At 36.4% G+C, this 288358-nt stretch overlaps 1 pseudogene; it reads right to left on the reverse strand.

Moving 5' to 3' along the window:
- Positions 1 to 208346: 208346 nt before the first annotated feature.
- On the reverse strand, positions 208347 to 208910 carry LOC123824868 (annotated as a pseudogene).
- Between the last annotated feature and the right edge of the window lie 79448 nt (positions 208911 to 288358).

The following is a 288358-nucleotide window of genomic DNA, read 5'->3' on the forward strand; positions in this document are numbered from 1 at the left end:
TGTGCCGCTTTCACAAGCAAGCAAAGTCCCAGAACAGGTTGACTCAGCAGTACCTGACTAGGCTGCTTTAATGCACTGGTGGATACCATTGCCTCCTAGGAATTAAATGGAGAGGTGTCTGGAGCTTGTGTAAAGTTCTCTGTGCCATTTGAAAAAGGTACTGGGAGAAAACATAAGTTGATTTTTAATTTTAATGTTTTACTCACTGGTATAAGTACATTTATGGTTTGCTTTGCAAAATGTCAATAGATATCCCAAGTGGATAATATTTTAAAATGATTAAATTTCCTGTATTTACTCTAATATTCTCTCAAAAATGTGATCATCAGTGCATACATGTTCATCCATTAAGACAAACCATTGATAAGCTGTTAAAAACATCAAACAAAAATTCTGACAACGCTTTTGCTATTTTCCACTTTGGCCCAAGTTTTCATTGATTAGAATTGAAGTAAGATAGATCTAAAGGCTTCATTCTAGTTCCAACACATTTAGGAAGGGCTCCAAATGAAGTTCTCATCTGCAAGATGGCTGAAGGACACCCTGAGAGGGAATTATCTGTTACCAGATGATATTAGTGTTCACTTTCTATCTGTACAACATGTTCAGTTGTACATTAGTTCAAATGTAGTGTTCACTATACATTTGTACATTATATACTCAGCAATTTACCAAACACTTTCACATAAATTATTTTATTTAAATTATCTCACAACAACCTTATAAGATATGTTGGCTATGAAAATTATTATCTTTATTTTATAGTGAAGGATGCCGAGGTTCAGAAATACAGTAAATAGCTCACTTTATGGGGTACTTTCTTTGTGCCAGGCAGTATTTTAAGAAATTTATATGCTTTAATTTATTTGATCTAGGTAGGAAGTAGATGTTATTATTGTGATCTTCATTTTATAAATTGAACTGGAGAGGTGCAGAGAAGTAAAGTAACCTGTCCCAAGCTAAACAGTGAGTACATAGTAGAGTCAGATGGTAATCCACCCACTCTGGGTTCAGACCCCAGTGCTTACCCATCATCACACTTCTCTGACTAGTCAAAATTCAGTATCTCGCCCCAGGAAATTTAGCCACTGGTGATGGATCTTAAATTAGATCGTGGGCCTTCTGACTCCCAGCAAAGTGCTTTTTCATTTTGCATTTGGTTGTAACTTCTCTCATTATCCTTTGCTTTAGTCTATACTACGTTTTACAATATTATGTACTTTTCATTATCCTTCCAATAGAATGTGAACTTCCTTAGTGCAGGGAAAAGAGGATGATTCCTTTTATATATAGATTGTGCCCTACCATGTCTGGAATTCTTCTAACATAAGAGGCAGCTGGTTAAAATGTATTGAATTAGATCAAAGTGGAACTCCTTGAAATTTTAGGCCTACAAATTTACAACTGACATTTTGGTGACACAAAAGTTGTTGACAATGGGAAGGGGACAGTGATTAAACTGAGGGGAAAAGGGAAAGGACTGATATAAGAAAGAGCAAGATAATAACATTTATATAACCCTTACTATGTGCCAGACACTTCTCATGTATCAGTCCATTTGATCCTTGAAAAATTCTATTATTATCTCCTTTTTATGAATGGGGAGACTTGGGCACAGTTGTTTTCTGACCAATGCATAAATACACCTGTTTGTGGGCATGTGTGTTTGTAAAAGAGGGAGAAAGAAAGTGATATAGATTGTTTGGCCTCACCATCTCCTACACAAGGTTTCCTTGGTACACTTACTTGATATTCATCAGAGACTTCCTGTCCTAGATGCCCTACCCTGTTGATGTTTCCTCCTCTAGTCCAGTGTCCACATGGCACCACTTCATCCTTCTAAAATGCGTATCTGACTCTGTTCTGTGGTTTACAACATTGCTTACAGGTTCCATGGCTTCACCATAGCTCTGTTTTACATTTTCATCATTATTTCAGTTTCCTTACCCAGACCTTTTATTATGATTGTATTTAAACCCTCTTTCTTCCCTGGATGCACCATGCACTTTAATTTTCTTGTGACTTTATCCAAGATATCCCCTCTGCCTGGAATGCTGTTCCCCTCCACCCTTCCTGCAGGATAAAGTTCAAACATATTTTTCTTAAAAAAAAAGATTTTATTTATGTTTTTTAGAGAGTAGTGGAAGGAGAAAAAGAGGGAGAGAAACATCAGCATGTGGTTGCTTCTGGTGCACCCCTAACCAGGGACCTGGCCCACAACCCAGGTACGTGCCAGGTACAACCAGGCACGTGCCCCTGACTGGGAATCAAATTGGTGACTCTTTGGTTCTCAGGCAAGCACTCAATCCACTGAGCCACACCAGCCAGGGCTCAAATGTATTTCTCCATGAAGACTTTTATTATCCTACAGGTGGAATTAAGATATCACTCCATTAATAAATACTTTAACAATAACAGTAACAGCTACGTCTGAATATTTAAATGCTATGACTCTATATTATTGATGAAGAAGATAAAATTCTGAGGTTTTATGTTACTTGCCCAATATCAGTTGGGTAGAAATTTTCAAACAGATTTGTCTGACCTTAAAACCCATAAACTTAATCATTTTACTTTGCTTCCTCCTTGATATCACATATTGGGTTGCATGTTTATGTATCTTTTTCTCTTCAATAGTATGAACTACAGAAAAGTGGTTATTTGCTTTGCATTCTTTGTGACTCACACGATGTCTGTACTGTGTAAGACGCTCCGTGAACACAGCTGAGAGACTGAATGGATATCACATGTTCCCTATTCCCTGGGCTACATTTCCCTCACCTAGCCCGTGGACCCTCACGCCGCAGATCAGAATCATGCTACATCACTCTATTCTCCCTCATTGCTGACTTCTAAAGTGGTTATTCATAAAATTGACCATCTTGACAACTGTTGCCTGTGAGAGTCTTTATTAACATCTTTGTAGGTATGGCCATAAAGTAATAGCACAGGTGTGATCTACTGTACAACATTTGGGTTGCAGGCACTGTGGTTTTGTACTATATTTCTGAGTTGAATCAGAAGTGGCTTAAATCTTATCTTTTTGATAGGCATAAACCTTAATATCACGCCCTCCGAGCACCCCTTCCCCTCTTTTGGATTATCCAAAAATTCTGTGGGTTTACAGAGTCCTCAGAGTGGTCCCCTGACCACTCATGGCCCCACGAAAACCTGTGCCCCATGTTGTCTGGGGCCATCGTGGCATTGCTTCCTGTCACCACACTACACTGTGCACAGCTCTAGGCCAGGATGCTCCTTTGAATGAGAGTGATTTCCCTGGGACTCAGATCTTAGTGCCTATCATTTGAGTTCATGTACCATCCGAGGCCCCACCAGTAATATACCATGCTATATGATATCCACTGTCCCAAATTCAACCTACAGAGGTGAGCAGTCTTCCCTTTCTCTGGCCCCAAAGAAAAGACCCATTCTAGTCATTTCTGTGACAGTAGAGCTTGTTTATTAATCGAGTGGTGCAGACCATAAACATAGAAATATACATTCACTTCCACAACCTGGAAACATTTTCCTCCCCTTACAAAAATATCTTCTCCCAGGGACAGATTGACAGACCTTCATGTTAAAGGGGCAATAACAAAGCACCTCAGATTTTCATCAGGTCATCCTGCTAATTAGCTAAGTCTTCAGTGGCATGCTTAATTTAAAAAAAACACACACACACAAATGCCAGAATTCAATTGTACACACATGGAAAGTTACCCTTTATAAAGAGTCCCTTGTTGTACGTTATTACAATACACCAACATCATTCAAACATTTTTTTTGAATTCATCTTCAGGCTTTCAGAGCCTACAGCCCAATCTTTTTTATTACTTCCAAGGAGAGCAAATATTTATATTTGAAAATAGATTTAATTTTGGAAAAAGCCCAATGTTATTTGGATTAGTTTTGTGAATAAAATCAGCATGAAGAGCTGCTTTTGGTCCAAAAAGGGGTGAAACTATAAAGTAATGACATTGCTTTTGTGAGTCTAACCAAGTCCAAAAAGAAAATTCCAAATATAGTGTCAGGGATAAAGTGTCAGGAAAATAAGTATATAGCTTCCAAATGTGGCTACACTAAGACTGACACAAATGTAAATACAAATATGCTGGTGTGTTTATGACCAACTTAGGCTCATTAGTGTCTATGAAGGTCAGCTTGCACATTGCTGAAAATACCTAGCAGTAGACTGGTACTTCTCAAATTCAATGTGAACATGAACCCTCTACGGTTATTAAAATGCAGATTCTGATTTCGGAGCTCTGATGTGGGGCCTGAGATTCAGCATTCTAAGCAGCACCCAGGTGATGATCTAGGAACCTCTTTTTGAGCATCACTGCCCTAGAGCCTCCAAATAGCCCTGTCAAACAAGTCAAATCTTGATTTGCACATGGATATTGCTACCCATGTTAAACCACACATGGGTCGGTTTGTTCCTTAGCAAAGTATTTGTGTGCATATACATATGAACTTTGCCTCAGACCAGAGAATTTTCTGTGCACCTTACCAATGTGGAAACAGTGATGACCCTGTGCCATTTTCCTTAGATTGGATGTTTTCTTTATTCAAAACAAAACAGACATTTTTATGGAAAAAAAACAATGAAGTATTTAACTGTCCAACTTTACTAATTATTACATGGCAGGTATTATCACATGAAAAAAAGCAAGGTACATTTTGACATATTTAAAGCTGTTATTTCTGATTTGACAATTTTTGAAACTGATACAACAAAAGTTCTCTTGCTAGCTAGCTAAAAACAAAACCCTATTTCACAGCTAAAGTGTAAACAGCTAAGATGCAAATGGAGGGCTAAATTTCACAGTTACAAAAACACAGCTGTGAAACATAACTTTAGAGTGCAATAAAGCCAAATAGCTTTGCATGCCAATAATGGATATTACAAATACAGATGAGAATTACTTTGTTAGAATTTTTTAGTGTTTAAATACCTTCACTGATGTTACCTGTTTAACTGAGAATGTTCTATATGTTCTACCACATATACATCTATTAAACATGTACTATGTGTATTTTCCTAAGAACTAGTAATACAGAGTTGACAATAACATTAAGACATTTTTCAAGGAGTTATTTTTTACTATGTAATATATCCTGTGTCAAGTAATTTTTTGAGTTAGTTTTTTAGATTATAAAATTAGTACATGCAAATTAGAGAAGATATTAGAAAACAGAAAAATTATAAAAATAAAATATATATTATTTAAAATCACACCAGTATTAAAATTTTTATATTGTATTTTAAGTTTGCACTGACCTTATTCTAAGTATTATTACTTCTGACATCTTGGTGTACTTTATTATTTTTCTAAAATGTTGAAATAATAACTCTTGCTGGCCACTGTCAAGGTATATTTCAGTTGAAATTTTTATGCCTGTATTTGCCTGGGATGATTTTGGAAACCCATAATAACTATGTATGTGATATGTGTGTTAGCATGAGGGGGTTTTGCTGGGCTCAGGTCTTCTTTATTATTTGATAGCCTCTTTAGATTGGAATAAGGAACTGGAGAAATAGCTGGGATTCTATCTAACTCTGTAGGCATTAGTAGGCCAGATACCCTTGATAATATAACTGAGATGGTTTATATTCCCAGAGTTACTCATGTGTGCATTATGTTCTGCTTTCTCAATTTTGTGATAAATTTCTTGGATTGTCATCATTTGAATGCGGGGGTCTCTACTGAAATCTGTTGCACATATATATCATCAATTAAATACATCTATTAAGTACATGAACTACATGTTTGCAGTTTTCTTGAAGTCTTAAAATTTGAAATTCTGTGGCTATTTTCTTTATTCCTATTGTGCATTTAAATAGATCTGTCCTGGTAGATATCTTTCTATACCTTTGATAATAATTTTTGGGTCAAAGTAAATATAATGTGTCTTTTAAAATCTATGATCTAGACTAATAACCTAGAACGGACCTTGACAAATTAGTATCTGCAGGCTAAATCTGACTCATTGCCTATTTTTGTAAATAAGATTTTATTGGAACACAGCCATACCTATTCATTTATGTATTGTCTGTGACTATGCTCAGACTGCAATGGCAGAGTTTAATAGTTGTGACAGAGATTGTAACTACCTATCTGAACTGTTACAGAAAAGAATTGTTGGACCTTGACCTACATTAATGATCTTCTGGATCAATGAACATGTTTTTCTTCAGATACTTGGTATAAAAATATAGTTATGCTAACAGGGGATATAGATATGGAAGTATGTCTTCATGTAATAGACTATAATTCTACTCTTAAATAGAATTTACTTAATTTCCAGAGGTCATCTAAATCTGCATTGGGTATATGTCATATCTGTTGTTATGAGAGAAAGTAGGGTGTCAGAATGACAGTCTTTGAGCCTGGAAAAACTCATTTTGGACAACTCAGGCAGGAGCATTTTCAATTAATGTGGGAACCATCTGTAATAAAAACCAGACCAGGAAAGTCATGAGCTTTTAATATCATAAGGTTAGACATATTATTTAACAAGGGATAGGGGTCAAATTCATGTTAACAGTAGATACACACACTCCTCATGAAGATTAGACAGAGCCTTGACTAAGGAGACCAGACCATGGGGTTTTTGGAAGAAAATGAACCCGTCTGTGATACGGGGTACAAGCCTTCAAGTATTAAGGAAGTGAGTTGCAACTTTACTGGCAAAATATCCTAACTGACCCTGAAATGCCTACACTTCAGAGGAGACTTAAATAGAGACAGACCTCTCTGACTTACCAAGGAAGTGTGAGACGACAGAACAAAACAGAAGAGGAGACCCGGTCCAGGACTAAGTGGACAGTGGTGCATCCCACGCTGACAGGGCCTGAAGAGAAGATGGCTGAATGGGAGCCCACTGATGACTGGGATGAAGATGAGAGAAAGGGAGGGAGAACATCCACAGGGGACACCTTCCAAAGGCCTAAATAGGGAGGCATTGCCCCTTTCAGGTGCTTCAAAAGGTCTAGGTAAGTTTGGGTAACTAGACTTTAATGACCTCAAGGATTTGAACCCTGTGCTGCTTTGGGACACCCACTGAGCCTTTGTTAAATGGATGCTAAACTATTTGTAAGAGTCTAGTAGGTATCGTACTGTTGAAGGGATTCTGGAATAAGATCAGTCTGAATCTGATTGTTTGCCAGGCTGCCCATTTGGAGACATCAGCAAAAGGCTGCCAGCCTTTGTGATCAGGAACCCCATCCTCTGATTTCTCCCTCCTGTAACTGGACAGAAAGGAGATTCCTATTCTCCTAGGAAGACTTGACACTTTTAACTTGATGGGAAATAATTAGCCTCGTTTAGGGGGTTGGAACAGAACTGAAGTTTTTATGAAGTAAATTAAAGATTTAAAAGATTATTGAAAATAATTTAATATTCCAGAGAAACTGAAGAGTCTTATGTTAGCAGCAAATAGAAAAATGGACTTCTCTTTTTACTTATTTCTTTCAGCTTTTTTCTTATTGTCAGGGCATTAATTACTCTGATGCTATCACAAATATTGAAAATATACTGATCCTTTTTATTTAGAAAAATATTTTAAAAATTACTTTCTGAAGTTCAGGTGATTTGAGGAGAAAACTAAAACTGCAGTTTATTCAGGTATCTGGGTTCCATTTTTATTTCTAGTCTCCCTATCTTCTGGGCCAACATGACTAAGTTGACAGTTAAGTGCAGGCACCTCCTACACACTCGTCTGATTAACACACTCTTGGGACCAGCTAGGTGATGTTTATTAGAATGTCTGTGAGAATTGTTCCAGATGAATTCTGGGCAAATATCGATAAACCACATATATATATTTATGTTTAGGTAAATGTTGACCCTTAAATAACTGATCATTTAAAACATCAATTTAATAAAAATTAGTCAAACAACTATAATAGGTTATTAGGAAGAAAATTCTAATTTGAACCATAAGAAATTGGTAATACAAAGACATCATAGACTATGAAAATGTCAATTTTGTTTGTTTCAAGCTAATGTATACATTTTCTTGAATTTATTTTTTCTGCTTTTATTTATCCTATTTACAGTTTTACCAAAAGAAAAGAAGATATTCCTTTCTCCATTTTAGAAGAAGAACCTAGCACAGTATTTCTAAAGATCTTAGGTGCTTTTACTGGTTTTCTCTTACTCAGTTTTCTTCTTTCATTTTTTTAGATCCACAAAATCCCCAGAGCAGGGAGAGATAGAAGCTGAGGTTAAGAGGGGAATAGTAGATTTTCCTGGTCCTAGAAGGGGCTTTTCCAGAATGAAGAGAAGGGTCGTAGGTGGCATGCTGTGTGAGAAAGTGGGTCTGGGGCCACCCTGCCACACGGCGCTCTGTGAGGTGGCAGGACTGCTCAGGCAGTGGAGAGTGAGTGCTCAGGTTCTGGAGTCTTGGTGGCCATGGAGAAAGACCACCAAGCCCAAGATTTGGAAATTGCCTTTGATTAGATGATATGGGTCTGATGAACATAATACATGCAGGAGTGGTGACCTTTCCTTAAATTTCCTAGAATACACTCTTACATGGCCTGGGAAGCACTCCTAAAACAGTTTAATTTGAATTTTCCCCTCAGCTCAGCAGGTATGTGCAGAGCCACATTAATCTGATTATACACACACACACACGCAGACTATGTTTCTTGCACCCAGGTGTCATAGAGAAAATGTAAGCTTTTTACCCGAATTTGGTAATACACAGATACAACTGATTGACTGGACTTTTTATTTTCCAGGTGGTTACTTTGCATCAGAGAGACACAATATGTATTCATCCTTTTATGTGGCTTTTACTAGGTGGGGATATCAAAGTTTCATTTCTGAATCTCATCTTTTTCTATCCATTTCCTTCACCCTCAACCTTTAAAAGTGAAGAATGAAATAGAGGTGAGAAATACAACTTGACATAATGCTGAGCATCCAAAAAGGATAAATAATTGAATGAGTGATGGAAAGGAAGGAGTTTGTTTTGGGGCTTGTTAGCATGTGAAACTCACCTATTCCAACACTGAACAATATGTTGCCTCCAACCTACCATCTCTTTGGATTAGCCTTAGTATACAGGTTTTTTTCTGGCTGATGAGTTGGTTTTCATTTTCTCTTGAAAAAAAAGTCTGGTTTTCCTTAATTTCCTTAATGTTCTTTCTCTCTCTCTCTCTGATAGAAAATTCTTTTCAACATTCTTATAAAATGTTTTCCCATTGAGTTAACAATTAATTCTATTTATCCTTTCTATCAGTCCATTAATGAAGGTTAAACTGAGTACAACTCTGAGTTGGATATATTCTGGCCACACAAGTCTTTTTTGTTTGGGTCCTTGGTTTATGATTCTTTGTTCAGTGCTGAACTTTAGTAATTGAGCACACATTGATTATAATAATTCAAGATCTACCTAGTAAAGATCTGAGATTCACATTTATTATAATGTTCTTTAGGTGAAAATCTGGAATTACTGGTCTATATGGCTACCATGAATAAAATATAGGTTCATAATGCAATTGGCTGCATTTTTCACTGGTTTTCTTAATTGTGGTTTCTACAGGGTGGCTCATGTATGGTGAGAACTGTCTTAAGCCCCAGATAGAATACCTAGGATGGCAGAGAATTTTTTCCTTTCCAGATTCGAGAGGCTGTCTGGGAAACTAGCCAACACACTGACATTTCCTGGGCACTTTTACTTTCTTTTTACAACAATGCGCAGAATGCTTATTATTGGGACAGTTCTAGGAAATTCAAGAAATATAATTATTCAAATTATAATCATGTCGATTCATTTTTTTCCTCTTTGGTTCTTTCTGAATGTGGTGGTATAGACATAGCTTATTATCACCCTTATTTATTTTCAACCTTTTATATTTGGGGGAGGAAGAAAGTAACCATTTATTGGTATGAAATGTGGTTATCCATGTGGGCATGACCTACAGGCATTCTGAAGGTGTCTGGATAGAAATGTCCCCAGTTGTTTCCTTCAAATCCACTTTAAGTTATTCATTAACTTAAAGTTGAACATGTTTTTATTTTCTGCTATTGTCTTCTCTTAACTGAGAGTGAATAATTTTTATCAGATTTCTTTATTTCTGTTTTGAACTGATTCAACTAATAAAATGATGTTGAAAGCAGTCAGTCTAATGAATGAGAAGATGAGAGGAAATATTTATCATGTTATTTTACTGCATAAATATTTTAAACATCTGTATCAGAGACCTCATGCATGTTCTCTCTTCAACAGAAAGAAAAATCATGCTGAAACCAATTTGCAAGTGTGTCATGACTTAATGATGGAATATTGTTTTCTTGTTACTATACGAACTCTATTATCAGAGCTTTAAAAGAGTTTTTTTCTTCAATTGCAAAGATGAGGGTCACGTTTGGTGTGAAACATCTCTGGAGTATCTTTCAATAACTTGAGGTACTTAGCTAAAACATTTTAAAATATTTTCATGTTAAAATAGTCACAGAATCCTGTTGTTATATTATATTTGACATTCTTGACTTGCTTAAATTTTTTTTGTTGTTCGTTCAACTATTTTCTTCCTCCTGGCTTTATTGACATATAATTGACATATAATATTGTATAAGTTTAAGGTTCTCAACCTTTTGATCTGACACACTTATATATTGCAAAACGATTGCCAAGGTAGTGTCAATTCACACCTCAGTCACATCACATAATTACCATTTCTTTTCTGTAGTGAGAGCATTTAAGATCTACTACCATAGCAACTTTCAAATACACAGTACAGTATTGTTAACTGTAGACACTAGGTGCACATTAGGCACCCAGAACTTAGTCATCTTATAACTGGAAGTTTTTACCCCTTGATCAACATCTCCCCATTTCCCTCAACCCGCAGCCCCTGGCAACCACCTTTCTACTCTCTGTATCTATGAGTTTGGCTGTTTTAGATTTCACATACAGGTAGGACCATACAATATTTGTCTTTTGGTGCTTGACTTATTTCACTTAGCACAATGCCCTCATGTTTCATCCATGTTGTGTCAAATAGCAGGGTTTCCTTCTTTCTAATGGTGAAATAACATGTTTGACTATTTTCTAGTTTCTCTGTTTCAGATTTTCTTATCTCACATTTGTACATATTTGAATGCTTACTTTTATCCTTAAAAGTTAAGTGAGTGTATTTCAATCATAAAACATGCCACTATGTTCATTAAGGATTGATTCAAAGTATTTTATAAAGATGGCAATTTTTTTTCTTGTATACACTTTTATCTCAGTCTGGTGGAAAATACACCAAGAGATTTTAGTCTTCTGCAATGGGGATACTTTCATTAAGCATCTCATTAATCTTAATGATAATAACAAGTCTGAAATTTCCTTGGATCAATTAAATTTTCTTTAGCATGTCGAAATGTGTCTAGTGGAGATGCACCTTTGCTGTGAACTGTGGAATGTGTCTCCAGTCAGCAACTTTATAACTGTCTAGACTGTGTGTTCCCTGTACTATTGTAGGCTGCTGAGGAGTAGAAGCAATGCTCTCCTCCTCTTCCTATCTCCAGGGCCAAGCACAATGTTCAGCATATACTTTAGGTGCATATCACCTCACATGTTGAATCAATGATCTAGTGATGATGTAATAAGAATAAATAGGCATGATTAGATAAGTAAATATGGCATGGGTAGAAGCAAACATGTCATGATTTTACCAATGTACTAGACTCCTGTGAAAATACTGTATAAGGAAATAATATAGATTTGAATATACTTGTTTGGACAAGTTGATTATTAAGCACCTTAATCTCTGGTGACTTACTTATGGAAAAACAATCTAAAAGCAAGAGTGATTTGTTGGAAAGAAAAATATTCTTCTGATTCAATAATCCATCCTTTACTATATAGTATTGTACTATTAGTTTTCATATCTGTAACTATGCCTAATCTATTTCTATTTCTATATCTAACTACCACCTCTCCAACTAGATTAGCCATTTGTTGACAATACTTGGACTCTTAGTAAAGTTTTCCTTCCCCATATGTGGTAGAGTCAGTAACATTTTTTGAATGTTAGTACTGGATTCATGATTCACTGAGTTGGTTTCGTATATTTTCCTGCATGTTTCCCCAACTGTAAAATTGGGACAATAATACCTTTCTACACCACTCATACATGGTTTATATTTATGTGTTGAATCCTGTAGGAATACTTTTTAGCAGTTTTACAACTACATGTTTTAACATGTGCTTTTTGAAAGAAAAGTAAGGTACAAAAGGTACAAAAGCTTTTGTTTTTTCATGGCAGTGGAATCTGAGTGTGCTACTTCTTGTCCCTGAGAAATAATGGGTAAGTTCTTTGAACCTGTTTGCTCTCCTACCAGTGGAATTGGTAGTTTTTTCCTTATGGTGTTGTGAGGTAAAATTTGATAATATTTGTAACCCTTAATGGTGTGCCCAACACATGGTAGGTATTCAACAAGCATGAGCATTGTCCCCTCCTCAGTTTTCTGTCTTGTTCTTTTAGCAAATTGATTTCATAGCCTCAGGTATAACTGGTCTGTCTTTAATCAGTGTTTCTCCATAAGCCCCAGACCTGTGTTTCCCGACACCTTCCAGAGATCTATACATTTATATCTTCACTCTCTCCTAAGACCTGAGATGGCCCAAAGCAAATATAATGTTTCAAGCCATTTTTCCCCTTCTAGAATTCCACATGTTACTGAAACCACAGGCTAAGTTTTATTCATGTTCTTTCTCTTGTTCTTTACATTTAATTTGTTAACATTTGAGAGAACTGAGTTAATACATTAGAGTAGCAGGCCTGCTGTCTCCTTTGCCCCCAATGCCCAAAGGATGTCAATTATTTGGTGAGGTTCACATTCTCTGAGTCTGGCCCTGGATCTGCCTGTGGCCTGCAGTTCAGGACCCTTACCTTAGACAGTGCTGGGTAAACACTGCTTGATTTTTCTCTGGCTTTCTGAGGTAGACTCTTGGCCATGTACTCTGATTTGGGAATAATTTCTAAATCCAGACAGATATAATACAATTGATTAAATGACAACTTTCTTTGTAGTGATCATATTCCAAATCTGACACCTGGGTTAACATCTGAGTTAGACTTGGATGTACCCAGGTCTCCTTAGCCCCACGTTTACATACACTTATTTTACTTGCCAAAATTAAAAATAAAAACATCTTTTATGAGTTGAGCATACCTGATTTTATTATGAGGAAACTTATATACGAGGTTGCCAATCAGTCCAAGGGGTTTTTATTTTACCTCACATATTTATCTCGTATGCAACCTTTTGCCATCCTGGCAATCATTACCTCTCACTGCATCATTGACCTCTGGGATCAGGATGTTTTTGGCTGAAACAAACAGAAAAACAAACTAAAAGTACTTTAGATGCCAGTGACTTATTTTTGCTCCCATTTCAAGAAGATCCTAAGTAGGAGGCTCCTGAGTTGCTTTAGTAATAGGTCAGTAATGTCAGGGCTCTGGCTGGCATGTAAACTACCCCCTTGACTTTCTCCCCATGGTTATGGTATGGCTGCAGCAGCTCCACGCATCAGGTCCTCACACAAGAGTGTTTAACAGCAGGCAGGGAGTGGGGAGAAATTTCCTAATGTGTTTTTCTTATCAAGAGAGAAAATCTTTCCCGGGTAACTCTTGAGAGACTTTCCTTTAGATCTTATTAGCCACAACTGGGTCACTTTCCAAGTGCAAGTGTAGCCAGGACTGTAAGTATCTGCTATTTTTAGTCTCTATATTTGTCAGTGAGAAAAAAGAAAACTGGGAAAACTCTCAGGTGGGTATTTAAATCCATCCTGCACTTCTGCCAAATGTGCTTTCTTGGGTCTATTTCTAAAGGAACTCTTACCATCCTGGTCTTGAACTTTCAGAAACTTCTATTGGTAGTGAATGCAGTACAATCCCACTCCTTCTTTTGTTTTTTCCTACCTTACTCTCTCATGGCTTTTTAGTGAATCCAGAACAAACCTAGCTCATGTTCACACTCTTCTTGTGACACTTCCTCCTCTTGCAATTTCTTCTGCACAATTTCCCACTGAATGCCAACTGAGACATCGGTGCTTAGCTCTAAGGCAGCCTGCTCCATGAAGACTTCTCAGTTTCTCTCCATTGGCTGTCATTTCTCTCGATGTCCTCAGCACTTCCTGTACACTGTAGAAGCTGACCGCTCATGAATTTAACACTTGAATTTTGATTACTCACTAGAGCCCACAAAGATCCAATTCAAAGGCCCTTTTAACATTGCTGAGGTGCATTCCAAATCTTGCCTGCTGCAAAGCTGGGTGTGCAGTAGTGGATGTTTTCACTTAGAAGTGAGTCATATGCTGCCTAGCATCTGGACCTTAGCAAAGCTGCACTCTTTCTTCATAATATAGGCAGTTAGTTTCGTGAACTCATTAAAAGCTGTGCTCCACTGTGGAAAATGGCTATTAATCGAGAGATAAAACTTTAGATGATAGGTAGTTAACTTTTGGTGTGAGGAGAGGCACCAGAAAAAGGCAGTTCTCCAGAAAATGTGATTTATGGGCTAGCCAGGAGCCTGGGAAAATACTTGCACATTCTTAAGATTGTGGCATAGACAACTTGTTATGTTGTATTGCAATTATTTATGTGCAAGACACCTTGAAGACAAGGATTTCAGAAGGCAGGCAGGGAGCAAATCATATGACATTGTGTGCTAGCTCTGGAGACAGAAACATTGACATTAAGTTGTAGCCCTTTCAGTTTCCCAAGACTTTGTGACCCTTGGGAAGATACTTGACTATGAGAGACATTTGTTTCTCCATCCATAAAATGATGGTAAAAATACCTACCTTACAGGGCACTTAGAGAGATTAAATAAGTGGTACCTGGAAAAGTGCCATGTCTGCTATAAAACTGTAGATAATTAAATAATTACCATTATTTATATCCCCAAAACATCTTTCATGAGAACACTCAGAACAGATTAGTAAAATGAATGAATGAAAAGCTATCACAATAACCTAGTTATGAGAATAAAAATACTTTTCTTTACATACCAGTGTCTCCAAGGTTCTAAGGCATTTTATTTGTTTGTATTTACTAAAATATAGAAATCAATAAAAATCATTACTGAGAATTAAATACCAGGAGGTTCTATCAACTTTAACATGAAACTAAATTTCTTCTCTGAATACATTGGTATCCTTGAGCGGCTGGGCCTGCACTTTCCCTGTTCACAGCATTCCTGGAGCCCTTCACATGTGCCACGGCCTTGCAGTTCCTCTGGGACTATGCATTATCCGACAGACCCATTATCATCTATAATTTTCTTTAAAAACCTAATAAAATTTACTGTAAGATGCCTGTGCTATGCATTGTCTTCAGATATAATCCTTTCCACATCTTTCTTGAGTGTTGAGCTTTTAAAGGATCTGGCATTATTGGAATGGCACCTCATTTGTGTTTTACCCATCTGAGGTAAGTAAGGAATAAGGTGCTTTCCCATTCTCCTGGATGGGAAAGGAGTAGAGACCATGGGAGTCTGTCGGTGACTAGCTTTACCCTGCTGCTGGGCTGACCAAACCTAATATGCAATAATGCCACTAACTGCTCTGGGTGGGCATTAAAAAGTGTTTAGTTTTTCTATGACCATCTACAGAAAAAGAATTATTTTTTTCCCTCTGGAGAACATGCACTATTCCAGTTAAATAAATTGCAGGTATTTAAATAAATCACAAGCTAATAGACTAGGGAGATCCTGGACACTAGGATATTTCTCTTATAATTCCACAACCACTCAAAGCTGGCCTCATTATTGAACATCATTCCTGAGATTCAAGGGCATCAAAATGGACTTTTTCCGCCCAACAAGTGTTCAGTGCTATTATATCAGTGTCCTGTTTTCTCTGCTCCTTGACAAATATGGTGTGTAACTTCTTCTCCACCCCTCTGTTATATGTCCCTGGTTCCTGCATTTTGAGCTTACAAGTACCCTAGAGCATTGTGTGTATTTGAGGGTGGCCATGGAGAAGTATATAAAGAACCAATGGGTCTTTTGACACAGGCAGACATCGCTGCAGCAGAGCTGTCACTGAGAGAGGTATGCAGGAGGGAGTGCAGTGTTTCCAGGAACCAGAGGATGGAGCAACCGCATGGGTGGTGTGATACACTGAATAATAAATAGCCTTGCACACATATGGACATCCTAGTCCCTAGAACCTGTGAATGTTGCCCTAAATGGAAAAAAGGAAAAGAAAAAAAAGGCATTGTAGCTGTAATTGAGTTAAAGATCTTCTGATGGGGACATAAACCTGGATTAGCCAAGGGGGCCTGAAGTATAATCATAAGAGTCCTTATCACAGGGTGGGTAGAAGGCCTGAGGTGGAAGGTAACGTGATGACAGAAGCAGGGAGAGAAAAAGGAATGTAATGCAGGGCCATGAGGCAAGGAAACCAGCCCTCAGAAACCTGAAAAGGCAAGGAACAGATACTCCTTCAGAGCCTCCAAAGAGACTGGCCCTGCCAACGCCTCAATTTTAGCCCTGTAAGACTTAGTACAACCTCTGACTTCCAGAACTATAAGAAAATCAACTATGTTTGTAGCACTTTGTTACAGCAGCAATAGGAAACTAATGCAAACCATCTGGCTTGAATGTCCTGAGCCTGGGTGGTTGGTGGTAGAGGCTTTTCTCCCCCCACAGTCCAAGGCATTCTGGCAAGCCTGTAAGCAGAAGCTCTCTCTCTCTTTTTTTTATTGTTGTTCAAGTACCGTTGTCCCCGTTTTTCCCCCAACACACCTGCCACCCCACCCATCCCCACCTCCAACCCTTGTGCCTGTACCCTTTGGCTTTCTCCATGTGTCCTTTATATATGTTCTTTGATGGCCCTTCCCCATTTCCCCCCATTATCCCTCTCCCCTTTCCCCTCTGGTTACTGTCAATTTGTGTTTTATTTCAATGTCTCTGGTTAGATTTTGTTTGCTTGTTTATTTTGTTGACTAGGCTCCACTTATAGGTGAGATAATATGGTATTTGTCTTTCACCACCTGGCTTATTTCACTCAGCATAATGCTCACCAGTTCCATCCATGCTGTGTCGAAGGCAGGAGCTCCTTCTTTCTTTCTGCTGTGTAGTACTCCATTGTGTAAATGTACCATAGTTTTTTGATCCACACTCATTTACCGATAGGCACTTAGGTTGCTTCCAGCATTGGCTATTATAAATTGTGCTGCTATGAACATTGGGGTGCATAGGTTCATAGGTTCATGGGGTGCAATTCATAGGTTCCTTTGAATTGGTATTTTAGGATTCTTAGGGCATAATCCCAGCAGTGGAATCGCTGGGTCAAAAGGCAGTTACATTTTTAGTTTTCTGAGGAAGTTCCATACTGTTTTCCACAGTGGCTGCACCAGTCTGCATTCCCACCAACAGTGCACTAGGGTTCCCTTTTCTCCACAACCTTGCCAGCACTTCTTGTTTGTTGATTTGTTTTTAATGCCATTCCGACTGGTGCTAAGTGGTTTCTCTTTGTGGTTTTAATTCTCATCTCTCTGTTGGCTAGTGATGCTGAGCATCCTTTCATATATCTCTGGGCCCTCTGTATGTCCTCCCTGGAGAAATGTCTGTTCAGTTCCCTTGCCCACTTTTCAATTGGGCTGTTTGTCTTCTTGGGTTGGGCTCTCTATTCTGTTCCGTTGATCTACATGTCTGTTCCTATGCCAGAACCAGACTGTTCTGATTACAGTGGCCTTGTGATATAGTTTGATATCAGGTATTGTAATCCCTCCTACTTTGTTGTTCTTTCTCAAAATTGCTGCAGCTATTTGGGGTTGTTTGAGGTTCCATATAAATTTTTGAAATGTTTGTTCTATATCTATGAAATATGTCATTGGTAATTTAATAGGGATTGCATTGAATCTATAAATTGCTTTGGGTAGTATGGACATTTTGATGATGTTAATTCTTTCAATCCATGAACACACTCTATGCTTCCATTTATTTGTGTCTTCCTTAATTTTTTTCTTCAGTGTTGTGTAGTTTTCTGAGGACAGGTCTTTTACCCTCTTGAGTTCCCCCCACTCTCTCCTGGCACTTTCCCTCAAGGCTAACTTGGCTGGGATCAGGTCCCAGGTGTCTAGAGCCCATCTGGTGAAACCTGCCCTTCACTCTTTTTTCCAGTCAATCCTTTCACTCTTAAAATAACTTATTTCTTCATTTTCTTTCTCAGTAGAGTTAAATGGCCCATAATGGCTAGAACTGGAATCAACTGCAGATATTGTCCCCTTCCTCAAACTCATGTAGGGTTTAATTTTCAAATTTTCTTTGGAGGAGAATGGAAATGCTTGCATTCATTCTTCTAATGCAACAGTGGGAGGAAAGGAAACAAAGTGGCTGTATTTCTATGTGAAAACAAGTAGAATATTTGTGTCCTGTTATGTAATTATGTCCTGGAGTCCCTGGGTAGCCTTTCTTCCTTATTTTATGGCAGATCTGAAATTACTGCTTAGGTTGCATGCCCAAACCCTTTCCAGTACATACTTGGAACTGATAATAAAAGAGAAAAGATTCCATACTATGGACAGAGTTCTAACAAATTATTGTCCACTGTAATTTCTTCTCTGGGCAAAACTTAACCATAGTCCAGGTTTTATATTACAAAAGTGCATATAATATGTGATTGTGTGTCAAAAACAAGTGTTAGGTAAGAGCTGAAAAAAATCTTACTTCTTTAAAGTCATAATTTCCAAATAAAACTTCTTCTTAGGTTGGCAGCACATACTCCTAATTTAGGCCTACTCTGAATGAAAGTGGCTGAGTTGTCAAAACTCCATTAATTTAATTTGCTTAAATGAAAGTAGTACCTTATGCCTGACTTAAACAGAATTTAAATGAAAATGAAGAAGAAATATTATTCTATATAATTAAGATGGCAGATCCCACTCATTTATAAAATGAGAAAGTGTGAAGTCAACAAAAGATACCCTTTAATATAGTGTTTGGCTTTGAAAATTCTAAATAAATGAAAAATAATCGAATGGTAACAGTAATAGATATGCACTATTTATTCAGAATCTTCACCTATGAAACTTTCTCTATCAACCTTCTTTTATGTTTTTACTCATTTTAGTGATGCACATCTTACTAAAGTACATAAATGAGTGTCATTTTTATCTTCTAGCCTGTGGTCTGCAGTGTTAACTTCTGAGAGCTTTTAGTGTGACCTAAAGAAAACTGTCAATAACATGCATATATCTAAATGCTGCCAATTTCAAACATTTTTACCAGAAGCCACAGGCTCTGAAATTATTCTTGTCAGCTCTAAGAAATCAGCCAACCTTCCCAGCAGTCTGTTTTGTATCTCTGAACTTCTGTCTCATTGCATATCCAGGGCTAGGACTAATGGTGTGACAATTGCACAGTGCCCCATCCTCTCTTCAATTCTGTTTCTAAGGGTCAGGATGACCTATAGTGTGACAAAATAGGCTACTCATTCAGTTGAGCCAGGTGTCTTTTGAGAATCTAAGAAAAAAATAAGAGTGTCACGAAATCATTAGTGTACCATACATTATAAGCCATAAATGACAGCTCTGAGTGCAACCATGCAGCTTGGAAGTCTGCCACATCCCACTGGAATTATCCCATAGCAGGTTGGAACTGACGCCTCACCAAACATGTATCCCATGAGGTAGATGAGCCAGGGCCCATGGGCCTAGAAATTAGAGATGATCTAAGGGAGTTCATTAAAAATGGGAAAAGGGAGATTAGATAGGTAGGTAGATAGATAGATAGATAGATAGATAGATAGACAGATAGAGCTCCTTCACATAGTATCATCGTCAGGCTATTAAAAAAATTAAAATGTGGATTGCTGAAATTTTCTATTGGTGTTGGAAGGTATAACTGGTACCGTAACAGGCATTGCTAAACCCTGCTCACCATGTTTCTCAGTCTGTTAAAATTAAACAAAGATAGAAACAAACAAACAAATGAACAAAACCAAAAATAAACATCAGATTACACATCCAATATGAAGTTGTTTGACTCTATCAGCTTCTAAAATCCTCCAGTATCCAAATTCTTCCTTCTGATCTCTGCCAAATTGTGAAATACTGGTTGGGTGAGCCCTAATTGCCTTTTTCACTTTGAGGTTCACTCTAAATTTCACTCTAGAACCTATGTCAGGTTAGCCTCTATATCAATATCTTGCTAACTTCTCAACTGTTCTCTGTCCACCATCCAGGCACAAACTGTTTCCCTCTGCTGTCTCCTTCTTGTCCAGCTCAGACTAAGTCTTTCCCCAAGAGTGATTCTTTTTACTTGCATTATCCCTGGACTATGTAGCATAGGCCTAATGATGCTAATAGATAGGGATAGCCGTGGAGTTGGAGAAGGAGAGAGTGGGTCTCAGGGGCTACTGCTGGTCCGAAAGTACCAATGAGCAATAGGGTATCCCAGTCTTGGAGTACTGTTGCCTAAATTTTCATAGTTCTTTCTATCTTGATGACAATTTTGTGACTTTAAAATACTGTGGTATTTAATGAGACTTATTAGGAGAACATATCTCAAAGACTTTCTAAAAAAGCTTCTTGCTTATAGTTACATAGGTTGCATATCAGTCAGGACAGGGTAGGTTGCAGTAAATATCCCCCAAATTTCATTTGCTCACATCAAGAAAGGTTTATTTTTCATCCACACAATGTGTGTATCATAGGTAGGCAAGAGTGTCTGCTTTTCAGGGTCACTCAGGGACCTAGATGACTAAAGCTCCATTATGACACATCTTCTAGACATCCTTAGGCCAAGAAACTGTGTGCCAGCTTGCAAAGTTTCCACCAGAAGTGACATGTGTCATTTGGCCTTGTTTATTTGGCTAAAGTAAATCATGTTATATGTGCTTTGTGAATCACAATATTTGTGAATAGCCTTAATCAGTCCTAGACATGGCCTTTGCCTTTTTGTGGTACCAGTTCCTATGGTTATGCCCTGTGATTTTCCCTCTATTTTATGAGACAGATGCACTACCTAATCCTAATGTGCTAATGAGGCACCTAGGGTAAATGGGTGATTTTCCCCCTATGTTCATAAAACTTTCCTATATCTTCTTTCTTTCTCACAACATGGCTTTCTCATTGATGTTGTTACTTTCCATGAAATCCCGCCTCTCCCCATGCCTTTGCTTTTTCCTTCCTTTATCACTAACATAAAGGACAAAGAAAAGGGTCAACATCCTTTGTTCTCCATTGCCAGTTCTGACTTGAAATTCAGCGGTCTCTCCTCTTTGTACCTGCCTCATGCCATCCTTCCTCTGGTTTCAATGCTATGCTACAATAAGCCCCATGGTGCATTTTGTTTTTCTTCATGAATTTAACTTTGTCACTTATTATAATGCTAGTGACTCCCCAGTTCCTCACCTCTTGGACACCAGTGAATCCAAACCCCATCTGTGAATCTCATCATCTGTCTTCACAATCTCCAATTCTGAGTATCTTATCTTATCTCTTGTCATAATCTCTTTAATGTTGAGTCATTTTAATTTGTTATGCATTCTGACTCCGATCTTCACTTTCATCAGAACCCTGCCTCTGCTCTTCCCCCAGTAGTCTGTTAGCTTCTCTCTGACTTCATTTCTTTCCTGTCTATCCTACTTTCCATGGCTGGCCAACTCAGCAGTGCCTTTACTTATTCCTAAAATTCTGCTCTGACCTTGAACTTCCGATTGCTTCCTTGCTGAGCTGCAGAGTGCTGCTAGAGAAAGCTATGCTGATTGAGTCTGCCACAAATTCATACTCTTTCACGTTAACCAGGGCGTCATTTCTGCTCAGCATTTCTTTTATTCATCCCTTGCTGACTCACTGCTCATCCCACACAGCAGTTTTTCCAAACATTTTCAGCTCTCTTTAAGATTCAAGCCCTGCTCCAGATATGGCCCCAAAATACCTTTCCAGTTTCATTTTCATTTTTCCCCTAAAACTCTTTGCCTCGCGCTTTCCAAACTTCACATCCTTTTACATCTTCCCCTGCTATCTTCAATGAAAACACCACCTAATTTACCCAGGCTTTTCTCCTCTGAGAGAGGTTCCAATTTGTTGTAAACATCTCTGAGATTTCTATTACCTCTTATGCAACATAGCAAATACTACCTGACACGGGCGACTTGTACACATGTGCCATCTCCCTTGTTTTTATTGTATGCTCCTTGAAAGAAGAAAACACGTGTTGCAAGTTCGATTCCCAGCCAGGGTGCATGCCTGGGTTGCAGGCCATAACCCCCAGCAACCACACATTGATGTTTCTCTCTCTCTCTCTTCCCCCCCCTTCCCTCTCTAAAAATAAATACAAAAATAAAAAAAAGAAAAAAGAAAACACAATAGTTTGTATATACATAGTGTTTGTATATTGTCTTACCCTTTGTAGATGCTGAGTTGAAGTTTGATTAATGTACTGGATAAATAAAGGTTAGTCAACTGGCTGGAGAATAGGTTTATCTCTCCACTTTTTTTTTTCAAAGAAGAGTAAAAGAAGTCTTAAATGTAAAGATATTTTCATCTCTTTTATTATTATTTTTAAATATGATGGTTGTAGTTTGGGGTGCTAGTACTGATAGATTAAACATATTTAGAAAGCAATAAAAAAGTTATGTGAAAAAAGGATATTTCACATAATATTCCTTTCTATGTTGGGTAACTAAGCTCTGTATTTCATATCTCTTTACTTTTATTCATATTTTAATATCTGTATCAATAAAGACAATTGCTGAGGCACAGAATTTTGTCTTAGGCTGCTTTACGTCCTGTTCTCCTGAAATATACTTTGTTTAAAAAGTAAAAAGATAATATCTTTCTGGGATTTGCATGTGCTACATTATCCCAGCTCTAGTGTTGAATTATTTGAGAGATAAAACACGATAGGCAGATAGAGAACCCAAGTGTCCCCTTTATTATCAGTAAAGCTCTGATGTTGGATAATATGGAGGAAAATGGGACTCCTATTATCAAAGTGCAGAAATAGATCTCACCCAGCCACAGGCAGGACCAGGTCAGAGCAGACCTCCCCTCATGGAGGCCTGTTCTGTACAACTTGGAAGAGCCTGGTATGTTTTCCTGCCTGATCAGAAATAAGCTGGTGTGAGAGGTGTCAGTGCTTGGGGAAAAAATGCTTTTTCATAGAAACCAACAGAATGGGGTAAGAACATTCTTATCTAACACTCCTGAACGTGATATGATGCATGCACATACAGGATGATCAATGGTCATCAGTGATGAAGAGTCTAGCCATTTTTGTCTCTGTCTTTGATAATACTTCTATTAACCAAATGGTGTATTTATTTTGCAACTTTTATTAGACTCTCTTAAGACTAAAATTAGGTTAAAAATAATCAGCTTCTTAGATAAAGCAAATTGATATATATTATTACTTTAACAGGCTCAACTACATAACAAATGAGAATAACAGTTCCTAATTTAAATAATTGTATAAACAATTATCTGGAGGCTGCAATTATCACCACATAACTGAATGTTTTATTGGTGTGTGGTTAATATTAATAGAAGAAATTTAGGCAGGACAAAACACATCCAGGCATTTTTGGCCCATAGTAAATATCTTCCCTGAAACTTATAATGGTTTATATATACTATTTTCACTCTTGACAAAATTATTTTTCAATTTACTATATTTTACATATTTATATATATTTATGTATATATTACATGTATATATATTTATTTATTTTACTTTTTCACTGATAAACACAAATAAACAACCAATAGATTGAGGGAAGTAGTTGGTCTGATGGCTCAGTTAATTGACAAGTTGTTTCCTGAATTTACTTTTGCTTAGGCTTTACTCTTAACCCTTGTTTAGTTAATTATGTTACTTTTTGGTTTATAGTACCTGGTTTTACCATTCTATTTTTTCCTGTGTTTTTTGAGCTTTTGCTCCCATCTGTCCACAGTCCAATTCTTTCATTTCCTTGTTCCCTCCTCAACAATGCTGTTTGATCTTGTTGAGGTCTTCAAGCACTTGAATTTTCCTTTTGATTCCTTTCACCCCATGGGTTCCTCAGTTTTTTATATTCTGTAGTGCACACATATTCTTTTTTCCCCCCCAGTATTCTTTGAAGGAACCACTCCTGCTTAGCCACAGTTTATGGATTGGATGGTATTGATATCATCCCCTGGATCCAGGGGTGGTCATGCGACCCAGGTTTGGCCAGTCATAATACTCCATTTCTTTAGACCTAGTAACTGAGTAAGGGGTGAACGTGTCAATCCAGATTTTCATGGCATGATTAGGGAAGAGGCACCCATTTTTCTTTTGGGGTGGCTAAGTTAGTGAAATGTAAGCCTGTTCCTGTTGCTTTCCATTTTGGCTACCACTTAGGGAGAGCCTTACAGAGAATAAAGTCCACACAGACAGGAAACAGCAAAGTGGAGAGATGTAGTTAGGCCCGGGATCAAGCAAATAAAACCAGATATACCTTAAAGCACATATACCTAAAGGGACATATATTCTTCCAATTTTCAGTTTCATGAACTAGCAAATTCCTTTTTTTCCCCCCTAAGTCAAATGGAGTTGGGTCATAATACACTTCCCTTCTTACCTAGTCTGGATGTCATCAAATGCTATTGGCCATTTTATCTTTTTTGGTTATCTTCCTCATTTCTCTTACATAGATATTTTGCTACCTTATAGACTGTACATCAGTTTAACCCACTTAGTTTCATGTCTAAGCTGCTGGATGCTCACAGGAAGTGTCAGAAATTACCAAGGTTGGTGCCACTACAACCTCGTGACCTCTATTCCCAGGTGGGCCCTCAGTGCTGTCTTGTTGATCCTTGACTATGTTCCAGAAGCTTTTCTAGGCAGAAGATGCAGAAAAGAATGTCAGGTAAGACTGCCACCACAACAATTCTATTAGGGCAAACAGTCAAAAAACAGGAGACAAATAAATGCATGATGTACTTCAGGCTACCATAACTGTTACAAAGGAAAAGAAAACAGGGTATGGGCTAAAGAGTGATGTCAGGTTGGAGGTTATTTAATATCAGATGTCAAGAAAAGTCTTTATGAGAACCCTTAGAATAGAAGCTTGGATGAAGTGAATCAGCCATGCAAGGTCTGCAGTAAGGAACAAGGAGCCCAACAGCCTGAAGGCAGGGACAAGCATGGAGTGTCCCAATAACAGTAGAATGTTAGTGTGAAAGGAGGAAATGAGACAATCAGAGAGGCAGGTCATGACCAGAGCACACAGAGCCAACCACCTACTGGCATCTCTATCCAGATAGGACCACATTAAAGAGAACAAGTCTAAAATTGAACTCCATATGTTTTCTCTTACCCACCAACTTTTTACTTTTATCTACATGAGCACCTAAGCCAGAATTGTCACAGTCATCCTCAACTCCCCTTTTTTCTTTATGCCTTTCATCTAGCAGGTCACCAATTTCTGTCAATTCTATCTCTTATATATAGTTTAATTTACCCTCTAGCTTTTTGGGCAATGCCTTAATTCAGGTCTTTATCATTTCTTTCTTGGGTAATGCATAAAACTTCTTGTCTGCTTGTGATTCCTCCTTCGTATCATTGTGACCTCTCTAAAATACAGATTTGATTTTATTACTTCATTACATAAAATCCTAAGTATTTCCTATTGCCTACTGTCCAGGCCCCTTAGTCTGGCCCCTGCCTACCTTTCTAGCTCCTTTTTCCTCCACCATCTCTTGTTGTTTCCCAGCTATACCGTATGGTTCCATGTTCTGTGCTCTGCACACTTGTACTCCTCCTCTGGAATGCCCAGTATACCTTTTACCTCCCTGGGTAATGTTTAATTATTTTGCAAGTATCAGTTAAAGGGTTCCCTCATTTTTGTTTCTGTAGAACAATGCTCTGGCAGTTTTCATGGTATTTTGCAACTGTTCATGTGTTTGTCTTTTGTCCTTAAAGGCAAATTATTTTTGGTTTTCTTTTTTTTTCTAGTGCATAGCGTAGTATCAGCATACAGTGGTTACACAATGATTGTGAACAAACAATATTATAATCTTTGTGAAATTCTCACTTCAAAAAACCCTATAACTCACCTGGTTAAAGTATATAATGCTCTAGAAAAAGTAGCTTAGCCCTGGCTGGTGTGGCTCAGTGGATTGAGCACTGGACTGCAAAGCAAAGGGTTGCATGTTCAATTCCCAGTCAGGGCACAATTCCCATCCAGGTCCCCAGTAGAGGGGGCACAAGAAGCAAGCACACATTGATGTTTTCCTCTCTCTCTTTCTCCTTCCCTCCCCCTCTGTCTAAAAATAAAGCAAACAACTAGAACAGGAACAGACCCACGGCAATAGAGATCACCTGGAGGGTTAGCAACAGGGGAGTGGGAGGAGGAGAGGGGGGAAAAGGTGTGGAGAATAAGTAGCATAGATGGTAGGTAGAAAATGGACAGGGGGAGGGCAAGAATAGTATAGGAAATGTAGAAGCTAAAGAACTTATGACACATGGACATGAACTAAAGGGGGAAATGTGGGTGGGAGAGGATGTGCAGGGTGGAGGGGAGTGAAGAAGGGTAATGGGACAACTGTAATAGCATAATCAATAAAATATATTAAAAAGGGGAAAAATAAATAAAATATTTTTTAAAGAAAGGAGTTTAGACTTTAATTTTACCAGTCTATCTGTCACTATTATTATAAAAAGATTCACATGTATTTAAGGATACACACAGGCCCTAACACATTTATATTCATATATATCTTGGAAGTCCATCTATAGCACAGTTGTCTAACTTATTTAGCACATTGTTTCCAAATTTATTTTTTCAATTATCAAATTGTATCCTTTGTGGTTATTACTCCATGGGGTGCCAGAACAAAATTTAAAACTTCAATTAAAATACATAAAACAAAACAGCAGCAGTTAAAATAATATATTTGAAAAAATAACAGCTTAAAATAATGCCCCAATGGGGAAGGGCAATTTAAAAAGACACACACAGAGAAGAAGCTATAAAAGAGGAAAATCTTAATAATTTAAAAGTAATCTTTTTGTGTGTCTTAGAAAATATATGTAAAGTTATACTTTACTCTTTTAAATTGTCATCTCTTATTTTGGGTGCACTATCTCATTCCTAATTGTATAAGCAGTAACTATTCATAACATTGTTAAAAAAATCACTGAGATATTTCGTCACTATCTTCAAAGTTTTTTGATGGCAGGAGCATTTCAATCATAACAGGAGGGTGCTAATAAAAACCTAAAGATTGAGAGTGAAATCCTTTATGTAGAGAACTATATTTACTGTCAAGTAAGAGTTATACTTCTGAAATTCTAGCTGGCTTTGTCTTTAATATTTTTAGATAACCAGAGATTTTTGCCTCTTATTTTATTATAAATTATGCTGTTTTTGGTTAAACAGTAGAAGTTGAGTGAAAAACATTTACTTAGCAGATAAAAAATCTAAACAATGAGTTAAGAAAATACAAAGGCTGCTATACATAGTTCCAGGGATTGGTGACAGAAGGTTTTCATTGAAACATTTTATTCTAAAAAAAATAATATTCAAGTGCATTGAAGCAAAGTAGGTTTTGAGAGCTTCTGGATAGAATTTCAGGTAGTTTTCGAACTCTCCAATAAAACAGACATTTATTGAGAGCCTGTCCATACAAGAGCCCATGGCAGACAGAAAGCAGAATAAATGTTTGTACCTGACTTCAAGGAGTTTATATTCTATTGGGATAAAGAACGTATGTACATGAATAAAACACAAGCAGGTTAAACTTCATGAATAGGACTCATATATCTATCTTGTACTCTGTTGAAATACCACTACAATGAAAGTAAAGGAATTAAAGAGATATGAACTGATAATCATAACCAGAACTGGAGCAGATATGACAGGAGAACAAGGCATTCTTAGAAGATAGAAGTCAATACAAATATTGGCAGAAGTGGAACACCTGGTTCTAAGTACCTAGAAATGGTAATGGCAATGGGAAATGAGTCACATTTTGCTACAGGACCTCAGAGAATCTTGAAATCAGGCACTTGGTAGTATTGAAGACAGGAATAAATTATGGAATTGCAAACTGGGGAATTGGTTAGACATTTCTACAACAGGACGCTAGAACTCCTTGTTCTTCTTTCTCTCTTCAATGTCATTGTGAAGCAGGAGTTTTATGTAATAAAAAAAATTGACTGCAGGTACTAATGTGAATGGTGAAATGGAAGATACTATATAGAAAACAGCAGAAGTAAATGAAAGTCTGCCTTCTGAATGGTAACACTCTGATCTCCTTGAACAGCTTGGCTGTAAGAGCTTACAGGTAGGAGAGTGGAGAGTTCTTTCTGGAGGTTCTGAACTGTCATAGAGTATCTGTCTATATCTCTCTACAGAGACTGATCTAAACCACTCATCTAAAGGGTTGTGCCTCTAGCCAGTAGTGAAACCCACCAACTGACAAATTTCACTCCACACAGTTTCCAAACAACTTTTAAGTGTTTCGCTCTTCAGTGTGAGTGGGCAGTAACTCAGCATATGCATGTATCTGAGGGTAGCCTCAAAAAAAGAAAGGCAGAGGAGAGAGAGAAAACCAAAAACAACCCAGAGGAAAATGTAGGTGAGACAGGAAACAGAAGAAATACACCCTCCTCCCACTTCAAAGTCATTAATGAAATCTTTAGAAAGCTGAGAAAACATACTGTATTCGTGAATCAAGAACAAGATGATGCAAAAAGAACACTTAGAAAGGATCAAGAATTTCCATGGCATCAAGCTTCTTAGTGGCAACAGAGGAAGCTTAGCTTTCTATATCCATTCAAACTATACATTACATCCACAATAGAACAAACACATTCTGTGTACAAAATCTCAGGAAATTTGCTTCCTACACATCCTTTTATAGAAGCTACTTATGAAAAAGTTCTAACAAAATGAAGGCATAACAGATAGAAAAAGATGGGAACTATGCCACAGGGATTCCAGGCAGGAGAGGCAAGGAGGGAATAACTGGGATGACAACAGAGTAGCAGAACTAGCGGACAAAATGTCTAGAAAGGAGAAGGGGGATGGAGAGTTCTAGAAAAGCTAGGGCAAGTGACCACTGTTTTTCACTCTAAGGTGGCACGTCCAACTGACTTAAAAACATTCAGGTTCTTTCTTTTTTTGAATCTGATCAAATATTAAATTAAGATAAATAATGTTTTTTTTAAAGATGTTTTGTGCTATCAAACTACTTTGCAAACACAGTGCCTTGGCAGTGATATAAAATACAGGATATATTACAGGGATCAGACCACATAATTTTGGAAACTGGAGAAGGTTGTCACCTCTGCTTCTGGGGCCTGAAGGTCAGCAGGACTGGCAATTGGGAAGAGAAGCTGAACATAAAGGGGTGAGAGCTAAGGCAAAGTTTGCTCTGAAAGCTGCAGTTATCACCATCTTTACCATTGACAGTGAGCGCCCTGCCAAAGGATCATAGGCGATTCAGCAGATTTAGTGTCAATGTATGTGAGTGGCAATAAAGCCTGGCACCCCACACTGACTGACTTTCGGAACATAATGGCTCCTGTTTCACTTTCAGCTTCCAAATCCCATGAAACTTTCTCAGGTGGGCAACTCACCCAGAATCACACGGAATATAGACTTTGGGAAATGTAGGTCCAAGGTTAGGGTTGAATTGTGTCGGCACCCTGGATGCCAGGCTGATGACTTTGGGCTTTTCTGTGCTGGCTATAGTTGAAAGTTGACGAGACTAATAGATTCAGAGTTGAAAGCTGTAAAACCCTTGCTAAGTTGCTTTTGAGGATGTTGATATGTTCTTAGAGTTGATTTTATTTACCGTTCCATACATAACTATTGTATATTTGTAAATCCGTTCTGTTTCTTCTCATTGCTTAGGAAGGCTCACTGCACTGGTGTTTTCCTGTTCATAAAGAATAATCTTTATCACTAGTGTATTTTGATAATTCCAGGGACAGAGAGTGTTAGACACAGTAGATACGATTCAGTGTCAATGCCAGTAAGATAGTAATAATATCATCTGTTTTTAAAGTGCTTTAGGGCCTTTGGAAGAAAGGTATTATGGAAGAAGATATAAAGTTAAGAAGGAAATCCAAGATGAATGATGCTTATATGGTGATGGCTTAATAATGTGTTTCAGAGGGACAGGTGAGCTGCAGTGTTTGAGAAAAATGAATGTTGTTACTTAATGGCACAACTGTCCTCATTTAATCATTTAAAAGAGTAGTTCTCCTTTTCAGCAGTGGTAGAAACAAAGGTGTGGTGACTCCCCACACAGAAAAATTGTTCACAACATGGTTTTTATGGAGCTAGATAAGTTCTTCTCTATCAAAATTCTCCCGTCTTTCAAGGTCAACATTTTCACCATTCTTTCCTCAAAAACTTTGCTGATGGCTTCAACCAGAAGGCATATTTTCTTTGTTTAATTTTTATGATACTTTATATTAGATTTTGAGAAATGATTCTCATAATTTACTGCTATCTTTCAACTGAGATATAGAGCAGGGCAGAGTCAAAGAGATCTGGGTTAGAATCCTCATTTTCCACTAATTCTGTGATCTTGGGCAACTTCCTGATTTTCCACTAATTGTGTGATCTTGGGCAGATATTTAACATCTTTTAGGCTTCAATTTCAATTTCCTTAAGTTTTGCAAAAATACATTGAAATACCTACCATATATATGTAAAATGAATGCTAATCTCCCTCAGTCTGCCTTTTCTTTCTCAATATGTATTATAGCATCCCTAATTGGTTTTAATAACTTTAAAGATGTGTTATCTTAATCATTTGTTGAAGTAAGCAAAAAGATCTTAATCATTGTTGACTCCTGCTCAACCTTTAGCCCAATGTCTGACTGCAGGCATTTGATATAATGGCTTGATGAACAGATTGAAAAGCATGAAGCAACCCAATCTAGTTTGGGCTCCTAATGAATAATGCTATGCAGAATGGGGCAGATTCCTCATCTTGATTCTTGATATGTGCCTTCCAAGGGTACTTGTTTCATCAGAGAATTAAGGCTGCATATCTCAACAGAGCGTCTATGGTGACATCCCCTGCTGAAGGTTAAACCAAATCAAAAGTACTTTTGGAGAGAACAGAAAAGAGCTTTTGAGGTTTCCCCACCCCTAGTTTTCTCCAGGGCCCAGGGGATGCTTTCAAAAGTAGAACATGATGGAACATTGGCTCCCAGAAGTTCACCTTCCTGTCTTGAGCAGAATATTAAAGCAAAGGCAGCCTTTCTGAGACAGCTTCCTCCCATGCTGGGCCCTCCTGAAAGACCATTATTAACCCCACCAATTCATGTCCAAGTGGCATCAATCATTTGGGTCACACAATGCCTGACTGTAAATTATGACATTATCTCTGAGTAGGAAGGTGATAATAATAATAATCATTAAAAAAATCCCTCGGCATGGCCCCAGCTGGCTGAGGACCTTAGCCGGATCTGTCATATTTGTTCTGAACATGAAAGGCTTGGCTGTTCCCTTGCAGGCCCATACATCACTGGGCCTGTCATGGGTTTCTGTAGGACCAGTTGACACAGCTCAGAACAGCAGCTGCTGGATGGCTTTGCTGAGCCTGACTCAAGGAACAGTTGCTGGGGTACAGGGACCACAAGCATTTCTGCAGAGACCGACATCCTGTTGTGCTGTCCTGCCACTGCCCTCAGTAAGTCACCACGAGGAGTAAACTGCTGTCACTGAGATGAAAGGCCCCCTTCCTCTGATCTCTCCACTACAAAATTACTTCAGTGCCACACTGTATTTTATGTCAATACCTATTTTATTTTTCAAAATTGAAAAAGATATAAGTACATTGTCCCCTGAATTCCTGATGCTCTGGGTAACCTAGCAACAGAGTATGCCACATAGCACACAACAGAATATTATCATGCACTCCACTCAACTAACAAGCAAGCTGCACAGATTTCCCTTGCAGATGATTTAGGCTAAATTAACAGTTAATAGTTGCTATTAATATTAAAAATAATAATAACCTCCCTTTTTCATTTCTTAGAGCTAGATTTGTAGGGAATAATGCTTGGTTCTAATTGTACATGGGGGAGAGGGTTTTTCACTGAGCCTACATCTTCCAAGCAATTTGCATGGGATTTAGGTAGCCAGCAGCATGCTGCAAAGTGATAATCACATGAAACAGGAGAATACATTCAGGACATTTGGAAACCATGCAAAATTTTCAAGTTCAAAATTGACTCATGCTTTCCACCTCTGGGAAGATGCTGTCAATGAGGGGCTTATGTGCACTGATCAGGCTGTGTAGCCATGCTGACACTGCCCCCAATTCCCAGAGAAGGCTGCCAGGAAGCCCTCTGGCAAACCAGCTCTAAGACAAAAATAAAGCCGGAACAAGAGTCAGGGTCAGGGAGAAGTTCAAGGAGCTCTGACCTAAAAGAACCGGGCAAGGTCATGGCACAGAGCAAGAGTCTGCTAAGGAATGACAGAGGTTACAGGGAAAAGAAAGAGTAGGTCATGGTGCAGAGCAAGAGTCTGCTAAAGTGTGACAGAGGTTACAGGGAAGAGAAGAGAGAGTAAAACAGAAGTTGGCTGGAACAAAGGAGAAAAAGAGGACATCTCCGAGAACAAGGAGGTAGAATGTGAAACATGTAGGATCATAAAACAGGAGGTGGTGGACTTTTTTTTGATAAGAGACTGGAAGTTCATGAGCTGGTGGATAGGTATCTATTATGACTTTTATATCTACTTGCCATTCACTTTAGATTTCCTTTCAAGTTGACTCACCTATTCTGTTTTGTGAAAATCAACTGCTTAGTTACACCACACACATTTTTCATTAATGAGGCCTTGTGAATAATTCACTGTTCACTCTCTCCTTTTCCTCCCTTTAAAAGCAATCAGTTTAATTTGGTAGCTTCTTTCTGGAGTCACTAGAATTTTTAAGACACCTTTGCAACTTTCTTAGAACTCAGACCTCAAAAAGAATGCAGGGAAAGTCCCGCTGTTTCTCTCCTTAACTAGTCTGAAGAACTAAGCATCTTTCATTTTGAGTATGTCCTGCTGCTTTTTAATAATCTATGGGTGAATTAGGCAAAGTATTGCCTTCAGGTTATAGCTGTTGAAAATAATGTTTCCTTCCATTCATGAAGAAAATATTTTAATACTTTCTGAGACCCCAAACAATCTGTTATATAAAAAAGTGTACAGCATCTCATCTAAATTGAATTAACTTTGTTTGCAGATATCAACATAAAGCTGATTCTTGAAATACTGTTGTTTTTTCTTAATTAGAACAAAAATTTACAAGCACACTTTCCTTGTCAATAGGCCAAGGCAATTTTACTTACTTAGAAAGCTTTTTGATACTGCAGTCAGGAACAGCCCTCCCTGTGTCTGTTTTCTAAGTGCCCACAGTTTGTGCCGATTAAGTAGCAAGCCATTCGGCTGCACTCCTTGCCACCGGGGAACTGACAGGACACTAAATATCTTTGCAGTGCAGCAAAGCATGGAGATGCTCTGAGGACAGCAGAGCTGAAAACATAAATACAATGCATAAGCTTTAGACTGGATAGTAGAAGGGCAGTGGGAATCTGGGAATCAACAACAATCTGAAATTGTGCAGTATTTGGATTTGCTCAGTTTTAAGAAAAGTATTTTAGAAGGCAGAGAACTAGTGGGATAATTTTTCCATGGAACCATGGAAGAATCAGCCGCTTTAAAAAAAAGCCGCATTAATGTATTTGTGCCCAAACACTTGTAAAAGCCAGACCACCCATGGGGATGTGCTCTTGTCAAAGCCACAGTGGAGTGACCTGTGCATCCCAGGGTTTCTGTTGCTGAGGTGATGGGAGGGGAGGCTGGGAGAGATGGCTGCCTTCTGAATTTGCAAGAGCCCTTCAAGGCAGTGGCACAGAAAGCTCACTCCCCTCAGTGCATTAGAATCAACCCCTTAATTGTTTCAGGTGTGGGATTTTAGGGAGGGTGTGACCTAAGGGTTGCTTCAAAAGAAGTTGCTTCCTTTCCGCTATTCTAAAATGCCTTCTGTTAAAAGACCATTGATACAATGAAAAAACATCAAGAGCAAAACTGAGAAATCCTAGGACAGATTACGAAGACAATTGACTGAAATGATTTTGGTTTTAGTGCATTGTAGCGAGAGGCAGGGACTGGGAAAGTTACTCTCAGGGAGAAGATCAGGGCCCCTGTTTTCATCTGAAAACAGCTGTGGAGAGCTGGACATCGGTTTAAAAAAGAAAGAGTGGCTGTAAAATCAAATTTGAACTTTGTGAGCTTTATATTGTAAAATACTAATACTATAAAAAACACCAAACACTCCCCCCAAAAAAACCCCTTTGAAGTTATATCTAGACAGACAAATAAAACAACAAAACCCCCAAAAACCCCACGAGACTCGCAGGCTTACCGCAGGGTGCTGTGAGTGAACAGGACCCCTTGCACATGACTGAGCACCCCTGCCATCACTCAGGGGTGAGGATGGCCCTAGCCAGCCTGCAGTTTTGTACTGAGAATATCTCACAAGTGTAAAGGTGTGATGGACATTGTTTGTCCTCAGTGAGTTTTAATGCTTTTGACAGATAGGTCCTGCTTCCTTCTTCCACAGATCTTTCCCAGGCAGGGACAGAGTACCCTCAGGCCTCTCATTATAATATTATAGTCACTTCGAGCCTTCCCAGTTGAGTATCTGTATCTTAAAAGCAGACACTTGGAGTGGGTATCATTTAACCCAAAGAAAGCAATGTTAGGGATGGCATTCCAGGCATCCCAGTGAAGGAGGCTGTTCTCTGATGGAGGACAAGTCCTGTATCCCTCAAACTGTATCACACCAGCACACTGCCTGGAAGTATAACCACATTCCTTCTTTCAGCTGAGTGCCACAGGTCTTGCAACACATTCAGTGTTTCCAAACTTTTTATCAGCATATTCAACTTCATACAATATCTAAGCAATATTCTTGCTTAGAAATATGATTATGGCTTAATTCTGAAAACAGCCAACAAACAACCAAAAACCAAAACAAGTCTCCTGTGATTTTGAATTAAATATTATTATTACTATGTTAAAAACAATGGTACTAATTTTTTCTTTTTCCCGTCTCTCTACTCTTCTCTCGTTTTTCTCTTTCCCTCATTGGAATAGGTCAGATGTTTGCTGGCAGAACAGGAATGCCGCTAATCACACTGTTGCTGTCCCACAGAAGCAGCACCTAGCTTCAGGGAGTGAGACAGGACGGCTGCAGGACCCCGTGGCTGGCAACATGGCCAATGGTCCCCCAATGAGGGGTTTGCGGAGTAGGCTTTTATGATAACCGTGCTTGTAGCTTCATAACAAATAAATCTTGTGTTTTAGTGCTCCCCACAGCAGCTTTCTTTTGCAACTTTGTGAGTTACCTATGTCTTAGTGCGTCACATGTGAAGATGCCTAGCTAGTTAAGACTGCATTATCTTCATGAAAAAGATTTTTCTATTAGATGAAAATCCAGAGTACCGACCATGTGAGTTGGGAGAGTCCACCACTGAGGGTGGTATCTGAGGAGCTCAGGATGCCTGGAAAGGAGAGGTGGCTGTTTTCCCTTGTCTCTGAATAATTCAATGCATTTCCTTGGAGCCCTTATTTCTTTTCATACATGTAGCAGACATCGAAACAAACAAACAAAAAAAAATGGCAGGAGAAGGTTTAAAACTTCTTTCTTATTAAAATAAAGATTTAAAAATAATCACAATTTTTCAAACCAGAAAGAGAAAAATGTTGAATAAGGAAGTTCAAAATTGTTTGTGCTATGGCCTGACCAACACCCTGTGCATTGATGTATTTAAAACGTACATAGAAAAAAAATCAGGAAAATTATAAAGAGGCATTTTTGTTTCAAAAAATAGGGTGCCCATCCCTGAATTAGAACATAAACTTTGGCCATAATTTTTCCTGTGTTTTGGATTATCATGATCAAAATGCCAACCATGGAGAGTAAATGGCTAGTACAAAGAATCGATTAGTTCACACTTTTTTAATGAGTCTAGTTTCTTTCATTCAAAGAGCACCAAGCAACACACAAACACTGGTGCAGCTAGAGATCTGACTTGTGAGAGGAGAGGATGGCTGTGGCCTCATTCTCCTGTGCTCAGCAGCTGGGAGGTAGAGTCTGGAGTGTGTGTGAGTGTGTGTGCATTTGCATTTATGTGGCTTCTATCTAGAGATGCTTGTTAGTTAATATGGTTAAGTCTGTGGATGTTTTTTCTAATAATTCACAATACATTAATGCATGTTCACTTAATTTATAATCCTTGGAAATCTGTTTATCCCCTCAGGAATTGCAGATAAAAGTTAGCTTTCTTTCAAGGTTCATTTACTTAAAACAATGGCAACAACAACAAAAAAGAAACTAAACAATAGCTCTAATAAATAAGACCACTCCACCCCCAAACATATACCCACACAAACACAAACAAAGCTCTTACTAGTTAATTCCATTAGTTCTAACCACAAATTGCAGATAACTGAGTTAGGTTTCAGAGGAATATTTTGCTCTGGTCATCTCCCCACAAAGTCATTTGCTTGGCAGTAGGACAAAGCTAGACTCATGTTAACAGGGTTAATTGCAGCCACACGTAGGTGTTCTTTTTGGATGACAGGGCACTGCCTTAAAATTGATCTGCACACTGTTGAGGGACTAATTCTTGGCTTCCTCTCAGCCCTGTCCTCACCCAGTGACAGACTGCCGTTACCTACAGGCCCTCAGACACACTCCTCTGGGTTTGCACAAAGTGTGGGAACAGGCACAGAGCTGGGTCAGAGGGCATGGAGCCAATGTCGGTACATGCATGTCTCTGCTTTTGTCCTGGCCTCGGCTTCATCCTCCTTTATGTAGATTCCACCTCTGCAAGATCCAGATTGTGCCATATGGGATTCCTGTGTATTACTAGTGAGGACACATGCCTGTGGGAACTATTCTAATGAAGGACCCACCCAGGCACTGCTGCCTGAACAGTTGCTTTTCTCAGGAGAATTTTTGTAAGAGGGGCTTAGGGGTGATGTCTGGGGGCAAACACATTCTCAATGTCTGGGAAGAGAGTTGTGTGTCTGGTTCTTTACAGAGTGTGGGTATGGAAATGGGAAGTTTTAGGGTAGAATTTTCTGAAGAAAAAATTTTATTTTGTTTTCTTCGTATTTCTTTTCCCCATATTTTTTATCAATTCTGTCCTTTATTCTTTTATTACCATTATTTTTATGCATGTTCTTAATGTATTTGCCTTTGTTACTTCTTATGTTTGCTTTCCTTTCAGTTAACTATGATTATTTTTAAAATATCATGCTTCGATTTTCTCTCCAATAGATTCTGTTATCTTTTACTTCAACTCACATTTGCTTTGCTGCATTTCTTTATCAACCCTCATATATTTTGAAATTATATCTCTTCCTCTCTTCCTCCTATGTGCTATAATTGTACATTTCTGTTCCACAGCATTGATGCTCTTTTCTTTCTTTTTTAAAACTCTGTTGTTTTAAGCTGGTGCATGCTTTTATTTAATTATTTTTTGATAGAAGCATTCATTTTATAGTAACTAAATAAAAATAACAACAGACATTCTTTTTGTCTGTTTTCTTTTCTCTACTCAATTTCCTCTATCTTTTAACCTATTTTAAGGCATTTTATCTTTTTATTTATTTTTCTAATCTCATATGTAATTCTTGCTTTCTATTTCATGAATGCATCAATTTCTGAATCCAAAGTTCTCCCTACTCCTTTCTCTTTTTATTAATATATTTTTCTTCTCTTTCTAGTTTAAAGCATTTTTAAGTAAAGCACTATACAGAGGATACTAACTATTAAAATACAATCCTTTGTATAATGTTACTACTTTTCAGAGGTTGAGATTGAGTCTTGCATAGTTGAAGGACAGTATCACTTGTAGTCGGATGATGTGTATAGAGACCTAACTCAGTCTCTAGATATAGGTTTACTTATGTCATTCATTATTTACTGAATTTATTAAACATGTCTCAGTGTCTAGTATGTACCACCGTGGTCCTAGGACAGTTTTGCTTATGATTAGCCTGACCTCAGAATTCTCCTTGAACTAACCTTCTTCTAGATTGGTTGATTCATTTTGGTGGGGCATTCAGGCTTTCTTCAAAAAGGACAATTATGCTCCATGACCATTTTCCTGATGACAACTTTTAAAGTTGTCCATAGGGGGAAAAATAATATCAAGAGCTGAGACATATAAGGTTTCCTCTGGTTTATGTTTTACAACTTCAATTAAATAGCTCATCTGTTTCAAATAACTTTGATCTTTCATAAAGACATATTCCTGGGGTTAGTCTCAGTTGTATTTATAGCTGGATGTGAGCTGATAAGTAGGGCTTTTCTTATCTGTGAATGGTATGTTTTATCAGGTCCTGAGGAGCCTATTAGCTTCCCCAAATACCTGGGCTATATATACTTGGTACTCTACAGTTAGAAATTCATTCCTTTAACTTAAGAATAGTTTTGTGTTAAAATAGAAATACACCTGGTAGGGTAATATATTCAGTCATTAATGCCTCATATGATCTTTTAACCTAAAGAATGCATTTTGGTATTAGAGGAATCCAGCCTCAGGGGGAAAATTAGGAGCTATAGGGAAGTTTGGTACTACTAAAGATATAAGAAAGTTGTGTTTTGCTTATTAGCAGCCTTACTACAAAAGCAACTATTTGCCATAGAAGGAAACCTCTCATCATTCTTCATTGTCACAGTGTTTCTAGGTCTTGGCTTATACATGCTGAACCAGATCAACTTTTAATAGGGCCACTTTCACTTTCAATATAGGGTCACCCTACTTCTAGGTAACATTGTAGGGTGGAGGAGATAAAGGATAAAAGTTATGAACAATGTTATATTGATTGCTTTTTAAAAAATTATTTTATTTAGACTTTCAGCCAAGATGGAAGCACAGGCAGACATGCTTTGCCTTCTCACACAACCATAGAAGGAATTACAACCAGATCTTACAACAAATAACACCCAGAATCATCAGAAAATTGAGCTGTATGGAAATCTGACAACTAAGGATTTAAAGAAGCCACATTCATTCAGATGAGTAGGGGATGCAGAGTTGGGGAGATAGGTGGAGACATGGTATGGCATGGAGAGGCAGGGGTGGCAGTATAGACAATCCCATATTCAGACGTGGTGGATATGAACTGGGAGGGATACCCTGGGAGTGAGTGATTCCAGTCAATGACCAGACCACACAGCTGAGGGTTTCAGCACTGGGAAGGTAAATCCCCATTACCTCTGGTTGCAAAATCCAGGGATTGGGGGGAGGTTGGGGTGGCAGAAGAAACTGCTGGATTTTTGCCACTTAAAGGGCCCACATGGACTTAGAACATTCACAAACCCACCCACTGTGAGTTTCACCAACAGGGCAGTGGATGGAAGGGCATGAGCCATATATAGGAAGTGGATGAAGTAACTGGAAATGGGGTGAGTGCTGGGCAAACCTCCAGAAGCCAGGTAGCAGCATTGTCCCTTCTCTGAGCTCTCCTCACACAGAGATGCATAAAGCAGTGAAGCAGGTCACCCCACGCTGGCAAATACCTAAGACTCTGCCCCATATAACTTAACATATGCACTAAGTCAGGGAGTCAAAGCATCTCTACCTAATACACAGAAGTGAACATAGGGAGGCTGCCAAATTGAGGATGCAAAGAAATGTGGCTCAAATGAAAGAACAGAACAAAACCCCAGAAAAAGAATTAAATGAAATGGAGGTAGACAACCTATCAGATGCAGAGTTCAGAACATTGGTGATCAGGGTGCTCAGGGAACTCACTGAGAACCTCAAAAGCATAAAGAAAAAAATTAAGGTTACACTAAATGAAATTAAAAAAATCTACATGGAACCAGCAGTGAAAGGAAGGAAGCCAGGATTCAAATAAACTATATGGAACAAAAGGAAGAAAGAAATATTGAACCAGAGCAGAAAGAAGAAACAAGAATTAAAAAAAAATGTGGATAAGCTTAGAAACTACTGGGACAACTTTATACATACCAACATCTGAATCACAGGGGTGCCAGAAGGAGAAGAGGAAGAGCAGGAAATTGAAAAGTTATCTGAACAAGTAATGAAAGGAAACTTCCCTACTTCAACAAAAGGAATAGACTTATAAGTCCAGGAATCTCAGAGAGTCCCAAACAAATTGGAACCAAAGAGGACCACACCAAGACACATCATAATTAAAATGCCAAAGGCTAAAATAAAGAGACAATCTTAAAAGTAGCCAAAGAAAGCAGGGAGTTACTTACACAGGAGTTCCCATAAGACAATCAGCTGATTTCTCAAAAGAAACTTTTCAAGCAAGAAGAAATTGACACGAAGTATTCAAAGTGATGACAAGAAAGTACTTACAGTCCTGGCTGGTGTAGCTCAGTGGATTGAGCGCGGGCTGTGAACCAAAGCATCGCAGGTTTGATTCCCAGTCAGGGCACATGCCTGGATTGCAGGCCATGGCCCCCAGCAACCACACATTGATGTTTCCCTCTCTCTCTCCCTCCCTTCCCTCTCTAAAAATAAATAAATAAAATCTTAAAAATAAAGAAAAGAAAAGAAAAGAAAGGACTTACAACCTAGATTACTCTATCCAGCAAAGCTCTCATTTAGAATGGAAGGGCAGATAAAGTGCTTCCCAAACAAGGTAAAGCTGAAGAAGTTCATCATAACCAAGCCATTATTACATGAGATGTTAAAGGGACTTATTTAAAAAAAGAAGATCAAAACCATGAACATTAAAAAGGCAACACATTCACAATTATCACAAACTGAATCTAAAAAAAAGAAAAATAACACACAAACAAATAACCAAACAAATCAGCAAACAAATAGAACAGAAACAGAATCATAGGTATGGAGATCATTTGGAGGGTTATCAGCTGAGAGGAGGAAGGGGGTGAATGGGAGAAATGGTGCAGAAATTTAGAAGCTTAATTGGTAGGAACAAAATAGACAGGGGGACGTGAAGAATAGTATAGGAAATGGAGAAGCCAAAGAACCCATATACATGACCCATGGAGAAAAATTAAGGGGGGTTTGCTGGATGGAAGGGAGGGTACTGGGCAGAAGAGCACAAAGGGGGAAAATTGGGACAACTATAATAACATAATCAATAAAATATACTTAAAAAAACCCATACCATTCTTGGAGGGGCAGAAGGGTGGGTTGAGGTGGAAGAGTGTATAGAAGGGATAAATGGCAATGTAAAAATGTGATAAAAAACAGCATTCTTAATGCCACCCCAACAAAGTCAATAAGAGTTTTTTAAATAAAAAATTATTTTATTTATTTCACATTTCACTTTTATTTATTGTTTTATTGATTGACTGTGTTTATTGTTGTAGTCTGTATTTAATTCAATTGGTCTTTTTGATTCTTTACTCATTATCTCTGCTTCTTTATATAATTGATTATACTTTGTGTACATTTTCCTATTCCAAGAATAGACATATTCCTCTAGTTCTCTGATCTGATGCCCTGCGATGGACTGGTTTATGGCCTTCTGGGGGGGTGTGTGTGTGTGTGTGTGTGTGTGTGTGTGTGTGTGTGACTTGGGCCTGGCTTGGGAGAAATCTTTATTCTGGGAGTTCTCATGTTGTAAACTTAGAGCAGGAGATTAAGGGTTAAACTCTTGTGTCTGCCATTTATAGGCTGCATGATGTTAGATAAGTTATTTCACTTCCTTGAACCTTGGTTTCCTCTTCTATAAAGTGAGGATGGTAGTGTACTATTTACCTCTTAGGGACCTGTGAGAACAAAATGAGATCATAAAGGACCTGGCAGAGGGAAGCAGAATAAAAATGTATGACCCTTTTTTCTTGTATAATTTTATTTGAGGTAGGTTATTTTTTTAAAGAGGTTGATCTCTAAAGAGTGATGTAACTATACTTCAGTTTATTAGTACAAATATCTACGTTCTTGAGGGGATCACTTTCCTGTGGCCAATTTACTTCTTATTTATTATTATCTTTTTCCAGAATAAGTCCATGTTCCAGACCTCACTTGAGGATATTCAGGAGACATGGAAGCATTTTTTTCAAGTTCCATTAGAAAGCAATGCTATTGAAAATCAATTTCTTGCCAAAAGCACACATTTCCCCAGATTTTCACGGAAATGGCCATTGATAAATATAGAACATGCATTATTTCCTTTATGTTTATTTTTTAAGAGAAACAAACTTAAGCTCTGGCTGGTGTGGCTCAGTGGATTGAACACCAGCCTGTGAACCAAAAGTTTGCAGGTTTGATTCCCTGTCAGGGCACAGGTCGGGGTTGGGGCCAGATCCCAAGTTGGAGGTGTGTAAAAGGCAGCCAATTAATGTTTCTCTCTCACATCAATGTTTCTCCCACTCCTTTACCCTCTCCCTGAAAATAAATAAATTAAATATATTTTTAAAAAGTTTAATAGAAACAGGCTTGAATTCCAAACAACCTTCCTGAATCTCTGTGAGTGTTCTATGAAGCTCTCATACATAGCCTCTTTGGGTTTGCAATACTCAGTGGTAGATTTTCTTTCTTTTCTTTTAAAAGATTTTATTTATTTATTTTGAGAGAGAGGGGAAGGGAGGAAGAGAGGGAGAGAAACATCAATGTGTGGTTGCCTCTTGTGTGCCCCCTTCTGGGGACCTGACCCTTAACCCAGGCATGTGCCCTGACTGGGGAATCACATGGGTGACCCTTTGGTTCACAGGCTGGCATTCAATCCACTAGCTACACCAGCCAGGGCTCAGTGGTAGATTTTCAAACTAACTACAAATAATCCCTCTATCTTCTCTTATTACCTTGGTTGCACATCATTTCATGTTTAGTCAAGGATTTTGGAGAGAAAGAAAACCATACCTTACCTGACTTCATTTTAAATTTTTTAAAAAATCATTTAATATAGAGACTGATTTTAAATTTTCATTTTGACTCAAATCTGTGTCAATATGACCATATGATATAGGTTCAACTTAGATTTTAAAAAGTATTAGGAAAATGAAAAAATACTTCCCACTCTAGTCAAATTTTGCTTTCTTTTGTTATTTATTCAAATACAGTTGAAAGCATTACTATAGTAAGATGGTTATTTTAAAAGTCATGTCTATGGTACCTCCAGAGTTGCATTATTAGTTTAAAAGAATACTATGATTCAACACAGACTGAGTGATATTTGAAGAGGATTTGGGCAGGCCTCCATCCTGTTCCTTGACAGAAGAAAAAGAACTTAAACTATAGATATGGGATTGCTTTCTCCTCCTTTCACCTTCATTGCTAAGGCTAGTCTGCATGGAATAGGACATTTCTTTGGCTGGTCTGGGGCTGGTTATCAGGCTAGATCCTATAGTTTCTATTTAGTTGACAGCCAAAGTAAAGTCATTTGTTTTATCCCAGGAGCTTGCACGAAGAGATACAGAGGGTTAAGAGACTCCTTATACATATCAGCTTGTACCAATATCCTAAACTTGCTCCATAAGGATGATATTTGTGTTCATCCTTTCAAAAGAGGATGCTAAGCCCTGATTTTCCATTGTCAGAGATGATAAGCTACTACAGAAACTCAACTCGGAGAGCCACTAATCCCCATAAAAGGACAGCAATTGAAGACAAGAGGTTAGGGTCACTGACTAGAAGCTATGCTAGTTTTTACTGATACAGGATATGTTAGCTGAAGACAGTTATTTTATTTTCAGAACTACTCTACCAATGAATAAAGCTTGAACTTGCCACTGTAAAAAATAACTTTGTTTGAAACACAACTAAGCCAATTAAAGAGATAGCTTTATCTTTTGAATTCCCAAAAGAACGAAGCATTCTTTGTATAGAAGAAATAATGCTCTTATATGCCCAAATTTTCCATGATCATTTTCTTTTTCATCTAGGTTTTGTTGGCTGCCACATGTACATGCACATGCCATGTGTTTATCTGTAAGAGATATTTCTCTATTATATAGAATTGATCAGCCTTAGTCACTGATTCTGTGATAGCTTATGCATTAGTGTATGTGCTTCTGAATTTTCCCACTTAGGAAGACTGAAATTATTTGACCAAGGAGAAGCCTTGAAAACACTTTTATTCTCTGAATAGAAATGAAACTCCTCTACTGCTTCTATGTATTGTTCCTTACTTCTAATATGTCATGCACATGAGAATCTTCCTGAATAGTGGTTTTTCTCATTCATATGTTTGGAAGGGCCTAAGGAGCTACTGAGATGTCATTATTCTGGAAACACATTTTATACAAAATGGAATAGTCCCCCAGTGTTAATTCTGTAAATTGCATTAGACGATCAGGTAGACCATGCATCCTGGTAGGTAGGGTACAGAATGCAGATAAGAGATAACTTCAAAACATTTAACTAACAAAGCCTTGGCTAGGTACTGAACACTTAGAGATTTAAAACATTATTAAAGACATTAGACTATGATGGATACCATTGACACATATAGTTATTGTAATGGCAGTATGGATTACTGAATCCTTTCTAGCCTAGTGTAATTCTCCTTACTGCAAAATTGCTTTTGATAGCAATTCTTGATGTACCCAGTTCAGAGCAGTAAGGCAAGTAAGTTATCTGTGGGATGAAGTCACATTAATATTTCCAGATCTGGGATAAAAATGAAGTATGATTCAAGTTGCATTTCAAGTACATTAGTTTTCTGTTTTTACATAACTAATGACCACAAACTTAGCAGCTTAAGATAACACCCATTCTTTAGTTCACATAGGTCCAAAGGCTGGCAAGGTAAGAGTCGGTTTTCTGCTCAGTGTCTCACAAGCCAAAAATCAAGGTGTGTGTGGGCTGTGTTCTTATAAGCCCACATGACTGTGGCAGAATTCAGTTCTTTGTGGGACAGAATCTTTATAGGACTAAAGAATTTGTTTCCTTGCTGGCTGTCAACTGGGAGCTGCTTTTAGCTTCTGGAGCTCCCCACCCCTCCACATTCCCTGCCATGTGGTTCCCTCCTTCTTCAAATCTGCAGTGGAGAATCTCTCTCATGTCAAATTCCTTTCACATTTCCTTTTTTAGATAAAGCCCTGCTCCTTTTTATTTTTGATTTTTTAAAATTAATTAGCTTGTTTTAATCCTTAACTGAGAACATGTTTATTGATTTTCCACACCCTGATCAGGGACCAAACCTTCAACTCAGGTAGATGCTCTGATCAGGAATTGGGAATCAAACTGGCAATCTCTTGGTGTATGGGATGATGCTGCAACCACTTGGGCCATGCTGAGCCACATTAGGCCGGGATGCACTGCCCCTTTTTAAGGGCTCATTTGATTAGGTCAGGCCTGCTCTAGATAATCTTTTCTTAGAGTCAACTGATGAGGGATTTTATTTTTTTTGATGAGGGATTTAATTACAATCATGAAAGCCATTCAGAGCAGTACCTATGGTAGTTGTTGAATTGATTAATTGGGAGAAGGAGTGTGGATGTCTGGGAGTAGAAATTTTGGGGGGCCACCTGAGAGTGCTGCATATTTCACCAAGAATATTGTTTTTCCAAATCTGAGTTAGTGGGGTTACTTATTAATTTAGTTACGGGAAGAGTTCAGAAATAAAAGAGTTTGGCCTCTGGGCTATGATGATCAATGTCAAACCACTTAATGAATTACTTTATTTAACCTTACACAGTTAATCCAAAAGAATCATGTGAATTTGGTTCAGTTTTTTTTCTGATATAGCTATAAAAATTAATATAACTAAAGATTTATATACATACAAAATAAACAAATATATTAAAAATACTTTTATATATATCCTTGTAGGGGACAGACCTAACATATGGAATATGTAAGTTGAAGCCCATAATGGAATGATCTGCTTAAATCAAGAGCTATTTGTTGTTTATTTAGAATTTGCTGTTATAGGCACTGTCTTCAGTTACTAAGGTTGAAATGGGGTGCTCAAGTTAATGATATCTCAAGTTAATTTCTAAATCTGATTAAATTTCAATTAAAACATCCAAGGTATTTTTAGGATTCTAATTTACATGCAAGGACAAGCAAGCGATAATAGTTAATTTTTAGAAAAAAGTATTAATAAGAAGGAAGAGTACTTCAAATGATACTTAATGCTTTGGCAAGACTGCAGTGATTAACCCAGTGGGTCAGTGCAGGAATGTAGGCAGATAAATGGAGCATAATTAAAACCTAGGAAAATCAGAACCACCCTGATATATTTACATACATATATATGTCTTTACTATGATTTTAATATATAATAAAGTTGGCACTTGAAATTACTCTTATTGTATTATGAGAACTGTGAACTGTTTGAGAAAAAAGTGGAGCTAGATTCCTTTTTTATCATACATAAAAATCAATTGCAGTTGATAAAAAATGTAAAGGTTAACAATGAGAATTTAAAACTATATGAGAACATAAGCAGAAGCCTACACAAATCTTGATAGATTTAATTTCATAGGAAACAAACTATTCTGATCAGAAAACATTTTAAATAAAATAAAAGGATGTTATAAAATGTGAAAAAAATTCCATGTATATGGTAGGATAGGGTTAATACATCTACTGCATAATGAGCTTTCACAAATCAGTAAGTAAAGCAATTCAAAAAGAAAAAAGCAAAAGGAATAAGAAATTCACAATAAAGAAATATAAATGTCCTTCCTAAAAAAAAGAACACATGCTAAACATAAGTAATAATTAAAGAAATTATAATTAAACCAATAACATGTTATTTTACCTATACAACTGGCAAATATTTTTTTTTGAAAAGTTTATATTTTGTCCCTGGCTGATGTGGCTCAGTGGATTGAGTGCAGGCTGTGAATCAGTGTCGCAGGTTCGGTTCCCAGTCAGGGCACATGCCTGGGTTGCAGGCCCCGGCCCCTAGCAACCGCACATTGATGTTTCTCTCTCTCTCTCTTTCTCCCTCCCTTCCCTCTCTAAAAATAAGTAAATAAAATCTTTAAAAAACAAAGTTTATATTTTAAGAGTAGGAGAGAATGTGGGTAAATAGAAGCTAATTAAACAATTTGTAGGAAAATTCTCAAGGTAATCCTCTTTAACCTAGAATTTAGTTTTATTAATATGTGTTTTAAAATAGCTAAGAATAAATACAAAAATTAAGCTATAATATTTATTGTAGTATTCCCCATAAAATTAGATATAGTGTAAATTTCCAACTATAAATCATGGTAACTTCAAATTAGAAACATTATATAGTATTTTAAATTATTTTATAAAAGAATACTGCATTCCCTGATGAGTGTTAATAATATATAATTTCAAAAGTATCCTTTCCCCAACATATACAAAACATTATATACATGTGTATAAAATTATTAATTTGAGGGTATATAAATAGCAAATTTTTATATATAAAAATTATTCAAATATCAAATTTTTATATATAAAAATTTAATACATATATATCCCCCAAATTAATTTAATTGTCTCTGGATTATGGAATTAGAGGTAATCTGAATTTTATTTTAGCTTATTTTTATTTTGTAAATTTCTTATGACACAAATGTATTATTTTTAATGAGCCGTCTTATTTTAGATATTTTAATTACACAAATGAATCTGGCAATGAAACATACCATAAAAAGCACAGATTTTAGAATTTGGTAGACCTCATTTGAATCCTATGAAATGATTGTGCCTGGATCAGGTGCTTGCCTTGCTCCTGTCAGCCATGGCCAGAGGAAGCAGGGTCGCATGTTCAAAAGGTGGGTGCCTAAGGACCAACCATTAGCAGAAGTTTTGAGTGTTGAACTAGTCTCAGGGGTATGGCTGACTGAACAAAGAACTGTAATACAACAGGGAGTGGTAGGATTTTAGATTGAATAAAGTGCTATGGAATCATGGAGAGAAGAAAAGAGGACTCCTGAGAAAATGTCACTGAAAAGGTAACTTTCAAATGATCTTTCAAGACCTGATAATTCTCCAGCTAGAGAAGAGAAAGCAGAGCAAGTAAACTGTCTTAAAAGCAGAAGAGTCAACATGAAAAAAGAATGCTAAGCTAAATAAGTTAGTCAGAAAGAGCTAAGGAACATATGATTTCACTCACATATGGATTGTAAAACTGAAACTCGTAGACACAGACAATAGCATAGTGGTTACCAGAGGGAAGGGGTTGGGGGTGTGGTAAAATGTAAAGGGGCCAAATATATGGTGACAGATCATGTATCATAGAAATGCACATTTGAAACCTAGATGATCTTATTAACCAATGTTGCCCCAATAAAATAAATAAATAAATGAATAAATAAACAAAGGACACATGAAAAAGTTGTGTGTATTTGGAAAACAGTGGGAAGAATGGTTATTAGAGTGAGGAGTACACACAGAGAATAGCTAGAAAGGTAGGTAAGAGCTAGTTGATTCTGACTCTAAATATGTAGGGCAACTACTTTTGCCATGTGTTTATTATTTCTGAAGTTATATTTGCATTTCAATAACTCCCAGCAGTCACAGGGATTCTCAGCCCCAGCAGCACTTCAGAATCACTTAGGAGCAATTAAAAAGCAGGGATGCCAGAGGCCCCAACCTGGATCCAAAATCCACATTTGGAGAGACTGGGTTGAGTATGTAATAAAAGATTTCCAGGTGATTAAAATGGCAGCAAAAAATATCAAGAGCCCCTGTTATAAACTATGCTATTTGACCTGTCTCTCTTGTTTTCTCTACAGTCTCTAACTCCCTCTTTTGGATTCAGGCTACTTAAAAATACAGGTCATGCTCTCTGTGTATCACTAGAAGATTAGTAATCTTGGCCTACAATTTTTTAAGACTATTGAGTCCACCTCATGGCTTTTAGAGTTTGATAACTCATATCTAACTTTAATAGTTTCATCACATACAGTTTGTTTATGATTTGCAACGCTCACATCTCTAAGATAAACTCACTAGGAAATTTCTACCACCCTTAATCTTTTGTCTCATAGCCAGGCAGGCTACTGGAGCCTGTGCAAATGCCCCTCATGGCAGGCACCTATTTCTTGCTTGTTCTCATAGTCAGTCCTGCAGTGCTTTTCTGCCTCTCTCAGCTACGACCAATCATCAACGGACTCTTCCCTTTGGGATTTTTATCCCTCATCCAATACTTCTCTCAAAGGTGGATTTAGCCTTTCTCTAATCTTCTTACAGGGCAAAATGTTAACAAAGACTATGATTTACTCTTAAAACATTTTTTTTATAATTGTTAATACTCATGTTTTTCCCTCCCTCCCTTCCTTCCTTCCTTCCTTCCTTCCTTCCTTCCTTCCTTCCTTCCTTCCTTTTGTCCTTCCTTTCTTTTTTTTTATTTTGAGACCTAGGATTCCAGGCTTCCTTTATAACCACAATATTTCTGAATAAGAGTGTGAAAGAATTCAAACTCTTAAACAATGCTACTTTTTAAAGAGGGCATTGGTAGGATGCAGATTCTTTCAGTTCTAGAAAGGGTTAGCCAGGCTGCATAGGTTTTCTCACCTTTAATAACTTACAAGTGAAGCAGGGGATTCATTAACATAAAAGGCACCAACCATGGCCCCATAGTCCTGGAATTAGTGAACACATAATAAATCCCTGCTCTCCCCAGCAAACTCCAAATGACACAAGTTAAAGAAACATGGTCTTACAATCCATCAGTTTCTACCTTACCTTGATAGCCATCATGAATGCCTTCCAGTGCCAAAAAGGGGCAGAGTTGTAATTCAAAAAGAGTAAAATTTTCAAACCTTAACCACTAAAAACCACTTTGGATTTATGAACCAGAATCAAAATTTTATTTCTTCTCCCAAGCGTGAAGCTCTCAAAAAAAAAGGGCCATATGGGAGTTTACCTCTCTTGCCTTCCTAAGAATGCAACAGACTGTAATGTTCTTTTATGGGCCTCAAATGCATCAACCCAAAGTTTTTCACCTTTGAGACTCATAATATATAAATATTCAAGAACCCCTCAAATTGCCTAAACATGAGTTTGTCACAGTGACTGTCGGTCGAGTAGGTAATGAGGACCATTCTGCTCCTCCACTTAATTACTCTCTGCAGACTAGGTGTGCTCAGTTTCTTCAGATTTTGTTTCGGCTCTCTGAAGTCTTCACTATTTTCTCAGCTTTTGAGACTGCTGGAGTCCTCATTTCTTTTGTTATTTAATATCATCTGAAAAACAGAGTGATAATCTCTGAGAAACTAAATGCTGTCTTTGGGATGGTAAAAAAAACCCTGTACTTAAAGGGCTATTTAAAATTTTCTTATCAGATGAAGTCAAGTTCTTGATTTTCTGTGCAAACATGATTAGATCTTTGATTTATAACTTAATTTAGGAATACATTATGTCATATAATCTTAAAAACTGTGGTGAAACAAATACAGGTTTTCCAGAGTGAAAGCAAAGTGGAACTAAAAGTATTCAGTAGTTTGGCCCACTGGTAGAAATAAAAAAGGTTTTCTTCCATGGTTAAAAGAATAGTAGTTCACTGTGGATTGACGCTGGGAACATACCTATTATACAGGGATAGGTAATAATTAAGAAGATCACAAGCTCTTTTTAAAAAGTTCTATCCACCAAAGACTTTTGGTGATATTGAAGAGGTGATAAGAATGAAAAGAAACAATTAAACATTAACATCATATTTTCAATTATGAAAATTGTCTATGTAAAAGGAAAATATATATTAAAATATTAATGTGGAATGGTTGTGGTGCCAGTGTATTCAGAGCCTTGCTAGGTCAGCCCTCCCATTTCTCACAGAGGCTGGAACATGAGGGACTTGCTCAGAGTTCCACAGGAAGTCACAGAGCATGTGCCTCCCTCATCTCAGCAGCAAAGAGCAAAATGGAATTGGGGGCATATGTCCCACATCCTCTTTTGTAAATGCTGACTCCTTTTCTGTTTTTCTCTATGCAGGAAACTATACAATACTATATATATCAACTTATGTAAAAGTAACCATTGTTAAACCTTTCCTTTATAAGTAGATGAGAAAGTGAGCATTGTATTAGAGCTCATTATCATTAGCTGTAGTTTTTCAGGTGATTCTCACTAATGCTGAATGTGTCTTTTGAAATATTATACTCTAATAAAGTTGATAATTGATATTATTGATGAGGGCCACATGTAACTAACTGGTGCATGTCTAGATCTGTGTTTTCAAATCATATCCATCAAGTTGTGTTTTGAGAAAAAAGAGTTCCCTGATGAAGTAAGTTTGGAAAACCTGGCTCAAATGGCTTAGCAAGGTTCTTTCCTGTACGGCTTCTTAGAGCCTGTAATAATCAAATAAGTCCTGTGGATTCCTCTGTTGGGGTAAACTTATAATGTTTTCCAAATATATTTGTCATGGAACTCATTTTTACTTTTTTTCACTAAGTGAGCATTAACATTCTACCAGTTTGAAAATGTAGTTCTGCCCTGGCTTGTGTGGCTTAGCTGGTTGGAGTTGCGGTTGGATTCCTGCTCAGGTGGCCTACCTAGGTGTATGATCCCCAGTCTGGGCCCATACGTGAAGCAAGCAATTGATGCTTTTCTCTCGCATCGATGTTTCTCTCTCCCTAAAAGCAAAACAAACAAACAAACAAACAACAACAAAAACGGCCTTGGTTGAGGATTTAAAAAAATGTAGCTCTAAAACTTATCTTTTGGTTTCTTTGTAAATCAGTTTTTTTAAATGTAACTCAATTCTAAAATATTTTTCTTGACATTTATGACCTCAACTTAAAATTTCCTGGAGTTCTATTATGAGCAAATAGTCCAAACGGTCTCTGTGACTTGCTAGTTTTCTTATAACTGACCAAACCTGGCCTCGTCCGCATGCCACCTTGTTTCATGACCCAACAATTAGTGTTGATGGAAAAGGATTTTATTTACAGGATTTCAACCTCAATGGGGGTGCTGAGAGCACTCTTACTCAGAGCCCTGTTCTCCCGCAAGACCTAGCACTTCCTTGCTCCCCAAATTGGGGAGCAATTTCCCAATTTCTGGAGTGGTTAATTATGAGCCAAAACCATGTCCAGTTGTTCCCCATTTCCTTATCTGTTCTTAAGCTGGCTCCACAAGCAGATCTCCCTCCTTTCTGTAATGTGCCCTTGTGGGTTTCAGTGTTGCCATCTTTTCACAGCAGCTCTCTCCTTCAGGATCTGGGGTACATTGTCCTCAGTCTCCGTGTAGTGGTTCAGGGAAACGTGTGCTGCGTTGCACTGGATCATGGTGGAATCCAGGGAGGCATATGTCCCGAGAGAGTGAGTTCTCTGTACATCCTTCGGAGAAGTCTGCAGCTCAACAGTCCAGGTTCAGCTCTAAGCTCCTGCCACGACTCCTTACTAGGTTCAGCGGGTCCCCACACAGCTCCACCAGCTCTCTCCTTACACTCTTTCCTCCTCCTCGTGTAGTTGCTACCTCACTACAGACTGCACAGCATCTTCCTTCTTACTACCCCAAGCCACATGGGGGAAAAACCCCTTCTCTTTCAGACCACCCTTATTGTAAATGCTCAGCTTGGAACCTCTGTGACCTCATATCTGGCTCCTCCTATGATGTACTACTTTTGCCAGTTCCCCTGTGTATTTTACCTTCTTTCAGCTGTCATTTTTAGTTAGGGCAAGAATTCCCCATGACACAGGGGCATCAGGGGTGGGCATCCACTCTCCTGGCTATGTCATGAGTCATGATACACCTTTTATCCAGGGTGGCAGAATAGCTATTAGCTTGTCATGGGTTATGCAAAGTATCTTAAATGCTGTATTATCTACTTCCTCTTCTCCCAATTGAGGTTTTGGGGAAATATGCTCTGTTATTTTCAGGGACTCCCACTCTACACTGTTACAGGCTCTCTGGTCTCCCTTCTCCATTTGTCCAGAAGTCTCCTTTGACGTTCTGTTCTTCCAGCCCAGAGACCCACTTTCATTCCACTTGCCATTGTTTGAGTGTGGTCCCCTTCGTTGGGCTGCAGGTTCCTTGAGGTTAGGGGCTATGCAGTAATCTTTACATCCCCATTTTCTAACATAGGGCCTATTGTTTATTAATTCAGCAAACATTTTTTTTTGACATTGCAAACAAGACACACAAGAATTCAGCCTTTCTAGAGCTTCTATAGTCTTTGGAGGAGAGAAGGAAATAATTGTCATAAGATATGAGAAATGTTATAGTAGAAGAAATGCAAACTATTCTCAGGGAAGCACTCTAGGGAAGGTTTCCTGAGGGAGTGATACCTATTTAGAGACCTGCAAATGAACAGGAACTAGTGGCAAGGGGCATGTAGTAGACTTTCATGGAATATATACTGGAAGAATTAATGTACTCCTGGAGGAAACAGAAGCTCAATCACCTTATTTTTATGGGGCCATTCTTTTTCCTTTCATTGAAGCAGTTTCTTTAATTGTTAAAATGATTGAATCCATTTTTGAAGTTTCATTAAGGTTTTGGAGACATGCTTAAGAGGTTTACTTTCAGAAATATTTTATTGCCCTCACATTCTTATTGCTACCATTATTGGGATTCATTGCAAATTTATCAGTACAACTATTTAGTACATATTTTCTGTGCAAGATAACTTTTGTAAAATTTACAATTAAAATTTTATTCGTGGAAATGGTATAAAGCAGTGAAATATTTACATCTGCCATGTCTCTGTATCAAACTGTATTTTATACATAGATAAGCTCCTTTATAGTGCCTTTAATCATTGTTATAATGTTTGGTAAGTTTTCAAAGTCTCTTTGCTTATATTGTTTAATATGATTAATTCACAGTTTCAAATAAGACATTAATTCCTCAAACAACCATGAAAAGTATACAATACCAGCATTATTCCTTTCTAAGTAGCCCCAACTCCACAGATAAAGAAGAAACTGAGTCAGAAGCATGACAAATAATTAGTCTGGCCAGGAAGTGGTATTATATAGGGCACTTAGCTATTTTTGGATTAACAAACATTTATTCATTTTGTTTCTTATGTAAATTTGGCACATTTCTTTATCTCCAGGATAAGTGTTTCATTGTAGAGAATGTTGTGAATTGCTCCTGATCATTTTACATGAGAAATTATTTGTGCTTAGAGAAATAATAATTTATGCTCTACTTTACAGACCACATAATGCTTAGCAAAGAAAAGCTGTCTGATACTAGTTTCAGTTTTGAGTCCCTGGCACTTTGTTATTCATTTGCAAAGACAGTTCAAAATGTTTAATCTAGGTGGCTATTACTATTCTAATACCATATGCAGGTGCAGACTGCTTGTACACACAGTGCTCTTCTTGTATGTTTTTTTAGCTTAGGTCTGAAAGTATCCTTCAATGTCTTAGAAGTAACTACATGAGCAACAGATCAAGAACTGGATTTTTTCTTAAATTAAAATAGAAATCTGTTGTTTATCAATAATTGTTTATAAATGTAGCAGGAAAAGAAAGAAGATCATAATGCGGTTGACTCTTTGGGGATTAAAAATGACCAGATCAAGTGGTTGGAAGGCAGTGCCTTGAATTTAACTGTCCTAACTCTTTCTTCCTACAGACTCAGATGCCTGAATACTGGAACATCTATTTTATTAGAGATTATTCATTCATCCCCTGAAACTAATGAGGAAAGCAGCTAAGAGCAAAGGAAAGTAAAGAAATTTTTGAGAAACAAACACAGATGCCAAAATATTTTTGCGCTATTTTACCTATTACATTTAAGGAGAATGCCTGATTACCTCACATAATTCTAAAGCCAGTTAGCAGTTTTCTAGCCAATTAGAACTTTAAGCTAGAATATTAAAAATGACTACTGGACATGGGGATAGTGATAGCAGTAAGTCACTTGTAGGTAGTCAGTAAGTAAGGACAACTGGAAGCCCAAAGAGACAACATAAAAAAATCAGATATAAGAAATAAAACATAGCTATATGAATCTCCTTTCAGAGCAAATAAATTCAAAATTAAGAGCCAATAAGAGTCTTACTGCACAATAATTAATGCTTATGATGATGGCTCCAAGTCATCAATAAAATGATTATATCAACATAATCAATTTTTGAAGGCAAGGAAACATGAAGTACATTTCAGAAGGTGTTATAAAAGAGTGGAAGTCAACAAAAACACTTTTGATATTATGCTCTAGTTATGTGGAAAAGCTTATCCCCCATCACTGCTAAAAATGAGCAGGCATTGTACTTTGTAAAGTAGCTGGTGTCTTCATACTGAGGTTGAAACTTCCTACAGACATTTAAGTTTTTTAAAATAGTATTGAAGGGACACAAAATCTGACACTTTGTTTTCTGAATAATACTAAGAAAGGAAAGAGATCAATTATAACTATGTCCTTTTTAATCATTTGCTCTTCCATTTGTTTTATTTTTTCATGAAAATTTTGGTGTCTCTTGTCTCTGTGCCCTCTTCAGACAACCATTTAATGTCTGTCAAATGTCATGTTACATATTATAATACATGGTTATATATGAAGTCTGTCCAGAAAAAGTCCAGCCATTATTAATATAATGAGAACAGTTTACACAACATCAGTTTGCACAATATCTATGTAGCCTGGCAGCCAAGGAGAGTGGACTGGGATGTGCATTTATGGACAATGATGACTTCACTGTACTAGTCAGTGGGAATGGTAGATGCCATTGAGTGAGCATGGGTACTGTGTGGCCATCTCATTCAAAATGACTGAGTGAGTAGAGCAATGAATCTACATCAAATTTTGCATTTAGCTGTAACATTCCTCGTGGAAACTATTTGGGTGATTTAGAAGCCTGCAGTTATGGGAAACTGGTGATTGACAGTTTCATCATGACAATGTGCTTACTCATGCATCACGTCTCATGCAGAATTTTTTGGTGAAACATCAAATCACTGAGGTACTCAGCCTCCCTACAGTCCAGATTTGGTGCCCTGTAACTTCTGGCTTTTCCCAAAATTAAAATCCCTTTTGAAAGGGAAGAGGTTTAAAAACATTGATGATATTCAGAAAATATGACTGGACAGCTGATGGTGACTTGGAGAACTTTGTGAGGTCCCAAAGTGCCTACTTTGAAGGGAGCTGAGGCATCATTGTCCTATGTGCAATGTTTCTTGTATCTTATATCCTCCTCAGTAAATGTCTCTATTTTTCATATTATATGCCTGGATATCTTCTGCACAGACCTTGTATACCACTGTGAAATATATGTAGGTGACACCTAATCATAACTATGCAAATGAAGATGATCAGGTTATATGGTACATTTTAAAAAGTCTACATGAAATGTACATTATTCACCATGATTATACCATGCTCATCTCTGTGGTGCTAATTTTTAAAGTCATCTTTTTTTTTATCAAATTAACCACTCCATGGAAAAAGATAATGCAAATCAAAATTGTGATTTATGGATTTAAATATGCATTCTTTGAAATCTCAAGCTTCTTCCATGCACTGGTGGCCAATGTATAACTTCTAGACCATCTGAAACAAATTATTTGTGAGCATAAAGTAATGCTTCCCAAGCATGTTATTTTTAAAAATTTGCGAGAAGAAATTTACAAAACAAGTACCAATCTCACATGGGGGAGTAACATCAGAGCAAGGCTATATATAAAAGTAGGAAATATTATTAGAAATGAAGAAGAAAATGAAGGAAAAAACCAAGAAGCAAGGAATAGAAAAACAGTTGCACCTGAAAAAAACATAAAAATAGAGGAATTTTTAAGAAGCTTTCTATTTTAATGATCTAGTAACAGAGGAGAAAATGAACTTACAGTGTGACTTGATTTGTTGGGGTACCATGATGACTACATCTGACCTCCCAATTGCTACCTGTGGATATGAAACTGGGTTAGGAGGAATCCTAAGTGACTAAATTCATTACAATGAATGACCTTCAGTGTAGGCAAATCGAGGTGAAGCCCCTCTGTGTCTTTTAGGATGCTTGGGTCATGGTTTTAGCAACTTTTACATTTTTTACACTTAAAAAAATCTCAAAGTAAAGATTTTGCCCAGCCACAGTAGTTAAGCCTTTAAACAGAGCTGAGGTATCTCTATCATTTTTTTTATGTTTCTTAGAAATCAGCTAAATTAAAGTTACTTCATAATGTTACACTATCAGAACTTAAAATGGAGGAGACAAAAATGTTTAATATTCCAAGCATGACCTAAATCCACAATACAAAGAGATCTGAGAGAAAAGACTTCTGCTGAACTTTTATAGAGAGCTATAATTGAGAAGAAAAAACCCCCCACCAAAAATAACCAATAAATAAAGTAAAATAAGAAACAAAACCTCCAACTAAACCAACCATACAAAATCTCAGTTGTTACCTAACTTATACTTCATTTCCTTTTTTTTCGTTCTATGGAAATGACTAGCTAATTTGGATTTTTGAATAAAAAACTGTGTGACCCTATTTTTTTTCATTGCATCCTCTTAATCGGATATGCACAAATACTGGTGGTGACAATTGTCTGAGAAAAAAATATAGACTAATTAAAATGCTAATCTTTAGTAAATACCTAAGTACTTGCGTGAAAATTAAGTACTTGGGCTGCTAATTTATAAATACGTGCTCACACATCAGGAACACTGCAACTAGTGTGGACTTCAGTTTCGGGCTTAACAGCCTCGTCTACATGTCAAATCCACTTCAGGGCTAAGAGTATCTACCATTGAAATCACCCAGTGTGCCTTCTCTCAAGAGCGTCTAAGGAGAAAAGAAAAGTGATGTGCACTTTGAGAAGATTATTTAAAGCCTGCAGAATCATTAGGGGAGAATTTAATTGTGGTGGAATCTATAATCCTTTCAGTTCATCCCATAAATAATAACAGTCTGAACTCTATTGAGTCACATGACCTCTTTTGCACAAACCTATAGAGGAAAGTCCTTAAAGTTGAATAGATGGAATTGAATAGACCTGGGAAGTGGGAACTGGAATTTGATGGACAGCCTTTCACCTCTAGGTTATTGGTTTGTATCTGACCCAGGTGATGAAAAGTCGTTGTTCTACAATGGCTGTTTAGTAGTTTTCTGTGTAATGAGCTGTTGGCTCCAGTCCATTCCCCATGGACAGGTGTTTGCTTGCATTCCCAAATCACCATTCCACTTGTCAGTCACATTTGAGGTCAAGGGCTAAATAGAAACTGGGGCCAAAATACTTTCTCACTTTGATGAGTACAGGCCTTCCTTTGTTGACTTGGTTGAAAAAAATGAAAACTCTCATAGCCACTGTTCATGTTCTGTTTTCTATATAAGAAGATTTTATTGTTTAGAGCTTCTATCATAATGAAAAATTATTAGGTCCTCAAATGTGCATGCTTTTAATGTTCCACATCATGAAAAGAGATGCCTAAACACACTCCTAGACCCAGGACATTAATATTTAAATTTATTTGTCTAACCGCAACAGGGATATAGAATGCATTTGCATCTGACTTTTCTTCACTGACAGGAGAATTGTGCCATAGGCTCCACATTTTGATAAAACTGGCAGGTATAAGATAGCCAGCAGCAGAATACTATATAATATTTTGATGGGAAGAAAAGCTCTCTTTGAGGTAGAAGAAGAAATGTAGGAAAGTATTTAATGCTTCTTGGGTTTTATAAAAAGGAAATAAACTGCTTTAGTTTAAACCTTGTTTAAATATTTTTGTGTAATTTCCATTATTCTACAAATATGAATTTATATTTTTTAGTATTTCTGGAACAGTTTGTGGCCAATGGAGAAGTGACTGGACAGGGTCAGAAGTCACAAGACTCATATTTTAACCCTAAACTCTTGGGAGGGTTTTCTATCACCAGTATGTGATGCAATTTCCTGCATAAATTAACTGTATATTTTAGACAAAAGTATGCTGGGAGTAAGAGTTATACAGCTCTTGTTCACCTGCTTCTATAGATCTGGTCTTTGTTCATTTAATAAATATTGTGTCAACTTAGGTTATTTTATTCCTACCCTGATGGAGTTTATTGCTGAATATATTTGTAACTTTTGAAAAGTGGCTGAATCAAATGACAAACTAACTCAACATTAATCATTATGGATGTTCTAGCTCTTTTTTAGGCCTGAATCTCTGTAATTTCAAATTGCTAGCTACATATCACACTGTATCTTTTTTTTTAATTTTAATTTTATTTTTTTTAATTTTATTTTAATCATTGTTCAAATACAGTTTTCTCCTTTTTACTCCCAGACACTGTATCTTTATAGATCTAATAGCAAAAATGCTATAGCCATAGTTGTTAGAAATTGAAAAAATAAGAAAATACTAGGTAAAATTCTCAGGTCTAATAAAAAGACAAGAGTATTGCCATTTCTTAAGAGATTATTTTTATATCTTTGGCCTGTTTCTTATTTTATAATGTATGTTTTATTGATTATGCTATTGCAGTTGTCCCTTTTTTCCTCCTTTGTACCCCTCCACTCAGTAACCCCCTTCCCTCCAGTAATCCCCCACTTAGTTCATGTCCATGGGTCATGCATATAAGTTCTTTGGCTTCTCCCTTTTCTATACTATTCTTAACCTCCCCCAGTCTATTTTGTTCCTACCAATTATGCTTGTAAATCCCTGCACCATTTCCCCTATTCTCCTCATTCCCCCTCCAAGCTGATATCCCTCCAAATAATCAGTATATCTATGATTCTGTTTCTGTTCTGGGTGTTTGCTTAGTTTATTTTGTTTTTGTTTTTTAGATTCAGTTGTTGATAGTTGTGAGTTTGTTGTCATTTTAATGTTCATAGTTTTGACCTTCTTCTTTTTCTTAAGTAAATCCTTTTAACATTTCATGTAATTATGGCTTAGTGATTATGAATACCTTTAGCTTTGCCTTGTTTGGGAAGTAATTTATCTGCCCTTGCATTCTAAATGAGAGCCTTCCTGCATAGAGTAATCTTGGTTGTATGTCCTTGGTTTTCATCACTTTGAATACTTGTTGCCAGTCCCTTCTTGCCTGCAAAGTTTCTTTTGAGAAATCAGCTGATAGTCTTATGGGAACTCCTTTGTAGGCAACTCTCTGGCTTTTCTCTTGCTGCTTTTATGATTGTCCCTTTATCTTTAACCTTTTGCATTTTAATTATGATGTGTTTTGGTGTGGTCCTCTTCAGGTCCAATTTGTTTGTGACTCTGTGCTTCCTGGACTTGAATGTCTATTTGCTTTGCCAAATTATGGAAGTTTTATTTCATTATTTGTTCAAATAATATTTCAACTTCTTGCTCTTCTTCTCCTTCTAGCACTGTTATGATTTGGATGTTGGTATGCTTAAAGTTGTCCCAGATGTTTCTAAGCCTGTCCTCATTTTTTTGAAATCTTGTTTCTTCTTTCTATTCTGGTTGAATGTTTATTTTTCCTTATGTTCCATACAATTGATTTGAATACCAGCTTCTTTCCCTTCACTATTAATTCCCTGTATATTTTTCTTTATTTCACTTTGTGTAACCTTTATTTCTTCCTTTATTTTCTTGCCATACTCAGTGAGATCTCTGAGCATCCTGATCATCAGTTTTTGAACTCTGCATCTGATAGGTTGGCTGTCTTCATTTCATTTAGTTCTTTTTCTGGGGTTTTGTTCTGTTCTTTCATTTGAGCCATATTTTTTTGCCTCCTCAATTTGGCAGCCTCCTTTTGCTTGTTTCTGTGTATTGGGTGGAGCTGCTTTTACTTCCTATCTTATTAACATGGCCTATGTAGCAAAGACATCTGTAAATTATGTGGGGTGAAGACTCAGGTACTTGCCAGAATGGGACAACCTCTTTCACCACTTTGTGGCTCTGTGTGTGTGGAGGGGAGGATATGGTAAGGGGACAAAACCTCTGCCTGGCTTCTGGAGGCCTGCCTGTCACTTGTCCCCTTTCTAGTCACTTTATTCACTTCCCTTATGCAATTGGTGCCCTTCCAGTTGCTGCCCTGGGATTTGTGGATGTTCTAAGTTCATGCAGGCCCTGTAAGCAATGAAAATCCAGCAGTTTCTTCTGCCACCCCAACCCACACAGCCAGAGGTGATGGAGGTTTATCTTCTTAGTGCTGGAACCCTTGACTTTGTGGTCTGGCCTGTGGCTGGGATGGCTCACCCCCAGCATATCTGTCCCAAATTTTAATTACCTCTTATGAATATGGGACTGTCTGTTTCACCACTGCCTCTGCCATTGCTTCTCCATGCCACACTGCCTCTCTGCCCTGTGTCTGTGACTCCACCTCTCCTTCCCATCTGGGTGAATGTGGCTTCTTTAAATCCTTGCTTGTCACACTTCCATAAAGCTCGATTTTCTGATGGTTCTAGGTGTTATCTGTTTTTGACATTTGGTTATAATTCTTTCTATGGTTGCATGATGGAGGTTATACCTCCATCTTGACTGCAGTCTTCTCTTGTTTTATATTTATTTTTTTTAGGTCTGTTGAGAAAATTTTTCTAAGTCTTTACATTAATTGTAAATTTAATTGTATTTCTGCATTTCTATTTCAATTATAGTTGAAATGCAATATTTTATTAGTTCTAGGTATACAACATAGTGATTAGACATTTATATACCTTGCTAAGTGATCACCATGAAAAGTCTAGTAGACATCTGACACCATACATGGGTATTACAATATTATTGACTATATTTCCTATGCTATGCCTTACATCCTTGGGACTATTTTTATAACTGGCAGTTTGTGTTTCTTAACCTCATTCACTTTTTTTTTTATCCATTCCTCCAACCTTATTCCTTCTGATGATCATCAACTTGTTCTCTGTGTAAGAGTTCATTTTTTTTTGTTTGCTCATTTATTTTGTTTTTCAGATTCCACATATAAGTAAAGTCATATGGGATTTGTCTTCCTCTGACTTATTTCACTTAGTATAATATCCTCTAGGTCTACTGATACTGTTGCAAATGTTAAGCTTTGATATTTTTTTTCATGGCTGAGCAATATTCAATTGTTTATGTGTACTATGCCTTCTTTATCCAGTCATCCATTGATGAACACTTAGGTGGCTTATACATATTGGCCATTGTAAATAATGTGGCAATAAACATAGGGAAGCATATGTCTTTTTAAATTAGTTATTTGGATTTCTTTGGATAAATACCCAGATGTGAAATTTCTGGGTTACATGGTAGTTCTATTTTTAATTTTTTGAGGAACCTCAATACTGTTTTCCAAGGTGTCTGCATCAAGTTACAATCCTGCCAATAGAGCACAAGTGTTCTTTTTTTCTCCACATCCTCACCAATACTTGTTGTTTGTGGATTTATCAATGGTAGCTATTCTGACAGATGTGAGGTTATATCTCATTGTGGGTTTAATTTGTGTCTTACCGATGGTTAGGGATGTTGATCACATTTTTATATGTCTGTTTAACATCAGTATGTCCTTTTTGGAGAAATGACTATTCAGGTCCTCTGCCCATTTTAAAACTAGATTGTTAGTTTTTCTGGTATTACATAAGTTTCTTAAATATTTCAGACATTGCCCCTTGTTGGATGTCTCTTTGGCAAATATCTTCTTTCATTGCATAGGTTGTCTTTTCATTTTGTTGATGGTTTTTGCTTTGCTGTACAAAAACTTTTAGTTTGATGTAGTCTCACTTGTTTATTTTTTCTTTTGTTTTCCTTGTCTGAGGAAACATATCCAAACAATATAGCTAAGATCAATCTCAAAGTGTTTACTGCCTATGATTTCTTCTAGGAATTTTATGGTTTCAGGTCTTACATCTAAGTCCTTAACCCATTTTGAGTTTATTCTTGTATCAGGTGTCATCTTTTCATTTTTATGTATGTATCTTTCCAGTTTTCCCAACACTGTTTATTGAAAAGACTGTCTTTACCCCATTGTATATTCTTGCCTTTTTTGTAATAGATTATTTCATTATATAAGAGTAAGCTTATTTCTGGGATCTTTATTCTGTTCCATTGATCGATATGTCTGCTATTATCCCAGTACCATGCTTTTTTGATTACCATAACTTTGTGGTACAATTTGATATCAGGTAGTGTGATAAGTCCAACTTTGTTCTTTTTCAATATTGCCTTGCCTATTCAAGGTCCTTTCTAAGTCTCTATGATAAAAATATGGCAGAATTCCCATGTTTTTCTATGTTTTTATGATATTATAAGTGATTGGCAAATTAGAAGGATAAAAATTTGACTTGAACCCTGGAAATACCTAAATAACTACTTTTTTTCCTTAGAAAATATGCTGTATTAACTTTGGTAACTACTTAACTTTTTGAAACATCAGCAATATCATAAATGTGTATTGAATGCCAATTAGGTGGGAACCAGTGAGGGTCAAGATTCTTAGAAAAAATTATGATAAATTTTATTGCAAATTAGAAATATTGCAGCTCTGACTGGTGTGGCTCAGTGGATTGAGCCCTAGCCTGCAGACCAAAGAGTCACCTGTTTGATTCCCAGTCAGGGCACATGCCTAGGTTGCAGACCAGGATAGGTCTCCAGTAGGGGGTGCACAAGAGGCAGTCATAATATTTCTCTCCCTCTCATTCTCCCTCCCTCCCTCTCTGTCTAAAATAAATAAACAAAACCTTAAAAAAGAAATAGTGCAGGTAACCAGAATTATTTGTATTATAATCTCCTTCTTTAGTGAGATACTAAGAATAGAATGAGTTCCCCTTTGTATGGGTGGGAGGTTTCTTGAAGCAGCAGTAGATTGTTTTCTAATGAGTCCTACTGGACTTGAGGGTCTATGAAAACCCTGAGACACCTAGAATCTTATTACACTATGGCATAATGTTTATTCTTTTATTCTTTATTCTTTATTGTTTTTGCTCTTATCAGTCAATGCCTGCCTGAATTGGAAGGGTTAATTCTTAGTGCTTTTACTGGTACTTGTTAAATGATTCTTACTGTGATCAACACAGCATCAGGCCCACAATACAGAATATCAGTAAGAGTGACAGAATGTGGTAAGAGGATGCCACCCACATTTCTAGTGCCAATATCTTACACCAGGTCCTCTACCTGAATAGATTAGTCTTCAGAAAAACAAGCAAATTGAGTCCATATTCCTTCAGTTTTACTTAAAAATCATGTTGGATTCCAGGCATATTTAGTAAATGTGTGTGAAGTGAAAGTTTTGGGCATGTGGTAGATAGAGGCAGGTTGTGGCAGCCCCCACCCCCAGAATAAGTGGTGCTTATTAATAATGTGTGTGCTGCAATGAAGGAAGACCTGTTTTGGAGCCTACATAATCATTAAAGATGTGGCATGCATGTGTGTGCATGTGTGTGTGTTTGTGGTGCATTGAACACAACTGTATTCAGTTAATCACATTGATAGGAAACAAGTCTTATGGTGGCATTAGTAGGAGGTTTGCAGCAAGTTATTCAGTCTGGTTAATTATTGCAAATTAGAACTTTATTCAGGAAAGGATATCAATTTAAGAGTAGACAGAACACATTTACTATAGTTAATTCAGAGTCTTTTTGAATGGGGTGCATTTTCTTAGAAGCAGCCATAGAGATAAATGCATCACATGACCCTCAGAACCAAACTGCTGAATGAAGATATTGGAGGACTGGAGCTATTCATTTCATTTACAGAATTCAAATTGCTGAGAAGTCATGGGAAGGCAGGAAAGAGACTTGTTGTTTTTAAAAATGCTCCCTGGCATTTGTCTGCCTGCGTCATCCAATGCAGTATCTCATTCTGCTGCCACCCGGAGTCCCATTCACTGGTTTGTTTAACCTCAAAGTGGGAAAGTAACTAACACAAATACATTCATTGTCCATGCTCTAATAGAATTAAGATTCCCAATACACTGCCTGCATTTGAATGAGGTTTGTTACACACTAGCTTTTATGGTCACACCCTTTTCCCTTGGTGGTTCTTAAGAATGGCAGAAGCAGGAGACCAGAAATTTTGTAAGCTCATAAATATGAAGCACACTGTGTTTAAATAATGCCAGGGTGGTGATACAAATGGACCAATGCCAGGCAGCTCAAAGTTAAAGCTAACAATTCACCCTTAGACCAGTATGAATAAGAAGGAAGGAGAAAGGGGCACTGTGTTTATTATAGTTGTGCTGCCAGCGGACTGGGATAGCTCTGTCTAATGGGCCAGTGTGGCACAGAGCTTTGAGTTGTACACTGTTTACCCAGAGGATAGGAAATAGATCTATTCTGCTTCAGAAAGGCCAACTGGATATTGGGGAATTACATAATATTGTTTATTTCACACCACACAGCATCAACTCGAGTGATTGTAAGCATTTGGAATAAACCTGTATGTAGTATCCTGCCAGTTACTGGCAAAGCCAGTGCAGAGAGCATTGGAGATGAAAGCCATCACTTTGACTGTGTGGGCAGAACCAGTGCAGGTGTTCATCAGCTATTCTTCCTTCTCCTCTGCTTAGTTGCTGTTGCCTTCTATCTCCTCTGCCTGCAATGATAGCAAGAGCCTATGTGTAGTCTTGTAAATACTTTTAGTGAAGGGTATCAGAGCACCGGATCTCTGTCACTGAGAAATGGAGTCACTGCTGGGAAGCAAAATGATGATTTTTTAATTTTAAAAAAGTTTTTTTTTATTTGCTATCCTGGAGTTTTCTAGTTGGTTATTTGGTGACTCTCAGGAAATGATTTTTGCTCTGTCCTTGCCAAAGTGAAAGTGGCAGTGCACTTTTGATAGTTAGTATAAACTATACTTGTGGTTGTGGATTGACTTCTTTTAAGGATAAGGTGAGAGGACAATAAACTTATTTTAATTAGAAATTCTTTTTCTAAAAGTATTTATTTATTTTTAGAGAGAGGGGAAGGGGAGGAGAAAGAGAGGGAGAGAAACATCGATGTGAGAAACATCAATCGGTTGCCTCTTGTATGGGCCCTGACTAGAATTGAACCTGCAACCCATGCATGTGCCCTGACCAGTAATTGAACTGGCAACTTTTCACTTTGCAGGATGATGCCCAGTCAACTCAGCCATACCCTTTAGGGCTAATTAGAAATTCTTAAACAAGTAATTTTCTAAAAGACCCTGAATAGCCTCAGCAATCTTGAGAAAGAAGAACAAAGTTGGAGGGATCACACTACTTGATATTGAGCCAAACTATGAGGCCATAGTAATCAGAAGAACCTGGTACTGGCATAAGAACAGGTATATAGATCAATGAAACAGAAGAGAGTCCAGAGAGATAGCCACACATTTATGGTCAATTAATACTTGACAAAGGAGGCAAGAGCATAAAATGCAGTAAAGACAATCTGTTCAATAAATGATGCTAGGAAAATTAGACAGGTACATGCAAAAAAGGAAACTAGACCACCAATTTACATCTTACCCAAGAATAAACTCAAAATGAATAAAATACTTAAATATGTCAAGAAACCATAACAATTCTAGAATAAAATAAAGGCAGTAAAATTTCAGACATCTTACATAGTGATATTTTTCTAATATATTTCCTATGGCAAGGGAAACAATGGAAAAATAAATGAATGAGACTATATCAAATTAAAAAAGCACAGCAAAAGAAACCATCAATAAAATTAAAAGGGAACCCACTGTATGGGAGAACATATTTGCCAATGATACATCTGATAAGGGGTTAATTTCCAAAATATATAAAGGACTTATACAACTCAACATCAGAAAGACAGACAATCCAATTAAGAAATGGGCAAAAGACCTGAACAGACACTTCTCTAAAGAGGACATACAGATGGCCCATAGACATAAAAAGATGCTCAGAGTCTCTAATTATACACTATTACAAAAGTCCAGGAAATGAGGACTTCCATAACAGTATAAATAATAAAAATAGAGTTAAAAAAATAATTTGCCTTGGCTGACATGGCGCAGCTAGTTGCATGTAGTCCTGCGCAGGAGAAGGTTGCAGGTTCTTTTCCCGGTTGGGGAACATGCCTGTGTTGTGGGTTAGGTGCCCAGTTGGGGGCGTGTGAGAGGCAACCAATTGATATTTCTCTCACATAATCGATATTTCTCTTTCTGTTTCTCCCTTCCCCTCTCTCTAAAAATAAATAAAATCTAAACAAATTAATTAAAACTCCCTCCAAAAGATGAAAAGAGAAAGTCTCATAAATACAGAATATTTAGTAATCTGAAAATCATAAGTAACCTGAAAATATCAGAAATATGTGATTGCCACATTTTAAGGTGTTTATTTTTGAAGTGCCCCTCTGATGAACTAATTTTATTGAAAGATTTATTTGCAGAAAAAAATAATAAATTATCATTTCCTGCTTGATATATGACTATATTGAATTAACCTTGTTCTTCATATATACATTTTACTTTCATAATCTTTAACATTATATTTCACATAAACTAAATTCCTTGTAACTCCAAATTGCACGTACTCTGCTTTACCTTCTTTTTGTTTCTTTCATAATGGATTGTAGTGCTAGCCCAGGTTTCTCAATGTCTGAGATCACACACAATGCCCCTTTCTCAATCATGTTCATTCTTTCAGAGTTCTAGAGTCTCTCCCAGGCCAACTGAACCTGAAGGGTGCCCGAATCCTTGCGTATCCTCTACCCCAGACTCATGACTCCAAAGGCAGTGCTCTTAGGGGTACCATATTGAAGGTATATATTTTTTCCTACCAGGTTTTAAAATATGATGATGATAATACTGCTTTTATTAGTACTAGTAGTACCACTACTAGCTAATAATAGTTTACTCAGTTCTCACTATATGCTGGCCTCATGCTAAATGCTTTATGTGAATTATTTAATCTCTACAAACAACTCTATGGAATAGGTAGTATAACTAATCTCATTGCACCAGTTACAAATGCTAATAGCTGCAAGTACTGAAAGCTCAACTTACCATAACTTTAAATAGATGTTTATTAATGTAAATAAATAGAAGCTTGGTGGTCAGCAGTTATGGATGATTATTCTGTGGCTCAATGATGTCAGGACCAGTGTCTCTGGGATTCTCCTGACTTTTCCCTCAAGCTGGAAGACGGTTGCCACAATTTAAGACATCTCCGCATTCAAAGCAAAACCATGGAAGAATGGGTAGAGTCAGGTACCATGGTCCTTATTATAGGAAAGCAAATGCTGCTTCACTAGTAACTCCTACCAGACTATTCATTATATCTCAGTAGCCCCAATGATATCATATTCTGCACAGCAATCTGAGGAGCATGCTTTTGGCTCTTTCACCTGTGGGTAAAGGACAAAAGTGTTAGGGATGGCATTAGGTTAGTCAGACTAACTGCTATATGCACTAGATCAGGAAAGCAAGGCACAAAGGGGCTAAGTGGCTTTTTCAGAAGCTGGTAAATGGGAGAACCAGGGTATGAACCCAGACTGTTCCAGAGCCCACATTATTGTTTTTCTCCAATTAAAAAAAAGTTAAATTACAGTTGACATGCAATGTTATATCAGTTTTAGATGTACAACATATGATTAGACATTTATATAACTTATGAAGTGATCACCCATATAAATCTAGTACCCATCTGACACCATATGTAATTATTACAATATTGTTGACTATATTCTCTATACTGTACTTTACATCCCTGTAACTGTTTTTGTATCTGGCAGTCTGTACATTTGAACCTCTTCCCTTTTCCCACCCTCCCGACAAGCCCCCCTTCCACCTGGCAAACATCAGTTTGTTTCAGAGCCCACATTCTTAATCATGAAGCCACATCATTTTTATTTTCTTTCAGTTAATTTTTTCCCTTATGGGGTCTTGGTGACCAGAGAGATACTTAAATGAAATAGTTCTCATCAAATTTTAATATAAGACCATAAGACTGTTCCAATATTAGTTTAATTTATACAGCCCTTATTTGCCACCATATTGCTAAAGATAGAAATCTCTGAAGCATATTATCTAACTGTATTTAAACAGGCTATCATTTTGTCACTTTCATGTGTTGTTGAAGCATCTCATCACTTATGGACAAATACTGTTAAGAGATTTAGTTTCTTTTATTTTTTTTTTTCCTGCAGACTGAGCATGTCCAAGTGTGCATTGCAACCTGTAATTAAGATACAGCCTGTCTGTTTGCCAAGCAATTTTTTTTCTTGGCACTACAAACCCAGTAATAGTTTTCTATTGCAACTAATTGTCAGAGATATTATATTTTCTCCAAATAAAAATAGAATCAGAGCTTCCTATCACTTTTTAGGTTCCTTGGTTATAAATTTCTTTGTTAGCTCTGTTATCTGACCAGCAGTTAGTTATAATCATAGACATTTTGGGGATATCTGCACATCTTGCCAGAATATAAGGAAGGCAAAAGACACGCAGGGGTTCATTAACTAAAAATCAAAGTGACAGGGAATGGCTTTTCTCAGTTCTCACTGCCACTTTCTCCTTGCAGTTGCTCGTGAATAGCATAGGCATAATACCTAGCAATACTACATATATTATACACCACTTTTATTTGGTTCATAATAACGGTGATGCATTTCAATTCCAAAATGGATGAGACTTACATAAAGTCTAAAAAAATCCAACAACTTTACACCATGAAGGTCCTAGAATATGTAAACATAAAATATATAATCTATCTTTGATTTGTGCCATAATGCTCCTTTGCTTTGAAATCATGGCAGTATTACCAAACTGACAGTTTTAATGGAAAAAGTGGCTTTCAAAAGCTGCTGTTGAAAATACACTGCATAATTCTCTAAGTCGTGAATATTTTACTACCAACATATGCAAGGAGGCAGTGAAAACACTCTGGCATTTTATTCCCTGCAAGCTGGGATGGAGGAAATTCACTGATGTTAAATCTGCATGTTTATAATATGATGCAAACTCATAAATACCTATGAATGCACTCTGTTGTTATTGGCAGGAAACAACACTTTGTAGAGTCATTTGGAAGATGAAAAACAGGTATGCTTTCATTTGTAATTTGCTCATTAGGCAAACATCTAGTGATGATCTACTATATTTCAGGCACTGTGCTAGGTTCAATAAAAAGATGAGCAGGGAACGCCACCCCCCACAACTGCTTTAAATGTCTCCTGGGGGTGTTTCATGCTGAAGTCTCTGGGCTAATATTGCCTAGTGACTTGGGCGATATTTGCCCAATATTAGTCTAAGCTAGAACTCCTGGGCACTGGGTCATCAAATGCATGGTTATTTGAGTCTCTTGCATCCTTCGGAGGGTATGTTTGGGCCAGGGCACAGTTGACATAACCCTATCTGACTGTGTGCCAAGAGATGGCCCCTGCCCTGCTCAAGTTATCACTTTTTATGAGAAGAATGTGAGAATGGCCCACAGAGTGGTGATTGGGGGACTGGGGAGTAAGTGTTTTTGGCTTGGGTGCCAAGGAATCTGAGCATCAGTGCCAGCTGTGTTTAGGGGACTTATGGGGAATGCCACATTCCTACAGCTGGAGATTTGGGACCCCTGGTTCTTTGGGAAGTGAAATTGGGGTATGGTCTTTCTTTCTGAAGAGAGGGATTGGTCTTACTTCCTGCCAGCTTGCTGACAGGATACTAGGATGAACCATGATTGGATTCTGGATAAAAGGGAGAGGAAAAGAACTGTAAATGACATATTGAAGATGATTTGGTATATTTAAATATGGGCTCTATATTAGATAACACTATTAATTTCATTTTAAATGGCTGTAATAAATTTTTAAAAAGTATTAAATTAGGAATAAGATATCATAATACATACAACTTATTTTCAAGATAGTTTATGATATGCTGGCTGGTGTAGCTCAGTGGATTAAGCGTGGTTCTGCAAACCAAAGGTTGCCAGTTTGATTCCTTGTCAGAGACATGCCTGGGTTTCAGGCCAGGTCCTCAGTAGGGGGTGCTCAAGAGGCAACCACACATTGATGTTTCTCTCCCTCTCTTTCTCCTTCCCTTCTCTCTAAAAATAAATAAATAACATCTTTTAAGAAAAGGTGGTTCATGATAGAGGTAACTGATTTTTACATTTCAAAATGTGTGTGTGTACATGTACACACCTGTGTGGAGAGAGATAGACCAAGCAAAAGTGGCAAACTAATAACAATTAGTGAAATGAGGTGAAAGAAATATTTATTCTACTTTTTAAAAACAAAATTTTAGCTTCAAACATTTTCAAAATTAACAAAAATATGGGCATAAAAGGAACATACAAATAGCAGCAGGTTGTGACCTTCACCCCAGTCCCCTTGCCTGGCTAACCACTGCTCAGTCAGGAATCCTTTCCTGGCCTCTGAAATCCAGGGAGGCACAGCTGCAGGCACCCCCATGAGTCCTTTTCTCCCAGGGTGGTAATTGCTTACCTACGTGTCCACGCATCCCTCTAGAATATCAGCTCTCTGAGAGCAGGAAATGTAAGAAACTCTAAAGGTCTCATTTACTGGTGTATCCATAATTTCTGTCACATCACCATCATTCAGTAAATATTTGTTAATTAAGATTCCTGACATTCATAAATGATGGCAGTGTGTTTGTTCTAATTAGGAAAGTTTGCACAGAAACCGAGTGGCTATACTTGGCTCACTATTGCAAAGGACTGAGTTATGAAATTTAAGTGTATTTATGAAGTTCAAAAACTCCTATGTATCATTATGTTACATTTATATCATAATTGCTTAGTTAAAGGAAAATTTAGGTTTTTTTGGACAAAGTACATTATAAAGATAATTATACATTTTCTAATTATTCTCCTAAGCTAGGTTCTGATATTCAATATTTAGAAATACAATAGATGTAGAAATAGATATATCTGGAGAAAAATATTTTACAATTGAGTTTGGAAGAAAATATGCCCCCAGCTACTCCCCAATCACTATCACTACTTCTTAGGGAATACCTTTTGCTTTGTTATATGATCAATATCAATACAGCTAGATGTTGATTAGTCATTAAGATTACAAAAATTTTTGTTTTTTTCATTGCATTCTCACTTCCTGCTATTTTAGTGCTATTTAGTGGATCAGGTGGGAGAAGGAAAAATGTATGACCTTAACTGTTATACCACATTCGTGTTCATAACACATTCATATGTTGAAGCCCTAACCCTTAGTATCTTAGAATGTGACTGTTGGAGATAAGGCCTTTAAAGAGGTAATGAAGATAAAATGAGGTAATAAGAGTGGGACCCTTATAAAGTATGACTGGTGTCCTTACGGGTAGAGGAAGAAATACCAGGGATGCATGTGCACAGAGGAAAGCTCACGTAAGGACACCGTGGGAAGGTGAGTGTCTGCAAGCCAAGAAGAGAGGTCTCAAGAAAAAGCAGACTGACTAACACTTGGACATTCAGCTTCCAGAACTGTGGGAAAATAAATTTTTGTTGAAGCCACCAAGTCTGTTTAGCTATGTCAGTCTTAGAAAAATAAGGCAAGGAGAAAAGTAAAATGAGTTAGCAGGAATGTTGACACGTAAACTTGTAAAATCTAGGCTGTGGAATAAATATAAATCCAATGGTTTATTTAGTGGTTTGTAGTCCTGTTTCATCTGTAATTGAATGTCTTTTACTAGAATGTCTGTTTACTAGAATGTGGGAAGTGACTTAGCCCAAACCTATAAAGAGGCTTAGATTACAGTTTGGCATTGCTGAGCTGGCAACTAACCATCTGACTTTTGCTACGAATAGCTCTGACTTCACAAGAAACTCTGCCATTTTGGAGCTATTTATCAGTTGGAAAACACTTTCTTACATTTATTTGGCATCCATGTAACAGAGACCATGTGGTATTAGTCAAATGCAAGCTAACTGGACTAAATATATATTTCTTTCTCAGACTTCGTTGCTGCTAAATATAAATGTATTAGTTCTTGAAGTGTTCCAGGACATGTTCTTAAACAGAAAGGGTGTAACAATTTTCCCACCCCTTTTTTAATTTTTTCCTGCTAACTGTAGGACATGATGGAGACATGATGGCTCAGACTTGAGAAACTATCTTAGATCATGAAGTAGGCACATGTTGAGGATATCAAGACCCTGGGTATCTGATTGTGGAATCTTCCAAACAGCCTGAACTGTTTATTTTCAGATTTTGTTTATTTGAGAGAAACAAAATTCTCTCTTCTCTAAGGTAGGTTATATTTTGGGTTTTATGTTATTTACAGCCAAACCTCTTCTAACTGTTTACTAACTGCTTCTATTTTCACTCACATATCCTTGGTTTACCTTTCTGAATTACACTGTACGGGGTGAGTCAAATTCCATTTCTGCATGGCAGACATAATGCTTGGAGACTCTTATGCCATCCTCCCTGGATGGCATTATTTATTTATTATTTATCTGTAGACTAAGCATAACTGATTCCTCAACTGTTCCTCATAAGACAAGATTTCAAGCTCTCTGACCATTTTGATTACTCTACTGAAATCCTCATTTATTCAGACATTATTTCCATAAATCAAGTTAGTTGCATTATATATATTTCATGGTACTAGGAATGACACAAGTCAGAAAATAATACCAGTTCTAAATGTAATAAAAGGAAATATTTGGTAGGGAGTGACCTGAAACTACCTTAGAAATAATTTCCATAACAGAACAGATTTTTAAAATTTATTCTTATTCTTTAAATCACAGATATTGTGCTAATGGATGAACCAGATTATTAAGGGTTTTTTTACCCAATAGTGTTTATCAATATCTGACAATTGGGATCACCAAAGAGGAGACTCTTCCACTATTGTTGAGCAGAAGTAAGTATGTTAATAGGTAATTTGTTTACGACAGTTCTGCAGCTGGCCTTCTAGTTGACATGGTGGAAGGAAAGCTAGATGGCCAACTTGAACAATTTGCTACAATCTGGAGTGTGGAGAACATTTTTCAAGAGCTGTCTTTTACCTTTGCATGCATGCTTGAGCAAAACTGCCTTTGCAATGTATACATCCTGGGTCTGGGTCAGCAGCCAAGAGCATTTATTGAAAACTTAAGTTGTATACATAATGTATTTCATTGGGTTTAAAGGAAGGAGAATATAGAATTCTTGCTCTTGAGAAATTTGTGCGTGATGAGAGACATTTTGACAATTGTCTGGGAAGACTTTAAAGAAACCCAAAGACCTGAATAATCGCAGTGGTAACATATAAGCCATATTAGGACAGGGAACAGGTCTATCTGCCTACTACTTTATCCAAGCACCAAGCACAATGCCTGTCACACTTGATGTGCTCGTGGTTTATTTTGTTTTATTCTATTTTATTTTTATTTCTTGTGCTTGAATAGAATAGAGATTTTAAGATACATCTTCCTGACTCAATGCCAAGTGCAATAAACATTGGTAAAACTACTATCTGTTTTAATCAATGTCTGTATAATATATTGCATAAATGGAGATTTAGCATTGACCTAACTAATCTGGCAAGCTATTCTAAATTTCTAATGATGTAGTTGATAGTCTGACAGATAAAAGTAAACATATATTAAAACTCTACTTGTTTGAATTTAGTGTCTATAGAGCCATGGATATACTCTAAACTACTTTAGTAGTGTCTACTACAAGAAGAAATTAATTATGGATATATCGTTTTAATTTTGAGATAATCTTAGACTTTGAAGAGTTGCAAAACTCGTATAAAGAGTTTTCATATTCCTTTCACCCAGTCTCTCTTAATGTCAATATCTTACTAGAGCACAATAGGCAAAATAAAGAAGTTAACATTTGTGCAATATTAATCACTAAACAAGAGGTGTTGTTTGGATTTTACTAGTGTTTTCATTATTGTCCTTTTTCTGTCAGGATTTAATGCAGGATTCCATATCAAATTTAGTTGTCCTATCACCTTAGTCCTCCAATCTGTGACACTTCTTCAGTTTTTCTTTGACTCTCATGACCTTGAGACTTTCTAGTCAGGTATGCTAGAGACTGTGCTTCAACTAAAGTTTGTCTGACTTTTTTCACGAATATATTGGAATTATGCAAGTATTCTGTTTTTTTTTTTTTAACTTTTACCCACTAATTTCAGCATTCATCCTTGGATCTTGTCTACAGCAGTTATTATTGTGGTTATTTTCTATTTCCCTTATTCCTGCTATGTTTATTAATTGGAAATAAGTAACTATAGAAGCATTGTCCTTATGCTCTCTTTGCTTATAAAGAAATATTTTTAGGTAAATAAATATCTTAAATCAAGTGTCTTATTTTATTATTTAGATTATAATACAGCATTATTGTTATCTATATTGATGTTCAACTTATAGATTTGTCCATTGGGATACTTTCAGGTTGGCTGTTGTATCTTTTCTTTATGCCTCCATTATTTATTTACTTATTTACCTGTTTGTTTATTTATTTATTTATTTGAACTTTTTGGCACCACAAGATGCTTCAGGCTTATCTTGTATTTTATCTGTCCCAGCCTTAGAATCAACCACTTTCCCAAGGAGCTTTGCTTCATTTTATTAGAGAATAATATTTAGAAACCAAGATCTGGATACTAAGGGTGCTAATTCCTTCTGGGGTGTCACTGTTTCTAGACCTCTCAGCAGAGCTAGGAAATCTATCTATCTACCTATCTTATTTATCTATCCACATATACAGGGTTGAACAAAAGTTGGTTTACAGTTGTGAATATCAGCATTTGTTCTTGAATTTTATTTATTAATTATTATATTCTTCTCTTTTTATTGTTGTTCAATTATAGTTGTTTCAATCTTTCCCCTATTGTTCTTCCCTACCCCATCCCCTGCCCTGCACCCACAGTCAATCCTAACCCTGTTTTCCATATTCATGGGTCCTCTATACAAGTTTTTTTATTAGATCCTTCTCCTTCTTTCTAATAATCATATTATTTTCCACACAAACCTACTTTTGCCCCACCCTGTGTATATGTATATAGACACATATATACATATATATGTAGTTACCTATGCATATGCACATCTATATTTAGTTTTCATCTCTTTATCTCATTCTCTCTATTTAAAAAAATTCATACATAATGATATTCATTATACTGATGAGCATTTACTGAAAGAAAACAGAGCTCACTCTAGCCTTCCTCTTTATTTATAACTGCTTTCTCCGACAGTGAGAAACCTAACTCTTAATGCTACAAGACATTTTTACTTACTTGTTCTATTCTATCATTCATATAAAGTAGCTTCAGGATTAATAATCCATATCCCTATTGGGGGGAAACTTATCAACTAGAGTATAGAAGTACAGTGTTTTTATATAGTTCTTTTTGACCTTATCTTACCAAATCTAGTCAAAGGAATTTTTTTCCAAAGTTACTTAGGTCAACCTCATTGTTCTTCATCCCTTTAGTATGGTTATGTGATTTACTTGTTATATTATTAGATTAATTTGTCATATTTTGCATTCACTTTTGGGTTCACTCATGTTTTAGTTGGTTTTTAAAAAAATTTTATATACAGTAAAATTCATTTTGTGGAGTGTAGTTCTAAAAACTTTGACAAATGAATAGAGTTATATGTTTGCCACCACAGTTGTTTACATAATAGTTTTATCATCCCCTAAATTCTCTTGTGCTTCTTCTTTCTAGTCAACTGCTGAATGTCTATTTTTACTACAGGAAAATTGACTTTTCAAAAACATCTCTTTTTGTCCCCATTTTTGCATTATATGTGCTTACAGTGCTAAGTTAATGCTTGTTGGATAGTCTGTGCACTAACAGCTAGTATGGAACTGGCACTGAAAAAAATTCTAATTCTAAGTGAGTGAATAAATGAATGATTCAGTGGAGATACATATATATATACATACATATATATGTATATGACAAAGGTGACAAAAATGACATTTTTGCTTGGATAATGAATCAATTATTGTTGTTAACAAACCACATAAAACATTGGCTTAAAACAATGAGCATTTATTTGGCTAGGAGTCTGTGGGTGGGCTGGATTGTTCTTCTGGTCTGGTCCTAGCTTATCTGATCTTGGTTGGCTCAATCATGTACTGGGTGGTTAATTACTTAGTCAGCCTGGAGTCTTGCTGGTGTAGGCTGTCCTCATTCACCTGTCTGGCTAAGCTAGACTGGACTTCATATGTAGTAACAGAGTTCCAAGGGAGTGAATGAGTGGAAATATGCAAGATCTCTTGAGTCATAGGCTTAGAACCCAACAGCATCACCACTGCAGAGTACTAATGGCCGAAGCAAGTCACAAGGCAAGGCCAGATTCAAGAGGTGGGGCATAATTTCTATTTCTAAATGGGAGTAGTTTCAATGTCACATTACCAAAGGAATTGATACAGGAAGGAGTGAAGAACTGTAGTCACTTCTGCCATCAATCTGTCACAAAATCTATGAAAATATATTTGAAGTCCTTTTAAATCTCTCACTGTAAATATTAACACCATCCTGCCCCCTACTGGTCACGATCTTGAATGGTAATTTTTCTTAACCTGCTTCTCTCTATCCCAGAATATCTTTTAAAAAATAATTTCATTCAGAAACACTGATGTGAGATTCAGAGACCACATCATCAAGGGTTTGTCAAAATTAGAAAAAAAATTTCTATTTGTTAGCCACTTTTGCGCCTTTGCTTACTTCATTATTTCTACCCCCTTTGGTTGTACACAGTTCTTCAAATCTAAACTCATTAACTCATTGAAGAGAGCTAGTGAGACAATCACTGTACATTCACATGATAAACGAAAACTTTCCAAAACTTGGGATCCTAGAACTGAAATATATGCTGAGAATTTAAAGGCTTGATCTTATATTCTCTTGTGTTGAATGTTTACTTCTGTATTAATAGGCTTATTTACCTGTATAGATTAAATTGTGTCACATGATATTATTTCTGGTATTTTAACTGTTTTCCTCATAGTCACCCTATTTCAAAAAGTGTTTTCATAATATTTCCTGAGTTGCCTTTTATTCACAGTCCTCACACCACTCCCAGTGACAACTTCCATCAGAGTGCAGTCAGTTTTGCTTTAATAGGTAATCTAAGAATTGAACAGTGATGGTGGGTGTACCAGGGCTGGCATGTTCCATCAGTCTAGGACACTTGAAAAAGAATAGTTAAATTGATGCTCCAAAGTTTGATTTTTACTTGAATACTTTTTGTTGGTTTGAGGAAACTGCTGGGTACAGGTGTCTCTAAGTCCCCAGACAGCCTCTGGGAAATTCAGCACTTCTTGAATAAAAATGTGTTGCAGAAAAGAAAATGATACCCAGAGTCCAAACAGGTGCATCAGGCAATGCATTTAGTGAATTTGCTAAATTTTGATTGAGCAAAACAAGGCTTCAGTAGGAAAAAATCCAGCAAGGATGATAATGATGTGATTTGCAACAATTGCAATATGTGTATTTCTGTCTTTAGGGAACCATGAATTATTCTAATAAATCCTAGATCTATTGTGGAGAAAGAAATCCTCTTTAACTATATTTGATAGTGTTAGTTTAGAGGCAAATGATATTAAAATGACTGAACATTTGGGAATAAAAACAAAAATATACTATGCTTAAAATCTTTTAGTCATTTGCTAAAAAGCTAATTCTTTCTTATGACCAAATCACCCAGGAATTGTACCTTTAGGATATCAAGGGGAAAAGCAATTGAGGCAGCATGGTAGTCTGTATTAGAGCAGGAATTTTCAAACTGGACTCCAGGGATGCCTATGGTGTCAGGTCTTAGGGCTGTCAGCGACCTACCTTATTCTCCCCATTCCTATCCACAATTACCATCCTCAATGTATCAGCTTTGATTGAAAAAGTTCTAAGAAAAATAAAACATTATCCTAGAACATCAAAGGGGATAGACTGAAGCCACAGTAGGCCCTTGATTTACTGTGTCCAATCATTTTATTATTTTGAAGGTGCATAAGACCAGAAACATGAGACATTGTAGGGCAAATGTAAACCAGACTAAGGCAGAACTGTACATATGTTTATAATACCTTTTACTCACATGTTTGAATTGTCCCATTACTCAAAATAAGGGTGACTGTAAATCAGTACTTATACTTGTACATTTTATTCCCATATGGTTCATTTGGTTCTTTAAAAAACCATACTGGATTTTTTTAAATTCTATTTTTGTTCCCTACCATATTTTTTGATTCCACATTTTATTTCTTTAATATTAAGTATATTTATTTTATATTCTGTATAAATTTATAATAATTAAATGAAGTTCATAGGAGTCTAATTGTACTCTTTGATGTTTCTTTTCTGTGGTGACTCATTTCCTCACGTGTAGTTTTGGATTGTGAGTTTTGGATTATATTTAGCTGGTCTTTCTTTATCTTTGGGAATCTAGTCAGGTCTGGATTACGGTTGCACTTGCTTCATTAATGTTTCAGTGAGCCAAATCACCTTTACATTAATTTTCAGTCAGGAACTTCCTGACCAGAGTAGTATACATTTGAATCTCAAATCTGTATGAGCTATAGATTCTCAGCATTTTTTCCTTCCAATCAGAGCCTAGGCTGAAATAGACAATTCACTTCACTTTTTTTGTTTATGGAAAGACTTTTTTTTCTGGTCCACCTTTTCACTAAAAGTATAGTCCTGCTGATGTCTAAACTTTATGTTGGGGTTCTCAGTTCTAATGTCTCATCTTTGCAGGCCCAAGGTTATGTATCCTATCTCTGGTATGATTCTTTTTTTTAAGTATATTTTATTGATTATGCTATTACAGTTGTCCCGAATTTCCTCGCCCTTCATCCCCCTCCTCTCCACACCACTCCCCTCACCCTCCAGCAGTCCCCAGCCCTCCATAGTTCACATCCATGGGTTGTACATAAAAATTATTTGGCTTCTCCATTTCCTATACTATTCTTAACCTCCCCCTGTCTATTTTATGCCTACCTATTCTGCTTCTTATTCTCTGTACATTTCCCCCCATTCTCCCCTTCCCCCTCCCCACTGATAGCCTTATGGGAACTCCTTTGTAGGTAACTGTCTCCTTTCTTCCTTCTGCTTTTAAGATTCTCTACTTATCTTTAATCTTGGGTAACTTAATTATGTTGTGTCTTGCTGTGCTCCTCCTTGGGTCCAACTTCTTTGGGACTCTCTGGGCTTCCTGGACTTCCTGGGAGTCTATTTTTTTTTGCTAGATTGGGAAAGTTTTCCTTCATTACTTTTTAAAATAAGTTTTCCATTGCTTGTTCTTCCTCTTCTCCTTTTGGCATTCCCATAATTTGGATGTTGGAACATTTGAAGCTGTCCCAGAGGTTCCTAAGCTTCTCCTCATTTTTCTGAATTCTCATGTTTTCATTCTGTTCTGGTTAAATGTTTATTTCTTCCTTTTGTTCCAAATCATTGACTTGAGTCCCAGTTTCCTTCCCTTCATTATTGGTTCCCTGTATATTTTGCTTTATTTCACTTTGTGTAACCCTCATTTCTTCCTTCATTTTGGGACCAAGCTCAATCAATTCTGTGGGCATCCTGATTACCAGTGTTTTAAACTCTGCATTTGACAGGTTGGCTATCATTTTGTTGCTTAGTTGTTTTTCTGGAGTTTTGATCTGTTCTTTCATTTGGACCATATTTCTTTGTCTCAGCTCACCGTCTGGTTGAATGTTTCTTTAACTCCTTGGTTGTTTGACTTCTATGCAAATGTTTTTCTGGTAGTTCTGGTTGTTCTTTGTTTTTAAATTGGTTGTTATCCATCTTTTGGTTGAGCGAGGAAGTGAAGCATTTCTGCTTATGCCTCCATCTTGGCTGGAACTTCCCTGTTTCTTGTGTAGTTCTTATAATTCAAGAACAGTAAATATTCTCAGAAATGCATTCACTTCTGGTTCTAAATATTGCTCTTATTCCCTGGAAATTTCTTACCCTGTGTATGTGTGCATGCTCACATGCACATTCAGTTAAGCAGGTGGAAGAATATTTGTTATCATGTATGTGTTTTGTGTTGGGAAGTTATTCAGCTTGACTTGTTCTGGATATTTCCTTCACATAGAAGTCCATCAAAATCCAATAGCACTGTTTGGAGGATATTTTGAGACAGCAGTCATAGTGTGTATAAGACTTCATATTTTAGAATCACGAGGAATTTTGGGTTGTGGTGAAGAACAAATGAAAGTGGGTGCTGGCTCTTGGCTACTCTCAATACTCTTCTACTCTTTTCCTTCCATGCCTGGTCTTCAGCCTTTTCCCAATGGACAATGTCAGAAAGAGGAACTGGTGTAGCCAGGGATATGTTACCTTACACTGAAAATAGCTAGATGTCTGAGGAGTAAAAATCATGAAAAAGAAAGACAACTGTAGTCACTTCAGTGAGCTTTCTACAAAATTAATTCTCCCCTCTGCCAAGTTAGCCAGCATTTTCAAGCTTCTCTTTCAGTTAGGTGTGGCATGTGATTGAATTTTCATCAATGGTATATAAGGAGAAATGATATATGCTATTTCCATTCTTGAGTCTTAAGATACGGAGCTTACCTCCTGCAGGCATTCTTTTCCCTTCCACTAGTTGGGACCTTGACTTGGTAGCAACCCATCTTCAACATGCAGACAGTTATGGTGACCTGGGGAAGGCAGAGCAGGACAAAGGTTGAAATCTGTTGTTTTGAATGATCACGTGAAGCTGAGATGCCCCATTGACCACTGCTTTTCCTAGATCTATTACATGAGAAAAATAAGTCTCTATATGCCTTAAGCCACTGTATTTTGGGGTCTCTCAGTAACAGCCATTAGTCTTGTGCTAAACTAATATAAAAACAAATTCAATAATATTTGTATCTTATATGATTTAAAGCAGATTAATGCAGCAGAATTATTATAAATTTATAAGAAGCATGATAAAATATACTTGAAGGGATTAGTAAAGAAAGTCACCACATGAAATAATAATAAGAAACAGTAACAAGGTGGGAATGTTAGGTATTAAAGTGACTTGCTTTTTCAACTTTTTACTTTCTCTGAAAGTTACAAGTAGCCGCTAAGGTCGCAGGTACTCTCATCCTTCCTCTTTCCTCCTTTCCCAAGTGCTGACATCTCTCACCTACTGTCATTTCCTTTCCTGTTTGTCCTTGTGAGTCTATTTCTTTTATATTCTTTTACCGTTATTTTAGAAGGAAATATAAAAAAGGCAACTATGTTCATATTCCATGCATAATGTGAAAGCTTAGGTATCCTAAAAGACCTTGTTTTTGGGTCATGGATGCTTCCTACATGTTTTCATTTCCATAGTGTAAATTGCTTTTATAAAATGTAAAATTTATAAATATTTGTTGGAAATTAGGGGAAGACTAAGTAAATTGTGGTGTCCATGCATTGGAATATTATGAGCCCATTAGAGATCTCTGACCAAGATGGAGGTATAGGTAGATATGCTTTGCTTCCTCACACAACCAAAAGAAGGGCAACAACCAATTTAAAAACAAAAAACAACCAGAACTGCCAGAAAATCGAACTGTATGGCAGTCTGACAACCAAGGAGTTGAAGAAGAAACATTCATCCAAACTGTAAGAGGAGCAGAAATGGGCAGCTAGAGCAAAGAGGACCTGTGGCAAGGAGGCTACTGGTGGATAGGGTGGTCTCACATTCATGTGTGGATAAACAAAAAGAACAACTGGGGAACAGGACAGACTGAGCAACATGGGGTTCCAGGGCAGGGAAATCAAGCTTTAAAACCTCTGGCTGTAAAATTCTGTGGGGGTTGCAGCAGCAGGAAAAATTCCCAGTCTCATAAGAAAGTCCATGGAGGGACCCATGGGGTCCTAGAACATACAGAAATCAGTACTGGAAGGGTCCAATTCATTTCTGGGTAGTGGGAGAAGTGACTGAAAGCAGGGTCAGAGTCAAGCAAATGGCATTGCTCCCTCTTTGACCCCTCCCCCACATGCAGTGCCACAATGCAACAACTTAGGTTGCCTTGCCCTGGCGAACACCTAAGGCTGTATCTCTTACAGTGTAACAGGTGTGCCAAGACAAAGAAATATGGTCTAAATTAAAGAATATATCAAAACTCTAGAAAAACAACTAAGCAACAAAATGATAGCCAACCTGTCAAATGCAGAGTTTAAAACACTGGTAATCAGGATGCCCACAGAATTGATTGAGCTTGGTCCCAAAATGAAGGAAGAAATGAGGGTTACACAAAGTGAAATAAAGCAAAATATACAGGGAACCAATAATGAAGGGAAGGAAACTGGGACTCAAGTCAATGATTTGGAACAAAAGGAAGAAATAAACATTCAACCAGAACAGAATGAAGACATGAGAATTCAGAAAAATGAGGAGAAGCTTAGGAACCTCTGGGACAACTTCAAATGTTCCAACATCCAAATTATGGGAATGCCAAAAGGAGAAGAGGAAGAAAAAGCAATGGAAAACTTATTTTAAAAAGTAATGAAGGAAAACTTCCCCAATCTGGCGAAGGAAATAGTCATGCAAATCCAAGAAGCCCAGAGAGACCCAAGGAGGAGCACACTAAGGCACATCATAGTTGAATTACCCAAGATTAAAAATAAGTAGAGAATCTTAAAAGCAGCAAGAGGAAAGGAGACAGTTACCTACAAAGGAGTTCCCATAAGTCTATCAGCTGATATCTCAAAAGAAATATAGGCCAGACAGGGCTGGAAAGAGGTATTCGAAGTCTTGAAAGGCAAGGAGATTGCTCTATCCAGCAAAGCTATCATTTAGAATGGAAGGGTAGATAAAGTGTTTCCCAGGTAAGGTCAAGTTAAAGGAGTTCAATGTCACCAAGCCCTTATTATATGAAATGTTAAAGGGACTTATGTAAGAAAAAGTAGATAAAAAAACACATATAGTAAAATGACAGCAAACTCACAATTATTAACCACACCTGAAACAAAACCACACCTAAACAAAAACAAAAAGAAACTAAGCAAACAACTAGAATAGGAACAGAAGCACAGAAATGGAGATCACAGGGAAGGGGGAGGAGGGAGAATGGGGGCAAAGGCACAGGGAATAAGAAGTGTAAATGGTAGATACAAAATAGACAGGGGGAGGTTAAGAATAGTATAAGAAATGTAGAAGCCAAAGAACTTATATGTATGACACATGGATATGAACTAAGGGGGGAAATGCTGGAGGGAAGGAGTTCAGGGCAGAGGGGGATAATGAGGAGGAAAAATGGGACAACTGTAATAACATAATCAATAAAATATACTTAAAAATAATGTTTATGAAAGCTTGTTTTTTAATCCTCACCTGAGGATATGTTTTACTGACTTTAAAAAGAGAAGAGAGGAAGGGCAGGAGGGAGGGAGAGGGAGAAACAACGAAGTGAGAAACATTGACTAGCTGCCTCTCATAAGGACTCCAACTAGGGATTGAAACTGCAACCTAGGAATGTGCTCTGACTGAGAATTGAACCTGCAGACTTTTGGTGTGCATGATGATGCTCCAACCAAATAAGCCACCTGGCCAGGACTATGAAGAGGTTTAATGACAAGAAAATGCTCATGTTTTAATATTAATATTAAAAATTCATACAAAATTGCATTTACATTTTATAACATATTTATGTAATATATAACACGAAACATGCACAGCATAAACATGAAAAGTTTGTAAGATAAATCATACATTTTCTCTGGCTCTGTCCAGTATCTATAGCTCTGTGATACATAGCAGAGGTTGGTAAACTATAGCCTGCAAGGCAAATATGGCGTGCTCCCATTTTTGTAAATAAAGTTTCATTGGAACCCAGCCACACTTATTTGTTTATGTGTTTTCCATGGCTGCTTTCATGCTATGCTGGCAGAGCTGAGTAGTTGAGACAGAGGCCGTATGGTCTACAAGATCTAAAATATTTCTCTCTGGTTCTTTACTGAAAAAGTTTGCTGACCTCTGGTATAGGGGAAGAATTGATCTGTCACATCTTACACATAACATACACATGTACCTGTTCCAAAGTATCTTGCTGCAGGTCTCCTGAGATAAACTGCTGTTTTTCTCACATTGCTACATTGGATTATTCTTGATTTCTACTAATTAGAAAGAATTCAAATTTAAATCAATTGAGCAAACATTTACAGAGGTCCCACTGTGAATTTAGACATTAGGATAGTCATGATGATTTGTGGGATAATAATAGAATAAAACAAAAAAATGAGTATATTATAGTCATAAAATTTCCATGATCTAGTTCTGAGAGAATTGATGCTCTGACTTCATCAGGTAGCCCCCCCCCCAAAGAACTGACTCCTGGGTGACTTGTATTCTTTAAATAGCGGATAGATTGGATTTAAATGCTGGGCAAACTTTTGTTTGACAGAACATCTCCCTGTACATGTAGGCAGCCACGTGTGCATTGTTATTGGGTGAACACTTTCTAAATACTCTGTCTCCCTTTCTTCAAATCACTCTCCTAATGGCCTTAGAGAGGATTTCCTTTTAGGCTGAAAGTTCTCACCAGGAGAAACCCAATGGGATATTACTGCTAGAGTTTGTTTCAGGAGTGCAGATGCTTATGTGCCTTATTGAAAATTGTAATCCTTGTATCTAATAATGTGGCTTCTAAGCATAATAGGTGCTTAATTAATACTTGGCCAATAAATAAATACACAAAGGAATGAATGAGAGGATCTGGCTAGTCTTTTTCTTTTAGCATGCTATTACAATTTAAATTTAATTAAGGGATTGGCATGGAAAGCCCAGTTTAAAGAAAAAAAGGAGTCTAAGAAGAAAACAAAGTGCCTTTTTCAGAATTTTTTCCCAAAGAGAACTGGTATATAAAAACTACTATGGTCAGCTTAATGTAATAATAATAATGATTATTAATTCAACTAATAATGGTATTTGCATGGTGCTTAATGTTTCCTAACATGCCAACTTTATCTGCCTTTGTGATTTAAATAAAGCATAAATAAAGTTGAATTTAATTTATTCGATACCAGAAATCTTAAAAATATCTACCACATGAAATTCACCCTAATGTGCCATGTTCAGACATGCAAATTTGAAAGAGATCTGAGGCCTTCTAATATCTTGGTTATTTCCAGTAGGATAAAGTCTAAGCCATCAGTTTCCAGAATAAGCAAATGACTGCTGCAATCCCAACTTGTCTTTTAGCAGGATTGCAAACATAATCACCACATTCGGAGATAGAGGAGATAGCCTGCTTTATCCTGATTTCAAAGGATATTGGCTTGCTTTGTATTCCCAATTTACAGTCTGATCTAGAACTACTACTGTTGAGACTTGGCTGAGGTTCCTTAGCTAACCTCACCCTGTGCTGTAACTAGTTGTCACATTGTAGCTTGCATCATGCAGCTGGCTGACTTGATCTATTTCTGGGAGAGCCCAAAGCTCATCACATTTGGTGAAGAGAGAAGCGAAGAGAAGAGGGAGAAGTGGAGAGGGGAAGGATAAAGAAGGGATGGAAGATGAAAGGAGGGGAGGAGAGGAGGAGAAGAGTGTATTATAAACAATTTTTTTTTACTAGATAATAAAAATGTAGAACTGGAAAAGTCTTAGAAATTAGCTCATTCAAGTCATCTTTAGTAGTAGTGCCCTGATGCAGAATCACCAGGTTAGGTATGATTTAAGTTTATAAACACGTGAAAACCCACTGTATGCCAGATGCTTTCATGTTCCATTATTCCATTTATAAATTCAGGAAAGGACATTCCTTAGGTCATAGTGAGACTGTTTCATTCTCTGGGAAGCTTTAGTTGTTAAAAATTTATGCTGTATATTGTGCATTAATATATGCCTTCCTACAAATTTTAATCATTGATCCTATTTTCCTATAAATGGAATTCTTCTGCTAAGTGGCAGACAATGATATAGTTGAAGACAGCTACCACATCCCCTTTCGGTCTCAAATAGTCCCAAACTCTGGGGCTTCACACAACAGTTTGAAAACCAGTAAGAAATGGAATGGCACGTTTTCATTTTTTGATATAGTAAAAGAATATCTTTTGAGCAAAAGGCTGAAAGATTTTAAATGAAAACACATATCTGATATTCTGAAAACAATAATGCTATTATCCAATGTTCAGCCATTTGAAGCATCAATAAGCAGGTTTAGTAGCATGTAAACCAGAGATTATATCATCTTATCAAATTTTACTTTATAACCCTCTTTTATGATTATTCATTCCTCTGAAATCTAAGATCAGCCTTGAATTGCCACTGACCCAAATGCTGTTTTATTTTCTTTTAAGTTTTAAAAATATGTTGAAAACCAGTTAGACAAAGTTTTCCCATCAATATGGATATAGAGAATGATGAAATCAGATTTTATCAAGGAAGGAAGGAAGGAAGGAAGGAAGGAAGGAAGGAAGGAAGGAGGGAAGGAAAGAAGGAAGGAATTTTAAACAGGGCAGGTGATTCTGCTTGTTCTTCCACAGTCAGTGGTAGGTGCGAGTTGGCTGTCCCCACTGTGGGCCGCAGTGATCCTGGAACTCAGAGTGGAAGCCTTTCATTGCCCTGATCGTAACTCTACTATTTAAATGCACATGTTTTTCCAATGACATGATTCCTAAACACAAGCTAACTCCATTGCTGGGTTTTTAACTGAGGAAATAATCACCGTGTTGGACTTACTCTAACATGTCACTTAGCTACTTTGTGGTAGATTTGTTTGAATTTTTTAGGGGGGGGAATGATGATTGTGACTGTATTTCCTTCTTGTTTTGACTTTAAAACTTATCTTCAATTGGATAAGATTTAGCCTAAAGGCTAATAATGTTTTTCTTCCTTTAAATAAATATTTAGGGAAGCATTCCCCAAAATACTTTATTGGAGGATAAAAACTTTTTAATACAGATCCTGGGAAAGGATGCAAGAAACACTGAGTCAGTTACTAGGTAACTTTTACCCAGACTGGGAAGTAGAAACACAAGCATTAGAAGCCGATTCAAATCAAGTGAAGAGGTTTTGAATTTAAGTTTAACATATTTATAAGAATAACAGAAATTTTGCCTTTTTTTTCAACAAGCATGCAGAAATATGTGGATCTGTGGAAATATATTCCTTGGGAAGTTACTCTCCTCTGGACAGGTGCTGGGTAACACAGACTTCAAGAAGCAGTACGCCAACATGGTTGGTCCCGGGAAGTTGGAAGATAGTAAAAAGTGAGCCCCCATAGTTCATTTACCTCATTTCCTTTGGGATTTGTGTGTCTCCAGAAACTCTGAGTGCTTCTCTGAATGGAAAACGGAGAGATGCAGTAGTCATTTTACTTGTCATTTATAATTTTTTTTTGCATATAGGAACTTGAGGCATGACTGACAAGGGACTATTGGATAGAGAGGTATTGCTGTTGAGTGATGAGAACTGAATTAAATGAATGTTACTGTTCAACTTCAGGTGTGCTAACCTAGTCATTTTAAATAAAAATACTTTTAGTTCCTATTCATCTTTTATCTACTCAACAGGCACAAGAATTTAAAGCAAAATGAAATTTCATTGTTTTAAATTGTCACATTAATATATTGATAATAGAGAATCCTGGCACTTTCTTTTTTGTTTTCATTTTTATATAAAGAACACTTGAACAGTGTTTACTAAGTACCCTACACTGTTCTAAGCACTTGACATATATTAATTCATTAATTCTCATAACCACTTCATGAGGCAGGTGCTATTATTATGCCCATTTTACAGATAGGGCAACAGGTACAAACTGATTAAGTCACTTGCCCAAAGTCATATGTCTGGTAAGCAGCAAAGCCAGGCTTAGCCTCTTCTGTTTAACTCTAGAATGCCAAATATATATTATTCTAAAATATGAACCCTGATGAAAAATGATTACCATCAGTAGTTTCCTAGAGAACAAAAACAAAATCAACACACAAAAATCCTACCACTACAAAGGACTAAATATATGGTTTATCTCACAGAAAAGTAATCACTAGGTTCAATAAATTAGCCTCAGTGGTGAGCACAATAGCTGATGCATAGCTACTAGATGGGGGGTGGGAGATACATTGGGTAAGAGATACTCCGAGTCATGGTAATCTAAGGACTTTATTTCTGATGCTCAAATGAAGACAGCAGATTAGGAATTGGTCCAAAGAGATGAGTTGAAACTGAAATCTCCATAAAATGTGGTTTCTCATTTTATGATTCTCAAAAGGCCACAATTTCAGTGAAAGTAGAAATAGGAAATAAAAATTTGCTATTTTCTTTTGTCCTGGATTTTAGGTGGGATTAAAGAGCTGTTCTTAAAATGTACAACAATGGCCTGTGCTCCATGCAAATGTGAGGGTTAAACCCCCAAGCCAAGAAATTGACAAGTCTAAGGTAATTGTCCATAATGCAGCAACGAGAGTTACTGGTTAAAAATTATCTTTACTATATTGATTCTTCCAGTCCACGAACACAGTGTGCCTCTACATTTAGATAATTTTCTTTCATCCATGCTTTGTAGTTTTCAGCATTGTTATGTATCCCTTGCCAAATTCATATGTCAAAATCTAACCCCCAATACCTTAAAATATGATCTTATTTGGAGATGGGATCTTTAGAGAGTCAATCAAGTTAAGATGAGGTCATTAAGATAGACCCTAATCCAACATGATCTGTGTTGTTAAGAAAAAAAGAAATTTGGAGGCAGGCACACAGAGAGAATGCCTTGGGAAACTGAAAGAGGAGATCAGGATGTTGCAGAAGCCAAGGAAAACCAATGATTGCCTGCAAACCACAGAACCTAGAAAAGAGGAATGAACATATTTTTCTTCACAGTCCTCAGAAGGAACCAACCAAAACCTGTGTAATTTTGTTAACCAGTGTCACCCAATAAATGCAGTAAAAAGAAAAAAGTAAACTCCCTCCCCAACACATACACACACAGAAAGAAAGGAACCAACATCGCCCATACATCGATCTTGAACTTCTGGGCTCTATCCCTGTGAGACAATATATTTCTATTGTTCAAGCCACTTTGTAGTACTTTGTTGTGGTAACTCTAGAAAACCAACACAAGTATCAAATATACATATTACACTTACATTCATGTATTTAATTTTCTGAACTTCCAAGTTTTAAACTTCTAATTATTTCTCTGATAAATGCTGAGTAATGCATTTGAATCACATTAAGACAAGAACTTCTCAAATGTATCAGTATTTGTGATCTTATAAAAATTTCTATTATTTAAAAAGAACCTACAAATATTGAGTCAGTTTTCTAGGCCCTTATGACTTAATTTCGTCTCACTTTTATTATCTCTTTAATTTAATTTCCCTAATTAAGTATGCTTATTTGCTCTTTGGTAGCTTCATTGACTATTTGTGAAAAAATATCTCAAATCAAACTGACATTTCATGGTTATTTCTGAGTCGTTTTAAGGCAAACACTCACTGAAGAATCCACCAGCCCTCAAAAATATAATTTACATGTCATGTAAAATGGAATCAGTTACATTTTCAGTAAACTTATTTACTTTTTTAAAAGAAGACATTTTAAGGCCATGTCCATGAAATCTAAGTTTTTCTTTAATTCTCCCTCTTTCCTCCCCAATACTCTCACAACCACCGCAAGATAAGACTAAATTCAGCCTCAGAGTACATTTAAAAATCAAATTAATTTTCTAAAGTATTAATTTTCTAAGTATTAATTTTCTAAATAGTCCTCTGATTTATACACATCTCTTCAATTTCAATAGGATGTCTTCCTTGGCTGTTGTCTGGCTCTCCTGTGTGGGTTAGATGCCTCCATGGCGTTCCCTGTTCATAGCACCCTGTATTCCCGTGAACCATGGAATGTTTGAATGCACTTTGTGGTTCTCCTCTGCCGCACTGTAAGTTCTGTGTTGGCATAGGCAGAGTCTGCCTGCTCCCTGTGGTCCTCCTCAGCCCTGGCACAGTATCTAGTCACTATACACTTAGCCTTAGTATGTAACAGCAGGTGCTTCAAATATATCTATGCATTTAATGAATAAATACAGAAAAAAACCTTAACTGAGTTGAACAGTTTTCTTGTGAAATTCAAATTTTTAATATCTAATATAGACAATTATCTTTTTTGAGTATTTATTATCCATTTTACTGGAAAGCTAAGAAATCCAGTGTATTCAACTTTATAGATATAACCTAAAGTAATCATACCTTACCAGCCAAATCTGCTTTCAACATTTCATTCTAATCTCATAATATTGGCCTCAGTATTAACATCCAGTGTTTACATAAAATATAAGCAGCCTGAACATTTTTAGTGAATTTAAACTCGAACGTGCCAGGAGTTGCAAGGCCAGGGATTCTCCTTCCTTTGCTGCAGGAGTCCTGACTTAACTAGTGAATGAGCCGAGGCGTGAGAAGGAGCTCTGTGTTTACCTGAATGGAAACTCCACTAGGTTGTGTCTGGTGAGAATCTGCCAAGTAGACATGCATGAGCCTAGATAAATGGTAGCAGTGATGATTCTAATGTCTACATGAAAAGTATTCCTGTAAGTAGTTTGGTACAAAAGACAGTTTAGTGTCATGGATAAAATGCTACCCTAATGGCCCAGCAAGTGGGTTTCTATTCTCAGTCTCACTTGTGCAAATTATTCTAAGGTCGCTTTGCTTTCATTTTTCCTCTTTATAACACGTCTAATGGTACCCACCTTGCAGTGATCAGTGGGAATTAACTTCAGAGAGTCGCAGGAACTCTTTAGAAAAGAGTAATATACTTACCCAGAAAATAGTTTTTGTACTGAAAGTGAATGAAATAGAATCCAGGTCAATTTCATTTAATGCTTATCTCTTAGGATCTGAGCTGCTGGAAGATTAGGATTTTGACTTGGTAAAGTATTAATTACACTGTGTTTGTGTACACTCTGTTGTGGCTCCTCAAGTGAGTTTTTCTGTTTTATCTGGATATTTGGAGTTGCTTAAACATAGTGAGTGCTAAGAAAATGCTGACCTAAAATATTTCATGAGTGAGCCATTCATCATCATATGTTCCTGTAAGTTAAGTAAGATATTGTCACCCTCACCTGTCTGTTCTTATTTGATAAATGCTAATTGATATTATCTGACTTTCAAATGAACTGTAAGAAGGTGGGATTGTTACATCCCTTCTTATTAATTTTGGTTGAATAGTTCTGACTTTCACCTAATCCTGATGAATAGCCAGTACTTTATTGTCTTGTGTTTGTCTCACACCACAACACTGTTGGGAATAATATAAAGGAAAGCTGCCTTCCCTAAACAGGAAGAGCAAAGAAAAACCCAAAGGAGTTGCATAAAAAAGGTAAAAGAAGAATTAACATAGTGATAATATAGAGGTTCACAGATTCTTGGATATCATAGTAGCCCTCTAGAAATTAATGAAAAATTTGAAGTCAGTACTTAATTTTAATTACTGTTAATTTAAATGAATATGCACAAATATTAAGGGGAAGCAATCTTTCTTTGTATATTTATGGATTGCCTTAATGATTAATAGACGTACGTTTTAGGGACACAAATCTCACCTCCCAAATTTTTCTAGCATGTTAATCATTTAATTCAAAACCAGTTATTAGATTTACCAATTAACATATGTGCTTTGTAGAGTACTGTATTTTGCTGTAAATAATGCCCACCTATTTTTTGTGTGCATTATACACGAGATCATTATACCCATGGCATGTAATCATTATACCCATGTATAATGCACATCCTTATTTTTCCCTCAAAAATTTGGGCAAAAAGTAAACATTATACATGGCAAAATACAGTAAATAATTTTCATTCCCATTGTGGCTGTATGGCATTAGTTTTGGGGGCTTTTTCCTGTTTTAGGTGCAAATTAATTAAAAATATTATGAGTTGACAGTATAGAGCCAATTCACTGTAATTATTTATGATGAAGAAATTAACTTCATTAGGCTATATTCTCAGTTGCTCATGACCTGTATTCAGAGGCACTGATCATGGAAGAACATGGAATCTGCTTTTGCCTAACATCTTTTGGTTGCACTGTGGTCTTAGCCTTATTAATGGCTCTGTTCCCTAAATTGTTCTGAAAAAAAAAAAAAAAAAAAGGAATTGCCATGTGGCCAAGGAGACGATCACAGGCTGCCTAGAGCTCTGTATAGAATAACATAGGAATTCAAATAACTGGAAATCTTGACATGAAATTTAGTTTGGAAGGCACTCTAAAAAATCACCCTCAAAAATCACCCTCATTATGTCAATCACTTTTTCGCCACTAAGTCCACAACTTTGTCTTATAGGAGCTGCAGAGGTACATCTTAAATTTCTACCAAAAGATAAGTTCAGTGACTTAAAAAAAGTTTATATTAACAACATTGTTAACATCAGATTGCCCACTAGATGAAGGTAAAAGAGTGAAAGCTGTGAGGAATGAAAGCAACAGAGAACAAGTTATCATACTATCATTTTCTATAGCATCCTATACTGGGATATATACCTGGTCATAGCTGTGTCTCAGTTTCTAGCCTCTGAGCCAAGTTAGTACCACTTTGTATGATTTGCAATGACCCCAGAAGAGCTGGTTATACCTCATGTTAAATTGTAAAAGGCATTCTATCTAGCCTATACTATTCCTCTCCAAATAAAAAGGTTGTTTTTTTCCAGTTCATTCTTACCCCTTCCTTTTTAACATTAACTCAGAGCATCTTTGTTCATCAGAGGATCTGCTTCTGCTTTATTCACTTCCATCTTTGGCTTTTAGCTTGGGATGTAACAATCAAGCTCTGTTCTTGCAAAGGAGATCAGGCCCTTATATTACGGGTTATTTCACCCATTGGTTTTTTCAGTTGTGCAGAGGGTACTGCAGGACAAGTGCCGCTGGAGTTCAGGTTCTGAGACTTATTTTATGCCTTTTATGCATAAGTTCTATTTCTAGCCCTGTTTCTGGATTTTTCAATGGACAAGTAAGGAGAAATAAAGAGCAGGGAGGACAGATTATTAACACAAGTTTTTATCAGCACCCCTTTCTATATTCTAGCTGCACAAGGGCAATTTTGGATGACACTCAAAGCTACAGATCTCTGGTTTTCCCTATGGGCCAGTTTCGCTGATAATGTGCTGATTAGCTATTGTACATAATGGTGCCTTATTTGACTTCTGTCCAACTCTATTTGAGTCAAGAATATAGGTTGATAGTAGAGAACTCCAGCCAAAAAGCATTGGGAAGCACCAGGGAAATTGGTTTGGCAATCTCCAGTTGCTTTGTCTCTGGGCTAATCAGCTCAGCTTTAGGAGTACACAGTAGCGATAGGAAGAAAATTGTTTAAAAAGGCAATTGTAATCTTCTCTGGTGTCCAATGGGGCCTCTGATATATTCTAAAGGGACTTAAATAATTTCTAATTCAACTAACACCTGAAGAAAACTCCTAAGAATATGAAATAATGTGGTTTCTTCAGGATATGACTGAGAGTCTTTCTAAGCATGTTGGTCTGGTTCAGAGTATGTGGAGACCTTTAACAGTGCCCTCCAACAATTGTATAGGGCTTTTAGTTAAGGAAAAAGAAACATGCAAACTCCTTTCCAACCTACCTATAGAAGTATGTATTAAAGCTCTTCCTCTTATTTTTTTCATTTTGCACCTAAATATACTGTGATACTAACTAAAGGAGGTATTTGGGCACCACCTGCAAATTGTTACTTCAAGAGAAACTGAGAGAATGAAGGGAAACAAAAAATGCCAGGAAAAAAATGTTGACTTTTTATTCCAAATCCATTGTTTAATAAAATAATTAAAGCCATTTTCCAGGTCATTCTTTTTCTGTCTGTTGTAGGGAGATGCCACTTCATATTCATGATTCTCTATGAAAATAGTGTGATTTTTATCACTTGCTTATGATGAAATACAGTGAAGTATATTCCATAAAAGAACAATGTTTTTTTAATGTGTCTGTAAGTAGAGAGCATGTTATTCAAAGGGTGGTTTTATAGGGTTCAGCCTAACTGCCAGAGTAAGCTAAAACCAAATAATTTATCCCAGAATATTCTTTTATATGGTCACATTAATGAAACATTTTTCTAACATTCATTTTAAAGAAAAATTAGGGGGAAAGTTTAGGGGGAATCATCTGGACAGATTACAGCCTTGTACTGCAGCTTGCAGAATTTAAATATAATAGTTTCAACACAGTTTTCTTTAATGCCAATATAAACCTGAGATAAATTACATCTAATCAGTAAAGTGAGTTTAATATATGGCCTACAGGTTGTTGGAACCAATTAATATTTGTGCATATATTATTTAAATTCATAAGTAAAGGGCATTACACAAGTTGCATTATAGTAGATTGGGTTTAAGTTAAAAATTGGTTCTAACTTGCATAGTGCCAGTAGGAAGAGGAAATAAAAGAAAGAAAAAGACATTTTTAGTTAGGCTAATATTTTCTATTTTCAAATGTTACTTGGATGTTATAGAGAAGACTAAAATACTTAGAGAACAGTTGGTAAAATTAGTACTGAAAGATTGATAGTTTTTTTCCCACTCCTTCCTCCAAAAGCTAACCTCCAAACAAAATCTTGGGCTGAAGTTTTAAACTGTCTGCTGCAAACAATTGCCACTTTCCAAGTATAGACTGCCAAGTGCACAAAGAGCAAAGTTTAGTCAAAGTTCATTTTCAGGTCATCCACCCCAGAACCATCAATCTGGACAACCTCTGGGTAACCTCTTCAAGCCTATGGACTGGAGCAGGATCCTTGCAGCCTCATTAGAGCATGCACAAATTAATTTGTTTTAAATAGGAAATTAAACAGTCATGTACAGTGTAGAGATGAGGTCAGAAAGTGGATCTTGAGGTGCATTCACAAATTCTGTTTGGGAGTCCTCCCATGCCTGCAAGGAGGTGGGGCAGACTGAGAAGAGAAATAATTGTGTAGGACAAACATGACAAAACCTCTATGGCAAGAAAAGCATACATAAATAGGAGAGAAATCTGACCTGGGAACAAGTAGCCAGTATTTTTAATGTTGCTCAGAACTGCCTGTCTTTCAGAAGACTTAGGGTGAGAACTCAGGCAAAGATGACTTCACAAATTCAGTGTGTATTAACCCAGAAAACTCACCGCTGTCCTTGAACTTACTTCTGATTGTATCCTAGACTTGTATTCATGAACTAGAGATCCTGTCAAGACAAAATAGAACAAAAGGTCTGATGTGGAGTTCTATTGAGTCAATGCTGTTTGTGAATTCACAGTGAATTGAACCATTGTCTTCCAAGATACCAATCTGACATAATTAAATAAGTTGAATGGGTATCATTAGCAATGCACACAGGAAATTTTAAAAAATAGATAAAATGCTATTTACTTCTCAGTAATAGAAGAATGTAAAATTCTCAACTACTGTTTATCCAAAAACTGTGATATCTATCTATCTATCTATCTATCATTTTATTATAATACACTTCATTAGTTGTAAGTTAATTTTTACCTAATAAAATAAGAATTAAAAAACCATGGCATTTTATGCCATCAGTGAGGATGTGATCAGATTTATAAAGCCTTTTGGTCTCTATATTTTTTGATGAATTTAGTACAAGTTAAGTCTAAAATGACAAATTACAGATGTCAAGTAAAATAGTATGTCATGAACTAATAAAACTTAAACAAGAAAATAATAAATATTGGTAGTTGAATGAGTTGTTGCTCAAAGTTACGAAAGTTGGAAAACAAAAGTTTCTGAAAAATTAAGATGTTTAAGACAAGGAAATCTATTTATAGTTACACAGCATCAAGAGAAAAAATGAAAAAGATCACCAAGTCAATTGAATATTTGCCACAGATCTAAAAATCACACATTTTCGAACATCAAAAATTTTGACCATTAAATTACTTTATATTAATTCTCTAGTTGTTCTCCCACATTATGCTCATTAAAACTCTCATTTTAATTTTTCCCTGAAAATAAGTAATGGTTTTGTAATTTTTTGCAATCAAATTCATTCAAGTACAATTTACATAAAATTCAGTCTTATAGGTGTACATTTCCTTGAGTTTTGATAAATATATATAAGAATATAGCTGCTACTGCAATTAAGATAGTGAACATTTCTATTATCCTATAAGATTTCCTCAGGGCTTTTTGCAGTCAACCCCCTTTCCCCATCCCTCCGCTACCACTTATACGATTACAGTTCTTTTAGTTTTGTTTTTTCAGAATATCATATAAGTGGAAATATTCACGGTTGTTTCTTCTTTCATTTAACATAATAAAACATGCTGTATTAGTAGTTTGTTCATTTTTATTGGTGAATAACATTCCATTATATGGATTACAGCAATTTGTTTATTGGCTGATGGACATTTGGATTGATCCCAGTTTTTGGTGATTATGAATAAAGCCACTATAAACATTCATATACAGGTCTTTGTGTGAACATAGGCTTTCATTTCTGTTGGGTAAATATTTAGGAGGGGGATTCGTTTTATTTTTAAGAAGAATTTCCTCTTTTTTAGACTTTAAAAATTATTTACTTATTTTTAGAGAGAGGGGAAAGGATGTTCTGGCATACCCCAGACCACTTGACTTCTTAAAACATCACTGTTAGATAAGGAGAAAAAGTGGGGAGAAACATCAATGTTTATTTGCCTCTTATGTGGCACCTACTAGGGACCTGGCCTGCAACCTAGGCATGTGCCTTGACTGAGAATCAGACCGGCAACCTTTTGGTTTACAGCCCATGCTCAATCCACTGAGCTACACCAGCCAAGACAGGAATGGGATTCTTGAGCCATATGGTAAATGTACATTTAACTTTATAAGACCTTAAAGCCATCAATTTATTTACCAAAGTGGCTATACCATTTAATGTTCCTACCAGCAATGTTTGAGAATTCTAGTTGTTACATATTTTTGTGAACACTTAGTATTGTCAGGTTTTTTTTAAATTTTAGCAATTCTAATACTATATGCATAGTAGTATATCATCATGGTTTTAATTTACATTTACCTAATGGCTAATGATGTTGAACACTTTTCTTCATATTGCTATTAAATTGCTAAGCAAGTGTCAGTAGTTACTCCCCTTATTTAATGAGCAAACCTTATTTGTGTTATTTGTGTTAAGGTAGTCATGTTCTTTGTTGCATAAAGCTGGAAAATAATCCCCAAAGTTTCAACCTTTTAAATTAAGATTTTGTGTTCATATGCCTATATTCCCTCTTTATGTCAATTGAATCACTGTCACTCCATCATCTAAGCCAGAAAGTTAATCCAGTTTTTATTTTTATTGCTTTCTTTTCTCCTAAGGCAATAATTCACATCCCTTGCATGAACTACTCCAATAGCTCTTTCACTAGTCTCCATGCCACCAATTCTTCCTCCATACTGATATTAGCTTTAGCACTTTAAAATGCAAGTAAGATACTGAAATTCTTCTGCTTAAAACTATTGATGGTTTATCCTCACTTGTAGGAAAAGATCTAAAGATCTTAGCATAGCATTCATAGCCTTTCACACCTTTTCTCCACCTATCTTCTCAGCTAGATCATCTGTTCTGCCCTTCTCTGTGCCTTCCTTCCCTTCTCTTTCCTTTATCTCCCCTCCCCGCCCCTCCCCTCCCTTCCCTTTCCCGTTCTTCCTTCTCTTCCGTTCCCTTCCTTCCATCACATCCTGCTCCTATGGAACAGAACAATTCACCCCTCTCTTGTTATGTTGCTTTTTTCCATTGGGAAAGGCCTTTCTTCTTTTTCCCCTCTGGACATCCTCTATTCATCTTTCAAGAACAATGTCATAGGTCACTTCTATAGAATACTCCCAATTCTCCTAATGAAAGTCACATACCTTCTTCCTTCTGCTTCAATGAAATGTTATTCTTTCCTTTATTCTTGCACATTCTCATATTATGCTTTTGTGTGATTATTTCTCCTACATTATTTTTGAGATATGTGATTAGTATAAATGCTAATTTGAGATATCTGAAATGACTTCAATGTGATATTAAGAAATCTGTGATTTTTTAAAAATTTTTACAGTATTTGTAATATTGCCATTATACATTGGCATTCAACATTGTAATTGAATATTATTTTAATTGAAGTGAATACTGAATTTGAGTTAGAGGTTAGTGAAAACAAAGATTTAATTTTTCCTGTTCAAATTCACACCTCCTTTGTTACAGAGGAAATCCTGTTACAAAGAAGGGAAGAAGGCAACAAAAAGACTGTTTTTTTTTAGGCATGCTATGTTAAGGGTTGGGTAGAGGTGATGTAAAGGAGGCTGAGAAGAAATGATCAGAGGGGAGAAACGGGAATCAGGGGAGTAATTAATTAAGCTAAAGAGTGGGAGCACCCTAATTTAAGGGAAGAGGCCAGGAGATAGCAGTATTAAAAAGAAGCTATAGGATTTGATCAACAGAAACCTTTGCTTGAATGATTTCTGAGTTTTATGGCAGCCACTAGCCTGATATAGGTTTGGGAGGAGTAAGTTATTTTTTTCCTCTGGTTTATCAGGCCATCAAGTTTGGATTCTTACAACTTAGACACCAAATCCTATGACACAAAAGATAACCTTGAAGCCTTCTCTGGACATAAAAATACCAGCCTCATAAAATGATTAGAAGTGATAATGTTCAGTCTATAAATTAATCAGAAGAAATGGGGACATAAATTTTAGCAACTTTGTGTCATTATCAGTTTGTGTAAAGGATTTTGTTAGAAGAAATAAAGACAAGATCACGTGACTAGTGAACTATGTTTCCAGTTAAGGAGGTGGCTAGGCAAATGACTCCTTGTTTAATCACCTGTTCTATTTTTTATGATTTAATATGTGAATCTCTTTTACATGACTGCATTTTAGATTTGATTGATTTTGGTTTTTAATTGTTAAATATGAATATAATTAGACTTCATTTTTATGGGAATATAATTGGAAGTAAATTAGGCTTTGGTAAAATTTAAATTAAAAATATGTTAGGCAATTTCCTTAACACTTCTTTGCCTCAGTTTCTTCATTTGTAAAATTATAGCATTGAACTTGATGTCCTTGAAGATCTTTATGATATCTCATAGTTGAAGACAACAGTTTTATATAGAGAAAATAACTATATAGTTAATCAAATCCTTCATTTTTCAAGTGATTATTTTTGCTTTTTAAAGTTTATGAGAATTTCTTCATTTGTGACTATTTGTATCCATTATTTAGACATTGTGTTCATATAGATGGGGGCTGGTCATCACATCAACCCTAATGTGGAAAATGCCTCTCTTTCCAGTAGCCACAGTTTACCATGAAAGATGGCAGGCTCTAAGCGCTCAGTGTTGTCTGTCTGACTTAGCTATGTTGAATTATTGCAAAACCATATTAATTTTTAGAATTACTTCCAATCTTGAGGAAATTTAATACCATGGGGCCTACCAGGATGCATGGCCTAAGAGGCAGAGATGTTTGCCAGCAGCCTGGTGCAGTGCCATAGTTCTTTCCTGTCCTCACTCCACAGTCAAAACTGTCTGCCTTTCTTGTCATTTAGAAAATTGCTCAGAGTATGGAATATGCTACCTCCAGAACCTGAAGAGGCATACTAAGTGCCATTCTTCTTTTTTAGTGATGGGAATTCCAAGATTTAATTTAATTGTATTTTACATGTGAGGGGATGTTCTGGCATACCCCAGACCACTTGACTTATTAAAACATCACTGTTAGGTGAGTTCTTTGAATCTTTCTAAGTTTTATCCTCCATTAGTTAAAGCACGTGCATCTTATCAAGGCCTCCCACACACTTGCTCATACTTGCACATCTGGTCTGATTAACATGATGTCATAAATATAATGGCTAATGTGATGTTTTGTGAAATGTCCACATGACCCATTTGGACTATATTATGACAGAAGATGCAAGGTTAACATAACCTTAGGACAAGACCAAATGCGTGTGGTTGTCCATTTCACGTGAGTATAAACTACTTCTGATCTTCTTTCCTAATTGGAGTGGAAAATATCACATTTGCCAGATTAATGGCTGTGTGGCTTGTATCTGAGGCTATATTAATCATTTGGAGTAAAGATACCACATCTGGCACAGTAGCTGAAATTGGTTAAGTTTGTGGTAGTCAAATGTCATGTACAGGATCCATCTGGCCTTGCAGGATTCATTAGGGCTATGATTAATTTAAATAAGATGTGATGGTGACTATTACCTCTGCATTCTTTAGAACTGTAAAGGTGGCACTGGTCTCTGCCACTACCACCAAGATAAAATAATATTTTTAGTTGTGAAAGGGAAGTTTCAGAGGTTTTCATTGAACTTTCTCTACTCTAATAGATAGCTTTTACTCATTATTCCAAGGAACAAATGTAGAGATTCTTCAGACTACATGGTATGTGTAGCCCAATTATACATTTGAGACCAAGGTAATGACCAGCATGGACCTAGTGGATACGCTGTAAACCAGACTTGGGCCAGGGCTCTACTTCATTCCTGGCTCCCATGCAGCTCCATGGTAACCAGGGCCCATGGTGCTTTATCAGGCCTCCTGTTGTCAATGTGAGTTTGGACCTTGTGTCCAAAATCCTAAAAAAATATGGGTGCTTCTTTTTACAAGTTTATAATTATCTAAGTATATGGCTATAGGTTGTTTTAAGCAAGGACTACCACATACACTTGCTCTGCTGTTCAAAGGTTCTTTTTCTTAGGGACCAAACATCTCTCTTTGTCATTGGATTTAGGTCTGATAATTGGTTCAGGTCTATAAACTGGGCAGCTGTCCCAAGATGCTTGATTATCCACTTATTTTTAAACATTTTATTTATTCTTAGAGGGGAAGGGAGGAAGAAAGAGAGAAACAATGAGATGAGAGAGCAACCTATCTATTGGTTGCCTCTCACATGCACCCCAACTGGGGATGGGGCTTTGCAACCCGGGAATGTGCCCTGATCAAGAATCGAACCAGCGACTTTTCACTCTGCAGGGTAACTCACAACCAACTGAGCCACGCTGGCCAGGGTGATTATCCATTTCTTTATTTTTATTGTTGAGACTATTACAGATGTCCCATTCCCCTTGACCCCTTTGCCTAAATCCACCCAGCGCTCGCCACTTCTTACCTATGGCCATCACCACACTGTTATCTGTTGGTGATGCATATATATATATATATATATATATATATATGCTTTTTGGCTAATCCCTCACCTTCTTTCATCCAGTACTCCCTCCCACCCCCTCTGAGAGCTGTCAGGTTGTTCCATGTATCCATTTTCTCTTTCTGTTTTGTTCATCATTTTGTTTTGTTCATTAGATTCCACATACAAGTGAGATCATATGCTATTTGTCTTTCTCTCACTTAGCATAATAATCTCCAGCTATATACATGCTGTCACAAAAGGTGATATTTCCTTCTTCTTTATATATATTTAAATTATCCATTCTTATTTTTGTTGTTGAGGTTGTCTAAATTAAGAAATATACTTAACTGCCCATCTCTTTCCCTTAGGGATGCCATGTTCTTTGAACCATCTCCATAGCTCCTTGTGAGTAATTACCTACTCATAATGGTCATAACCCCTAACTTGCTTTTGATGGTTTCAGCATCATCACCATTTAGCCTTTATTATTATCTCTATCACCCCTACAGGACCAATCATCTCTATTGCTTTCAGGGAGAGAAGTTCTACAATAGCATCTCTTACCATTAGTCCTGGCCTATAGAGAGCAGGCGCCACTGAGCTTTTCAGTAATTCTGGTGTCTCCCTAACCAGCATGTTTCCTGTCATTCTCTACTGTCATCCCATAGAATATAATCCACTGGGTAAATTCTCCAGCCTTATGTAGTTTATCCATTCTAGAATGTTCATTCCCCTGAATGTTCTGGTACCTACTTTTTTCACACTTACCATGGCAGTCTTGCCATTTCTACTTTACTTTGTGTGGATCACATACTTTCAGACTTTCAAGAGCTATCTACGACTATGTTTTCATTGTTACTAAGTCTTTGCTAGGGTGTTTAACTTAATACTGTATCATGGGAGAATGCTTCCATATCAACATTCAGTCTGTTATGCAAATTTATGCTTTACATCACCTGATCCAGCACCCTCAGGATGTAGTCTTCTTCTCCTGGCTCCCACTGCTGTATGTGTTCTGGGCTCTGCAAATCCTTCAGCACATTTTTCCTTTCGTCTGTCAACAGGCCCAGAAATTTTTAATGTTGTGACGTGACCCTAACAACTGGTTTGTTAGCCAGAGAAGGAAATAAAGCTGGGTCTTGAGGCCATCTGCTAAGAAGGGTGGGACCCGAACCTTTAAAATGAATGTTGGGCTGCTTGTGTAGGTTCCGAGGCTTCAGTGAAACCTGAGGATTCCAAATTTTTGAGCATTAATCTAAGCATTTCTAATCCATATTTCATGGTCCTACTCCTTCCTTATCAGGGCCCTGACCTTGGAGTAGAAGACTTCCTAGTGTGAAAATTCAACATTTTCTGGAAATATGCTACCTTATAATTACGTACTGTGTCTGATACTTAGCTTTTCTTGCCCTTTGGCTGCAAAAGATTAGAGCTCATTTATATGCTGCTGAGAAGGCCCTCTAGTTTTCACACTTTCCTTCAACTAATGGTTAATTATCCTTAGCCTTTCATTATAAATCTTCATTACTAAATTTTCCCAACTTCTCAAATACGTGAGATATCGGAGGCACCAATATATTTCCTCATACCAGTTTGCCATCAGTGCAAGTTATAACAATATAGCATTCTAAGGGCTATCAATAATCCACTGAAGTCTGGCGACGGGGTCCTTCCTCATTGCCAGTTGGCTATCAGGTGATTGAGCTTCAACCTTCCATTTCAGATTTCCCTTCTTAGGATTACTCTTAGTACTAAGTCTCTTAGATCAAATCCCCCGGGGGGAAAATCAACTCTAAGACAGACATGTGTGTTCATGAAGTTTGCTTGTTAGTGGTTGTATGCACAAGATATATATATAGTAGAAAAGGAAGCAGGACTGGTCAAAAAGAGAAATTGGGTTGTGACGAAGTTATAAGAGAGGCTTCAGGTGATCACATGAGGAGCTCTGGAGCTGGGTTGACCTTTGAGAGCTGTTCTAATTTGAGGCACGGAGGTCAACCTTTTGTATCCTCACATTGACTAATTAGTCATTAAATGGTTACGTTTAAAGAGAGGGTGAAATTTGGGCTGGTGGCTTTCTTTTATCAAAGGCAATTTCTGAAATGAAACTTGGTGATGAACAGTCAATAGCTAACATTTGGGCAGATAGGTGAATAAACATTATCATCCTGGAGGGGGATCTTGGCAGATATCACAGCCTTCACTACAGATGTCATAGGTAGTGGAGCTCTAGCATTAAGGTTTTCTTACTTGTGTCATTTTGTTTTAGTACTATTTTTAAAAAATGGGTGTTCTAATTTACAAAGAAAAGTAATTGGAGGCTTCATAAAAACTCAAAGCACATAAGCTTTCCAATTTTTTAAATTTCTAATCATTTTTCCCTCTAACTCATTTTTAAATTAAAATTTCCTCATTATTCAAGGTAATTAGAGAAGTTGATATGGTTTGGAGTACTTTAATATAAGTACATCAGCAGAAATTTCAGTGTCAGAAAACTCTGGTTGCTTAGAGTCTCCCATACTTCTTATTTAAAAATGCTGATGATAGCTAGTGGGAGGAGGAGGGTGTTGGGAACCGCCCTGACTGGTATCAGAGGCTGAAACCCCTGCCTAGCTAAGGCTAAGGGAACGCCCTTGGAACCATGAGCCAGCAAGGAGACAAAAGCTTATCTCCCTGGCAGGAATGCTGCTTCTGCTGCTTTATTCATGACTGAACCCCCCAAAAGCTTGGTCGGTTAGCCAAAGACGGGTAAGATTCCCCACGGGGGAACGACCTAAGCCAGGCACGATCACTTTTGGGAGGCCCCCCCCAAAAGAAGGACTTGGGGGGCTGCAGCAAAAGGGGGTGATGGACCCTCACTCCTCAGCTTTGACAAAGTCTGAGTTCTCATCGTCTGGGAGAAAATCTCCTTATCTCTTGGTTACCTAGTTCCCTTGCTCCACCTAAGCCTGAAACAATGACAGGGTGGTACAGCTCGGTACTGAGAAGTGCGGATTTCCCGGGGTGATCAGGCCTAAGAAAGAATATGTAAATTACTGTGAAACCTTCTTTGTTTAGAATGCTCTCAGTTGAATGAGAAGGGTCCAAGGAGGAAGTTAGTTTGTTCCTCAATCTTACAGCTCTTTGACCCCCAACTCAATAGACGGGCAGAGTTCTTTGTTTTCTATAGTTCCTTACTTCCCCTAATGAGTACTGTACTTTACCTGAATTATTATGCAAAATGAGCCTAATAAAAGCAGGTATGGACGGTAAATCAGCGCGCTCCTCACTAGAAGGGGTGGCCATTTCGTCCCTACTTCTCCACAGAAACTAGTTTGTCTCTGTGCATGTTTTTTCTCGCGTGTTTATCGTCGAGCCATCCACAGCGTTCCGTGGTCACTGCTGGCCGGTGACCCACGCGCAACAGCTGGCGCCCAACATGGGGCAGCGATTCGGGACCACAGAGGTGGGACTCCGTTCGAGACCACTTGGAACCAGCGGCTACGAGCTGTCGCTGTGGACAACGCATCAACTTTGGGTGGATTTGCGCACTAACAGCCCAGGTAAGGGCCGACGACCCCGAACTCTTTCTCGGGCATGTCGTAGGATGTGTTGAATTTTCAGGGAAGTAGGTCTTTCTTTTCTAGGTTGTTTCTCTCTTCACGACCGCCTATAATTGGGTAAATAGTAATTTAATTCTCAAGTTTGAAAAAACAAACGATTTGCCTTGAAGAAAGTAATCAGGTGATTTGTTTTGGCCAATTAAAAATAAGTAAAAGGAAGCTTTTTCTTTAAAAAAAAAGGAAGGTAAACATAGGTTGTAACTTATATAAAAGGCAGAAATCTTTTCTGCGTATATTACAACAAGTTCTTAAAGAAGCAAAGTATAAGGAAGTATAAGAAAGTATAACAAAGTATAACAAAGTATAAGAAAGAAAAGCATCTGGTTCAGCTTTTGCAATCTCTAAGAAAATATTGTCCTTCATTTCCTGATAGAGGGACGTTAGACATTGATGTTTGGGAAAAAGTGGGTGAAAGGTTGAAATCTTTGCAAAACAGTGATATATCTATTGGTGTACACACCTTTGTAACCTGGAGGCTTGTCAGGGATTCTCTTGAGTTCATTTGGGCAAGGAAAACAGAACTAGACTGTTGAGGAGGAATCTGATTCTGACAGTGAAACGGTGTGCAAATTGAGTGAGCAGATCACGGAGGCCCCACCTTCACCCCCACAGAGAAGGATGGATTTTGCTCTGTATCTGCTCTGAAAAGGAAATTGAGGATTCCAGGGAAGGTTGAAACTTCACACTCTAGGAATGTAAATGGGAAACTGTAAAGATAAATGGAAAAGTAAAAGTTTTAGGAAAGAAGTTATGTGATGTTAGTTAGTAATTGAAGGTATAAGGCATGGAAATGCAATCTTGGTGAATATCAGAAGGAGTATGAAAGAAAGATTAGAAGGTTTGTGAATGTTACAGAAAGTCTGTGGAAGTAAACGTTTTAAGAAAGAATTATGTGGTGTTTGTTAGTAATGGAAGATATAAGGCATGGAGATACAATCTTGGTGGATATCAGAAAGTGTATGAAAAAGAAGAGAGTTTGTGAATGTTGCAGAAGGTCTGTGGAAGTGAAAGTTTTAAGAAGCCTGGTAGATATCAGAAGGAAAAGGATTTTCCTTCACACTTTATATTTTTCTCCCTACCTGATCCCTCCAGAATTTGGCATTCTAAAGGAGTAAGTAATGACATAAGGTTTCTTTGCATAAATCTAACAAGACCGGTTGTTAATAGTGGTTATGATTTAATTGTGCCTTCCAACTCTTTCCAAATCTGTTATCTCCAGAATATGACCAAAAAATGAATGAATCCAAATGGCATTACAGCATTTAACAATGCACTGCTCTCCTTATGAGTCCGACAGTTTGTTAACACCTGGTTGCACTTATTGTTTAATCAATGCTACTTCAGAATTGGTCCAACAGGCTCAAATAGATCAGGAGATCCTGACCCGCCTTTCTGCAGTTGAATCAACACTGGACTGGATTGGTGAACGCCAGGATGCTCTCGTGACTCGTCAGCACCTAACTTGTGACCCTAGTTTCTTCAGACTGTGTGTCACACCGCTACAATGGAATTCCAGCCAGCATACTTGGACTGATATACAACATCGCTTGAGGGGAGCTTTCTCCACTAACTTAAAAGGACAAATTGATAAATTGCAGTTGGAGTTACATCATCAGCTGCAGGACATTCAACGTTTAACCAAACAGGACATTTTTCGAGCCCTTAATGAAAATATTAATTGGCTGAATCCTAAAACATGGTTTGATGGAATTAATTTGAGAATTTGGGTTTTTGGAGCTGCTGGTTGTTTACTGATTGTGATATTAATTTGTGTACTTCGGTGTATTTGCAAATTGTTTTCCCAGGGTCGTATCAGAAACCAGCAGGTAGCCACCTTTATGGAACCCTTAGCAGTCCTAACTGAAAACAAGGGAGAAGGTATGAGAAACCACTCTGGCAGGCGTAAAATTAAAACTCAACACCCACGTAAGAAAGTAGGTGATGAGTCGGTGCGCAGAACTGCACCTGTTAAGAAATCCTCTCGTAAGAAGTCAGGCTTGCATTATGCTCAAACTGTCATGTGATTTGCCTTTCCTGATATCTATGTAATTTCAAAGATTGAAATGTAATCAGACCTATTACTTTTGTTTTTCCCTTAATATGTTTTCTTGCACTGAATTTAGAAATTTAGGTATTCACAACCCATAGAATTTAGTTTCTGCTTTATATTTCTATTATTGCCTTATGATGTATGTAGATGTTGCTTTTCTTCTGATTTGCATTCGAAAACAGCAAAAGTAGGTTTCACAGGCTTAACAACCACAATTGATTTTAAAAACTAAAAAAGGGGAGATGTTGGGAACATACTTTACCTGAATTATTATGCAAAATGAGCCTAATAAAAGCAGGTATGGACGGTAAATCAGCGCGCTCCTCACTAGAAGGGGTGGCCATTTCGTCCCTACTTCTCCACAGAAACTAGTTTGTCTCTGTGCATGTTTTTTCTCGCGTGTTTATCGTCGAGCCATCCACAGCGTTCCGTGGTCACTGCTGGCCGGTGACCCACGCGCAACAGGAGGGGAAGTGAGGAGATGGAGGGGTTGAAGAAAAAGGAAGAAGGACTCATGGACATGGACAACAGTGAGGTGATTGCTGGGGGTGGGGAGTATAAGGGGACTAAATGGTAATGCAAAAAATATAAAAAGAATATATAAAAATTTTAAAAAAGTAAAAATGCTATGGTATGCTACCCAGATTCCTCTTTAGAGAGATTCCTCCCACCACCCAATCAGGACCTAGAACTGCTTTGTTTCAGCTTCAAAGAGTGTTGGTTGCTATAGTTCAGAGATAAATTCCCTCTATAGGAATTGCCCTTGGCCAAAGGAAACCACTTTTCCAGTTCCATTCTGTCCCCAGTTCCATGGCACTTCTCATGTCATGATTAAGTCATGCAGGGTGCCAAAGGTTTGGTCCCATTGCCTCAGTCTGGGACAACTTTGAAGGACCATCACAGTTAGTGTTTACTATAGGAAAAGCCAAGGCCTCTGTTGCTATTGCCTTGTGGCCTGATTTTTCCTGCTGTTCAATTATGATTTCCTTTTTAAAATTATTTATTTATTTATTTATTTTTAGAGAAAGGGAGAGAGAGAAACATCAATGTGTGGTTGCCTCTCACATGCCCCTAGCTGGGGACCTGGCCTACAACCTAGGCATGTACCCTGACTGGGAATCGAACCAGTGACCCTTTGGTCTGCAGGGTGATGCTCAACTGAGCCATACTAGCCAGAGCCTCCCTTTTTCTTTACATGTATCATGTCCAAGATCATTCCCCAATAAATTTTCAGCAGGCAAATATCTATTTCAAATCTTTCTCCAGAGGACTCATCCTCAGAAAATGTTCTTTTTGTAGCTTGATTATGAAAGAAAGATAAATTATTTCTATAAATAATAATAATAAAACAAAGTAGATACATAGTGTATTGTGTTCTAAAATTTAATTTTCATAGACAGGAGTTACAATACCTATTAAGAATACGAACATGAGAATATAATTAAATTAATTATTCTAACTAAATTTTGAGTTCCTGTTACACAATTGTAATTAACAGTTTGCTAATGATAATCAGAAATTTTTAATTACTTTTCTTTTTTTCTTCATGTATAGTTCCAGGTAATAACTCAGGGAATGATCTTCCACTAAAGGGAGTTTTGCCAGAAAGAGTGGTGAAAAGGCATTGCAAAGATTTTAAGGAAACTATATCATCGCCAACTCTAAGAAACATGACAGAAATAAAAGAAAATAATTGTTCTCAGAAACAAAGTAGAAGTTACCTTGGCAAGAAATTTAATGTGTCTGAGCACTACTTGGATTTTTGTAAAACAGAGACAATTCTGACAATTTTAATGCAAACTTTGGGTTAATAGTCCTTTAGCCTAGATTCCACGTACAAGCATTTCGAAGTCACATCACAGACCTTTGCCGTAGGCAACATGGCTGAGTAGATGTTCAGAGAATATTTCTTAGGGAAGGACATTTAAATTCTGGACAAAACACAAAATCCATATACTTTTAAAAAATTATTGATGGCTTTTAGAAAGCGAGAGGAAGGGGAAGAGAGAGAGAGAAGCATCAGTTTGTTGTTCCACATTCATACATTCACTGATTGGCTCCTGTATGTGCCCCAGTGCGGGACAAACCCACAACCCTGGCACATTGGGACAATGCTCCAACCAACTGAGCTACCCAGTTGGGGCCGAAAGCCGTATTTTAAATGCCTGGCTAATTCATGAGCTGAAGGAAAATCTTTGGAGCCCCAAATGAGAAAACATGAATCTGGAGTACCGTATTGGGCATTTGCTGGAAGGAGAAAGGAGAGCATCTGCACTGCCCTGCTGGTCTATTTGGATTTGTTCAGGTTACACACACATGGAACAGGCAACAAAGCTTGAGGCCTGCAAATGTAATGAGATCACCTCAGAACCCTGCACAAAGTCTGCTTTGCTCTCAGAAGCCACCAGAACAACCTCTTCTCCCTAGATTGCTTAGGCAGAGCTCTGACACAAGTGTGATGTGCTTGTCACAGGCAGGGCACATGTGTTAGGATCTGTGAATGGTCACTAAGTAAGCGGAAGGTGCCTCCTCTACTTCCCCCTAGGATCTCTCCTCACCATACGCAAAAATCAATTCCAGGCAGCAAAAGAATTTCAATGAGAAAGACAAGTCTTCAATACTTTTAGTAGTAAATATGTACTCTCTGCATTGGAATGGATTCTTAATAAATCAACGTAACAAAACAGGAAGAAAAAGTGATATTAATTGAACAAAAGATCCCCCCAAACAAGAAATGTCAAGTCACAGACGCAGAGAAAATATTTGCAACACATAAAGTTGATAAAGGATAATGTCCAGGCATAAAAACAAAAAACAAATGAACAAACACCCTTCAAACCAACAATAAAAAAACAAACAGTTCATTGGAGAAGAAGGTTAAAGACATTAAGAGACATTTTACAGAGAAGAAAAAATTAAGTCAAAATTTATGAAAGGATTTTAATCAGGGATATGCCAACTTAAACAATGAGGTATATTTTATACACATTATATTGGTAAAATCAAGTTATTATAATACCTAGATTGGTGAAGATATGATAAACTGTACATTCACTTTAGAGAACACCTTGGCATAATTTGATGAAATTGATATAATTCATACATTTTTATGACCTATCAATTTCACATGTATATATAGTTGATAATATTTTAGAATTTTACATCCTAATGTACTTAAAATGGTCTGATTTATGCTACTTTTCCTAAGATAATTGATAGCTGTATAGCCATCAATTGTAGCTCTTTGCTGTTCCCAAATTTTTCTAGTTTGATGATACAATTTATGGTTATTTTTATCATGTATATAATCCCTATTATTGAGGATTAGGTTTTTGGCAATTTCCTGTTATGTTTTATACCTTTATTTTTCCTTCTAAAATTGGTAGGCAGCAAAAAGTGATGAGTTCAACTTTTAGACTGGGCACACACCACTGATGGGAAACATGTAGTCCTCCTGAGGGTGCTGCTTTGGTCAGGCTGACAGTTAGGAGCTCCCGGCAGAGAGTAGCACCTCCCATAGAGGCCCATCTGACCTAACCATTCCCTTTGCTTCTTTATTTGCCTCTTGGGGATCATGTAAGTCTTTTTCTGTTTCTCTCAATATCCTAAAAATGCTTTTTTTCTTTTAGAGAAATAATTTTTTAAAGATTTCTTTAGAAATATTTTAAAAGACAAATACTTCTAGGAAACACTATCTCCACCTCTAAATCATTTTACTTACTCAATTTCTACTGAACAGTTTGACTCTATCCAGGAAAGTCCTTTTCTTTCCATATTATATGAGTCAAGAGTAATTTAAATTATCCTTTGAAGTGGACCCTCCATTTTCACCTTGAATATAAATGACAACATTTATATTTATAATATGCTTGGTCAAACACATATTCATGAGAAAAGTTAAAGGCAATAATAAATATAAAAACACATTGTAAACTATGGAATATTATAGACCTTAAGATATTGTTATTATTATTATTTAAGTAGTAATAATAGAAAATATTCATGTTTTCAGCTGCGTGTCAATATTTTTAAGAGCTATAGGGAGAAGTTGAATTTTTAAAAATAGGACACTATGGCAAGTTTATGATAAGAATAGAGTTGTACCATGAAAAGCATGGTTAATTTTTTTTCCTTTTTTTGAGTTGTGTCCTAATTTTACAGGTTTGTTGCAAGCTTTTTAAGAGCATAGATCATAATAAGTAATTTTTGAATTAGTATTTATTTAACAACTATTATTGGGGTTGGAGTGCACAGGAATATTAAAGACCCATGGTAATGACTAAGCAAAGGGTTAAGATTCTATCAGAATCTTCACGTTTACTTAAATGGAAGGGATGCCACTCCCCTGAGATATACGACCTATATAGGCAAAGCCTCATACATTGATTTTCTATTTAAATAAAAAAATCCAATCAATCAATAGTTTAAATTAGAAACAATAACAAAGGTAACACTGAGTTCTGTTCTAGGCACATTGCATCTATCAACTCATTTAAAAGGCAATTATTATTAGCTCTATTTTACAGGCTAGACCCTGAGGTTCAAAGAGGCAAAAATTGAAAATTTTCTCTTCCTAGGAGTGGATCCTATTTGAGATAGCACATTAAAATTAAAATATTTCAGAGAGACAATGGAATAGAGCAAAAGCAAAACAAAACAAAAACATAGTTCTGGACTCAGACAGATCAACATGAGGATTCTGTCTTTGCCCCTAATTCCCTGTAAATCCTTGGTTCAATTAACCTCTGAGGATTGCAGTTTTCTCATCTACAAAATGGGATAAAATCACATATGCTTCTCATTTCACTTGTGACACTGCTACACACCTTGACTAGGAAGTGGATATCAAGTTTAATCAACTAAAATATAGATAGATCTGTCATCATAATAAGCACCCTTCTAGCACCAACATACTCAGATTATGTGATACTCTTTTCTTTCTCCCCTTTTCCCTTCTTTTCTTCCTAAATTACTACCATTTTTTGCACCCACTCCATGCCAAATACCTTACATATGTAGACTAAGCTTCTCTTTCTCTCCTTTCTTCTATCTTTTATTTTTTCCAGTTATTTTTTTTCCAACAGTTTAGTGAAAGAGGTATTGCTAACCCTAAATTATAAAGGAGGTGGGTGGCAAAGTCTGGTCTAGGTTGCCACTTCAAGTCATGCAGGAGTGGTTGGACTACATTCTTTAAGTGATAAAAAGCTAGATGGAAGCTAAATTAAGCATGGTGGTGGGGGAGACATGTTTATTTATGTGTTCCATTTATATTATAGTTGGAGGCCAGTAAGCAGAAGGATTTTGGAGAAATTTTGTGAAATTTTTACTGTTGGTTCCCTGTAGATTTTTCTTTATTTCACTTAATGTAGCCTTTATTTCTGCATGGGTTTTTTCCATGCTGTTGAAGTACCCAATGAGTTCCTTGAGCATCTTGATAACCATTGTTTTGAACTCTGCATATGATAGATTGCTTATCTCTATTTTGTTTAGTTCTTTTTCTGGAGTTTTGTTCTGTCCTTTCATTTGGGCCATATTTCTTTGTCTCCTCAATTTGGCAGTCTCCCTGTGTTTGTTTCTGTGTAGTAGGTGGAGCTGCTTTGACTCCCTGTCTTAGTAGTGTGGTCTATTGTGGAAAAGTGCACTGGTAAGTTAGATGGGACAGAGTCCCAGGTAATGTCCAGGGCAGGATCACCTGTTTGAACCAGGTTAATGGAGTCTCCAGTATGGTGTCACTACTCTGTGGCTCTCTGTTGGGGAGGCTCAGAAAGGTGACAGTGCAGCCTTTGGAGTTTTGTCTGAGAGAAGCTGTCCCCTGGCGCTTGCCCTGATGCCAGACACTTGTTTCTCCCTGCATGCCATTGGTACCCTTCCAGCTATTGCCCTGGTGCTGAAGCCCAGATGGAGCGAATCTGTGTAACTCCTTAGTCTGTGGTGGGTTCTTTAATAGGAGACTCCTGAGAATCCTGCAGTTTCTTCTGCCTCCCTAACTCCCAGTAGGTTTTACAGCCAGAAGTTATGGGGACTTATCCTCCTGGTGCAGGAATCCTGGTGTTTTTGTGTGGGGCTGTGATCCCTCACTCCTGAGGTATCTCTCCCAGTTTTTATCTATCACGTGGTTGTGGGACCACCTGTTCCGTGTCTCTGCCCCTCCAACCTGTCTGGATGAATGTGGTTTCTTTAATTCCTTGGTTGTCAGACTTCCATAAAGCTCAATTTTCTGACAATTCTGGATATTTGTTTTATAATCTAGCTGTAAATTTTGCTGTGGTTGTCTGAGGAGGTGAGCCATGTTTACCTATGCTTCCATCTTGACCGAATGAAACCTGTTTATGTTTGATAACAGTTTCTCACAATTATTTGAATTCATTCTGAGTTGAATACCAAAATCTATAGCAATATATCACTGAATGTTATTTTTAATAGTCTGTCATGATGATAGGTTCTTCAGTTTTATAGAGAGCAATAAATTATGAAAGAATTTGTAAAATAACCTTTGTATTTATTCAGTTTCTGAATTTCTGGTAGCATTACAAAAACTTTTCACTAAGACTTATCAAATGACTATTGATTCTCCCTGTTGTTCTGTCATTTAGAGGGACTTTTAAAAAACAACTGATATATTCAGAAAGTGTTGGGAACATTAAAGTGTTGTCAATTTCAACATACCTTCCCCAATATATTATTTTTTAATACATTGCTTTTATTATATCACATAATTAATTGCTTTGTCATCAAAACTTTGGAACTACAGATTTAACTCATTCAAATTATGGAATATATCTGCCAAGTGACCAAATAAGCAAGGCCAGTTTTTATTAAACCAATTAGATGAATTAGACTTACTTCCACACAGACAAATCTGATTTCATTTATCAATTTAAAAAACATGTGTTACTACACACTCCCAGACACCTTACTTCTTACTGCTAATTTTAGGATTGACAAGTCAGAGAGTCTTACTAGGAGTTTGTTGCCTAAATGGAAAAAGTTTCCAGTGGTCTCAATATTTGTTACCTATGTACTCTGCTTTATTCTCTTTGGCACTCCTTTAATGCAGTGCATTTTTTGTGTGTGTAAATAATTGAGTAACAGAAGAGATGAAGTCCTTAAACTCATGGTCACTCCCAATGCTGCACCATGTAAAACTTCTAAACCCATTATATCCCTGCAGAGGGATGTAAAACCTCCGGTTTCTATGCCACACTTGGCTGTTAACAGAAATATGTATAAGACAAAGAAAAACATGAGGCCTAGCAAAGATTTATGAAGCCCTGATTATAGGAGACTTTAAAACCCATATTTCTGAGTTTTTTCCTTTGGGGTCCTGGAGGTTTTTAATATCTCAAGGCATTTCAGTACAGTGAGATTTGAAATGAGTGAGATTTTATTTATGTATCTATCTATATATGTATAGACATATGTATTGATTTATGTGAGAAAAGGACAAGTGATAAATTTAAAAAAATGATGTGGCGAAGGAGAGCTGTTATGATATCTTCTATCTGAAATCATTCTCAGACAATCAATTTTCTAAAAAAAAATATGGAAGTTGAAGATCTGGAAAATGATTCCCTTAAAACTACACTGGGTTGTGTATCCTTTGGGAAATCGTGATGTACTCTCAAGCATCTCATTCTCTTTTTGAAGAATGCGGATGTTGGATTACAAATGAGGAGGTTAACGGGGTGGTCAGCAGAGTCTAGGGTGGAGCAATGAAGGTGGCTGAAGGTGCTCATAAAGTTGGCAGTTATGAACATGGGCCTATTTAGAACGGGACAGAGGCCTGGTCTGGGTCAATAGTGAGTAGGGTTGGAAGCATTGATCATATTGAATAACTTGAAATTTACCTTATGATGGTAGAAACAATAGATTTACTGTGTGTGGGGAAAGAAGCACAGTGTTTTCCTTTTGCCAGAGAAGTAGGCATGTGATGTACATGTTGATTTTGAGTAGATGGGATAAGGAATTTGAGGATCAGGAAGAGGATGGCAGGAATATTTCTGTTACTGGAGATTGTGCTAAGGTTAAAAGGAAGGGAAGAAAAATATATTTTTGTTATATCCCTATTTGTGTCTAGTTGTACACCCAGCATAGTAAGCACTTTGTTAATTTATGTAATTAATCAAGTACTACTTTTAATGTTAAAATGTTTACATTATTATTTTTAATTATTACTTATTAATAAATTCTTATTAATGATTGGCTGTATTATTTCATAGCAACAAAATTAAATTCTCTGTCAAAACCACTGACAACTCAAAAGACAGAAATAAAGTGACTTTATTCATCATGTATTAGATGAACAGTAGATCAAATTATCATAATTTATTTAAAAAATTGGAATTTTTCATCTTGGGAAAAATTGGAATATTTCATCTTTGGAAATTTTAACATATTCAAATAATCTCTATATAGCTAAGTTACTTCAGATTCCACAATCAAGTCACTCATTAGTGGACTTTTGATAGAAGCTCTGATAATAGATTGTATATTTTAAACAGTATTTGAGAAACCTCTTTTATTTTTAGAATTTGTGATAACCTCTAAAAGTATGAGAGAAAATACACAAGAAAATGTAAATGCAGTTGCATACAACTTGGTAGTTTCCCAAAGGAGAAGAAACCACTCTCATAGTTAGCAAAGTTAAGACTAGAAATAATATATTTAAATTTGAACAAGGAGTGTTTGAAAGAGTGGAGAAGAATTTAACAGTAATATCAACTAGGGGAATGAAATCAATTTCTAAAGGAAATAATGGAATCAAAATCACACGAAACTTTAAGGTTACAGCTTGTTGAGTGCCAAGTAGGAAAAGGTAAGAGATGAAGCAGATGCTGTCCTATGAGAGAGAGCAGATTAGATGACCCTCTAAGACTTTCCTCTAGGCCTCTGCTGTAGAAAAAGTAAAAAAACAAAACAAAACAAAACAAAACAAAAACTATGTACTTAGCTTTCTCTGAAGATACAAACAAAGAACACCAGCAAAGGACACCAGTGAGACTAGTGAGCAGAGACACAGAGAGGGTTCAAATCCCTGGTGCTATATGGTTTTCTTTCCTCCCCAGTATGGAAAGAGAGGAGTTGGAAACTGCGTGTGCCTGTGTGGGAGGTGGGAACATCGCTTCTTTGGTGTATAACTGTCATCTGTGGCTGAGCCTGGGAGCTGAGGACTGAAGTCCTATGCATCTTTATTTCTCTCCTTGGTGTGGGGACTAGGAACATGGAGTCATATTTTCTGTTTACCACCAAGAAGTAAAGTTTTAGAAAGATAAAAGATACTCACTCTTTCCTGAAAGAATGGAGTCAATAAGTGGTCCTGGGAGATTTACTGTATTTCAGGACACAAAAGAGCCTACGAGAGATCATAACATAGACAAAATTTTCCCTGATCAGCTCAGAAGTTACTGGAGAGGATGCAATCCTATGAGTAAGGTTTATGTTTCCAAGACAAAAGACAACCTAGAAAGAATAATTGAGGGAAACAGAAAATTCCTTGTAATGATTTCTGTCACACCTTAGGAGCCAACTTGAATGCATAAGTAGTGAGTAGGAATGATTATAAAAGTGAGGCCTTAAATTTTTTTTATAATCTTACAGTTGAGTTTATATATTGCCTGCCAAAGCATTATTGTCTACTGTAAATAAATTGAGCTATCATTTAACATATTCAATTGCCAATTCTTTTATTGTGAGATTAAGACATTTCTGAAGCACAGAGACCTCTGTCCCTACCTCCTGTGTCCTTCAGACAGCTGGATTGTACTGTGGCCAGCTGTGTTGACTTGAATTGTGTCTCCTTCCAAACTAATTTATGGAAGTCCTAACTCCGGTTACCTTATAATGTGAACTTATTTGGAAATAGGGCCTTTACAGAAGTAATCAAGTTAAAATGACATCATTAGGGTGGCCCTAACCCAATATGACTGGTATCCTTGTAAAACAAGAAATTTAAACACAGAAGTGTACATGGAGGGAAGATGATGTGATGAGACACAGGAAGAAGGTGAACATCTACCAGCCAAGATGAGAGGCCTGGCAGACCCTTCTCACAATCTTCAGAAGGAATCAACCCTGCTGACACCTTGATTTTGGACTTCTAGCTTCTAGAACTATGAGCCAATAAATTTCTATTATTCAAGCCACTCAATTTATACTACTTAGTTATAACAGCTCTAGCAAACTAATATAACCATTAACTATGGATTCACTTTTCCTTCCTTCCTTTCTTCCTTCTGTCTTTTCTTCCCTCTCCTTCTTTCTGCTGTTGAGTACCTGTTCTGTGTTAGACACTGAAAATACAATAGTCTTGGCCCTCAAGGAACTTTAGATGCTGATGAAAATAAATACACAAATTGATGGTTTTAAAGTACTGGAGCAGAATAAAGAAGTAGGAGGTATTCAGTTTAATTATTTGGTGTCTACTGTGTACTAGGCAGTATGATTCAGGGTTAAGAAGTATTTTTAAAATCAAGCACTGCCACTTTATTTCATTCAGGTTAAAGAGCTATTCCTGTTAGTTTCATAATTTGTTAAGTGGGGAAAAATAATGTCTCCTAATGATTTTGTTGTAAATTTTAAATGGGATAATGAAAGTAAAATGTGTAGTATAGTATTCATACTTTAGTCAGCTCAGGTTGACATAACAAAATACCATAGACAGGATGGCTTAAATAACAGAAATTTATTCTCACAGTTCTGGAGGCTGGGAAGTTCAAGATCAAAGTGCCAGCAGATTCAGTTGCTAGTGAGAGCTCTCTTTTTGGCTTGTAGACAGCCTCCTCAGCCTCCTCTCTCTTTTAGAGTGTGCTCAGGGAGAAAGAGATCTCTCTGTCTTCCTCTTCTTTTAAGGGCCCTAATCCTAGCTAATCTAAACCTAATTATGTCCCAAAGGCCCAACCTTCAAATATGGTTGCACTAGGGGTTTAGATGTCAATATATGAATATTGGGGGTGACATAAATATTTAGTTCATAACAGCCTGAAACAAAATATGGCAGATAGTATTAATTGCTGCTTGTGGAACATGTGATAACTGGAATGGTAGGTAGGCTGACAAATACGAATGCTGACAGATAAGCTTTTTATCAGTGTAGCATGAGAGGCACAGCTGGAGTTCATGCAAAGATAACAGTAATAGTTCATTTGGAAAGACCTGAATTAGACCTGCCTGTCTGTCTCAAGGTCTTGGGGCTTTCAAATCACTCTTCCATTTAGGAGAAATAGCTTTATTTTGATCCTCCAGAAAGAATGAGAATGCCTTGGATTTGGTTATAATATTCCCCTTTTAAGCTGGGAAGTAGAATTTACGAAGGTGGTGTCTTGATGATATTCTGAGTTGTGACTTGGGAAGCTGAATGTGAGATTAATAAATCTCAGAAATTTGGGAATTGGCAACTTGTTAAAATAACAAGCTCAAACAGAGTGGGAAAAGGCAGATGTTGTTTTAGGAGAAGTTGGGTAGAATGATCTTGGAATATAGTTCAAAAGTCCTCTCTTGCATTTATTTCAAGAACAATGATAAAATCATTTTAGCTTTAGTGTGCAGAAGCTTTTGGACAAGGAGGTACTGGGTATAGACAGTTCAGTATCTGAATGGTACTCTTCTATCCTTGACTTTGTTAACACATGGATATTTTTAAAGCATAGATCTTTATGGTTTCCTGTCACATACATATATGCATCAACGTCCCATATCATTCCTCCTAAAAAGGTTCTGGCCACTCTTCAGACTGTGTGGAACTTGGACTAGGTCTTTAGGATTGACAGCCTTTGCTCCAGTTTTGTTCCCAAATCAGTTTGGGATCACTAACAACCCTCTAGCATAGAAAAGGTAGAAATTCTCCTCATTCCTATAAAATCATAAAACAACAACAATAAAAAAGAGTAAAATAAAAGATTTCCATAACAACAACAACAAAAACCAGCAGGACAAATCACTGAGAACAGAGTTAAAAGAGTTGCATTATAACTGTAAGACTTTGGAGAATAATTTCATCTCTCTGAACCTGGGGGTCCTCTGTTTAGAAAACAAGACATGGACTAACTCATTGCCCACATTCCTTCCACCTTTGAGGTGCTGTACATGAAAGTATCTGCAAAATGGTAGAGTGATTTTATTGTTGTAGAAGAGAAAAAATATTGGTATAGAAATCTTTTTATAGAAGGTAGGTTTTGAGTTGCAGTATGAATATTTGCAATGATGTAGATTGGCAAGTTGAGGATTAGAGATGGAGTAAAAAAGTCATTGTCAGGAAATGGGAAGAAGGAAAAGTCTGAGATGTAGGATTATTCAAGCCATGAACAGTAGGGGGAGAAGGAAGGTGATCAACTCCTTCTTCTTAATCTCTGGCCCCCAATTCAAACATCAAGTTTCTTCCACTCTTTTTCTCTCTGTCTAGTTTCCTAAACCAAAATTGGAGGGAGAGGTTGGGTTATACCTTGAAGCTCTACAAACTTGTACTCCAACAATACACTCCTCAGAGATTGATTCAAAATAAGATAACATGAACTGAGAATGAGAAGATTTAGTTCTCATCCTCAGATGACTCTTTCAGGAGTCTTCTGTGTGTCCCTACCTATTAAAGGACATTAATAAGACCTGCCTGTTTTCCCCTCACCAAAGTTTAATGAATGATATCTGTTCATTTTTACCTCACCAAATTTGGAGAGAAGTTCCAGGTAAACATCAAAGAAAAACAGTGATTAGTATGTTGATGCATTTTCAATATTACAGGTATTTATCTCCATAAAATTAGCTTTAATTATTAAAAACAGGTTATCTTTTTTCATGCATTTGAGGCAAAAGGGATGAAACATGCTTTTGAAGTGAGGATGTCAATCCAGATGTGAAGAACACATATGTTGACACCAAAGTTAAAAAGATCCCACAAAAATGACAAATGATGAAGAAAAAGCACTGCTACAGCAGATCCTGACCTTTTGAGAATATGATCAGCCTGTCAGCACTAATGGTTATCCATGTTCACAGCAAAAAGCTGTGAATGCCTGTATTTGGGATAGAGGTCAGATGATATCTCAATATAAAAATATTAAAATGATAACTTGTCAGACATAAAAAATAATCTTGCAACTGTCTCTTTTTCCTTTTTTTTCTCATTTTGCAACATAGAAGTACATGTTTGCAGCCCTGGCTGGCGTAGCTAAGTGGATTGAGCGCGGGCTGTGAACCAAAGTGTCACATGTTCGATTCCCAGTCAGGGTACATGCCTGGGTTGCAGGTCATGACCCCCAGCAACTGCACATTGATGTTTCTCTCTCTCTCTCTTTCTCCCTCCCTTCCCTCTCTAAAAATAAAAAAAAGAAGTGCAATGATTAAATTGTGACCCTATTAAAAAAAAGAAGTACACATTTGCATAACAGGCATATACACAATGAACCTGGCTATTTATCCTTCTACTATCCCAACCAATCCAAGTCCAAAGAGGAGTCTTTGCATCCCTAAAGGGTATTGTGGTACCCAGAGTAGTTATTGGGGACAAGGGATTTTTTAAAGTGTTCATAAAATGGAGTAAGGGATTCAGAAATGGAATAGAAGAAAGACCCTGAATCAATCTGATCTACTCAATTCTTTTATTGTTCATGTGCAACAACTGCCTTAAAGCTCTGTTCAGAGGAATATGTTGCTACAATGCCCATCCTGGACATTTAATGCTTTTGTCTAAAAATTCTGCCTCCTCAACTGCTTTTCTTGAATTTGTCAAAGGGGAGCACACTTTTCTGGAAAGTTTCAGCAAAATGGTATTTTTCTGACTATCTTAATTTTTATTAATGGATCTCATACACTGGCAGACACAAACTCAGAAGAACACCTTGATTTGTACAAGATGTATGTGCAAAATGGGAGAGTGTCCTCTCAAAGTTCCCTTTACTCTTTGGCAAAGATTGACCGTGATTATAATTTCAAAGATAGATAGTAGAAGAGAGAAGGTTATAAGTAAGATGAATTTCTCCTGAATGTGAAAGAGAAATAAATACTTTGAGGACTTTACTAGTCCACAAGAGTATATAATAATAATAGAAATAAAATTCTAATAAGACATATAGGAAATAAGAGGTATAACTGGGACTAACTTGTTGCTGTGGATGGCCAGTTAATCAGAGGAATTATGAGCATATCAGATGCCATGAACTGGGTCTGGATACAAGGAAACTCCAGCTGAACAGGATTAGCTGCTTTAATTGGGGGAAAATCAACTGGTTCATGAAAGAAAGAAAAACAACAAAACAAACTCAAACCATTCAATGCCATTGAATTGCTACAGCAAGTAAGATATAGAGACTCAATGTCAGTTTAGCCTGCATCGAGGGGTTTTCCTATCAGCTTCTTGTCTATATGTTAAGTGTTATGATAGCCAGAAATTATATCTAAAACTGAGTGTAAGGCTTACTGAGTGTATTCAATTTATAATTTCTTTCTTGTTTTTTTTTCTCTCTCCATCAATTCTACAATTATTGTACCTGTAATGTCACGGACCTGATTGGGAAATCATTTCTATTTCCTCCCAGTTCTACTGTAGGAATCAAGTTAAGAGAGATTTTTTATTTCTCCTCATGTGACATAGCCTCTCAAGTCAGGGGCAGCATTGTATGAGGAAAAAGAGGGTGAGAGAAAGTTCAGTCAGATATCTGAACTCTGGAAAGGCACTGTTTCAGGTCTTAGAAGTATCTCCAGGGATTCTTCATCCTCAGGGTGCATTAAGTCAAGGATTTTCATTTAAATTTTATATCTCAATGGATAAAATCCATATTAATCACCTCTGTGGGTCATGTTCTTCCTGGCATTTCTCTTATTCTCAGTCATTTGACATTTCCTCCTCAGGGTAGCATGACATACATGAGCTATCTCAGAATTTCTTGAATAAATAGTCACTATAATCATTTCAAGGGAGGGAATGCTAAGTTATTGGCACAAAGGGTTTATCTGAATTTTCTTGGGTTTCAAAAATTTTTTCTTCATGGCCCAGCAGATAACTGGGAGTCTGGCATTTATTTCTTTCCTGCTCTATTTAGCCACTGGGGAAATAGACATAATTTACCTCAGTGATTTCATATGCAAAATGGGAATCATTATACTTTCTTCTTGGCTTACTGGAGGGTTAAGAAGATTAGTGCATTTTTTTTTAAATTTAGAAAATACATGTACTTCATTAGTAAAATATGCTTTAAGTGGGAATTATTATTAGGATTATTATCATCAGTAAGGATTTAATATGTTCTTTGTCAAGTAGAATCCTAAAAGTTAGAATTCAAGCTAATAAATTAAAACAGGCTTGAGGGGATATGAACTTGAATGTCTGTCAATGACAATTGGATGCAGTGAGTAATGCGATTTACTTCAGGAAATATGTAGCTGTGGCAGTGGTGAGAAGTAGGTATCAGGATGGAAAACTACAAAGGGAGTATATAGATATTCATTATTTCCTTCAGGAAACAGTGGGAGGAAAAAGAGTGTTTGGAAGACATACTTACCAAGAGAGGAGAGAAGGGAACTGTGAAAGGAACTGTAAAAGGATAAAATAAGAAGAAGACCTGAGAAGTCAGAATCACTGAGAAATTGACAAAATTCACAAAGCACAGACAGACACAAAGGAGCTTTAAGGAGAAATCAGGGGTTTGGGGAAACATAAAAAGAATCATCTAAATTATTCCATAATTAGAATTTAACTGAGAAGGAAATAGAATGGTGGAAGAAGTATAAAGCTGGGAGACACCACTTAAATTGTCCCTGAATTCTATATTCCCACCCAAATCTGCATGTCTAGAGAAGAGGATTAAGGTGTTCGAGGGGCTGGGGATGTTGTCCTATGATGATAGGCTGAAAAGCTGGACTCTCCTATCTGAAAAGAGGGAAGAAGAGCAGGCACATTATAGAAGTCACTAATGTCACAGATGGTTTCTATTGAGAGGGTACAAACTTATCCTCCAAGTTCCACTAACTGAAGGAATGCCCCTTGAAGCCTGGAAGAGGAGGGAAGAACACATTTAGAGAGTCCAACAGCCCAACAGGTGGTAATAACTAATATGTAAATAAATTTGAAAAGAGAAATTGAATTCAGATATAGATTTTTAAATGATTTGTACACTTATTTTTACAGTGATGTGAATAATTTTAAATTGGTATAAACTATTTGCTCAATATTAATATATTTTAATTTTTGATGATAAAACATAACCCAGATCCAGAAAACCATGCCAAACAAATATGTAGCTTAATAGCTTATTTTGAGTGAGATAACCACCCTGATAACCACCACCCCAGTCAAGAAGTAGAATTTTTTCAGCTACCCTTCCTGTATGTAACTAATCCTATTCTTACCTCCTCCTTCCCCAGAAGTAAACACTATCCTGAGGTTTATAGCAATTACTTTAGATATGCATTTTTGATTTTGCTATTATGGTGGGCAGATAGTGCCTTTCATCAACATCTTCCTTGGTGCTTCTAACTGACCCAGACCCATAACCTTGATGGACTAGGAATGCATGTCACTGTCTGTAGATATCCATATATATCTATATCCAAAGTAAGAAAGCAGCAACTTTATATCTCACCACTTTTTGATATGAGGGAACGAAAAGGTCAACACTGCAATTGCTAACACACTTAGTTTCATTTGTGCACAACTCTATGCTTAAGAACCTGAAAATGTAGGGGAGGTACAGGAAGAGCATATTAGTTTACCGTCCTCTCCACTATGTCCTTCTCCAGCCTGTGCACTCGGGTGGTTGCGGGAAGGTGGTAGCTAGAGTGGACTGGACAGCATTCTGCAGTTGAGGCTACCTCAGAGTGGTGATCTGAGACTACAGAAGGCCTGAACTCATGTTATAACTCAATCAACTTATGTTTCATCACAAATAACTCTCAGAGGCAGTTGTCCAAGGTTAGCTTTAAAGACAGGAGGCTCTTGAAATTCTCCATGGGCTTTGTTGACAAAGCAGTGTGTTGCACATAACAACAGTGTGATGTTGATTTATTTAACATGAATTTTTGAGTGTTCTTATTTTCTAGGCAACAAGATACAAGAATAGTCTTGTTGTTCATGGAGCTAACAATCTGAGGCTGTGGTTCTTATCTCCAGCTGCACATTACAATTACTTTGTTAAAAAACAACAACAATGTGAATTCTCCCTTTCCTCTACCCTGACCCCTACCATAAGCACCAGCACATAGAGATTTAGTCTTTATTGGTCTTTATTTACTGATTTTTATAAATCAGAATTTATAAAAAGCTCCCAGGATTTTTTTTAAGTGCACCCAGAATTGAGAACCACTGATTAAGAGAAGACATTGAATATATGTAGTTGCAAGATGATGACTGTTAGGATAAATACACACACATGTTACACTAAGATTTTGGAATATCATGGACAAACATCTATCTAGAGTAGGCACAAATGTTTTCGGATTTATAGGGTTAAAGTAGCAGGTCTGAAGTTTATTTTTATTGAAGTTTTTATCACTAGGGTAACATCTAGTTATAAAATGCACCTGATAATTGCCTTGCTTAAAAGATCAGTGGTAAGACAATTAGTGATAATGTGCAGGTTTTCTCTGAAAATTCTATGAATCAGAATAAGTATGCACTTGCTTCATTCATATTAGAGCAAAAGGAAATTGAATAAAGCACACTCATGCCAGGGTAAGAAAAGATAGTTTCTCTCCATATGCTGCAGTTTAAAAACAAAAATGCCTGGATTGGAGTAGAGAAAACCAAGCCAACAAAATCCTTGAAATGTTGCTGGAGAAATTGATAATCATTGGTCATCAAAATGATCACATGCCAACAACCCAATGACTGGATGGCATCTTAGCATCTTCCAGTTAGTGGCAGATTACATGAGAACTCTCATTTCTGACAGCATTATTATATAGCCATGTCGGAAGTTGCACCCAGCAGAACTATTTTTCACAATAAAAGACTCTTCCACATTGTGATTCCACTACAGTAGTGTCAGATGGTGGTCAGGGAAATATTCTTTCTTAAAATTGCATGGGTCACTTAGACCCTTGTTTAAACTGTAGTTATGGTCAGGGTACCAGGTGAATGAAAACTCAAGTCGAGGTCACAGATTATTAGAGACATACCTAATCACACACATGCATTTTCTCCTTTTTAAAGTCACTTGTCTCCTTTTATGGCACATTTTAGAGGAGTTCTCAGCAGAACTTCTTGTTGATTTGTAATTAATTGGCTTTATACTTAGCATCTAAAAACAATGTTACCAGCATCGGGCAGGAAGTCAGGAAGTTAGAAAGCAGTACTTCAGAGCAGAAAGGGCTGGTTTGTTGTTGTTGTTGTTGTTGTTATTGTTGTTGTTGTAATGCCAATAAATATAAAGAAATATCATCCCTAAATGGATTTTTTAATAGTGACTTCTGAGCCTTCAGTATAATTTTCACAATTATACTCTTATGCAAACCTATTAAGATGGAAAAAATGTATGCTACAATTAACTTCCCTTGACTAGGGAAGTAAGTCTTCAGTGTAAATGGAACTATTTGTGTGCTCTGATTCCATCAATACTGAAAGACATCTTCAACTTATTTCAGTAGACACTACTGAAAAATTAACCCAGTGACAACCACTGACAGGCAAGTGTTTCTGTGGTAACAGGTACCCTTTTGTGTAGGAAAAGAGACCTAAACTGACCCTAGAGGGGCAAGGGTTTGGGCAGAATGCTCAGCATGGAGGTCTTTTTGAAGACACAGACATAAGGTCCCTCAAAGAAGTAACTGCAAAGCACCTCCTTTGTTACTTGGATCTCAAATTACTCCTGCTAACCTTCTGAAACTGAAGGGACACAATTTAAGCCCAACATACAAGTGTCCAATATTTTGGCATTCTTAAAAAATGTGCCCTGCTGGTAAAATAGTGAAGCATTCTCTTTCAGAAAGCACTAAGCACTCTCATGTCTGCTGTTACTAGCTATACACAGCTACACACTTCTGTTTTAACCAGAGATTTACATGCAACCTAAGATTGCAGATGTTCTTAGTTTCTTATCACATTCTCCTGAGAAAAGCTAGGAGGCTTTAAACATCTGGTATTTGCATCCTTTGGCAAAATATAAAGATAAAGGCTTTTCATCTTGTTAACTACATATAGTTTTATCTTAGGGAGGTACTCTTCCTTTGTGGCATCACAGCAAGAAACTGACAGCATCTACTTTTCTTATGAGTAGAATGCTTTGCATTGCTATGAGGTTTATAATTATATGTTTGTGGCTTCATCTCCAACAGCCTCACCCCATGAATACAGATAATGTCTTACAAAAGGGGAGGCTGGGAACGACTCAGACAGACAAGGGAGGAGGAGAGGGAGGCTGATGTGCTCAGTGACCATCTCCTGGAGAGGCTCTGGGAGAGCCAGTGGGGGACTGGGCTCTCCAGGTTTCCAGAGCAGCCTCTGTTCTCAAACAGTGGCCTTCTGTTTCATGGGCTGTGAAGCACCCTTGGAAAGAAGAAGAAATACTCAGCCTATAGGTTGACATTTTATTTATATCACATCTCTTGTTGAATTGTTCTGAAGAACCAGAGGTGGCCGTGGCATTCCTTCTCTTTATTCACTTGGTTACAGTTTAAAATTTGAATAGCTGTTTATGCTGGAAGGCTGAACACCCAATCAGGAGTCTTTGAATTGAAGCTGTATTGTTCATTCATGGAAATGCCTGTTTCATCTGTCAGCTCTCTTTTATAGTGAGACTAATAATTTATGCTTGCTAAAGATGTTTTCTGACCTGTGATTCCATTGCCAGATAGGAAAGGGCTTGGGCAACATTCACATTTCCTTTCGTAATAGGGGGCCACTAAGGTACAATTTAGTGAAATTACTGCTCCAATGCACTAATGGTACCGAGACCCAGACTGGGGGAGGGTAGAGTGGTAGGGTTGAGGGACCCTATCCACTAGACTCTGAAGAAAGGTATCCTAGAAAGAGGCCTCTTTGGGAGTTGCCCCCTTCCCTGGAGGTCTGCATGACCAGGTGGACGGCTAGAAGAGTGAATGCACACCCAGAAATGCTAGAGGGCACTACACACATGGGATTTCATGTAGTATCTACTAGTACAAATAAAAATTAGTCGTTTTCAGCCAGGAAGTTTGCATCATCTCTTCAAATTCACTTTATTTCAAAAAATATTGTGATCTTGTTAGATAGGGTGACCTCTTTAAACTACTCAACAATAGAAATCCTTTGTGCCCTTCAGAAAAAGGATCTATATGTACTTAAATGATGTATTCTTTATCTTATTACTGTTGAAAATACATTATGCTAAGTGGGACTTCTTTAAATGGGCCACTCTGCATAATAATTATAGTTTTTTCAAATATTTAATTTGCAGGTTATTGGCAGACCCATCCTGAAAAGAATTTTTCTAATTGCAAATGGAATTATTCTCTAGGCAAAGTGTGTCTTTTCCTTTTTTTTTTTGATTCTCTTATAAACTTTATTTTTATTTTTTTTAGAAAATTTACCTTATTCTCTGTAACAACTATTTGTGTACCTATTTTATACATTACCAGTTTTATCATTTTCTTGAGGTTGGTGAATTAATTTTATTCATTTTGCATTTATTGCAGCTCCTATGTCAATGTCTTTCTTTAAGAAGGGACTTAAAGAATGTTGGTGAATTGATTTCCAGAATATTTTTAAACAAAATATTCTAAATTGAACAGAATCTCTTCCTACATATTCTCATTAGTTTGAGTAACAGATCTGAATATATAGTATGAAAAGAAAATCCTTATTTTGTTGTTGTTACTAATAGCAGGTTATAGAATTTATTAAACTCATTATATTCTAGTTGCTGAGCTAACAGCTGTGTGACATATATAGTATTCTTGTTCTACCAGTAAAGAATGTGCAGAAAGGACCAGTAATTTTTCAGATATCACACCTAGAAAATGACAAAGTAGGTTGGCTATACCCCAAACCAGGTACAGCAATTCGAACTTGTGCTATGACATGCATTCACTATAGTTACACAGGTAACGGAAGAATTAGCTGTGATGATGGATTTTAGTACTCCACCTAATGCTTTTGCTAAATAATTGATAAGAACTACATGACATGCCTTGCCCCCATCTTCAAATCTTTTTCTAACTGAGGCTTTTCTTGAACTGCTCTCTAAAAGCAGTGGACATAAAGAATTGATTGTAATTATGCATTTTTTAACTCAAGGGTTTGGCTCATGTTACTTCAGACTTAGAGCTGACTAACATTTCCTTCTTGTTTTTTTAAACCAAATTCAAAAGTCCATTTATACTTAAACATGTTTAATGGAAAGTGAGAAACAAGTGATACAATGGGAAAAATTACAGAGAGCCACAGAAATAATGAAAGGGATAAAGAGTGTTTTTTGAAAGCAGAAAACTAAAAGATAACATTTGGCTTCAGTATAGAAAGCTGAAGGCGCTATGCATGAATAACATCTTGCTCAAGGTTAAAAAATTATTGTGTAATATTTGTAGCATAAACATGTATATGTCCTCTTACTTTTAGACTTTATATATAATTCATATGTACTTTTCCACAGCATATTCCATATTCCATGATCATTGCAGACACTTGTGCATATCTGTATTTCTCTCTAAATGATGTAAGTTTTTTGAAGCATCCTTGTCTACCCTTCTATTTCTGATTGTTATTGCATAGTAACAGTTACTTGGTAAATCCTTAATAAATATTTACTCAACTGAATTGAATTGCAAGTTTCATATAAACATGAAGAACTGTTTTATGAGGTGGCTATATACATATTTTGTTACCCCAAGCAGTGATGATAGGCCTAAATTCTCAACAGATTCAAGTAATTTTTAAGCAAGATAAGTAATGGCATACCTATAGTTCATTGTTAGGGAATTAGGCATATTTGCAAAAATTAATTACTTTTGGAGGTGTAAATCTGAACAATATGTCCTTCCGTAGAATGAATGCCTCTGACATGTTGGACTGAATAATCCTTGGTCTTAATATGACATTTTCTTTACTGATATTTTTATAAGTTACGCTAAACATGTGTAGAAACTTCCTTTATCAATTTCTTTCAAACATCTTGCCAAGTCATAGTCACTATGAAATACTGTCATGATGATCATTCTAGCTGACTATTACTTCGATTAGCCTCAGTAATTTGCCTCTTTGCTCAGATGAGGACTTGGAAAAAGCTAATGCGTTAACATACTTTTGACTCAGTGTTAACAATAAGAATGCAAGATTCTGTTTTCCTTTCCTACCAAGTACGACATTGTTCCTCAACTGAACTTCTTTGCTGTGATCTTTAGGCCTTCCAAGAGAGCCTCCCCACCTCAGCCCAGGCCTCTGAATTAGATGAAACAGAAATAGGTCTTAAGGAGCAGCTTGTATATGATTTCATATTATGAATTGTGATAGTACAAAACTCATATCATCTATCCCCATCTTTTCTTTTCCTTTTTGCTCACCTTCTCCTTCTCCTGTAGGGACATGAGCATCACAGGTATTAATAAACAATTTGGCTTTTTGTAACATATGGGGAGCTCCATCTGGTATAAACATGTAAAGGGATGTCCCTGGTGTTAGTTAGTGGGGAATGTGGGGAGCAGAGACAAACTCCTGTCCATGAACAATGTGCCCTATCATGATATTCTCATTCAGTGTAAGCTTGGCAACCACTAAGGCCCCCACACTTAGGCATAACCTAGAAATAGATTGTGGGTACTTATGAACTAGAACTCTACTGTCGATAGCTTCTGGTACAAGTGTGCATTGTACACATAATTCTCTTATACTGATTTTAAAGATGTAACACAGTCTCAGTTGGAGTATTTGCATACAATAAAGTGATAGCCCAGTACCAGGCAGAGAGTGATCATTCATTATGGAATGAGGGCATGGAAGTTGACCAAAGTACAGTTTGATTGCATCTAGGTTAGCTGGGGATGGTAGAAGATAGATGCCAGGGATATGTATTTCCCTTTACATCTGAAAGGTAAGGGTAGAGATTGAGAGCAGAAATGAGTTGGACGTAACTTGTCTTCAAGGACAGGGAGAATTCTCCTTGCTTGCATTTATCACTTTTTCTTTTCCTACCCAACAACTATGTTAGATGACAAGGGGGAAGTTAGGGATAGCATAGCTTGTGTACAGCTTCTATAGTCTGGCATACTCCGAAGAGAGTAGTTTAGTGTGTGGTACTTTTCTAGTTGAAAAGGTATTTTGTAAATCCTAATCATTAATTTTTATTATCATGCTATTGCTATTATTCTTTTTTCTATAGGTGAGGCAGTTTGCCACGCTTTTCTGTGGGACAGATATCACTGCTCCATAAACAGAATCTTTTGGCTATTTGATGAAAAGATTAAAGAATAAAGCTGTATCTGAGACCCATTCTGTAGCCTACATATATTTACATAAATTCTATGAAAAAGTAAATAAAAAGGACTACATGAATAAAATGGCAAAGACATGGGAGATCCAAAGCAAGTATTTATTTGAAGGGAGGAAAAAGGCAGAATTGTGTCATTACAATTAAACCAAGTACACTGGTTCATTTACTATTTTCAGTGAATTTTAATTGAGTTGTGTCTGATTTTTATTAATGTTGTCAATCTTCATTTTCTCTGTCTCCCATGCACCAACTTAAACACACACACAAATGCAGATCTACATGCCAGCTTGTTTTGAGAACGCACTGTGTGTAGATATACACTAGCACCAAGTTATACAGAGTGACACACAACACTATATACACTAAAACATTCAACCTTCTGAGAACAACCATAAGACTAAAAAAAAGCCTTCTTTTGATGCATTTATTTTACAGCCTCAAAAGCTTGGCTAATAATCAGTTTTGATAACTTTACATGTCTGTTTCCCTGATGTAACGACTAGACTGAGGCAACAACAATACTTCATTATGCTATTCAAAGTGCATGGCAGTATCCAGTCAGAGCTAGACTCAAAACCTGGCCCACAGCTGAAAGCAGAGATGATGCATTAATTCACAGCAGCACCCTCTCCCCCACTGCTCCCCTCAGCATTCAGCCACTAATAATGGATATCATTTTTCTTCATAAAACTAGTGGTACTTGAGTCAAGCACAGGACAGTTAAGGTTTGTTTAGTCTTTCAAGCAGGTGATTACAGGATTGAACTTCCCAAGTGAGAAGCCGATGGAATACAAATAGTTAAGAACATGTTTGAAGGAAAAATTGTCCAGCCCCATCTGTCAAACTGTGCGTATGACATCATCAGATATTCTGCACTTGTTTGCAGCTATTCAGGCCAGCCCGCCCCGCAGTCTCCGCTTTGTGTTCCAGTTTCCTTTACAGGGCCAGCGGGCTGGAAAATTACCACATGCTGTCACAGTTAGCTCAGCCAGGTCTTGTTATCATTGTTTCCAAGGAATCCATTCATTCCGTTATTTTACATATTGGGCAGACGTCCTGCCACTGAGGCTTGGGCTGCTGTAACTTGAAGGGCCAAACGTTAATGGGCCTCTATTGTTGGTAGAATGGCAGTGCAATACGTGGGAAAAAATACCCAGACAGCTCCCTGACACTGGTTTAGGACCTCTAGACTTAGGGGGTAGCCTGTGAAGATCTTTTATGTAAACAAGCCTTCAATAAACAATGAATATCTCCTGTGTCAATATTCATAACCCATCCATAAAAAATATATAAATCTTCAACTAGAAAGAAGCCCAAATGTATTATGGATGATGAAGCTTTTCCTTAAAGTAATCTATAGAATGTGGGCAAGTGTCCTAAACACTGCTAATTTATTGGCGGGGGGGAGTGTTGTTGAGGCTTTGAGGCAAAAAAGGCATTTGATTTGGGGCTAGCAGTGTTCTCGTTGCGATAGATAATACAGTGTGCAAGTTTCGCTGTTGGCTTTGACCACTGCTAGACAGAAATAAAGACTGTGGCCTTGGTGACATGTCACATCTTCACTATGTTGACAATGTAAAGAAAGTTAGTGAAAACATTAGAAAAGCTTTTAGGGTAAAGTCTAACATTAGACTTTTATCTTGTTACCTTGATTAGTTAGAGCATAAGTATAAAGTTCCCAGAATTGAAAAAACCCTAACAATATAGAAATAGGAAAATCCACTTCTATGGAAGATACACAGTGGAGCTAGTTACTATCATTTTTTAATGGGAAATTTTCAATCTCCTGTTTTAATGTAAATCTTTTGACCATAGAGTGTGTTGGAAATGGATCACAAAGTGGTATGGACGTTCCAATTCTTATTACTAGCCTCAGAAACGTCTTCCACTTGATTTTCTTTGCCCCAGACAGTAGAAAACTTGATAACAAGAACTAGGTACGCAAACTGGGCCAATATAGTGATTAGTAAAGTTCCATTTAGAAAGTCTTTAATTCAAGACTTATTATTTTAAATATTCTCGTGATTAACTCAGCTTTTTTTTTTTTACCTTTTTTTGTTTTATTGATTTACCACAGAGCTCCATATGGCCCTCAGAATGGCTCTTATCCTAAACCATTTCTGAAGAATTGGACATAGGTTGAGCCCTTGGAGTTGGAGAAAAGGAGAAAGAAATAGGAATAGCCTAGTTCCAACAAACACAATCTGCACCACATTTAAGATAAGATATATTGCATTGAGGGCTTAGAAAGGAGAAGAGAAACAGGATAGATGTAGCAGCCTTATGCAGCCTCTTGATCATGTGACTTGGGTGCAAGGTCTTGGCCACATGGTTTGAAAAGTTACAGAGGCTCCCCCGCCCCCAGCCCACCCTGAGGAGGGGCCATGAGGTTGTGGATTAAGAGCAGGAGCCTAGCCAAGCACAGAAAACTAGGAGAAGCTGGAACATTAAAATGGGAATCTGTCTAGCTAAGCTATAGACTTCTATTTCTTTTCCTGAGAGGTGGTAGCTCTGACTGGCCTGGTGTGACAAGGGGAGGCAGAACTGTGTGTTTGTGGGTATTTCTTTTGTCTTTAAGGGAGTGGGATTTGATGGCAGAATTCTGCCACTATTTTAATTCTGTATAGTTTTTGAAAATAGTTCCTTTCCTTTCATAAGAAAAACATATATTGCAAAGAAAAAATCTGCCCTATCCAAAAACCAGTGTTGTCATTTTTTAATAAAACATATTCTAATTTAAACTAAGATAATTTTTGTGTCCAGCAGCCAATTTTAAGTGGTTTTCTTTTTTAGCTGACATTAAGAGTCAATTGAGATAAATTTATTTTTCCATAAAAGTAATGTATGTCAGGACTAGATTTCCTATGTTAAGCCCTTCAAGCAATCATAATCATTTTGTAAGCCATTGATAATGTCATCTTTGAAAAAAAGTTTCTTCAGTGTATAAAATATTACATTAAGATAAACACTAGAATGTGGCAGTCTTCACTCAAATATAATATTTCAGGGAATCTTACAAAATGATGAAATCAGTATTTTAAAAAGAGTAAGTACCATCATTCTTTATAATTATTTTATTCTTCTGACATTTTTTTCAGCTCTTAACTTGATTCTTATGCCAGATTTCTGCAACATAAAACACAATTTTTGATAAAGAAGTCGACATTGACTTCAAAGTTACATTAAACTCATTACTTCTGATACCACAAAGTAGCATCCTTATGCCTAAATTGAAAGTGAGCTTTAGGTTTAGCTCCAAACTACTTACTAAAACAGACTACTGAAAAATATATTATCACATAAAAGACGTGCAATAAATCAAACATGTTTTTCAGTAAGCACTGAAAACCTGTTCCCTTAACTTAAGCACTGCCCCATATTTATTACCATGTAGTAGATATCAAGCTGTATTGTTTAGCAATTAGATAATTGTTGACCAATTAATGCTAACTTTCACACAAAAGCAAATTTTGAAGAGAAATATTACTAATAGTGGCTTTTTTACATACAAAAAAAGAAACCAAAGACTAAATCACTTAAGCTAACTTCTGCATTTAGCGCTCTCCCCCTAAACAAAACTCAGCTCTGCTAATCAATACTACCAACTGTTTAGAATAGATAAAAAAAATTCATGTAGCATATTGCCTACCTGAGAGAAATATTTCCCATTCATGTATCCAGCCCAAGAGTGATGCCCTCATACCCAATTTCTCCTTCTTTGTTACCACCTGCTTCCTATATAAAGATAATATTTCCAAGAAATCACACTAAAGTAACTTAAACTCTTTTCCCCCCAGATGGGCCCTCATATCACATTAGAAACTTATTATAATATTAACGATTTTCTTTCATCTTATATTAGAATCCTATAATTTTAGCATTTCGGTTGCCTAACAAGATATGACCATGCAATCATTTCAGCAATTTTCATATCATATTAGTGAAAACAAACACTAATATAATAGGATGCTAACATGAAAAACCCTAATAGAACATGACAAAACTTTTCATATTTTATTTATGTATCCTTGTTGTTCTTCTCCATCTCAACATTTTCTACTTCAGTTTATGGGAAACTAACATGGGCTTGCATGTTTTTGAATATCTATTAAGTACTATTGTATGTAACAGTAATGCAAAATTAACTACTATCATTTTGCATAGAAAAAATATACTTCTCTGGGACATCAAGTCTTTGTTTGAAAGATAGTGTTCATGGGTTCGTTTATTTATGTCATTTAAATTTAAAACTGAGCCATTTGCAAAATGAAAAGAAACTTTGTAGATGAGTATGAAGATGCAACAAGTTAAAAAAATAATGCAATTACCTAGATAATTTATTGCCTCTTCCCCTAATCCAAGTATAGGTAATACCTATAGGTAATAGAGATAAAAACAAGTTTTCCCTTTGAACTATGCAGGCAATGACTTTCATTTTATACTGTTATTCTGCTTTTTTACATGGAACACATTCATCCAAAGAGTCTTCCCTTAAACTTGGTTCGTTTCCCCAGGGCTTCTAGCAATGCCCAGTGAAGAAACAAACTGGAAGGAAATAGTCAAATGTCCCATCTGAGCATCTACCAGTAGAAATTAAGAGTGAAGATATAGACCACTGACAAAGGGTTTTTCTTTCTTTCCTTCCTTCTTCCTTTTCTCCCTCCCTTTCTTTTTGTTAATTTCTGATCCTTCCCATTTGTATCAAGAAGAACTACACTGGGATTAAATATAGAAAGAAAAGATTTTGTGTTAACAGTAAATGCTTTAATCTTCTCAAAATTGCTTTCCACATTAATGATGCCAATAGAACTCAATAGGCATAGCTAAAAGAGAATGAACTCTACAGTGTTTGGCAAAAACAGGACTTTCCCCTCACCCACTTTACTTCACTTTATGTATAGAGTGACCTGTGATATCTAACAGGGGGAAAAAGTGCCTAATATTTTTCTTTCCCACCATAAACCATGATATCATGGAGTAGAGACAGAACTTACACATTTCAGTAAACAGGATTCATACAAGGTCAAACTTACCTTTGAAAATTCCTATAGGAAGGCACTGTATTGGAGCGTATATTTATTTATTCTGTCTTGAACAGCACACCTATTTGTCTTCTAGACTTTTATTAATTCAGTTGAAGATAAGATGAAGGCAGTGACTTGTGTTTAATGGTCAAAACACTTAGATTATTCTGTAGTGAGATCTTCACATTATATGTGGCAGGTCGTAACTGAGACTGCTTATTTTCTGTATAATGTTTACCTCTGGACATGCTGTTGGTAAGAACGTCGGGCAGAATTTAAACTTTTTATGTTACTCTCTCTCTTTTCTCCTCTGCCAACTCTTCCTCTTCCTTCTCTCTTTTTCTCTTTTATTCTGGTCAGAATAAATATAGATGATAATGAGAAAGTTAAGAAGATCTAGGACTGTTTCCTCTTTAATTACTTAGCTAATTTCCTGTCTCCTTTATAGTGCTGGCTTCATGAACAACAGGACCAGGTTTATCACTGTTGTGTTCTCAGCATCTACTTCAGTGCAAACAGACACTCAGGAATTATTTGTTTAATAAAGAAGAACCACTCAACCAACCAGTTTTATGCTGGTAGACTCATGAACACTATACTTAAAAACAGAAACTAGAGGTATTTCACACCAGAGATGCAAACAACATGGAATAATCTTGGAGCCGTAGCTAATGGAGGTCCAATGGGTACAGTGAAGGTCAGAGAACCATAGTAACCTCTCCCTATCCCCTATCTTGGCTCTGGGAGGAATCCTGGAGCCATATTTCCATGCACGTCTTGACTGTGACAGCTCTAAAAAGCTCCACATTAAGCACAGATGCCCTGTGCCTCCTGAGATTGTCTTGGTGAATTGGGTGGGGATGAGTGGGTAGTAACATAAGAAACCAGAAAGGCTTGTGGCAGAATTTCTTCATTTTGTTGAAGCACCATGAAAAACAAAACACCCGATCAGAGCAGCCATATAATAGAGAGTTGTAGCTATGTGTGGGGAAGAAGTAATGCTTTCTCAAAACATCAAAAGACAGGGAAATGAGGTAATTAGGAAGGTAAACAGAGTTCCAGTAGGATTTACATTTTAAATCTCTCATTTCATGTTTGTGTGACTTTGGGCAAGGTTACTCACCTTTCTAATTCTTTGATTTCTCATCTGTAAAATAAGGATAATAATGGTACTGACTTTTAAGATTATCGAGAAGATGAAACAAGATACTGCATTTAAAGGGCTTAGAGAGTTCCTGGCTCCCCAAAGTGCTGGTCTTTATTAAGATGCTGGAAGCCTGCTTTAGACTACTCCTAATTTTTCTATCAGTTGGAGGAAAGGTAGATTTGTATATGATGCTGCGTATACAAAGGGAGACCAAAAAAACCCCCTGGAATTTACTTATAAAAATTATGTATTTATTCTTACATCCTGTGTTGCAGACCATCAAAGCTGGGCAGGTCCATTCTAGCTGCCAGGAGATGGAAGAAAATGTGTGGAGTCATGGAGATGCTTGACATTCACAGGGGGCAAGCCACGCACGCTGCAAGCTGCCATGTCTAACTAATGAGAAGCCCCTGCTTATTTAAGTACTAGAGGGGAACAAAACCAGAAAAATGCCAGTACATTATATAACATAGCATAATTCTGTGCATGCGAGCCCACTTCATGTTATGGGAACAGTTGATTGGACCCAGACTCAAGGCTATGAGAACACTGCTTATGAGGCCCCTCCAAGTCTATGGGAACACTGCTCCCCTTAGTTATCCAGAAACCTGGATGAGGAAGCCAGACTGCCTCCACCTACCCTACACATTCTTTATTCACTCACCTTCAAATTACTCTCCATTTGATATAATACACCTATCAAGACGTTTTTTCACACTGCTCATTTTTTCAGCTGCACAGTTTTGGACCTCATCGGTTTTGATGCTTTTTAGTGCTTCTGTCATTTTTTGTTTGTTTGTTTAACCTCTTCCACAATGTCAAAACGTTTCCCTTTGAGGACATTTTTCATCTGGGAAAACAAAAAAAGTTGCTCAGGGTGAGATCAGGTGAATAGGGAGGGTGGGGCCTGGAGGTCAAGCGGCTTTTGATCCAAAACTGCTGAACACTCAGCGTGGTGTGGGTAGATGTGCTTGTAAAGCACCCATTATGAAACGGGCAAGCACATGGAATGAGTCTTCAGAAAAATTCACTGAAGCTGAATGCAGCCTCCCACAACAAGGCCAGGTGGTGCACTGACACAGATGGGTTCCTAGAACACTCAATCAGTGGGGGGAGCCTGTACTACGAGGGGCCCGCCCCGCAGTGGATAATTCTGGTTTTGGGTGTTGCCCCCTCATATGAACACAGCATTTCTTAATTAATTCCAGGAAATACACTTTGATACTTGGGTATTTTAAGACATGAAAAATTTAGAATTATTTCTGGGCTATCTTATAAGGTAATACTTCAGATATTACACACATTTTCTGTTAATTTTCAGTTTTAATTATTTTTCAATTGTCTTTCTAATAAATAAAATTTCAAAAATGTACAATTACTTAGCTAATATTAACCTTTCCAGTGATTAAGTAGGATGTAGATGAAAAAATAAGATTATTCAAAATGAAAACCAGAGGACTGTCTTTATTGACAATTCATATTTGCTAATTTCAAGAAAATTACTGGAATACGTGTTAGCAATGTGTTTTGGATATTCACTCATTAAGCATTGAAACTATAATTCTATCCAAACTTTCTTATTTACATATATCTTTAAAGTGTGTTTTTATTTTAGAAAAATAATTTTCCCTTCTGATTTTCTTGTGTATCTTTTCTTTTTTTTTTTTAAGATTTTATTTATTTATTTTTAGAGAGGGAAGGGAGGGAGAAAGAGAGAGAGAGAGAGAAACATCAATGTGTGGTTGCTGGGGCCCGTGGCCTGCAACCCAGGCACGTGCCCTGACTGGGAATTGAACCTGCCATGCTTTGGTTCGCAGCCCGAGCTCAATTCACTGAGCTACGCCAGCCAGGGCTGTATCTTTTCTTAAAACTATTAATATGATTAATGTTAGTATAAATGATTAGCCTTTCTAGCCAGATCATTTAGGGTTAAAGAAATGAAAAAACAAAAAAAATTTTTCATTTTTTAAAGAAAAACCAAAAAGGTTTATACTCTTTAAATAGATTTACATGCTTTCTTATTATTACCAAGGTCTTGACAAACTAAGTGATCTGTTAAAAGAAACATCATTTGTACCTGGCATAGTAGAAGCCAGGAAGGGGACCAGGATTGCTGCCTCCTTTTTCATGGTTTGTATTACCCACCACCATTCCCTTAGGTAGCAGCAGTCCAGTGGGCAGGTGCCTGGCAGTAATGCAACATCCATGGCAGACCCATAGGTGCTATGCCAAAATATTTTTTTGAAGCCTCCCATTTCTTACAGGATTCTTTTTTTAAAATTATATTTTATTGATTTTGCTATTTCAGTTGTCCTGATTTTCCCCCTTTGACCCCCTTCACCCAGTGCCCCCTACTCCCTTGGGCAACCCCCCTCCATTGTTCATGTCCATGGTTATGAATATAAGTTCTTTGCCTACTCCATTTCCTATTCTATACTTCACAACCCCATAGCTATTCTGTAACCACCTATTTGTACTTCTTAATCCATCACCTCTTCACCCATTCTCCCCCTCATCCCTCCCAGCAGGCACCCTTCCAGTAACTAACTTCTTTTCTCTTGCTTTATCTTTAACCTTTGGCCTTTTAATAAATGGTGTGTCTTGGAGTGGGCCTCTTTGCATTCATCATAATCTGGACTCTCTGCACTTCCTGGACTTGCATGTCTATTTCCTTCACCAAATTAAGGAAGTTTTCTTTCATTATTTTTTCCAGGTAGATATCCAATTTCTTGCTCTTTCTCTTCTTCTGGCAAAGACCTCTTTCTCTTCTTCTTTTGGACCTCTTAAAGGTGTCCCAGAGGCTATTTGTACTACTCTCATGTTTTCGGATTCTTTTTTCTTCTTGTTCTGTGTGGTTGCTTTTTGCTTCCTTATGTTCCAAATCATTGATTTGATTCTCAGCTTCATTCACTCTACTCTTGTTTCCCTGTAAATTGTTCTTTATTTCAATTAGTGTATCCTTCATTTCTGACTGGATCTTTTTATGCTGTCAGATCCTCATTAAGTTCTGTGAGCATCCTTATAAACAATGTTTTGAACTCTGCATCTGATAGATTGATCATCCCCATTTCATTTAGCTCTTTTTCTAGAGTTTTGATCTGTTCTTTCATTTGAGCCATGTTTCTTTGTGTCCTCATTTTGGCAGCCTCACTGTGTTTGTTTCTATGTATTAGGTAGAGGTGCTTTGACTCTATGTATTGGTAGTGTGGCCTAATGTAGTAGGTGTCCTATAGTGTCCAGTGGTACAGCCTCCCTTATCACCCAAGCTGGGTACTTGAGTGCAGCTTTTGTGTGGGTTGAGTACACCCTCCTCTTGTAGCTGAGACTAGATTGCTGTTGGCAGATCGATGCTGTCCAGGCAGCTGCAAGGAATGGCTGTGACCACTGACCACCAACCTCTGCCCTCCATGCAGGATCAGCTGTGCAGGGGCAGGGTGGTGGTGCTCTGATGTGGTCTATAGCTGTCCACTGAGTGTAATGGCCCTGGGGTTTCCTGGGTGTTACAGGCCAAGGTAAGCTCTCACCTTTGTTTTTCCAAGGGCACCCTGTGTGAGCTGCAAAGCAATCTGAGATGGTTGCTGCTTGTGCTGGGCTTGGAGATTCCCAGGTGAAGTCAAGCCGTGACTCTAATCTGGCTGTTCTAGGGCTCACTGAAGCCAGCTATTGCTTGTTTGAGAGGATTTAGGAACCAAGATCAGACGTTCTTATGGGAAAGCAGTTTTGGTGGGCCCATAAATTGGGTGGCATAGAGCTTCTTTAGATCTCCAAAATGGATTACACAGTGTTAACCATGTTGATAGAGTCTCAGATATAGTACTAGCCTACTGGCTCTGTGGGAGGAGGGCTCAGTAAAGGCACAATGGCCTCTGCTCACTCCGATGCCAGACACTTCAATCTCTCCCTGTATACCACTGGTGCCCTTCAAGCTGCCACCCTGCTGCTAGAGTTCAGAGGGATGAAGTCTGAGTGAGTCCCATGTGTGGTTTCCCCAAGAAGAACTGCTTAGGGCTCCAGCAGCCTTTTCCACTGACTCAATCCCTGCTAGTTTTCACAGCCAGAAGATGTGGTGACTTATCTTCTTGGCTCTGGAATCCTGGGCTGGGGGGCCTAGTGTGGGGCTGGGACTCCTCGCTCCCAAGATATCCCTTCCAAATTTTTATCCATATGTGTGTGGGACCAGCCTGTTCTGCATCTGTGCCCCTCTACCAGTCTGGATGGATGTGGTTTCTTTAATTCTGTAGTTGTCAGACTTCTCTTCAACTTGATTTCTGACATTCCTGAGTGATGATTGTTCTATATTTTAGTTGTAATTTTGATGTGGTTGTGCAAAGAGGTGAGTCATGTCTGCCTATATCACCATCTTGACCAGAAGCCCTTACAGGATTCTTTAAGTAGAGGATGACTTGAGTTGGGCCATCTCTTTGGGTTATAGCAGAGTCCTTAAGTTTCTTTCTATCTTGATTTCATAAAAAGTTAGATTCTATAATGCTAAGATGTATTTTAAATTTTATATTCTCATTGTGATATACCTGGCAAAATTATTTGGTGCATTACAAAGCTCCTGATTTTGTTTGGAAAATTCCAAGGATCCTTTTTTGAAATTATTTTCTAATATGCAAAGAAACTGCCCTTGTTTTAGTGTTTGTTTATCTGTTTAGTTATGTTCTATTTTGTTTGAATATTCACAGTTCATTAAGTGTAGGACTATAGTGATCAGTCTATCTCATAACTTTATAAAGTCTTAATATGTCTCGATGTTTTAATTCTGTTACTAAAATTAGTTTTAATCCGAAGAAAACTGGAAATCCATATTAGTGTTGATTTTTCCCCCCTCTGGAGGACAGTTAACTCCTGGAACATGCCTTCAAGCAGAGTTTAACTATTTGAAGAGGTAGGGATCTGGTGCTGGGCTGTTTTAGGATATTGTTGCCAGCTGCCCATTGGGGACTAGTGATTTGGGATTTATTTGGGATTAGACTATCTCTTCTGGCTAGAGCAGGGATTTTTACACTGTGTAAAGAATCACTGAGGAGTCAACATAGGACATGTCCAAACCCATAAGAATTTTTATTAGTTTATTTGACCCAAACTGACCACAATTGCAGGGAAGCAAAATTTCAATGGGTTGAAAACATGCTCTGGAAAATGGCCATTTTGCATCTCATTTTATGCATTATAATCAGAAGAGAAGATGTAAGTGGGTTACATTGTGATAGATTAGGGAGGAGGGAGACAGCTAAGTGGAGAAATCTCTAGGATTGGGTAGAAAGCAAAATGATAGACATATTCCTGTTTTACATAGGTGGGTACAGGATGGTAACAGTCAACAATGAACATGGTAACAGTAACAGTGAGGGGATTTGTGGTGTGCCCCTGGGGTGGTGCCTGTGCTTTGAAGGGTCTGGAAAAAGGAAATTTGACATTCCAAAGGTGTGTCATCATAGATGCAAAAAGGCAATAGATAGGCTTAATTAAGGTAAAGATTGGCTTTTGTCAGGGGAGGTTCTAGCCTAGAGCATGACTACCTCATATAAACTGCTTTTAGTTAATAAGTTTTAATTTCAGACCACCCTTTGTGGTTACTGTAGGTCTCTGAGTTTGTAAGGCTGTCACGCAGGCCTCCTCTAAGCTTGTCAAGTTTAGTATGAGGCCCCTTTTTGTCCACAAAAGCATTCGTTAGAAATGCACATGCCTGTGACCACCACCAGGAATTGCTTATAGAAGATCTGAATTGGGCCTTGGAAATATGGATCTTAAACAAATCCTCTATGTGATTTTAATGAATACAAGCTCTTTAAACATTTGCTTTAGAGAACTCCAATGAACTGCCATAATCTGTCCCCTGCCTTATGACTGAACCACAAATTGAATGGAAGTGAAGGTAAATTTCAGATCAATTTGCCACTCTTTGGATAGAAAACAAAAGGCTTTCCCCTCTGGAGGAATTCTTATATTTTCTTTGTGGGAGAGTGGGGGCGGCATTGAGGAAGAGATAAGCAATATCTAGAAAAGTAGAATGTAAATCCTTCACATTTTAAGTCTGGTTCAACTTCTGCCTGGGCCATTTGCTTGCTGATGGAGCTTGTATGACTGATTTGACCTCTCTAGCTGAATCTAAGGCTCCTATTAAAAATGGTGATAGTGTCATTGTAGGGCAGATTTATAATATGGAGGTACGTGATTTTGTCTGACAGGTATTAGGTACTCATTTTTACTTTTTGCTTTCTATTGAAAATGTAATGTGTATTAATATTCTTCTATTCAAGAGCTACAAAAGACAAGAGGAATGGAAAAAGCCCCCAACCTGATGATTTTCAAATACCTTGGATGTGCTAATGTTCCAACACAAGTACATTGGCATCTGGACTTTTACTTCATTTCCACTCCTGTAGATGCAGATCAGGACTACTACACATACAGTATCAACTGCTGTCATAATTTAGGAACAACTTCCTTTTTCTCTTCTTATAAAAGTCTGCTTTCATATAGGTAAACTTTTCAATGTGGTCTCATGGTATAAATGTGGAATTTTATTACAGAGAAGCTGGTGCCCAAGCTGAGAACTTTTTGCAAGGTAACCTCGTATTTAGGTATTTTCTTGTTTTTTATAATGATATGTGCCTTAAAAATATTATATAACTCAATAAGAATCCATAGAAAAATATTAATTTACATGACTATCATTTATCTTTTGTTGGTAGGTATTTAATTTCATGGCATTTAACCAAATTATGTCTTTCATTTTTGCCTCTAATTTGAATGTCTATAGAGATATTGGAAGTTTGTCTAGTGAGCTTCAAGCTCAGACACCACAAAATACAGTGTTAGAATTTTTTTGATACTGAATTATCTCAAGTGACTTTCTATGTTGTCTAACTTCATTGTAATTGCTTAATTCTGTTACTTGTGGAGAAACTGTTCCTGGTCATATTTATACACAATAACTGGTTTACCACAGAACAGAACTGGCCAGTATATTTTCCAAAGGCTGATATTAATGACTCAGGTAGAGCACACTCATTACAAATGACCACAGTTTATTTTAACCGAAGAAGTGTTTTCTGTTGGCAGTGAAACAGCACCAGAACATTATAGGAGGTTTCACCTTAGTTCAGCAACCACCGTGCTTGAGTTCTGACTAAGAAAGAATTCAGAGCCAAGACTCAAATACGTGCAAAAATTCATTTAGAAAGTCGCAGAGCTATATAAAGTGCGCTGTAGAAAAATGGGCTTAGGAAACAAGGCAGAGAGGTAAAAAGAAGGGTTCTTGGAGCTTAGGAAAGAGAGGCAGGCAAAACTAGCCTGGGTCTTCTGTCCTAAGGGCTTTTCAGGACTGAGATTTTAGGGGAGTACCAGGGGAGATATCAATAAAATATTCATCAGCTTTCCAGGTGTATTCTTTCAGGGTTCTTATGTCCACTGATTGGTTGGTACCAGGAGGAGGTCATTAGTCATTTTAGCTCATCCTGATGTCAGGTGGGGTGATGCCCTTCTCCCCTTCCCTAGCCTTGCTGCTTTTCTTGGCCTGGAGCAGAAACACAACTGGAGCCTGGATGTTATCTCTAGTTTGACCAAAACTCTGTCTCCGTGGTCAACAAACCCCAGGCTTTGTTCCTAAAATTATCTGATGCCAGTCAGACCCTCATTGTCTTGAGGGCTTAATGCTTAAGGGAGTGGTTGTACAAGGACTTATAAAGGAGTCATATGAGGCTATTCTCCTGCCTCCAGTTCCTCCTGTAAGGGGGTCTAAAGCCACATGACTAGAGATTTGCCAGGGGAGAAAAGGTCAGGAGAGGGGGTCTGAAGCTAATGACCATCAGTATGAAAGGTCAATGGGCCTAAACTGCATAACCAGCTGTGATAACGGAGGAAACATTACCCTGGGGGCAATGTTCTTGCTTTCTCAGTTTTTCCCATTGCTGACCACCCTGGGCTTTCCACTCTAGTGACCTTCTGTCCTGGCCCACCATCCTTGCTCTGCTCCCATCTGTCTAACTGCCTGCACAGTTGCTACACATCATACCTGTTGGTTCCACTGTGGTGCTGACTGATTTATATTGATAACATGTTTTTGATAACATGTTTCTGTCTTTATTATCAGTTTAGTAGGAAACAGCATACTCATTTTTCTTATACTGAGAAAAATATTACAGGTACCTGTCAATATGCCAGGGTAGAATGGGGCAAGTAGGGGATACTGAAAATGATAAACATATCATTGTATTTTTCTTGAATTATTCTAGACTGCCAACTTTACCCCAGATTGGGGAACCTATTACTTTTATTTTAAAACAAACATGTATACAGTGGAGCAGGGTCTACAATTCATGAGATTTTATGCTAAAGTATTGATATTAAGGAAATGCTGACCAGATGGAAGACCACTTTGGGCTAAGTTCAGAGGCCATCAGTTTAAATTCACTTTCCCAGGTGAGAAAAGTTTGACCAAGTGTCTTCATGAATGAATTCAGGGGTCCTTGGGAAATACATTATTTTCTGCCCCAAATCTCTTGCCCACTAAATAGTGATAGTTTTTTTGCATAGCAGTCTGGTAACTCTTCAAATGCAACCTCTGGGGGAAGTTATGATTCAAGCTATCAGCATTTTATAACTTTCTCTGCCAGAAGGATATCAGAGCTGTTTTTAATATAAGGAAAGTGGGAGGAAATAGCCATACTTCTGTCACAATTTTTACTGGGAACTAACACTAAGAACAAGCTTATCATCATTATGTCATTATAGAAACATAAATATTTACCTTTTGTTATATTAAATTTTATTAGCATTATTATCTGTTTTAAAATTTTATTAATCATAGTATACTCTAGTAAAAGATTCTTCTAATTTCATTATTCAAGCCCAATTGTGTTAAATGCAGTTTTCCAAATCTTAAGCCCCCAAATACTGACCATCTAGAAAATACAATTTTTTTATTTAAGACTTCGTATATAAGTTTGTACTTTGTAGTTTAATTACAAAGTCCTCTATAATATAGTTTCTCACTTTTTTCTCAGATAGATTCTATCATATTAAATACCAGAAGTTAATTTTTTTGTCTTCAATTTTCTCTTTTTTAGTTTCCCATGTATTTATTAATAAAATTAATATCTTTTATTATTTTTTATTTTTGTTCAAGAACAGTTTTCTGCCTTTCCACCCACCCCTCCCCACCACCCAAGCCCTCCTCACCTCCCTCCTCTGTTCCCACGTACCCTCGTTATTGTCCATGTGTCCCTTATAATTGTTCCTGTAAACCCTTCACTTTTTTCCCCCATTATCCCCTCCCCCCTCCCCTCTGCTTAAAAATAAACCTGTCCTTATCCATCTATATGTACAATGTAGGTAGTTGAAATCATATCCTTTTTTGGCCAACTGTAATTATTTAAATTTGGTTTCTTTCATCTATTTTCATTCCTCTACTGCTTGTTAACTTACAGGTGCCATAAACACTACCTGAAAGTGGAGAGAGAAATTACCAATGGCCTATCTGGGGGAAGGAAAGACATTTACTGCTTTGTGCTTCATACTCTTCAGATATAAACTTGAAATAGCAATGACTTATTTTTAAACAATTCAATTTTAGAACAAGAATGATCATACATGTGAAGTTCACAGAATTGCAAAGTTGCATGATACATGCTTGTATGATCTCTATCTACAAAGATCCTTTCACTTTCTTATTCTAAAGAATAAGAAAATAGTATCTTTATGCATTGGGTTTAAAATTACCCTTCTTTTTTGACAATGCTATAAATTATTACTATGATGTGTTAATTTGGAATTTATAAATTTTAACACAGTTTTACGAATTTAATATGGAAAGTGGAAATCCTGTGACTTTTGAAGGAAGTGTCAGTAGGTGCATGTATTTTTCTGGTTAACTGAGGAAACCGAAGAAATCTCTTGAATGGTTCCCACGCCTGTGCCGTCGTTTCTGACCAAGTGTCTATTGATTCTCATTTGTTTATGCAGGAGTATAATTCTCCATTTAAATCTTTCACAGCATCTTTTATTGTGAGTCTTTGGAGACAGACCTCTTTTAGTAATTTTTTTTTTCTTGCATAACCTGAGATTTCTTGTGCTGAACATTTTAATGATTTTTGCCATTGATTAAAAGCCAGTATTGTTTTCAGGGGAACTGTTGGGTTTTCCTCCCAATTCAATACAACAAACTGTTGTGATTCAAGCTCTGGGTACGTTTATCCTCTTGGAACAAGTTTCCCATATAGATGTGTCATAAGAGCTTTATTTCTGATGCTGGGAAAAATTCCTCTGCAAAGGGTCAAGTTGAGGTGCAGTCTATCTAGACTGGATTTTTTGTTACCTGCACTTTTACTGGAATCCTTGGTAAGACATAAATTTTCCAAATCTTGGATTTCTTGTGTGTAAATTAGAATAAATTAATCCTCTCTTCACAGAATGACTGAGGATGCTTTTAGCAAGTACTTGGAAGTACTTTATAATATTTCCTTACCATTCTTTTGTATTAGGTACAAATATAAAAGATGTTTTTAAGTGTTCAAAAGTAATGAGATAATTTTAAAAGAATAAATGTTTATCTTTTTAGAATATATTCTGAAAATCTTCAGATAAGTTCATCTTAAATATTAATACATGTCATATGAAAAATAAAAGTAGTGTGGGCTTGCTTGCCTTCCAAAATATTAAAACATAGTGCAGACTAAAGAAATTAAGAGTATAATATGTATGTAAGAATCAATAGACGAATTAGTATAGTAAACTAGATAATCTTAAAGGAAATGCTAATACATAAATTAATGTATAAAATACTGTAAATCAAATAGACAAGAGAATTAACTCAATGAGTGTTATAAAAACTGGCTTTTTGGGAGAAAAAATCAATTCATTATATTATTTACCAACATAATTTTCATTTGGATCTAGAAAAAATTCTTAAAATGACAAGGGATTTTTTTCAAAGCATAAAAACAATGAAACCACTATAAAGGTAAATACGTCATAATTTCACTACATATAAATGTAATATTTATACATGTCAAAATATAATAAAATAAATAAACTTGTAAAATAAAATATAAATAAAAGTAAATGAACTGGAAAAATATTTGCAGCAAATATGAACAAATAGAGTTCTAGTAAATGATTAAAAAGTAACAATGCAGTGGAAAAATGAATAAAGGTCATGTATAGCCATGTAATAGAGACAGAAAAACAAAAGTCCTCAACACATATTGGAAAAAATTCAACTTCACTAATAAAGACATACTAACAAAATGAGATTATTTTAATTATTGCTGAAAACTTTACAAGGGGGGACCCCCCAAAACCCAGGAATTATCTTCTGGAGGGCAGGCCCCTTACACTACAGGGCTTCTCCTGCTAGGAGAGTGTTTTAGGAAGCCATCTATATCAGTGTACCAGCTGGTGTGTTGTTGTTACAGGGTGCAGCCAAGAGGGGGGACCCCAAATGGGCATTTGAAATGGGGTCCAGAACTTAAGGTGTCCAGGAGATTTTAAGATGTCTCCATTCCCCCACCCAGGGTGTGGGTTGGGGGAAGGGACAAATGGAGAAGGGCCATTGAGAGCTGTTTTGCATAGCAACAGCCTTGCAGCTACCCTCTGGTGTGGTCATTTAACATATCTATAGCCTTTGGCTGGTCGCTTAGATATGTTAAATAGCTGTGGCCATGCCCTGAGCCAGGGGAATGGAAGTAACTTCCCCACCAACACGTGACTGGGGGCAGATCCCCCAAAGATCCCCCAAGCTACAGCGCCTGCGTGGGAGCTCAGAGAAGATTGGCTCCAGGACATGGGACCACACCTGCCCAGACTCATGATGGCAGCCCAGTAAAGCTGGAAGGATACGAGTTCTGGCATGTGAAGCCGAGTGTGGGAGGAGTCGGAAATGAGGCTGCAGAGGAAGATTGGCCGCGGGGATTTAAAACCCAGACTTGGCGGCCATTAGGGGAGAACCATGCTGCCTTAGGAAGGAGAGCCATGCGCAGCCCTGAGAGGGAGAACCATGCTGCTTTAGGAGAGAGAACCACGCGGCTTGACAGAGTGGAGACTCCCGCAGCCCTGAGAGGAAGAACGACGAGGCCTGGACAGAGTGGGGACCCCCGCAGCTTTAGAAGGGGAGCCACCACCTGGTTTTAGCGGAGATTCCGGCGACTCAGCTGAGGGTGCCGGGAACCCAGGGAGGTCTCCCAGTCGAGATGGAGGACTAACTGGGAAGAACCAGAGGACTGCCTGAGCCATGGACTTCTATTTCCTTTCCTGAGATACGGTACTCTGGACTGGGCAAAGGGGGAAAGAAGGAAGGAAGGACTGTGTCTGTTTGTGGGTGTTTTAAGGGACTTTAGGATTTTTGATGAAGACATTAGGTCACTACTTGAAGTCTGTATAGCATTAAATAAACATTTCCTTTCCTTTTCACGAATCTCTGGCATTGAGAGACGTCTTTCCTCGGGCGGCGGACATAATGGACCCGGGGCTTTCTTTCAATAATAGTATATTGTCTCAGGCCCCCCTTGTTGTGTTCTGTAACATTGTGAGAGGCTGTGTTCAACTTCAGTAAAGTGTTTTGAAGACTCTTTCAATGCATTTGCCCATTTCATGATGGGTGATATACCAGCATAACTGCCCACACTGAACTCAGTGTTCAGCAGTTTTTGACCAAAAACACCACAACCCCATCATCCACCCTCCTTATCTCACCTTAAGCAAATTGTTTTTGTTTCCCTGGATAAAAAAAGTCCTCAAAGGAAAACGTTTTGCTGATGTGGAAGAGGTGAAATGGCAGAAGCACTAAGAGGCATGCGAATCAAAGAGCTCAAAAATTGTTTGGAGCAGTAGAAAAAATGACTCCATAAGTGTATTGCATGAAATGGAGAGTACTTTGAAGGTGACTGAAGTTTAAACATATAAGAATAAATACACAATTTTTTATAAATCAATTCTGAGTTTTTTGGGTTCCTTCCAATTGGCAAAGGATTTCTTCCCAATCCCTTCTAGCCTGCAGTTTCTTTTGAGAAATCAGCTAACAGTCTTATGGGAACTCCCCTTTAGGTAAATAATTTCTCTTCTCTTGCTGTGTTTAAGATTCTTTCTTCATCTTAACCTTTGAAATTTAATTATGATGTGTCTTGGAGTGGTCCTCTTTACATCCATCATAATCAGGACTCTCTGCACTTCTTGGACTTGCATGTTTATTTCCTTCACCAAATTAAGGAATTTTTCTTTTATTATATTTTCAAACAGATTTTCAATTTCTCCCTCTTTCTTTTCTCCTTCTGGTATACCTATGAGGTGAATGTTAGACCTTTTGAAGCAACATGGGTTGCTTATATGTTCCCCATTTTTTTTAGGTTCTTTTTTCTTCTTGTTGTTCTGTGTGGTTGCTTTTTGCTTCCTTATGTTGCAAATCATTGATTTGATTCTCAGCTTCATTCACTCTACTCTTGTTTCCCTGTAAATTGTTCTTTATTTCAATTAGTGTATCCTTCATTTCTGACTGGATCTTTTTATGCTGTCAGATCCTCATTAAGTTCTGTGAGCATCCTTATAAACAGTGTTTTGAACTCTGCATCTGATAGATTGATCATCCCCATTTCATTTAGCTCTTTTTCTAGAGTTTTGATCTGTTCTTTCATTTGAGCCATGTTTCTTTGTGTCCTCATTTTGGCAGCCTCACTGTGTTTGTTTCTATGTATTAGGTAGAGGTGCTTTGACTCTATGTATTGGTAGTGTGGCCTAATGTAGTAGGTGTCCTATAGTGTCCAGTGGTACAGCCTCCCTTATCACCCAAGCTGGGTACTTGAGTGCAGCTTTTGTGTGGGTTGAGTACACCCTCCTCTTGTAGCTGAGACTAGATTGCTGTTGGCAGATCGATGCTGTCCAGGCAGCTGCAAGGAATGGCTGTGACCACTGACCACCAACCTCTGCCCTCCATGCAGGATCAGCTGTGCAGGGGCAGGGTGGTGGTGCTCTGATGTGGTCTATAGCTGTCCACTGAGTGTAATGGCCCTGGGGTTTCCTGGGTGTTACAGGCCAAGGTAAGCCATCACCTTTGTTTTTCCAAGGGCACCCTGTGTGAGCTGCAAAGCAATCTGAGATGGTTGCTGCTTGTGCTGGGCTTAGAGATTCCCAGGTGAAGCCAAGCTGTGAATCTAGGCTGGCTGCTGCTAAAGCTGTGCCTGGGGCTCACTGAAGCCAGCTGTTGCTTGTTTGATAGGATTTAGGAAGTTGTAAGGCATGAATGAAGACTAGCCATTCATATGGAAAACAGCTTGGATGGGTCCATAAGTTTGGTGGGGCAGAGTCTCTGGGGATGTTCAAGGTGGGTCAAATAGTTTTAGCAAGGTTAATGGAGTCAGTTATGGCACGAGCTTGTCAGCTCTGTAGGGGTAGGGTTTATAAAGGGACCAATGGCCTCTACACACTTTGATGCCAGACAATTCACTCTCTCCCTACATGCCACTGGTGCCTTTCAAGATACTATCCTGGTGCTGGAGCTCAGAGGAAGTGATTCTAAGAAGGTGAGTTCCTGTATGGGTTCTTTAAGAGGAATTGCTTGGGGCTTCAGCAGTTTCTTCCACCAACTCAATCCCTGCTGGTTTTTGCAGCTAGAAGTTCTATGGACTTACCTTCCTGTCACTTGAACCCTGAACTGGGGGCCCAGGACTAGTGATTCCTGAGATATCCCTCCTGAATTTTTATCTACCACATGTGGTTGTGGGACCAGCCCATTCCACATTTGCACCCCTCCTACCAGTCTGGATGTGTGATTTCTTTAATTCTGTTGTTGTCAGACTTCCATTCAACTTGATTTCTAATGGTTCTAAGAGATGGTTGTTCTATATTTTAGTTATAGTTTTAATGTGGTTCTGCAAAGAGGAGAGCCATGCCTGCTTACACTACCATCTTGACTGGAAGTCCCCCACAATTTCTTAATCTATGGTAGCAAATTGTTCAGATGAAATAAGCAGTAATTCTCATTCAAGTTGATATGCTTTTATTATAACATAACTTATAAAGAAAGGTGTACAATGATAAGAATATGAAATAATAATATAGTTAACATTACATATACATGTAAAAAAGTTTATGCTGCCATTAAAAATTCAAGTTTAAAGAATCATCTGTGGAAATGTCTATATTATAATGCTAAATGAAATACAAAAGCAAATATGACATAAAAAAGAACAGAGTTTGATACATAGTATGACCAAAAAGAAAATAAATTTCAAAAAGAAGAAATGGGCCCTGGCTGGTGTTGTTCAGTGCTTTGAGCACTGGCCTGTGAACCAAAGGGTCACTGGTTCAATTCCCACTCAGGGCACATGCCTGGATTGTGGGCCAGGTCCCCAGTAGGGGGCACACAAGAGACAAACACACACTGATGTTTCCCTCTCTTTCTTCCTCCCTTCCCATCTCTCTAAAAATAAATGAATGAAATATATTTTAAAAATTTTTAAAAAGAAAATATTTAAAAACATAAAGAAAAGGAATCACACCAAAAATGAGATCATTCTTATTTCAAAACGGTAACATTACAGGTTTTTTATTTTATATTTTATGCCTTTGTGTGTTTTCCTTTTTTTTTTTTTTGTTTACAATTACAAAACTGGAAAACTAAAAAAAAATCAAAGTTTTAAAAATAAAGTGCTCATATGAAAAATGAATATTCTTTTCTTGGATAAAATTAGCCCATCTTCAGTACTTACCTTATTAAGTACTATCAAATTTCAGAGTACTTAATAAGGTAAGAAAAATTAATTTGATTTATGGTACAAAGGTTTAAAAATGAGATGCACACTGCATGCTTGAGATATCAATATTTCTAATATTGGAACCACCAATAGAGTAGACTATTTTGCATATTTTAGCTCTTTTTTCTTAGGTCTTTACATGACCTTATGCTTGATTTGCATAATTTAAATGACTCCTTTGAGTGGCATGTAAATGTATAATTATTATTTTAATTACTGTTATTAACTTGTTTGTGTAATAGCAGATAATTTGAATAAATGATTTTCATCTTTCAATTTTTGCAGTTTCATATGCAGTATAGATAGACTATATGCCTAATTCTACATAAATACAAAAATAATATTCAAAGTCAGATGAATTTTGATGTTATTTTTATTTTCTACAGTTGTATAAAAAATAATTTGTTACTTGTAAGAGAATCCTTAAAATTTAAATTGTTTAACAATCACTGTCACTCTTGGATTTATTAACAATAATTTATTGAATAATAAAGCTCTTAGAATAATAGGGCATATCAGATCCTTTATGTTCCCTTATTTATCTTCCAAAATAAGATAGGCATCAGGATGGTGGAGGTAAGGCGATGTCTTATGCCCCATGTGGCACAGTGCATGGTTTTGTAACATGGGATCAGAAGGGACTGGGCAGCTTAGGCTGGGATGTTACCGCTGTCACCTCCTCCTATAGTTAAGCAACATTTAAAAAAATTCCCTCCACTTTGCCATAAGGATATATCTGATCTGCCATAATTGAAATCAATATTGTTCTCTTTGTGAGTATGTCTATGTCAGGTGTTATGAAGACAATCAAGTCATAGAAGGTGGGGTCCTGTCCCTATTCATGAAAGCTTACCCTTCCCGTGGGGGAGGCCTGTCTTTATATACACCTCTTGTCTCCACATAACCAGACAAATTTCTATGCTTCTGAACATCAAAATGTATGGTGTAACAATAAGCTCCAAAACACCTTTCATTGAGGGAAGATACTAAGAGGACTGACTAAGTATCTAAGTCCTCCTGTCAGAGGACTAAGACCAGAGAGGGGGTTTTCAGTTAAGGTGGAAGGTCCGGTGCTTGTAGGACCCATGAGCTTCCTGAGTCAAGATACAGAAGTGAGAACAAACAGAGTTAGAATCAATTATACTAAACAGTGTAATTATCCCCATGAGCCAGAAAGTCTTCCTGAAGGTATCCTTTTCTCTCTCTTATCCTAATTCCAATAAATTACCAAGCTTTCCAATTCTACCTGTTTAACAATTCTCCCACCTATACTCCTATACCTTGCCTAGTGTTCTTGCCTTAATTTAGCTCTTTCCTCAGTTATTGTCTTCTAGTAGATCTCCTTGCTTACTGTTTTGGATCCACATGAATCTATCCTATATTTTTTACTGTCAACATGTCCATTATAAGGTGCAAATCATGACCATGTTAATCTTTTCAGTTTAAAAGCCTGATTTTTAGCCCTGGCTGGCGTAGCTCAGTGGATTGAGAGCAGGCTGCAAAACAAAGTATTGCAGGTTCGATTCCCAGTCAGGGCACATGCCTGGGTTGCAGGCCATGGCCCCAGCAACCGCACATTGCTGTTTCTCTCTCTCTCTCTCTCTTTCTCCCTCCTTTCCCTCTCTAAAAAAATAAAAATAAATAAAATCTTTAAAAACATATCCTTTCTCTTAAAAAAAACAAACAAACCTGATCTTTTGTATTAGCTTTAAGTCTGAAGCATATGAAATTGCTGATAATGGACTGGTTTTGACCTATAAAAAGAACAATTTTATAACATAACTTCTTAAAACTTGTATCAGGAAACTTTGGGCTGCAAGTAATAGAATATTCAACTCAAAATGGCTTAAAAATAAAAACATTAATCATCTCATATAAAGAATACTTACATATCCTTTGAGGTTGTGCTTTATACCCTCCTTTTCAAGAATTTTTCTCATTTTTCCTTTCCCTGGGTAGAGTGAATTATTAAATATTTTTTCTAGCAATAACACTTATCATTAAAGGTTATTATTTCATCTATCATAACATTTAATGTCTTTCACTCATAATAAACTCCAGTTCTTCGAGAGCAGGAGTAGTGTTTGGTTCACCTCCATGTTTCCAGAGCCTTGCTCAATGCCTTGTGAGTTAAGAAAATGAATGAATGGCTAGATGAAGTGAACAAATAATTTACTAAATAGGCTGGGGTCAGATCTTTTCCATAGTTGCATGGATGCAATACAAATATCCCCATTACTTACTCCATGCAATAGATGAAAGATTCTCAGAACAACACATCTTTTTCCCAGATATCTCCAAATGGAGATTGTTGCAAAACAATTATCTTCTGTTTTTAGGTCTGACAATATAAGTACAAATTAATACCAACATCATGATGACTGTATAACTTGCCATCCAGTGGCAATCAATGCAAATTAGTGCCCTCAAAAATCATATTACAGTACTTTATTCTTATCCCATATAAATATTGTAACTATGTATATTTATAATTGTACTCTCAAATAATGCTGTTTAAAATGAACTTGAAATTTTTAGTGCTAAATTTAGCAAAATATTTGCTAGTGTTTCCAGGAAGTACTTTTGACATTGCTATCTAATATTCCCTGCAATATTTGTTAATAAGAAAGTGAGAATTTGTGCAAAGATGCTTGTCCTAAAGATGCAAATAATCTGTTACAGAAAATTAATGATTTATCATCACTACACCTTAACTTTTATGTAGGAAGCCTTGTGTAGTAGAGGAAAAAATAATGATCTGCACTCTGAGAGCATATAGTAAGTATCAAGTGAAATAGTCCTGTAGATTATCAACCTTACAGAGGTTGTCAGGTGTGTAAGGTTCCATAATGTATTTTCTTTCCATAAAATATGTCACAGTAGATGTCAAATGATCTGCTATTTTTCCAGTTCTAGGTATCATATAAAACATGGGTAGATTCTGAAGAGGTTTTGCTGAGGTTCTCTTAGCTTGTTCTCAAGAGAAAGTTCCCTACTTGTAGCTACATATAATAGAGTAAATTTATACTTCCTAAAATAGATTGTCATTTCTAACATTCAGAGTATAGTAGAGTCAGAGGTGTCTGGGCTTATCAATTCTACCTCTCCAGCTCACTCTTTGAGCTTCATACTTTTTTCCCCAGTTGAGAATTTTGCAGAGGTGAGTGCTGAAAAGAATATTACCAAGTCTTTCATTATATAATAGAACACACAGTTAGAAATTTCATGTGGGCTACAAAAAAAACCAGTAAATATCAGAGTACAGAAAGTCAACACTGGTATGAACAATATATTCTATGGTGACTTGTGGTTATAAAATGGAAGGACATGTGTTGTGTGTGTGTGTGTGGTGTACATGCACATGTACACTATTACAAGCAACAGCACCAACCTGAAATTTCACTATAAAAGATGGCCCGGCACAACAATTAACCAAATTTATATCTCTTTTGTGATTTAATTTTCAAAACTTTAGGTAAGTTTGCAGTCATTAAAAGTATGGCAGTTTAGAGGAATCACTTAGGATTTGGGAAGTCTGTATTTCTGGGGCCACTCAATGACTCAGGAGGTATTTATGGGAGGAGAAATATTCACAGCAATTTGCTGGAATTACAGAAAGTAGCCATTCCACATGGCAACCAATATCACTGTGAGTCTCTGACTCTTGTCACCTACTCTGCTCAAATCAGGAATCAAGCAAGGAAATGGAAAGCCAGACCAAGGAAGGACTAGATCTAAAATTTGGCCTGATTCTAAGTCCTGAGAGGGTCTGCTGCTAGTCAGGACTAAGGTATATTGGATACATCATATGCCATTGGATGTATAGGAACCTAGAAGTTGACAAACAAACATGTAAAACACATAAGAGACTCTTTGGACAAATCTGACATCTTGTTTAAGATTCAGGTTGTCAATCCCAGTATAGAAAAGGGTTATAAGCAGCAGTCACAGTAAAAGCAGCAGGTAATGGAATTCGTTCATAAGAGAACTTGGAAACCAAAGTAAGAACCAGGTCAGCAACAGGATGGTTTTAATGGGGACTGATCTTGACAGCTGGGATCTCCCCTCGACCCCATTTCAAGCCAGTTAGTCCCAGTATGGTCTCCTGCTGACCCTACAGATGGGAGATCCAGAGGAATTCAGAGGCTGATACTGTTAATTACTGTTAGTTTCTGAGGCAATGCAACCTGAGCTCATTGCCAGGCAACAATGTCATCCCCACCTCTGTCTTTCTATACTTGCCTCAATAGCAATCTCTGGCTGCGATCCTCCTTCATCCTCCAAATGTGCCTCCCCTGCCCCCATCCTACCCCCTGCCATGTACACCTTTCTGGGTGTCTCCTTATATTTCTATGGTGATGGTACTGAGAATTTCATGGAATGGATAAGATTTTCCTTCTCTCTTGGAAAAGGCAATGTTAACAACATTCCCATATAAGCAATCTGCCTGTCCACATCCTATGTGCAAATGACCCTGTAACATCTTACAGCTTTATGCCACAAGATTGTTGGGCTTACTAATATGTCCATTCTGCTCTTTAATTCATCTCCTAGCTTTCCAGATAAGTACCGTTTCTTTTATTCTTCTACAACAAATGTTCTTAATGTGAGCTACATGAAAACATACAACTCATGATTTGTGAGTCTCTTGAAATTATAATTTTATGTATATTTCTAAATGTGAATTTTTCTGAAGAAAGCCCATAATTTGCCCCAGATTCTCATTGGTGCTGGTGACATAAAATAGTTAAGAATCATTAATTTCTAACATATATTTTATTCATTGGTCCTGTTATTTTCTATCTATAACAATAATACCACTACCACCATCACCAATGGAATTTGTACAGCACTTTACAACCTGTAATATTCTTTAAAATGCTCTTTTTGTCCATACTTCTATTTGAAACTCATGATTTTCCTCAGTGGAGGGCAGGTCTTATTATGTCCATTTTACAGATGAGAAAATAGAGAGGCCAAGAACCATCCAGCTAATTGTGTGGCAGAGCAGAGTTGAGACCAGTGCCTAAGTACCTTGACTCTTGGTCTGAAGGCAAAGAGAGGGCCTTCTGCATGGCCAAGCCATTTAGTACCTATTTGGGACTTTTTCCTTCTTCTGGCTACAGTTTTTCCTCTTTCATACTGCCTTTGACACTATAGAATAAGGTGAATATGTATTCTATCCAGTTTTCCTCTATTTCCAAACAGAAGAGTGCTACATAATGTGATTTTTCTGTAGGGCCCTGAATCTTTTCCAGGATAATATTTAGAGGTAACATGATTCACTGATATAAAACATAAGACATGAAGTCAGTAGTTAAAGTAACTATGTGTTTCTGGCTTACATTTGCTGAGTGACCTTAGGTAAAATACTTGACCTTCCTTTCTCATTTAATCTGTGAAATAAAGTTAAAATATTAGTTTATACCAATAAAGTAACAATTGATAACTGATGGAAGACTTAGAGATTTACAGAGACTATGTAAATAATCTGTGCAAATCTCTGTTACTATTTTGAGTAGGTCAGTGTTTCCTGGGCTAAATTAAGAAAAAAAAATCTTGTAAGTACAAGATTGAATGTGTAATTCATTTCTTGATTAGACTGTTTATAGAAGAAAACCACATTTTTTTCTACATTTCTGGTTGATTATTTTCCCCACTGAATTTACTGTCTCATCAAAGCAGTATTTGTTCATTTGTAGAATCATTTAGAATGTATTGGACTATGGGGACCTGAGATGGAACTTTTTCCATTTAAGAAAATAGCCACTCTGTATTTAGATTCCTGTAGGGGACACTTTAGGAGAGTGATGTTGTTATATCATGCCTACAAATACCTCATCTGGGTTTGGATTCTCTGATATATCTGCTCATTCAAGATAGTAGCACTTAGCAATTCAACAAGATGTAAGTTGGCTAATAAACAAAGCCAGTGTTCTCTGGGGATTTGAACAACACTTCCTATGTTTGACTCTGGTTGCCCTGAAGTTGTTTTAAGCCCAGCACTGCTGGTGATGTTTCCCCTGGTGCACTGAACAGCTTATGCCATGTCAAAGGGCGCTGACCTTTTCACTCAAGAACAAAAAGACTGGAAACAAATTATGCTCTGAGAACCAGTCAAAGGATAACAAACAAAAAAAAGTGCCTGACACAAAAAACAAGTGATGAACACAAATTCTAAGCTTCAGAGCATTGTCTTTAGAGTATTAGCTCTCTAACCAACTTTTTAAAAAGTGTAATATGATCATTTGTTTCAATTTACTCTGAAACCACCCACCCCCACCCCCTTGGCTCCCTTTGCAGAACACCATGAACCAATACTATTGTCTCTCCTCCCCCTGTCCAACTGAATCTAGTCCAATTTATGAGCTGTCCACCAGCAAGCTGCGGCTTACAGAGAGAATGACTCATCTGCAAATTTTTCTCGTGGCTTCTAAGAGTATATTTTGTGCAAAGAACTGGAGGATGCAGCATATCCAAACACATGCCAGGATACAGAATTTGAGTGGGAGGAAGAGGATGGGGCTAAAATAGAACTGTAGTTATAAGTCAAAAAATTGGAGGCCTGGCCTAGCCTTTTCAGCTGTGTAGCTTCAGCAACACCTACAGTTCCTTGCCAAGAATGGCACGCCATATTAATGCAGTGAAAATGAGGTGTCCCTGGTGGTTTCCTTTGAAAAAAATAAAAAGGGAAACATAATATAAAAAAATACTTAATGTAAAGAGTAATTATAACCAAAATGAACAAATGATGCTGTACTTCACTTTTGTTTCAAGCTGATGGAAAAATAATTTTTCCTTATACGAGTGCAGTTAGACACCAACCTTGCCCGGGAGCTACTTGTACAGATAGCTGTGTTGGGTGGGCTGGTCATAATCCTTACAACATTGTTTAGGGGAGGTCTTCCTTGGTAAACCCAAATTAAATTTGACACAGTTTTAGGGACTCCTCCTTTTTTCTTTCTCCCAACTGTTCAAGGTCAGTGATGGAGACCCAGTTATGATCTCAAGTTTAGAGTGTTCATCACTTTATCAGTGTTCTGCCTCCAAGTCAGCATTTGAAAGCAGTGATAACAAAAGCGAACAGTCAGGGGTCCGTGTTCCAGCACACTCCACAGTGTGACCAAAGTAGCTTTCTTTTGCTTGAACTAACACTCCCTTAGAGTCTTTAACGGCACTTGTCTTCATTCCTGGCTTTGAAGCTCTTTGTTTTTGTGTTTCTCTTATCTGGCTACCACGCTATTTCTCTTGCCTGCCAGGCTCTTTTCTGTCTTTTTTCTTCTGTCTTTTCATTCAGTATTTCTTCCCCTGTTACATCACCTTCATATATTTTCCTTAACTGATCATGACATTAAGCTAAGGATTATGTTTAAATAACTGTTGCTGTAAATCTCTGCAGAAATGTTTGTATTTTCTTTTCTTTACTAATCTATAATCAATTAAGCCAAAGTTTTATGTTACTCTATTAAAAAACACTTAAATCATTGTTGCTTTGTATGAAAGTGTGTTTTCTTTTTTTTAGTAATTTGAGAGATAAAAGAAAATTTTAAATAAAAACAAAATGGATTTAGAAGTAAAGTAGTTCAAGTTGCCCAAATAACCAAGAAAACCTTGTTTCTAACCAGTTGCTTTAAAAATGACTTTTCTTTTATTATCCCCAAAATGAATCATGGATAGAAATAGTCTTTGACTTAGATTATGGACAAGGCTAGCAGGATTCAGTAATTTTAATTGTAACTTTAATCATACTTCATAATAACTCATTTCAATTTTCATATCTTTTCTTGTTGGTCTAATGTGCAACCAATTATAGTGAAGCTAAGTCTTTATAAAATCTATAAACATATGGAAACAAATTCATCAATCTATCTGATAATCAAATAAATGTAAATAAAAAGAAGAGTTAGATACCTCCCTTTTTTTGGCCAATCACGTAGGGAACATGAAAAAAATACACTCCTAAAGCTTGAAATGGTTTTGTGAAATTCTCTCACTTTCTGTCTAGATATACATATCTACAATGCATATGTACACATTTATATAATATATTACATATATAAACACATATGCTCACATAATATATATGCTATAAGAATACTTACATATCATTTATTTTCTGTGTGAACACACATAAACATATGAGCTTGTGAATACATATAGATACATACACATATACCTATATTTATATTCTTTAACCAGTGATTCTACTTTTGGTAACTTACCCTAAAGCAAACATTCTAAGTTTGGGGCAGGGGTGTAGGCATTATTATGTGTTTTAGAATATTAGTTGTATTTTTGAAAAAGATGAATCAAATCAATGCTTGGTTATAAATGAATGATTAAGTAAAATTTCAGAGTGTACTTATCTACTCAAAAGCATCTTATTGAGACATTGAAATAATGGTTTTGAAAAAAAATGGCAATAAAACCGTTAGATGCTTATGTTGTTATAATTGTGCAATCTATGTATAGGAAAAAAGCCTGGGAGGAAAAATACAAAATTGTCAAAAATACTTATCTATTAGAACTGTTTTTCAAAAAAAATTTTTGTTTCCAAATTTGTATTAATGCACACACCTAATTTTTTAAATTCATGTAAAGATTTACACCAGTCACCACCCTTAATTCTCCCAAAAGAGTTCATTATAGTTATTTTTTGAGAATCTTAATGCTCTTGTGTGAACTAATCATTTATAGAAACATTGTACCAAAGTCTTCTAAACTTTAAGAATATTGAAAGGTAATATCACTAAATTATTTTGCACTCTCCAGGAAAAATTATATTTGAATATCTGACCTCTCTTGGTGACCATCATTGGCATTTTTGATGTAAAGAGTTGCTTCCCATATCCAGCAAGGAAAAATACTGTTTTCTAAATATTGCTAAATAACTTTTAAATCCAATTATTACAGCCTCATGCATACAAAAAAAAATGATAAGGAGAAGATATTGTGCAGAGATTGATATTACCAGTAAGGAGAAAGAAAGGAAAGAAAGTAAAATGCAAACAGAATTCTTATTTCTATTACAAAACAATTTTATTTCTAAACATTCCATTTTTGGGGGGGCAACATGTAATATCTGAGGCTTATACACAACATAGACAAAAAACATACCTGAACAATTGTGATTATGAGTGTTGTGTTAACATCTACTGCTATTCTATCAAAACTGTGAACAGAGAATGGGTATTAATTAATGGGAGACATTACCAGGCGGGAAAAGTTGGGAGAGTATTCAGTAAGCTGTCAAAACAGGAGCTGAATTCTATAGAACGGGTGTTCACATATCTGACAAAAATCGATCCTGAAACTTAGCTTTTCCATTTTTGCTTAGAAATAACATTACTCAGACTCTCACCTACTAATCTTTCAATAGCTTAGAATAATGTTGTTGATAGCATGAAAATAAAATTTATTTTAATACCTTTTGATCAACAAAGCCACTGTGAATGGTCTCACAAAAGGTATATAGAGATATTTATATAGATCCTTGCTTGAAACGGTCTTATTTTATCTTGTAGGATTGGAGTTTAGAAAGATAGAGCATGGTTTGGGAAATAAATTGTGTCAGATATTCTAGTTAAATAAAGGCCATAGAAATCTTCAGAAAATATACTGTTTTTTAACTTGTATTTTCATATATGTATATTCTATTTTAACACATGAGTTTAAAATTGCTGTGGAAAACAGATGGCACAGTGGCATGTAAACCACAAATAAAATGTCTGATGTCAGTAAATTAGTCATAAGTATTTTTAGTGAACATTGTGAGGACTTAGAAGAAAAGGCAAAAATGTAATATACAGGCTAATTTTTTTTTAAAGATTTTATTTGTTTATTTTTAGAGGGGAAGGGAGGGAGATAGACAGAGAGAGAGAGAGAAACATCAATGTGCGGTTGCTGGGGGTTATGGCCTGCAACCCAGGCATGTACCCTGGCTGGGAATCGAACCTGGGACACTTTGGTTCCCGGTCTGCGCTCAATCCACTGAGCTACGCCAGCCAGGGCTCAGGCTAATTTTTTAAATTACTTATATTACAATGAAATGCAACCTAGGCAGAAGTTCCTGTCTATGTAATTTGGACATCTGATACAGTGCTAGCTTTCTTCTTCGCAAAGGCCCAGAAAGGTCTGTGATTTGAATGACACTGAAAGGCAGATTCATCAAAAAAAGTCTTCCTCCTTCCATTCATTCCATACCTGAAGTTACAACATTAGTTACTTGCTGTTAAAAGCATTGACAGTCATTTGTGAAATGCTTGTTAGAACAGCAGGCTATAACAGTAAAAAAGAGAAAATACAAATGAGAAAATACAAAAGAGAACTACAAAAGAGAAAATACAAATGACCAATAAATCTACAAAAAGTTACTCTACCTCACTAATAATTGTGACACAAACCTTTCTAACAAAAATCATTGTGCCAGTATTTATAACAAAGAAAAAGTGAATACAGTCTAAGTGTCCATCAATATGTTCAAGTTACATCCATGATATGAACTATTCTGGTGCTGCTAGAGTGAGGCTTAGATTATATTTACTGACACAGAAAAGTATGTGTGGCATATAATTGAGTTTAAAAAATCAGATTACATAAGAACTTGTATAAATGATACCTTTTCTGTAAAATTGTATGCTTGTGTCTATAAATGTGTATATGCTTAATGTTCTCTGGAAAACTGGCCAGCCTGGTGGTTTGCTACTTTTTTGTTTTGTTTTGTTTTCTCTATACTGTTCAAATTTTTTAAATGGTTCTAGATCATTTTATAAGAAAATAATTCTATAAAAATAACACAAGCCATTGATAAATACCTTAACATGCTTTTAAAAAGACAGCTGCTCTGTTTGCTGTGGCTCAATTGGATGGGTGTCATCCTGCAGACCAAAATATTGGAGGTTTGACTCCTGGTCAGGGCACATGCCTAGGTAGCGGGTTCAGTCCCTGGTTGGGTCATGTGTGAAAAGTGACCAATTGATGTTTCTCTCTCACATCAATGTTTCTCTCTCTCTTTTCCTTCCCCCTCCCCCCTCTCTAAAATAAAACAAAATAATGAAATAAAATGCCAGTCAACTGTTAAGTCTCCTAGAACGGCATAAAGTTCAACAGATAACTTATTACCTATTGATGAGCTACCACACATCAGTACTCTATTAGGACCTTGGATAAAGAAAGACTAAGACATAATCTGTCCCTACTTTTCAGGTGCCCATGGTTTAGTAGATTAAATATAATTGTAAACAAATCATTAAAATTCATAAATAATAAAAATGAACAGAACAGATATTGGGGAAATTATAATAACCTGTGACTTTGGGGTAGGAGTTGAAGGTTAGGAAAACAAACAGAGGAGGTAATGATCAGGTAAGGTTTAAAAGGAAAGTGTAGAGTGTGTCAGGAGGTGGGGAGTCAGGGAGTGTGAGAGGGAGAAAAAGACGAGAGAACATAACATGAGATAGCGTCAAGTTTTGGTGAAGCCATAGAAGTGAGAACCTAAGGGGCTCAGTGTAATTGAAAATGAGGCTTACAGGAAGGCTGGAGAGAGACATACACAATGTTTTTCAGGATTAGATGTTGGTTATAATCCCCTTTAGGAGCTGATGTAACTACTGGACATTGCTGTGATTTTAATCAATCATATCAGGGTTTTATAATTTAGACTTTGTGGGAATGTCCATACTTTATTTTGTTCTTTATGAAGAGACAGCCAATATCTGAATCCACCAGTTTAAGTGGCTTTTCCACTAGCTTTGCTCCTAGCAATTTGATTGATAAGCTTGTAAAATAAATAGTAAGTGAGATCTACAACATTGTTCTTGTAGACACTCAGTTAGTTGTACATGTCTAGTGGCTTTGCATGCTGGCAAACTGTCATTTAGTCTGAGTAGTTATCAGCCAAGTCGGGTGGAGGAGACTGCAGCCTGAAAGCTGTCAGTTTCTACACCAGTGGTCCCTGAGACAAGCACTGCCGTCTGTACCATAATTCTTCATTATTAAGTAACGGGTCCTTGTTCTTCTTCCCCTGCAATGTTATTGCAACACATATCAAAGTAAGGAACTGCTTAGAACTTCCATTAAATTGGGAATTAGAAGGCTGGCCTATAGCAAAAACACTTGAAAATTACAAGTGGAAAGAAAATTAGGCTGATGTGCAACTAACTTCAGAAACTAATCAGTAGTAAAAATGCTTTTAGACAGAATTTTTCTCTGTATATAGAAATGATTAAGCAGCTCTCTTTTCAAAGTCTACCAGCAACTTTGACTTGATTGTGCTTTTGCCGGCCATACTTCTTGAGCTGGGCCCTTGACGGGGACTGCTCATTGCAGCCCTGGATCGTGGGTCTGTGACTTAGGCAAAGCTCTGCTAGGCTTACTCCTGACATTTTGAAATCATTTTCCTGTGTGGTTTATTCAGAGGATTTGCAAACTGCTATCCCATGTTAAGAGGGTTCTGGGAGAAAACTGATTGTAAAATCCTTGTCAATATATAGTGTTATGTAAATACTACTTAATAATAGTATCCTGAAGTTCCTAGAAGTAGGAGGCCAAGATTGTATATTAGAAATATGAAACAATGCAACCAATGCAGTGATTGAAAGTATTTAAGGTAAACCATGTGTTTTAATGTTCATTGAGATAATTATCATGTATTTGTGTATCAGAAAATCAAGGAATATACTTTTCACTTGAAAATATAACAATGAAGGATGCCTAAAAAGTAGAACACAATAATTAGCAGGTTGTTTAACTCTTCAACTAACTTAAAATTGAAATAGAGAATTTAAAATTTCTGTTTATTTAGTGATTCCCACAGAGGGAGAGGTCTGCATTGGGTATGATGAAGTCTCCAGGTTTGACTCTAACTTGGTGTGACTGGGTCAGGACAGTGTGCAGATCAAACTTGTAGCTTCAGAGCCAGGCAGCCTGGGTTTATGTCTCTATTTCAACTTGTTAGAAGTGTGTCTTTGGGCAAGTCACATGAGCTGTTTTCTACTTTGTGGAGTTGCAGTGAAGGAAGATACATCCTTAACTTACTTAAGGATTGTCACAAAAATCATTCAGGTACAAGGGAAGTACTCCAGAGGTGTTAAATACTATGATTCTTATTTACAAGCTACATCCTCTTGAGCAAAACAAAAACTATTTATCATCTATGATGTCCAGTTCTATATAGAGTATTGAGATTAGATGAGAAAAAAGGTAATAAATCAATATTGACAAAATTTCAAATATTCTATTGTTTATAACTATTTTAATATTTATAATATTCAATATTTTATATAGAGAATATTTATATAATAATTAATGTTTTAATATTTTATTGTTATTGCTATAACAGTTGTCCCAATTGTTCACCCCATCCCCCTCCACTCAGCTTCCTCCCACTTCCATAATCAGTCCCCACACCATTGTCCATGTCCATGGGTCCTTCATGTATGTCCTTTGACTACTCCCTTCACCTTCCTTCAACCAGTCCTACCTTCCCTCTCTCCTCTTATAGCTGTCAGTTTGTTCCATGGTGCTATGTCTCTGGTTCTATGTTGTCCCTTCGATTATTTTGTTCATTTGGTTCCACTTATAAGAGAGATCACATGGCATTTGTCTTTCACTGACTGGCTTATTTCACTTAGCATAATAGTCTCCAATTCCACCCATGCTTTTGCAAAGGGTAGGAATTCCTTCTATTTTTACTGTTGTATCATATTCCATTGTGTAAATGTACCACAGTTTTTAATTGATTCATCTACTTTATGGGCCTTTAGCATGTTTCTAAATCTCAGCTATTGTAAATAGTGCTGCTATGAACACAGGGATGCATAGGTTCTTTTGAATTGGTGTTTCAGTTCCAGCAGTGGAACTACGAGGTCAAAAAGTAGTTCCAACCTTAGATTTTTGAGGAAACTCCATACTGTTTTCCACAGTAGCCACAGCCATCTGCATTCCCACCAACAATGCACTGGGGCTACCTTTTCTCTACATTCTCACCAGCACTTGTTGCTTATTGATTTATTAGTGATGGGCATTTTGACAGGTGTGAGGTGATATCTCATTGTGGTTTGAATTTAAATCGCTGATGGCTAGTGATGTTGAGCATTTTTTCATATGTCTGTGGGCCATCAGTATGTCTTCCTTGAAGAAGTGTCTCTTCAGATCTTTTACCCATTTTTAATTGGATTATTTGTCTTCCAGGTATTGAGTCATATAAATTATTTATATGTTTTGGAGATTAAACCCTTGTCCAATGTATTATTGGCAAATATGTTCTCTCATTTAGTCAGTTCCCTTCTCATATTGATGGTGGTTTCTTTAGCTGTGCAGAAGCTTTTTAACTTGATGTAGTCCCATGTGTTATTTTTTTTCCTTTATTTCCTTTGCCCTAGGAGATATATTTGCAAAACTGTTGTTACATGAGATATATGAAATTTTGCTGCCTATGTTTTCCTCCAGGATTTATTATAGGGATGCAAGGATGGTACAATATATACAAATCAATAAATGTGATACACCACATAAACAAAATGAAAGACAAAAATCACATTATCGTATCAATAGATACAGAAAAGCATATGATAAAATCCAGCACCCATTTATGATAAAAATACTCAACAAAGCAGGAATAAAGGGAGCATAACTTAACATAATGAAGGCCATATACAAAAAGCCTACTGTCAGCATCATACTCAATGGGAAAAATCTAAAATATTTTCCCTTAATGTCAGGAGCAACCCAGGGGTGTCTGCTTTCACCACTTTTATTCAACATAGTGCTGGATAATGACAAAAATTTCAATGCCCATATCTGTTAGGTAAGTTCTTCAAGCTAATGCCTTTTTCTAGATATCCATAATACCCATCAACAAAACTGCCAGTCAAGATGAAGGCATAAGCAAACTTGCTTTGCCTCCCAAAGAAGCAAATTAACCAATTAACCAATTAACCTCAAAACAAAAAACACTCTGAACTGACAGAAAATCAAACTGTGTGGAAGTCTAACAACCAAGGATTTAAAGAAGACATATTCATCCAGATGGGTAGGAGGGACAGAGAGAGGGAGCTGGGGCAGAAAGCAAGTGGTATGGTGGTGGTGAGGCAGTGATGACCAGGTAGTAGCAGCAGGTGGTAATAGTAGCTGGTGGAAAGGGCAGTCCCATATTAGGGATAGCTGAGGGTGAGCTGCAAGCCAGGGTTCCAGCACTGGAAAAGTAAAACCTCATAATTTCTGGCTGTAAAAAACAAGAGAGGTTTGGAGTGGCAGAAGAAACTGCTGATCTCTCAGGAGAGTCTGTTTAAAATGTCCTCAGGGTCCTAGAACTTACGCAAACCTACCCACTCTGGGAATCACCACCAGGGCAAAAGCTAGAGGGCCACCAGTCACATACAGGAAGTGGGTGAAGTTATTGGAAATGGGGTTAGTGCTGAACAAGCCTCCAGAAGAGACAGAGCAACAGCATTGCCCTGTCTCTGACCCCTCCCAAACATACAAAGCCAAAAAGCAGTGATGCAGGCTCCCCTGCCCTGGTGATTGATTACCTAAAGCTCCACTGCATACATCATAACAGGTGCACCAAGACAGGGAGTCAAAGCAGCTATACCTAATACACAGAAACAAACACAGGGGGGCTGACAAATTGAGGAGACAAAGAAATATGACTCAAGTGAAAGAACAGAAGAAAATCCAAGAAAAATAACTAAGTAAAAGGAGGTAACCAACCTATCAAATGCAGAGTTTAAAACAGAGGTGATAAGGTTGCTTAGAGATCTCATTGAGTACAGCAAAAGTATAAGAGAAGAAATGAAGGCTACACTAAGTGAAATAAAGAAAAATCCATGGAGAATCAACAGTGAAGGGAAGGAGTCCTGGGTTCAAATCAACAATTTGGAACACAAGGAAGAAACATACAGTCAACCAGTACAGAATGAAGAAACAAGAATTCAAAAAAAAAAAAATGAAGAGAGAATAAGAAGACTCTGGAACATCTCCAAAAGGGCCAAAATCCAAATCATAGGGATACCAGAAGGAAAAAAAGAAGAGCAAGAAATTGAAAAGTTATTTGAAAAAATAATAAAGTTATTTTTCAAATAATAAAATTATTTGGAAATAAAAAACTTCCCTACTTTGGCAAAGGAAATAGACATAGAAGTCTAAGAAGCACAGAGAGTTCCAAACAAGTTGGACTCAAAGAGAACCACATGAAGATACATCATAATTAAATTACCAAAGGTCAAAAATAAAGACAGAATTTAAAAGCAGCAAAATAAAAACAGAGTTACCTACAAGGGCATTCCTGTAAGACTATCAGCTGATTTCCCAAAAGAACCTTTGCAGGCAAGAAGGGACTGGCAAGAAGTATTCAAAGTGATGAAAAGCAAGGACCTACAACCTATATTACTCTATCCAGAAAAGCTATCATTTAAAATTAAAGGGCAGATAAAGTGTTTCCCAGACAAAGTAAAGCTGAAGGAGTTCATCAGCAAGCCCTTATTATATAAAATGTTAAAGGGACTTAAGAAAAAGAAGATCAAAACTATGAACATTAAAATGATAACAAACTCACAGCTCTCAACAACTGAATCTAAAAAACAAAATCAAGCTAAGCAAACAACCAGAACAGGAACAGGATCACAAATATGGAGGTCACATGGAGGGTTATCAGAGGGGAGAGAGAAGGAGTAGAATGGGGGGAAAGGTACAGGGAATAAGAAGCATAATTTGTAGGTACAAAACAGACAAGAGGATGTTGAGAACAGTATAAGAAATGGAGAAGTGAAAGAACTTAATATATATGATCTGTGGACATGAACTGAGGGAAGGATTGTGGAGGGGAGAAAAGTAAGGGCTAAGGGGCAAAGTAGGAAAAATTGGGACAACTATAATAGCATAATCAATAAAACATACTTAAAAAAACCCCACTCCCATTAACAACATAAGGAAGGCTCAGAGAAGACTAGTAAAAAACAAACAAACAAACAAGCAAAAAATTAAAACACACTCACAGACAAAACCTTGTTTTTCTTTTTAACCTAATATTTCAAACTTTATCTAAACATGAATACTTATCTTTTTCAGAACACCTATTAACATTATTTTGAACAGTTTCAGATATCCTAGGTTACAGATTTTTTTATCATGTACTTTATTTTTATTTTTGTCAAACTTTTTTTGTTAATATATTTTATTGATTATGCTATTGCAGTTGTCCCATTTTTTTCTCTCCTCTATTCCTCTCCATCCTATACCCTCTTCCCTCCCACCAGCTAGGTTAGAGACTTTCCATAGTCTCATTCTGGTATATAAATTGAAAAATTTTAAAAATAAACTTTGTGTTTAGAAATAATTTTAAACATATGGGAAAAAACTAAGAATGTAAATAGTTGAAAATTGCTCATAAACATTCTACTCTCTAAATACTATTTTGCACAAAATTTATGTATGTGAATATTTTGCCTCATTTGTTTTATCATTTGCTCTATGTCTATCTATCTATCCATCATATATGACTTAACTTTTTTTCTAAAACATTTGAGAGTAAGTTATATATACCTCATGGCTATTTATGCCTAAATACTTCAGTGCATATTTCCTGATAGGGGTATTCTCTCACATGTTCACAGTTTGTGATCAACTTCAGTAAATTTAACATTGATATACTACTTATATTTATTGTCCATTTTCCAATTTTTTAAATTGATTCTGTAATGTCCTTTATAGTGCTTTTCCTCCAGTATAAAATCTAGGTTAGATAATGCATTTAATTATTATATCTCTTTATTTTCTTTAACCTATAACATTTCCACAGTCTGTCTTTACTTTTAATGACATTGATATTTCCCTTCTTTAAAAAACAGAACATTGCTCAGTTTGGATTTGTCTGAGTATTTCTTCATGGAATTCAGATTCACTTTATTCATTCTTGGCCAGAACACTTAGGTTATACTGTGCCCTTCTCAGGGTATCACATCTAAAAATTCATGGTACCCATCTATTCCTCATTGGCAATAGTATTTTTATGTGATCGAAGTGCCATTGATTTCCCTATTTATAATCACTATTTTTTTCTCCTTACTATTAATGAGCAGTTTTTGAAGACATAACTTAAGACCATGCAAATATCTTGCTCCTGGTCAAAATTCCCCACTAGATTTAGCGTCTATTCATACTTTTTGTCTGACCCAATCTTTTCTAAAATGATTGCAAAGTGTTGATCTTCGAGCTTTAGAACTCTTTCCACCTTTATGAGTTAGCAATTGACATTTAACCTTAAGCAACAGCCCTTCCTTTTTATCTATCCATTTATTGTTTAATTGTTGAGATGGACTCATAAATTTCTATCTTTCATTAGTTTTCAAATTCATTATTCTTATTAATTATTTTAGTTAACAACTTGTCCCATATCTGGTCAGGAGCTGCTTTTTTCTTGTGACTTGACCCACTATTTTTTACCCTTTTTGACATAAAATATCTGGTTCCATCTTTTATGTTCTCTAAGCTGCTTCTCTGAGGAGTTCTGTTATTATTACTAGAGAGACTAGATGTGCACGTTGCTTTTATTTGGTGTCATTGTTTCTTGGCTCTTTGAAAGGATATTTCTACTCTCTAAACATCATGACATTATATAGTCAATAGAGAGATAAATAGATAGATAATAGTTGATAGACAGGTAGACATGGATAATTTTTTTTATTTACTATAAGAGAAAAAATTGGCAATGGTATGAAAAAATTTAGTATCTGGCCTAACTCTAAAATGATGAAAGAATCTGATACACAAATATAATAAACCTCTAATAAATGAGTTTAATACAAGCACATCTTGCATAAAAGTTTCATTTGTATTTTAGTTATTATGATAAGTACATAAATATTTCCTATTGATATCTTCTTTACCTATACATTCTATTTTTCTTACCTTCTTTAGGGTATTATGATGTCTTAAACAGATTCATGAGTACTAAATGTATTTTTTTTAGGATTTTGCACAAAGTATAAATCAATTTGATATAGGCCAATAGTAATAAAAAAAGAATGGAATTCATCACAAAGATATAAGAATGTCCTTTGAAACAAAAGGGCAGCCTTTCACTCATTCTTCATGAAAGGTGGTGATCCAAAGACCATTAGGACCTTTTTTTTCATTTTAGCTTCATTCTTGTGTCTTAAAGTTTACCTTTCTCTACTTCTACAAACATGTTTCTCACAATCTCAGAATTTATGGATTACGGTTTTTGCAACATGTAGAAATAATCTAACCAATAATCTTAAATCCTAGTATCATAATTATGATAAGAGGATCTGATTGATTGAACTTAAGTTAGGTGGCCATCCCTGGCTCCATCAGCCATTGTCATGGAATATAAGCAAGAATGAGAGGGCTCATTTCTGTACATAGTAGAAAGCCATTTTAAGGTAAACCCTTGTAAATTGGACAGAGTATCAAAAAAGAGGGGTATACTATATTCACTTAAATGTCATTCAATACAGTGCCTTCCTAAAAATTTAAAATAAAGGAAGTGTGCCAGGGTGAGGATCTTCACTGGGAAAAGTATCCTCATGACTTGCTATTAACAAGGGTGAAGAGGTATAAAAGAGCCACAGAATGTGTCAATAAGCCATTAGAGCCCCTTTCAGAATATATATGTGGCTTAACAATGGGAAATAAAGTTAGAAGTCCAACAAATTTTACTTTGCTTTTTCTTCACTTACTATTGGTGGGAAATACATTTTGTAAACTTTACAATGTAATATTATTGTAACTCTTAGGACAACCTGGCATGTGGGCATCACTGACATTTTATTATTGATGAATTCTTTTGGGAGCCTTCGAGGGGTCAGCACTGAAGATGCCAGCTGTCAGGGAGCTTCCATGGGACTGACCTCCTACACATCCGGGGTCGACCATCCCAGGAAGCATGGTCACCACTCACTCTGTTGAAGAATTAAGTAGTAGCAGGAGGTAATAAAAGTATTCAAAGTTATCTTTATAGCATGAATTAAATAGAACCATACACATTACTATTTTATTGAATGTGTTTTATTTTCATTAAAATAACCTAGTTGGTGAGTGAGCATTGGCTTTATCAACTTCACCCTACATATGTGAAAACTAAAGCCTGGAGAAATAGTGCCAAAAGCATAGAACAGGTAGTTGAGCCTGTGGGACCTCTTGGCGCACTGCCCTTTGTTCAGTACCACAATATTTAAAAGCAACATTAAGAATTTAAATACTGGCTTTGTGGTTGATTTGACCTGGCCAGATGCTGAGTTAAGGGGCTGGCTGACAGTTATGCAGCACACGAATGAATAAGAGCATGCTAGATTTTTATTCTAGATGCCTGCGTGAAAGGAAAACTCCCCCAGACTTTCTCAAGGGTAAAGACTTGAACCTGTCTGCGAATTAAAAAATATATAGTTTTCCCTTGGATGGGTGGCTCAGTTGGTTGGAGCATTATCTCACACCAAAAAGTTGCAGGTTTGATTCCCAGTCAGGCCACATACCTAGGTTGCAGGTTAAATCCCTAGTCCGGGCACATAGGGAGGCAATCAATTGATGTTACTCTCACACATTGAGGTCTCTCTCTCTCTCAAATCAATAAACATATCCTATAGGTCTTATAAGGTCACATATTTGTTACTTTCTAATTTGTACAAAGGAATATTTATTTATTTATTTTTACTAAATCTGCTTTGACATTTGTAATGTGGTAAACAAAAAAAAAACAAAGTTGAATTTGGTATAGGATGCAGAACAAGAATGTAGAGAGAGCTTGAAATTATTGAGCAGATTCTAAGAAGGAGCATTTTCTAATGAGAGGATTACTTACTGAACCCTGCGTGAGAGAGAACAGGTCATAAAGATGCCCTGGGAGTGGTGCCACTTGTTGAATTTTTACTGTGGCTATGTCTCTGGCTTTTCCCCTCTTGCTCAAATGGTAGGGAAAGACATCTCTTTGGACACCCCTGGCACTCTCTCTTTTGTACATATTGTGTTTGTAACAGGCTCTTAACAACATGTTTTCCACCGCATGTTTTTCAATCACTGCTATGTGTTTCCCACACTGATTTTGACTTGCATCTTTAAACTCTATAGGTACTGTTTTCTGGATTTTAAATGATGGTGAGGATCGATGACAATCTCCAGAAAGATATGCACTACATTTCAAGCTTCAGTGCCACAGCTTTGACATGCAATTGGTTGTCAGACATAGACCGGTGTGACTTCCAGCTCAAAGCCCTGCAATGTTTCAAGTGGAAGGAAGCTTGAAAATGGTAATTGAGGAACTGTACTTTATGATTAAAACCCCCATACCAACTTTCTTCTTATCAAAAGAGTAGAGAAAAAAAGACAGGTGCAATCTTACACAAACACAGACTTTTTTTAAAAACAACACAAAGAAAAATTAGACTAGCTGCCAGGACATGTAAAACTCCAAGTATCTGCCAGTTGTCTATGAGAGCACAGTGATCAAAACTGGGCAGTCCTTCAAACACATTTAAAAGAAGGAGGTCATGTCTCAATCAAATGCAACGTTTTGCTAGTTAAATCTAAGTGTTGAATTTGCTTTGCTGCATCCACATTTTCTAATGTTAAGTGAGGCAAGAGACCTCTAGCAATTCAGCAGCAGGGTGGAGAAAAAGTCTTTTCAATGTAATGGCTGTATTTTAGTTAACATGTTGTCAGTCTTTAATGACTAGTGGTGTAACAGCTGGTTTTGATGTAATTTCTTTTGAGACCACTAGATTACAAGCAGTTTATTGCATTCTTCCTCTCACACGCTCCCTGGATACAACCCAGAGTCAAAAGGTTAAAGGTCTAAAGCCATAATCTAAAGGATTTGTCATCATTTAACAGGTCACTTGTTGCTATGTACTATGCAAACTGAAAAATTTTTAGTGAGCCTGTCATTCTGATATATATGTATATATAAATATGTTTTATATATGCATATACATACTTAATATTACATTTTCTATTTCCACAGGAAGAAATTGAGAATATTCAGTTGGAGACAAATTCTCAGAAATCAAAGAGTACACTTTAAATGTAGATATTAGTTTTATTAAGGGTGAAAAGTATGTTAAAAATTAATGTAAATTTTATTGGAAGGATCTGAAATTCAGAAATTAATTTCTGCAGAAACATGTTAAGATGACACCAGATCTTTGAAAGAGCTGTAGGTAACATATACAAAACTAAAAGTCAGAGAGACAAAGGAATGGGGTCAGACCACTGAGGGAGGTGCTAAAGGTCACAGAACCCTATTGTTGGCTCATTGCAGATTTGTAGCTTTTCAATCTGTGAGAGTCTGGCAGTCCAGCTATGCTGTACCAGCTGAGGGCCATTTTTGTTTAAAGAAGAAGCTAGTCTTTCAAGACTGAGCTTGGTAAACAGGAAAACAAAATTCAGAAGAGTGTATGAAACAGAATACACTCTGTTTTCCAGATATCAATGGTGGGTGAGAGGGAGTTTTGCTGAGTGTGTATACCTGTGTAGAGCCCTGAAAGAAATGGAGCTAGTTTCTATTGTGTTTGATTTTATGCTGGTTTAGAATATCTCTTTTTAACTTTAAAAAATACAGGTGTTTATATTCTCACAAAATGCCGTAAATAAAATTTTGGAAATGTTCCTAGATGGTTTGGAGTCTCTTGAACTCATGGTTCGTCCATTGCATTACCACCCTGGAGTCTTCTTCAAGATGGCGACACAAGTACCAGTTAGTTAAACCCATTTTCTGTGTATCTGTTGCCCTCTAGGGACTCCTATATGAAAAACAAAACAAAAGCAAAAAAAAAAAAAAAAGTCTGATATGGCCATTTGGCAGTAATCATATGCTGTTGGCTTTTCTTCCCATCATGCATTCAAATTTAATCTAAATTTTTATTCTTGTAAACCTGTATTTATTATTACTGTGGTTTATATAAATTTAATTTAAAAAATGAACCTGAATTATTCTTTCAAACTCTCTCTATATGACAACTACTACATATTGGTAATACTGATTATTTTCTGTTTGGTTCTGTGAGTTTAATAGAAATAGAAAAATAGCAGAACTTTTAAATTACTTTATTTACTTTTTGGAATCTTCATTTTCATAGTAGACAGCAATCTGCTTCTAATAATCTTTTATAAAGATAATATGTGAATGCAGATTATTGCCTGAAAAAGACTTATGGGCAGAAAAAGAATTGACTTTAGTACTAACATGAAAAAAAAAGGATTTCTGCATTTTAAAAAGGATTCCATTATGTTTTAGAGTTCAAGTAAACTTGTATGAGTAAAATATTAGTTGAAAGTCACAGTCATGTTAAAACCATAGTTTCTTCACAGAAAAAGGAATTGCCCATATTAACTGAACATGTTTTAGGCTACACTGGCATGTCTTCTTTGGCCACAGATGACTACATGTGTGCCTGCCTGATCTGAAGAAAATAATCAACAGGCTGGACAGCTGCCTGTGAGATGGCCTGGGATGAAAATGTATTGTGAAATAGAACATTCCTAGACCAATGTGATGATATTCGGAGATATTTGGGAAATGTGGAGAGTATCAGACAGTTGGCAGCTGGTCACAAATGATCATGATGTCAAACTATATGAACTAGAGTATAATGCAGGGGAAGTTATGAGGCAGAGAACAGATGCAGGCTAAATCCAGGTGGTAAGGGGAGAAGAGAACACAGAAAAATAACCAAAGACAGAGTGAGCAATGTTATGTCAGTGGTTTACCCTAGTGCTGAGTATGTTCAGAGTTCCATACAATCTGACTGCCACAATCTCTAGAACGGATAACAATCTGGAATGACCTAGTCAGTCTCTTTGAGAGTAGGTTGTATCTCAGTTTCTTGCTAATTTCTTTCCTTTCATTACTTGTGATAACTTAATTACATCTAAAAGAGCCAGCCTCCGTTTCATATAACAAAATCCCTATGGTGAAGATATCAAAGAATTCTCTTCTAATTAGTCAAGCAGAAAAGGGTTTTTTCTTGTATATTGCTCAAAATTGTAAATTGCTCTTGTATATTGCTCTTGTAAAAATTGTTTGATATTTAGATTGAAATTGTTTTTAGTCAGTGTTTGTGTGCCTAGGTGGGCAAATATTACTCTTTGCTGTTACCTACACTTCCAATCTTAATCATCTTCCTGCTAAAAAATATGTGAAGGGAACTCCCTTATTCCCTCAGTATTGGTTATTTAATTTCTTGGATCCTATTTACTTAGTGGTACTGAGAAAATTCAGTTGTAGAGAGATTTAAAAAATGTTATGTATTAAATTACTTTTTAAATAAATAGCACAAACAGGAATAATTGTTACTCTGCTTCTGGATTACAAACTGGATTACCACTGCCTAGCAGTGGGAACCTAAAATCTTTCCTTCATCTCTTGGAACTGTAGTTGTTCTACCTTTACTAATTTTTTGCTTTCTTGACTTCTCAGTTTCTGCAAAAGTTTCCTTAATTCTCCCATTGCTATTATGAATTTGTCAATTTCTCCTCATTATTCTATTGAGTTTTGCTTTATATGATTTGATGCTACGTTGTTAAGCACATGCAAATTCAAGATTGTTAAGTCTCATGAGTGAATGTGTTTATCATTATATGACAACTCTCTATATTCTTAATTCTGCTTTTTTACTTAAGGCTTATTTTATATGATATGTATATTTTGACACCAGGTTTCTTAGCTTAGTATTTTCCTGGAATACATTCTTTTCCAATCTTTTTTTCTATCCTTTACTTTCAAACTTGCTGTGCCATCATGGAAGATAGTGTATAGCACTGGAGTCAAAACCATTGTTTCAGGAAACAAGGCTGACTCTGTTAGTTGGGCTAGTTACTCAATCTCTCTTTGCTTCAATTTCTTCATCTGCAAAATGGGGACAATAATAGTACTCACTGCATAGGTTTATTATGAGTGTTAAATATGTAGTATGGGAAAAGTACTCAAAACTTTGTTGCATAGTAAGTACTCAACAAGTGAAAGTTACTTTATTCTTACTATAATGTTAGTAGGTCTTGTAGTTAAACACAGATTCTGGAGCTAGACTGACTGAATTTTACTTACTTTCCATCTCTTCCTAATAATAACATCTACCTCAGGAGCTGTTTTGGTGATAGATGAAGTATTAAATGTAGTACTTAAAAGATTCTCTAGTGTACAAAAAAGTCTTACCTATTACAAAACTTTAGGATAGTTTTTGGTAACTGCTTATGATTGAATTTTTTCCCATCCAACCTGAGAACATCTGACTAACACTTATTATATAACTATAAATATATTTTCTATTCACCACACTTTTTCAAACAATGTTTTCCCCAGTGTTTTCTCCTGCTATCTCTCTCTCTACATTTTCCTTTCTGGTAAGTTAGTTGTTTGCATCCTGATTTTAAAAAATTAAATAGCTTTCAAATAATTCACATACATGCTAGATTTAATATTCTATATTTAATATTTTTCCATTTTTACCAATAAGGCCCCTAGATGATTTAACTCTGATTATTTGTTGTCTTAGCTTCCATGTTATTATTGTTCATTATTTTCTCTATACCTGTAAAATACACATTGTATTGATTTTTTTATAGACAATGCTTTTTAGCCATATGTTTATGTTTCCCAATATTTCACTCATATTGTTTCTTTCTGGTTTTGATTTCCCATAAGTAGCTTACAGTATTTAGAATTTAGAAATAGCAAATTCTTAGTTTTTAAAATATGAAATTATTATTTTTCCCACAGGAATGACAGTTTTAGGTTAGCAGCTATTTTTCCTTTCTCTTTAAAGATAATATTTCAATGTCATCTAACATTTATCATAATTGATGAGAAATCTATTCTCAGTCTAAATGTCATTTTTTATACATAATATTTTTTTACTCTGTCTTTAAATTCTGTCTTTAATGTTTTATGCTTCATATATATATATATATATATATATATATATATATATATATATATATATATATATAAAATACCTGGGACTAATTGTACTTCCTTATTCCAAGTGGTCATGATTTTTATGTTTTTGAAATACTTAGCCATGATATTTGAATATTACCAGTTTTTAGTTCTTTCTATTCTGTCCTTCTAGAATTTCTGTGAGGTATATGTTGAACTCCTTCAGATTGTGCTCTATGCCTCTTTTTGTATTTTCAATCTCTTTGATTCTATGTTGTATTTTGAGTTATCTTCTCAGATCTATCTTTTGGTTCACATATTCTCCCTCTAGTTATACCTAATCAGCTCTTGATCCACTTACTGAATTTTTTAATTAAGTGACTTTTAGTTCTAGAAGTTTAGTTAAGGTCTTTTTCAGTTTTAACTGTTCTCTTTCATAGTGTGTTCTTTCATTGTAAGTTTTACTTATTTTTAACTAAATGTTTTAAACTTACTGCTTTGTGGTCTCTTTCAGATTATTTTATTAATTCGAGGTCTTGGAGTGCTATATTTCTATTTTAGCTCTGCCTACTTTTCTCTCATGATAAATCATATGCTGCTTGATTTATAGTTTTTGATTGTACACTTATCTTCAGCTGTGGTCGTTTATTAAGTGAAAATTTTGTGCCCTGGATTTGGAAATGTCCAAATTCAGTATTTTTGTGTTAGTTTTTCGTAGGGACCTCAGAACTTCTGTTGGTCTCTAACTAGGTTTTACCCTAATCTTTTTATGAGATTTCACAATAATACAGGAAGCATACTTCAGATTATAAACCCTTGTGGAGAAGACTTGGAGATGTTATCTCTTATGGTATTTTTTTCTTTCCCTTTCCTAGTTCTATGGGTAGAAATTTTCCAACTCCCTTTCCCATTGGATGGAGCTGTTGCAGGGTGCCAGGTATATGCAGCACATTTAGTTTTAGCACCACACTTCTGATGAGTCCAAAACCACATGCCTTGAAACTGTTTGAGTATTAAGACCAGAGTTCTTAATAATAATATTTACAATGAATATCCCCTTGGCTAATGCAGTGTCAGCTAGTATAAATATATATCTGTCTTTAAGCTTCTTCTTCATTTCTGGTGTCTGAGAATTTCTTTTCTTACTTTAGAATGAATACTTATATCTTAAAATTCTTTTAAAACTTTTTTTGTCCAGCAAGTGTGTGTTTGTAATTAGATAAAGTAGTTTTCATTAGCTACACATATTGTATGTTATTCCTGACAATTTTTAGTGGTCATTTGGAGCATTGGGCTACCCATGGTGTGAAATCCAGTTTGGAAAGAGTGGGAAAGAATGTTGTAGTCAATTAGTGATGTCTGAAGGGTGTTTGGGGTGGTGAATATTAACATGCATTTCTTATACTTGCTCACAAGGGTCAAATAATTTCTACGTTTTTTTTACAGCATTAAGTTTCTATTATATCTTAGTGTGCAAGTATATCTTTTAAATCTTTGATTAATTTTTAAAATCAATAAAATTTTTGATTTTCTAAGTTAAAAACAAGTTGAATTCACTATTTCATTTTACTGTATAAGTTATACAGTAGTGTTTTTTTTCAGGTCTCTTTCTTAACACAACCTTCCAACACATAAAGACATTTTAAGAAACAAATAACATTAAAATATGTGAACATCCATTTAAAAAGCCAAGTAATCAAACATAGAATCTGTATTTTTTTGTTCAAGAAATTATACAATTTCCTTAAACACATCTCACAGGTGAAACACAAAAACTTGGAACTTTGTGGCTTCTTTTTTTTTTTCTATTTAAATATGCCAGTCTTCTTTGTCCTACTAAAGATTTTTTTCTCTTAATTAGTCAGACTCTCATGGTTTCCTCTAGTGAATTTTACATAAATGTATTACTCACACCACTCTTGCAAGTGAATTAGAAGCAACTTCCTGTTTCTCTGTTCATTTCTGAGTAATTCTGTACAGAAGTACCAGGAAGAGGGGTGTGGCACAAAGTGCCCCATACAGGCTGACATCCTGCATTTCAAAGGGAGTCATGAAAGAGCTTTTCTTCCTTCCCTTTGGTTACAATTTATTACCTCTTTACCATCATCTTTCATCTTATGAGCACCTATTGGATGCCTGGAAAAATACTTTGTATGGAAAACCTTTTCATCTGGAGTAATACTTGACTGTCTTCTTCATGGCTTGATAGGAAAAGAGAACATAGATGGATGAGGAAGTTGGGAAATCTTTCTAGTGTTGTTTTTCAGGTTAATATGAATCAAAAGCATTTTATTTGTATCTCTCTTTTGTTTAGTAGCTTGCTCACTGGCTTTTAGTTTCATCAGATTCAGATAGGACTAGCAGTGTGCCGATGAATATTAACAACCTCTATTTGTAGTATTTATCAATTTTTGAAGTTCTCCCCTCCAAGGCCAATTTCAAGATCTCAGTTTGATTTTACTAAGGGAGGAGCTTTGATGAGACACATGAGCTGGTAAGAGCTGGCTCCAACATGCCACTTTATCGAACAAAAAACTTTTAGAAGAAAGATCTTTGTGTAACTTATTATACATATATAACTATAATAATTTTGATAAATCGTTCTTATAAACATTAGGTATTTAAAACTGTAAACTTTCTATATCAAAGTATCAAATCCTAGCAATTTATAGTGAAGAAATAGGACAATAATATGAATGAAATTAAATGCATGGATAACCCCCAAACCTATTGTTAGGCTTCAGTTTCTGTATTATATCAAATCATTAACTAAAATATCAAACAAGTAACACAAAAATGGATATCACTCTTTTCCACTTTTTCTGTTTCCATCCTTATATAACAATGCCTAAAATTTACAGATAATCCAAAATCTTAAAAAATAAACATTTACTTAGTTGATAGTAGAGCAAGTCTACAAAAAGACTTGAAATAATCTTTTGAAATAATTTACTTCATTGGCAGAAATTGGTATATTTAATTTTATTTTTGCATAATATAACTTGTTCCAAGATTTTGAACAATGATTATAGGTTAATTTCATTCATTCATGCAATCATTCAACAATATTTTTGAGGGCTTACTATGTGCTAAGTACTAAAAGATACTACGGCACAGGAGTAAATAAAAATAAACAAAAATCTCTACCCTTATTTGGCTTATATTTGGGGAAGGGAACAATAAAAAGATAAAGAAGCAAATTATGCAATATGATAAATAAGGATCATTGCTAAGGAGATAAAAAAAAGTAAGGGAAATATAAATTTTAAATTAACATTTTTTGGATGGATGGGTAGATAAATTGATGCAACCATGAAGAGAAATCACCCAAGTCTTGACCTTTGCCTGCCTTAGTCTATGAAGAACTCTACTGACTAACCCATACACCCGAGGCTAGTTCTGAAAAACCAGCAAATTTCTAAAGCCCTTGAATAGGCGTTTCTTTATTCTGAAACTACAGAAGAAAGAAAACACATCTAATGATGCATTTAGGAGATAGAGCCTATAAGAGGACATTCTATATAACGAGACAGGAGGGAAGTTTTTGTCTTCACTAAGAAAGGCCCAGGGAGTAGAAGGTCAGTAGTAACAAAGGGAAGAAGAAAGCACATAGTTTTCCTAGGTTCTTTATTTTCTGCTCATTTAAAAATAAAGAGGTTAAATATATTGAAGATTTTATGTAAAGATTTTGAGATAATGAATTCAAAATTTCTCTTAAAAGTGAGGACACATTCTCCTATGAAGGGCATTCTTCATTTTCTGATTTATAGAATATTTCAGAGATTTCCAGTATAACTATGATAGGGAGTCTAAAGAGCAGAGGAAAGGCAAGAGTACATATAAAATAAAAAATAAGGTGGAAACTCTTTGGTAATATTTTGGTTAAATGTGATTTTTTAACATCTTTAGACCTATTCCTATACTTAAAAACATTAAAGATGAAAAAATATAAATTATTATAAAGTTTTACTCAGTTTTAATTATACTGAGTATTAATTATACTTATGTCTTCCATGAATAGGCAAAATAAGACATATATTTCAATGACTATGAGTTATAGCCTTAGGTTTAAAATGTAAGCACATTGGTATTACCTCTGCAGTATGGTAAATGTTGAGGTGGGGTGGGGAGAAGATTTGGTGACACTGCAGGTTATGGTTGAGGAGATGCATTTGATCTTGATAATTCAGGGCCTGGGAATTCAAATTGACTTATGAGTGTGCACTTGGGCAACTTCTATTAAAATAGATAAAAAATTGGCATGTAAATGACTCAGAAAAAGTTTAAGATTGCCTCATGTACAATCTGTGGAGAGGGTGAATCCAATCTGATAACATTTAAGAGAGAAAATTTTACCAAAAATCACAAAGGGCCTTTTGCATTCTAAAAAAGAGGGTGTTTTGCCTTTTTTTTTTTTTTTGGCAAAGTGCCTGCTTTCACATTAGACTCCCACTTCTGTTTTCTTAATATAATTTACATTTTCTGCTTTTTTTTTCATTTCACAAGCTTAGCTTAAAGTGCTTCTACAGCATTATTTATATTTTACCTTATTCTCATTTTGGCAGTTCCTAAAATAAAATACACATGTGCTTCTTGGTTTTGCTTTGTTTATTATTTTTATTTTTGTTTTTTCTTTTTAATCCTGTAGAATCTTGGATACTGTGAATGTGATACAATACAAATGCAAAATTCCGTGAAGGGACAAAAATTACAGTCATATAGGAATTTGGGAAGATAAACTGGTTATACTTATAAATTGTTCATTTTAAATTTTTATGGTAAAAATACATAAATTACCATTAAATTTATGCTCCTCTCTATATATTACTTTAAAGAAGAGAAAACTGAGATAACCCCTAAGATTCCACATATTGTCAAACCAAACACTTGCTGCGCTTTCTCCTTATTACATTAGTCTCGGTCATTCTAAATAAAATAAGTAAAGAAATCAATAGCTCTCTAATTGATGGAAACTCTTGGTGTTGTTGTATAAAGTTCATTACTGTTCAGACATTTAATAAGTAAATGTCCTCCCAGCAACTCCAAATGGCTTCAGTTCCTATTGAACACAATTCTCTTTTTAAACCATTGATGTGAAATGATTCTATTGACACTAGCTATTGAAGAAAACTTTCAGTTGAAGGGAACTATGTCCAACATTTATCTCTATTGGTGGAATTTTTTCATTTTATTTATTCTTCTTTTATTTTTTATGTGAGAAGGAAAAAACAAAATCAGATCAAACACATCTGTAGAACAAAGCTGCAGGGTTCACACCAATGTACAGGGATGGGAAGATTCTGCTTTCATTTGCTCTGAAAAGCCTCGATGCATTTTCCCATACACAGGCCTAACACTGGATGCCTGTGTTTCTCACTTGCAGTTTCCATAATTCCTGGACCTCTCTGTTGAACTTCTAGCTTCTTTTTCTTTCTTAACTCCTTTCCTTCTTGAAAAAGAATTAGAAATAAGCATGAGTGCCATTACGTAATAGATTTAGACATGGAGTAGTATGGTACCTCCTCATTCTTCCAGGTGAGTAGTTGCAAAAGGGTCTCTACCTAAATTGCTTGGACTGACTGCTTTTAATTCCAGTTAAGTTGTGGTATCAGATGAGTAAAGATACTCAGAAAAGCCCTTCTAAGCATTGCAGATTTTCTCTTCCCTTTGGTGTTTGAAGTCAATGCTTAGTACATATCTACCATCACCAGTCCTTTAATCAGTATCCAGTGCCCCAGACTAGGCCATGGGCAACACCCCTTTGTCCCTCTCACATGGATGGGACATGATTCCACAGGATTAGCCAACAATTATATGCTCTGAACTGATCAATTCAGTCAATTTACTGTGCAAAGTAAATTGATCCTTCAGAACAAAGGGTTCTGTCAGCAGGGAGCTACCTGAGAAAGCAGCATGTCTGTATAAACAGTTCTGTCCTTGTCCCAGTGTGGAGTGGCCCTGCACCATATGGTGCCACTATGAACTTATTAGCTGACGGATTAACTGATCTAGCATTTGGGATCCCCAGTTTCCAGCTGTGAGAATGATTGATGGGCTAACTACTGCTGCAGTCTTGGAAGTTATTTCCTCCATTTAACAGAGTCAAGAAGACAGAAAATTGCCCCCTTTGTAAATGCTAATCTCACCACTCCTTCGAACACCCAACATAGCAATTTATTCAAGGCAAAGTCTTAAAATTGGTATAGTGCACATCAAATGCATACTAATTAGCAATTTCTTTTGAAGGCTCCATCACTTATTAAGGGTCTCCTTTTCCATATGTTCATCATGCCCCACTTCACCCTTTAATTACAAAACAGCACTTTCAACTAATTGTGAGAAGGTATATTGTGCCCGGAATCTGTATTAGACACTATACCTTCTGAGGCCTAATTTAGGGTCACATTGAAGGCAGACAGATAAGCAGGCAGAAAAGCTCACAACTGTCGTCTGCAATTTTAGGCATATCGGGCATCGCTTGGGAGGAGCACTTTATTTAAGATGGTAGTTATGACACTTATCAGTGGGCATTACAACAAGCAGTGGGTAGAAAGAATAGGATTAATCTTAGGTTAATAATTGGGATCTTTTCTAGTTTAGGAGAAACTTATGTGAAACCAACAAACACATAATATTTTTATCATAGCAATTTCTTCACCTATAAAGGGACCACATAATTCTGTAAGGCCAATAATTTGTTACTGGATTAAGTGTCTAGTCACTTAAATATATGTATCATAAGACTATAGAATGGAAACTTTTATAAAATACAGTTCCTGAATGACACTTAAGATAAATTCTTCCTCTCTGATGAAATGTTTTCCTTTTTTAAAACTCAGAGTCTTCAAGCCACCCAGGTATCTCTAAACTTGATCCCAGTGAGACGCCTGTCACATACAGTCTGTTATTGTTAATCTTGCTACAATACTAGATAAGAAGGAACTGGTCAACTCCTTCCTCTAGCTCTTTATTTCCACAGAATTTTCAAGATAATTTAATGGAAACCCTTCTTATGGTTCTGGTTCTCACAGAAAGAACTGATGGAAGTTTAGGATTCAGGTGTACTTAGCCTGCAAAATGAGGACTAAAGCCACGATGCTATTGGATTAGGGGTGGGGAAAGGGCAGGTAAGAGATCCACACTTTTTAAGAGATGTCCATTTTTGGAACTCACAACTTTTAAATGTTATCTCCATGGAAACAAGTCCCACCGAACTCTAGTGAGCTTGACTTCATCAGATAACAGTAGAACCCTATAAATACTCCACAAAACCAGTCACATCTATCTATTTTTAAGACTGCTTCGAGGCAGTTTTCAAAGCCATCCCTAAATTTGCTGCGGATGGATGAAAGAGATGGGAAGAATGTGAATGGCAAAATAGGTATAGACTCTGCTTTTGTTCTTTAGAAAATAATTCCAAGGACTGTAGAGCAGCCCCTTTGCTGATTGCTGTCTTCAGCCAAATATCCTTGTTCCAACCAAAAGTGCATCTCTTTATGACAGTTACTAACACTTTAATTTCTAAGCTCTCATAGTCAGAATCCCCTTGCTTCAGGTTGTGCTTTGGTGGGTTACAACCAAGGATTTTTAATCTCAGTTTCTCAGTATCGTGACCTTGGGCAGATTTTGAGCTTTCTGAGTCTCAGCTTCCTCATCTGAGACTCATGTGGGGAATCATACCTTACTTCAAAGGTTTGGGTTAAATCTGATATGCTTGTATGTGAGCATACTGGAATGGCATGGAACCAAGATGAAGGCTAAAATGCTTTCCTTCCCTTCCCTTCCCTCTTTCCTTTCTTTTTCCTTTCATTCAGTAATCATATTGGCAACTGGATTTTATCAATTCTTAATACCACACTCACCATTTAGGTTTCTTTCATGGTAAAAGAACTTGGATATTTGTCTTTCCTAAAGTTAAAAGCATAAAGAAACTGTTAGTAAAGTGGAAGGAAACTGAAAAAATACCATATTACATTCTTTCAAGCAATACTAAATATACTAAATATTAACATAGTGTAGGATCAATCATTTATTTTTAAATGGCTTTCTAAAATCTGGTTGCTCTTTCTCCTAATAAACAGTTAAATTTCTATGCTGAAATTGTGATATGTGCAAAGAGAACAATTCATACAAATATTAGAGTTTGAAAGATCATCATCATGTTTATTTTTAAAATGGTGTTTTTATAAATGCCTTTATCATAGGAGGCTTTATAATATTTTAAGAATTAGATTGGATATGCTTTGTTGAGATATTAAAAATGTAAGCTACTATTCAAAATAAAATATGCAAATGTTATTTCTGATTATTTATGCTAATTGAAAGATTTACCTGAAAAATTGGAAGGTAATTTAGATTTGGTTGGAAAATAGAGTGTTACATTTCCATCATATTTATCTTTTTCTCTCTGCCTTCTCTTTCCCCATGTAGGTTATTCTCTTAGACAAATATTAGCAAGCCTAATTTCCTCCTTTATATCAAATTACTTGAGGATGATCATGTTTAATAATAATAAAAGTGCCACCAGTTTTCAAAAAGTTGCTCTTCATCCTTACTCTTTATATCTCCTCCCACCCCCCGCCCATCTCCCAAGAGAAACCATGAGTGGTAAAGCATTCAGGTTAAAGGACCTCTACCCACAAGTGTAGAAAAGTTTTATCCCTTGGAAAATCTCTCTCCTGCTGTCACCCTGAGCAGTTTTTGAATTGCTGGTGACTTGAGGGTAAGGCTCTACATTATACATCTGTTTATAACTGATCTTTGAAAAATAATAAGTGATAAGTGTGATTGGACATAGGAGATAGTTTCTGTAAAAGTATGGCTATTTGTATTGTTAAATAGGAGTCAGGTGCTGAAGAGCATTTGTACTATACGCCAGCCACATACATTAGTCAAAGCTATATATTCTGAATTTTCAAACTGTGACTTTTATAGAGCAGAGGCTGACACTCACATCTCTTCTTACCTTCTTTAGACATCCACTCCACAAAGATTGAGTCAAAGAGTATCACTGATTCTGTATCTTCTTCACAAAATTCTAATCTGACCCTCTGTTAGCACACTTATGTGCGTACATATGGGTGTGTAGGTGGCAGGAGGATGGGTAGGTAGGTAGGTACTGGGATGAGGTATCCTTCCTTCTGAGTATTGACTGAGCTTGGGGGTTTTGTTGATGAATATGCATGATTTTGTTTGATATTGCAGAATACAGCAAAATCTTTGAGATTATATGGGTTCACAAAAAAGTGTACTTTGCATTTCTTAAAAGCTACATTTTTAGCAGCATTAAATTCCTTAGTTTTGCATAATTTTTTCAAGTGTTTGGACTTTCTAATTTTAGAGTTCAAGGGTAGTTACTGGATGTTACTTCCTGACACTAATAATATATCCATGATTAAAGTGATATATTTTAAGTAAATATATATTATGTATATTAAATGTACATAAATACTACAAAATGTAGAGTACCAAAGTCAACATTAGAGATTTTTTCCACTTTTAGAAAGCCTTATAAGTTTACATATTAACGTTTTCTTGAAAGAAGAAATTTGGTTTCAATATTACTTTCTATGTCCTAAAAGCCCATCAGTTATAACTAAGGAAAGGAAAACAAAGGCCATCACAGAATTAAGTGTTTATCTCATATCTGTTGTAACATGGATAATACACAGATACATACCTAACAGTTGACCAACTCTATCATTCCTTTTTGGCCACAAATATGGAGGTACTTTATAAAGCAAAGTCAACAGTACTTTGATTTTGGCACTTGGCATTGTTTTCATTATAGAAAAATAAATGGTCCATAAGAATAATTGTGCCTCAATTCATCGATAAGTACATTATCAATAAAAAAGATTACATAAGGAATAAAACATATATGAGATTTTATCATTTTAAATTAATCAGATATTTTTGAGATTTACTCCTAAAATTTCTAAAATTGAATGCAAAATTGCCTTAAAAATGATTAGTTTTGTTAGAAAAATCCTAGGAATTATTCTGATGTTGGGGCATGGATCAAAACCAGCATTTCTAATTAGATATTTTACAGGTATTTTTTGTCTTTCTTTTTGAAAGAACACTGTATTTTTCTTCCCTTTCAAATATTTGTTATGACAGTAATCCTCATTCAAATGAATAGAGATATTTTTCATTCATTTGGATCAAAACCAGTATTGAAACATTTTAGGCTAACTCTTTTGCACATTACTTTCAGGCTAGAGATTGAGAAAAGAAGGCATGAAAATTGTGCACTTTTATTTTTTATTCAGAACTGCCTTGAAAGACTTCAAATAGTTTTTTTTTTCCTTTACATAATGGCAGCTGGACTAACAGCCCATATGCCAACTTAAAATCTGAAGCAATTTGAAATGACTGAGATTTTAAACCTCAAAAATTACTATTTATAGTGGAAACTCAGACAAAACAGTCCATGATGGAAATTCAGTCACCATAGTCAGGTGGATGGTGATGCTACAGTAAGAAGATGTAATTAAATTGTCTGTATCAGGAAAAGAGTGGAATAATCATTCATAAGGAGACTTATGTGCTATCATTTTTACATTAATTCTTTCCTTAATCATTCTTAGGTATTTTATTTCCAGCTATAACTTTGTAGTGATCAACCTTACTTCTGATTTCTCTTAATTGCTAATGCTGTAAAGATATTGCATCTTTTCCAAGCTCCCTTACAACCAACTTTTAAATCAATTTAAGCATCTCAAAAGCATTTCTAAAATGCCAGATGCTCTGTCAGCTGCACAGAACAATGTGCTAATAATTATATTTCTCTTCCTTACAGCAGATCAAAGCCAGAGATGAGGTGACATACACCTAAGATATTCAAACTCTGGCTTGAAGGTCAATTGGATCTGCCGACATATGTTGCTGATTTTGTAACATGAAAGCCAGCTGAAAAGAACAGATCAGTGAAATGCATGTACTCTGTATTCTTATTTTCAGCTCTATCCAAATGTTTACAGAATAGTTTGAAGAGATTTGCAGTTTCTTGTTATCAGTCTTATTAAAGCTTGGCAAACCTTTAATAACAAGTCTATCAACATCCCACCAGGGATTTGATTTTAGTCTTAGAGTGCTTGAATTTTCATGTTTATTGAACAGGTTTTAATTGGAGGCACCAAGACCTTTCCTGATCAGTTGCCCACATTGCCTCATGGAAGTATAGCAAGCACCCTCAGCTTGAAAAGGCAATGGCAGCTGGGGAAAAACAACACTTGTGTAAGCTGAGAAGAGGGCAGACAGACAGGCAAGTGGCAAGACTCCCCTCAAAGTAGCTTTGGTGTGGGTACTTTAAGCCATAGAGAAACACCATAACTCTAATCACTTCCTTGCACTTGAGTTATGCTCCCATGGTTTAACTTAAAATGGAACAAGGAGGCAAGCATCATTCAAAAGTCAGAGTACTTCAGCTCTGACTGGTGTAGCTCAGTGGATTGAGCGTGGGCTGTGAACCAAAGGGTCTCCAGTTCAATTCCCAATCAGGGCACATGCCTGGGTTGTGGGCCAGGTCCCCATTATGGGGCACATGAGAGGCAACCACACGTTGATATTTCTCTCTCTTTCTTTCTCCTTCTCTTCCCCTCTCTCTAAAAATGAATAATAAAAGCTAAAAAAAAAAGTCAGAGTACTTCAACTAAACCAGAACTGTGGGTCAAAGTCACATACCAGCTGCATAGCACATTTAAAACTGCACATTAGAAAAAAGAGAGAAAAATAATATTGCCATAGTTTCCCCTCTAGTCAATTCTATACACCAGTGCCTGCCTAATTTTATCATGTTATGCAAATGATAAAACCTTCAAGGATTTCTCTCTGTTCTTTGAGTAAAATACCAACTCCTACATCTCTGTTTCAAAACCCTCTCTAATAGGACCCTGCCCTACCTACACAGCGACTTCTACATGGGAGTCAGGGCTCTAAAACCAGACTATCTGGACTCAAATTCCAGCTCTAGCCCTTAACTAAGCTGTGTGACCACACAATTACTTAACCTCTGTGTGCCTCGGGTTTCTCTTCTCTAAGATGGAAATTACAATAATACCTATATTATGTGGGTTATTATGAAGAGTGGATATGTGAACATTCTTAAACCAGGCCTAGTACCTACTGAGAATAACGCTGTATAAATGCTTAACTAAGTAAAGGATGTCCTATTATATTACAGTGCAATTTATGTTCCTTTCCCTCTCTGACTCACTACTCATAGTCTTCTGCCCACTTAAAATTCTTTATAAATCAGAAATGGAAGTAGTCAAGAACCAGGAAGCTAACTAGCATGGAAATCACTTGAGCAGGGATTAGGTTGTCCTTCCAGAATGGTCTGCTCAGAACTCTCCCAGTCCTTTTCAGGTTTTACACTTTTGCTTCTTCAGTTCTCTCTGTCTTTACTCAATGCCTACTCATCTTTTAAATGCAGTATCAAATTCTCTATTATACCTTTCTAGAATCCTCTGAGCTTACTCATTTGTTGTTATTGTTTGTTTGTTCTTGACAAACAATATCTCTTACTGTATTTGCCATTTTGGGGTCCTTCATGAAATACTGATTTGTTTTATAAACTAATATTTGCTTGCATATTGATATGGTTTCTCCTAAACATTTGAATATCTTATTGAGGGCACATAATTCTTTTATGTTTCCTGTACAGCTGAGCCTAAGTGCTCAGTAAATTCCGTGGAATATAACTTAATAACATTAGTTAATGTCTTTTCTTTCAGTTGTCTTTAGAAAGCTAGTCACAGTAACTAAAAAAAAGTATAAGAAAAAAAGCAATAAAATAATGAAAAATACCAGGGATAAGAAACAAAACCTATAGCTGCCTAAGACAAGGTAGATTTTCATAGGCTGTAATGGGAAAAAAAGGCCTTTCCTCTGAGTCACTTTCCAATTTTTTTTTTTTTGCACATTTACAATCAAGGAAACTGGACACAAGGTATCCCACAGTGAGTTAAGACAGAACTAGTACCAAAACCCCTGCCTTCCCATGTTCCATCTAAATTACCTTATATCTGCTGCATCATGGACTAAGTTGAGAAAAAGATTATCCAGAATATTTCAGTCTACCAATTTGTTTTCCTCATGGAGGTAGAAATTAGAGAATTAGATCATTTCTCCATTTCTCTAATTACAATTAGAAAACTCTATTATCATCTGAAAATCAGTGTTTTAGACATGTGGTGGGCCCTTAGCCTTAATGAAAAACAGCAATCTCATTCTTTAATTTTAATGACAGGCTAGTTGGCATATGTTCTTATTTTTTGGCTGTTCACAGTTTATTCCAATTATGGCAACTTTATATTGAATTTGTACAAATTTTATTGGTCATTCAGTAGTAACCCTTGTCTATCATATCAACTTGTTAGTATATATTTAGCCAAGAATTAAATTATAACCAGTATCATTTCAATGCCAGTTAAGCTATATAACAGAAACTAATCTTTGGTAATTATATGTGTATATTTAATATATTGAGTATAGATCACGTGTAGGTGCTTGACTTCTCTGATGCCACTGTATGAATTTGAAATAAATCTGAAGCTCCATATACAAATATACAGTGGTTTCTTCAGGCAAGTGTTTGTCCCTGACTCTACCTTATCTACATTCTCCTTTGTCTTCCCCTCTTTTCCTAAACCTTTGCCCTTAGACCTCTATTTCATTTATAATCCCACACATTTTATCTTAGGCACTCCAGTGATTTCATTTACAACACAGATGACTCTGAAATTTATAACTCAGCCTTTAAAATTACTTCAAAATTCCAACTAGTGCTTCTCCAAAGGTAAGTTAGACATTTCTTCTTTGATGATCCACCTTTACCTCAAGTCTCATGTATTTTAAACTGAATTCATCAGGACACTGAAATTGTCTCTGCCTTTTTTTTTATCCTCACCTGAGAATATGTTTATTGATTTTTTAGAGAGAGATAAAGGAAGAGAGAGGAAGGAAGAGAAAGATAGGGAGAAGGAAAGAGAGTAACATCAGTGTGAAAGAGAAACATCAACTGGTTGGTTCCTGTATGTGCTCCAACTGGGAATCAAACCTGCAACCTAGGTATGTGCCCTGACTGGGAATCAAACCCATGACCATTTTGATGTCCAGAATGACATTCTAACCAACTGAGCTATGCTGCCAGAGCTGTCTCTTCTTTTTAATTTTTTTAAACATTAATCCTCCCATTCACTAGGAGATAAACTTCAGAGTCTCTTGACTCCTCTCCTTTACTGACTTCATATAGTATTGCTTGTCTGATCTTGATATCTGCAAAATCCATTTCTTTCTTCTGACACTGTCTTTCCTATTTTTTCAACTGGATCGTCACTGTAGCTCAGTGCCCAAAACTACATGTAATAGTTACTTGTCAAATTAATAAACAAATAATTTCTCTATCTCTTTATCCCTTCAATACATTCCAGATTAGTTGTTCCTTAAACTCATGTATTCACCATGTCACTCCCATACTGGAAAATCTTCAATCATTTCCATTTATCTACAACTGCATGTCCTTGTCCGCACTTCATATTAGAATTACCTGGGAAGTTTTTAAAGCATTCTATGCCCAGATTCACCCAGACCCAGTGAAACAGACTCTCTGCAGAGAGGGCTCAACCACTGAAGGGTGTTATTTAAAGAATTGGACAAGTGACATGATAGAACACCAACCAAATCTGAATTGCTTTGCTGATCAGTCAGCATGGCCTTTGGCTACAAAAAGACACTATGACCCTAAGTATCAGATAATTATCTGCTCTGTCATTATCCATATATTTTAAGACTTTAACTAAGTCACTCTAATGAACAATTGAGTTACAAAATAAACTCTATTCCTGACCCTTGCAATCAAGACTTTATAATATGGACAAATCTCCTTTTAAAATATTTTGCCTCCACCCTTTGTAATTAAAATCTTTGGTCATATGCCCATATCCACAAAACATGACTTGCTTATTGACATTTTCTTGCTTTTACTATAGCTATTTCAGAATACAACTTTGCCTTACTTTATTTTAATGGGGACTAGAACAAACTTGTAATGTCATTTCAAAACTTTCAGTCAATCACATATAATTTATAGTGTTTGTGAACTTTCTGGGACATCTATGTTTGTTTACCAATAATGGCACTGAATTCCAATGAATTGTGAAAGTTATAATAATAGAATAAAGGGGAGTAGAAATGGGATTTTCAGGCCTTATTTGTGGAAGAGAAAAAATTGCTAAAGGGCAGAGAATGGCCATATATGTCCATTAAACATTATAGTCCTGATCTTTTTAATAGCATTTATTTAGTGAATTCTAACTTGCTTTTCTTGAAATTTCCTTCTTTTACATAATATGAGGACATGTTGACCAACAAACAACTAAGGTACATTGAAAAAATAATAATCTCCAAGAATAATAAAAAGTAATTTTATTATTTCTGCTCCTTAGAGCTCTTTTCCCCGTGGCATTTTTAGTGCCTTTGCTACTTGTCATAGCCAACACCTACAACAAAACTGCTAAAAAATATGGGATATGCTTTAGGAACCAATAAAATTTCATCTGATATATGTCTCAGTCACAGGACTCAGAAGACACATAAAGGGCCTTGATGTAGGGATGACTAATGATTGTCAGCTGGACTCATGGCCACATAGCCGTAATTCCTACATTTAAGTGAGAGGAAATTTTAGACCACTAGATTCCATCACTCCTAATCTCAAAACCCTGTCTCAGGCTAAATTTCTGTCCTGAGCATTTCTGCAAATTCCCATTAAGAGGATGAGATGACTTTATGGTGTTTTGCACAAACCCAGAGTGAAATTTTCAATTAACTTCTAAAAGAATGTATGAACTTTGTTGAATGGAGTACTCAGAGACAAATATTTGTCTTCAGGATTCCTTGAAGCTCGCTCATTCCATATTGCATCTAGTCTTTGAGTAGTCAACTTTATTTATAAAGCTATTCTAAAGTTTGGGGATCTAGTCCAAAACTTTCCAAAACACAAAATTGCAATTGGCAGTATGGTAGGCAGAATAATGATCTCAACAAAGATGGCCATGTTTTAATCCTTGGAACCTGTGAATCCATTATATTATGTGTCAAAAAGGACTCTGCAGAGGTGATTAAAGTTAAGGACCCAGAGAAGGGTTGATTACCCTGTATTATCTGGGTAGCATCAACCTAATCATATAAATTCTTAAGCAAAGAATTTTTTTTGTTGGCCGTTGTCGGAGAAAGTGATGTGAAGATGGAAGCAGGGTGAGAAAGATGCTACATTGTTGGTTTTGAAGATGGAGAGAAGGGGCCATGAGCCAAGGAATTTGAGCAGCCTTAAGAAGTTGCAAAAGTCAAGAAACAGACTTTATTTACCCTAGAACCTTCAGAGGGGAATGAATGCAGCTCCACTCAAAACACTGATTCTACTCTAGTGAAAATTGACAGACTTCAGACCTACGTAACTAGCGGTAGCCTGGTGAGAGGGTTCTGTGATATCTTCTGCTTGGATCTGCCCTTTCTTCCTCTTTACATGCTTGTGGTACCTTGAATACAGCAGCCACAATGCAATCATGAATTGACTAGCACAAGAAAGACATGCTGAGGATGATGAAGCAGGACAGAGATAACTTAGAATCCAGCTGCTAACATTAATTCAGTGTCAAATAGTAACCTCAGCCTGGCACTGTCTACCTTTGGACTTCTTTTCATTTAAAAAAAAAATGAAACTTCATTTACTTAAGTTATAATAATCAGGTTTTCTGTTGCTTGTAAGAGAATACATTCCTGACTGATATAGTGGAGGATGCCAACAATCAAAATATTTTTCACTTTCTTCAATTTGAGTGTTGCTGACAAGGTTTATTAAATATATACCTCAAATGAATTCAATTGTGTGTTTGCTAAATATTGTAAAATCAAGATTTTGAGGGTTAGGATATAGTGTAGACTCACTTAATGAATCAGGAGGAATACTTGTCAGTCCCAACTTGGTATTCAGAACATTGTATCAAAAGCTTATGAGAACAAAGCCTAGTGGAAAGAACAAGCAAGCAGTGATATCTGAGAATTTAAAGAAAAGTGTAGTGAGGTGAAGGGATTAAAAAGCACAAGCTGGTAGTTATAAAATAGTCATGAGGATGTAAAGTACAGCATAGGGAATATGGTCAATAATATGGTAATAAATACACATAGTCCCAGGTGAGTGCTAGAATTATCAGGGGAATCACTTCATAAATTATATAGTTGTCTAACCCCTATGTTGTACACCTGAAACTAATATAAAATAATATTAAATGTCAAAAAAGTCTTTATCCTAAAAAGAAAGGAAAAAAGAAAGAAGAAAAGAAAAAGGAAGAAAGAAAAAGAAAGGGAGGAGGGAAGGAAGGAAGGAAGGAAGGGAGGAAGAAAGAAAAAGAAAGGAAGAAAGGAAGAAAGAAAGAGGTATATCTCCTTAGGAAAGCATTTATTGCCTAGAGGCATCCAGCAGGAGGAAGGTCAGAGATAAAGGAAAATAGTATTGAAAATATTGAATTGGTCAGTGGGTATTATAATCTAATTTTACTCTCACAACACTTTATAAATATGCCTTCCTTATTTCACATGAGAGGAAATTGAGGCTCTGAGAAGCTATCTACTACATAGTTAATAAATGCTAGAATGGGATTAATATCCAAGTCTGTTTCTGTGCAGAGTCCAAGATTAAATCCACTGCCCTAAACTGCCTTGGAAATGCAGAAGCCAATAGTTAACACCAAAGAAATTGTCAGTAGGGAGTAGGTTCTAGCTACCAAATGGTGCTGTTGGATAAGACCTAAGGCCCAGAGGAAGGAACTGGCAAGGTTAAGGCATAGAACTACTCTCTGGGACCATCTTCTAAGCAATTTATAAGGAAAGGAACTCATACACACAGGCCAAGCACACATTTAGTCCACATTATACTAGGCTCAGACCTCCAAACAAAATATTAAATATAAATCAACTAATATTTTGAGCACTTGCTATGTGCTCAGCACTCCTGGGATAGAACAATGCACAGGTCATTATGTGTGTCCTCAAGGAGTTTGTGGTCTGATAGGTACCTGGGAAATTGGACAGGCAATTACAATGTTGTGTCATACCTTTTTGGAGAAGATGAAGGTAGAAACAGTGTTATGGGAGAACACGGGGGTATCCAATAGTCACAGGAAGTCAGTGAAGGCTTCCTAAATGGGGTGGCAGTTAAGCTAAGAACAGAAAAACAAATTGGGACTAGCCAGGTTGGGAGGAGAAAGGGGAATTTAGGCAAGGTAAATAGAAAGGGAAGAGGTTCTGAGGCGAAAGAGAACATGGTATGTTCAGGAAACTACAAAAGGCTGAGTCCCATTGAAGCTAAAAGTGTGAGGGTAGAGTGGTGAGAGATGAGGCTAATAAAGTAAGGGGAAGCCATAGAAAGAAAAACTGGTTTAGCATGTTAAGACATTTGGTCTTTATTCTGTGGGCAATAGTAATTCATTAGAGTGTTTCTTTAAAAAGGAGTGATATGACTCTATCACTTTTAGTTGAAAGTATTAATTTCATGAGGAGGCAGAAAATGTATTAGAGACCAATCTGGCACCAGGATAACCAATTGGAGGCAAGATTATAGGCAGTAATTGAGGTAGAGATGATGATGAGGCATAGTTACAATGAAGACAGATTGGACTGAAATATAGAGTGAATAAAGAGGGATAGAATTTGCCACTATCTTTAATTTGAAAAAGAAGTACTTTTTTTCTCTGTTAATATCAGAGAAAAATGAGCATATTTTAAAGCAAGTGGGAAGGAGAGGAGACAAGTAAAGTCCTTGAGGAGAAAGAAGGAAAAAGTGGTAAAGAGTACAGATGGAGTGGTTAGCTTTCTTTAGTCTGAAGCATTTCCTCCATGACAGGCAGGGACAGAGTTGACATCAGAGAGCTAGCAAGAGCCCAGACTCCAGACTCCAGGCCCTGGAGAAGGGACTGGCAAGTGTAAAAGAAGGAGAAAGATATGTTAGTACTTGTCCACTTACCTGGTAGAGTTCTTGCTTGGAAACTTCTACTGTCTTTGTTAAATTGGTTACATTCTAAGAGCAAAATGGACGTCTGAAGAAAATGACAATGGTTTAAACAATCACCAAAAGGCATAAGAGAGAGCATTGATTAGGAGAATAAAAAGATTATCAGCCACTCCTAAAGTTCCAATTAGTTGGAAATTGTGACTTTTTGGTGGCACCAATCTTTGCCATTGTGTGGTTCCCTCCATGATTGCAGGGTTACCTCAATGTAAGGACAGGAAAGCTGACACTCAATCCAATGTCAGGGTTTTACCAAAGAGGGCAATGATGGGGCAAAGAAATCTGTGATCAAAGACTAGAGATGTTAGAATCTGAAATTTTACGGACCTCTCCCTTTCATACAGGGCCAGAGTAGATGGGTAAAGGGATGTTGATGAGGTGAGGTAAAGGTGAAGATCTTTGGAAATGAGGAGATCAAGGTTTGGAGTTTGCATGGGAAATGTGCCTGCTATCTAGATCAATGATTTTTAAACATTTTCATCTCATGGCCCATAAATTAATTACTAAAATGCTACACCACATTAGATATATTTGTTGCTGATCTGACAAAAAGTTGGTATAATTTTGATTTATTCACAAAAAATAATAGTAATTACCTATCCTTTTTGCTTCAAAGTGACTTTCTTAAAAAAAAAAAACAGGTGCCTATACTTGTATATAAGAATTTCATGTAGGAGAATTAACCAATTAGATGTAACCTTATTATATGATGTGACCAGTAAGATGTAACTCTATTATATGATCTATATATTTATTATTTAAGACAGGGCATTTTCAGTGGATGTCTATTCTGTGTGGGCTGTTTTCTTTTTTTTTTTTTTCCTTTGACAATCTAAAAGAAAAGAGGTCAGTGCCCCTGACTAAATAGTCAGGTACATATATCATGTTTAAAGAATTCTTGCAGCACACCATTTGAAAGTTGCTGATCTAGAAGAACATGTTTGCTGGGAATTCTACATAGGTTACATCAGTTAGAATTTACAATGCACCTCTGATGAGAGTACTTTCATCCCAATTTTGAGATATAAAAAAAGAAAACCTTGGAAAGTTTTAGTAACTTGCATAAACTCACACCAATATTAATAATAACAACATTTTATAGCAATTTACTGTGTGTTTTCAGACAATGTTCTAAATGCTCTACATTCTACGTTTTAAGTGCTCAGAAAATAATTTATTATTATTATCAGCATGTTAAAGAGGAGGCACAGGGAGTTTCAGTAACTAAGGTCATATTGTTACTAAGTGTCAAGGGCTTGGACATAGAGGAGGTGCCAGGAATAGGCTATAGATCAAATTCAATGTACTCCAAAACCCATGTGTTAGCCACTCAAAAATAGCATCTATTTATGACATTTAGAATGCTTTTCATTAAAGAGATTCTATTAAAAAATCCATTCCAAGAATATTAATAAAGATTTTAATCTGTGAAGGATTAAAATTTTAGGCATAGGGAAGCAGGTGAAATGAAACTAAGTTTCACATTGTAAAGAAGTATAAAACAAAACAAAATATTTGAACCTAATAGAGAAAGAAGAAAGGAAAGGCAGAAATATGAAGGAAAATGAGACAAAGGTCAGAAATTGTTAGGGAGATCTCTTTGTTAATTTTTCCTGTGAAGTGGAAACAGATTTTTCCCACTAATTAAACTTGAGATCTAGTTCCTTATGAGCATAGCTGCATTTTTTTTTTTAGGCCAACAGCTGAAACAATAATTTTGCAAGAAAGGGTTCACAGCCTTGTGCAGTTACCACTAATACCATACACCTGAAACTCTGGAAAGGAGCAGGGCTGGCAACTTCTCTGACAAACAGCCACCACTCCTTCCCATTAGTCCAAATAGACCCTTCTGTGCTGGACACCAATCTCAGTGGGGACTGCCTTCTCCTACACAACTATTAATTTGAATCTGCCAAAGGGGTATCAGGAAACCGAAAGCAGCATGTCTCATTACTCACTAGTTGTATGATGTTTATGCTTAATAAAGGAGCACGAGGGATGAAAGTATCTGCGTTTCCATGAGTCTGGACTTGCTGCTGTGACAGTGACCACAATTTTTAATTTATTACTTAACATGAACAGAAAACATGAACCCATACATTGAAAAACTGTCATAAGCACAGAAGTCAATATAATTTAGGGGGAATAAAACCTGTACAGCTGAGATTGAGTTTCAGAGCCTCCTCTGTCAGAAGTCATTTGACCTCCCTGAGCTTCAGTCTCCTTGTCAGTATAGGTAAATAATCATTTTCAGAGAATCATTATAATAACCAAATCATTATAATGAAAATAGATAATATACATGAATAGCTGGTGACCTGAGACAGAAAACTAGCTCATTAATAAACTCTCTACTTCTTTCTTTGAAAACATATTTTTTTAGGCCTGGGCACTGTGGTTATATTTGCTGGGTACCGCATGCTAAGATCAGTGTAAACAGCTAATGTCAAGGCAGAAAGTTTAGTGTTTGATAAAGACATTATTTTACATATGATTCCTCATGGAGCAAATCAGCCATATATTCACTAAAAGATGAAGCTGGAAAAGTAGTTTACCAGCCCAGTTATTCAAAGTAATCTGCACACTGTATGCAGATTACTATTATTGTCCTTTTGTTCTGCAAAACTCTTGTTTCAAAATGACTAGAGCATGGGGGCAACATATAATTGGAGTTACTATAAAGATCACAACTAAATGACAGCATAATTGTTCAAATATCTGTTTTTTTCAGCAACACACTTGTGATTTTATGATTCATTAGTGTTTGCCTCATTTTGAGTTGGAGAAGAAGTGAAAGTAGAAAGATTTTTATCTCCTTTAGTATATACTTGACTTGGACTTTTAACCAAAACTCTGGTTGGTGGAATACTGGCTTTCTTAAGCTCTCCTTTAATTTTAACTTAATTACATCAAGGTAAAAAATAGCCTGCTGCATGTAGTCTGTGGGCTGAATTTGGTCTGGAGATATGCTTTGTTTGGGCAGTACAGATTTTACTGGTTGACGAATGGATGTACCCTTGGGACAGGTGCACACTCTCCACCATCCAAAACCCTCACCTCCCTACAGTCTGTCCTTTTTATACCAGCCATCTTACTCAGTTATGTAAATTGCCTTTTCCTGGTGGGCATTGGATTTTGGGGCTTCTGATTCATGGAAAGGAGGAAATAGGAAATAATTTAGGTATTTATTTTTATATGACCTGTCATTGTAGAGTGGACAGTTCCATTTTTATTATGAATACATGCTATGAGTGCATTTTTGGCTTTAAAGTTCTGCCACTAAAACAATCTAAATGCAGACAAGGTTTCCAACAAATCCTTGAAGTGCTTTGTTAAGTAAGCAGCCAAAAATGGAGTGAAGGACCACTGGATATTCAGTTAGAGAGAGAGAATTCCTGTCAACCTTACTGAACGAGGGCAAAAAGGCAAATATGGCAGGCGGTGGGCTTTCTACTCAGAGCCCTTTTGTATGACTGCCCACGAAGCACCTGCAATGTGGTGCTGGCTACAGTGCATCTCCGTATTTGCACATGCATGGAAACACTTTTTGTTGAAGTTGCTTGACGGCATTTAATGTGTATTGTTTACTTGTAATTCGAGAAACCACACACAGACTGTTTAGGTTACACCTAATGACAGTTTTTATTCATTTTACAGTTTAATGTTTCATTTTATTTAGCCTTTGTTATGGTTTAACATCTCTTTTCATTTACTGGAATTATAGACAAGTTTGAAATGTGAGTTGTACCCCTAAGACAAACACACATCATTACCTTTCCCCTTCCTGGTGTGCAGCCCTCTGTGAAATCTGCTTAGGGAGCGTAGCTGCTGAGGAATGGGTAATGGGGTGAGAGGGAAAGGATGACTTCAGAATGCTCATGGATTTCATGGATACTTCTTTTAAAAATCTCCTCCTGGTGAGATGGTAGCCATGGGATAGAGGTACAAGGCGGACTCCAAAGTACAGGCCAATAACAAAACTTTAGCAAGGGTATTTCAAAGATTATCATTCCCAGGGAGAGTTAGCACTTAGTTCCCTTTCCTCCCTAGTCCTTTGGCCAGGAAAATTATACTGATTTGTGATTAGAAAGGAATCAACCATGGAAAATCTGAATGTACACTTTGCATCCTGTCCTAATTTCAAATCAACTCAAATTGGGAGGTAGAGGAACAAATATTACTTGTGATTGGTTATTAATTCATATGATAAATAATTTAGAATATACACTATCTTGGTTTACTTCTGCCTCTATACCGCAATAGGACTGCCAAAATAAGAAAGCTGGTAGCTTTTGTTTGCTTGCTTCCAAGAATGTTTAGGTTCTGGGTCCCATGCTAAAATCTATTAAGCTACATGATAAAAATGAATGTGAGCCAAGATGCCACACTGTTGATGTCCAAAAGAAGTTCATGATACCCAAACAGAAAACTAAAAATATACTTTAGAGACAACCTGATACCCAAGTAGAATCAAAGAAATATTGACACTGGTAGTTGAAAATTATAGCTGTTGAGTTGCAGACATTTGAGATAGAATAATGGTACATTTTTTTTAGTGTTGCTGTATACGGTAGCATAAGTTTGGGGAAATAGCTAAGACTTCCATAAGTACTTGTACAAGTAGTGGCTCAGAAGGCAGCATGGCTCTAGGACAGCTAATGCTATAGAAGAAATTGTAGGCCCAATAGGAATACTGTGAATTCAGAGAGAGCATAAGGCAGAGGTCCTATGATTACATAACCATCTTTGGTCCATGGATGATGCCAGGGGATTTCATCAAAAGAAAATTAAAACTACCATCTGGTTAAACATGAATATTCCAAGCTATTAGTTTTTTTGTCTATTGTATTGCTAATTTGGGTGAACCATGGGAGCAGATTTGCCACCTTTCCAATGTATTTAAGCAGTTTGTTCTGTTTTTGGTTTTTGTTAGCTGTTTTCCAAATCAGAGGGACTTTATTCCTAATTAATTTTCAAGCCACTTAGACTTGCCCTGATATTTGTCTTCATAATTTTTAATTTTATTTTTAATTGCATTTACATTTAATATTATTCTGTATCAGTTTCAGGTATACAGCATAGTGGTCAGACAGCTGTACACTTTACAAAGTGTTTCCGCTTGAAACTTCCAGCCCCAACCAGCACAACATGTGGTTATACAATATTATTGGCCATCCTCCCTAGGCTGTACTTTACAGCCTCATGACTCTTCTGCAACTACCAATTTGTACCTCCTAATTTGTAAAGGAAATTTCAAATTGTGGTAGATGAATATTTCCAAGTATGAGTTTATATTCTTATGACTTTTACACAGGTATGGGTGATCTTACAACATTAAAAAATTATTTTGAATAAGGTCATTAAGACTCCTATCGCAGAGGAGGGAAATATGTGGTGAAACAGAAGCCTGTGAGGAATGGAGAAGGGTGGGTCAGAGAAATGTGTCTTACGTGAGTCATGGAAGCTGTGGTCAGAGAGAGCCAGTGGGGGCTTCCGAAGAGCTCACAGATGTGTCCCCAAAGAAAGATTCTGTGTTCAACATATGTCTGTCCAGAGAATAGGAAGCCAGAATACCACTTTACCACCCAACAGCCAAATAACACCCGTTTCATTCTCTTGATCTTTCTCCTCCCTTTACCTGTGACTCACATGAGAGAGATAGTGACAGCTAATCAGATGAAGAGTAAGTGAATGAATGGAGTTGGCTTGCCCATTATAGGCTGAAGATGAGCAGAAGTCTTTCTTTTGAATAAAGATTGATGAATTGCTTAATATATTGAACTTTTGAGACTTTATATTTCTGAAGTGTGACTATATTTTATAACTTAAAACAACTGTATGATTTTTTTATTTTATTACCTGAGTGTGAGCAAAAAAATCATGGGGCTTCTGGAATTTTCACATAGTTCCATGGGGGAAAATTTTCTCCCACTAAATAATGTGTCCAGGTACTGTAGAAAACAGTCACATAAAATCATAATTCACATAAAATCACATTCAATCCTATCCTGTGTGTGTTTAACATATTGGTTAAAAAGTAATTAAAAGAAACCCTTCAAACTGGCTTAAAGAAAAGGAATGTATTGGGTCATGTGACTGGACAGTCCAGAGGTTGGGCTGGCATCAGGTGAGGCATGACCATTCAGCCTTTCTGTTGATTCCCCTATGATAAGATGTTTGCTCTAAGTACCCAAAGCTACATACTTTGTTTCTTGTGTAGTTGAAGAGAGAGTTTCTTTGTCCTTATTCAACAAAAGTCCTGAAATTCACCCTAGGTCAAACCCCCCATGAAACTATACCTGTGACCAGGGGTACATATGCTGATTGCAAGTGTATTAGATCACACATGCAGGGAAGGATCAACTCCTCTAGAATCACACAGGTTCAGATGGAAATCATTGCAATGCAATGGTTGCAAGGGAGAAAAGATTAATGAATTCCAGAAATATGACTAGGAATGCCTGTTAAAATCTTTATTCTCCATCACTATCATGAGTTAGATAATATTATTACCCCATTTTTCAGATGAGAAAAATTTCCCAAGGACAAATAAATTGTAATGATTTGAAGTTAAATCCAGGTCATTCTAACTTCACACCTCAGAGTCCTTCTATTTTCTTATACTGCTAAATTAAACAATGTATAAGGTTATCTGATCTAGATCAAGAAAGGATTTTAGGCTTTGCCTTCCATAAATTTCAGGTTGTAAAGGGACCCAGTGGGAAGCTTACTTAAGCATCTCGATATAATAAATAACTTTCTTTTCCAGGAACTGAGAATCCTATCAGTCACAGATAAGATGGATTTGCTTAACTCTTGGAAACTTTATAAAGGTTCTTTTATTCCTGTTTATAGAAAACTGAGAAGAAATATTTGTACCTTGAGATCAAAGCTTCTACTGATTCTTGAATTATCTAATTAACCCATGTGCCACATGTCATATTGCTGCTTTTTTAAAAATTTGCTTTGTACTGCATGTGGCAAAATATAAAACTTAGGAAATATAAAAAATAAAGGGGGTATTCTAACAGACAAATTGGAGAATTCAAGAGCTGTTAGCAATATGAATAGAAGCTATTGCCTGATAAAAATATTGCTGCAGGAGGTTTAGACTGGGACATTAAAACAAATCCTTGTCCTGGGCACTGGAGTTAAATAAGGGTGCATGATAACAAAGTTTTATTGTCTTGAATGTATGGGAAATAGATATTCCAGGTCTATAGGCTCACAAGCCATAATGCTGTAGGATTGGAACTTCATGAGTCTCCTTTGGGGAAAAGGTAACTGAGCAAATTATGCGCATGGTAGTTTGGCATATCTTGTAACCCACTTCTTATTTTAGAAAGGCTTAATGTTATTAATTTACCTAAATACCAGGGGAGAGAGATGCTCAGAGATTTTCTAATTGCCCAAATAGTTATATTCTAAAACTGGAAACCTCAGGTGCTCCCACCTCAATCCTGAGTGGCAGAAAAGGAGCTTTGCTATGGTTCTCTTCCCTTATCCAGCAGAGCTGAGAAGGCAGAGATGCTTGGTCACTTTTTCCAGCCTGCTCATGCCTCACTTTTCAGAAATCATGTTGTAAAAGATTCAAACTGAGTGGCTGAACAATGACAGCAGGGGCTTCCTGAAAATCAGGATGGATTCGTTTACACTTAACAACCTCCTTCTCACAGCTAAGTTTCTGAACTGACACAAAAGGGAGGTGGGGAGCCAATAAAACAGGCTAGAATTCCAAGAGTTATTTTCATCAAATTCTTTCAAGAGGAGCCTCATTTCTTACTTTCTTAAATTTTCTTCTCTTACCAATAAGAAAGGAAAGGAAATAAGAAACATGACTTTATTATTATGACATCTACATGTCTACTTTATAAATGTTATTGCAAATGTTGTTTACATAACTCTGGGAAACTGATGAAGTAATAGATTTTCAAATTCTGTGAAAAATAGAGATTTTGTTCTGCCTGTGTAAGCAAGATGCAATCATCCTCAAAATGTAGTCTTAGGACTCAACATCTTTAGGGCCTTTAAAACTGTTATCCTTTAGGGACACAGACATATTTACTGAAATACATAGCACAGGAAATAAAGTTCTTTGCCTTGCTTTATACCCTGGAGTGTAATAAATTTTGTGGGCTGCAAAATAAGCCAGTTTCCTTGTTTCTCAGAGGATTTAGTTCAGTATCAGAATCTCATTGAAATTTTAGTACTAGATATTTTGGCCTTTAGAATGACCATTTGTTTTGTAGAGTACATGATGTAAACTCCTCTGAAATGTTATTAATACCTTTTAACCATTTCCTATAATTATTTCAATAACTTAAAGGAAAATTCCTGTTTTAAAATATCACCTTTCTGGTAAAGGAAAATTTATAGCCAATGTGTAACTCTACAGGGAGTCAAGAGAGCAATCCCCAAGAGGAATGAGAGAGTCAAAGTTTCTCCAAACTAACACATAAAAGGATTTTTTGGGAACTAATCTCAGGAGTAAGAGAATACAGTATTAGTCATACTGATTGGATGCACCAGCCCCAACATTCTTTCTCCTGAGGGGAAATGCCTAGTGTGCTAGAGGAAAAGAGGAAGGCCTCAGGATATATCTTAGGAAGTATTCCACCAGTTGTTTCCTTAAAGGGAAAACATTATTTGAAAAAATTTTGGGTGGGAACATTGTGACAGAGGCAAATAGAAAAAAAAATGTACTCTGTCATCAAGTCCCCATAACTGGTTAATATTTAGTTTTCATGGCTATGAATATTAGGGTAAGGAATGATCAAGACCTCAGTTGCTTTTAGATGTAGAAATGATAAGTTGAGAGATCTGCTGTACCACATTGTGCCTGTAGTTAACAATACTCTATTGTATACTTAAAATTTTAGAGGGTGGATCTCATGTTAAATGATCTTACCACAATTTTTTAAAAAGAAGGAAATCAACAGTAATGGCAGCAAAAAGTAATGTTCTAGAAAGTGGAGCCCTCATTTGTTTTTGGAAGCAATGCTAAGATGAGCAAAATTGGGTACCGGGTTGGGTCAGATCCACTTTGATTCCATCTTTTCTCCAGTTCAGAGCTTTCACTTTGTCCACTGGGATTTCATGTTGGCCCTGAGAGGGGTCGCACAGAAGCCTCCAGTGGAGAGACTGGGCCCTATTCCCACCCTCACATGTATTTCAAATTGAAAGTTTAGTTTACAAAAAAGCACTACTTAATGTGATATGGAAATGAAAATAGTTGCCTTCTAGATGTTTTCCAGTTTGCAGAATTCTGGGTACATTCATCAAAGAGGAACCTGCCTTATTTTGATTTCGTGCCCAATCTCCCTGCTTTGTTGAGACCTGTGAGTAATCTGCCTCGTAGGAGAGCCAGCATGGGCCTTGTGCAGCAGCAGTTTTTGTTGCATTCTCCTTTGACCTTCGTCTAGAGCTCAAAGCCATTTTTTAAAAATCAGAGCTCACACATGCTTTGCAAAAATTTTTTGTCTCAAATGCCATATGATCTCACCTTTAACAGGAACCTAAACAACAAAACAAAGAAACAAGCAAAATATAACGAAAGACACTGAAATAGAGGACAGACTGACAGTGACCAGAGGGGAAAGAAGAGGGAATTTCAGGGGAGAATGGGAAGGGTTTACAGGAACAAATTTAAAGGACACATGAACAAAAGCTAGGGGGAGGGTGGTAATGGGAGGGAACTGGGGAGGTTTGGGTGGGTGGGCTGGAATGGGAGTAAAAGGGAGAAAACTGTACTTGAACAATGATTAAAATAAAATTTAAAAAAAATTTGTCTCCATCTTTGTGGTTACTCAGTTTAGTTTCCAAAGCAAACATATTCCTCAACTTCATTTTAATTTTCCTGGTAGTTTCTGTTGTTATTTTCTACTGCACAAATTCATGCAAAACCTAGCAATGCACTATTCCTTTAATTAAATTGGCTCCACAAAAATGTTTGCCACAAATCGCTACCTTCTTAATGCCGCTAAATGGAGGAGATTTTATAAACCTCTTCAGTTTTAGTTGGATCAAACAACAAATATGGGACTCATTGTTATCCTAAAACCTTGATTATGCAGACATTCTTTACTCTAAAGCCATTCTTTCTGCCCTACTATTAAATGCTCCCCCGTCTCCCCTTTCCCTTGCCCAAACGCATTAGGTGGAGCTAAACTTGTCCTCTACTGCCTAACCTCTATTCCTTGCTGTGATCTCACTGTGTCAGCTCTCACTTCATGTCACATGCACTCACTGTTCAAAATGATCTGGGATATTAGGAATCTGCTCTTAGAGATGTCTTCTATTAATTTGATTTGTTTAGGCCATTAATCCATATTTTCTTTACCATCAAATACGTGGGATTTTTAGAAAAATTTGTTGTAAGCATATAATTTTTTCCTCTATTCACTTTATTCCTTCTGGTTTTATCTTTGGAAGGATGTCAATAATAAGCGAAAGGAAGAATTGGAAGAGCAACCAGTCCTCACCAAAGACAAGAAAGTCAGATGTTAATTCACAGAACAGAGGTTTAAAGATGACAGAGGTGCCTTGAATACTTAGCCTGAGTCACCAGGTAATGTGCCCTCTAGTAACTAGACGCCCTGAGAGAAGAGTCTGAGGTGTGATGCAAGAGGAAGACAGGGAAATGCTCTGAGGTCAAAATCCCTAGTTTGAGAATTTTTTTCTGTGAAAGAATTGCTTTATTAATACAAACTATTAATATATACACACAAAGTATAAAGCACTAAGAAACTAATTCTCTACATCATAGCACACAGGTGACAATTCAACATCCAGAGTCGACAGGATGCTTGAGGGAGACTGCAATGGATTGGACTCCCACGGTGGAAGGGCATCTTCAGAGGTGAAAGGGGACAGAGATGTAAGAGCCTTTTGAGTTTCCTCTCCTCATTGAGGATCATGAGAGGCACTCCATTCAAGAGGAGCTGGGTGATGTGGTGTTCGTCAGACAGGTGGAAACTCTCAAAGTCTAGAGGACTGAAGGGAAAGAACGTTTCTATTTATAGATAGGTGTCATGTGAGGCAGGAGCCCTTTAACAGTTTTTTCCCTTTAACAGTCTTTTCTGTCACCTTTTTAGCAGGGAAGTTTGTCTGTTTGTGTTTGAGAGGTCCATTACTCTTTACTGACTTTTCTGTAGCTCTGTTGACAGTCCCCAAAGCCTTTCTGGGAACTTCAGGTAAGGTTGGTGGAGCATCAGACATTTTGCAAACATAAGATCTCCCATCTAAAGCTTTGACTGAAGGCCAGGACCAGCTTTAGCCAGTCCTTAAGACTAACATGGGTGCCTGGTCCTCCGTTTTCCTTATCCACAAAGATCATATTAGCCATTCTGGATTGAGTTAGGATCAACAACCAAAATTGCCCATACCTCACCTTCCAAGTTTGAGAATCTTGAAACCAAGAGAAATTACAGGAACCTTCCAGAATCCTGTAAGACTTAAGTTTTCACAGATAAAAAAGACTTTCAAGAACTTCTCATAGAATTTCTTTTTCATGAATTAACTTTTTTCTATGATAATATAATTTATTTTAGGCCAAGAATCATTCAAAGATTCTTTTGGAGCAGGTTCAGAGATTCAGATATGCTAGGGAAATAATTTATAAACTCCATTCCCACATGTAACCACCCTCACTAATTCCTCCCTGGTGTCCTGGATTAAAGGACACATGGCAATCAAAGGCTAGTTTTGCCATGGTGTTGCCAAGGATGTGAGCATTGAAAAAACAGAAATATAGGAGGAATTGATTGTCCCAATATCTGCATGGACACCACTAGAGATTTATTTCTCTGAGACATAAAGCCTTTTATTTAAAATGTGGAAACTTGGGGATGAAAGGTGTCTTAGAAATATGCCCAGTTCCTCCCTTTTATAAATGAATGAATTAAGGCATAGATTAGTCAATTTTTCCAAAGTCATAGTCATTGTGTTAACTATTTAGCTGGGACTAGAATGTTTTTTTTTTTTTACTTATTATTTTTATGACTGAAATCTAACTAAAGGAAATTTGCTGAAAGAATACTGAGTCTTTTAGCTCAAGTTCCCTCAAAAGCTGAGCCTGACATGAAGAATTCCCTAGCGTTTATCCGGGAATATGATGCCAAGGAACAGGGGTGTAGGGCAGAGGGAGAGATACAAGGAAGGAAGAAAAACCAGTTCAAGGAAGAGTTTTTAAGTTGGCCACCCTAAAATGCACCAGGGGTTTAGGTGACTGGTGCTCAGCCTTTCTGAGACTTGGGACAAAAGGAGAAAGCCTTTATTCATTGGCTTCCATTGGTCAATGGTGACTCCATGGGCATGAAGTCCCTTGGATTTCCATATGGTGCATGCAGGAATGTGGGACAGATTCCCACACTGGAGCATCATGGGTAATCCCCAGGTAGGAAATGAGAAATACAGATGTTGGGCCTTCCATGAGATGCCATCTAAATCTGCTTTTAAGAAGCTAATGGAAGCCAGCATTGAACCAGTGGCCACAGCCTGGCTGGACAAAGAATTTGGGTCAGGGGATTCTGAAGGGCAGCATAGGAGATGTTTCCAGTTCTCCAAAGAAAACCTGAAAATAGCCGTGGGAAAGTCAGGAAAACTGCTTGGCCTCTCTCCCTCACACCCTCCTAAGGAGTCTTATGGAATCAGTGTCTCTAATGTTTCCCAAACTCTTTACATCTCTAGTCTTTATGTATCAGTGTCATCTTTCTCCTGTTTGATGTAAATATGGTAACTAGTGCTTCCTAAATTTAATATATTCTATCTTTAGCCCAGGAGAAAAACTACTCTGTCTTTCTCTGTCCCAAGTTTTAAAATATCAAAGGTAGGATATTGGCTTAGCTAAAAACAAATGCCAACTTCTGGATCAAACAGCATGGTCATAAAGGACATGGGAAATGTGAGAAGAGTACAGGGAAGGCAGTTGCCATAAAGAAATGTGGAACTTGATATGCGGCAAAACAGTAGGACTCCACAAAACCAGATCAGCATTTTTCATTTCAGGTGTTTTCAATTAAAGTGAGACTGTGCTTGAAAAAATAACAACAAATTCATACTTCAGTTGGCATTCTTCAAACTTGGATGACCTCTGAGACAATGAAAATGGGACTCAGGATAGATCCCTAGTGAGGGAGGGAGAGATGACATCACAATGGGAGGTAATGACCTTTTTTTTTCCTGTTTTATAATTAATCCTAGGTGAGTCCTTGATTCAGTCCTCTTAAAAACTATGAAGGTGTAAGCAATACAATGCAATGTTAAGCATGAGAAAAATTTTAAACCTTTGTTAATACTTTTGTAAAAAAAATCACTAGAGATTTTTTTCTATCTCCCAATGTAATTTTTTACTTATTGAGGTTATTTTCTTCTTAAGTGAATCTCACCTGGAAGTGACAAGAGGGAATTAAATCTTCAAATATGACAAGAATGTTGGTTTACATTCTCTCATCAGAAAGTGAAAAGTCAAATGGTGATTTTAGCACTTGATGCATCTAGAATACTTAGTAGCCCCAAATCACTGCTAATATCTTTTGAATACTTACTATGTGTCAGGCCACATGCTTCATGCTTTGCATGTGTTCATTTACCCAGTCCTCAGAACTACTCTGTGAGATAGACTCCAGTCCCCTCCAGTTTCTGCAGGGGGAAAAATGGGAGCACAGAGAAGTGATGTGCTCTACACTTAACAACTAGTAAAGGAAGGATGTGAGATCCAAACCTAGGTCGTCTGGTTCCACAGCCTGTCTCCTTAACCTCTTTACCATATTGCCTTTCTAATGAATTAGGAAATTAAGAGACTGCTTTGAACCACTACATTAAAAGGGAAAATAGGGGTTTTGATTATTTTTTATTTTTTAAAAATAATTTATTTATTTATTTATTTTTAGAGAGGGGAGGAAGGGAGAAAGAGAGAGAGAGAGAGAAACATCAATGTGCGGTTACTGGGGGCTGTGGCCTGCAACCCAGGCATGTGCCCTGACTGGGAATCAAACCTGCGATGCTTTGGTTCGCAGCCCGTGCTCAGTCCATGGAACTACGCCAGCCAGGGTGAAAAATAGGGGTTTTTAGTTAAATACTTAATTTTGTTTTGTCGAGTTACTCTGACTTCTGCCTCTACAGTGATATTTATATAAAATTGGCATCTGTTAGGAATGTCATGTTGGTACATGCGCTTTCCAGAGTCTGAGATATATTGCGGTAATGTCATTCCCTATATTTTTCATGGAGATCAATACCATAAAATAAACATTTTACAAAGTAAATCAAATAAATAAATAAACAATAGTATACTTGGTAATTAAGAACCAGCAAAGCTATTGAAAAAAAGAGCCTTAAAATATTTTCCACTTGAACATAAGTACAAATAAGAACCTTATCTATGCTAATACTCATAAAATACTCCCTGCAGCTTGTAAGATATTAGATATCAGTTCTCTGAACTCACATTTTTTTATCATTAAATTCAAGTGCTGCATACTAAATTAAGAACCACAATTCAAGAGGTTCCTAAGGGGAATAGTATAAACCTAAACACCGGTCCCATAAGAAAAAAACCTATTGTGGGGCCTCGTATGTGTGTATATGTTTTGTGGAAAAAAATTGTTCCCCTTTGCTTTTTTTCTTCATATTTTTAAAAATTTATTTTTTAATTTCAGTTGACATACAGCATTATATTAGTTCCAGGTATACATTGTAGTAATTAGACATTTATACACCTTATGAAATGATCACCTCTCTAGGCCTAGTAACCATCTGACAAAATACATAGTTATTACAATATTATTGACTGGATTCCTGTGCTGTACTTTTACAACTGGTAATTTGTACAACTGCTAATTTGTACTATTTTTATAACTGGCAATTTATACTTCTTGATCCCTTTCACCTTTCTGCCCATCCCCCAAAGCCCCCTCTCATCCTGCAGGCCTTTTTTCGAGTTTTCCTTCCCAACCCTTCTTCTTGGAAACACTGGGCTGTAGGAGAACAGTATTAGCACATATTGTCATTAGTCCACTCTTACTGAGCCAACTGTCCATGCAGCAGCTGTACTAGAAGCTGGGGCTGCATCAGATTATATACAATGGTGCCTGATTTATAAGCTAAATCTGGAGACAGAACCTGCATTCAAAAAGATAAACAACTATAGTGATAATTACACGCTGAATTCCAAGTGAACGATGCTGGCAATAAAAGCTATGAAAAGTCGTAGAAGGACCGATTGCTAAGAACTAGGTTATGGTGGTAGAAACAGAAAGGTTGGGATCTAGAACCCTAAATGTTAGTGTCTTCCTAACTGTTTCCCCAGATGAACGTTGTCTACATTTTAAACACTCTTTTGACTTCAATGTTTTCTGGCAGATTTTGAAGTCGAAAATGTTCAATTATCATGGTTTTGTGCCAAATTTGACATTATCACAGTCGAAATGAAAGCATTTAATTTTAAAAGATTTTATTTTTGGTAGTGAAGTGGGAGCAACTTATTACAGGTTGTTCTTTGCAACATGGCACAAGAGGAGCAAAGAGAGAAAGCAGCAAGTGTCTAATGAAGCAAAAATATCCTTTATCTATGAGTGCGAGAAGATCTGAGTGGCAAATGCAGTCCACTCTTAATAGTTGGGATAAGAGATTGAGAATTAATAGCAAAAGGGGGAAATGTAGCTTTCCTCTAGAAACTGAGTGGTGAAACAGTGCTGAATACTGATAATAATCAGAATGTATTGGGCCCGTCATGAGTTGTCCACTGAGCCTACAACTTATATCACCATGAATATTACTTCTTTCCCAACTTCAGTAGGTGTGTGAGAAGGGGGCTAGAATGAGAATGATTGGCAAACAGCTGCCCAGATGAAATGAAGAAATTTGTTTCTTTATAATTGTAAAAAATATATAAAAATAAAATTCTGAATATGCCTAGTAAACATTATTATCATTTCATCTTAGAAAACTGCACATATTCAATAGGGTAAATGCTGTATTCCTATAAGAAAGATCTAATAATCTTAAATAAATAATTTATTTATCTCTAATTAAACAGACCAGATTAGAACAGTGGGTAGCTAGCTACTTTTGTTAACTTAGATTCCTGTCATCCTGTGGCTCCATCATTTACAAAGTTAAAGTTTAGGTTGCTGGCTCAAAAAATAGTTTAGCTTATAGAAATAAGAGCCAAAGTCCTGGAAAAGCAGCTTGTCTTCAAACTGGAGACAATTCAGAATTTTAGACATCATTTTTAACTACATTCCATTGACCATCCTACTAATGGCAATACCCATAGCCAAAGAAAATGAAGTTTTTATCTGGGAACTTGCATAAGTGACTAGAATAGTACCTGATACAAGTAAATGATCTATAACTATTTGCACCACTATGTTCATTGCAGCATTATTTACAATAGCTGAGATTTGGAAGCAGTCCAGGTGTCCATCAGTAGATGAGTAGATAAAAGAGCTGTGGTGCATTTACACAATGACATACCACTCAGCTATAAAAAAGAGGGAAATTTTGCTCTTTACTACAGCATGGATGGACCTAGAGAGCATTATGTTAAGTGAAATAAGCTGCTCAGAGAAAAACAAGTACCATATGATTTCAGTTATATGTGGAATCTAGTGAACAAAATGAACTAATAAGAAAGGTGGGGGCAGACTCATGGATGCAGAGAACAAATGGACAGCTGTCCAAGGAGAGGGGGCTGGGGAGCTGGGTGAAAATGGTCAAGGGATTAAGCAAAATAATAATATTGAGTACTAAAATTCCAATGGCATTCTGATACTGGACTAAAACCTCATAGAAAGACAATAATATGGCCATTACCAGAGGAAAATGAGGATAGGGAAAGGAAGGAGAGGTTAAGGGGGCATAAATGGTGATGGAAGGAGAGATGACTTGGGGTGGTGAACACACAGTACAATGTACCCCTTAAACCTATATAATTTTATTAATCAATGTAACCCCAATAAATTCAATTAAAAATAGTATCTTAATAGTATGAAAACAAACAAAAAAAGAAAACAAGCACGCATTTCAAAATGCAGTAGTCATTTGGATTAATGAGCATCTTTTAAACACATAACATGATAAACTTAATTTTCCTTGCATATTTTAATAATGTAGTGATGTAGCTATTAGGTAAGAAACACTGGTCCAGGAAAAAGACTCATAACCCAGAGGAGACACATTTCCAAACAGCCCATGACCAAATAAGGAGAAAGCACAAGCTTGTTCCCACAGGAAGGAGAGTTGAGCACAGAGACTGATAGTTCAAGCTTGTGGTTAGTTCTTCTCTGGTCAAAACTATACAAAATTGAGTTAATAAAGGAATCTACAAACTTCAAAAATTCAACACAAGCAGCAACAATTTCACATAATTCTCTCCACTTGCAAATTTCATGAGGAGCACCTGTGTAGCCCACAATGGCTGATGAGTTCTGTTGGCGCTGATCTAGGCCTTGCTTGGTTAACAGTAAGTCAGCCCCAGATCAGCAAATGGTTGTCTGCCTTTTGGCCTCTCCCATCCCAGTTCCTTTCTGTTGAAGAGAAAGAGAAAAACAATAAATGCAGTTTAGAAAAGTTAAATGCCTCTGCCTTTCTTTTGTTTTTAACTCTTTTTAGAGCAAAACTAAGAAGAAAGTTAAGACACTTTAATGTGATTTTGACTTTCGAGCCCAACTTGGAACATTTTAGAAGAGGAGAATCAAGTTGCTGACTTGCAGCATGTGAGAGCAGAATTAAGGAAGTATGGAAGACAAGTCTTCTCTGAACAGAAAATCTTTGTCTATCCATTTAACAAAGGAGAGATTCATTTGGATTAATAAGCCCCTTTTCAAAATTGAAAATATTTATTAAATGTTACAGCTATTCATAATCCAGTGGAAAAAAGCATGAGACTGGTAAATTTTCTGGTAATATCTACCCTTGCCACACTAGTGCAATGGAGAATTTTGGTTGGGTTGAGAGATGGGAGTAAGACACAAATCTATTTGCAGTGAGGGTTAGGAGAAGTGGTGGGTAGTTTGGGTTTTTTACCCACTCCGAGGGCTAGCTGACCAAAGCAAACCACTGGTGAATAGGCAACTAAGGAGTGGAAGAATTTTTAGGAAGGTGGAAACAGTCTGAAGGCAATTGTATTCTATCCTGTGTTATCTTCTGGGGAGATAACTCTTCATGCTAGAGAAAATAACAGGACATTTACTCTTGTAACTAGTTGATTTAAAGTGATAGAGTCTGTCCTGGGAAAATTCTTTATCAATTTCCCTGTAACTTGGGAATCATAAGAATAGTTGAATAAACTCCATTATCTTCTTTGTATAATAAGAAGTTCATGATCTTTCTTAATTTTTATATCAGCAATGATGTGAGACTGCTGGGTATTCTTCCCAGAGGTGCTCTTGTTAAGCACAGGAGCAGGATTAGAGAGAAGTTTGTGTCTGCAGCATGAGGAGAAATTAAGAGAAGACTTTGGAGCAGGTTTTAAAAGCCTGTGTGAGTAATTTTAACTGAATCTGGATGACAGTGATTGAACCAGCAAGGTTTCTTTTGATTAAATAAAGCTAATTTCAAGGTCCCTGCTTTCTGTGTTGGGTTGTGTTTTATTTTAGGGCAACATGCCCAGTTTGAGAAAAAAAAAAAGCCCAATAAGAAATAGGCATTCTGTGATAAAATAGATTCCTTAGGAAATAGGAGCAGATAGATAGCTTTCATTCATTTATTCACCCATTCATTCATTTATTGAAATGATCCTGATTTCTCAACCAAATCAGCTGAAAATTGTCAAGACTAATTTAGCTGAAATTGCATCCTGAGCACAATATTAAAATGCACAGTTATAGTCAGAATTGATATGCCTTTTGGCATTGTCACTTCTTTCTTCACTATTTTGTTACATCCTTATTGTATGGCAGTTCTGGAGAAGGTCAGGAAAGGTCACGACTAACTTTGGGATGGTGGAAATAGTAGAATTGTGTGTGTGTGCACATGCGCATATTTTGTATATTCTCTTTAGATGAGAAATAGAATGACAAGAGCTCTGCTCAGGTGAAGAATCTGATGACTCATCACTCTGTATCTAAATCAGCCCCAAAATCATAAGGGCTCCTGCAAATCCTTCAGTATTTACTTACCCCTGACCTCCTATTTAAGTTTCTGTACGCAGCATTCTTCTGTCTCAGAAACAAATCGTTTTCTATTATAATTCAGAAATACTCAGGTCCCCAAATGAACCTGAGATTTTGGCTATTCAGCAAAAATTTTATTTGCAAAGCACATGCCTGCTAGCCTGTGCGATTGCAGTTGCTATTCATATGAATGTTGGCAACATTTCATTGTGGGGGTCAATTATGGTCATTTACCATGATGACATAATAACAACTGCAAAAATGTGAAAGCTGAAGTAGGGTTATTATTACTGTTTGTAAAGTCTGTGTCCCAGATGTTCCTGCCAGGAGAGAGAAAAGCTGGAGTGCAGAGATAGCTGACAATCGTGCTAACCATTCAAATCACCAGTGGATTGAACAATTTGCAAGACGGGGATGTAACAAGAGGCTAAAGCTGGCCATGCAGGTTGCACCACCTTCCTCACCTTGAACTGCAAGCTTTTTTTTTCCTGCATGTCAGACAGAAGCACTCCCACCTGCATACCCCTGCACCTTATCCCTGGATGAAAGGAAAAGAAGATATACAAGCAGAACATTTGCCCAGAGACATGGGCCAACAGCCAATGTCATCTCTTGATATATATCTGAGGAGAAATTTATTTCCAACTAGTAGAGGATTGTGGGGGGAGCTCATAAAACTATATAGCTTCAACCCAGTGAAATAAGGTTAGTAAAATACATAAACTCTGATACAGCAATGTGAAGTATGCCTCTAGTCACTAGCAATTCACCAAAAGCTTTGTGATAGATATTCCCAGTCCTTGGCTTTTCTTGTCAGCTGTAACCAGTGTGTGCCTTTCAGCAATGCCTTCCCCCCTGCACCCTCCTTTTCCACCCTGGGCTGAGGTCTAGAGCTAGGGTAGCAGTAGGCTTGCTGTTTGTGAAGATGCTTAGCAGATCCTACAGCAGATCTTTTGAGTGATAGCACTCCAGTAGCAGCACAGTATGAGACAAAAGTACAGTACTTGTCGGATGAAAAATACAACAGCAATTGAATTGAAAAAAGGTAATAAAAAAAAAACTCAAAAAAAATACTCAGCTCTGATGATGCCTGTATTTTTTTAATAGCAGGAAAAAAATCACAGTAGGCAAAAACTTCATTTTTTTAACACTTCATACTTCTGTCAGTGTGATGTTGAATAAGTACCATTAATCAAGAGTGCTGTTATTCATTAGGCACAGTGATGTACTTGAATTGTTACTTTAGTATCACTGTTCGAAGCCTCTGGAACAGCTTTAAAAAGGGAAGGAATTTACGGTTATAGTTTACAGCTAGGATTTTAAAAGAACTTTTCCACTATTAACCAAATGCTAAACTTGGTAATAACTATAATAACACCTTGAGTTTATACAGTGACTGTCTTCTGAAAAACTCAAAGTACTCAACAAACAGAAGTATATTCATTTTCAACAACACCCTTTTGAAGAAAGCTAGCAGGCCAACAATACGTTTGTTGTGTTTACAGTTATTTCTGATGTCTGCTGCAGGGGAGGTGACAGAAGGGAGGATGGGGAGGTGGTGAGTGTATGTGGTGGTGGTGGTGGGAGTGGATTGAAGAATTCTGTGTACCTGTTGAATAACTAAACCAAAATGAGTCCTTTTGCTGAGTAGTGGTTGTGGGGAACTTGGGTAAAGGTGACAGTAAAACTAGTTTCCTTGGGCATCAGAAATTAATCATAGCATATCGTAATCCTGAGGAATTAACTTGATGTGTTATGGCTGCTACCAGCAGGAAGAGGCCCCTAGGCTTTCCCAGGAGCAGTATAACAACCCAAAGCTCAGAAGGTTATGCTCCCTCATAGAGTGGCTAGTTCTGGCCCTACCCACCTAACTGCAGCTCATTGGACTAGGGCTGGATTAATCACATACCTTCTCTTCACCATTTAGAAATTAACTATGGGAAATTTAGTTAGTCTGATGGACTAACTAAACTCTGAACTCTAGAGAGTCTGATCTCTGAACTCTGAGAGAGTCTGAACTCTAAAGTGACTTAAACCAAGCCTGTGATGATTCTGTTTGGGCCATCTGAAAAATAAACAGAAAAATAAAAGAGGGAGAGAAGAGAGAGACAGCACTTTAGTTCTTGATGGGTATTGTTTCTATCCTGGTCAGTGCTATGTCAGGCTCACTATGTGAGACTTGCTATGTCAGGCTCTCTGGTCTGTTTCTGATTCTCTCCAATAAATTATCCAATCAGCTTAGATGTTTTTCCCCTGAACAAACATATGGTCACTAACTAAGGAAGTGGTGTGCCAAGATAACTGCATACAGAAGACTTTGTAAGGATAAAGGACCCTCCATGTACTTCATTTAGTGGACCGTTAGCCCTCACATATCTAATAGCTTTTGTAGGGAGTTCAGCCCAGGAGAGAACCTTTAGTGAAGTTCATAACTCAACTCTGAAGAGAATGATGTTTTGTGTTTTATTAGCCTGTTTCCCTTTCTTTAAATCTAATTCTATTTTGTTTGTTTATTTGCATCCTCCACAAATCAGTGTTTGTTTGTTTTAAGCAGCAACCTGAAAGAGCTTGGAAAAGATTGACCTGTATTCGTGAATCATTTTGATCTAATAAAACAGGAACAAAAATAGTCTCAACACTTGGTACTTGAACCAGACTTTCTGGTCTGAGGGGAATTTCAGAAATGCTGAATTATTAAGTATTTAAACACAATATTGTGTGTCCCAAATTGTTGCTTTCCTACCATTAGAAAACGAAGCCACATTCCAGTTCTGTTCCTTTGCGCACCTCCTCTTACTCCCAAAGCACTTTCATATTCACATTTGTATGACAGAATAGAACAATAGGCAGAGATTCTTAGAGCAGAAAAGCATTGGTGTTTATAACAGCAAGTAACAATAAAGATCCACTTAAAGACTTTTCCAAGAGAGTGAATATGCCCAAACAGTGACCCTGGGGATTTTTTTAAAGCCTACTGGAGGCAGACCAAGGCATCTGGAGTGAGATAGGCCTTCCCAGTTTTTTAAAAGAATGACTTTGGATAGGTTATTTAAGCTTTCCCAGGCTGTTTCCTTGCCCTCCTTAGTTGTAAAATAGAATAAACAATAGCTGCTATGTAGGTTGTTGCAACAATTAAAAGAAATTTTGTATATAAAATACCAGTCACTTGGTTGCAGAAAGAAGGGAAATTCTGCATATTTTGGGAGCCTTTATATAATAAACCTTTGCTACCCTGACTCAGATACCATGGCAGTTATACGATTGCTCTAAGATTTAACATACATTTCCTGTAGTTGTTTTTAATATTTGAAATTTAATGATTAAGCCTCAAAGTAGATTTAAATGAAATTAGATGACCCTGTGCGTTGTGTTACTAATGTAACTGAAGTGTATCTTAAGGGTGTTTCAGCCTGTAATTCCTTAACATGAAAACTGATGATACTTAACAAGTGGCAGAGGGACTTCCTTCCACACTCTCATTTTGGAAGCTCCTCTTGTTGCACAATTAAAATCATGCTTCAGGATGAAAAGGGGCTGCTGCCATTGTGGAGCAAGGCCGCTGTATTTTATTCACCTTCCCCAAAAGTTTCCAGTTTCTCTGAATCTAACGCCCAACTTCCTAAGGAAAGTTTGAAAGTGATGTCTCTTCAGAAATTGTGTTAGAATTTTGTAACTTCCATCGTTTAGTCATCCCATTAATTCATGAAAAACAATTTTTAAATATCTGCTATGTTTTAAGTGGTGATGAGCAATTGTGAGCAAAGCTGACTCGGTCCTGTCCTGGTGCAATTTACCTTCCTGTCCCTGTAGTTTCAGCCTCCAGCCTCTGATCTTACCATAACACTCTGTAGTTTTCACTCCTGAACTTCAGTTTCTCCCTGTTCCTCTGTGGCTGGTTGCCCTTTTTTGTTGGAAACCATGGTATTTAGCATAAATTCTAAACTTTTTACCTAAGGCACACAGGCTGTTTATCATGTGGCCCCAAGTAAAGTGTTGTAATTTTCTTCTTTCAATCTGTAATAGTCAAATTAATCTCCTTGCAGTTCTTTGCAATGGGTCTTCCTCTCTTTAATCCCCTCTTATCTCTATCCCTCTTTTGTCTGTCCACGATTTATATAAGATGTAATTGCTACCCAGACTTTTTTTGTGTGTGCCATCATCAGACAAGCAAAAGGTGTCTGGCTTTGAATCAGCGTGCCTATAAAGGGATCACCTGGGGAACAGGGATCTCAAGAAGTTTCAGGGAAACTGCTTAAAGTGGGGAGTGGAAGATGAACTTTTTTTTTCGTGAGAGAGAAATGATAGATAGATTGATCATAGATAGATATAAGAGGAAATGAGGGAGAAAGAGAAAGAAACATTGATGTGAGAGAGAAATGTCAATCAGCTGCCTCTCGTACACACCCCAAAAGGGAACTGAACCCACAACTCAGGCATGTGCCCTGATCAGGAGTCAAATCAGTGGCCCTTTTGTTTTGAGGGATGACGCCCAATCAACTGAGCCACACCAGTCAGGGCTGAAGAACTTTGATAAAACTCAGAGTGTCAGCTGTGTCATCAAGAGTGAAGGTGGGAGCTTTGTCGATGAGGAAGATGACCCAGCTCTCCAGAAGCAACTGTTAAGCATAGCCCACTCCAGGGAACCATTGTTCTAACCTTTGGCTCTGCAGCAGAAGAGAGGTCAAGATCTCTAAACCAAAGTGGTGAGCTCAGCTGTAGGTCAGAGAGACCCAGCAGAGACATTCACGTGAAAACCTGAGCCCCTCTCCTGCTTGCCCTCTCCAAGGAATTGCAAAACCTTCTTTTATGACCAGATATCACTGGAGAAAGAAATGACAAGAAAAAAAAGCTCACATATCTGTGTACTCACTTTCCCCAAAAAAACCTTTAGTGTGAAATCAGAAAAAGACTGAATTACATTAAAATTAGTAAGTTAACTTTTAAAAACATTCTTGCTATGAATAAAATGAAATCACCAGAAATAATGAAATCAGCTAAAGAAGAGTTGAGTACGTGTGTGTTTATGCACACAGTGCAGTATATCTGAGCTGCAGTGAGTAAATTTGGACTCTACTGTGTATTTCTGTCTATTCTACTAATTTGGACTTAGCTCATTTTCTGTAATATTGTTATCCATCCCTTGTCTTATCTCCCAAATAGATTTTAAACTTGTTTTTGTTAAAGGTGTGTTTCACCTCTTAAGATCCTCAGATTCTCATGATGTGCTATACAAAGTAGGCTCTCAATATAGTAATAAGCTTGTTATATACCATGTCATTATCCCACTAACTGCAGGCTATATGATAGACTATTTCTGTGAGAGTGGAGAAAGTACTGGCATTAGATAACAGCATTTGCTTCTCCAAATTGAGGAAGTTTTCTTGAGAAAGGTGAGCACTGAATAAAAGAAATGAGGAAGCTGGGGAAATAAGGCTATCCATGAGAGAAGCCTAGTTTATGAGAGGCCCAATACCAGGGAAAGGATAAATGTCCATGGGGACCAACTTAAGAGATCAAAGCAGACAGGTCTGTAGCATGAAGTAATAAAATTGTTTTGGGAAAAAGAGATGGAAATGTGATGGTCACTATCAGATCTTGAAAATGCTGTGGTGTGACCTAGGGACATAGAAGTTTCTTGACATATAACAGAATGACCAGGAGAACAAGAGGTGGGAGATATACAGGGTCCAGCACAAATAACACCCCTTTTAAAAAATTACAAAATCTTCTATTGCAAAACCATAAGCATGTAATTCTGTAACATAACAATATCACACTCAGGCACACCATATGGTATTTTAGGTGAAATGTTCAAATTAAAACTATAAATTATTACACCCATATCATTACCCTACCAACTACACTCAAACAGATGTTACTTTTGCCCAGACCCTTTATTTGGGATGATTAAAGAAAAGAGAAAAAGAAGTGGGGGAAACGGTAAGAAAGGTGTTTTTTTTTTATCTATGCAGGGACATACTTTACACTTAGTGGGTACTAAATAAATGTCAAATGTATGAACAAATAAGTTTATACATGAACTGTATATAAAAACTTAAGTAAAATACAGATAAAAACTCATTTTACAGGTTAAATAAGTTAATTATACAGCATAAAATACAAATAAAAACAAGATACAAAAATATTTATGAATATGTTTACACATAAAATACTCTATGGTATTAAGGTTTTGTGTACTTTCCTACCAAATAGCCATTATCTATCACTGAAGTGCTAATTTTCAGCATAACTTAATTCATGACCATAAATATTATTAACTTCTTTTATTGGACTTCAACATACACTAAGTTCCATAAAGTACATCAACTATGACATTGTTCTTTCCCAGGGGGTTCATAAGGTAACTTAGAGGGGTCACTTTTTTAACTTAATGTGTGTCCATGGCTCATCAAGCATTTTAATATCCCAAAGGCCAAAGATGCACTGCACATTTATATTCAGGTTCTGATATTTATATATTGTAATATGCTGGATCCATATTACTTTCAGGAACATGGTCTAGTTTTAAAGGGCAAAGTACATAGAATTCTGAATAAGTTCATCTGTTTTTCTTCCTTTTCTTCTTCTTCCCTAAAGGAAGGAATGAAAAACTATCAATATTCTGAAGAATTTTAGAGCAGAAGGCACTGAAATGCTCTTTTATTCATTGCTGCTTGCACTAACTACTTGATATTAAAGACTCTTATTTTCATTATTTCAATAATTATTACTTAATTTGAAATGAATCCTTTTACTCCAATCAGCAGTGACTGTGATCATTAGAAACTGATTAGAAGTGATACACAATCTCCATTTTTCTTCATTGTCTTTACAGAATCATAGGACTTTAGAATTAGAAAGAATCATAGAGATTATTTATTCCAATAGTCCCCAATGCCTATTCCCAAACTTGTTGCCACCAAACCTCATAAGACACCGAGAATAAAAATTCCTGAGGTTCACCTACCTTAGAGTAATTGAATCAGAATCTGCAGGATGTGGTCCAGGTATCTATGACAAAAGGAATTCTGGTGAGAAACCAGACTGAGAACTTATGATTCATATTGACTATTTTTCTGTTAGAGAACGTGGCTCTCAGGTGAACTGCTTTACACCAGGTTCATGCAGGTATACGCTGTCAGATTTGGAAATAAATTCTGGATTTACCCTTTCTTAATCTAGTGTTCTTTCTGATACACCACACTGTTTCATGTAAGGAAGAATTTATTTGTGAGATAGTTTTTAGTTCTAGGCAACCTGTAGTGATGTCAGCTCAAATCTATTTATAATAGAATTATCTTCAAAGACAGTTTATATATCATGTGAAAAAAATCATACATTTTTAACCCAATGTCTTACCTACATTGCTCTTTCATTTTATTTTGCCAATTTTGACTCTGAATGACATTTGGTTTTATCATAATTTCCATCCATCATCAAAGTATCACTGTTGTCCTTGATGGTGTTCTATGGATTCTGATTTGGCAAAATATTGTAAACAATAATATGTTATTGTAATTAATATCTGACCTCTGTAAAATACTTATTTTGAAGAAAAAATAGGTATTTAAAACACCGGACTCTGTCCAAAACAATTTAAACAACTCTTTCTAGGCATACCTTTGGGTTATTTCACTTTTTTTCAGTTTTAAATAATAGTATGAAGAACACCCCCTACATACATCTACACAAGCAGCTTATAGTTATTAAAATTTAAAATATGTATAATCTCTGACCTAACAGTTGTACAGCTAGAAATTTATACTAATTACTTTTTAAAGATAAAAAACTCCAAATCATATCACATCCATTTTACTTATACATATATTTTGTAAAGGATTGTTTAGTTCAGTTGATTTGGTACATATGCTGGTTGATACTGACAACAATTTTGGGTGCTATCTACTGTATGACCTTTATATTTTTCTTTTATTCCCCTGTCAACTCAGTTGGTTGAAGTATGCTGCCAGTGAAGCAGAGTTATGGCCTCAATACAATGTGTATCACAAACACAGATTTAAAATATGAGTCATACCACTTACAAGGACATCAAAATATAATAAAAACTTAGGGATAAATTTAAGCTAAAGAGTACAAGATCTGTTCACTGAAAACTACAAAGTATTGATGAGAAGAACCAAAGACCTAAGTATCTGGTAAAATATATGATGTCCATGAATTTGAAGAATCAATATTGTTAAATGTCAATACTCTCATTGATCTATAGAGGCAATGCAATCCTAACTAAATTCCAGCAGTTTATTTCAAAGAAAATAATCAAGCTCATTCTAAAATGTATATAGAAATTAAAAGAACCTAGATTCGCAGATTAGCTAAACATGCTTGAAAAGAAACAATTCACACAATTTAGTTCAAGGCTTACTATACAGCTAAGTAATAAGGCAAAGTGGTATTGATATAAGGATAGACATAAATTAATAAAACAGAATAGACAGAAATATATTAACACACCAGTTGTCAACTGTCAACCTATAATCCAAATATTTCCTATCTAGGGATTTACCCTAAGAAAATTATTAGAGATAAACACTAAAATTTACCTATAAAGATGTTAAAGTTAGCATTTTGAAAAGATTATTATTTTTCCATTACAGTTGTCTCAATTTTTCCCCTGTGCCCTTCTCCACCCAGCTCACCCCCCTGCTCCCACAGTTAATTCCTAACTGTTGTCCATGTCCATTGGTCATTCATACATGTTCTTTGACTAGTCCCTTTGCCTTCTTTCCACCATTATCACCCTTTACTCCAGGCGCTGTGAGTCTGTTCCATGTTTCCATCTCTCTGGTTCTATTTTGCTTGTTAGTTTATTTTGTTCATTAGTTTCCTCTTATAAGTGAGATCATCTGGTATTTGTCTTTTACTGACTGGCTTATTTCACTTAGCATAATTCTCTCCAGATCCATCTGTGCTGTTGCAAAAGGTAGGATTTCCTTCTTTCTTTCAGCTGTGTAGTATTCCATTGTATACCACATTTTTTTAATCTACTTTTCTACTGATGGGTGTTTAGGTTGTTTCCAGCACTTAACTATTATAAAAAGCAATACTATAAACATAGGGGTGCATAAGACCTTTTGAAGTTGTGTTTCTGGATCTTAAGGAAATTCCCAGCAGTGAAACTGCTGAGTCAAAAGGCAGTTCCATTTTTAATTTTTTGAGGAAATTCCATACTGTTTTCCACAGTGGCCGCACCAGTCTGCATTCCCATCAGCAATGTGCTAAGGTTCCCTTTTCTCCACATCCTTGCCAGGACTTGTTGTTTATTGATTTATTAATGATAGTTATTCTGAAAGGTGTGAGGTGATATCTCATGTGGTTTCAATTTTCATCTCTCTGATGGCTAGTGATGTTGAGCATCTTTTCATATGTCTATTGGCCATCCATATATGCTGATTGGGGAAGTGTCTCTTCAGGTCCTTTGACAATTTTTTAATTGGATTGTTTGTCTTCCTGGTATTGCATTGGATGAGTTCTTTATATATTTGGAGATTAAATCATTGTCTGATGTATCATTTTCAAATATGTCTCCCATAGAGTCAGTTCCCTTTTCATTTTGAGGATGGTTTCTTTAGTCATGCAGGAAGCTTGTTAAATTGATATAGTCCCATTTGTTTATTTTTTTCCTTTATTTCCCTTGCCCTAATATATATGTTGGCAAAAATATTGCTACATGGAATATCTGAAATTTTACAGCCTATGTTTTCCACTAGGACTTTTATGGTATCACAACTTATATTTAAGTCTTTTATCCATTTTGAATTTTATTCTGAGTAAGTTGGTAATCTAGTTTATTTTTTTGCATGTACCTATCCAGTTTTCCCAACATCATTTATTGAAGAGACTATTTTTACTCTATTGTGTGCTTTGCCCCCTTTGTCAAATATTAATTGACCATATAGACATAGGTTTATTTCTGGGCTCTCTATTCTGTTCCATTGATCTATGTGTCTTCCTGTGCCAGTACCAGGCTGTTTTGATTACAGTGTCCTTGTAGTATAATTTATATCAGGTATTGTGATCCCTCCAACTTTATTCTTTTTTCTCAAGATTGCTGAGGCTATTCCAGATCATTTTTTAGTTTCATATAAATTTTGAGTATTTCTTTTACATCAGTGGAATATGCCATTGGTATTGTAATAGGAATTGTGTTGAATCTATACATTCCTTTGGGTAGTATAGACATTTTAATGATGTTAATTCTTCCAATCCATGAACACAGTATGTGCTTCCATTTATTTGTATCTTCCTCAATTTCTTTCTTCAGTGTTCTATAGTGTTCTGAGTATAGGTCTTTTACCTCCTTGGTTAAATCACTCCTACATGCTTTTTTTGTTATTGTTATTGCTATAGTAAATTTATTTGTTTTCTAGTTTTTATTTCTGATTGTTCATTGTTGGTGTACAAAAATGCCATCAATTTCTGAATATTGACTTTGTATCCCAATACTTTGCCAAATTTGCTTATTAGGTAGAGTATTTTTTGGTGGAGAGTATAGGGTTTTCTAAGCACACTTTCATGTCATCTGCAAACAATAACAGTTCTACTTATTCCTTTCCAATTTAGATGCCTTTTATTCCTTTTTTCTTGTCTGATCACTGTGGCTAGAACTTTCAGTATTAGTTGAATAAGAGTGGTGAAAATGGACACTCTTATCTTGTTCCTGATCTTAAGGAAAAAGCTTTCAGTTTTTTGCCCATTGAGTATGATGTTAGCACTAGGTTTCTTGTACATGGCATTTATTATGTTGAAGTATGCTCCCTGTATCCCAACTTTGCTGAGTGTTTTAAAAAATGGGTGCTGGATTATATCAAGTGCTTCTTCAGCATTTATTGATATGCTCATATGTTTTTTTCCTTCATGTTGTTTATGTGTTATATTACATTTATTAATTTGCCAATATTGTACTATCCTTGCATACCTAGGATAAATCCCACTTGTTGTGGTATGTGGTCTTTTAATTTATCACTGGATCTAGATGGCCAACATTTTTTTGAGGATTTTAGCATCTATGTTTATCAGAGATATTGGCCTGTAATTTCTTTTGTTGTGTGTCTTTACCTGGTCTTTTTTAGTTTTTTAGTAGGATAGTACTGGCTTCTTAATAAGAGTTCAGGAGTTTTCCCTCTTGAAATTTTTAGAATAGTTTGAGAATAGGAGTTAGTTCTCCTTTGAATGTTTTGTAAAGTTTTCCTGTGAAAGCATCTGATCCAGAGCTTTTATGTGCCTGGAAGCTTTTTTTATTACTCTTTTGATTTCACTAGTTGTTATTGGTCTAATCAGGCTTTCTGCTTCTTCTTGATTCAGTTTTAGGCGATTGTATGATTCTAGAAGTTTATCCATTTCACCCAGGTTCAATTTCTTGGCATGTAGTTGTTCATAGTAATTTTTAAAATTATTTGTATTTCTCTGGTATTGGTTGTTACTTCTCTTTCTTTTCTGATTTTATTTGGGCCCTCTTTTTTTTCTTGATAAGTCCGGTTAAAAGTTTGTCAATTTTGTTTATCTTTTCAAAGCCCCTGGATTCATTGATCCTTTGTACTGTTTTTTTTTTCTAACTCTCTCTGTCATTTAATTCTGCTCTGATCTTGATTATTTCCTTCCTCCTATTCACACTGTGCTTTAATTTGTTGTTGTTCCTTGAGTTCTTTAGAGGTAGGATTAGGTTTTTTATTTAAGATTTTTCTATCTTCTTTACGTGGTCCTGTATTTCTACAAACTTTCCTCTCAGGACTGCCTTCCCTGTGTTCCACTGTTGGGAACTGCCCTGCCTGGTATCAGAAGCTGTAACCCCCGCCAAGGCTAAGGCTGAGGGAGTGGCCTTGGACTGTAAGCCAGCAAGGAGACAATAGCTTATCTCCCTGGCAGGAACGCTGCTTCTACTGCTTCATTTATAACTGAACCCCAATGCTTGGTTGGTTGCCAATGATGGGTAAGATTCTCCAAGGGGGGAACGACCTAAGACAGGCACGATCACGTGGGAAGCCCCCAAGAAAGGACTTTGGGGGCTACAGCAAAAGGGGGTGATGGACCCTCGCTCCTCGGCTTTGATATAGCCTGAGTCCTCATCGTCTGTGAGAAAATCTCCTTATCCCTTGGCTGCCTTACTTCCCTTGCTCCACCTAAGCCTGAAACAATGACAGGGTGGTGCAGCTGGTGCAGCTGTGTGCTGAAAAGGGTGGGTTCCCCAGGTGATCAGGCCTAAGAAAGAATATGTAAACTCCTGTAAAACCTGCTTTGTTTAGAATGCTCTCAGTTGAATGATAAGGGTCCAAGGAAGAAGTAAGTTTGTTCTTTAAAGTTTTACAGCTCTTTGACCCTGGCTCAAAATAGGCCCTCAGACTTCCTTATTATCTATTGTTTGATCCTTACTTCCTAGCAATGAGTAATGAGCTTTTACCTGAATTCTTATTCATATGAAACCAATAAAAAGCCTCTCCAGAGCAAAAACGGGCGCTCTCCCCACCAGAGAGAGGGTGGCCATGGCGCTCCCCACATGAGGAGTGGCCCTTCTGTTCCTATTCCCCCACAGGACCTGGTTGTCTCTGTGTATGTTTTTAGCATGTTTTGATGAACATCTGCAGCCAAGATGGATACTGCTGGATGGCATCCTCTGCATTCCACAGAGTTTGGGTTGTTGTGTGTTCATTTTCACTTGTTTGCAAGTACTTTTTTATTTCTTTATTGGTCTTATTATTAACTCATTCATTATTTAATAACGTTATTCAGTCTCCACATATTTGAATGTTTTTGTGTTTCTTTTGTTGTTGAGGTTGGTTTCTAGTTTCAAGCCATTGTAATTCAAGAAACTACTTGATATGATTTCAATTTTTTTGAATTTGTTGAGGCTTGCTTTGTGTTTTATAAACCCATGTGGTCTATCTTTGAAAATGATCCACGTGGATTAGAAAAGAATATACATATTGCTCCTGCCCTGGCTGGTGTGGCTCAATGGATGGAGTGCTGGCCTGCAAATCAAGGGGTTGCCAGTTCAGTTCCCTGTCTAGGGCACATGCCTGGGTTGTGGGCCAAGTTCCCAGGATGGGGTGTGCAAGAGGCAACTATGCATTGAAGTTTCTCTCCCTTTCTTCTCTCTCCCTTCCACTCTCTAAAAATAAATAAATAAAAATTTTTTAAAGGCTATATATATTGCTTCTTTGGAGTGAATTGTTCCTTAAATATCAATTAAGTCCATCTGATCTAGAGTGTCATTCAATGTCACAGTATCCTTCTGGATCTTTTGTCTGGACGATCTATTCATTATTGACAGTAGGATACTAACATCTCCTACAATGACTGTATTACTGTTGATCTTCTTCCTAAAGTCCTCCCAGACTTTCCTTATGTATTTAGGTGCTCCTATGTTGGTTACATATATGTTCATAAGGGTTGTACCTTCTTGTTAGACAATTCCTGTGAGTATTATGTAGTGACCTTCTTTGTCTCTTGTTATGGCCATTGTCTTGAAGTCTATTTTTGTCTGATATAAGTGTTGCTACCCCAGTTTTTTTTCAAATCCATTTGCTTCTAATATTTTTTTTCATCTCTTCCCATTCAGCCTGTGTAGATCTTTTGTTCTGACATGGGTCTCTTGTAGACAATATTTATATGGGTTGTGTTATCTCATCCATTCAGCTATACTATGTGTTTTGATTGGAACATTTAATCCATTTACATTTAAGGTTGTTATTGATAGGTATTTACTCATTGCCAATTTTCCCTTTGTACTTGTATTCCTCCTCTCTCTCTCTCTCTACCTCTCTCTCTCTCTTTCTCTGTCTCTCATCTTCTTAAAGTAATCTCTTTAGTGTCTCTTGCAATGCTGGTTTGGTAGAGATGTACTCTTTCAGCCTTTTCTTTTTTCTTTTTGGTCTGAGAAGCTCCTTATTTTGCCCTCACTTTTAAATGAGAGCCTTGCTGGGTAGAGTAGCCTTTGTTTCAGGTCTTTCCTTTTATTACTTAGAATATTTCATACCATCCCCTTCTGGCTTATAGTGTTTCTGTTTAGAAATCAGCTGATAGTCTTATTAGACCGCTCTTATATGTTACTAGCTGTTTCTCCCTTGCTGCTTGCAAGATTCTTTATCTTTAAATTTTGCCATTTTGATTATGATGTGTCTTAGAGCGAGCCTCTTTGGGTTCCTTTTTTTAAGGGCCCTCTGTGCCTCCCTAACCTGCATGACTTTTTCCCTCACCAAGGTAGGGAAATTTTCTATTACTACTTTTTCAAGCAGGTTTTCTATCCTTTGCTCATTTTCTTCTCCCTCTAGTATACCTATGATTCAAATATTGTTACATTTGATGTCCTGCTACTCCCTTAAACTATCTTCATTCTTTTTTAGTTATTTTTCATTTTGTTGCTCTGACTGGGTGTTTTGTTCTACCTTGTATTCCAACTTGCTGATTTAACCCTCTGTTTCATTTATCCTACTTTAAATTCCTTCTACTGTATTCTTTATTTCAGATTGCTTTCTTCATTTCCTTCTGGTTCTTACTCAGTTTCTATGTCCTTTTTTATACTGACATAGTTCCCACTAAGTTCTTTGTAGTTCTCACTGAATTCCTTTAGCATACATATAACCATTACTTCGAACTCTGTCTGATGCATTGCTTCCCTCAATTTCATTTAGAACTCTTTCTGGGGATTCCTTCTTTCTTTCCAATTGTGAATTTTTTCTTTGTCCCCATTTTAGGTGACTCTTTTTTTTTTCTGTGTATTAGATTGATCTGTTTTGACTCCCTGTCTTTGTGGGGTGGGCTTCTGTGATAGGAGACCTGTGGGAATCAGTGATGCAGTCTCCTTGAACTCCTGAGCTGGATGCTCTAAGGATTCCCTTTATGCAGATTATGTGGGCTCTTTTGTTGTAATTACACTTTGGTTATTGTTGGCTTATTTGTTGGTAGGTTCTTCCCTCCAGCTGACTGAGACTCATAGCTCAAACTACTCTTGCATGCTGTTTCACAAGAGTTGACAGAACAAAACAAAACAACCCAACAAACAAAACCCACACCAGCCCTGGCTGGTGTAGCTCAGTGGGTTGAACACCAAACTGCAAACCAAAGGGTTGCTGGCTTGATTCCCAGTCAGAGCACATGCCTAGGTTGCAGGCCAAGTCTCCAGCATAGCGTGCATGAGTGCCAAGCACACATTGATGTTCCTCTTTCTCTTTCCCTTCTCTTCCCTCTAAATAAATAAATAAATAAATAAAATCTTAAATAAAAAAAAACCCTCACCAGCAAATATACCTCCCAGCTATTACCATGTAATCAACAACAAATGAGCTAAGATTTATAAAGGTAGAAAAAGAATAAGAATATTATATGAAAGGAAAAAAATATGAGGTGACTAACAGAAAGAAAAATGATTTTGAGATGGTAAAGAGAGGAGAAACAATAAGAGTAGGGAATAGAAACAAAATGAAGAAAAGGAGAAAATGAAATTTACAACATAAATGAAATAAGGAGGAAATAGTGCAAAACAGAGCAAGAAAAGGGAAGAATACAATACGAGGTTTGAAAAAAGTGAAAAAATAGAAAACAAATTGAAGAATAACAACCACCACAGCAATATCCATGACAAATGAGCAAAGATTAATGAAGGTGGAAAGAGAATTAGCACAGGGGAGAGAAGAGGGATTTTCAGGGGAGAATGGGAAGAGTTTACAGGAACAAATTTAAAGGACACATGGACAAAAACTAGGGGGAGGGTGGTAATGGGAGGGGAGGGGGGAGGGTTGGGAGTAAGAGGGAGAAAACTGTACTTGAATGATGATTAAAATAAAATAAAAAATAAAAAAATAAAAAAAGAGAATAAGAATATTATACAAAAGAAAAGAAAGACTGTGAGATGTCTGAAGAAAGGAAAATGATTTTGAGAGGATAGAGGGAAGAGAAATAATAAGCATAAGGATTAGAAACCAGGCTAAGAATGGAAGAAAATAAAAGTTTAAAACAAAAATGGGACAGGGCTGGAAGAAGGTGAAATATAGTAGGACAGGGAACATTAAGATATAAGATATTTGACTTCTGGCCAAGATGAAGGCATAGGTAGATACAATTTGCCTCCTTGCACAACCAAAAGAAGGATGACAAATTTAAAAACAAAAAATAACCAGAACTGCTAGAATATCAAACTATTTGGAAGTCTGACAGCCAAGGAGTTAAGAAAAAACATTCATCCAGACTGGTGGTGGGGGCAGATGGGCAGCCAGGGCAGAGAGGACACATGGCAAGGCAGTGCCTAGAGGATTGGGTGTGTTCCACATTTGCATGCAGATAAGCCAGGAGGAACAACTGGGGAGCAAGACAGACAGTACAACCCAGGGCTCCAGCATAGGGAAATAAAGCATCAAAACCTCCGACTATAAAAACCTGTGGGGGTTGCAGTGGTGGAAGAATTTCTCAACCACACAGGAGAGTTTGTTGGAGAAACCCACAGGATCCTAGAATTTACACAAACTCACCCCTCTGGAAATCAGCACCAGAAGAGCCCAATTTGCTTGTTGGTAGCAGGGAAAGTGAATGAAAGCTTGATGAGTGCCAAGTAAGCAGCTACACACATACAGTGCCACAATGCAGCTACATGGGTGGCCATGCCCTGGTGAATACCTAAGGCCCTGCCCCTTACTACATAATGGGTGCATCAAGACAAAAAAATATGGTCCAAATAAAAGAACAGATTAAAGCTCCAAAAATAGAACTAAGTGGTGAAGAGATAACCAACCTATCAGATACAGAGTTCAAAACACTGGTAATCATGATGCTCACAGAAATGGTTGAGTATGGTCACAAAATAAAGGAAGAAGTGAAGTCTATACAAAGTGAAATAAAGGAAAATATACAGGGAACCAACAGTGATAGGAAGGAAACCAGGACTCAAATGAATGATTTGAAGCAGTAGGAAAAAATAAATATTCAAACAGAACGGAATGAAAAAACAAGAATTCAAAAAAATGAGGAGAGGCTTAGGAACCTCCAGGATAAACATTTCAACATCTGAATCATAAGGGTGCCAGAAGGAGAAGAGGAAGAGAAAGAAATTGAAAACTTTTTTTGAAAAATAATGGAGGAGAACTTCCCCAATTTGGCAAAGGAAATAGACTTCCAGGAAGTCCAGGGAGCTCAGAGAGTCCCAAAGAAGCTTATACCAAAGTACATCATAATTACATTAGCCAAGGTGAAAGATAAGGAAAGAATCTTAAAAGCAGCAAAAGAAAAGGAGACAGTTACCTACAAAGGAGTGTCCATAAAACTAACAGCTGATTTCTCAAAAGAAACCTTACAGGCAAGAAAGGTCTGGAAAGAAGTATTCAAAGTCATGAAAGACAAGGACCTACATTCAAGATTACTCTATCCAGCAAAGCTATCATTTAGAATGGAAGGGCAGATAAAATGCTTCCCAGATAAGGTCAAGTTAAAGGAGTTCATCATCACCAAGTCTTTATTATATGAAATGGTAAAGGAACTTATCTAAGAAAAAAAAGATGATCAAAACTATGAACAGTAAAATGAAAACAAACTCACAATTATCAACAACTGAACCTAAACAAAAACAAACTAAGCAAACAACTAGAACAGGAACAGAACCACAGAAATGGAGATCACATGGAGGGTTATCAGCAGGGAGGGTGAGCAGGTAGAATGGGGTAAAAGGTATAGGGAATAAGAAGCATGATTGGTATATACAAAATAGACAGGGGAGGTTAAAATAGTATAGGAAATGTAGAAGCCAAAGAACTTATATGTACAACCCATGGACATGAAGTAAGGGGAGAATGCTGTTGGGAGATGGGGTACAGGTCAGAGGAGAATAAAGGGGAGAAAAAATGGAACTGTAATAGCATAATCAATAAAATATATTTTTAAAAATATAAGATTTAAAATAAAGTTTAAAAATAGTGAACAACTAGGAATAAAATTGAAGAAATGCAACAATCCCAATATCAATGACAACTGAGCACATATTAATATAGGTGAAATGTGAATAAATGTGTTATAAGAAAGGTAAAAAAGTGAGATGAGTAATGAAAAGAAAGACAGTTTTGAGGGAATGGAAGGAGGAGAAATAGAGTGAGGAATAGAAATACAATGTAGAAAGGGAAAAAATAAAATTTAAAACAAAAATAAAGAGAAGGATGAAAGCAAAATGGAGTACGAGAAGGGAGGAGTAAAATATGAGATTTGAAATAAGACCAAAATAAAAATAAAAATTAATATAAGTAAAAATATATATAAAAATAAAATAAAATGGAAAATAAAAAATAGTGAAATAATAGGAACCAAATTGAAGACAAAAAACAATGTTAAGACGCTATTATGCAGGTGAATAAACAACAATAATAAAAAAGAACAAGGTGGAACTCATCTCCGCAGAGTCTAGTGTTTGTGTGCCTACTTACCTCCTTCTCCTTCTGGATCTGTCTCTGGTAATGTCAGCTGGTGTCCCAGTCTAGCTTTAGGCAGCCTGTTAGAGACTACAAGTGATCTGCAGTCTGTGGCTGTATACTTTAGGCTTGGCTGGTGCCCATTGTTCTGCCCTGCTGCCTTTTATCAGCACTAAGTCTAGGTGTGGTTCATCTAACGACCAACAGCACTGCATGTAATACCTCCACCTGCCTCTACAGGGGGCTTCAGGTGTGATTCCTGGTTCTCTCCTGGTAGGTGCTGTTCGGTCTTCAGGGAAGATGGTGTATGTATTGTCCTGCCCCTGCTCCATATGTCTTTGTCCCAGATTATTTTTAATAATATGTCGTTTCTGATGAATTAGCTGTCTGTTTCACGTGAGGGGTCAATCTGTGTAAAAAAAAAGTCAGCTCTTTCCTGCTTGGCACTGATGGCAGCTCTGTGTGATAGCTGAAGCTGGGTGGGTCCTGAATACCTTTTGCTGCACCAATTTCTAATCTCTCTGCTCTGCTTTTTTCAGTGGAATAGGGAGTCAGGAACAGCCAGCATAGAGTCTGATAAAAGTTCATAAGGGCTCCTTTGAAAATTCTCTTTCTTTCCCCTGCAGATATATACCCTGCAGGACATTCTTGAGCCTAGCCTTAGAGTTCTGCAGGGTTTGCAATCCTGCAGGTGGGGGCTGGGCACGCCCTCTTCCCAGAGCTTTGTAGTCTGTGATGTGAGTGGTCCTGCCTGGTTGCAGAGAATGTCAGGCACTCAGCTCTTGCCCATCCAGCTCCTAACCCAGTACTCTCGCAAGAGGCTGAGACCCAAATCCTCCATTCTGTGCACAGGCCCCCACTTGCCAGCCATGCTTGGTGGGACTCTGCAGTCCCTTCCCCGTGTAGCCTTCGACTCTTCCTGGTCCGCTAGACGTAGAGGGCAAGAACTGCACTTTCAGCCACCTCTTTGCTGGTAGGGTAGTTGCACTTGTACATGGGGTCCCTGCCCAGCCACGCATCAGCTCCCCACTTAAAAAAAGTGTCTATGTGGCACCCTCACAGCAGCGCTGAGCCACTTACTCCACCTCCCCAAAAGGCAAAAAGTCTCTCTCAGCTATGGCTGGCCACAACCTGCTGGTGCCTCCCACAGTTTTAGGAGGTAGAATTTCTTCTGGAACTCTCCTGGTCAGCTCTGGAGCTGCAAATGTGCTGCTTACTGTGTGTGTGCAGGCTGAGTCTCCCAGACTCCGTATATCCTCTCAAGTCTCTCCCAATTATGATTGGGGGTTCTCTGTGGGACCATGGTCCTCACTCTGGGGGATGGGAGTTATTAAGCTGTGTTTTCTGTCTGTGCTCTCCTCTGCTGAAGGTACCTCACACAGGGTATTTCCCCTCCAACTTGTGAAGTCTCTTACCAGACAGTGCAAAGCATCCTCTGTACTCCTTGGCTTCAAAATTTCTTATCAGCTAAGATTCTGTTGATTGTTCTGGTCACTTGTCAGAAGATCAACCGAAAATCCATTCTGGAGGCACAAGCAAGTGGGCTCAGCTTCCACCTACTCAGCTACCATTTTCACAAGAAAGCATTTTTAATTAAAAATCAGAAATAATACAACAAGGATAAGAAACTAAAAAAAATTTGGTATATCTATATGATGGAATTCAATATAGCTTTCAAATGTACACAGTAAATAGTATAGCCCTCTGCTAATAATTGTAAGGTAAGTAGACAGAAAATCAATGAAGTCCAGAAAATTTAAAAATACTACCAAGAAACTTAACCTAATACATATTTATAAAACATCCACTCAACAACAGCAAAATACACATTCTTTTCAAATGAACACAAAACATTAACCAAGATAGATAATTTTCTGGGCCATAAAACAACTCTCAATAAATTTAAAAGAAATCAAATCAAAAGTATGTTCTCTGACCACAGTTGAATTAATTTAGATATCAATAGCTGAAAGACATCTGTAAAATCTCCAAATATTTGAAAACTAAATAACACACTATTAACAAAACCATTGGTCCAAGAATAAATCTAAAGAAAATTTAGACAGCATTTCTAACTAAATAAAATGGAAATATACCACATCAAAATTTGTGGGACACAGCTAAAGCAGTTGGCAAATTACAGCCCATGGGTCAAATTCTTCCCATCAGCTATTTTTGTGAATAAAGTTTTATTGGAACATTGCCACACTAACTTTTTACATATTTTCAGTGGCTGCTTAAGCTACAATGGAAGAGTGAGTAATTGAAACGGAGACCATAGTGTGAGCAATGCCAAAAATATTTACTATCTGATATTTTTACAGAACCGATTTGCTAAACCCTCACTTATAGAAATTTATAGCATTAAATGTCAATATTGTAACAGGCTTGTAGCCCAGAAAGGACCTTTACTAACATTTTTGTCTGTGCCATATTGGTCAATTTTGTTGCACACATTATGTTATTTTTACAAAATTAGAATCATAAAATATGTATCTATACCATTTGCAATATATATTTGAAAGCTCTATAGAATTCCAATTTTGTAAAAGATTTCCTTTAACTTTTCTTGTTATGCCTATCTGCTGCTAATAAAATGTTTCAGCTTTTGTATGTCTGAAAATAGTTTGTACTTGACCTTTTTTGAAAGATAGATAACACTGGATATAGAATTCTGGATCAACATTAAAAAAAATTCTCTCAACCCTTCAAGGTATAAGTCCACTTTCCTCTGTCTGACAAGAAATCTGTGATAGCCCTCACCTATGTGTCTCAGTTGGATGGAGCATCATCTCGTGAAGCAAAAGGTTGGGAGTTCAGTTTGGTCAGGGCACATACCTAGGTTGCAGGTTCAGTCCCCAGTCGGTGTGCACATGTGAGGCAACCAACTGATGTTTCTCTCTCACGTCAAAGTTTTTCTTTCTCTCTTTCTTTCTGTCTCTCTGTATTAAAATTTTTTAGAGTCTGTCGTGTTTATGTTTTTTCTTCTTATATAATATATCTTTTCTCTCTAGTTCTCTGTCACTAATTTTGAACAATTTGGTTACAATATGCCGTGGCATAGTTTTCTTTATACTTCTTATTTATGGGTTTTATTGAGCTTCTCTGCTGACTTGTGGTTTTCATCAAATCTGGAACATTTTCAGCTATTATTTATTTTAATATTATTTATTATTCCCTTTTACTCTTTTGAGAAATGTAACTAAATGTTTATTAGGCAGCTTTAATTTTTCTCTGCAGGCCATGGAAGTTCCGTTAAAACTTGGGGGGTCATTTTTCACTCTATGTTTCAGTTGATATAATTTCTATTGCTGTCTTAGGCATGTGAATTTTTCCTTATGATTTGCTGTTACTCCACCCAGTGTTTTTGTTTTATATACAAAGATCTGCAGAAGGGCCCCCTTGAGTTTTCACTGCAGTACTAATCACCATATGCATATAAAGAAACTACCACAGGCCAAGGAAAGAACTGCCGGAAATTGTGCAAACATGGAGGATACAAAATTTAAAAAATATATCCAGATTGAATTTATGGAGATAAAAACTACCTCTCAGAATGTCACATGACTTAAAACTTATGAATTTTTTACTTCTGGACTTTTTTATTTAATAATTTCAGATCATAGTTGACCATGGGTAACTGAAACCACAAAAAACAAAACTTCTGATAGGAGGGACTTCTGTTTGTATCAGAATCACCTGGAGAACTGGTTTGTACCAAAGATATTGCAGTTTCATCAATGCCCTCCATATGATTCCACTGGGCCGTTAACCCACAGGTAAAATTTAGGGAATCGGTTTCTCAGCTGCAAAATGAGGAAAATGGTTATTCTCTACCTCACTGGATTGTATATGTGGCTCAATGAAATATTGAATTCAAGTCATGTAATTCAGCAGCTGCATATAGTAATAATTAAATTTTATAAGTATTATGTAAAATAGATTTTCTTGAGGAAAGCTATACATGCATGCAAGACGTAATTTGTTGTTTGTCTTTAGCTAGCAATAATTTATACCTAGTCTCTGGAATTTCCTGTTATCTTAACCCAGGATAGTCTCCAGTGACTGTTAAATTATGGAGAATTTAGGAAATTAGAAGTTTTCTATTAACAAATGTAAATGTAAGTAATTGGTGATTAGAAGCACAATGGACAATAGGCAAGCGAGAATGACTGGAAAGTGGGCTGAGTTTAACCACAGGAGTCATGCAGAGTATTTTCTTCAGGGAAGTGAGTCACAGGGGATGTTCAGGTTAGATTTCTTCATAATATTGTGAAAATCCAAGTGAATCTTTTCTTTAGGCACTTAGGCACTTTTAACTTGTCTTATTCCCTTTTATTTCCATGGATAGGACAAAGACATGGATAATAGCAGATAAAGAGGTAAAGGAACATTAGTATTAGAAAGGAGCTAGTTTTCCTAATACTTACCTAGGAATACAGGTTTTTGCTAGTGATATTAAGTTATAATTCTGTAAAAATGCCTCAGGTGAACTTAAGATACAAATCTCTAAAAGCTCATCTGGGAGTATTAGGTTTCTATTAACAGACTCTAGTCAAATCACTCTTTATTCTCATAATGTACCAGGTAATATAGGTCAGTAATAGAAATGGGAAAAATCCCATGATCACCTAAAATCAGATCAAGTCCAAAGATAAAATTTTAACAGTGAAAGTATCTACTGTGAAATGTATTACAAATGAGGGATCCCCCTTATTTCTTTATGATTATCCCATAACATGTATGTCTGGGGAGTGATTTCTTTTGTTAATAATTGGTCCTCCAGAATGTTTTGAGATCTTAGAGGGAGTAGTTCACTACTTTGTGTTAGACATAATGGGGATTTCTATAGGAAAAATAATCTCCCAAATGTCAAAGAAATTGAAATAGAAAATTCTAAACTTAAAATTCCTTAACAGTATCTTAACTATATTCAACACAAACAAATGAAAGAATTACTCTTTGCCCCTGTTATGAAATCTTTCCAATCTGCATTTAAGCATATTTAGGATGTATTATTTAGTGAAACAAAAAGTTATTATGTAAAAAAACACAGATCTGATGCCCCAAGATCCAAAACACAATACTTTATACTTAAAATTTTCAATGACCTATTTGTTATTAGTATCAACAAGAGTAATTTTATCTACTAGAATTTAACCTTCTAAGGACCTCCCAAACTTGTGATATTATATAATAATACAGCAGATGTCTTTGGTTAATGACATGTAGGATCAATTATTCTATGTCTAAAAATAAAGCTATATAATTAAAAGAAAAAATCATTTGTTAAAATTGAGGCATTACAAGGACACTTACATTGTAGACTGTGCACATGTATAGGTGTTAGGGCAAAAGTATTTTACTGAAATAAAGGTAAGTAAATGAGGACAGTTAATGAGTAAGTGAATGAGTATAGCCACAGAAATGGAAATTGTATTTCATTGTCTTTCCTTTTTTATTTGAGAAAAATATTTTCCTTTTTATTGAATTTATTGGGGTGACCCTGGTTAACAAAATTATACAGGTTTAAGTGCACAGTTCCACAACACATCATCTGTGCACTGTAGTGTGTGTTCACCACCCCAAGTAAGGTCCCCCCCCGTTCATCACCGTGCACCTACCATGCCCTCCTCCACTCCCCACAGTTTCTGTTTCATTTTCAAAACAACTTTCAGTTCAATAAGTGTGATGTTAGATATTTTTTCCACATCATTTACCTAGCTCTTCACTTTATTCAATTACTTAGTAATGGTAAGTCAAAAAGCATTTAGTTTACTAAGGTTTGTATAGTGCCATTTGTTGAAATGAAATGTGATCTGTAACATGCAAAAACAAATTTCTGTGTATTTGGTCTAATCAATTATATTTATAGCAGAGAGTAAATATTTCTGTGCACTAATTGTACTTTAACTATTACAACTGAAAACAGATAAATTGATTTAAAATAACATAGCCACAAAGAACATTGTTAATAAAGTTAGGATGTAAAACCAACTACTTACTTTTTTTGAAAGACATGAAAAATAAGTATTTTTAGGTTAATAAAATGACTTGAATTATATATTTCCTGCTTCAATTTTACTACCACTGTTATAAACTTATGCACACATCTTTTGGAGATATAATATTTTAGTGGATTATCTAACCTATTCTGTAAAGTCCAGGCTTTTTTCTCACAGATGGTTGTGGTGCTTGATTAAATGCCAGTGTCTGATTTGAAGACGTCATGGATATTGTTGGCAGCTTGTGAGTAGACATACACTGTGCACCTCAAACATGTTCGATATCAGGCCTATTGAAAGACCATGTCTGTAAGCAGGTGTATTTAATAGTAGTTTCCTCACAGATTTATGTATTTAATTAGCTGACAATTGATGAAACAGTAGGACTGAGGACTTGAAAGAGAAAATAATGGGAATTTAATATTCATATAGTTCTTATTGTGTCAAGTACTATTAATAACAAAAGTGAAGAAGAGAATTCACTGAACTTTTTCATTTTTTTAAGAATCCAAATTTCATTATTCACCTGATTATAAATTGCAGATCCCACACACCACTCACTCAGGGAAAAAAAAACCTCTGAGTTCAGTTCAGTGAAACCAAATTGAAAAATAGGGTGATGTTGTGGTCCTGGAGGTAATGAATACAACTGAGATGAATGTAGCTACCTCTAGCTCTCATTTTATATTTTTAATGTATAAATGGGAGCTCATGAGATAGTTTCCACATGTCACATGCTTTGTTGTACCCCAAATATAACATTTTTCTATTTAATAAAAGTATCTTATATTTTAATATTGTACATATCTAAAGTGTTTTTATATATTTATTATTATAGGAATTATCCACACAAATATGTAATATTAATAGCTGTATCTTATTTTAAAGCATAGAAATACTTTTTAATCAGTACATCTATAACTTGATACCACAAGAAACATGTGAGTTATAACAAAACTTATTTAAGAAAATGTTTTAAATAATGTTTTTATTTTATTTTATTTATTTATTTTTAGAGAGGGAAGGGAGGGAGATAGAGAGAGAGAGAGAAACATCAATGTGTGGTTGCTGGGGGTTATGACCTACAACCCAGGCATGTACCCTGGCTGGGAATCGAACCTGGGACACTTTGGTTCCCAGCCCGCGCTCAATCCACTGAGCTACGCCAGCCAGGGCTAAAGAAAATGTTTTATCTAATCTCAGCACTGAGTTCACTATTGCAATTTATATGGTACCAACTGGTAATGATAAAAATAAGTTTCATCCAATCAGAATTTATTTAAATCTTTTGGGTTATAGCACTTCATTTGATTTGAACCATGTGGAAGCTTAATTTACTTTCAGATTTTTTTAAAGAAAAATAAAAGAAAACAAGAACATCCTTATTTTGAGAGAAAAAACAGCTTTGATGAGATTGTACTAAATATTCTAGGGATTCTTGTTTATCAAATAACTTGCAAAATAGGATTTTTGAGATGCTATTTGCAAATAATTCCAAAATATTGATATACATACATTATTAGCTTTTCCTTCAGGATGCAGCTCGGGGAGAGCTGCTGTTGACAACTGTTACAGGATCAAAGCGCAGGGGGCAAATGGGGAACCCCTCTCTGAATCCCAGGTAATTATAGATTAAATTATGCTAGCTATATCTTAAAATGGTCAAATCATACCTTTGGTTAGTCTGCCTTATATTTCTTTGTACCTGGGGTGGGGCTGGCAAGTTCCATTGGCTATAAGGTTCTCACAATTGGAGCATTTGGACTTGGCCCGAAGCCCGTAGACCTATTTTAGGCAAGTAGCCATAATACAGTTGCCAAAATTGTCATCAAGGGAACTTATGAAAAGCCCTTCTAGGCCTGGAGATGCTAATGTGTCAGTGGAGACACAAGAGCAGATTTAAAATCCAAGGGCCAGAGAGAATCATATCAAGCCTTAGAAGGCAAAACATTATTTGAAGGGAAATATCAATGTTCTAAGATCTGTCCTATTCAGACCAAGCAGATCACCTGTATTCACCTGCCTAATAGAAATCTAGGGTTTCCGGAATCAGTGTGGGAAACTGGAAGGCCTATTTATTAACATATTTATTAACATTCTGGACATTATTGTAAATTTGTTAAAAACTAAAGCCCCTCTCTCTAAGAAAGTCATAGAGTTCCTGAAAGCCTGGGTATGTGGGTGTCCCTGAACTTTAAGATAAGAAAGGTTACCAGCGTTACCTTGGCTTGAAAGTCTTATCTTGTCCCCAGCAATATGTCTGGCTTAGTTCATTGTAGCCTTTTGAGATGGTATCACTAAAACATGACAAAAGTGGGCTTTTAATTTTAGAGTCAGGTTCTCCTCTGGTAACTTAAGCTCTTGAGAGAAATAATAATTTTAGATCAATCATTTTATGATCAGTGCAATGCTTGATGAGTGAAGGTACAATAATAATGGTAGTATATACTGATTGTGCTCTGATAGGTATTTTGTATGCTATCTCATAGCTCTCCGAGGTAGGACTATTATTGTCCCTATTTTACAAATGAGGGAAAATAATTTACTCAGGTCCATGGAACTAGAGTGGAAAAATGCCATCTGACTTTAAGCCCTGATGATCTCTGTAGCTACATTGTAGCCACCTTTTAATTCTTCTTTTGGTTGTCCTAATTCTGCTCCCAACACTTCAAGTGGGTAAGACCTACTCAAGAAACAACTTCCCATCTTTTGCCTTAATTTTCTGCTTTACTTCATATTCTCCTTTTCACTTTTAAAATACCATCCCTTGTATTCTTTACCTGTAACTTCCCAGAAGAGTAAAGAAACAGAGACTAGATGGGGGAATGAGGGTGAGGAGGTACTCATGTATTTAGATAACAAAATCAGGATTGGCGAGGAGATGAAGTGTGATTTTTTAACTATGTGGATTATTACAGCTATTTCTCTATGCCACCTTAATCCTTTACTCATTGGTGAAGGGAGCATCACAGAAACAATCTAAGAGAGGCAGGTCAGGGTAGACTATATACCAGGAGAGTTTGAAAAGACAGATTTGATGGTTGGATAAAGAAGATGTGGTACATGTATTCAATGGACTATTACTCAGCCACAAGAAAAGATGAAATACTGACATTTCTAACAACATGGATGGATCTTCAGAATATCATGCAAAGGGAAATAAGTCAGACAGAAAAAGCCAAGAACCGTGTGCTTTCACTCATATGTGGGATATAAAACTGAAAGCAACAAGTAAATAAGCGACACAAACAAACAAATCATAGACACAGGCAAGCATTATGGTGGCTACCAGAGGGAAAGGGGTGTAGGGCAGTAGTAAAAGGAAATGTAGGTCAAATATACGGTGACAGAAGGAGATTAGACTTTGGGTGGTAAATATGCAAGCCATATACAGCTGATGTATCATAGAATTATACAATTGAAACCTATGTAATTTTATTAACCAATGTCAACCTGAAAAAATTAATTAAAAGAAAAGACAGGTTTGAATACAGGTCAGGCTGTATCAGGACAAATCTATAATAGCCACATAAATAAGGCTTGCCCAAATTTTCCTATTGAAGTATTACCATCTACTTTTCTTCTGTTTTTCCTTTCTTAAAAATAGTTAAAATATCTGTTTTTAAATAATCTTTTAGGATGTACATAGAGTGAAAATATTTCAAGTCACCTAAATGTCTAATACTATCCAGATATTTCTATTATGTTAGATAACAAAATAATTTGCTGTTTGCACCTAAGAAATCATCATAAACTCTTAATTTTTATCAAAAACAGACCAAATAATAGAAAGACAAAATAAAAGCATGATTTGGAGTATAGAACAATTGATATTTGAATATCCTTATTTCAAAAGAGCTACTTTACTTTAATTAAAATAATTTAATATCATTAACATTTTGTTCTTCAAAAGAGTCTATATAATAAGCATTATCTTTATTTACAGATTAGGAAAATAAAATGAGTTCTGATTTATTCAGGATTTTCAAGCCAATGAAAAAGCTGGTTTTATGCTAAGAAAATTAAAAGGAAAATTGAGACATTCATCCTTATAAAAATCTCAAAATGCCACTTTTTGCATTGATTGCATTTTGTTGAAATGAAAGGTTTTTTTTTCTTAAGAGCAAATTCCTAAAATAAATGTTTTCTTTAAGAATGGCCTTATTTAATTATGGAACAAGTAAGGAGGTTTTAGACTGACTGACTCACATAATATTTTTTGGTACTTCTATTTAAAGAAAGTCATAAAGGAGATAATCACAGCATGGCAGCTATATTAATTACTGATAAAAAATATAAAGAAGACGTTTTTGTACACAATTAACCCTTTCATGTAACTGATTAAATAGCTGCATTTGATAACTGTATTTTCCAATTTTTTTCTAAAATGAATTCAAATGCCCAAACTTGAAAACTATTCTCCACAGCAAACAACAAACTGAAAAATTATTCTGAAGTTGATTTAACAACTAACTGATTTAAAAAAATATTTTGGGACAGAAATACAGAAATTAAATACGAAAACTAGAAGTGTGGCTGTCCTTGCCACTGAGAATAAGTGTCATCATTTTCAAAACCACAGGGTTCTTTTTTCTATAAAGGGAACTGGAGAATAGAAACTAGCTCCATCCCTTTACTCTCTCTTTTGCCTCTTTGGAAAAGGAAATGAAAAAACTAGTTTCTGTTTCCTAACATGTAATGTAAAAATACAAGAGTGTGTGATTTTCCTGTGGAACTATTTCACAGTGTGGACCAAGAAGCCTTGTTTATTCTTAACCTCCCATTTTGGTATATCAGAAATTCAAGAAAAAGAAATCTGTTTCTCTCTCTCTCTTTCTGTCCCCTCCCCCCCACCCCACCTCCCTTTTTCCTCCAGAGGAAGGTATGAACTGGCTTGAAACTATGAGAAAAGCTCAAAATATCACAATTGTTGGAATATGTGAGTCACTCTGGCAACCGCCCCTGTTGCTGTCACATAGAACGTGAGTGCCAGAGAAGCTGCAATGGGCACAGGCATCCTCTTACACACACAAAAAAAGAGAACGTTATAAACCAAACATGTTAATTGGCCAAAATGTAAAATCAATAAAAATAAATGAGCGGGGAACCAAAGCAGATGGACATTGACAGGTCTCTTTTCTTCATGGGAAATTTTCTGTTTAAAACTATTTGGGGACATGGAATTATGTCAGCGTGACTCTGTTGGTCACAAAACAAACAGTGCTGTTAGTTTACCATCTTACAAAATGCTCACTAAGCTAACATGGGGCAAACTTACATAACGTGCTCTGAACTTGTCCAGGATGGAGAATGCTGGACGAAAACTTAGATTTGGACAGCAGTCATGGCAGTTACTAATAATTAGTCAATAAAAACTACTGTTTGAGCCATTAATAGCTTAGTGTCTTGTATTTGTAAAATAGTTTCCTATATCTTATAAAATTGCTTTAAAGCCTGTGATCAAATATTGTCCCATTTCTTGCTAAGGTCCAAACTGGGTCTAATGCAAACTTAATTTGAAAAACATAAGATATAAAAAAATGTGCTCTAATGGGAAGCATTTATTACATAGTATGAAGAAACCAGAATCACAGAACTGCAGAAACAAATTTTACTTTCAAACAGAGAACATAATGTCCATCATATCTGTTGTTAGCCATTATAAGTACAAAAAAGTTATATCTCTACTGATCATTTTAATAGAACACAGACTAATAGTTATACTATTCATATAATGTCAAGAAACAGGCCTTTCATAAGCAACATCTTTTTGATTCTTACTACGTATCCCAGGTACAAACTAGATAGTAAGTGGAAATATGGTCCTACATTATGTGGATGGTAAATGTTTCTTCAGAAAAGCACCAGTTTGATGTAAATTGCACTCAAATGTCCAGGTGCTTAAAGTTATTATCTGTAACATAATCAATGATTGGCATATCAAGTTGTGTTTGTGTATCATTTCTTTAAAAAATAACATTCACTTTTTAAATAACAACTTTATGTATTTAGGCACAGAGGCATACAGAGACAAAAAGCCAGCATTTGCATTGTTCTGAAATGTTTTAATGTGGTTAAACATGAAGTCAATATATAAAATAATTTTCAAATCTACCTGTATAATTATAGTACTGACATCATTTTAAGAAAAACAGTTGACTTATACTGGGTTCTTGCTATTACTCTGCCTGTTTCTAGATAGGCATAGAAGTGAGATCTAAATTTTCTAAGCTCTCTTAAAATAATTTCTAATACTAAGTTTCCTAACCTCTTGAGTTTAGTTCTAAAGAAGCCCAAACAGTGAAAGGCTAACCATTTACGTAGATACAGGCAGATTCAGCCAGGCTAACAAAAATGGTAGAACAGAACAGAGGTGCAGAGCCTGGGCTTAGCTTTAGTTCTGCACCAGGGTGGCCATGGGGTGGGCACCAATTCAGCACAAACCTGGAAGCCATCTTCTCTGGAGGATAAGGTACAGACCCAGGGGATCTGCTATTAAGTGGCAACAGGTCTCTGTTAGTGAGAGGAGCTCCAGATGGGGAATTCAGCAAAAGGCGAGCAGGGCGTCCAAAGGCAGACTGTATCTTGGCATTGGTCCTATAAATATATACAGTCCATTCAGGTGAGATAAATCCCCACAATTGTTTGAAGACTCGCTCCAACCTCAAGGGGTATTAATAAGAGCAAGAAAGGGTCTGGTTCTGGGAAACAAACAACATATATACAAAACATGCTATAGAAAATGACAAAAATAGTTGCCCAGATAGAAGAAATGAAGCAGAAGCTACTTGACTAAATTGAAGTAGACCTTCAGAACGAGTAGGGCAAGATGACTTCCCGGAGAGGTAGGCTAGGACTTCTTAAATCCAGTCCTGATACACAATGGCCCTCCAAACTAGACTGAGAAGTAATAGGCCAAATCAAATGACTCTGTCTTTGGAGAGAGGAAAGATTAGGAGGGTGGAAGTCTGAGCAATATGCTCAGAAGCACACTGATGGCAGAAAAGGAAAGGTTTTCACCCGCTAACTCCACAAACTGTCTTGTGCCCAGCTGATATCGTTTGTTGAATTCCCTCAGAGACTACACAAGTTTCACTTCAGAGGAAGTATGATGTCAGACAAGGCCTCTGATGAAGTTCCCTAGCACTTCGTTTAAACAAAACCAAATTTCAACAGTCACAAGGGGTAATTAAGAGCCAAAAACAAATAAATGGATCTCTGCCCTCCAGAAATTTAAATTCTACTACCTATGAAGAAAGCAGTATTGAGGTGGCCTCCATGTAGAAGCTAAGAGCTAATCTCAGATGTTAGATGTTGGAGTTTAAAATCTCGTACTGTACTAGAAATAATAACTTTGGGGCCACAACATCGGAAAGATAGTCTAGTACGTGGCTCTAAGAACCAACCCAATACCAGAGTACAACAGCCATACTTAAATATGGTGATGCTTAGCAGTTGATAAACAAATAACAAACAAATAAGAAGGAAAAAATAAAGGAAGCCAAAAGTGGAGAGGAGGAAAGACCAGACCTATCTGAAGCACAGGAAATTGTTCTCTATACCTCCAGCAGAGGGGACCAGACAGAATGGGTAAGATGATATCTGTAAGCTTCAGGATAACTGCCCTCGTGGTAATTCCAAAATCCTAATGACACTATGTCTCCAAGTTCCCACTGTTCTCAAATTTGCATTAATCACTAAGTAAGTGTGCCTGTTATTTCAGTATTTTAGGAAAGCAGTTATCCAGACCTATCTTTTTTTGATGTTGAGGATTTTCTCAAATAATACAGCTTTCTTTTTTTTAAAAAAAAAAAAAGCTGAATGTATCAGAGGAACATAAATTTCAGTAATCAGAAGTGGAATTTTATGATTTTTTTGTACTGATTGAACTGTTAAAAAGAGTCAGCATTATATTCTCAACTGTGTCAAAGGAGGCAGAAAGTGATCCAAGAGGCTTGCATGGATTTTTGCAGTCAGCACTGGAGGAGGCGCTCACTAAAACACTCTTATTGTCTAAGAAACAAGACTTGTAAGGACTAATTTCTAAGTTCTAAACCATGATATAATACAAATAAAATACTGGGTACTAATTAGATGGTAAAAGAATAATATCTAAGAATAATTTCAGAGCAGCACAAATTTTAAAAAATTGTTTCTGAGACAATCAATAATTGGATAAAATTTTGTAGCCAATCTTAAAAAAATCCTTAAAAATATAATATGATATATAAGAAAAAATGAATTAGCCACATAAAAGACAACACATGTATCAATCAGAACGATGAATTTGCCACCATGCATTTAATACAGGATCACGTGGTCATGATTTTTATGATTTTCCTTTGGATATCTTCTACAGCTGGAGGTGGTAGATGTTTCTGAAACTTAAGGAGCTGTATCATGGTTAACACTCTGAAAGATAGAAAACACTGAATTCATTTTTATCTTTTCTACAGGAATCATTAGTTCATACTGGCAAGATATACAAAGTCACGTGCACAGCCACAGATTCTACAGTTCATCTACATTGCTAGGCACAACCAGGAATTTTCTTTCTTTTTTTTTTTTTTGATCCTTATTTACTAACTTTATTTTAGTATACAGCCTATTCCATTCTCCTCTCTATTTCTTTTTTTTTAAATTTTATTTTAATCATTGTTCAAGTACAGTTTTCTCCCTTTTACTCCCATTCCAGCCCACCCACCCAACCCTCCCCACTTCCCTCCCATGGGCACCCTCCCCCTAGCTTTTGACCATGTGTCCTTTAAATTTGTTCCTGTAAACCCTTCTCATTCTCCCCTGAAATTCCCTCTTCTTTCCCCTCTGGTCACTGCCAGTCTGTCCCCTATTTCAGTGTCTTTGGTTATATTTTGCTTGTTTCTTTGTTTTGTTGTTTAGGTGAGATCATATGGTATTTGTCTTTCACTGCCTGGCTTGTTTCGCTTAGCATAATGCTTTCCAGCTCCATCCATGCTGTTGCAAAGGGTAGGAGCTCCTTCTTTCTTTCTGCTGCATAGAATTCCATTGTGTAAATGTACCATAGTTTTTTGATCCATTCATTTACTGATGGGCATCTAGGTTGCTTCCAGCACCTAGCTATTGTAAATTGTCCTGCTATGAACATCGGGGTGCAAAGGTTCTTTTGTATTGGTGTTTTAGTGTTCTTAGGATATAGTCCCAGCAGTGGAATTGCAGGGTCAAAAGGCAGATCCATTTTTAGTTTTCTGAGGAAGTTCCATACTGCTTTTCATAGTGGTTTTACCAGTCTGCAGTCCCACCAACAGTGCACTAGGGTCCCCTTCTCTCCACAACCTCTCCAACACTTGTTGTTTGTTGCTTTGTTTATGATGGCCATTCTGACTGGTGTGAAGTGGTATCTCATTGTGGTTTTAATTTGCATCTCTCTGATAGCTAGCGATATTGAACATTGTTTCATGTGTCTTTGGATCTTCTGTATGTCCTCCTTGGAGAAGTGCCTGTTCAAGTCTTTTGCCCATTCTTTTAATTGGGTTACTTGTCTTAGAGTGGAGTCGTGTAAGTTCTTTATATATTTTGGAGAGTAAACCCTTGTCTGAGGTATCATTGGCAAATATGTTTTCCCATACAGTTGGTTCTTTTTTTATTTTGATACTGTTTTCTTTAGCTGTGCAAAAGCTTTTTATTTTGATGAGGTCCCATTTGTTTATTCTTTCCTTTATGTCCCTTGCTCTAGGAGACATGTCAGTAAAAAAGTTTCTGCGTGAAATATCTGAGATTTTCCTACCTACTTTCTCTTCTAGGACTTTAATGGTGTCACGGTTTATATTTAAGTCTTTTATCCACCTTGAATTTATTTTTGTATAAGGTGTAAGTTGGTGCTCGAGTTTCATTTTTTTGCATGTAGCTGTCCAGTTCTCCAACACCATTTGTTGAAGAGGCTATTTTTATTCCATTTTATGTTGCTGCTTCCTTTGTCAAATATTAATTGACCGTAGAGACTTGGGTTTATTTCTGGGCTCTCTGTTCTGTTCCATTGGTCCATGTGCCTGTTTTTATGCCAGTACCAGGCTGTTTTGATTACAGTGGCCTTATAGTATAGTTTAGTGTCAGGTATTGTGATCCCTCCTACTTTACTCTTCTTTCTCAAAATTGCAGCAGCTATTCAAGGTCATTTATGGTTCCATATAAATTTTTGAAATGTTTGTTCTATGTCTTTGAAGTAAGCCATTGATACTTTAATAGGTATTGCATTGAATGTGTAAATTGCTTTTGGTAGTATGGACATTTTGATGATATTAATTCTTCCAATCCATGAACACGGTACATGTTTCCATTTGTTTGTGTCTTCCTTGATTTCTTTCCTGAGTGTTATGTAGTTTTCTGAATACAGGTCTTTTACCTCTTTGGTTAGGTTTATTCCTAGGTATTTTATTTTCCTTTTTGCTATTTCAAATGGGATTTTTTTTCTTGATTTCTCCTTCTGCTGTTTCATTGTTGGTGTACAGAAATGCCTTTGATTTCTGGATATTGACTTTTTATCCCGCTGTTTTGCCAAATTCATTTCTTAGGTCAAGCAGTTTTTGGGTGGAGTCTATAGGATTTTCTATGTACACTATCATGTCATCTGCAAACAGTGACAATTTTGTTTTCTCCTTTCTGATTTGGATGCCGTTTATTTCTTTTTCTTATCTGATCGCTGTGGCTAAAACTTACAGTACTATATTGAATTGAAGTGGTGAAAATGGACAGCCTTGTCTTGTTCCTGATCTTAGTGGAAAAGATTTTAATTTTTTCCCATTGAGTATGATGTTGGCTGTAGGTCTCTCATATATGGCCTTTATTATGTTGGGGAATGCTCCCTCTATTCCCACTTTGCTGAGTGTTTTTATCATAAATGGGCTCTGTACCTTATCCAATGCTTTTTCCACATCTATTGATATGATTATGTGGTTTTTGTCTTTGCTTTTGTTTATGTGATGTATTACATTTACTGATTTGCGAATATTGTACCATCCTTGCATCCCTGGAACGAATCCCACTTGGTCATGGTGTATGATCTTTTTAATGTACTGTTGGATGCGGTTTGCCAATATTTTGTTGAGGATTTTAGCGTCAATGTTCATCAGCGATATTGGCCTGAACTTTTCTTTCTTTCTTGTGTCTTTATCACAACCAGGAATTTTCATACCAAGTATATCATGTAGTGACTTCACTGTTGTAAACTACACTCACAAAAGAGTAACAATTTTCAGAAGGGACAATTGTATGTTATAACTATATGGTCTTTATTGATGATAGAGAAATTAACTATAAAACAAAATCAGAAACTCAAAATTAGGCACATATGTAATTTAAACATTCAATTTCTCAAAGAAAACACATATGTAAAAGCAGCTGTTATTAAAATTATTGGGTGATTTTTTTCAACCCCATTGGCAGCATTTAAGCATGGCTACATACAGTTTAGAAACAAAATTTAAAATTTGCATTCATATATATTAATATATAAAGTGTTCATATGCATGACTGTATTCTAAATTTATGTCATTTTGAACCCAGTAGTTTTCTAAATTTAAAGTTACCTAAATTAGCAAATTCACATGCATGATGAGTTAACACCATCTGAAAACATATTAATTATTAGTCTATGTGTTAAGATTTATCTTAAATTTTACCTGTTGTGCACATAAACAAAGAATCTGTATCACCTAGAAGGCTTATATTCAAAGGGACTGTCACTATGACATGTAAGTTTTCAAGTCATGTTTCATGCAGAGCTGCAAAAACTGATCTTATAAAGCAGTGACAGGCAGATTTTTGAGATATGACTGCAGGGCAGTGTGACTGATTATTTTAATTAATATAACTGAACATTCATCAAAATCAAATGCTTCAAAGTGATCATCTTGCTAGGCATTAAATACTCGTTTCAATGATGCTACCATTGCTCAAGCCAGGACTGGATATCCTCTTCGATAACTGTCTTCGGTTGTCACTACCCACCCTTCTGAACAGTTTTATAATGGGAAATCTTTTTTCAATATAGGAAGATTGGTTTTGGGAAACATATATGGAGTGAAGTGTGATAAACATAGTTATCTCTGCTTTGGGTTTAAAAATGAAGTATGACTATAAAGTAAGGATAGTTTTCAAATAATCTATCTCACTTTGAAGGCAACTCCAAAAGCAGAGTTTAATAAATGACTTGAGCAATGGGGAGAAGGGAGGGCATTGGCTTCAATGAACCCTGAGCACAGATTGGAAGATCATCCAATGTCTCATTGCTTCATGGCAGTCATTTTTGTAAGAAGACACAAAAGTAGAGTGTTGCTGACTTTTCTACAAAATCTTCCAAGGGGACCTGGAACTTTAACATTTAGGCTTAAAGTAAGAAGATTTGAGTTTCATCTCAAATTTTTCCTCTAAGAAGGAGATTGGCTTCTCAGATTTATCTTAATAAACATTTCTAATTTCCCTATGATGAATGAGGAATGAATACACATACTTCATGAATATGTGCTAAGCATGAACTAGAAGGCCTTGTCAGGTCAAAAGAATGTCTGTAGCTTCTATATACAAATATATCTTGGCTGTTCTCATGAAAAAGAAGAGTCCTACTGAGAGTTTATTATCACCCCAATGAATCTTAAGGAAACTATAGCTGAATTCATCCAAATATCTTCACATGAAAGCTCCAGGAATAAAGTCAAGCTATCTTGCAATTTTATAAAGTTCTATGTTGAAAAAATATTGTAAAATCTCCTTTAGGGGAAAATTAAATTTTCTTAAATCTTTCAAACATAAAATATAGAGAAAATGTAAGATTTTGAAAGCAAAGAACCTTCGTGTGTAGAAACCACTATACTGGGTACTTAGCAACTTCAGAAATGACAACTGAAACATTTATCAAAGTTCATTCCACCAGATTTATCACAAATAAACATTATCATGAATCAGATGTTTCTGGAAAGTGATGGTTAAAATGTCAGTACCAACTCAATCTGAAGAAATCCAGTATCTATTTCACTGAATTAATATTTTTAATAATAATATTATTTCAACTTAAATAAAAATGAGCTCTGCCCCATACACCAAATAATAAAGTGAGTATGGCACCTGTCACTAGGAAAAATAAATCATATTTAATCTAACAAACTATTTTGTGAAGTAAATGCTAATAACATTTCGGGTAATATCATGGTTACTCAATTTGAAACATTTATTTAATATTTATTTTTATGTCAGATGCATGAAACTGAGTCAATGTCTTTCTAAGGTAGAAGGAAATAATGCGTATTATGTGCAAAATACATAAACATAATCCCATAGGTTGGTTTTAGGAGGGTTTTTAGAAGATACATGAGAAAAAAACTGTCTTTCTTAAACATTTTGATAACTGAGCCATTTAGGAAACAAAAAAGTACATGTCATCATCCATTAAGAGTTAACTTCTATAAAACAGGCTTTTCTCTGTGTTCTTATCAGTTTGAAAATATTAGACAAAAATGTGCCTGTTTTTTGCTATAGTTCTCATACAAATTGATTGAAATCATTTTGCAATATTGTTACATTTGCTAAAAACTAATAATTTGGGCACAGTTATGTGTTCACAGCTTATGAAGATGTAAACATTGGAAATTCTAGACAAAGATCACAGGAATTACTAAGAGATCATATATGTTATTTGACCACAAAAGTCCACATAATTTAAAGATAAAGCAGAATTAAATTTCAATTTTAAGGAAAGTGATAGAAATAGAAATTACTAAATTTTAGTGTTGAAACCAAAGTAATTTCTGCCTTGTTTGCAACATCATGGGAGAGAAAGAATTTAGGAAATGCCTGACAATTTGAATATTTGGCAGATCTCAAATATTATTAATTATTTTTACATATGGGAGTGTGCTAAACAAAATTTGAATGATATTCTTACTATAATGATTTATTATTAAATATAATTTTTCAAGACCAAGAGTTAAAATGACAGTATTTTGAAAAAGGAAAAACAAAATGTACTTATAAAGACATTAAAATACTATTATTGAAACTTAACCAGTCAGTTATTTTACATTCTAGCTACTTGCCTAAGATAGAGGGCAATCTAAAATTGCCAATTGATGATTGCACTAAAAATTTATTATATATTAAGAGATTAATTCTCAGGTTTCCTTTAGGAAACACAAATCAGCAAAGGACCGAACTAATCAGTATAAAATTAACAGGTAACATTTGAAAAAAAATCTAATAAAAATAAAATTAGCAACAGAGTTTGTCATTTAATTATCTACATTAGGTAGCATATAAAAATTTAAAGCTTTGAAACTGGCTTCCAGCATTTATAAAAATCTTCATGCTTTTAAAATAAAATATCATCTAATACATAGCTTGGAAACGTTTTTATTTGTTAACTATTCTGTTCAATATGATTTAGACTAATACTTAGATATATTAACTTTAAAGTATTAGGCACTTAATACTTCAAAGTTTTTATTTAGAGGAAAGCATTAGAAAGGTATGGGAATAAAATTAGAAAAATAAAATTTACAAATTATAATATTGAATGCCAAGTGTTAAAGAATGTTAAAAGAAAGTAATGCCTAACTTAAAAATTTAAGCTAATAATAAATCCAGGAGACTCCAGAATTGGAAAATATTGATTGGTAATAAGGTAAAGTTTTGAGTAAATTTTTATCATTCGGTAATAAAGTCAAATTTAAAAATGCAATTAAAATTTTAGAAAATTGTATGAAAATGTTATACAATGTAAAGAAAGTTTTGTCTAAAAATTTAAAAAGTAGTTTTATACTCTTCTCATTTTCGATGTTTATTGTATCTGATTTAAAAAGTTTATTTTCTGTATATATTTTGAAGATTCATGATTTAGAGTTGTGTTTTAACAGCAAAATAAAAAATCTCTGCATTCATGTCTTTGTTTTATTTTTAAAGAAATAATGCTTTATTATAAAGCTTATATAAATAAAGCTTATTATAATGCTTTATTTTCAAGTGTTTACTACTGTTTTTATCCATCAGGTAGAAAATAATTCACCAAGATATATTTGCTATTTAAAGTTCTGTTCCATTTTGTGCAAGTCTTCATTTCTATAGTTTCTTTAAGACAATTATTGTTGCTAAGGATTTTTTAAAATGTTATTTTTATGGCATACAATGTTGCTTCTACAAATATTTATTTTTCTGGAACTGAAAATTACTAATCTTTGATATCAAGCTAATAATTTTGGTATCTGGCCCTTTGGTATCTGGCCCTATGATTGTTTTTCAATAGCAACACTAGCTGCCTCTTCTTTCTATTTTTAACCATGTAACTAAAAATTGTTTTACACCAGCATTATTTTCTCTCCTCCTTTCCTTCCTTCCTTCCTTCTTTCCTTCCTTCTTCCTTCCTTCCTCCCTTCCTCCCTCCCTCTTTCCCTTTTTTCCTTTCTTTTCCTTTTCTGTTTTCTTCTCTTTTTTTTCTGGTAAAGCTATTGAATCAAGTAGCTGTCTAGTGGGAGGAGCAAATGTTATTAACTATAGTCAACTGGCAAAAAAAATTAAAATCTTTGTCACATGAGAAGTATTGAAAGCAAGCAGATTCACTCAGAGTAAGGCCTAAGGACAAGAAGTTGTTGTATTTGGCACATAAGCTCAATTCTTGTTTAGGAGTTTTTGGTAGACTGTCTTTTCTTTAGTTTCTGAAATACACTCTGCTGATTAAAAAAAAAGCTGACAGTTAATTAGCACAGTCTTATTATAGAAGACTCCTCTAAAGCAGACATATTCAAGTTATCTGAGGTGATTGTCATAAAGGGGTTGTTTGCTGTGGTGCTCACAGATGGCAGAAAAGACAGCCCAGGAACGCAAACAGACTGATAATCAAGATAGCCTTAAACTATGGATGAGTTTTCAACTCTGATTCTGGCAGCATCCTCTCTTCAAATATCTTGGGTTGTTACGTCCAAGTGGTTTACTTTAAAGCAGACTTGTCATCAAAGGGGTCCCAGAGTCAAGAATAATTATGATAATTACTCAGAATTGCACCCCCCAAATAATCATAATAATAATCTTGAATTTTAACCAAGTATAATATTGTTTGTGCAATACACTGCTACATTCAAAAAGATGAAGTGCTAAGCAACTACGATCTATTCTTGACTGACAAAGCTGCTATAATTGTATGACTTTCTGGGATAATGGTTTAAACAAAAGTAAATAGTTTTAAAAAAAAGGCCCCTTCACCTCCCATCCCCCCCAAAAAGGACTGGAAAGCTTAGCTGTGTTTAGTGCCCATTGATGAAAGCAGTGTTCTCTGATCCATGCTGCTATTGTTGGTTTTAGTTTAGCTCTCTCTCAATCAATATCTAACAGGGCATGATTTAATAAGGTTTTATAATCTCCAAAAATGGGGGTGGGGAGGGTGGTTGTGGTATTGTCATTCATCAAAGGAAGCCTTTCAGGTTTCTTTGCTTTCACCTGCTGGGACCCATTTGGTCTCTTTCAAAGAGAATGAAATGACAAAATGAATGAGAAATGCTAGAATAAGAGTCCCTTATTCTACCCAATAGTATAATCACAGAGGTAGTTGTAAGACAATTAAATCTCGCTTCTCAGGCAAATGATTTTGGTAGTTAACCTGAAACAGCCAACAATATTGAAGAGAATAAATGCATTTGAAGCAATGATGTAATGGGATACTGCCTGGCCAGAAAAGCATGCCTGTGTATTGACGTGTGTATGTTTATCTCAGTACTCTAGGTCCACAGTTTTCATGGCTCATGTCCCTTAAATATTACATGGGTGAGTAGCAAAGATTTTAGATAATTCCACAATCTGTCTTTTAATTTTTATTTTATATGAACATGAAAATATTCTCATTTTTGCAGTATTATACACTCTAAACTGTTTTATAAACACAAAACATTTACATAGTTAATATCAGTTTGATGTGACAACCAATTTAGTTTTAATTTCATTTGCATCAGCTAAATTCAATTTCTCTTTCTGTACTTACTGAGTCTCTTGAATGTCAGAAGGAGGCTTGTATTCTTTGGAAGACACAGGCTTTCATTTCATTATTTGTCCACCTACAGTTGTGTAGACTTCGTATTTTATTTCAAATATTGTCTATCAGGAAATATTGTGGTTTATCATTTTAAGAAAGAATAAAAATGTGGCCAATAATAAAACCACATAGTGATAAGACAAATTCTAAAAGATTTGTGAAGCAAATTATACTGTTAAGTCCTGTACCTACTGATAAATATCAAAAACCAAATAAAGGGAGCAAAGCAATTGCTAGATCAGATCCACAAAGGTGCATTTTAGTTCATAATAATTAAAAAAATAACAGGGCCCTTTCTTTAATGTAGTTTAAATATTCTCTTTTCTTTTTCTTACATCTCATTTGTGTTGTAAACACTCATATTCCTTTACTAAAGTTCTCTGAGAAACCTGTTAGTATTATTTACAGTAACTCCCAACTTTATTCTGCAGGCAAAAATCTTACATTTAATTAATGTACAAGCATGTGATAAACATACTTTATCTCTAAAAGTACACATTTTTTCCTCCACCTAATGAATTTTTAACAAAGAGCTATTGATATGAGAGATCTGTACCCCCAAAAATGTATTGACCCAGATACACGGACATTCACAGATGTGTGCTCTACACAGAAGTGCATATGTAATTTCATTAAGTTATGCAGGCTTGTAGTTACCATATACACAAATAACATTTGCTCTTCATTGATGATTGTACACATAATTCTTTCAGTTATCTCTCAGGGATCTTGAAATGTGGTCCTATATGACTTCCAAGGCAGAAATATTTGGTATTAGAATTCTGTGTACTTATGGGTTATTTTTAAGACCTATTAATTTGCTATGTTTAGATTATAAAAGAATAAATAAATCCACTAGAAAATTTAAAAAAATAAAAATGTATTCTCTCATAATGCTGAGTTTAGCTAAGAGTGAGACACCTGACTCCTCTGGATACTTCCAGAGGAGCCAAGCTAATTGGGATAACCCAAGCCAATGGCCATTTGAAAGACTCAAGGTCAGGTGTTTTATTACTGGGATAGTACTCAAAAAAATGACTGTCAGGGGTGAACGAAGAATTATGTCAAGAGCATTCAGCATTACTGCCACTAAAGGGAGAGGAGGGGGAAAACATCGTGAAGAAAAACATGTCATTTTCTAAATGAGCTAGGAGAGGAGGAGAGGGCAATAATGTGGGCTTCAGCTGTTGGTTTATTAGTTTTCCATTCACATGACCTGCATCTGTGTTAGGCAGAAATAGTTCTACTTTTAATACAGTTACACTCTAATACTTTGCTCTCTTGTGGAATAAAAAATAGCTGTGAAAAGCATGCAGAGGAGGTTTATTCTTTGTGGTTGTTTGTTTCCCCGTGTCCTATCCTGTTTTCCTGGTTCTACAGCCAATCGTAGCTCTGTTGTCTGATTTGCCATGGAACAGTGAACATTGCTTCTCCTAGCCAAACCATCCAGTGTTAAATGGTATGTGATACCGATCAATAGGGCATCTACAACTGTACAAAAAGGGTAATGTTGTTTCTATTAACAATTTTGAAAGAGAGTGTGGCCTAGTGGTTAAAGGATTAAATCAGGTATTGAGATTTTTTAATGTCTTGAATTCTAATTCTACATAAGCTGTTGGATTCCTGATGAAGTTGTTAGCAAGTATTCTGATGTTTCACTCTCTTTCTGAAAAATGATAAATGTGCTCTGCAACAATATATTCCTGGGTTATGTACCCAGGAATATAGCCTAGCATGTGATCATTCAATAAACAATGAAAATCTGGGAGACTGATGAGGAAGATTGAAAAAAACATCTTGATGGCTTTAAAATGTATGTTATTTCAAATATTCTGTCAGATTAATTGTTCCTATTCTATTTTTTCTCTCTATTGCTTGTTTCTGTGCTTCAGGCTGTACTTACATCTCATCTGAGTCCATTTAGCAGCAACTTCACATTTATACATGTGGAGTTTCAGTCAAACTGGAGCAACGGCTTTTTTTGGGTCTGGTCACCTGCATTCTCCTTCAGGAACAGGGTATCTTCCTATTTCACAGGATCCTCTTGTCAGTGGCATTTTAACGAACTGCAATGTAGAAAATAGCTTTGGAAAAGCAGTCAGCACTCTGTTGCCATTGCCAATGCCAGGTGCTGTAAATGGTTGTTAGTAAGGATTAGCAACATACCTCCCGCTTTATTTCAGTTTGGAGCAGAGGCCTGGGTGAGTGTATGTGGGCATATGTGTCCTTGTGTGTGACAGAAAGCAAAACAGACAGAAGCAGAGAACAGAGTTTTATAAAGTTTTATGTTACAATATTAACTCAAGCTAACCTTTGAATGGATTATAGGCTCTTCTATTGTATTTCTTGATCAGATTTCTAGATTCCAAATGATGTGAACCCTTTCTTTCTTCCTCTCGTTCTCCTCCTCCTCCTCATCCATCTTCTCCTCCCCCATCCTTCACTCTCTCCAGTTCATTTCAGAAGAATATTACCTGTTTTGTAAACAATTCACTCAAGCAACAATGCAGAGGAGCAAAGTGACATACTATTCTTGATGTAGTCAAATAATAGTGGTCCAAGATTAATTTTATTCAACTGTATGTGTTTCTATTTTATTTTATTTTTGTTTTATTTATTGAACATTGTACTCAGCAGAAGTAGAAATGTAGTCCATGGTAGTTGAAGATGGGTGAAAAACTAAAAGTTCTGAGGCTAAAGAGATTGTTCAGGGAGACTGAGATTCTGGCTCTCATTGGGCTTGGCTGATGACTCAACTTGGTCAAAGATTAAATGCTTAGGGCATTGCATTGCAGGAAGACACTTTGTGAAAACACTTGGGAAACTGGAATTAATATGTTAATAATTAGTAGCTACTTTGATTTTTAGGGTAGTTGATTTTTAGAATTAACATATTGATAATAAGTAGCTACTTTGATTTTAAGTTCCTGTGAAGAAAGTAAATGAAATAGCCAACAAATAAATAGTATTCTTTTCCCCAATCAAAAAGATATGAGCTTTAGTCATCTCAAAATACTGCAAGGTTTTCTATGACCTTCTTCAAATTTTATTTTCCTAATTTGTTTCAATTTAAAATTTCTATTTAAAAAAATTTAATTCAAATTTATGATACTGCAAACCACAAAAGGGTAATTTTGTGTTTTCCCCCAAAGAAGGATATTTTTAATGATAATTTCCAGATTATTAGGTGATCTCTGTTTAATTTTCCTTAAAGATTCACAATGATTTTATAGAATCTTGACCACAAGCATGAAACACAAAATCACTAGTTAAGAGATGCTTAGGAGCTTATTTCTGTGTTATAACTACTCTGTTGTTAATATATGCTATTAACTGGCACAGAATAAATGTGATATTCCATTACTTTAATATTTAATTGTTAAATTATTTGATATTCAGTTAATTGGTTGGCCAGCTAAGCCAATCAATATTAAATTTTAAAAAAAGCTCTCTCAAAAAAATTCCCCCAAACAAAAAAAGTCTTATTTTTGTGAGATTCTGATCAATATATTTCCTTTTATATTTTCCAAATACAATGTTACAGAAAATCAATTAACATATGAGAATAGAATGCATTACTAATCATTTCAAATGCTATTTCAGCCTGCTTGGTGTGACTCCAAATCTAATTTGAGTGTGGGCTTCTCTGCTTAGCCTAGTGCAACTACAAAAGCAGTTACAAAGTTTTTTTCCTCAGGTTGTTTTTGCATACAATGATATTGCAAGTTTTATCAAACTCTTGGAAGATATGAATACAAAAAGAACAAAACAAAGTATTCCTCTGTTACTTCCATTCCTCTCTCATGAAAACGTGAAGTGTCTCTGTTTTCCATATTAGGGGAATAGTTTAGTAATTTATTCATATGGGAGTCTAAATTTAAAAAAAAATTAAAGGTTTTCACTGAAATAATTAACTGCAGTCATTATGGAAGCAATGTCCCTCTCAGACCTAGAGAAAAGCTATTAGTTTTCAGCAAGTGATCAAACAGAGCTGAGCAGCAAGTTTCTATAGCACAAATGTATAATCCCAGGTGGATTTTCAAGCATAAACTGATTTTATGCTCCACTGGTGTTAAATAGTTAGATGCCACAAAAAAACTTAGTGGCTATTCACAATAAGTTGAAATCATACTTCCAGAAATTATTTTACGTCTGTATATGAAATTACTCACTTTAGACGTATTAAACCATTAGTCTGTATTATATCCCTTATGACCAGTTGTGAATTACATAGAATGTCTAAAGAAAGCAAATCAGTTGTATACACATGAGGCTCCTATTTCAACATATCTTATATTTATCTATATATCTATCTATCTCTCCATCTATTTTATAGCAACTCATTGCATAATAATAATGGAGATTCTACCTAAAGTATTTTAAATAATATCAATTAAAACATGACTCACAGGACTCATTCCGTGGACATACTAATATGACATATTACTTATGTTCACATGAACCAGAACTACACAGGGCAAAAGCACGATATAACAGTGCCTACGCAGCAAGTTTTGTCAAGTTGTCCATTTCCTGTCTGATATTTGTATTTTAAAGAGATGAGATTACATTCTATTTAATTCTTATTTTTTAAATGGTATAACTGAATGTCCTCATAAAATCTCTGGTTTTCATAAATTCATTGAAATTGGGGCTAAGAAGATACTTGAAAAATTATAATCTTGTTCTGAGATACTATACAAAGATAAAAAACATTTCAAGGGCAACTCAAAGTGGCAAAAAATTTTTTTTAAATCTTTTAGTTTTCAAACTGGTATGATAACAGAACTGTAAAACACATATATATATATACATATATACATATATAAACATAGTTGTATCAGTAGGACATGAAATAAATTATGTGGTTCAGTTTGCCAATGTGTAATATAATTTTTGATCATATGTAAATTTGCTGTAAGAGATTTTACAAGGTATCTTTTGAAGTACACCTGAAACTGCAGCAGATTTGTCATCCATGCCCTGCTGAGCATAGAGGCCTAATTTTACCTTTTTGCCATTATTTTAAATTAAGGGACTTAAGCAAAAGATCAAAACAGCTTTTACAATGGACATTTTGTGAAGCAAGATGGTGATAATATCTGGAGAAATATGGTAAATTTTCCTGTTGTGGAGGCACAGGGAGGTAGATGCCTTATTCATGTCTAGAGAAGCTGGCGATACACCAGATATAAAAGTACATCCCAAAGTTTGGAGGGGAGATCAGAAGGCACCTACTGATCAGGCAGAAACATGAAACGAAGCAAAAACATTGCATGTGAAAAGCAAGCGCAAAGACAGCTCCTCTTGCTGGGAAAGAATATTTAAAATAGGACAACCGCCATCCTGAGAGCAGTTTTAAATTCAGCTTTTCGTATTACAGTCCTTAATGAGGGACCCCACAATATCGGATGAAGAAAGACAAAGAGAATTTTTGATGAGAAAAAAATCAGGGGAAAGAGAAAAATGACTGAAAATATGCAAACTTTGTCTCTAGTTGCTTGAGTACAAGCTTCATGCTGACGGGACTTCTTCTCTCTAACTACCTATGAAGGAAGGCCGCATAACAAATAGCAGACTATCCCCTAAAGAGCTGAAAGGTAAAGTTCTCAGGAAGCCCCAGTAAATACTGAAATGATTTTTACTCTACCAAATTTAATTCGACATTTTCTGAATGTGTGTGTGGGGAGGGAAGAAAACTCCTTCGTGTCCTGGAAAGTGTCATGCGACACAGAAAGATTTATCTGAAAGAAAATGCATCTTACTTGATTAACTGAACACTCAAGCTCTCTCAGCCCGAGAATAACGCCCCGCCGAGGACGCGGGCTGCAACGAGGCGGATCAGGCCCACTGCAGTGCTTTCATGCCATCTAGTGGCTCAGGGAGAAGTTTCCTGAAGACCCCCTGATCTGGAACGTGTCCTGCTTCTATTTAGTGTCAAAGCGAGAGGACTTGTCATAAATATTCAAAGAATTCGGGCAAAAGAGTTATTTTTCTTGAAAAATATAAAAGTTTTATGGTTATAGTATCCCAGAAATTTAAATAACCTGGCTTTAAATTTTTGGTACCATTTTGGTTTGGGTGGATATAGTCCAAGATTAGGATTCTTTTCCTTTCCTTTCCATTCCATTGTTTCTCTCCCACTTCTCTTCAATTTTTCTGTTTTGATTTGCAGTCTCTAGAGAACATGAAGCTTTTTTTGCTTGCATCTACCAGGCTTTCTTTTCCAGTAAAGTGTCCCCTTCACCACTCTAATGTTGAGCTATGGAGAGGTGATAGAGTCAAAGAACCACTTTCTTGGAAACACCTAAAACAGGTATATTCTCTCACACGCTTCCATTGCCACCCCTGTAACGTGCTGCCCTGCAACCAGCATTTGGATCACCAAATTGTAAATGTATTGTTTACAAGCTCAGGTATTTATTTCACTCTCAGAAATATAACTTTCCATTGTTATTTTTGTAAATATCATTAAAATGGCCTTATTCACACTACTTATATGTATAGAAGGTGTGCTTGAACTTGTTTTTAACAAGTCAGTCTTTAACTGCTACCAGGTGCACTTAACCAAAATCACAAATTTTTATCTTTTCTATTTGAAATTTACTCCACAGTCATGGGAATTCTCCCTTTTGATCCCACTGATTCACATGTTTTAATATTACATTTATTGTACCCACAGATTTAAACTACTCTACGCTGGGAATACAGAATTGCTTTCCTGGATAATATGAAAAGATTAGATTTATAATGTTTTCAGTGATGAGGTATAGATGTATTTTAATGATGGAAAAAGTAGATTTCTATATTTGTATAACAAGCAACTGCATAGTTTTTGTCTTGGATCAAGAATCAAAGTTTTTAAATCACCAAAAGTGGGAGGCTATTGGTGAAAAGAAGCTGTAGCATTCTATATGCAGGAAGTATAGAGACCTCTTGGCATAAGAACCATATGCTTTTTATTATGGTTGCAGATTAATAAGAACTAAAGTTATAACTTTATTTATATACATGGTGTTCAATGGCTGATAAATATTTTCCATTAAATGTCCCTACTTGAAAGGGTATAGTAAATAAATTTAGTAAATAAATATGTATTGAATAAGTGTGAAAACTTACCTTTTCATACATTTTAAGTAATATAGCAGTGGGAAAATAACTTTATTGGTTATTTTCCTTCTTTGTGGTACACATATGTATTTAAAGATTCACTTTTAAAAATTCAATTATGAACAAACAGAAATTCACAAAATATGAATTTAATGTGTTTTATTGATGTGACATATTTATCTTAGTAGTGTCCTTTTGGAATTTGTGTTCTCGCCATTGATTTAGACAATAAGCAGATACCTTAAAGTGAGGATGCTCTTTTTAAATGTTGAACCAAACAGAATGTTCCTTTATTTATCCACTTTGTACTAAATTTTAGTATAAATTTTCCTAAAAATAAGCCAGGTCTAGGTTTTCACCTTTCTCCTCATTTATAGAATTTAAACAATTATAGGGGGAAATTCATGTCACACAAAATATTGAATGTTTTCCCACTTTGTTTCCTCTTAAATGGCACTATTAGATCTTAAATAAGAAATATTTTATATATTTATAAATATATGATATATTTTTATTGTGCAACTGTTTAGTAATTTTTAAGAAGTGTTTTCTTATGTAACTTTTTTAACCTAAACTGGTAATTTAAAAATTTTATTTAATTTTTACATTTTCAACTAAGTATTATATATGCACTTCAATTTTATTTCCATATGTAAAAAGAAATGACTCATAAATTCTGAGAAATATTGGCCCAATTTTTAAATTTAATATCTCTCCTAATTTAATATATACACATTTCAAAACTAGCAGCTTTACTATCCTCTTCAATGTCAATAATATTGAGAACTATAGAGAGTAATGTCCCTTAAAATAGCATTCAAAAAAACAAAAAGAAACTTTGGAAAGCTAGAAACTTTTTGTTTGATAACATAATAGTGCTTTTCTGCATTTCTTCTGAGTAGATTCACATAAAAAGAAAAAAGAAACTTCCTTTATTGATAAAAAGATACATTCATTGTTCGAAAGAAGTGGGAAAAAATTGCAGGGAGGTTTCATTTCAGAGAAGAAGGCATATGGACTTCACACACACTGCTTTTGGGGACGGTCCTGAATTTAGATGAGAACAAGAAGCTACATTTGGAGTGATAATTTTTTACATGTTTTTAATTGTAATCAGTGCAGCTGTTTGTAGCTTTATGATAGGAAAATGGTGCTTTAAAACATGTATAGTTGATCATTTTTTAGGCCACAGACTGCTCAAACTGGCTCATCTTAGAAGATGAATTAGATATTCAAAATTACTGACAAGCAAGAAATTCACAAGTATTTTAAAACAAATAAAAATCAACCATATACCATGAATTAAAATCTATGTTTTAATCTTACTAAGCTTGTGTAGGTAATATTTTTGTAAATTTTGCATCATGTGAAACAAAGAAACTCTATAATACTAAAGAAAAGAAGAATTTGAATTATGATTAAAGTATTTTGATACAGAAAATATGATCTTCAAAATTTAACCCTGATCTCTCCAAGGATAAATAACTTGGCTTATTTTTCAGGTATTGGAAATGAATTTCAAAGAAAATAATTCTGTGCAAGGATTACATTTTGCATCTTTTTTTTTGTCTTTTTATCTTAGTATGAATTTACCTGAGAGATATTTATATATATTGATTTAGATCAATACAGATGTCTGAATTTTTCAGTTTTGATTCAGATGCTTTTAATGGCATTAATGGAATTAATTGACTTTGGCACTTACATTATAAACCTGAGGGAGAGTCTTTCTCAGTCTTCTGGAGGAATGATTTGTAATCTCATAAACACAAACCCAAGGAGTCCTTTTCTTTCTTTCACGTGTAGGAGTGTATTTGGTGTATAGAAATCTCCTAATGAATGTCCTTGCTCAGGTGCTCCCCACCTAATGTTGCACTTAGAGACAGATGTTCTGGATAGTGGAGCCTTCTCTCACTTTTTTTTTCTGGGCCTTATTACTCTTTCGGGCTACACAGTTAGGCTGCAGCACCACCCCATTCTATCTGTCTCACAAGTGAAGCAGAGGGTGAAAAACCGTGCCCCACACAGAGGCATCTGCTGTATTTAAAACAATACATGTGTTCAAGACTCAACAAAGCATTTGGAATCACAGTGAGGTTTAGAAATTAGTACATTAATTTTCCACAAGAATCCTAGGGGAAATTGTCTTTTTTCTTTGTATCAAAAACACAGTAATTTAAGCTATCACAAACATCTGATTATATTTTGTATAAAAGAGAGTGCATATATGTTGTGGTTAAGATTCTGAACTGGTTAACATCTAAATTAAGGACTAAAGGTAAAGAAATTTAAATAGTATATTTCTGTCTACAAATTTAGAACCTAAATTCCTAACTTAAGAAAGATGTCCTCCCTTCATTACAACAGCAATTTAGAAATTGATTCATTACTAGTGTTTATAAATTTTATAAGGGAATTTACAATTGTTAATGACTACTAATGATAATTTCATGTAATAATAGGTGCTATTTCATGCCATCTGCCATGATTTACATTTTATATTGCTCATCTTTAGAACAATTCCAAAATAGGAAATATTTCTATTTTACACAAGAGGAAACAGACTCAGAGAATTTGGTTAACTTGGCCATGATCACCAGGCCACCAAAGGACAAAATAAATTTCAGTCTGTGTCTGCTCCATGCTAGCACACATCTTCTGTCCTGTAGGGCATGCTGATTACTAATGGGGGTCAGAAGCTTTCCATGTTCTTCACATATATCACTTGTTTGGTTATAGAGCCTGTGATTTTTCCTAAATGCTTCTTAAATTGAACTGAGTGTGGATTTGTAAGTAATAATATAATTATAATGTTCACTTTTCAGAAAAAGTAGACACAGAACTTGAGTCAGGTATGTCAATAATCAAAACACTCTTCTTCGGTCCAAATCAGGGGTCATAATCCTAATAAACGAGATTTGATACAATATTAAAACAAACTTGAACTGATTGATTTGGTAATTATTTTATTTCACATATTTTGTGTTATTACTCCATTTTACAGATTGTGGAATGATATATCTCTCCCTTGTTCATTTCTGTTGTCATTGATCTCATTTGCCTAGAGACTCTTGCACTTGACCAATCATTTGTCTTCCCACGTGAAACACACATAGTTGCCCTAGATTGTCTTGTAAATCTCTGCCTTGCCTGAATTCGTCCTTTCTTCCAAGTTCAATAACAAGACTTAACTCCAGGGAGTTTGTGGTGGTTGATCACAATTGATTGGATTCCTTTTGTTCTCAGCAGTACTCAGCATTAATTTCCTCCATACCAGTTTGTATAATAAACTTGTTACTTCATTTCATATTTGTGCTTGATATCTTAAATAATACTTGAAGCCTTTAAAGTGGGAGCAATTTTCATTTCTTATGTTTCTATGATATCAGTCCAATGCACTCAGTGGAATGCTCCAAAGAACAGCTACCCTGAGCCAGATAGATGACAGATCATCAAGTCAATGCCCTAGTCTTAGAATAAAGGAATGGCACTCAATTCTGTAATATATGTTAGAAAGACATTGCTAAATAAGATGAGGCCAGACTAATCTCTATAGAATAATACTTATTAAACAATTTTGGGGATAGTGAGAGTCTAATAAAATTTCTTCGGGTACAGTTTTATATCCACCTGGAAATTTTCATTTAATCCTAACTATAGTTTATGGATGAACACATTATAAAAATTAGAATAAAATGTTCTATTGAAATTAAAATATATTATTACTGTTCTTCCATCTACCAAATGTTTTCCATAGAGTATCTAAGAGAGTTGTTCTTAATTCAGCCACACTGATTATGACTGAATATTTCTAATTTTAAAGGGGCAAATATATTCTATATGTTACATGGGTCAAATCAGCAAGTGTGGGACATTCAGTCCATGGTAACAGCCTGGTAACTTCTGGGCCAGATCTCCTCTTCTGTGCTTTCTTTAGCCTGCTCAATTAAAAAAAATTCTTTTTTTTTAATTCAAAGCTAGGGTGTTTCACATTTTTAAAAAATTGTGCTTCTCATAAAGAACTGGAAGGTTTTATAACACTGGGTCCTCTTTCCTGCAGGGTAGAATCACCTGGGACTGAACATTAGCTATTCTCTTTAGACAAGACATACTTTCTTCAATTTGCCTCAGTCCTCAGTACTTCTTAGAGAGATTTCCACCAAGCCCACTGCCAACATTCATTATCTGCTTTCCGTCTGTAAGCGTTTAAGTGATTCCTGATTTAGTCTAAGCTCTGATTTTAAACTATTAAAAGGAAAGCTGAGTCATTTATAGTGATGCATCTAAGCACTGGGTGTTATCCACCGAGTGATTAGATGCTTTAGGGATGAGTTAATTTTAGAAATTTCAAAAGGAATTTTAAACAAAAAGCATTCTGTTATAAATTTACACATGTGCATATGTACGTAATGTAATTACTCAGATTGGCTGTAACATGATTTATTGTACAAAATGTCTCCCATATCACATTTTTCTGAAGGTTGGGAAATAAAATGGGTAATATGTGTTTTCATTAGACATCAGTGTTCTGTGTATATGAGAAGAAAACATAAAGAGTTTCAGTGTAGATAGGTCTGAGTGGCTGAGAGAAGTGATTTCTCAAGCACATGGGAAATGCCCTTTCTTCCTTGTTGTCTTTATGTCAGTTGGTGCTGGAGTGTCTGATGGTGAAGAAGAATCCAGCCTCTGAGAGATGTTGACGGGCAAGCTGCCATTGGCCTGAGTACTAGAGACTTTTATTGCTCTCTGTACCCTTAAGAAAGATGGAAGAAACTGAAGGATCTCACTGTGCCTAAGCACTGCCTAGTAATCTGAATCCCTAGAATTTTCTTGGCCACCTTGAGCTGAAATTCTGACTCTGGATCAGAAAGAAATTCTTCTTAAATATATTCTTTTCTTCAGAGCAAGATAACTCAGTAACACTGAATTCATGTAAAAGAAAAAATTGGCAACTTAATTTTTTTATCATTCATGACAGAATTTCTTAGATAAAAATGAATATCTCCCCCCCCCAAAAAAAAAAACCCACACACAGGCACTCATGTAGGGTAATTTCTTTTTATTGCCTATCAAATTTACCCCAGGAAAACTGAGAAAACACAGAAAGCCCACCTGCCACCATATACAGGAGCTTTTATCAAGACATAATAGAATGTTAGAGAACTAATTATAGTATCATTTTTCAAACATGACACTCTCTAGAAGTTCAAGTTAATTTATTCCTTCAATAAGTATTTTTTTTAAATGCAAACTTGATGAAAGGCACTGGCTGATGTGCTGAAGAAGACAGAACAAAAATGTAAGATCAAAGCCCTACCCACCAGTAGCTTACTGTCCAATTAGAGAAAAGTCATAATGCAAAATTGTGTATGACCAACACAAAGGAAATGGACAATGAATGCTGTCTGAGGCAAGGAGAACTTAATGAATATGTTATAGGAGAGGTGAGAAGAGTTCAACCTTGGGGAATGAGGCAGGTGAAGTATGAAAAAGCCCAAGTTTAGAAATATGCTTTGTTGTGTTGACAGTGAGGATCCCCAGCTGTCTAGATAGGAAGGTTCACCATGGCAAGTGGTAAATTAGGTAAGCAAGAGGAACCTTTGTGGCTAAAGACTTGTGCAAGCCCAAGCTGCTGGAGTTTGAATTCTGTATCCATCATTTACTAACTGTGCAAACTTGGTCGCATGACTTCACCTCAATAAAGCACCTTCAAGGGTTGTGATTATAATAGGAACAGTCTTATAGAGCCATCTGAGAGACTGTATGAGTATTTATACAAAGCACTTAGCACAGTTTCTTGCACTTAATTCTGTTCTATAAATGTCAGCTACTCTTAGTAGAGGCAGTAGAGAACCCAATATTAGATGGATTTGAATGCCCAAATGAGAAGTCTAAACTTACCCTGTAAGTAGAGTGAAAACCATTAGTGCTTTTTAAAAAATGTGTTTGAGACATGATATAGATGATGTTTTAATAAGATCAGTCTGGTGGTATTTCCTGTAGAGGATGCGTTAGAGAAAAGACACAGGTGGGTGAGAAGACATCTGGGAGGCATAGTCAGGGTTGAAGCACTGGAGATCTAAATGGAGAAATTTTGAAGATAAAAAATCATTGGGAAGTTGTTATTAATTAGCTGTAGGATGCTGAATCTTAGCCATTTGGTGACATGGACTTTTTAGGGTATCTGACAAAAATGTATAAATCATCCTCTCACAAGTACACAAATACGCTTGCATAAAAAAACCTGCATGCAATTTCATGGGGTCATGGGTGCTTTAAAGCCCTCCCTTGGACTCCAGATGTAGGGGAGGAAAGAAAAAGCAGAGGATGAAAGCACTGTCATGAAGAAATGCAATAATAAACACAGCACAATGATAAAGTAAATGTAATGATGATAGAGCATATTTTATATTTCTTTTTTGTACTTATTAGTTTGTAAACTGTTTTGCAATTTTAGTTTGCCCCATAGAGTTCTAACATATTTTTGCATCTTGATTTGTAGTAATCATATTTCCTATTATTTTAATTTTTTTCCTCCTGAAAAATGTTACTTCATTTTAACTGATCTATCAAATGCTATTTTCATACTCAAATAGTAAGCATGGCATATCATAATGCACTCCACACTGCCAGATTATGCTCATCTCTCCTGTTTTGAAAATTCTTGACTTGTGTGTTTTCTATTTAAATTTAAAAATCAGGTCATAAACATTGCCCAAATTTTTTTTCACTTTGAAACTTGAAAAGAAATCTGTATTGTAATCTTCCCTCCTCCATGTCTAATGCCAATTAAGTCTGAAGACAGGAAAACAGGGCATAGATGGAGTCTATTGTATCAGTGTTACCTTCCCTTACCACTGATTGCCCTTCTGCCTACTTATTCCTATGCCCCATATCATAATTAAACTGGCTAAGTAATAGCTAATGTACCCTTAATTTCATTTTCCCACATTCCTTCCCTAAAAAGAGAAAAGAAAGTCGAAACAGTGGATGTGTATTTCCTTTGGATCAGCTATCTGATTCCCAATAGTCACACCAAATACCTACCTTTAGATCTCTTATTATTTCTTTTATGTTCAGAGAAAATTTATCCATACTTAATTTTGTGACAGATACCAAGAACAAACTGTGTCTTAATTAAAACTATTCATATATCACACCAGATGTGAACATGTTCTTTTTTTAATATTCTATCCATTTTCTTTGTCAGATTGATCCTCTAGGAAATCTCAAATAATATTTTATGAATATGTACAAAGCTTTCATCATCAATCCTGAGGATCAACAATCTAATACTGCCATTTAGGCTATATTTAATACAAGACTGGATCTGCCATTTGAATGAAAGAGTATAAAAGAAATAGAGTAGATAAGAGATCAAATGACCAATTGACTCAGGTCAAACTTTTTATATTTTCATGAATGTTAATCATATAATATATCTGTAAATATGTGTCAATTACTATTACAAATATAATTCTCCCCCAAAATACAAAAACATTAACTTTTGAAAAAGAAAGTGCCTGAAATTTTCAGTAAATCCTACTCTAATCACCAGAAAAATATGGATGTGCCATGAATTAGAGGTATCAATTTTATATGATACTAATTATGCTATAAATTTAGAATTAGTTTATCATTTTTCCAATAATAGATCTTTTTATATGTTCATATAGGTTTAAAGATAACAAAATAAAAGCAATTTAGTTTCAGTCAGAATATCTAAATGTGAGATAAATTTAAGTGAGACTAGGACTAATTAAAACAAACAAACAAACAAACAAAGCTTTCCCAGCCTCACCAACATAAGACAAAGGAAAGCTGTAAGGATAGTCAGATTGCCACAATGAAAGCCTCACTGCACTAGAAGTTTGAGGATTATGTTCTCTGTCACTTAACATTTCTGAGGGCATTTCTTATTCCATAAATTGGGAATTAACATACCTTCCATAGCTCTTTTGCAAGGTAATTATAAGGATCAAATATAACACAGGGAGAAAACACTTGAATAATAAAGTATTAATCTGAGGTGACACAAAGCTATTTAAGGAGTGGATTACACTATTCCAAATATTGACTTGTTTTCCTGAAATGGTCATTTTTCCCTTTGATTTTTATTGATAGTCTGCCCTCTCTTATTATGGATAAAACCTTGGAATTATTTTTTTGTAGTTGGATAAAATTAGTAAGACTCCTGTATTAAGTAGCAAGATGCTTTAACCATTATATATGTAAAAGTTCAAAAAACCACCATGTAAGCATGCAGATCCCATTCAGGGTTTTCTATTTTATAAGCGATATTGGTGTGGAAGTCTGTGAGTAGAACTCAATGTACTATACTTATCATTTGCCCTTAATTAAACAGATAAGTCCATGTGAAGGGAAGCCCAAATGTCCACTCTTGCTTCCAGTTTCATGCTAACAAAGAAAACTGTATCTGTCCATTTCAATAAATGTAAAGGAGGAAGCTCTTTTTCCGAAGCTACCTTTTTTAAAAAAAGATTTTATTTATTTTTAGACAGAGGGAAAGGGAGGGAGAAAGAGAAAGAAACATCAATGTGTAGGTGCCTCTCACGTGCCCCCTACTGGGGACCTGGCCCACAACCCAGGCTTGTGCCCTGACTGGGAATGAACTGGCAACCCTGCTTCACAGGCCAGCACTCGATCCCCTCAGCCCACACTAGCCAGGCCCCTAAGCTGCCTTTAACTGGCAACACCCTGCAGCACACTAAAATCCTAACAACATTGCCAGAGCAGACACAGGCAAACCCTGCACATCCCTTACTGCCCAGACCCGGACAGAGAGCTGGGTTTGCAGCACAAGGAGGTAGGGAGGTACAGAGCTGTGAGGAGGGTGTGACTAGGGCTTCCCTAGCACTATAAATAGAAGGGGGAGAACACACCAGTTTGTATCCTAAGTGATTCGAGTTACTCTGGTTTTGTTTTAGTCACCACGTGAGTTAATTACAATGCTAATTAGCCCAGTTTACAGGGACTGTGTGCATTTGTTCAGAAGAGTCCTTTGTTTGATCTGCTGCATCATAAGCTTAGTCATCTGCTTACCAGCACCGAGGAATAGCATGCATAACTGAATGTGGAAGAACACACCTTCATCTGTATTAACAAAGCCAACAGACTAATTAAGGGTAATAATGAACAATTTTGATAAGCAATTATTTTTCAATATTGAAGTTTGCTACTAGGAAAAATGAGGGGCCGAGGGGAAAGCTCACCTTCCAGCTTTCTACTCAGAAAGGTAAAGAGAGAGATCCTGTTTCATTTCCCTTTCTTCTATGAACTGTTTTAACATACAATTGAATTGATGCCTTTATTTCAAAAGAAAAAAGAAATAATTATAGAGCTTGTTGGGATCATTTTCTGAAGAGAGGACATTATGCGTGCATGAATTCCACTGGCGATCTGAGGAGGAGCAGGCTGCTTGGACCATTACCCATTATTGTTGAACAGCAGAGTAATTAATAGGGCAAATAAGTCTAAATCTGGAAAACTCACAGGCACAATAACTGGGCAGCAGCAACATACATACTTTTGAAAAATGTGGATAAAACAGCATTAGTTTTGTGTGCCTGTGTGCAATGTCAGTTGCCATTTTCTTTCCTCTTGGCTTTACCCATTCCGGATTATTTTGTCCATCTTTATGTACCCTCCTAAAAAGGGCATGCTTATTACAAAGGGCAAGAGATTTGCAAACAAGCAAGTTTGATTTGCATGTGTCTGTTTTTAAAGAATGAATTTGGTTCACAATGCCTCCACTACCTAATTTCTAAAATAATTTGATATTTGTACAAAAATGAGTTAAATCAGCATAAGGAAAAAAATCTTTTTATGTTCCTAAGCACTTCTCAATTAACCACCAAGACCTTCTAGTTACTATACAATACTAATGCAAAAGTTTAATTTTTCATTTAAAAGTTATCCACAAAGGTAGAAAATAAGGCACATCTCCCTTGATAAAGTTGTAAAGGGTAGTTGATCACCAGCTTCTTAAAATACTTCTTTATACAAGTATAGACAATCAAAAAATTCTAACACTTTATTTGAAGATTACAAAAAAAAATCCTAACAAGGACTTAGAGAAAGTATTATTTACTGTTGTTGTTTTTAATGTAAATTATCTCTGATGGTTAGATCTAAATGTAACAAGAAAGCTTAGGTCTTGATTCAAAAGGAACTCAATTCCTGGGCATCCCCACCTCCCAAGAGGTTAACCAATGATTTTTTTGTTGTTTGGATCACATTTTAATCCAGATAACAGGGCACTCACATTTCTAATTCAGACTTTCTGGTAAGGCTCAGCTTGTCACAATGTATAGCTTTCTTTCCTTTGATAAGGTCAGTTTGCCAAAAAGAACAAAGTGCATATGAGTAATACATTACTCAACCACTTGTATACATACATCTATTTTTCTTACCAGGTCTCACTATTCAGAAAGGTACAGACATGGCACCATGATAAAAAGGGTCATTTAAAAGACTTCTCAGAGGCTCTGTACTGTGAAGGATTGAATTTTCACTTGAATGCCTACATTTTCACATTTTTTCTTTGCAGAAATATTCCTTTTGAATGGCAGACTGCAATTGGGTAGGGCTTTTTTTAAGTCACTGACCAGGAATATATAAAATATTAGGAAGCATTTGTCCCAGTGGAAGAACACAGTTCACTGAAAAGTACTGGGTGGTTTTTAAGGAGGTTACGCAACTTTGCCTCTTCAGATCAGAGGGCTCCCTTTGACAAGAGTCTCAAGTTCAGTCAAGGTGGAACACCAAGGCATGCCACTTCCAAAAGATAGACAATTTAAATAACTTGTGAAGTCATTAGCCCCAAAGCCACCTACCTGGTAATTTTTTATACTCTCACACTATGCATAGTTTGAGGACCACATGATGCTGATTCCAGTTTATTTCATCTTTCTATCTACTTCAACATTTGAACAGAATATTTCGAAAATTATGCTCATGACTAATTTTTAAAACCTCTATTTTCCCCCAGTGGTTTTAAATATCCCAAGTTCACTTAAAAGGTGAAAAGGCAGAGAGACAGAAATCTATTTAATAAATACACTAAAACATTTAATCTTGGTTATTAGATTCTCTGTGGAGTGTGTTAATTCAGTTCAGCTGAATGCAAAAAACAGTTTTTGATCTCCTACCACTAAGGTGTTGTGCTAGGATCATGGGGAGATATAAAATGAATGTCATCTTTTCTACCCTTAAGAATTTTACAATCTAATGAGAAAGGTAAAGTGCACAAACATAATAAATCATAGACTATGGTGAATAAACAGAAAGTCACAAAATCCCATCAGAATGAATCAAGGAGATTTCTTCTGGCTGAATTAAGGAAGAATTCCCAAAGGAGAAACCACTTAAACACAGCCTTGAAAGATACATTCAATTGGAGGGACAGGAATGGTCTGATAGAACTGATACATCCCAGATAGGAAAGTGGCAAGAGAAAAAGCAACAGGGCAGGCAAATGCAGAACATTTTTTGTGTGACACAGAGGACCTGGAGTGGGTATAGCATGAACTCTTTGAGGAGGAATGATGGAAATCAAGAGTGAACAGCTCTGTTGATACTTGATGTCTTTGCTAAGGAGTCTGGAATTAAGTTGTGATTGTATCTGTAATAAGGAGTTTTTGAGCAAGAGAGTGTCTATCAGGACCGTCATTTGTATAGCTCATAAAATGTTGTTTATTTCTTCTCACGTGTAATTTATATGTATTTACCTATACTTCTGAAGCTTTTTCTTGAACTTTAATTCTTTTTTCCCTCTCCCGTTAGAACTAAATCAGAAAAATATAGAAGTCACAATCTGTGTCACACCCAAGTATTCATGTCCATTTGGAAACCAAACTAAATTGTTAAGAAGCTCCATAGTAACAATAACAATTTTGTGACTCTAACTCTAATGGAAATTACATATTGTTATTTGATAAAAATACTCAGAATTACTTCTAAGTTATATGGAATCAGAAGCAATTTTAAATTATTTTGAAAGCAGAACAAGGACATCTTGTTCACATTCTATAAAAAAACTGGGTGAAAATATATTTTTCAGGCTTAAAAGAAATGAACTTACAAGTCTACCTTAAGTATAGACGATGTTATATGTAAATGTTGACTTTTGGAAAAGCATTAAGGAGTAAAATACACTGATTTGACCATTTCCAATGTTATCATATTATTCAAATGAAATGCTCAGTCAGCTCCACCCACTATCATCCAATTCTCTCCCCTAACACCTTTTCAGCTAACTGAAAAAGTGCCTACATTTTACAAATTCAGGCTCTGATTAGTAAAGACAGATATAAGTGATCCCTTTCCAAATTTTATATTGCTCTTAGGTATGGAAAATAAACACTATTTTGAAAAAAAAATGAGACCATTGAAATGGGAGAGAAGAAATAGCAGCAATGGAGAAGTTTAGCTCAATATGGTTTTCAGGCAAAACAGGTCATTGTATATGAGGTTAATAGAATTGGAAGATGAACTAGAGGTATTCTGATGGTCTAACAGATCAATTGTTTGTAGTGTACATGAATGAAGGACAGATCAGACACATTCAATTAATTTTGGTGTCTTGTGGTTTTTTTATCCAATCAATTGTTAAATATTTAGATTGTATGATAGCTGAAACAAACAGCGTGACACTAAAATAATGGAATTAGTGGCTCCACATTCATACTTCCTACTTGGAGTCATTAGATGCAATGGGAAAATGTGTCTTTCATAAGACAATTAGATAAAAAGAAATGCTGTTCTTTCATTTATACATATGAATGGAAATATTTTTATATTTCAAAATTAAGAAACCAATTTTTTTAAAAATCTGAAAATAATGGCATTAATTTAGATTAATGTCATGGCTTGATATATTGACTTCAGTGTACAAAATCATATTTCTCCTTATACTAAATTGCCACAACTAAAAATTATAATCTATTCAGGGCAAATAATTGTAGTCCCTGTGAAGGTAATATTTTGACAGACACTGCAACCAACAAGAGTTGATGACTCATATTCTTCAGTTTCATAAGATGTATTATATTGGCCTCAATGTAACATTCTTAATGTTGGAGATTCATGTTTGGTTCTAAACTTTTTTTTATTTGCCTTCAAAGAAATGTAGTTCAACTAGGAATTTCTACCTTTACTTAGATCTCCAGATAAATATCTGATGAGGATGGCAGTACTTAGTCTAGAATCCTTCTTCTTAAGAATTCCAAGATTTTTCTTTTTCCTTAGTATCTTAAAGGCCCTGGAATCTCTCACTCCCTTATTTCAAAAGGGCTATTTCATTTGCATCGTATTTTCTTGGTAGGGATGTTATCCACCCAACTTATGCCTGCCATGAACAGTCTTCTGAGGAGTGGTAGATGTCTTGCTCCAAATTATTTCTGTAAGATTCCTACTTCTCACCCCTTCCTTGTTTATGGTGTATTTCTTCTTCTGTCCCTTAGAAAATTACAGCTCTATGATAGTGGGCTGCTTGCATAGAATAATTCAGAGACCTCCTGATGTCTGAAAGTATTTGATTCAGTAGAGGTTTCCCAGTAAGAGTTTATATGTTACCTCCAAGTTTAAGAAAATGCTTCCCTGTCCTTCCAAAACATGTGACCTGGCATATGTAAATGTATCCAGTCCATAATTATTGGATAGCTATTATGAATAAGATACAGATGTTCCTTGACTTATGATGGGGTTATATCCCAATAAACCCATTGTAAGTTGAAAATATTATGTCAAAATGCATTTAATACACCCATCCTGTTGAACATCATAACTTAACCTAGCCTACCTTAAACATGCTCAGGACACTTACCTTAGTCTATAGTTGGGCAAAATAATCTCACTACCACTGCCCAGCATCATGAGAGAGTATCCTACCACACACTTCTAATGCAGGGAGAGACCAAAATTTAAGTTCTAAGTATGGTTTCTACTGAATGCAAATCATTTTCGCACAGTTGTAAAGTTGAAAGATTGTAAGTCAAAAATTTGTAAGTCGGGGACCATCTGTATAGTATTTGACAACGTGTAAAATATAAACCAGGATATTACAGGTGTTGTATAGGGTCAAGAGAACAAGGATTTGTAATCAGATGACCTGATCTTCAGATCGAGTTAACATTTAGTAACACTTAACTCCATTTCCCTCTTTTATAAAATAAAAGACAACAGTGCTCTCTATAATGCTCAATTCTTGAAAGAGTTAAAGATGATAATGTATGCAAAAGTTCTTTATAAATAGTAAACTATTTGACAAACGTGATCCTCTGGGAGGGATGGTCTGAATTTAGGGATGAACTGGGTGGAGACAAGGATTTGCCTTGGGGAAGCCCCAGTACTTAAAGAATAAGGGAGATGAGAAAAATACCAGTTCTCTCTAGAGGTAGCAGAAAGTTCCCAAGGCTTCCTGGTTTAATTGCAAAGAATAAGAGGAAGCTTGAGGAAGATGTCAGCTCCTAGTAAAAGGAGAAGTTACACGTCCCAGAACTGGGAACTGGCAAAGGTAATCTCTCTCCACTCTCGTTACTAATATCAAAAATCAGAAGTACCAATACCATTCATCCAGCTTTACCATTCATATGGCCCCACAAAAAGATAACATGAGAGGGCATACCTCTGTGTCTGGAATTTGGAAGCATAAGCTGACTGAGGAAGAAAAGCAGCACTGAAGGAAAGAGAAGTAACTAGAAGTAGAACCTGTGAGAGAAGGAATTTAGGGAAGAGTTCCTGCAATTAGTCCAGTGAGGCCTCAGAATCTGTTTTAGTATCAGTGACTCCTATTCCTTGATTTGGCCCTTTGGCTGGCAAAGCCTGGAAAGCACCTGATACTTAAACATACAAGAATTCTAAGTTGAAGTAGAGTTTCCTACACATGTTTAGCATGGTTAGGATGAAAAAGCTTCCTAGTGTATTGTCTCCACTTCCCAGAATCCTGATTGAACTCAATTTTAGCATGATAAATAATAAATCATTATTCCTTATTGACACACATATTGCCCTTTCACACGCCATAAGAAAATTGCCAAGTCCTTGTTTTTCTGACTCAGTAGTTAAATTTCCAGGAGTCCACAGAAAAATCCCTACTCAGGATTTTGGTTTGGAAAAGCTCAGCCTCTTATACATGATGGGTTATGCTTGACAAAGGGGAGAAGACCCTTAAGGATTAGGAGAGTCCAAATGAGACAGTTGGAAAAGCGAAAGAGGTTAGGGAAGTTTTGGGGGTTCTGCATGTGACAGGAACAGAGCTTTGGTTCCATGGGGCCTCACAAAGAGGTGTCGGGGCCTCACAAAGAGGTTTCTAGACCTCAAATGGAAGCAGTTCTATACCTGGAGAGGGTGAACACTGGCTTCTAATTCTCCTGTATGGAGCAATGGAGCTAGCTGTCTTTAGGAGACTTTGCTGTATCAGGCAATGAGCCTATCAAGGGGCCAATGTGGACTGAAGAACAGAGGGTGCTTCACTGAAAAGTCTGCAGTTGGGGGGACCCTAGGATTCTTACATGACCTAGGTGTAAAAGCTTCCCAAATCATCACTAATATTGACTTTCCCTCCATCCAATTAAAAGGGGGCTTAAAGTAGTTTTAGCTGCATTAGAAAAAGTAAAATTAAAGGAATTGACAATTCTGAAACTTCATGAGTTACAGAAGAGAATTAATGCCTACTATGTCATGAAGGGCTTCAATATTTTTTCAGTACCTGCATATTAATAGCGACTGTGTAGTAGACACTGATATATATTTTAAATGTATCAGTAAGATAGGTATTACCATAACAATGTTACAGATGTGGAGAATAAAACTCAGAGATATCATTTATCTTGCTCCAGGTTTCAAAACTCATAAATCATGAAATCATGATTTAAGCTCAGGTCTCAAGCTGCAAAGTGAAGTTCCTGCCACTAACTATGCTGCTTCCCTAAAGTATAATTTTCAGAGAATGATATGACTGGTGTTAGGAATAAATCAAAGGGGAAGCCATTCATTCATTCGCTCATTCATTCATTCATCTAGTACTTATTGAGGTCTCCTAAGGACCAGGCACTCTTCTGGAGGCTGAAGAAACAGCAGCAAACAAAATTGGCCCTTGTGGATCTCACATTCAGTGGTGAGGAGTTTGAGAGCAGACATTAAAAAAGACAAATATATAATGTGTCAGGTGGTGTTATATGATAAGAAAAGTAAAGCAGTGGGAAAGGAGAGAGAAGGTGATAGGGTGCTGTTTGACAAATGATGACTGGGGAAGACATCTTTGATGAAATGTCATTTAAGCGAATTGTGAAGTCATTCATGGAGTGGACCATAAAGACGCAGGGGGAGAAGCTTTCTGGGCAGAGGAAAGAGCAAGTACAGAGGCCCTGACAACAAGGGGCACTTGGTGTGTTGAGGAACAGGAAGGATCCAGGGCGACTGCAGGAGAGGCAGAGAAGCACAGAAGGGGAGATGATAAGGTGGGTGCAGGTGGGGTGGCAGGCCAGGTCAGATAGGGACCCGCAGGCCACACAGAGATCTTGGATGAACTCAGGAACCATGTCCTCTGGCTTGACTGGTAGGCTTCAGATCTTGGCAAAGGTAGTTTCTAATGCACTCAACCAATTTTAGGTTCTGATAAACTTGATGTAAAGGTTTTGATTCATTTTTATACTTGCTTTGTAGGCATCGTCTGTTAAAGAGTCAAGTAGAATCACAAACAATGATTATTTTGGTTGCCTTATGAGATCAAATTAATGATCTCTCCGACTCAGTGTTTGCTCTCTGAGGGGACAGATCTTACAGAAAAAACAATTTTCATTCATGATAACGAAGCACAAATAATCAGGGATGAATATCAGACATAGTGAAATACAATGTTAAATATTTTATTTATTTCTTTTTATTTTTCGAGGGGAGAAGGGAGAGAGAAGAGAGGGAGAGAAACTTCATTGTGTGGTTGCCTCTTGCACACACCCTACTGGGGACCTGGCCTGCAACCCATGCATATGCCCTGACTGGGAATTGAACTGGTGACCCTTTGATTACAGGCTGGCTTAGTCCACTGAGCCACAACAGCCAGGGCTGAAATATAATTTTAAATTAAACAAAGCAACAACACACCTTGGCCTTTGCATTTGGAATTTGGAAATCTTGTGGTTTTCAAAAATAAGTCTTATTTTATTACTATTTTGTGCCAGGTGATTATCCTTATGTTTAGCTCCACCTCAATCAAGTGCTTTATCAGGGCAGAGTAAATTTTCCAATGGGGTAAAAAAGATTAAATAATATTCCATTATGGTAGTTTGGTCACATAATGTTAATTGGGAAGATGACAAATAGAAAAGTTAATTTCAGTTTTACATGACCCACAGTGTATGTCGGCTTCCCGTTGATTCAACTTGTGTCCTTCACTCCCCCACAGATCAGGTACTCCATGTGGGGGTGCCATCTGAGTACAAATTAAATGATCTATTCTCCCACCAGTGCCTAAGGGACTGCAGGGGTAACTTTCATTAACCTTGATGGGTCTTACACATAGAAAGCCCTTGAATGTCAATGGGAGACTCGACTCCAAAGAGTTTCTTTTACTTCCTTTAATATTGTTCATTTAATCAAAGAATGACAATAAAGCATTTATCATTAGAAATTCATACGGAAGTATCTAAAAAATTTAAATAGGACCAACAAATGATTCACTAAAAAGTATCAAAGATGATTACTACAGACACTTTCAAAATTATTTATTGGTAAAAAAACAAAAAACAAAATGAAACATGACACAGTAACTGCTTCTCCTATTCCTTCTTCCAACTTACAGGTGTTAAGATAAGTTCCTTTGAAGAAATCAATCATCCGTGCCAACATTTGTCACAAGCCTATGATCTGAGTGTAGCCCTAAAACTTACTTTTCCAGCACATAATCTCTCTGTGTCTGCAAATGACTGTGATCTGTGTACCATTGAGTTCCCTCCATGTGGGAAGTGCCGCAGTGGGCCTCTCAGTCTCAAAACTATGCCTATTTCAGTGTCAATAAGGCAGATATTAAATACATTGAGAGAAAGGACAGCACCTCTTGTTCTCTCACTGTATCACACCTCACTCACTCACTCACTCATCAAGCACAAGAGCTCATTGACCCTATTGACAGGAAAGGCCACAGAGGATTGCCAAATTTTGCAAATTAGTTTGTGTCCCCTGTGAGTTCTATAGTAATTTATACTTAATGGGAATTATAAAGAGGTCGTCCACCAAAATGTGTCAGAGAGGCAATGGGTTAATAAGAAATGTGAACTTAAATTCCATAGAGAGGAGGCTGAAAGCCCCACTCCAAAAGAAATGGGTGCATGAGGGAATGCAGGAAACATGGTAAGAGAATTCTGGAAAGGAGTTAGCAAAGAGAAAGAAAGAAGCCTTTGAATTGGTCAAAGGAAGTGTTAAGCCATTGCCAATGCAGGTGACTTTAGTAGAGCAGGCAATTTGATTAAAAAAAATCAGTCAATTTAATTTCTCATGGGTCTGGCCTCTCTGATGGCAGAGAGAATAATGAGACAAATTGTTAGATGTCAAAGTAGACAAAAATATGTAGTTATCTGATTCCAGTTCATTTTCTGACAGATCGTTGTGGTCTATAAATGAGACATCGGTGCATGAATGTGTGTAACTGTGTGCGCACACTTGTGTGAGTGAGGAGGGGGTGGGGAGGAAGGAGGCAAGAAGAGGTCCTTATCACTAGGCATGTCTGTGATAATGACATATGGGACTTCAATTTTCCTGAGGTTCATAGCTCTAACCTTACATTAGTGACCTTTGCTTAAGAAACAGAAGTACATATCTAAAAATGTTAAGTTGCTTTAGATCACGATGTCTTAGTTTTGAACATGGCGTTCCTGTGTGTATTATGTTACTGGTAGTTGGCAAGATTATCTTTTACACAGCCCCCCCACCCCCACTCCCATGGAGCTACATGGAGCTACATATTCATGGAGCATTATTGGGTCTACGTCGTCATATCGTATGTGAGTGGTGGAAAATATTTCAGAATAAGAATTCTCAAAAAACATGGGGAAAATACTCCTATAACTTCTTCTTACCCCCCCCCCCACCATTAATTTATAGCCCTTAAAATTGAGTCTGGTTAATCTAGTTAGAAGCAAAGATGTTAGCTCAAAGACTTGTATACTAAACCATTTTTTCTTCAGAGAACTTTAAAAAGCAGTTGGAGATCTTGGCAACTGCTTCAAATTTACAGTCATTTTAAAATAAACTAATACCAATAATGATTTTTATATCAACAAAGATATAGCCATTAAACTAGTTTATTCAAAATAATATGTAATCCAAAGTCATTGGTAGTCCTTAACTAATTAAATGTTATTCATTCTTTACAAAATACTGAATAATCTGGAAGAATTTAACCTTAATTCAATTAATTAATGTTGTTCAATTCTGGCTAGTTACTTGTTGAATTCATAATTAATTGGTCCTAGCTTCCCCTTTAGGCCTGAAAGGACACCAGATATGCCCTCTGGTGGCTTTGAACAGGTGACCGTCTACTGTAGATTCTCTTTCTCTGCCACCCATGTTCTTCCACTATTCAATTCCATTTTTCGCTGAGCGAAAGACTCTCACCCTTGCTGCAGAAGCTGCAAGAATGGTGGTTGACATTATGGACGTTGGAGCCACACTGTCTGAGACTGCAGTCACAGCTCAACCACTTCCTAGCTGGGAGACGGTAGGCAAGTACTGAATGGTTCAGCGCCTCAGTTCACGCACCTGTACACTGATAATAAGGGCACATGACTGATAAGGTTGTTTTGAAGGCTAAATGAGTTACTGCTTATCAGGTGAACAGAGGGGCACCTGGCACATAGAAAACTCCACGTTAGTATTTATAATAAATAAATGTTCTCAGCAAATGTGATGTGACTGAGGAATTATGACCATTCCAAATGACGGTAAAGGAATGAGCAGCAGTCAGAGAGGAAAAGGCCCAAGTTCTGCAGTTGTGGCATTCCACCGCTCTGTTCTGATCTCACTTTAGCCCGAATACCTTGAGACTCAGTTATACACACTAAGGCTGCTTTCCTGAGACTTTCCACAACCCAGTAAAGAAAAACAGCTTCTCTTGTTGTTCTTACAACTATATCTTCAATTAACACTGAAACTGCAATTTCAGAAGATCTGTGTAGACAGACTTCTTGTGTGGACTCAATGAAAAAATACTCAAATTTGCATATCTTCTAATATTAAATATTACCCATACATGTCTGCTTTGTCTTCACAGGGAATTGAGCAGTTATCTATTTCTTTAAAACAAAGCAACAAATGTGAAGGACAATATGCAGGGTCTGGCAGAAGTAACACCTGCTTGAGTGTGGTTGGTAGGCTAATAATAAGGCTGTAATAATTTATAGTCTTGACTTGAACATTTCACCTAAAATGTCATACAGTCTGCCTGAGTGTGATATTGTTATGTTACAGAATTACATGCTTACCATTTTGTAATAAAAAAGGGGTGTTATTTGTGCCGGATCCTGTATATTCTGGTTTTTCTTAAAGAAATAACTGTCTTCCTCTCAAACTTTCTTCCTGTGGAATTCACTGCATTTCCCCATCCTCCAGACAGTAGCCAAGATGGGAAGCACTGATGTGCCCATGATGATGACCTCTTTTCCACATAGAATCCAAGTTCAAGCATGTTTTTACTCTGTTTAAATTCATTATAGTAAAATTAGCCTGTAATTTTCTTGTTATAAATACGATAAATCTAAGACATAAATTATTTATTACCTCACAAATCAAATATGATATAAATAGGGCTGTAGGGAAAAATGGATCCATGGAAACATCAACACATTTGTACCAACTGCCAAAAAAAATTCTCAAATATTCTCAGTGAAAAGCAACTTTAGTATAACTAATTTTTTCATACTTCAAGGAACTATATATGAATGTTTCCCCAAATATTTGATCATTTTAAAGAGAATTTTTTAAAAGATTTTATTTATTTATTTTTAGAGAGGGAAGGGAGGGAGAAAGAGAGAGAGAGAGAAACATCAATGTGCGGTTGCTGGGGGCCATGGTCTGCAACCAGGCATGTGCCCTGACTGGGAATCGAACCTGCGATGCTTTGGTTTGCAGCCCGCACTCAATCCACTGAGCTACACCAGCTAGGGCTGAGAAAAATTTGTTTAAAATGTACTTGAATCCTTGATAAAATGAAATCTCATAATACAGTATTTTCTTAGAAATATCCACTAAAAGAAAAATGTTTATTTATAGAGATAAATTTTTACTTATGTTTTAAATTTTAATATTTTAGTAATATTTTAATATTTAAAATTTAATATTTTAACACTTATTAAAAGTGCTTGTTTTTATTTTTTAATGAAAGTGGTATTAATTGTCTGACTCTTCTTAACTACTAATGATATAGTATAAATCTTGGGGGAAAATCAACAAGGAGCAACAACGTGGAATATTTATCTGGCTTTCTTTCTCAGCCTCTCTGAGCACTAGTGGTCAGGAGCCTCTGCTCATTGCCAAAGCAAAAGGAGGCTATCTTACCACTCAGAGGGATCAAAGAATGCTTCCTGTGTCTTTCAGCACAGAAGGGAGGTTTTTGGTATATGAAGAGTGTACCTCTACCATTTCTTGAGTCATTCCTGTGTGCCAGGATGCTGCCAAATATTTGAGACACATTGTCTCATTGAATCCTTACAATTACTACTTCCATTTTAGAAAAGAAGAAACTAAACCTCTGTGCAGTTAAATAATTTGCTCAATGTCACACAGTGGTAGAACTGGCAAAAACAAAAAACAAACAGACAAACAAACAAAAAAACCAGGTCTGCATCACTCCAAGACATCTGAATCCCTGAACTGCTTCTGTTCACCACAGGTCATGCAAAGGGCACACATGTATAAAAAAGGAAGAGGATCAAACTAAGCCTTCCAATTCCACATCTCTCCTCCATGCCAAATATAAACATTTTATTGATATATATTAAAAATGATTAAAATACGAAAGCCACACTGTACTATTTATAACACTAGTGATTTCTGGGCTGTGAAAGACAGTGAATGATAATAACACCTTCGCCACCACCTCCAAGAATAATTTCTCCTGTCATTTGCTAGGCATTTACTTCAAGTACATTGCTAAGCACTTTACATATATTATTTCATTAAAAATAGAAGTAGCCACAAATTTCACAATCTAAATGGCAAACTAAATTAAAACATGTGTATGTATATATTTTTAGAAGTGGAAGATATAGACATCATTTACTTCCATTCCCCTGACGGTACTCTTACTTCAAGAAGACAGGTTCTCTACCGCCCAAAGTCCAGTTCACACAGGTCCAAATGATTAAATTCATACCTTGACCCTGAGAAACATGCAACTGGTATGAAGTCAATTTAGAAAGGGCTTAGAAAAGTAAGACTTAGACCAAGGCCCAGCTTAAACTAATTACAATAAATTTACTCTTTTTATTTTTTCACCTGCTCATGCCAGGTGACAGAAGCAAGATACAGTATGACATGCTTCTCTCAAAATTTACCTAAGTTAGCAGGCCAGCACACTGTCATCCTGGGCTAACAGGGAGAGTAATTCTGCCATCTCCATCAGTACAACATTAAGGGAAATGAATCTCATTATTTTGGGGGGGGGCGGATAATTTATCAGATGATTTATTTACAGTGCAGTCTGCATGACAAGTAAACAAATATGTTATTTTTGCCCACTGTAGTTTGATTTTAAACATGAGAAAGAGACAGAGTAACTGTCTTTTCTAAGATATGTGAGTAGCTCTGACAACAGCTTTGAAAAAATAAAGGAACTGCACTATAAGGCATTTAGCACAAACTGATTTACATACTAGAGTAGACCTTTCATGAATTCTGCCAACGTAGAGAGGAAAGGGGAGGGGAAAAAAAGGTTCCAATTGCACGCTACCACTGTGCATGTTGATGAATCCCCCAGCACATGTTAATTAATGCCCTATTGTGTTTGGCAGACTACCAGGGACTGTGATTGTACACGAGCTGATCCTTTAAATGGAGAGTGGCTTACTCTATATTGAAAAGAAAAAAAAGATTTGTATTTGTATAAGCCA

The sequence above is a fragment of the Phyllostomus hastatus genome, unplaced genomic scaffold, assembly GCF_019186645.2.
Source record: "Phyllostomus hastatus isolate PE091 unplaced genomic scaffold, TTU_PhHast_1.1 phas_contig_58, whole genome shotgun sequence".
Classification (NCBI taxonomy): Eukaryota; Metazoa; Chordata; class Mammalia; order Chiroptera; family Phyllostomidae; genus Phyllostomus; species Phyllostomus hastatus.